Here is a 288,358-nt window from a genome sequence, read left to right on the forward strand (position 1 = left end):
CCAGCTACTCTCTGTAACTGTGAATTTTGTTTTGTTTGTTTTGTTTTTAGTATATGTGCTGAAGTGAGCACTGTTTGTTTTGTTTTTAAAAATGTCACATATAAGTTAAATCATACAGTATTTGTCTTTCTCCATCTGACTTATTTCACTTAGCATAATACTGAGGTAGGCACTTTTAATTCCCATTCTATAGATGGAGAAAATAAGGCTTAGGGTCACTGGCTTGTCAAATTCTCTCAGATGGTAAGCGACAGACCCTCATCCAGGTTTGACTGCTTGCAGAGCTATGACCCTTAAAAACCTACCCCTGAATTCTAGAATGTTAAGCAAGAGAATATAAGGTACATCTTCTAAGGTTTACATATGAGGAAAGCAAAGTTCAGGTAATTCCTGGTCCAGTGTGGTTTTTGATGATGCACCACACTGCCTTTTACTGAAACTGACCAAATCTATAAAGTTAGTGAAATGGATCTGATTCTAATGCATATAAGTGGTTCCCTATTGGTATGACTTTGAGAGCCCTCGGAAGACTGTTTTCTCCAAGATATGCTTTCCCTCATTAGATGGTCTCTGAGGTTCTAACATTAAATATTAATTCCTCTAAGTTAGGCCATTATTTTTTTTAATGTTTATTTATTTACTTTCATGTGAGAGAGAGGCAGGGAGAGAGGGAGACAGAATCCCAAGCAAACCCCATGCTATCAGCACAGAGTACAAGGTGGGGCTCAAACTCACAAACTGTGAGATCATGACCTGAGCAGAAACCGAGAGTCGGATGCTCAACTGATTGAGCCACCCAGGCATTCTGTTAGGCCTTTCTTATACCCTTGTTAAAATGCAACTGCTCAAGCATGTCAGTGTGGATGTGTGCATACCCCTTCCTTGAGAGAGGTTTTAACTGGGGAGAGGGAACCAAGAGGGGCAACAGAGGCAGACTGAGATGAGTCTTGGGTCAAGAGAAAAGGAATAAGGAAAAAGATGAAAAACAGGGGGTCTGGGGACCTGAATGACAAATCTCTCAAATTAATTTGTTGAAGAACTGATGTAAAGAGGGGGAACTCTTAGGGTTAATGATACATGTTTGTTTTGAATAAAGATAGCATTAAGCAGATCTGATTTCTCTCACTAAGATCACCTATAAAGACAATATAGATATGGAGCAGAGCTATAAAAAGCTTGGAGAAAAAGCCCTGAATTTGACACTTCCTTATTTTCTGACCCTGAACAAGGCTTTCCACTCCACCTGGCTTTAGATATTTTTTAAAAAATTATTTAAAAATATTTATTTATTTTTGAGAGAGAGAGAATGAGGGGGAGAGGGGCAGAGAGAGAGGGAGACACAGATTCCAAAGCAGGCTCCAGGCTCTGAGTTGTGAGCACAGAGCCCGATGCGGGGCTTGAACTCACGAACCATGAGATCATGATCTGAGCTGAAGTCGGACGCCTAACCAACTGAGCCATCCAGGAGCCCCAGATTTTTTTTTTTTTATGATTTGTTTGTTTTATTAGATAGATAGAGATAGAGTGTGTGTGTGAGCATGCTGGGGGGAGGAGCAGAGAGAGAGGGAAAGAGAGAAAGAGAGAGGGAGAATCTCAAGCAGGCTCCATATTCCCAATGTGGGGCTCGATCCCACAACCCTGGGATCATGACCTGAGTGAGATCAGGAGTCAGATGCTCAACCAACTGAGCCACCCAGGTGCCCCTCCCAGCTTCAACTTTTAACATGAGTTGCTGGCAGGTGGGGGCAAGAGAGGAAGGGCCATAACTGATAATTGATTTGGCTGCTGGGTAGATGATATTTTTGAAACACCCTGAATCTATTCTAGGATTAAATCCTCCTAGAGCCTATCTATGCAGGACATGCTTCAAATAAGGCTGACACTGAGCATCCTTAGAGAGACTTCTCACTTCCCATCAGCTTCTGTGGTTCACATTCCTCTCCTGTTAGGGATAATTAGTGGAATAGCCTCAGTTGTCCTTCTTAGCATTCTTGTTTGGCCAGAGAACTCTCTGGCACATTCCTTTTCCTAGAGGAGTCCTTTGTCACCTCTGACTGAAGCAGGAGAAACAGTTTACATAATGGTGTTCACACTGATGCTTCAAACTAATTTTTTCTCCAATTACCACATTTTCTGACAGCTAGTTTAGAAGTTGTTACCAATTTTTTTTTAAGCTGGAGAGCTTTCAATTATAGACCTAAGTTTATCAGAACATAACTCTAAAGAACAGAGCTTCAGATTTTAAAACAGAGATAATGAGAGATATTTCACCAATGACACAGATTTAGGGAAGAAGGTGATTCCTCCTCCGAGGAATCTTAGTGAAAGATATTAATGTTTGGGAATTTCCTCAATTAATCTCATAGGTGAAATCCTTCATAACGCAGCTTATCTTGGATTGTGGCTCAGCTTGGCACAAACCTATCTGTGTGATAAACTTACGTGACAGACCTATGGACACAGCTGATCAAAAAGGAAAGCCTGATAAAGCAGGCAAGGCCCTGACCACTAGCAGGCATTTATGTAGATGTTTTTGTGAAACCTAGGGTTTGACATAATCCCTCAAACCATGGATATAGTTGTCCTCTGTTGTTACATGGCCATGATGGGAAAGAACTATGAGTTGATTAAAATAAAAACTGGAAATAAACAGTCTTCTGCTATGAAAAAATATGAGTACTTTTAACTTCAAGAGTCAGAAGTACCTGGGCTAGAATCCTTGCTTTGCTGCTAACTAGCTAAGCGACCTCAGGGCAAGACCCTACACTTCTCTGAGCTTCAGAATTGTCTTGTGTTTGGTGGGATGGTGTACAGAGGGACGGGACACAAGGATGCAATGAAAGTGCTAAACACAGAGCCTAGAGAATGATAAGATCTCCATGCTTCGGTGAAGGGTAGCTTTAAGACCATTTCCTGGCATCTACCCCCAATCTCATTCCTGATTTTAATTTAGCTTCTCCTATCCCATGTGGTCATGTCACTCTGGTCATACCTCAGCCCACTTCTTAGACTCTACACACCAGAGAAGTAAAGAAAGGGGTCATTGATGCAGTGTAGATTGAGGGCATCATGCAGACCTTAAATGGCTCTACTGGCTCCCCATTGCCTCAGAATCAAATTAATTCTCCTTGGCAAGGGAGGCAGGATTGTGATAAAGGGCTCTCCCTCTGGAATTAGCTGGATTTGAATCCCAGGTCTGCCCCATCCTTCCTGTTTGACTTTGGTGAAGTCACTCCACTTTCTGAACATAAATATTTTCAGTGGTAAAAATAAAAAAAAGGGATTATAATAGTGCCAATTTCATAAGATTGTTGAAAAGATAATATGAGATAATTAACGCATGTGAAGTTTTTAGCATGAACCTGGCACACATCAGTCACATAATTAGTGTTTTCTATTGTTGTTACTATTTATTATCATTATCATTATTTTATATTGTTAATTTTTAAATTTAATTTTATTATTATTTATTACCACTTGGTTTCAACTTGCTTGTCAGCCTTATTTCCCTCCAGCCATACTTCATACAACACCATGCTTCAGCCACTTTGAAATACCACTAAAAAATGAACTGAACAGTATAACGAATAGAGTTAATACTGTACTACATACTTGCAAATTCTAAAAGAGTAGATTATTAAATGTTCCACCACAAAAAACAAATGGTAATTATGTGATGTGATGCTGGTGTTAGCTAATGCTATGATGATAATAATTTTGCAATATATGAGTGTATCCAATCGACATGTTGCTTAAACTCACACAGTGTCATATGTCAATTACACCTTAATAAAGCAGAGGGAAAAAAAACTTAAAAAAAAAAACCCAATGCATTGAGCTCCTACTATATTCCAGGCCATTTCTAAGTGTGGATACTCACTCAAAAATTCAACTCTGTTTTTTAAGACATGGGAACTTATAGTGTAGTTACAGTCTGTTTGCTATTTCTAAAAGTTTCTCATACTTTTATGTCATCATCTCTGTGTAGATGCCCTTTCTGCTGCCTAGCAAGACCTTTCTTCCTTGTCTCATTGGTGGTCTTACTTATCCCTTAAAATCCAGCTTGACTGTAAAATAGTTCCTGATATCTTACGGCAGAATTGAATGTTCTCTGCTCTTTGATGCCATAGCACCTTGCATATAATTCTATTATACTAATTATTGTACTGGAATGTTTATATGACTATTCCTGCTGCTAGAGCAGGAGCTAATTGAAATCAGGGGCCTCTGTCTCATTCATCCAACGATTATTTATTAAGCCTTCTGTGCCTGGTACCACTACACATGCTCAGACATCAGAGATATAATGCACGTTCCTGCCCTTAAAGAATTCATAGTTTAGTAAAGAAGCAGTCATTTATCCATAAAATTCAATTCAAATTGATGATTGTTATAGGGCATACTCACATCAGTCTCATTTGTCTGGACATTCCTTGTCTGTAGGCCCTGTGAGTTGCCTTGATTTGAATCCTATCACCAGAAACATTTCCCCCTAAAGATTGGCTTCCATGCTGAAATTTCACCATTTAGGTTTGTCTACTCTAGGTCTGTATTAGTCAGGATTCTTTTCGTTGCAAGTGACAGAAACCCAACTGAAACTAGTGTAAGCCAAAAGAGGAACTTACTGGCTCACCACGGAAAAGGTGAACAGCCAAATTATGTGAAAAAGCAGGGAAATCTGGATTTCAGGAAGAAGTGCCATCAGAGGCTCAGTACCAGGATTATCTTTATATCCCTTTTCTCAGTTGTGTTGATGTCATTCTTAATGCCAACCAGCTTTCTCTCTGCATGGTGGTGCTGGAGGCTATGTAAATACACCACTCAGATCTCCTTGAGGTGATCAGGAGCATGAGCCTGAGACACTCGAGAGAGGTCACTGACCAAAGGTCCCAGCTGCTGAAATTCATTGCTTCTATTTGCCCTGAGGTTATGATCTCCTTGGGTTGCTCCATGGGAGTGACTGACTGAGTGTGTCAGGCTTCTCCTGGGAAGACCAGAACCCCTTGATGATTGATTTTGGCTTGAGGACTCCCCAACAGCCTTGTCAAACCTTCCTTGGACTGGTTGGTAGTCTTGGAAGCTAATTTCCTCTGTCACTTGGAGTCAGACTTGCATTATAGTCTAATGATTCTCTCCACCTTCCTGGCTTCCTTTCCATTTTCTCGTACTGTGATTGACCCAATAAAATCCGCGTGCATTTAATCCTGTTTTAGTGTCTGCTTCTCAGAGTACTGGAGTAATAGACTCCTTCAAGAGAGTTTACCATGAGAGCAGAATTGACTGAAGAGCCTGGCTCACTCTTGTGGATGCACAACAGCATTTTGCTGAGGCCACGCTTTTCCCAGACTATTTCCAGCCAATAAATGAGCATGGTGGCAGGGGAGGGGGGCGCAGGCTAATGCTAGTCCATGTCTCTAATGGGAAATTTTGGCTTGACAACTCCCCATAGGCCTGGCCAAGCTTTCTTAGAACTGTGCTTAGAACTGAGACTCTTCCTAACCAATCATCCTTCCTTCCCTCTCTCCTTTCATAGGCGTCAGTCCTGCATTGCAGTCTGAGCCTCCCCCTGCCCTACTCCTGCTCCCTCCCTTTTATACTTCACAGGTGTTTCTTTAAGAAATCTCTTCCATGGGGTGCCTAGGTGGCTGTTAGTTAAGCATCTGATTCTTGATTTTGGCTCAGGTCATGATCTCACTGTTGTGAGATTGTATCAGGACCCCACATAGGGGTTCGAACCCCATATCATTCTCTGCATTATGCAGAGCTTGCTTGGGATTCTTTCTCTCCCTCTCTCTCTACCCCTCCCCAACTCAAGCTCATGCTCTCTCTCAAAATAAATAAATAAACTTTAAAAAAATTTTAAAAGGGGCATCTGGGTGGCTCAGTCAGTTAGGCGTCCGATTTAAGCTCAGGTCATGATCTCACAGCTTGTGAGTTCCAGCCCTGCATTGGACTCTGTGCTGACAGCTCGGAGCCTGGAATCTGCTTTGGATTCTGTGTCTCCCTCTCTCTCTTTCCCTCCCCCACTCACTCTCTGTCTCTTTCTCTCTCAAAAATAAATAAACATTAAAAAACTTTTTTTAATTAAAAAAAAAGAAAGATTCAATGCAATCCCAATCAAAATTGCACCAGCATTCTTCTCAAAACTAGAACAAGCAATCCTAAAATTCATATGTAACCACAAAAGGCCCCGAATAGCGAAAGTAATTTTGAAGAAGAAGACCAAAGCAGGAGGCATCACAATCCCAGACTTTAGCCTTTACTACAAAGCTGTAATCATCAAGACAGCATGGTATTGGCACAAAAACAGACACATAGACCAATGGAATAGAATAGAAACCCCAGAACTAGACCCACAAGCGTATGGCCAACTCATCTTTGACAAAGCAGGAAAGAACATCCAATGGAAAAAAGACAGTCTCTTTAACAAATGGTGCCGGGGGAACTGGACAGCAACACGCAGAAGGTTGAAACTAGACCACTTTCTCACACCATTCACAAAAATAAACTCAAAATGGATAAAGAACCTGAATGTGAGACAGGAAACCATCAAAACCTTAGAGGAGAAAGCAGGAAAAGACCTCTCTGACCTCAGCTGTAGCAATCTCTTACTCGACACATCCCCAAAGGCAAGGGAATTAAAAGCAAAAGTGAATTACTGGGACCTTATGAAGATAAAAAGCTTCTGCACAGCAAAGGAAACAACCAACAAAACTAAAAGGCAACCAACGGAATGGGAAAAGACATTTGCAAATGACATATCGGACAAAGGGCTAGTATCCAAAATCTATAAAGAGCTCACCAAACTCCACACCCGAAAAACAAATAACCCAGTGAAGAAATGGGCAGAAAACATGAATAGGCACTTCTCTAAAGAAGACATCTGGATGGCCAACAGGCACATGAAAAGATGCTCAACGTCGCTCCTTATCAGGGAAATACAAATCAAAACCACACTCAGATATCACCTCACGCCAGTCAGAGTGGCCAAAATGAAGACTATAGTCAGGAGACTATAGATGCTGGAGAGGATGTGGAGAAACGGGAACCCTCTTGCACTGTTGGTGGGAATGCAAATTGGTGCAGCCGCTCTGGAAAGCAGTGTGGAGGTTCCTCAGAAAATTAAAATTAGACCTACCCTATGACCCAGCAATAGCACTGCTAGGAATTTATCCAAGGGATACAGGAGTACTGATGCATAGGGGCACTTGTACCCCAATGTTTATAGCAGCACTCTCAACAATAGCCAAATTATGGAAAGAGCCTAAATGTCCATCAACTGATGAATGGATAAAGAAATTGTGGTTTATATACACAACGGAATACTACGTGGCAATGAGAAAAAATGAAATATGGCCTTTTGTAGCAACGTGGATGGAACTGGAGAGTGTGATGCTAAGTGAAATAAGCCATACAGAGAAAGACAGATACCATATGGTTTCACTCTTATGTGGATCCTGAGAAACTTAACAGAAACCCATGGGGGAGGGGAAGGGAAAAAAAAAAAAGAGGTTAGAGTGGGAAAGAGCCAAAGCATAAGAGACTGTTAAAAACTGAGAACAAACTGAGGGTTGATGGGGGGTGGGAGGGAGGGGAGGGTGGGTGATGGGTATTGAGGAGGGCACCTTTTGGGATGAGCACTGGGTGTTGTATGGAAACCAATTTGACAATAAATTTCATATATAAAAAAAGAAAGAAAGAAAGAAAGAAAGAAAGAAAGAAAGAAAGAAAGAAAGAAATCTCTTCCATGTCTAATCCCATCCCAGTTAACTGCTTTTCAGAAGACCTGAACTAGCACAGGTGGTAAAAAGGGATTTGAATAGGTCTTGCATTTTTGCCCTACATTTACCACTACCATCAAGACCAGTAATTATTCTTTAATCTATTTGTTAAAAAAAAAAAAAAAAAAACTCCCAGAGAAAGACTCTGGGTGGGGTTGGCCTGCGTCAGGTGAACCAATCAACTGTAGTCAAGAAAATGAATCATGTGAAACATGGCAGCCATGTGAATGCAGTTTGGGAGAAAGGACCCAAGAAAAGGTTGGGGAAGAGGATGCAATACAGATGCAATTAAAATTTTCCACAGGGTCCTGGAGGTATTGCAGGTTTTCAGAACTTCTTGGAAAATCCATGATAAAAGGGGAGTTAGATTCATTCTTAAACCTTATCAGCTGGTGTCTGGAGGGTACCAATGATGGTGAACTGAGAATAAAGCACTATGAATAGTACCCAGGGGAGAAAAGCAGCATCAAGCCTGGGCAGGAACTCTGTGATGGGAGTCGGAATGCACTTGTATCTTCCTAGTAAGAACACTTGTATCTTCTTACCAATTCTGTTAGGGGCCAGCCTTATCTGAGTCCCCCTCAGTGGAGGAACAACGTATAGTCCTTAACTACTATAATGGTTATGCAAATCTAAAATTGTTCAGGAGCTCTAAGATCCAAAGTCCAGTGGAGAGACAAGATACAAAAACCCAGAAGGGGCCAGAGGCAAGGATCAAAGTCTGGGAACGGAGCCAGGAGTTTGGACCCAAGAGGGAGATTGTTTGGGTAGGCAGATCAGATAGCAATGGAAATAGACTGGCCTTGAAGGATTGCTTAAGGTATCAACTACCATTTATAGCTTGCTTTTAAGGTCTGGCAGGAATGTGATGTGTGGGTGGGATGGTTTCATTGAAAGGTCCAGCGGTGGAACAGTCATGGCACAGTGCAAAATGTGTACACTGAACCCTTAATGTGAGCCCAATTGAGCCATAATTATAGATTTGTATATTTGGAGCCTTAATGGAATTTTCCAGGAGAATTCAGGGCCAGAGAGCCCTGTGCAAATCAACAGAAATCTGGAATTCTTGGGTATCAGAGACTTTGGGAAAGAGAATAACAGCAGAAGAGGATTTGAGGTATTTGTTTCATATAGATCTTCTGAGATAAAAGGGGATGACTTTGTGACAGCGAAATGCAGAATAGATCCCCAGGTGTTAAGCTTGGGAAATCAGAGGTCTAGAACCCTGTGCTTATCCTGCACAGCCACTAAGCTGTCAAACGCACTCTCTTCCAGGCATATGCAAGGTGCCCTTCATGCATTTACTATATGCCAGACAATGTCCTAGCATTTTTCTTTTTTTCTTTTTCTTTTTTGGGAAAAAGAGAGAGAAAATGCGCGTGCTCATGCCTGCATGCACACAAGTGGGGAAGAGGCAGAGGGAGAAGGAGGGCAAGAATCTTTAAGGGAATGACCCCTTTCATTCCCCTCAGGAGGGTGACCTTGCCGGAAACCACGCGTTCTTTGCTAATACTTTCTTATTTCTGCACTCTTTCTGTTGAGCATGGAACCTGACACAGCGCTTGATCTCACAACCATGAGATCATGACCTGAGCTGAAATCACGAGTTGGACTCTTAACCGACTGAGCCACCAGGCGCCCCTGTCATAGCATTTTTCATGCATCGTTTCTTTGAATCTTAGAAAACCCCCAAGAGGTAATTACTATAATTGTTCCCATTTCAAGATGAGAAAATTGAGGGTCATAGAATGAAGTCAATTGCTGAAGTCACACAGCTAACAGAAAGTAGATCTGCAGCTTGAACACCAAAGACTGTGTAATTGGTCACCTCACTAAGCTCCCCCACCCTGCTTTTAACTCCCTTAGTTACCAACTTTAGTTGTTTTTCCATGTACTCCTTTGATGCTGATAGTTACCCCTTCAGCTAGTACTCTGGGTCATATTGATTATTATTAAAACATAACTTTTTGTGGCGCCTGGGTGGCGCAGTCGGTTAAGCGTCCGACTTCAGCCAGGTCACGATCTCGCGGTCCGTGAGTTCGAGCCCGGCGTCAGGCTCTGGGCTGCTGGCTCGGAGCCTGGAGCCTGTTTCCGATTCTGTGTCTCCCTCTCTCTCTGCCCCTCCCCCGTTCATGCTCTGTCTCTCTCTGTCCCAAAAATAAATAAAAAACGTTGAAAAAAAAAATTTAAACAAAATAAAAAAAATAAAAAAAACCATAACTTTTTGTTTGTTTTTTTTTTAACTTGAAAATTTTTTGAAAACGAGGTAATATACAGGCAAATGGTATAAAATTTAGAGATACAAAAGACCATACGGTTATTTCCCCATCACCCAGTTATCTTATTAAGCATGTTAAAAAGAAGACAGCAGGTCCAAAATGGAGTCACTTGTACTAGACCCCACATCAGCATTGTTTTGTTCCTTAAACAATATGGGAGTTCCTCAAAAGGTTAAAAAAAGGACCTTCCCTAGGATCCAGCAATCTTACTACTAGGTATTTACCCAAAGAATAAAAAAATACTAATTCAGAGGGATACATGCACCCTAATCTTTATAGCAGCATTGTCTATGATAGCCAGATTATGGTAACAGCCCAAGTGCCCATTGATTGATGAAAGGATAAAGAATATGTGATATATGTATATATATATATATATATATATATATATATATACACACACACACGTGTGTGTGTGATATATGCCATACACACACACACACACACACACACACACACACACACACTGGAATATTACTCAGCCTTAAAAAGAATGAAATCTTGCCTTTTGCAACAACATGGATGGAGCTAGAGAATATTATGTTAAGTGAAAAAATCGGTCAGAGAAAGATAAATACCATATGATTTCACTCATATGTGGAATTTCAGAGACAAAACAAATGGGCAAAGGGACAAAAAAAGGAGGGGGTGCAAACCAAGAAACAGATTCTTAACTATGGAGAACAAACTGATGGTTACCAGAGGGGAGGTGGGGTGGGGTGGGTTAAATAGGCGATGGGGATGAAGGAGAGCATTGTTGTGATGAGCACCAGGTGTTGTATGGAAGTGTTGAATCCCTCTATTGTACACCTAAAACTAATATTACACTGTATATTAACTAAACTGAATTTAAATAAAAACTTTAAAAACTTTTCCTTTTCTACAGTTCAGCAGATCTCCTTTCTATTGCTCAATAGGATGCTGCCTGATTCATGAATCATTGAATAAAGCCGATTTGATCTTGAAATTTACTCAGCTGAATTTTTGTTGTTTAAAATGCATGAGGTTTAGAGGTCATTTGTATTTTCTTTCTTTCATGTCTATTACCTATTTTGCTATAGAATTGTTTTTTTTTTTTTCCTTACTGATATGTGGAAGCTTTTATTATAAGGGAATCAGTTCTATGCCTGTGGTATGAATTGCCAGTATTTTTCCCAGTTTGTCTTTTTGCCTTCTGAATATATGAAGGTTTTTTCTATGGAGAAATGTTTGGCAGTCTAATTTATCAATTTTTAAAAATTTTATGACTGGGATATGTCATTCTTAGGTTATTCCTTAGTCCAAGATTATAAAACAAATTACCCTATGTTTTCCTCTATTATTGTTTTGGCTTTGATCCATCTGAAAAATTTTTGATGTAATGTGTGAGATATGGATCCAATTTAACTTGATAAGTTTCAAGTTATTCCAACAATGTTTATTGAGTAATCTTGTTCCCCACTGCTTTGAAATGCCACATTTATCCTATGCTAGATTTCTGGATATATTTAGCTTTATTTCTGAGTTGTCTATTTATTGATTGTTTAAATCACTGCAGCTCAATATCATGTTTTAATATGTAGTAGAGCCGGCCACTCTCTTTCTTCTCTTCCTTTTCAGAATTCACCTAGCTTCTGCTTGTTTCTTTTCTTTTCAAAGATTTTATTTTTAAGTAATCTCTATACCCAATGTGGGGCCCAAACTAACAACTCTGAAATCAAGAGTCGCCTGCTCTCCTAAGTGAGCCAGCCAGGCACCCCTCTGCTTGATTATTTTCTATATGAATTTCAGAGTTGGTTTGTCTAGTTCCCCCAAGAAACCTGTCAGTCAGTATCTTTTCTACTGGAATTGCATTAAATTTAGGGAGAAATGACATCTTTATGACGTTGAGTCTTCCTACCCAAGAAAAAGACATAGCTTTTTTTAAGTGTTCTTTGGTATCCCTTAGTAACATTATTTTCTCTTTTCTTTTTAATTTTTTTATGTTTATTCATTTTTGAAACAGAGAAAGAGCACAAGCAGGGGTGGGGCGGAGAGAGAGGGGGACACAGAATCCGAAGCAGGCTCCAGGCTCTGAGCTGTCAGCACAGAGCCCGATGCGGGGCTCAAACTCACGAACGGTGAGCTCATGACCTGAGGCGAAGCCAGACGCTCAACCGACTGAGCCACCCAGGCACCCCAACATTAATTTTTTTCAAACAGAATTTGAATACATCTTTTTAACTTTACTGATGGATAACTTATCTTTTTATTGCTATATAAGTATTTGTTCTTTCCTCCATGTGCTCTAACTGGATGTTCTTTTGGCAACAATTTAAGATCTCCATGGTGGCAGTATTGCCTCATGGTATCTTGAAAAACATCATATCTGATTTGATTTGGGTTCCAGTTCCTGCTGCCAGCTTGCAGGCAAGACCTAGATCCTCTGAGGGTTCTGGCCCAGGGAATGCCCTGTCCATACACCTTAAGCTCTTCTAGAGTGGGTGCCATGGATACTAAAACAGGTTGATGGTGTTATATGTGTTATAAACAACTACAAATCTGTATGAATTGAATGCCTTTTCATGCACTGTAAGGTGTCTGTCCATCCCAGGGCAAAAGATGGCAAACTAAAGCTTATGTTGCTTCAAGATGAGACTCTTTAGATGGATTTTTCTTTGGTGTCCTGTAACTGCTCACCTTGAGGAAATTGATGTAGCATTCAGTATTACACTTTCTAAAGATGTAGTATGATTTTCTCCTCAAATCACAAAAGACAATAGGGAGTCAGGTATGCTACCAGAAAAATGGATTATTGGGCTGGCATTGGAATTTGTCAATGTTCATTAGCATTCTCAATCAGCATTAATATTTAATGAGCACCTGCTATTTATGTGCCATTCTGTGCTAGGAGCTCTGGACACAGAAGTGAATAAAGTCACAATTCCTTTCCCTAGAGGAGTCCACAGTCAAGTGGGGATAATAGGTAGAAACTCACTATAATGCACTAGATTAAATATTCTATAGAGTTAAGATCAACATGTTCTGGGAATGCAGAGAAGGGGTTGTGAAATTAATTTGGTATTAGCAGTATTGGCTTTTGAGTCGGGCCTTGAAAGATAAGAAGTAGTTAGCTAGTTTGACAAGGGTAGCAGGTGGTACTAGTAACCTGTAACTCTCTATTTAAATGCTAGCTTTGGTGAAGAGATATGCCTGGCTCTTGTAGAAGGCAGGCTGCTGGGGGAGCTAATGCTCCCAGGAGCAGTACTCAACCAGTTTTGAATGGGATCTGACCGATAATTGCCCTAGTTTTCTCACCCCTTGAGTGGGATAAATCCAAGATATGTTTTACAATATCTACCAGGGTTGCTGAGTAGGATTGGGCCCCAGCCACCCAAAGTGATAATGCTTTTCCCTGATTTCTTCCTTTCCTGGTCTCACTTGTCCGTGTTCCCACTGGGGCTTCCTGGGAATCATCTCTGAACAAACTATTTGCACTCAAATCCTAGTTTCAGGGTCTGCTTCTGGGAAACTGACCCAACAGAGCAAAGCACAGAGTGCATTACCAGAAGAGGGAAGAACATCAGCAAAGGCACATACATATGATAACTTGCCTTCTTTTGGGCCCAGAAAGCAGTTGCAGATGGTTGCAGACCAGTTCAAGGAAGGCTAGGAGATGAGCTGAAAAAGCAGCATGGAGAATCACAAATGCCTGGCTACCAAGTGGCATTTATCCTCTTGTGAAGGAAGGACGATATGATGAGAATGGGATTTTTTAGAAGTCCCTCGGATGATTTGGTGGCAGGTAAGGGCACTGTCTGGGGAGGAGGGAGACTGAAGACCTTCATCTCCTCCTTCCTAGTATTTTTGGCCAAGGCTTGGGACTCCAAGCTCCAGCTCTGTAGTGCTATCTATAGGGCTCAGGCCCTCACCTGGGAGTGCCTCCCGCCTTCCTACTGATTGGTTGCTGCCTTCATCACTGGCCAGACCAGGCCAAGGAGTTGCGGGGGGGATGCAGCCGCTGTCTCCGGAGGTGGGCGGAGCTCTTTCAACAGCCGGTGCTGTTGCCAGGCCCTGGCGGCTGTCTATCCCCAGCGCCTGCACAGACTGAATTTTCCTTTCTGCAGCTGCGCTTTCGCGCTCACCACTTGCCTGTCTCCACTCTCCATGTGGGGCTCATCTGAAGCTTCCTATTCAGTCATTGATATTCTCATCCTGTTGTTGGCTTCTGTCAATGGGGGAATTGGGAGGCTTTTGCATAACAGGCTGGGGAAGGACCAGGTGCTTTTCCTGTCTGCCTGGATACTGAGGGGTGTTTTGTTTTGTTTTGTTTTGTTTTGTTTTGTTTTTTGAGCAGGTGTCATAAGCAGTCTTTGGCCTTGTTTTCTTTTCCTTCTGCCTTTTATTCTTTCATCTTTCTTCTGCCTTTCCTTCCTCCTGCCAGGCCTTGGATGAAGCATTCTGGATTCAGAGATGATTTAGTTGAAATCTCTGCCACCAGAAAGATCTGTTTAATGAAGGAAACAGAACATGATCCAATAATTACAATACCATTTGCTGAGTTCTACAATTGAGTTATTTATGTACTTTACTATATTTAAATATTTGTTTGTTTGTTTATTTATTTATTTATTTTCAGAGAGAGAGAGAAAGAGAGGGGAGGGAAGGGCAGAGAGAGAAGAGAGAGAGAATAGCACGCAGGCTCCATGCTGTTGGTGCGGAGCTCAACACAGGGCTTGATCCCACCAACTGTGAGATCATGGGTTAGGGCATGGAGGAGGGAGGCATAGTCAAGGAAGGCTTCACAGAGGCAGTGGTGCCTGAACTGCATTTGGAAGGATTGGTTATAGTCATGAGCACCTGCTAACTACCAGGCACCATGCTAGGCCCTTTTAGCTCGAGTCCTCATGACAACATTATGAGGTAGATAGTCCTACTATACAGAAGAAGAAAACCTCAGGGATATTAGATAAATTAGCTGGGATCATAAATCTGTAAAATAGCTCTGTCTACTTTCTGCAAAGCTTGTGGTTGTCCCATTGCACCATGCTGCAAAGCATGGGGAAGGGTGTCTCAAGTGGAGGGAACAGCTTGGGCAAAGGCTTGGAAGCACAATAGAGATGACATATGGGGTAATTTTTTGGAACCCTTGGCTGCCATGCTCACTAGTCCCCAGCACTTTCCAAAGTGCTCACTGTGGCTTGTAGGAAAAGCAAGTGGCAAGTAAATGTTTAAGTCTTTCTCTTAAAATTGTGAAATAGAGTTTCAATATCAGCTCTTTTGTGACAGGCTGTGTGACCTTGGAGACGTCTTTTCCCCTCTCGGAGCCTCTGTTTCCTTATTTAAGTGAGAGTATGTATCCTACCTTGTAGAGCTGTAAGAATTCAAGGCAATGTGTGAACCAATCATTACTATCGATCTGTTCAAGGTGACTTTAGGATACCCAGGACTGGCTCCTGATGGAGGGGTTGGCTGAATCATCAGGCAGAGGGACTTTTAGATAATTGGATGGGGGAATGCCTTCCATCCTCCAAGAAATGAGAATGCTGGCAGAAAGCCTACTGCTAGCCTGCTTCAAATGGACCAGATGCTATTTTGGAGATGAGAAAAGACATTCTCTTGACACTGGCAGTGTAGGAAGATAAAAACCAAGAAATAGGAAAACTGACCCACTCCTGATCAGGAACAAGGGACAGGCAAGCCAGCCAGGTGTCTTCAGCTATCCAGAGGGCCTCCAGCCCTGGCAGAGTCCTGCAGACCCTAGGACTTAGGGGAGGGGACGAAGAGAAAGTGCTGATGGGCTTTCAGGCTGAATCACACTCATTAAAACAACAGTCAAGCATTCGACCTTGGACTATGACTCTGTTTTTCTCAGATCCCTGGAGCTGACTGTTTTCGAGAGAAGAAATGGGGCCATCTGCTCAGAGCTGGTCCTGGCACTAAGGAATCTTTCCCCAGGGACAGCTGTGCAGGAACTCATACAATGCGGTGTCAAGGGTGGGGGTGGGAGAAATGTATTCTCAATGTGTAGACACTTACATTAAGAAGTCATGCTGGGGCACCTAGGTAGCTCATTCGGTTCAGCATCTGACTCTTGATTTCAGCTCAGGACATGATCCCAGGGTGGTGGGATCAAATACTACATAGGGCTCTGTGCTGAGTGTGGAGCCTGCTTAAGATTTTTTTTTTTCTCTCTCTCTCCCTCCCTCTGCCCCTTTGTCCCACGCTCTCTCTCTCTCTCTCAAAAAAAAAAAAAAAGAAAGAAAGAAAGAAAGAAAGAATGCCATTGATTATTTATGCCACTTCACCAATAAAGAAGTGGATGTCTTTTTCTTTTCTTTTTCACACAAATCCTCAGATTCCAAGCAGAGATATTATAACCATACCTTCAAAATAAATCTTCACTTAAGAATATCATAGACTTTGAGCCTATGAATCTCTCCTGACCTCTTCCTTTTACACCTGAGGGAACTGAGACTCAAAATGAAATTGACTTCAGAATATTACATAGCTATTAAGCTATTAAGTGGTGAACGAGGGATTCAAATATTTGTCTCCAATTCAGAACATATGTTTCATTATATTTCCCTCTTTAAAATAATTGCTGTCATGAATATGTGCCAGACATTGTTTTGAGCACTGTTCATACATGATCTCACTTAATTTTCTTCAGAAACTCTGCAAAGAGTGATTAACCCCACTTTACAGATAAATAAATTGAGTCTCATTAAATAAATTGCATGAGATTGCTTTGCTAATAAGCAGCTGAGGCAGAGGATAAACCCACAGGGGGTTGACACTAAAAATCTAATTGGTTCACAATCTAAGAGTAGTCAAAAGATTATAAACACAACAGCTCATTCACTGGCATCTTGTAAATATCTCTTCCTACTACCTGGCAGGAGCCTCCTTGAAGAGGAACTGTACCAAGTAGAGACAGGGTGTTGTCTTCTACACCCACTCAGTACAAAAAGCTCAGTGTAATCCCTGGGGTGGGTTGAATGCTAAGTGGAAAGGATGCTCTTTCACTTATCCATGAAGTGGTGTGAGGAAGCTACTAGAAAACAACCTCTGATGAATCCTCTGAGTTTCTCAGGCGGGGGAGACCCACTCTGTGCTGCTCCTCTGTGCGTGACAGTAATGTTCCTCTATCACCATAGCAACAAACAATACACCCGCATCCCACAAGAGGCCGGAGCTGCTCTGTGGGGAGTTGTGGTCCAAGCTGGGTGGGAGTAGGAGTAGGGTGTATGGGGGAAGGGGTGTTTCACCAGCTTGATTCTTTCTGCTTGAAGCCAGCTTGTTCCTGAGGGCAGGAATGTTTATACAGGATGCCAAGCCTCCTATATCTGCAGGATTTGGGGCAAAGGGAGATGGCAGGGAAGCTGAGAGCCCAGGAGGGCACATTATTTCTTCCATGGCTTCCAATGAAATGTACTTATTCGGCAAGCTGCTGATGAATGGCACCTTTCTAAGGGGACTGCCAGAGTATTCTAATGGGGAATCTTATGGGCCTTGCAAACAACCAGACCTGCCTTCCATCTCCACAATTTTTTAATTCTAAGATTTCATGTTAGTTGGTAATAACCTCTTTGAAGTCTAATTGCTTCAATGGCAAAAACGGGATATTTAACTCCTCCCCGAGGGAGATTAAATGAGATAACACATGAGCAGTTTCTGGCACGTGGTCAGCATCTAATCAGTTGTAGTCATTATTGTGTCCCCAATACTGTCAGAGAAATGGAGACTTGGCAAGGGGACCATCTCCGACTCCTTGAAGTCAGGGAAAGACTTGGACTTAGAAGTTTCCTGGGTGCCTCTGCTTCTCTCTCTTTCTCTCTCTGTCTTTCTTCCTAAAGCCATGCTCAGTGTTTGCTCCCCAGACTCAGCCCCTGTATTGCCTGGCTCAGCCTGGTGACATCAGATGCTTACTTCCCCCTGTGGGGCTCCGCTCACAGAATCTCACAACACTAGACCTTGGGGATCACCCAGCTCAGGTCCCTCTCCCTCATTTTCCAGGTCAGGAAATGGAAGCCTGGAGAGAGAAGTGCATTGTTCAAGGTCACCCAGGGAGGTAGAAGCCATTAGTTGAAGGGATTGTTGCATTCATTTTAGCAGGTGTGATTAAGCCTGGGAGTAGCTGCAGAGGACCCACCTCATGCTTTTCACGAAATCTCTTGGGTGCGTGGCTTTAGGATAAGTGTGTGTGGGGAGAGTCCTTTTTTTGTAGTTTAGTTGTGGTGCTGGTGAGTTCTGTGATTCCCCTGGCGTCAGGAATATTAATAGCTAACATTTGCACAGTGCTTTACAGCTTATAAGGTACACTCATATACTTGATCTTATTTAGCCTTGGTAGTAGTCCTTCCAGGTCATTATGATAATCACACCATTCTTTTACAGATGAGAAAACTGAGGCTGAAAGTGATTTGTTCAAAGTTACACAGTTACCGTGGGGTAGATTTAAGAATTAAACTTCTATTTGTGTGATTCCTAATTACAGCACACTGGCCCAGCTGACATGGCCACCTATGGAGAATGCAGTGTCAGGCACACAGCTTTTCTCTATCCACAGGTGGAGGAGGAAGGCATCCACAGGGCTGATGTCACAAAAGGCCCCCGAGTGAAGGTGACAAAGTCAATTCAGTTGGGTTCTCCAAATGACAGGTAACATACGTGTGGAAAGCAATATTGATGCCTTTTCTGGTAAAGCTTTTCACTTTCAAAGTGTTCTTATATTATCTCATGAGAGACCCAAGGCACACCTGTCCCTCCCTGTTTACATAAGAGGCCCAGAGACTGAGCAACTTGTTGAAAATTGCAAAGCCAAGTAGTGATGGGACCTATAGTTTCTGAATTTCCAATTCTTCCTACATCTCTTTAGGGCAGGGGGTCTGAATGGGGTCCCTGATCCTGAGACGTGAGCAAGGGCCAAATGTGGCATGTTCTAGCAAACTCCCTCGTTCGAGAGGACACTGGACAACAAGTGTTTGGTCAGGTGGCTTGGTGTGTCAGCTTTTCCTTTAAGCTCTTTTTTTGAGCTCTGTCTGCCTTTCTCCCTGTGAGCATTCTTTGCTGCATTGTTGTTCAGGGGAAGAGAGAAATCAGAGAGGCGATAAAGCATTTAAATTCGTTCCTGATTTTAGCAGGATTCTTTCATCTGCAGTCACCAGATGTGTGCCTGTGTTTACAACTCAGTGGGAAGATAAAGATTATGCAAGGAAGAGCATTACACAGTCCTGGGCTTCTAAAACTAGTAGAGACCTCTGAAATTCTGACATTTGACTTAGTCGGTCATTGAGTGATTCAAAAAGGTGGGGGAGGCCTTTCCACTGATTGCTTTGAGAGAAATGCCTTCTGCCTAGAGCTGGGAATGGCTGCATGGTCTCAGAAGGAGATAGGGAGAAAAGGCCTAAATAGTGTCAGAATTGTATATTTTGTAGAATTTCCAAGGCCTGCTTCCCCTTCAATTCCAGAGAAAAAACAGGACATATGATAGACTGAAAGTGCTGTATTCTTCCTGCCCCTGGAATCTGGATCCACAGGTAAGGATAAGGGAAAGATTTTCATTATAGCTCATTAAAAACCCAAGCCCACTTACAAGCACGTGTCTTTGCATGCTGCACAGACACTTCTTGGCAAGGACTCAGAGGAGTATGGAGAATACTGGTTGAAGCAGATGTGATTTATAGTTGTGCCAACTAATCAAAATCTTCTGCTCATATACAACTGATTAATGACCACACATTCCCAATTATAAGAAAATAGTCTGTTTTTCCATAAGAATAATATCCTTATTTAAACCTACCAGAAAATAACAATAAATTCATGGAATATTTAATAAATATGTTTCAATGGTCTTGGGGGCCTACATTGTCTCAATGAAGCAATCTCAACCTAAGTAGTTCTTTGGGAACATTCTGGTCTCACACCCAAGATTGGGACACTAATTGTGTGTTAGGTGTTATATCAGGCTTCATAGAACATTTTGAGTGGGGCAGAAGACAGAATCCCTCACCTTGAGGTGATTGCCAGCTAAAAAGAAAGCTGGATAGACACTAACAACATGAACATACATACAAGTACAGCCTCTCAGAGCTTCCTTACAAGTATTTAAGGGTATACTTTATGCCAGGTGCTATTCCAAGGCTTAAAGGATATAGTGATAACACAGGTGGGGTCTTTGCCTTCGAGGAGTAGATCAATACATTTTTATCACATGCCTAGTCCAGCTTCTCTGTCTTTGCTTTTCCTGTCCTCTCTGTATTGGTTGCCTTCTCCACCCTGTCCTGGGTATCTAAATTCCACCCATTTCACAATGCCTGAGCCGTACTTCCTCTGTGAAATCCTCTTACACCTCAAAGATCTCTTCTTCCTCTGGCTCTTTTAACACTCACTGCCTGCTCCACTTTCTGGTCATTCACAGACTGCCCTGCTATTGCTGGTTATGTGTTCACATGTTTATGAGTTGTCTTTTTAAGGGTATAACTTGGGTTTTATTCGTTCTTGAATCTTGTTTACCTTTGAGTGCTTAACATAATACCCTGTATGTATTAGGTACTCACAACATGTTTTTTAACTGGTTGATTTAAAAATATTATACATATACTATACCCTTAATGGTTAAGGGGAACTGCTTAGTGAAATATAAAAAAGATAACCCAATTTAAAAAGGGGGGGGGGGCGCCTGGGTGGCTCAGTTGGTTGAGCATCGACTTTGGCTCAGGTCTTGATCTCGCGGTTCATGGGTTCAAGCCCCATTGTTGGGCTCTGTGCTGACAGCTGGGAGCCTGGAGCCTGCTTCAGATTCTGTGTCTCCCCTTCTGTTTCTGCCCCTTCCTCACTCGCACTCTGTCTCTCTCTCTGTCAAAAATAAATAAACATTAAAAAAAAGATAACCACACATCTGAAAAATCGAAGTGATACAGTATATGAAATCCCATCATTAGAGATTCATACCTTTGTAAAAGATTCATCTGACACTCTAAAAAATACTTCCAGGAAGGGCGATACCCTAAATTGAATTTATTTAGTTATCAGTGACATATCAGTTTTATTCTCCAACAGACACAAGAGCTGAATTGGGTAAGATTACAGTTCAACTTTCAAACAGCTGAGTCCTTACTGCATGCCAAGCACTGTGCTTCATATTGGGGTCCAAGATGGCTAAAACATAATCCTATCCTTGAAAATCTTACATACAAGTCACCAGAATATTTCATTATAATTTTTAAGGGGTTATGACAAAACCAAGCATAGGTAATGAACACTTAGTCTGCCTTGGAGGATTGAGGGAAGGCTTCTTGGAGGAGTCATCAACTAGCATTCCTCCATACCTTCTCTGAGTCCTTTCCCCATTTCTCTGCTGGTAAACTCTTACAGCTGCTTCAAGACCCACTTCAAATGTCACCTCCTCTGGGAAAGCCATTTTTTTAAGTTTATTTATTTATTTTGAGAGAGAAAGAGAGAGAGAATCCCAAGCAAGTTCAGCACTGTCAGGGCAGAGCCTAATGTGGGGCTTAATCTCACAAACCTCGAGATCAGAGCCAGCATCAGAGTTCCACACTTAACCAAATGAGCCACCCAGGTGCCCCCTGAGAAGCCATGCTTCCCTCATGCCTTGGTGCCCCTAACCCACTTTGCCCAACAGTGTTATAGCATTTCTCACATCTTATTGTGGTTAATTGTTCCTGTGTTTATCCTCCCCATACTCTCCTCTGTCCCATATAGATCATGAACTTCCCACAGACAGGGGTCACTTCCCATTCATATCAGTTTATCCAGCTCTTACCACTGCCTGGCACATGGCAGATGGGAAGACCACTGCATTATTATGCATTATTATACTGAGAACTGGCTCAAATAAGAATCTAGCCACTACTACTAGAAGACCCACTGTGTGCCGGGTGCTTTATATATACACAATCTCATATATTCTGTGTATGTAACAACTTTGAAAAGTGTTATCTCCCCATGGCATAACATATAAACTTGTTGAATCATTATTTTGTACACCTGAAGCTAATGTAATGATGTGTGTCAACTATACTCAAATTAAAAAAATTTTAAAGTGTTATCTTTTTTATCAGATAGAGAAAAGAGGTTCAGAGGCTAATCTGCCTGAGGTCGCACATCACCCAGAGTGGCCTGAATATAAAGTACTATATCTGCGGTGTCCTGTTCCAATACAACACCAATCCAATACCAATACAACACAGGGATTAAGTATATCTCATGAGAGGTGAAAACAAAGGTCCAGAGGTCATACAAGATTTAGGGAGAGCACATGGGAAGGTGATAATCAGAGGTCTTCACGGAGGTGGAGGCAGATCTAGCCAATGAATGAACTGGAAAAAACAAATAGAAGGATTTTGAAGAGATAAACTTCTTGGTACTCCATAGGCTGCAGCCCTGCCTGACAGAGAGGTGAACACAGAAGTTGTGGGGGACCCTTAGATATCCCACTTGGAGGCAAGGGATCCCCAGCCTTACACATAGCTTCTTTTCTCTGGTTCATGGGGAGGGGGCGAGAAGTAGGAGCTCTTAAGTGAGCCATCCCTAAAGTGCAGGCACCAAAAATGCACCCCGCAGACCCGGTGGAGGGATCTATCACCTTATTTCCCCAAAGTAGAGGAGATGACCCTTTGCTTTCCCACTAGGTCATGTCTGCGTCACCTTGGGATGGAAGGGATGTCTTTCTCACCCAGCATTGAGGAAGGGGTAGTTATTTTTTTTTCTCACCATAGGAGTGTGTGTGTGTGTGTGTGTGCGCGCGCGCGTGCGCTAGTGGGTGCAGATTATTCCTCCCTCACCCGGAGGATGAGTAGATGGCACCTTTCTCCTAGCTTTGGCAAAGGAGGTGGTTCTTTTCTTTCTCACTACAGGGAGTGTGTGTGTGTGTGTGTGTGTGTGTGTGTGTGTGTGCACGCGCGCCAGCGTCACGGGACTGGCTTTTTTCCTCACCTCATGGTGGGGAGGCTGACACCTCTCTTCCCTCCAAAGAGCGTGGGGACAGTCTCCTTCGTCTCCATATCGGATGGGACCTGGCTCTTTCATCCCCAGCCAAATAGGTGGTAGGGGTCTCGGTCCTCTTTTCCCTGTTTTCGGGGAGTATGACTGGTTCCCACGCTCTCCCCACAGAGCTCCGCTCAGGTTGCGGGAGACCTGGCCGTCCCTACGGGTTAAGACCCCAGACCTAGCGGCTTAGGCGCCCGGCGCTCAGGCGGCGAGTCGGGGGCGGCGCCCGCTCTGCGGCGCGGGGCGGGGCGAGCAGTGGCCCCGCCCCAGGCCCCGCCCGCTCCCTGGCGCGGAGCCTCCAGCCCCCCGGCCCGCCCGGCCCAGTGCACCGCGGCTGTCTGCTGGGCTAGCGCGCCGCGGACCCGGCCGCAGCCTCCTCAACCGCCTCAGCCGCCTCAGCGCTCCAGCCGCCGTCGCCGCCTCAGTCTCGCCCTCCGCGCCGCCCGGCCTCGCCGCCTCGCGCGCCCCCAGCCCCTCAAGCCAGATGATGAACTTCCTGAGGCGCCGGCTGTCGGACAGCAGCTTCATCGCCAACCTGCCCAATGGCTACATGACCGACCTGCAGCGGCCCGAGCCCCAGCAGCCGCCGCCGCCGCCCCCCGGTCCGGGCGCGGCCTCGGCCTCGTCCTCGTCCTCGTCGGCGCCCCCGGCCGCCTCGCCGGGCCCCGAGCGGAGGCCGCCGCCGGCCTCGGCTCCCGCGCCGCAACCCGCGCCACAGGCGGCCCCGGCGCCGTCGGTGGGCAGCAGCTTCTTTAGCTCGCTGTCCCAAGCCGTGAAGCAGACAGCCGCCTCGGCCGGCCTGGTGGACGCGCCCGCGCCCGCGCCCGCCGCTGCCAGGAAGGCCAAGGTGCTGCTGGTCGTCGACGAGCCTCACACCGACTGGTAGGTGCCCGGCCGCCGCCGCCGCCGCCGCTCGGGGCTCCCGGGGCCTGCCGGGCAGCTGTGGAGGCCGCGGGGAAGGCGGTCCCAGGGCGCCAAGGAAACGTTTCGGACCCGGGAGAAGGGGGGTCTGCATGGTCCCGCAGTGGGGAGATGGCGGGTGAGCGTGCGTATGGCGGGGGGGGGGGGGGCGCGGGGGAAAGGTGAATCCTGAGGTGAAATATTTCCTCGATTCTCTCAAATCCCTCACGACACATAAAAAGAGCTACTTTCTGCAACAGGGAAAAATCTTAAAAAATAGAGTTTTGTTTGTTTTCGAAGGGGAGGTGGTGCAGAGGAAGCCGACTTTCAGCCTAGACACATCAAAGCTCAGGTGAAACATTCAAAGCCAACAACAATTCTATATCGTGAGTCACGGAGTGAATTTGCAGTGGAGATCGGTGTTGTGCGGGGAGAGGGTGGTGGGGATAGATTTCACCTGGCTGGATGAGGGCTTGTATCCGTAGTGACATCAACGTTGGTCAAGGAAAACATGTGAAAGCCCAGGTGTACAGAGACTTGTTCCCATGGAGCATGGCTTAAGTCTATTTAAGAATATTAAAATTCTTGTATTTTGTGCAGCAGGGAGGGGATTTGTGGATTTTTTTCATTTGTTTTTGTTTTAGGAAAAAATATGTGTGTGGGAGGGGGTTGTGGAAGTGATGGCCTTTTCCAGCTGGAAAGATGACTGAGGTAAAATATTCTGGATCATTAAAGGGGCACAAACAGAGATCTACCTTCATGCAGTAGATGGCAACTTCAAAAATTCTTTCTTTCTTTCTTTCTTTCTTTCTTTCTTTCTTTCTTTCTTTCTTTCTTTCTTTCTTTCTTTCTTTTTTTTTTAAGGGATATTCAACTTAGAATGGTGAAGGCTGGGGGGAAATGTTACCTCTAGTTGGTAAAAGCTGAATGAGGTTCATTTAAGACACATCAGTTTAAAGAGGTTCTATTTTATGTAGCAGGAAGTTGGCCCAGGGGATGAATGGGGTGGGTGGTGATGGTGGAATTGATGGGTGAAGGGCTTGAAGACATGAAGAGGCAAGAGCCTGGTTGCCCCCGCCCCAGGAATACGGGAAGGGTTTTATTTTTTTTGTTCTCACAGGGGTTGAGGTTACAGACTGGACCCAAGTGCTTCCTCTCGAGAGTGAGGCACAGAGGGACCACAGAGCTGTTTATCTCCATTTCCTCTTTTGGCTTGCTTCACTGCTTTTCTCTATCATTTTCTCACTGGGAGACTTGGAGGGAGGGAGTACTGGCGTGGGTGTGGTGGAAGTGAGATGTAGATGTGGAGATGCACTCCGGCTGGCCCCTAATATGACTACTTTGAATAGTCATTTGGGTGACTTGCGTAGTTGCCTTTTCTCAGAACAGTGGAATAAAAAATCTTAAGGGATCTTTGTTAGGAAATGACAAAGGTACTTGCAGGAGTGTTTGCGGAAAGTTAAGAGTATATGATGGTACCATAGGGAGCCCCCTGTAATTACTCTTAGTTCAAATCAGCAAGTGCTTATTAAGTGAGAAAGGTTGGTAACTAAGCTTTACTGAACATATGTTGTATGTCAAACCCTGTACTAGGTGCTCTAATATATAGCTCATTAAATTCTTACCACAAAACTGAGGCTTACAAAAAATGGATAACGTGTTCCAAGTCATAGAGCCAGCAGATAGTAGACCCACGATTTGAACTTAGGCCCGTTTGACTCCAGTAGTGCCACTCCACTATGCTATGTTCCCTTACTATTTTGTTATTATATTATTGGCAATATTAATAATTAGCTCCCTCTATAGGGTAGGCACTGTAGGGGCCTTACAGAGAGCTCACATTTGGGGAGACAAAATGGAAACATGAAATGGTTAACAAAAAAGAATCTAGAATTATTTCAGACTAGTGTTTCAGGCATTCAATAAATGAAGTGAATGGGAGAGCCAGAGTTATAGGAGAAAGCTTCACAAAAGATGAGTCTTGAAGAAAGGCCAGGAAAAGGAGGGGAAAAATGGGAATGATATTGGTGCTTCATTTTTTTATGCAAGAATCTGACACTCCTGTACCTTGTCCTGATCTCCTATCCTGTTGAAGGCATTTGTTTTGGGTTTAATTACCAGTTAGGTACCTGCAGGTAGGAAGACACTCATTTGTACGTGTATGATGTGGCTGCTGTAGATTTGTGTTTATCACTAACTGCTTCAGTGGCTTGAGATTTGAAACTCTTCTTGGGTATTTTATTCTCTAGGAAGACTGCCTGCCCGGCATGAACCAGAGAATTTGCTTTGCCCTGGAGACTAGACTTCTGATGGAAGTAATAGAAGCCATTTTCCTTTGGGCTGACTCCCAGCTGTTTTCGGATTTTCTCTGAAGTAATAACATTGATTTATTAAAACTCAAAAACCCAGTTTGAGTTTAGTGCTTGACAGCATTTGATGCTTCTCTGTTTCTGTACTTAATAGCAATTCTCAGGATTGCAGATTTTGTCTGATATCATGCCTAAATGTGTTAAAAACATCTCAGTTAAATATTGTTGAATGGTTTTATTGGAAGTTCTCTGTAAGTTAAGGAGCAGGTGCCTGCTTATGACAAGCAGAGTGCCTTAACAAGGTGCTTTTTGCTCTAAAGGCAAATTTTAGTAAATTTGTTTTATTGTTTAAACTGTCTAGATACCATTCAGTGAGCAGGTGTCATATGTGCCTACTATTATTTTCCTGATGCTTGACTAGGAAGTCAGAGTGTAGCTTCCCAGTAGAATTTAAGAATATCAGTCTCATCTGAATTATAGAATGCTAAAATAAAGAGGGTTTTAACAAGCATTTAAATAATTGGAGATTTAAAAGAAGGGCTTTAAATAGGCAGCCTTCAGAGCAACTTTAATATAGATTAAGATTACTTCTAATGTTTACCAGTGTAATTGTGAACAATGGAATTTGGGGACTTTGCCACTGACTAGGTTGTTGGGAAAATTGGGAGGATATTTCTGTCTCTTTTGATTGAACTGTGTTTTCATTGGTTGCTAAAGATCTTTAAGTTAATTGCACAGTGAAGAATCATTGAAAAAATGTATCTGCTTCACTAAAAAATGAAATCAAGATCATTATATCCCTTATTAGTAATTATTGTTAATATTTTAAAAATATATACATATTGCCTGACAATGCATGTTTTCTTTTAAGGTTCATGCCTAAGGTTGAAGTGCAGTTAAGATTGAACTCTAGGAGCACGTGGGTGACTCAGTCAGTTGGGTATCTAACTCTTGATTTCAGCACAGGTTATGATCCCAGGGTTGTGGGGTTGAGCCCTGAGTCAGGTTCCATGCTGAGCATGGAGCCTGCTTAAGATATTTTTTCTCTTTCTCTCTCCCTCCCCTCCCCCCTCCCTGGCCCCTCCCCTGCTCTTGCTCTCTCTCTCTAAAAAAATGATAAAATAAAATAAAATCACTGAACTTATGATCTCTGTGTTTAAACAAGGAACAAACGTCCATTTGGATATGTTGTTTTTTCTGCATATTACACTCTCACTGGTGAAAAGGTAAGTTTTCTCTCAGATTTTCCTGACTCCATTTTCAGCGATTTCAATAACAGTGATGAAGTGAAATTTTTCATCTTAACATCTCTCAATGTTTGGTTTGAAAATCAGTGTAGCACAGGCATTCTAGAGACTATCTAGATGTTCTAGAAACTGCAGATATGGTAAATCCACAGGTGTCTATGGAGCATCTTCTCTGTATAAGGTATATATTCTAAGAAAAAGACATAGTATCTCTTAAGATCTTTCTGTCGAGATGGATAGATAAGCATACATTTTTTTTTTAATTTACTAAAAACTACCCCTTGTGTTCAGAGAATAATAGTCCTTGGATTAACAGCATTGACATCAACCAGGAGCTTATTAAACTACAGATTATCAGGTCCTCATGCCTACTGAATCATAATTTGCATTTGAATAAAATCTCTAAGTGATTCACCTGCACATTAAATTTAAGATACACTGAACTAAACGGTATGTAATTAGTGCTAAAGGTGTGGCAACAACACCAACTACTGTCATTTATTGGGTAACTGCTGTATGTGAAATGTTGTATTAATAAGCTTTTTACAAATATTATTGAATCTCTACCATAGCAGTGTAGTACTATAGAAGTTTAAAAGAATGAAAAATGGGTGCGGGCTAGAAGTGGGAAGGGAATGCTTCATGGAAATATTGAGATTTGAATTGAACCTTGAAGAATTCGAATAAAAAAAGATAGGTTTGGCTCAGTCCAGAGAATGGATAGTATAAGGAAAGTACAGTGGTAGAAAAGACAAAGGCCGTGAAAAGACTGGATTGATGAATTACTAGGCAGCACCTACTTTCATTCTTTTATGGTCCAACTTTGGCCATATTATTAAGAATAGGGGAATTCAAAGTATAGTAGTCTGAACCAGTGCTTGTGAGAGGCTCTAGAAAAATATTTGAATTGGAACTTGGGAGGAAGCTCAAATGAGGTTTGAGGTTTCTGTCTGCTAAATATTTTGTCTGTGTGTCCTGTTTCTGACTGGTGAACATAAACACACTGATTCCATAAAATTTCATTGTTCGTAAGAGCAGTAGGCAATAGCTTAGAATTCTAGATGGTTAGAGCTGGAAGATCACCTGGGTACTTTATAAATGGGAGAAATCTTGATCTGAAGAGGGGACAGTGAGTTGTTCAAGGTTATGAACTAGTTAATGGCAAAACCAGAACTGGAATCTAGAACTTCAGTCTCTCTTCTAAGCTATCTCTCCCCACTATACCACAGTACCACTCTGTCCCTCTGTTTTGCTATCTTTCTACCTTTCTAACTTTTATCTTTTTCCATCCCTGATTCTTTCAAGGACTGATAGAGACTTTTCCTTTTATAATTATCGCATTTGAACTCGAAAGAACCTGAATGATCATCTAGCTGTGGAGAAATGGAATGATTTGCCCACCAGTAAGAAGTTAGAGAATGGAGACTAGAACTTACATCATCTGACTCCAACTCAAATTTCTTTCTACTCTTTTTGTTTTTTTAATAACTGATAAAATTTACTGAAAAGATTGATTTAAGCATCTGCAATGGTGACTTCATCCTTCACTCCTGGCTCAATCCTGATGGAGGTAATTTGTTTAACAATCCCAGAAGGACTGAAAATCAGTAAGTCACTTGTGGATCCTCATCTGAAAATGATTCCAAGTCTTAGAACCTTCACCACAAGGAGATTTTCCTTTAGTGATTCTCAGAGTCTTGGCAACTGAACTGGTCCTTTCACTTTGAGATTCTTTTCCTTTGTACCTCTGGTCAAGTCAGCACATACGTTCTCCAAAGATACCGGGTTGTGGCTGGTTAAAGTTATTCTGAATTGTTGAATTCCTGCCTCTGGTTCCTGAGTGTTTTCCCAGTGCTTTTAAAAGCCATGGCTGTGGAGTGGCTTCCTGATCATCTTGTTCCTGGGCAAGAGTGAACACTGGTGAGTCAGGAGCAGGAGCAAGGCATCCAGGGCTCCACTATAGCTGCGACCGCATCTTCCTTAAAGAGGTCTTTCTACTCTTAAGTCACTCTTTAAGCAGATCCCTCAAATTAATCCTTTTTCTCCTTAAAAATACTATTTATGTCTGTTTTAAAGATTCTTTGTAGAGTTCTTTAATGAATACTTTAAAAAGAGCCACACGAGTATCATGTTATATTCACGCCAATTTCACTGTCTTATTTGTGTTATTGTTGTTTCAGGAAAGGTTATTGTAAAATGGTTGAAGGAGATTCTTAGAGGCCTAGTAATCAAAATCCAAAAATATAATAAGGTTAGTCGGACTGTGGTACAATGATGACCTTCCTTTCAGGGACCCATTTTTACCAGTGTCCCTCTCTACTTGAGATTGCTTCCTGTCTTTCTGTACCAAGTTCAGATCTTTAATAACATTAGCCTTTTCAGTATCTTGCTAAGCAAGAAGTAGTGGAGACCCAAACAGTAAGTTTTCCAGAGTTGTATACCTTCCTCTAAAATTGGTAAAACAGTTAACTGGGATATGTTCAGTGCAGCTGAACATCTAACATAAGCCAGATACTGGAGATATAAGGATAAGTTGGGCATAGGCCTTGTTTATGAGGATCCTCCAGTCCAAGAGGGAAGAAGACAGACATTTAAAAAAATTTTTTTAACGTTTATTTATTTTTGAGAGATACAGAGACAGAGTATGAGTGGGGGGAAGGGCAGAGAGAGAGAGAGAGACACAGAATCTGAAGCAGGCTCCAGGCTCTGAGCTGTCAACACAGAGCCTGACGCGGGGCTCGAACTCCCTAACCATAAAATGATGACCTGAGCCAAAGTCAGATGCTTAACTGACTGAGCCACCCAGGTGCCCCAAAGAGGACAGATATTTAAATAGGATTTATTATAGTATGGTAATTAGCCTGTGTACAATGCTATGAGAACACAGAGGTGGGTTGTCCTGGGAAATGAAGATGTGGGTAGAAATGATTAGGCCGTTAAAAATGTGCCATTGTGTATCCTTAGGTAAACTATTTTGCCTCCTTGGTTGATTTTGTAAAATCTGTCAAATGAGAGGATTGAAACAGACATTCTCTAAGATCCTTTACAGCACTATATTATTTCCATGTTACAGTTTTGTGCTATTTTCTTTAAAAAAAACTTTATAATTTATTCTATGGCATAATGCTTGTAAATCTTTGGAAGAAGAGGCATAGGTCAATAAATGACTAAACATGTCTTTGGATGAAAGGCTCATCTTTGAGTACTCTCCATTCAGTAGCTCTTTCTTACCTCCTCAAAGATGGGAATTGGGGACATGTGGTTGAATTTCTTTCTTCCTGATAGACCTAAGAACTTTTGTATACGTATGTTGAAGTATTGGCTGAAAGCCTTTATTTCTTGATCCCTGCCATATACACTGTGCTGAGCAGTTTATATAACATACACATACACATTGTCTTACTTTATTCTCACAGTGATCCTGAACAGTAGAAAGAATATTTCATAGATGAGTAAACAATCTCATAAAAGTACTCACTTGTTCAATATTAAATAGTTAAGCTGTTAAGCTGAAATTTCAGGATCTGAACCTAGATTGCCAGATTCCTACACACACACAAAAGACAAACTTGCCAGCAGAAAAAATTAGATTATTTTTTATTATAAAAAAGGTTGTTTCTTTTGCAAAAGGATTTACCATATGATTCATTAATTTAAAAAAAAAATATATATATATATTTTTAAATTTATACCTGAGTGAGTTAGCATATAGTGCGATAATGATTTCAGGAGTAGAATCCAGTGATTTACTTAAATAGTAAGCACCCCACTGCTTTTGGAGTTACTCAATTTACAAAAATTTTATATACACACAGCTTTTTCATATCATATCCTTTTTTTTTAATTTTTTTTTAACGTTTATTTATTTTTGAGACAGAGACAGAGCATGAACAGGGGAGGGTCAGAGAGAGGGAGACACAGAATCTGAAACAGGCTCCAGGCTCTGAGCTGTCAGCACAGAGCCCGACGCGGGGCTCAAACTCACGGACCGTGAGATCGTGACCTGAGCCGAAGTCGGACGCTTAACCGACTGAGCCACCCAGGTGCCCCAGGATCATATCCTTAAAGAGAGTGAGGGCATGGTTAAATGTAGTGGCCTCAGGATGTAGAGTTGCATACTGTTTTTAGTGTTTAATGGCACTCATGCTATATGTGCCCCTCTAAATCTTGTAAGACCTTCTGCATACTCATTGGATGGCATTGTCATTCTTTGTTTTAGCTTTCCACATAGATGCAATTGAATACCACAAGGCTACATATAGTTTTCCAGAGAGAGGAGAGGATGATAAAAAAGGTTTCTCTATTCTGCAGACATTACTTCAATGCAGCAGAAGGAAGTAACCTAGAATAGGGCAGGAGACCTATAGAAAGAATAAAGTGAGCAAATACCATAGATCTCTGAACTCTAAAGATGCTCATTCAGCGTGCCTATGAATGGGAGGAAGTATACTGGCCTTGTTTGTTGCTTGACAGCAGGCATTTCTGAAATTGTAATCAGTTCATGTAAAATTACAAAGCAGATTATGATTGTATTCAGTCACTCTACACTTCTCTTTTCAGCAGCATGAAACAATATGAACATATAGGACTAAGGGTCAGAAAGACCTAGGGTTGAGACCTGGCTCCACCATCAACCATATGACCCTATCAGAGTTACATAACCTCACTGAGCCCCCTTTCCCTCTATTTGACACATTTTTCATTAGACACTTACTATATGCCAGACAGTATTTTGGGTTCTGGAATAATACAGACAAAAATTCCCTTATGTGTAAAATGGAATAATAGCATATATATCTCATAGTGATGTCATGAGAATTGAATAAAACAAGGTTTTGGAGAAGCATTTTATAAAGGGTAAAGAGCCATACTAGTGATTGTTGCATCCTTCTTTGTTTCCACATGCAGGTACCCAACCTATCTTGGTCCTTTTGTTGAGTTCCCCAGATCTTATTGTGCAGTTTTATTATCTATTTTGCACATTTCAGGGGTGAGAAATATCTTAATTTTTTTAGATTGAAGTCTGTTCATACCCAGAATTTTTGAAGGTTTTCTTTGGTATTTTTTGAAAGGAAACATAATTTAGTCTGGTTTTTTTTTTTGTTTTTTTTTAAATAAGAAACATTACCCATTTGACTCAGCTATATTAACAATTAGGGACAGGGCCACATAAATCCTTATTTTATTTAATAAATGAATTCTAAAATAGCTCTGCTGCAGTTTCACTTGTGACTAAGGAAGGGTGGTCACAGAGGGAGAAATGAAGGAAGAGAGAAACATAGAATGGCTTTAAAAGGTGTTCCTGTATTATTTTCTCCTATTCAATCTATCTTTCATATTGCATTCAGAATATTCTTTAAAAAAAATTTTTTTTTTACATTTACTTATTTTTGAGAGAGCACGAGCAAGGGAGGGGCAGAGAGAGAGACAGACTCAGAAACTGAAGCAGGCTCCAGGCTCTGAGCTGTCAGCACAGAGCCAGATGCTGGGCTTGAACACATGAATCATGAGATCATGACTTGACCCAAAGCTTAACCAATTTCAGAGTATTCTTAAAACAAAAGCATTCACTGATTTTCTAGAGTTAATTTCCTTTTAAACATTCTTCTCTAACTCATTGTTGCTTGTGAGGATTATTTACAACCTCCAGTTTATCTTTTCAGACTCATTTGTCACTACTCTCTCAATCCTAAGCTTTGGCTATATTCTGGATTACACTCTTTCTGAACACATAACTTGGGTTTCAGTATTCTCTGCTATTATTACACAGTTCCTTTAAAATGCTCTTGTTCTGCTTCTCTCTCTTACCTCAATGCTCATTTTCTTTATCCCATTTTCAGAGCATGAGGATACTGTCTATTGTTTAAAAAAGCCCCATCTCCTCCAGCCTTCTCCATGTCTTTGCTCTAAATTTCACCCCTTCTCTTTCCTTCTTTTCATACTCTCGTTTTCTACTGGTTGGTCCATCCTTGTAAAGAAAGGAACAAGCAAAATCTGCTCTTTGCCTTCTTAATCACTCTTCCAGATATGAAAGAGAAATCTCACTCTTGTCCCCACTTCCTTATCCTATATTTGCCCCCTTGCACTGAGAGCTTTTACCTTTTCCATAATACTGAAATTGTTCTTGCTAGGTTACCTCATTGCTAAATCCAAAGGAAGGTGTCAGTCTATACTTTAACTGATTGGCTTGATACTGTTTATCTTCTATTTGGAAGTCCCTTGGTTTCTGAATATGGCAATCTTTTTTTCATACTGTCTTTTTAAAGTTCCTTCTCTTCTTGGTCTTTTCCTTTGCTTACCTCATTAAATGTAGGTGTTCCTCAGGGCCCCATCTTCTGCCCATTTCCTTTTTCACTCTACATATTTTCCCTGGTCCATCCACTCAAGATTTCAGTTATTTCCTAAATGCAATCAGTTCCCAAATCTCAACCTTTAGACCAGAACATTGTCCTGATCTTTACATGTATGTTTAGTTGCCTGCTGGACATCTCCATTTGGGTGGTTAAAGGTGACTCAAGGTCATTTGTTTCAGTATTGAATTCCTTATCTTGCCTTCCTATTCCAGCTCTTATATTCTCTGTCTCAACTGAGGACACCATTAGTTGTCTGTTTCAATTTCTCATTAATTTCACCTAGAACTTTTGCACGCCTCATCATGATTTCCACTTAATAGCTTGAATGAGCTATTTAAAATACAAATGTGACTCTTTGACTCCTTTGCTTAATGTCCTATCCCATGTCTGATATGTAAAGTTCATGGCCTCCTGTGATTTGACTCCTGCTTACTTCTTCAATCTCCTAACCATTTCCATCCCTAAACTTCAGTTTACAGGATTATTGAACTATTTGCAGTTCCATATACACATTATGGCATTCCTTCCCTTTTTTTATGCTGTCCACTCCTCCTGCAATTGCTTTTCTTCTACTTTCCTTCCTTTTCTTGACTAAATGCATGTTCACCTTTTGAGACTGAGATGAATATGTCCTTTATCAGAAATCCTTCTCTTAGCTCCTGGAATATATCGGGCATCTCTGTCCGCTCCATGCCCTCTTTCAGTCATGTGGATATCTTTATCACTGGACTCAACACAATGATTGGTTTATGTGATAGAGAGTTCTTTGCAGCAGGCTTAGGGTTTTATTCATTTTTATATCCTTAGCATCCAGCAGAGTGTCTGACACATAGTTTGAGTTCAGTAAATCTTTGCCAAATTGAACCTAGTAGAGTGAGATCTAGAGAATGAAAAAAGGATAGAAGGGAACAATGGTGAGGAAGAAGTATTCTAGGATTAGAGTATATGTTATTATGTTGGAAATCATCTTTACTTACTGCAAATATAACTCTTTTTTTTATTTTTTTTAACGTTTTATTTATTTTTGAGACAGGGAGAGACAGAGCATGAACAGGGGAGGGTCAGAGAGAGGGAGACACAGAATCCAAAACAGGCTCCAGGCTCTGAGCTGTCAGCACAGAGCCCAACGTGGGGCTCGAACTCACGGACCGTGAGATCATGACCTGAGCTGAAGTCGGACGCTTAACCGACTGAGCCACCCAGGCACCCCAAATATAACTCTTAAAATGCTTTTTCTCTTATGCTGTATGAAATACAAATTAACTTAATTACCAATTTTCAAACAGTCCAAATCATAAATCTTTAGAGATTTAGCTCTGAATGAGAGCCATACCAGCCCACAATACTGGAAAATATTATCTAGCCCATGGGAGCTTTGAACAGAGCAAAGGCAAATAGAATAAAATTAAGGGTTGAGGTTCTCCTCCATAGATTATATTGACACTTAGCTCTCAAGAAGCTCATTTTTCTGAAGTTCTTCTCTTCCCTCAGCATGAAATACTCATCTTGGGCCACCCAACATGCTTGTTTCTTTCTCCTTAGTGAAAAAATTCTTTTGGTTTACCCAAAGGATAATTCTGGAGAACTAAACAACATTGTGACTGAAAAATGTTGACATACACAGTAAACTTTTCATGATCTGACTTTGCTTACCTCTTCAGTTCTAACTGTCTTTGACCCCCACCCACTTTGATAGCCATGACAAACTACTCAGGTTTAATGGAATGTGCCATGCCCCTATGTTTTACTACTCCTACTACCTGAAAGGCTTCTTCTGTGTTTTTGCCTGGATAATTTTCAAGACTCAGTTCAGTTGTTGACTGTTAATAGAGTCAAGACTAGGTTTACTCCTTCCTTAGTTCTTTCAATTTGTGTTAGAAACCATAATATACTTGCTTGTCTCATAGCAATTAACTTGTTGTATTATAATCAGGTTTTACTTGTCTCTCTTCTCATCTTCTCACCTTCAACACTGAGATCTCCTTGAAGACAAAGACTATAACTTTAATTTTGGTATCCCCAGCATTTGGTATGACAAAGAAGGTTTTCAATAATTATTTGTTGTATCAGACAATGACTTATGAAAAAATTTCTGAGAGACAGAGAGAGAGAGTGAGTGTGAGTATATGAGCGGGGGCAGAGCAGAGAGAGGGAGACACAGAATCCAAAGCAGGCTTCAGGCTCTGAGCTGTCAGCACAGAACCCGATGCAGGGCTCGAACCTCACAAACTGCAAGATCATGACCTGAGCCGAAGTCGGGCACTTAACCGACTGAACCACCCAGGGGCCCCAAAAATATTTTTATAAGTTGTAAAATGGTATAAAAGCATTAATTATTGTTACTAGCCTCCCTTGATGATAAACCTACTCTTCCACTCTCTAACATACCCTTTTCTGATGGGCATAAACACTCCATGCTTGTTCTTGGGAGAATAGCCGTGTACTCTTGATTTCTTCCCCTCTTTCAGCCTAGCCACTAACATGTCTTTGCTTACTTGAGCCTTTCTCAAATTTTGGAGTCAGTTCTTTCTTTTTTCCTTCTGTCTAGGACCATTCATCCATTCCAGTCCTCCTAATTACAGCTATAATAACTTTCCAGGATATATACCTCTTATTTATTTCTCTGTTCAAGAGACCTAGCAACTTTATGCAATAACTTTAGCTTGAGGTAATCCGCCCTAATATTCATAATAAAAACTCAATTGAATACTGTTTCTTTTATACTTCCAGGTTCCAGTAATAATCCAGAGAGGGAGCTGTATGTGGGGGGGGGGGGGGAGACATGCTGGAGTGTCCTATGCCCCAAGTCTCATGGTGCAGGGCTCCAAATTTGAGGGTATGTAGTGGGATGTGGTAGACCCTGTGACACAACTCTAGGGTTACATATGGATATATTTCCCTCTTCAGCCCCTATTATTCCCTGATGGTGAGAATTTAAATTCTATTGAGTGCTAATTAATGCTTTACCTATTAGACAAAAGGGCACCAATGAAAGATTGATCTGCTAATCAATCAGCAAACATCTAACTTCAGTGTGTTAGTTGCCATTAAGACCACAAAACCAGTTAAATACTTAGATAATTATAGAATATATGCTTTCAGCCTTGAGAAGTTGTGCAGAATCTCAAGGAAGACAAAAATTAGGAGAGTATCTGCCAGTTAACTTTTTGTGTCACCAAAGGCAATTTAAGTCTTTAAGCTTCAATTTCTATTTCAAAAATTAGGGATTTGGGTTAAATCATTTATCTTCAGAAATCAAGTGATTTTTAGAAATCAAGTGAGTTCTACAGTTTAGATTGTTTGACAGTATAAAGGGTTTTTCAGATGAAGGAAGAGATTGCTGTGGGCTGAGGAAGTCAGAAAATGTTTCGCATAAGGGGTAGGTCTGAGCTAGCCTTTGAAGGCTGAGGGAGATTTAGATTAATGAGGAAGGAGAGATGCATTTCACTTAACAGGAAAAGAAAGCAAAAGCATAACAGTAATGGGTAATGTGTGTGTAGAGAAGATTTAAGCTAGTTAGTGTACAGGTTTCAGGGCAGGGAAAAGAGAAAGTTTGGGTAAGCAGAGTGGGAGAAATGATGATCATAATACATAATCTATTGGGTATATGACAGGCAGGCATTGTTCTATACAGATTTATTAACTTATTTACTAGGTTATGAAATAGGTTATTATTATTAACTTAATTTTACAAGTGAGGAAACTAAAGCTAATAGTGAATCCAGGGTTTGAACCCAGGTAATCTAGTTCTGAGTCCATGCTTTTAATCAACTTGTTGTGTAATCACTAGAGAACAGTGTTCCAAATTGCTTGCCCCTGAACACCTTGATGTTTCTTATCTTCAATGGCAGAGACACACATTTGACCTTGGGCAATTTCTTATTCTGTCTGAACTTCAGTTTCTTCATCTGTAAAGAGGAAATAAAATATATCTCAAAGGGTTCTTATGAGAACCTATTGAAATAAACTGAAAACATCTAATCATAGTCTGGGACATAGAGATGTTCAATAAGTGTTCCACCCTGATGAGCAGATTTTGACAACAGCATACCATATGAGTATTTGTAGGAGACTTCAAGTCAAGTAAAATTATTTGTAGACAGATTTCCATGACACTAAAAATAATTTAGAAAAAATAGGACAAACCTAGATGAATATTCCTTCATTTTGGTTGTAGTAGTTGGTTACATATAGTTTAGAAAACATTGATTACTAGTGTTTTGAAAGTCTTGGGGGAAGATATTTTTGAGACAGCTTTGTTCTTTGAGTGCTATCACATTCATTGTCTCATTTAATCCTGCACATGATAGTATTTGTGGGGCATAATTAATGTTATCCTCATTTTATGCATGAAGGAATTAAGATGGGGAGATGAGCCAAGCTCACATATCCAGGAAGTGATAGAGTCAGGACTAGAACCCAGGACTAGACTTCTTTGACTTTGGATTTTGTATATTTTTCTACTAGCTTCCTAGACAGAGTTGCTGGTGTCATAGGACTAGGTGGATAGCTAATGTAGTTGGAAGCTTATATTAAGTGGACAAGAATATCAGTTCTTTCAGCCATTTAACAGACATCTTTGTTTTCCAAGGATATTAAGCTTAATGATTTCTCTTTAATGCTGCCTTGAAATTCTCTTGTAGAAACTTCTGGGTTCTGACACAAAAAGCCAATGAACAGTGCCATGGAAGGTGGTGACAGGAAGGTTGAGACTGATACTTTTTGGAAAGAAGGGAACCAAAAAACCTCAAGAAGCATCATAATGTTCTGTAAAGCATAGGAGATTTGGAGTCAGATGGTCTGGGTGAATTCAGGTATAGCAAGTTGCTATCCTTTTCTGAATCTCAGTTTCTTCATCCTTAAAATTGTAGTAATAATGCCTGCCCTTCTTTCTTCATGGATTGTTGTGAGGTCAAATAGCAAACTGTAACACACAGATTTAAATATATATGGATTGAAGCTATTGCAACAGGTAGGATTGAGAGTTGATATGAAGAAGAATTCTCAATTTCCTCTGAAGTATTGTCATGGGCAGTTTTTCTAGTTATTAGGAATAGGAATTTAGGGGAGCAAATATATTTTTCCTAGTATCAGGGCTGTTGATTATAGTAAGAACTGTGGAGGTGGTGAATTTTGTTGTGGTGGTTGTTGCTGTTTTACTTTTCTGTGCCTTCTCTCCCTGTTGACACCTTCCATTCTGAGTCCATGGACATATGTCCTGTGACTTGGGTGGCACTCATTCCAGAGGTAAACATATTTTTCTGAAACAATTTGGGACAGGAGGTCTTATTTTTCAGTACAAGAATTAGTCTGGTGATTTTTAGGAGCTGAAATGAGGAATTTGGAGGAAATTTTAGTGGCTGGACACAGTGGTGGTTGGAACTGCCTCGAAGTCAGGAGGTTCGTGGAAATTGTAGGCCAGATTATTGTCGGTATCCCTATCTCCTAGCCTTTAATTTTCAGTAGGCTAAGTTAATCTTTGCTCAGCTAGAAGTTGTGAATGGTTATTGGCAATTCCTTTTCACAGGTTTTTGCTTTTTCATAGAAGGAGTTGGAAAATAGAACAATTTCTCTAATCCTAAATAACGAATAGTGGAATTCCAGCCCTAAGATTGGGAGCAGAGGAGAGTCCTTCCTTATTGCTACTTGCCCACATGAAAAGTCTTCTCTTTGAAAGAATAATTTGTCAGTTGACTTGGCAAAGTAGGATTAGGCTGATTTTCCTTTAGCTCCTAGATGACTTATGCAGTCATTTTGGTTGAAAAAAATATACTCAACTTAACTTTGACCCTGGAAGGAAATTTAGGATTCTGTAATAAAGTCATACATATAAGTAAAACTTGATAATTTCTTATGTACTTTGACTTGCAGGTGTCATCTCATTCAATTGGCACCTTAACCTTGTGATGTAATTTGGTATAACTTCCTGTTTTGATTATGAAACCAAAGCTCAGGTAGATTGTGATTTGTGTATATAGTTACAACATGAAATAGGTAGAGTGACATCTAAAATCTAGATTCTTCTTTCTCTGTGCTTTTTTCTCCTTACTTCAGTGCCTCTTTTCTCTATGTAGCTAAAGTACTTTCTGAGCCATTAGTCAATTAGGACACTTTTGCCTAAAAGCACTAAGGATGGATAAAAAAATTGCTTTAAGCTGGAAAGAGCCTGTATGGCCTGTGACAGGTGCTGCGTAGGTTGGTTGAAAAACAACTTAAAGATAATCTCCTTTCCCTATGTGTTTTTGTTAATGCTTATAATATTTTTATGATTTAGAATCCTTCTGGTGTTTCTGGTATATTTCAGACTGATTTTAAGTTGTCAGGAAAGGGGATTTTTGACTCCAGAGCTCAATTCCTTTAAAGCTTCTTATTTTCCTTTGTACCTGGAAATTTATTTCTTAGCCAGATTTTAGGATGGTGTCAAATTTAAGTTCCTACTAAAGAGACTGTTCTCTGTGATCTATTTTTTTCTGCCTTCTTTTTTTCAGGTAGCCAGTCCCTCTTGCTACATCCTACCCCTTAATTCCAGCAATAATTATATGCAAAGTTCTGAGAGTCAAAGGGCAGTGGGTTTGGGGGTAGGGCAAGGATATGAAGCTCCTGTCCCTTCTGATTCCATGTGTTCCTCCCAAATTCTGGGAATACCTAGCACCCTCTGTCTTTTTCCACACCTTTTAGGAGCATCTCAGCAGTGGTCTTGAGGAAATAAAGACTTCCCAGAGATTTTTCAATGGTTGGTTTGGTTTTTCCCATCAATAGGGCTTAAAAAAAAAACAAAGGTACTTACAGATCAGCCTTTTGCTTACTTTTAGTGGTCTCCTTTCCCTCTCCGTCTTGAGGGTATTTATTATGAAGTTTCCCATGTTATTTCATTCATTTTTTCATGAATTATTCTGTAGGAACTGGCACTATAATGCTGAGCACAAGAGACATTGTCCTATCTTCACAAAACTTATAATTTATTTGGAAAGATAGTCAAACAAGCAATGTAATAAAGTAGGATTTATAGTTATGTCAGCATGATTAAAGAAAGTTTTAAACAGAACATATTTCTCTCATAATTTTGCCATAGCAATAGAGAAGCTGCTTCTACATTTTTCCACATTCTCTTCCAATATTTGACTATATGCAAACTTATTTTTTACATAATTGTGATTTTTATGTAGCCATAATTTCATATTGTTTTTTCAGTTATAATTTTTACATGTTGTTACTTACATTTTTTTTCATAGCACTTGTACCATGATTTATCCAATTATATTTCTATTAGAGAACTGTATTGACTTCAAATTTTTCATGATTATTGCATAGTAAGACTATAGGCATTCTCAATTTTCAGGTAAGACTATAGGCATTCTCAATTTTCAGGAAAGGAACTACTTGATCAAAAATTATGAAATATGTAGCTTTTGATAGATATTACTATACTGTTTCCTATAAAAAGTTTTTCCTGTTTGTAGTCCATCAACCATTTCTACCTCACTTTTCAGCACATTATTATTTTTTTAAATATTAATAGGAGTAAAGGCAATATTTGAATGTTTTATAAAAATATGTGTATTTATTTGTTTTGAGAGTGGGGGAGGAGCAGAAGAGAGAGGGAGAGTGAGAATCCATGAGGGACTTGAACTCAGAAACTGTGAGATCATGACCTGAAATCAAGAGTCAGATGCTTAACTGACTGAGCCAGCCAGCCACCCCAAAGCAATATTTGAGTGTTTTAACATGCATTTCTATGAATACAGGTAAAGTTGAATGTTTTCCCTAATGTTTGTTTATAAATATGTGAAACAATTTCTCTGGACTTGGGAAGTTTACTTGTTGATTTGCTTGGGACATTTTGATTTTGAATGGGACATTTATTGTTGATGAGGAGGAATGGATGACAGTGGGTAGAATGTCTTCCTGGGGATTACGTCTAACTTGGCAAAAACTTTTGTAATGGTGGAGTCAAGAGTTGGATTCTTTGAGCTAAAATCAGTACTACACGTGGGGTCTATACTAGGCTGTGAGTTCTTTTAGGGCAAAGGCTATGTTTTATTATTTGCCTCAGCTTTTTAGCATGCTGGCTGATAGTAGGCCTCAAAAAATTATTGAAGGAATATGAATTTCTTGGGAGCACTGGATAAGCTCCTTCTCTAAATATTATTCTCATCTCTTCTTAAATTGCCTAAAATGTCACCATTTAAGATTTGTTCTTTGGATCTTAAAGATTTTCTAATCTTGGAGTCCTCTAGGAATTTATTAATACCTATAGGAGGATGACTATGGTGGTCTCAGGCATCATATTGGAGATTACAACCACACTGAGAGCAACACTCCGTATGGATGGAATATAGAATAGACACCTGGTGGTGGAGGAGTGGAGATGGGGTGAGAGATGCTCAGAAGAGTAGTAGGAAGTTGTCGAAATAAACCTTATCTATCTCAGAGAATCCCAGGAATATGAGAATTGGAAAGTAATCTTAGTGGTCACCTGAGCCTTGGTGTCATTATGTATAAATATCAATGAGAATGTCTACTTTCTAGGGTTATCATGAGATTTTATTGAAATTAAGTAGTTTATGACAGTGCTTTGTAAACTCTGAAGTGCTATGTGGAAAAAAAAATCATTGTTATCATCACCATCTCATGTAGGAAACTAAAAATAGGGAGATAAAGTTACTTTTATTTTTTCCCAGGAGCTAGATTTATTTTTTATATTTTGCTGCCAATCTTTATCATATGAAGATGAAATAGAACTTTCTAAAGTATTATTTTCCCCCAAGGGAATAGTGAGGGAGGATGGAGGATGATGGGGGGTAATTTTGAGGGGTGAATAGACTTTCTTAAGCTTTTTACTATTTTTGCAAATGATTAGTTTTTTTCTCAGTCCTTTTCCTAGGGTTGAATGAAAATAACAAGAAGAAGATAAAACAACACAAGTATGGCAGAGTGGGCCATGTTCAGATGCAGTCAGTGATTTGATAAGAAGGAATCATGAGCTGATCCTGGAATAGTAGATTGGGATCTGATAAGAAGAACCTTGAATGCAAAGCTCAGAGATGTAGTCAGTGGGGAATAGTGAAGGTTTTGGAGCAAGAGAGTGATTCAATCAGTGCCTTCCTTGGGAAGGTTTATCTGGAGACAGTGTAGAAATGGAGGAGGAAGAACTTGTGTTGGCCTGGAGACTTTAGGAGCATATTTTGGTTGTCCATCTATGAGATACTGGAGGCTTATAGTAGTGGGACCATGACAGTGAAGAAGGGGTTGATACAAGGATGTCAGAGAGTGTAGTCCTTGGCTAAAGGAGCTCTGGGGCCTTATGGCCTTCAGTCTATTATCTCTTCCAGAGGCCTGTTTTCCTGGTAAACTTTTTAAACATTGAAGTATTAAAGTGCCAAATAATAAATATATAGTTCATTGGGTTTTGCAAAGTATAAAGTACAACACAAGTCAAGATACACAACATAACCAATACCTGCTAAACTTCTATAATACCCCCTTCTTGATGACCCTGAAAGCCCATAATATACATGGGCCCCCTTCTGAGACTTAGTACTTATTTGTCCCTGCAAACAGCAGCCTGCTAACTAGGTAACCCTCCCTATGCCCTCCCCCGCCCCAGTCCCTCAGTCTCTTCTGCCTCCCCACTGAATCTCTTAGCAGCCAGTCATTAAGACTGTCTCAAGGTAGGTATTATACTGGCATATCTTTTGCTCCAGCTGGCAGGCTGACGGAAGAAGCTCCCATAGCATTTTTAAGGCTAGTTAAACCTCTTATTTCTCTCTCTCATCAGTTTTCTTCATGTAGCTTTTTACCCCCAAGAGTAGGAAGACAAGAATGACAAGTAATAGGGCTAGCTGACAGGAGACATGGCCCTAGTACTAAATTATTGTATGCCCTTAAATATCACATACGCCCTTCTCCTGATTGAAGTTTTATAATTTATAAAAAGAAGGTGTTGGATTGGGGTAACTGGTTCCACAGACCATTCTCAGGGCTTACTGTGGGAAGACTGAAGTGGAGATACTTTGGATCCTCTCTGTATTATTACAACCAGAGCAACTCTGGTTTTATTTGTTGTGTGTGTATTGACCTTTCTCCTGAGATTTTAGTTAAAGCAAAGGATTATATAACAAATATATTCTTGAAATCCACTAGACTTAGAAGATCTCTTACAAGTGAAAGTACTACTTATGAAAACTTTGTGAAAGATTATGAATGGCACAACAAGGATGAGCAAAATTTTTACCTTTAACATTTTCCTTGTATGCACAAGGCCTTCATGCTATCCTCTGAACCTGAGGAAATGGAGGGGGTATACTTAATTTTGTCTAGATTGGGAAGGATTAACCAAAGAGGAGGCATCGGAGCTGAATTTAAAGGAAGAATAGAAATTCACAGGGTGAATTAGGAGATTGAGGGGAATAAGGCATTTCAGGAAGAGGAACGAGGCAGGAAGGCATGAAAAGACTTATTTTTGGAAGTATTGTATTCTTGGTGTAGATATGTGTATGATGAAAAGGGGAACAAAGGAATGCTAGATGATATGGGTTGAGAGGTCAATGGGCTCTTTTTTAAAGGGTCTTGGACATTATAGTTATAGTGATGAGGACTAATGAAAAATTGTAAATATCATTTGAATTAGCACTGCTAGATGAATTTTGGGCTCCTTTAGATTCAGGACCCTTGATCCGCACAGCAGTGTTTATAGCTATGGCAATTGCGAAGCTCACACACTAAGAAGTGATTTTGATTAGAGAGAGCCTTGGATCTGTCCTAATTTCTTCTTCTTAATTGGCTTAGAATATCAGATATATGTGTAATGCTTGTGTAAAACAAAAGACTAGGGGAGTAAAAGGGGCTCTCTTGATGGGCAGCCACTCTCCACACTGTAATGAACTCAGTGGTGTCCTTCCCATTTAAACTCATCATCAGAGGTGGAAGTGGCAAGATTGTAGTTTTACCTCCTGTGTGAAAAATTAGTCAGTCTTGTGGCTCAGGCTTTTCAGATCTCCTCATTCTGCCCCTGGAAACATGTGTTTATTTGTAATGCATTGCATTTGTGGTAATTGGAGCAGCGTGCCTTTTCTTTCTTCTGTCAAACACCTGTCTCCCTGCCTAGAGAGCCTCAGAACCTGATGTAATGAGCCTGTGAATTGTATTAGGTTGGGAATCAGGTTCCAAATTAAACACATATGAAGGTGTCCCACCCATTTGCTCCATTTTTTTCATTTGTGCCCTTGAGATGTCCCTAGACCTCATGTCCCTAGATATCATGAGTCCCTAGATCCACCAGTTGGGGACACATTTCATGTTGGGGCACAGTATCTGCCCATTTGGGGCCAATGTCAGCTTCATCCATTTTACAAAACTGAGAAGGACTGAACTGACATTGAAAAGTTACTATGACTAGGCACTTAACATATATTATCTCTTTGAATGCTTACACTTTCAGAGAGGTGCTGTTGCCATTTTACATATAAGCAGATGGTTAAGTAACTTCCCCAAAGTTGCATACAGCTAGAAAGTGGTGAGGATTTGAATTTTTGTCTGAGTTGAAAATCCGTGTTTTTTTCTACTTCTTGACTCTGCAGGCAGAATAATTATGCTATTAGAGTCATAGAAATTTCACAGCCGAGTGGGGAAAAGCTTAGGGGAAGGACTTAAGGCATCAAGGTCAGAAAAGAGGTTTTGGAAAATTGACATTTAATCAGAAGTAGAAGGTATACAAAGTAATAAGTTATAAGCAATTCTAGTATTTACCCCACTTTGGGAATGAAGCAGATTATGCTGTGGCTAGTGATGAGTTTAGATAATTTCCAGGTATGAGAGCAGGAGATTGATATGCTATGTAGCTAGGGCTTTCTTTTAAAAAAATGAGATATAATTTTAATACCATGAAATTCACCTTTGGGACACCTGGGTGGCTCAGTCAGTTGAGTGTTTGACTCTTGATTTCAGCTCAGGTCATGATCCCAGGGTCATAGGATTGATCCCCACTTTAGGCTCCTTGCTGAGCATGGAACCTGCTTGAGATTCTCTCTCTCCCTTGGTCCTCCCTCCCCCACTCATACTCTCTCGCTCCCTCTCTCTCTCAAAAAAAACCACCTTTTTAAAGTATACAATTCACTGATTTTAGTATATTCACAAGGTTTTGTAACCATCAGCACTACTTCCAGAACATCTTCATCATTCCAGAAAGAAGCCCTATACCCTTTGGCAGTCGTTCCGCATATCCCCTTTCCCTAGCCCCAGGCTAATCTACTTTTTGTTTATGTGGATTTGCCTATTCTAGACATTTTATGTGTGTGGAATTATATAATATGTGACCCTTTCTTCTGTGTTCAGCTTCTTTCACTTAACATAGTGTTTTCAAGGTTTATCCGTTTTGCAGCATCTATTAGTGCTTAGTTCCTTTTTTAAAAAAAGTTGATTTATTTATTTTGAGAGAGAGAGAGTAAGCAGGTGAGGTGTGGGGCAGGGGTGCGGGGGGAGAGAAAAAGAATCCCAAGCAGGCTCCAAACTGGCAGTGTGACATGGCTTGAGCTGAAATCAAGAGTTGGATGCTTAACTGACTAAGCCTCCCAGGCTGGCACCATAGTACTTGGTTCCTTATTATAGATTTTATTCCTTTTTTCCTTTCTATACAATATTCTATTGTACGGATAACCATATTTTATCCATTTATCAGTTGATGGACATTTGAGTTTTTAACACTTCTGTGCTATTATGAATAAGACTGTTATGAGTGTTTATGTACAAATTGTTACATTAACATATGTTTTCAATTCTTTTAGGTATTTCTCCAGAGTGGAATTGCTGGGTCATGTAGTAACTCTTTTCAACTTTTTGAGAACCTCCAAACAGTTTTCCAAAGTGGCTGGTACCATTTTACATTCCTACCAGGAATGTCTGATGGTTTCACTTTCTTTACATCCTTGATGATACCTACTGTCTTTTTTTTTTTTTATGGCTATCTTAGTGTGTGTGATTTTGACTTACATTTCCCTACTGATTAATGATGCTGATCATCTTTTCATGGGCTTATTGACTATTTGTATGCTTTTTGGAGAAATGTCTATTCAAATCCTTTCCCATTTTTTAATTGGGTTAATTGGGTTGATTTAATTGGGTTTTTGGTTATTAGAGTTCTTTACATGTTATAGATATAAAAGTACCTTACCAGAGATATGATTTGCTAATATTTTCTCCCATTCACTGGGTTGTCTTTTCACTTTTTTTGTCTTCCTTATTTGACGTTGTTGTTTGATATTGTTTTTTAAAGCTGAAGTTTTTAATTTTGATGAAGTCCAATTTATTTTTTATTTCTTGTGTTTTTGACATATATCTAGGAAACCATTTCTTAGTTCAAGGTCACAAATATTTACATGATCTATGTTTTCTTCTAGTTTTTAGTTGTATCTCTCACATTTGGGGTTTTGAATCATTTTGCATTAATTTTTACGTGTTGGGTTCTTATACATGTGGATATTTGTTTTTCCCAGCATCATTTGTTGGAAATGCTTGTTTCTCCCATTGAATTGTCTTGACACACTTGTTGAAAATCAATTAATGGTAGAGTTATGGGTCCATTTTTGGATTCTCAGCTCTATTCTATTGATCCAGCAGATTCCAACGGTTCATTATCTACGTCAATACCAACACCATGCTGTCTTCATTATGTAATTTTGTAAGTTTTGAAACTGGAAAGTGTAAGTCCTCCAACTTTCTTTTCCAAGATTTTTGTCTGTTCTGGGTTCCTTGAATTTCCTGATGGATCTTGGCATCAGTTTGTCAATTTCTGCAAAAAGAGCTGGAATTTTGATACAGATTGCATTGATCTATAGATTACTTTGAAGATTATTGACATCTAGTAAATCTTACAATTCATGGACATAGTTGTCTTTCCATTTATTTTGATTTTTTAAAATTTCTTTCAAAACTGTTTTGTAGTTTTCATTGTATAAGTCTTCTACTTCCTTTTCAACATTTATTCCCAATAATTTTAGTATTTTTGGTGCTATTATAAATGGAGTTCTTTTCTAAATCTTATTTTATTTCATTTTTGAATTATTACTATATATAGAAATACAACTGACTTTTGCATATTGATTATCTCTTGCACCCTTGCTGAACTCACTTATTAATTTAATTATCTAATTGTGTGTATATATTTCTTAGAATTTTGTATATGTAAGATCCTATCATCTGTAAGTAGAGATAGTTTTTCTTCTTTCTTTCCAATTTGGATGCCTTTTATATCTTTTTCTTGCCTAATTGTCTTGGCTGGAATCTCTAGTACAATGCTAAGTAAAAGTAGAGAGAGGAAACATCTTTGTCTTATTGCTGATCTTTGGGGGAAAGCCTTTAGTCTTTCACCATTAGCGTAATGTTAACTGTGTTTTGGGTTTTTTGTTTTTGTTTTCTTAATAGATCCCCTTTATGAGGTTGAGGAAGTTCCCTTTGATTCCTAGATTGCTGACTGTTTTTACGATGAAAGAGTGTTAGATTTTGTCAAATGCTTTTTCTATGCCTATTGAAGTGACCATGTGGTTTTTGTCCTTTATTCATATGGTGTATTGCATTAACTGATACTCATATGTTGAACCAACCTTGCATTCCTGGGATAAATTTCATTTAGTCATGGTATATAATCCCTTTTATATATTGTTAGGTTTGGTTTGCTAACATTTTGTTTGTAGCTGGGAGATATTTAGTAGATCTTCTGATATTATGCAAGGAGAAATGGAAGGTGCCTCATATTATTCCACTAACTGCTATGTGCCACCACCTTGCTAAAGGCCTTACATATGTTACCTTAGTTAAACTTCTATCTTGCAGATGAGAAAACAAAGGGGCAAAGGTTTTTTTTTTGTTGTTGTTGTTTGTTTGTTTGTTTTGGTTGTTCAGCACTTATCCTGTCTTAAATGATGTTTGATGCTGCAAGGAAAAAATTGAGATGGAACCAAATAAAACAATGGATTTTTTGAAGGTGTGTCCTGAGTTGTAAAATTAGCTTTGTGTATGTAGTAACAGAACTGAACCTGTCATGAGTGTCATCATAGACTAGATATGTTATATCAAGTGAGGCATTGAAGATAGAGAGAAACTAACGTTTTTCTTCATTGTATGGCCACTCTTTTTTTGATATCAGGTAGCGCCTAAATCAAAGCCATCTTTAAGCCTCAGGCTTAAAGAAGACATGTTTCCTGCCCTTGAGTAATTAATAGTCTAGTTGTGGATGACATGCAAGCTGTACAGTGAGATTCTAGGCCTCTAGCAAAGGTGGGCACTGGTGTTGGGAGAGTCTGGAATATTCATTGTATACTTAGATGATGGTGATGATGATGACAATGATAATAATAATAATAATAATGTATGGAGTGATTAGGTATGAAGTATACTGGTTAGTGATTTGGGAGATTTGTGGTCATGTTTGAGGAGGAGAGGCTCTCTGAGTGCTCAACAGTTTGATCATCATGAATTAGGATTGTATGGGCATTCAGCTTCCCAAAGGTGATTGGAATTTGATGAGAGATGGCAAGTGTGTAGCTGCAGATAGAAATGGCAGTGAAAGTAGACTTTAGAATGGAAAAATAGGAGGTAGGAAGTCTTTGGATTGGCAAATGAATCTAGTTTTGATGAATAGGAGATAAGAATGGTGATTGGTTACTTCTGATGGAAGCCAGGGTAAGGCAGAGGGTGTGGTAGAGAGCTTTAGTGGTGTTGGCAAATTCTATTCCTTAAAGTGAATGGTAGGTCCATGAGAGTTCTTTTTATTAGTAGGCTTTATAACTTATTTATGTTACATTTTAAAATATATCTAATGTTTCAAAAAAGGAGGAGAAGAAAGAAAGAAAAGAAAAGAAAGAGGAATAGAATTAAGTCCCAGCAAGGAACTAATGTGTTAATAATGGAAATGTCAGGTAGCCTTTGCTTAGTGTATGTTTTATTATAGCCATCTTGACTATTTGGAGTCATTAGAGGAATATGTGCTTCTCTATTCTCTTCCATATTCTATAACTGAAAAGGTAATTTCTTAGGGCTGGGCTTTGGGAAGAGGAAAAAAGATGAAGATTTGAAACAGATTTTGTTTCTCCTTTTCAGAGGAGAAAGTGGTAGGTGTGGGAGTGGGAGCTCATGTGTTCAGGCATCAAACTTGGCAGACAACTCCTTCAGAGCAGATGGAGTGAGGATTTCATCGCCTGACAGACTGACTCAGACCTGCCTCCCTGCAGCCAGCCACTACTGGGCATGGTTTGAATCTCTGTCAAAAGCTGCAGGATCATGTTATTCCTCCTTCTACTCTAGCAGTGGCTAACTCTAACCTTCCCACGTGAAGAACTGTCCAGGACTCAAGGGAGCCAAGTGTTTCTTCAAGGATCTGATGATATATTTGACCTTGGTCATTTGCAGAGATAGTGGCTTTGATGAAATGGGCATTTCTTAGGTGGTGTTTAAGCAGAGGCTGTAACTTCCAATGGATGACTCCTCCCATCAGTGTTGCTTTAGGGAGGGTTTTTGCATTGGATTGGATTGGATTGCCTATGTGTCCTCCTTGCTTCTTTTCTGCCCTGAGGAGATGAGATGTGAAGTGGAAGCTTCTCTACAATCCAGTGATTGGCTTAGTGAGGTCAGCAGAGGAAAAATCCCTGGGAAAGGCTTGGAGTTACTGCCTGAGAAGTAAGCGGCTTTCCAGAAATTACAGATCTTGCTGCCAGTCACGATTTTAGCAACCAGTGAAGATGAACATGTTCTGGATTAGGGCCACAGCCTTTTAGTTGATATCCTTGCCTTTAGTCTCTCTCCTGCCAATCTAGACTGTAAATGCTGCCAGGCTTTTTTCCCTAAAACCCTGCTTTCATCATGGCACTCTTCATTCAGGTATCTGTCATAGCTGCTGCTCTGCTTCAAGTCTAAGCATAGTGTCTAGCCTTGAAATTTTTTACATCTGGCCTTCATGTTTTATTTTCTTGCCCAGCATTCATTCTGTTCTTCTTTAGCTAAAACCTACCTGCCCTCTAAGACTTAGCTCAATTTCTTCCTCCTTCGTGGTAGCATTTGTCACTGTCATCTGAATTCTGTGAAACATATATGATAACTTCCAGATAATTCAGGGGTAAATTATTTCATAATCTCTATTTATATATGGACCATCGTGTGTAAGATGATGCTTGGTACTTACCAGTATATTTTGTTAAATAATTAAACATTGAAAGTTTTGTAAATAATAACTAGTATTTGTATATTATATTTGTATCTTAATTCTTCCCCTCCTTTTTTTTTTACATTCCTATTTAAAGATAAAGAAATTGAATCTTTTTTTTTTAATTTTTTTAACCTTTATTGATTTTTGAGACAGAGAGAGAGCATGAACGGGGGAGGTTCAGAGAGAGAGGGAGACACAGAATCTGAAACAGGCTCCAGGCTCTGAGCTGTCAGCACAGAGCCTGATGTGGGGCTCGAACTCACAGACTGTGAGATCATGACCTGAGCCGAAGTCAGATGCTCAACCGACTGAGCCACCCAGGCGCCCCAAGAAATTGAATCTTGAAGAGTTGATGTAATTTGCCCAAGGTCTCACAGTTGCTATGGTAGAGAGAGAACTGGAGCCCAGATTTTTGGGTCTTTTGAAAATGTTGACTTGCCTCAGGCCTTCTTAAAATCCCAGTTTTTCTTAAGGTATTTGTTGATAGTGTTATTTAATTCCATGGAAATATTGTGGGAGTGCACTGAAAAGGTAAGGTCTTCCTGTGAACTGGACAGTTACAAAACATGTTGGGAATCTTTCAAACTCAAATGAATCTGAAGAAGGGAAGTTGGGTAGGTTGATTAGGCCACTCAGATTCATGTCCACCCAGCACCTTAGAATGTGACCTTTTTTTGGAAATAGTTTTTGCAGATGTAATTAGTTAAGGATCTTGAGATGAAATCACCCTAGATTTAGGGTGGGCTCTAAATCCAAAGACTGGTGGTACTTATAAGGATAAGAGGGGATACAGAGAGAAACAGAAAGGAGAAGGCCATGTGAAGATGGAGACAGAGATTGCTGATAGCCCCTAGAAGCTGGAAGAAGCAAGGAACCCAGGCTTCCTTATAGCCTTCAGAAGGAACATAACCCTGCCAACACCTTGATTTCAGACTTCTAGCCTCCAAAACTGTGAGAGATGTTTAGATGTTTTAAGCCACTACATTTATGGTGATATGTAATGGCAGCCTTAGGAAATTAAAACAGAAGGTAAGAAGAATTAGTATTTACTAAAAGGTCTGTTATATACCAGACATGTTCTAGGCACTCTAGTGTGTTATTTTATGTTGTCTTCCAACAACTTTATGTAGGTAAGGGTTATTTATCCATAATTTACAGGTCAGAAAAACAAGGCTCAGAAAAATAAAATTAAAAATTGTGTTTTAAGACCCTTCAATCATGTTGTTGTCAGCTATGTACTTTTTTTTTCTTCTGTAGATTGCCTGAGGAACTTAATTTTGCAGCCCCCAGAGTGACTGGGCACTGAATTGTGATGGTCCGTCCCCACTAGATTAGTTAAAGATGTGAAACATGGATTAGTCAAAAGAGGGCCAGAAGTCTCATATGACCTTTCTTTTGGGATTAACGTCCAACATCTGTCTCCTCCAGTATCCTTACCTATTCCTTACCTCCTACATATTCACACCTTCTTCATGACACTTTCACAGATTCTCCTCTCCCTGATATTCTTCTTTCTCTTTATCTCTTTCTCATATGAAATTCTATAGCAGTTTATCTGTTTGAACTTTATTGCACTTAAAACAGTCTTTTTTATTATGCAATTTCTGTCTGTTTCTTATTTGCCCACATATATTGTAGGTTTCTTGAAGATGGGAATCTTGTCATTTTTTAATTTTCCATGTTACCTGCTAGGAATCCTTACATGTAACATCTGCTAATTAATTATTAGGTGAATTTCTGTTTTCCTCTTCTCACACTTTACCATTTTCCTTTGGAAGGTAAAGTTTGTCTTTGGTCTCTTCTGTCTGTCTTCTCAGTGACATCGTTATGTCTTGTGATGCACCCCACACCATCTCTGAGCCATCTTGTCCACTGATTCTCACTCAATTCTCTTCTCAAGTGATTGCTGTGCTGTGGACAAAATCATTTTATATGAGATTTATCGTAATTCTTTCACAATGTGTTATAATTATGTTAGATGTCTTCTTCCCAAACTGCAAACTCCTCAAAAGGAAAGGTTTTTCTTGCTTATTCTTATACCCAAAATACCTCCTAGCTTTTTGCTTTACATTCATTAAATGTTGGCTGAGTGGGTAATTTAAAGGTGTTTTTCTTCCTAGAATGTCTGTATTTTTCTAAGAAAACTGGTAGCTCATCAGAACTTCCAAAGCCTATTGAATTTGGTGGTGGAATTCAAAAAAATATTAATAAGTGAGGTAGAGGTTTGAATTGTGAGCTTTTTGATCCCCCTAATATTCAACATTATAGGTTACCCACTATTTTATATGGCTGATCCTGCCAAGTGTAGATGGGAAGTAGATCATAAGGCCAAGATCATCTTGAAAAGTGATTCTGAAACTCTCCATATGGAACAGAATTATTTCCTGGAGAGTTTTGTGAAGCTGTCTTTTTATGAAAATAGCTTTTAAGAAGCAAAGCAAAACATTTTAAGCTTTAGATAATTCAAGACAGAGCTGATTGAGATCCTGTTTTACAGTTTCTTCCTCCTGGAAGAATAGTATAGTATGATAGCATAGTATAATAGAAAGAACACTGAATTAGGAGTCACAGTGCAAGTTCTGGTCCCAGATATGACACTATTTAGTTATATGATTATATTAGACTATTGTTTTTGTTTTTGCCTCCCAGTGTCTATTTCCCCTTCTTTTAGCATCAGTACTCAGATTTTACTCTGAGGAGCCATCTCCTCCCCAGAATTCAGGCTTTGAGATTTGGACAGAGCCCACTTTACCCCTGGCTCCAGGGATGGACATGTGGTTCATGTTTTGCTAATTAGAGTATTACATTCTTTTGATCATGGATACTGACTTAGGGATGGACACCAATCTCAGTTTAGATCTATGGCTATGATTTTAGATTAGTTTTTTTGAGAAGATATGTATTCTTTTTATACTGGATGTGAACCTGGGAGTGTCTAAGTTTGGGGTCCTCAGGAGAAGTTCTGCCTGGGAGTGAAGCCACAGCAGATGGAGAGCAACCAGGTGTTTTGACGTCCTAAAATCTGTTGAACTCAAAACCTGGACTTTTCAAATATGTGAATTAGTAAATTATATATTTGCCTAGTTTACAGTTGCAAATGTAAGGGTTCTAATTAAAAAAGTGACATTAAGCTTTTCTGAGCATTTTATTCCCTTTAAAATAAGTACACTGGGCTCATTAAGAGGTAGATTTACTACTGTCTTGATACATTTTTGAGATAAACTGGATTTTTTCACCAGAATAATCCAGATATGTGGTATAGATATTCTTGGTACTACTAGATTGTCACTGCATTTCCATATAGTTAAGTCTGATGTTTCAATGGATGTATAAAATCATAGTATAGTATTTGTAACCTTGGCCGAATCTCAACCTCTGAATTTTAGTTTCTTTTCTTAGGATGCTGATATTGATAACTCTTTTGTTCAACTCACAAAATCAAATGGTGGAATGAAAATAGAGGGTCAGATAAAAAGTATAATTTCGACCTTAAAGGATGGGTAGGATTCAGATGAGGGGAGGAGAGGTAGGGCATGAACATGAACAGTATGAGCAAAGGCAAAAAAGAATGGGAATTCTTCTGTAAGTCAAACTTTTTTATACTTCTGGTGGAATATTAGGTTTCATTTTGTCTTTTTCACTATCTAAGTAATTAGGATATTGAAAGATTTGAAATAGGATCCTTGTGGAAAAGTAAAGGGTTCCAGAAGCGATTTAGTAACTCTCTAAAATTATTTTGCCCTGTGGTCAAAATAATTCTAAGCAACTATTTTCCATACTTTCATAGGAAAGAACGAGGGGAATACATAGGAGATATTTAGAATCTTATAAAGACATTTATTTAAACATTAGAATCCCTTAAAATAGGAGTCTTTTTATCTTGGGTGATGGTTACCTAGTGTGGAGGCCCTGAGGTCTCAAGACCAGCCATTGGCATCCCTTTTCACTTAACTCTACCTGGTCATGATTTCTTATTGTGAACTACAGCACATTCCTTCTAGTGGGGAATAAGAACAATACCTATAATGTAGGTTTTCTATATTTTATTGTGCTCTTTGGTATAGGGTTTATAGAATTCATAGAACTTCAGCGCTGAAAGAGTAAATAATAATAATAATAATAATAATAATAATATAGTAACTATTGAGTACTAGATGTGTGCTATCTACTGTGCTAATCTCTTTACATATTTTATTTAATTCTTACAATTATTCTATCAGATATTGTAGTTATTTCTATTTTATGCATGAAGAGATTGAAGATTACAAAAGTTAAATGTACTCCAGGTCATTCAGCTAAGAAGTTGCAGAGCTGGAATTATTATAAATCTGTATGCCTTAAGGATTGTATGATCCAGAGGTTCCCAGCCTGGGCTTTCCAGGTGGTTATTTTGAGTCTTAGTCCCTGAACTTTCAATCCAGCCATTCCACTATGCCACCACCAGGGGGCTGTACCTGTGGTGTAACAAAATCTGTGCTAAAAATGAACTTAAAAGGAGTTTACTGCATTTAGTATTTTAGTGTGTGTTTTTTTAACCTCAGTGACTGCTTAAGATTGAGATATTATTATAAGTTAGAACTATCAGAATTTAATATTTTTCTGATACAATAAGAGTGAATAAAAAATACATAAATTAATTTGTCATTTGCTGCAAATAAGGGTTTTGTTAAAATGTAAAATAAGTTAAAATGAGATACTAACAATGAATGAAGAGAAATGTATTTCAGTTTTCTTTTCTGGGTTAAATAAATAAATGGCCATACTGTTTTTCTATTTGAATAGATATTTTTTATTGTGTTTTTTGTTTTGTCCTTGAAAGATTCTATTGCTTAGACCACTACCGGTATTGCCACCACTAATAACAATCATTTGACTAACCTTTTGTATTTTACATAGTACTTTCTCATATGTTATTGCCCCAGACAAAATTAATTTTTCCATCTTTTCTGTTTCCATAGGCCTCTGCACATAGCCATGCATTGTGTTTTAACTATTTTTTATGTCATTTACCCCCCACAGTTCCCCACACCCCATTCCCAGAACAGTATTCATAGTCAGCTGATTTGTGGTCCTTGTGGGGTTGGAGTACTGCCATGTTGAGTGGTGGGGAGCTTAGGACTGCCTCCCAGAAGCACAAGAGAGAATTATGCAGAATTTGAATCTGCTGGAGTCATGAAGAAAAAAGTTAAAGTCAGTTATGGTTAGAAATAAAGTGAAGGTTGAATTTATAGCATAGTGTAGTGGGGAAAATAAGATTAGACTTTGGAGTCCAAGGAATTCTTTCCTTTCCCCATTTACCAGACATTTATTCATTGTCAAAGCACCCTGTACTTCTTGACAGTGGCATTTATTATATAACTGAAATTTAATAATTATTTGTGTAATGATTATATTTTCCTCTAGCAAACGTATTTAATCAGGAAAGAGACTGTTAGTATTGTTCAGTTGCATTCTCTGCACCTAGCACAGCAACTGATACAGTTTAGGTGCTCAGTAAATATTTGTTGAATGAATACATGGATGAATGTCTGGTAAATTGGGGGGAGGGTTAAAATTGGCTTGACCAAATCTGAAGGTTTGGAAAAGGTTTCACTGAGGATGTTACATTCCAACTGAGACCTGAAGGATGAATAGGAGTTTGCTAGGCAAATGAGGAGAACCACATTCCGGGAGAAAGAACATTTGTGAAGCTTCTAAAAAGGAAAGAGCATAGTTTGAAGAAATGCATTTCCATGTTACTGGAATGTAGAGAAGGGAGAGAGGTATAAAATGAGAATAAACAAAGTTTAGGTCATGCAGAGGCTTAAAGCTTTGCTAAGTATTTTGTACTTTATTCTAATAGAAATGAGAAACTATAACAGTTTTGATAGATGAGAGCCATGATTAAATATTTTTTGAAATGACTGCTCTGGCTGCAATCTAGTGGAGACTGAATTGGAGGAGGGGAAATGTGGATGCTGGGAAATGATTAAAAGGCCATTTCAGGAGCCCAGGTGAGAGATGACATTGGCTTGCAGCAAAATAGTGGCAGTGGAGATGGAGAGAGGTGGAATAACATAAGAAATATTTAATAGATACAATTATCAGGACGTGATGATTGATTAGATAGGAGATGAAGGAGAGGGATGTAGCAAAATATGTCTGCTAGATTTCTGGGTGGGCACTTGGGTGGATGCGGGTGATGTTTATCAGATGAGTACTAGAAAGCCTAAAGGAAGAGATTTTAGGGGGAGATGAGGAGAGTTATTTTAGACATGTTACACTGAAGTGCCTATGACACATCCATCTAAAGGATCATTATGAGCAGTTGGGTATATCGGTTTGAACTTCAGGAAGGTGTATTTTGTTCCATATGAGGACAGAAAGAACTACTTTATTCATTTTTTTCATGACTGCATGGCGTTTCATTGTATATACTAAAGTACTGATTATATGCCATAAGTAACTGAAGGAAAAGGTAAATAATGAGAGAGAAGAATAATTGGTAATATTATTTTAAAAATATTTTTAGTGTTTATTTATTTTTGAGAGAGACAGAGTGTGAGTGGGGGAGACACAGAGAGGGAAGGAGACACACAACCTGAAGCAGGCTCCATGCTCTGAGCTGTAAGCACAGAGCCAGACATGGGGCTCGAACTCCCGAAGTGTGAGATCATGACCTGAGCCAAAGTTGGATGCTTAACTGACTGAGCCACCCAGGTGCCCCAATAATGTTATTTTTAACAGCAAGAGGGAATTAGGTCCAGCTCACAGGTGGTTTTGGTCTTAGATAAGAGGAGAGCCACTTGATTTATTATTTTAACAGAAGGGATGGAGGAGAATATGGACGAAGACACAGAAAGTTGTGTAGATTGGATGGTGGGAAGTTGAGGATATATCCATCTGGTGGATTCTATTTTCTCTGTTAAGTAGGAGGCTAGGTCATCTACTGAGAACAAGGAAGGAAGGGGTGCTATTTGAAGGGAATAAATAGGATTTAAAATTACCACTGTCTTTTGACCAAACACATGATTTATTGACAGTTAAAAGCCTTGTTGAGGTGCCAGTCTGCCCTGCTTTTCTTTTTTTCATTCCTCAGCAACTTGGGGTATACTTGAAGAAGGTGGATAATTGAGCTTATCAAGGGGTTTTGAGGTTTTATCAAGTGGAGAGGGTGAAAGGTAAAGGAAATTTAGGTTCTTGAAATACTAGGTCATGGAATCCAAGTTGAATAGAGAGGCAAAAGAAGATAGGAGGGGAGTAGGGACAGGGACAGTGGTTCTCAAACTTTAGTGTGTGCATTCAGAATTATCTGGAGGATTTATTAAGGTGAAGATTGCTTTCGTTTGTAAAATAGGAGGTAAAGTTCTGGTGTCTTTCTCACTTGGTTGTTGTAGATGTTAGGGAGGCATCATGTGAATTTTCTCTTTAATTTGAAGAGAGCTATTAACATACTTTTTGCTCAGCTGTTCAGATTTAAGGTGGTTCAATAAATTATAAATTAGCAAATAACTCTGGAGTGAAAATACTTTAGCTCCCCCCACCCCTTTGGTACCTGATTGGGAGACCCTCTACAAGTTACATACTTTGTGTACTCCAACCTTTTGCTCTGACTTATAGGCAAAGTAGCCATTACTTGTCTTTAGTGGATTGAACATTTTGTGTGACCCCAGTTGAAAGAGTTTTTAAAATGAGGGAATTAAGGGGTGCCTGGGTGGCTCAGTCTGTTAAGCGTCTGACATCGGCTTAGGTCATGATCTCATGGTTCCCGAGTTTGAGTCCCACATTGGGCTCTATTGACAGCTCAGAGTCTGGAGCCTGCTTCAGATGCCGTGTCTTCCTCTCTCTCTGTCCCTCCCCCGCTCATGCACGTGCAATCTCTCTCTAAAAAATAAAAAACATTTAAAAATTTAAAATAAGGGGCGCCTGGGTGGCTTGGTCAGTTAAGCGTCCGACTTCGGCTCAGGTCATGATCTCGCGGTTCATGAGTTCGAGCCCCGCGTCGGGCTCTGTGCTGATGGCTCAGAGCCTGGAGCCTGTTTTGGATTCTGTGTCTCCCTCTCTCTCTGACCCTCCCCCGTTCATGCTCTGTCTCTCTCTGTCTCAAAAATAAATAAACGTTAAAAAAAATTAAAATTTAAAATAAAATGAGGCAATCACCATTTCATGTGTTTTACTTTCCCAAGGGGATGGTATGAGATTTCATTCTTTTTTTAACAAAAATTTTTTTAATTCTTTTGAGGTGGTTTTTAACATACAAAGTCTCCGTTTCACTTCTAGAGTTCAGTGATTATTATAAAGATGGTGGCAATAGCTAACTTTTATTGAGCACTAATTGTGTGCCAGGCATTGTTCCAGTTACACAGTACAATGCTTTAATGCAGTATTTAATTTAATCCTCTCAGTAGGCTTATGAGGGCATATACTATTTTTCCCTTTTTTTATAAATAAGTCAAGCGTGACTTAAGAAAGGTAAGTAATATGCCCAAGTAATGGGCATAGTAAGTGCCCATAGGTAAGTAATATTCCCAAGCGTGACTTAAGGAAGGTAAGTAATATGCCCAAGTAATGGGCATAATAAGTGATAGTTAGGGTTCAAATCCAAGATTGTCCAATTTCAAGCCTCGGTTTACAATTGCTATACAGGAATTATAGCAGTCAACACAGTAGTGCCTACTTTTAGTCATTGTATCAGCTGCTTTATTAATTTTGCAATCATGCAGACTTACACTCTGGAAGCTTTATGTGTCAGTCTTTTGAGTTCTGTGTAAGATGGGATTATCAGAATTTCATGAATATGCAGGTGAGACATGGTGAAACTTGATGTTTGGAGATGCTTATGGTCCCATCTTTGTTTGTTTGTTTATTAGAGACTGAGTGAGTGAGTGTTCGTGTGTGTGTGTGTGTGTGTGTGTGTGTGTGTGTGTGTGTGAGAGAGAGAGAGAGAGAGAGAGAGAGAGAGAGAGAGAGAGAGAGAGGGAAAGGAGGGGCAGAGAGAAAGACACAGAATCTTCAGGTCAGCACAGAGCCTGAAAAGCGGCTCGAACTCACAAACCTGACCTGAGCTGAAGTTGGACGCTTAACCGACTGAGCCACCCAGGGGCCCTGCTTATGGTCTCATCTTTCTCATTCATTCAACAAGTATCAGTGAACACTTAGGGGGAGGGTATATCAGTCCATTGTGCTAGGTGTATTATAAAACAGTCTAAATTCTTATCAGCTTAGTATAACTTTGGGAAGTTTAACATTGGGGATCAAAGGAGAAGTAGAGAAGAATTGTGGAAAGAACATTACATTGAAGGTTGAGAGACTTAGGTTCTAGTCTGGTACTGGAATGCTATAGATGACCTGAAGTTTGTAAAGGAAATGGTACAGTACTTCCTGTAAAATGACTAGTACGTGTTGAATGAAAACTGGTTTGGAATTCATTTTGTTTTGCAGTCCTATGTTCTCTGTTATGGCATTCTTCTCTTTTGTTTGTTCATATATTCATTGGGCAGTGCATATATTTGTGTCACACCTCTGCATGTGTGGTTGATAGATTTGGAAACTTAAGTCCAGAGTAGAAGGCAAATACCAGGCAGAGATTAAATCAGCACCCTGGAGAGCTCCAAGTGAGCGCTGGAGCTGCACATCACAAACCACTCTTAGTTCTTAGGCTATCAATGATTGTAATTCTCTGCAAGAAACTTAGAATGCTTGCGGATCCTTAAGTTACTCTCTTCATTTAGTGTAGATTCTTTGACAGTAACGGTTACAGTTTGGAATGATTTCATACATTTGTAAACTTGAAAAGATCTTCATTTTAAAAAGAGGGAGAGAGAGAGAACAGAGACCCAGAGGGAGAATAGCAAAAGGATAAGTGCCTTGCCAAGGGATTTTAGCAAGTCGTTAGAAAAGTCTGGACAAGAATCCAAGTCTTCTGACATGCAGGCCAGTGCTTAGTATGTGATGATAGACCTACCTGTCTTTGACTCTTTAAGTGTCCTCTCAGTAAAAGCAGTTCAGATTATGAGGATAAAAGAAGTAATAAATCCTACAGAATATGTTTAAAAAATTATAGCTTTTCTGGATGAACAGGAATTTAAGATGATTGCATAGGACTGTGGCAAGGGGAAATATTCAGGTTCCATTAGTGGCTTTCAGTGGACAATATTTTTTTTATTAGACTATAAGCAGAGGGCACTACGTTGAGAGATGAATTGCTACATTGTTCTACGTCTCTGACAGAGGGACACAGACTGATAATTTCTCCTCCAAAGCTACTGTTGATCTTCTAGTTTGGGGTAGTGGCGGTCTGTTTCTCAAATTCTGCTGCCCCAATAAGTTTTCTCAATACAGATGAATCTCCAAATTTCAGAACTGAAATGTCTTAGAGCTCCTATGGTCTACCTCCTTTATTTTATGGAATACTTTAAAATGTTTGTTTATTTATTTTGAGAGAGAGCAGAGGAGGGGCAGAGAGAAAGAGAAACCCAAGCAGGCTCTGCACTTTCAGTACAGAGCCCGATATGGGGCTTGAACTCACGAAACATGAGATCATGACCTGAGCTGAAATCAAGAGTCAGATGCTTAACCGACTGAGCCACCCAGGCATCCCTGGACTACCTTAGTTTTGAGCTACTCTTTAACATTAAGTGAGTCCTAGAGCTCTGAAATGGAATACTTAGACTAGTTCTTGCATCACCCCACTTGGAGATGGCTTACCAAAGATCTTCTCTGGACCAGAGGGTATATTTCTTAAATGGGTTAATTGCAAAGACTGTCTCTTGAATCACACTGTACGAAAGCATCTGCTTCAAGACTTGCATGTACCTGAGGTATTAGGATCTCACCTCTTCAGGCAAAAACTCTCAGATATTCATTCAGCTTCTCCAAGAGAGAAGCTTTTCAGAGGCCAGAAATCTTATTAAATCCACCATATATTTCCCATGGGGCCTCTGCTTCTGAGTTGGCTCCCTGCTAGTTTCCTCTACCATTCTGTTTCTTTATGTTGTGCTTTTTAATGATGATAATTCTTTGGCTTTGACTAGTGTTTTGGTTTTAAAGCATGTTAACACATCCTTATTTAATCCTCAAACCAATCATATGAGATGAATATTATCCACATTTTAGTATCTAGATTCAGCAAACATTTATTGAATGCTACCTACACACTAGACATTTTGCTAGACTGTCTCATATATATGATTTAAAATTTTTGTTTAATGTTTATTTAATTAGCTGTGTGACTTTTTTAATGTTTTTTTTTACATTTATTTAATTTTGAGAGACAGAACACAAGTGGGGGAGGGGCAGAGATAGGAGGAGACACAGAATCAAGCAGGCTCCAGGCTCCAAGCTGTCAGCACAGAGCGTACCGTGAGGCTCGAACCCACAAACTGTGAGATCATGACCTGAGCCAAAGGTGGATGCTTAACCGACTGAGCCACCCAGGCACCCCGCTGTGTGGCTTTTTAAAAATATAATTTATTGTTAAATTGGCTTATATACAACACCCAATGCTCATCCCAACAAGTGCTCTCCTCAATGCCCTTCACCCACTTTCCCCTCTTTCCCACCGGCCCCCCGCCATCAATCCTCAGTTCTCTGTATTTAAGAATCTTTTATGGTTTGCCTTCCTCCCTCTCTGTAACTATTTTTTTCCTCTTCCCTTCCCCCTTGGTCTTCTATTAAGTTTCTCAAGATCCACATATGAATTAAAACATGATATCTGTCTTTGACTGACTTACTTCACTTAGCATAATACCCTCCAGTTCCATCCACATGGCTGCAAATGGCATGATTTTATTCTTTCTCATTGCCAAGTAGTATTCCATTGTATATATGAACCACATCTTTATCCATTTATCAGTTGATGGACATTTACGCTCTTTCCATAATTTGGCTATTGTTGAAAGCGCTGCTATAAACATAGGGGTACATGTGCCCCTATGCATCAGGACTCCTGTATCCCTTGGATAAATTTCTAGTAGTGCTATTGCTGGGTCATAGGGTAGTTCTATTTTTAATTTTTTGAGGAACCTCCACACTGTTTTCCAGAGTGGCTGCACCAGTTTGCATTCCCAACAACAGTGCAAGAGGGTTCCCGTTTCTCCACATCCTCACCAGCATCTATAGTCTCCTGATTTGTTCATTTTAGCCACTCTGGCCTGTGTGAGGCAGTATCTCAGTGTGGCTTTGGTTTGTATTTCCCTGATGATGAGTGGCGTTGAGCATCATTTCATGTGTCAGTTGGCCATCTGGATGTCTTCTTTGGAAAAGTGTCTATTCATGTCTTCTGCCCATTCCTTCACTGGATTATTTGTTTTTTGGGTGTGGAGTTTGGTGAGTTCTTTATAGACTTTGGATACTAACCCTTTATCTGATAGGTCATTTGCAAATATCTTGTCCCATTCCATATGTTGTCTTTTAGTGTTGTTGATTGTTTCCTTTGCTGTGCAGAAGCTTTTTATCGTGATGAGGTCCCAATAGTTCATTTTTGCTGTTAATTCCCTTGCCTTTGGAATTGTGTTGAGTAAGAAATTGCTGTGGCTGAGGTCAAAGAGGTTGTCACCTGCTTTCTCCTGTAGGGTTTTGATGGTTTCCCATCTCACATTCAAATCTTTCATCCATTTTGAGCTTATGTTTGTGTATGCTGTAAGCAAGTGGTCTAGTTTCATTCTTCTACATGTTGCTGTCCAGTTCTCCCAGCACCACTTGCTAAAGAGACTGTCTTTTTTCCATTGGATACTATTTCCTGCTTTGTCAAAGATTAGTTGGCCGTACATTTGTAGGTCCAATTCTGGGTTCTCTATTCTATTCCCTTGGTCTATATGTCTGTTTTTGTGCCAATACCATACTGTCTTGTTGATTACAGCTTTATAGTAGAGGCTAAAGTCTGGGATTGTGTTGTCTTCTGCTTTGGTTTTCTACTTCAGTTATACTTTGGCTATTTGGGGTCTTTTGTGGTTCCATTCAAATTTTAGAATTGTTCTAGCTTTGAGAAGAATGCCAGTGCAATTTTGATTGGGATTGCATTGAACGTGTAGATTGCTTTGGGTAGTATTGATATTTTAACAATATTTATTTTTCCAATCCATGAGCATGGAATGTTTTTCCATTCTTTGTGTTGTCTTCAATTTCCTTAATAAGCTTTCTATAGTTTTCAGCATACAGGTCTTTTACATCTTTGGTTAGGTTTATTCCTAGGTATTTTATGGTTCTTGGTGCAGTTGTAAGTGGGATCAGTTTCTTTATTTCTCTTTCTGTTGCTTCATTATTGGTGTATAAAAATGCAACCAATTTCTGTACATTAATTTTGTACTCTGCGACTTTTGCTGAATTCATGTGTCAGTTCTAGCAGTCTTTTGGGGGAGTATTTCAGATTTTCCATGTAGAGTTTCATGTCACCTGGGAAAAGTGAAAGTTTGACTTCTTTGCCAATTTTGATGCCTTTTATTTCATTTTGTTGTCTGATTGCTGATTCCAGGACTTCCAAAACTAATGTTAAATAACAGTGGGGTGAGAGTGGACATCTGTCGTGTTCCTGATCTCAGGGGAAAAGCTCTCAGTTTTCCCCCACCCGTTGAAAATGATATTAGCTGTGGGATTTTCATGTATGGCTTTTATGATGCTTAAGTATGTTCCTTCTATCCCAGCTTTCTTGGAGGTTTTTATTAGGAAAGGATGCTGTATTTTGTAAAATGCTTTTTCTGCATCTATTTACAGGATCATGTGGTTCTTATCCTTTCTTTTACTAATGTGATGTATCACATTGATTGATTTGCGAATATTCAACCAGCCCTGCACTGGGCCAGATGGACTTGACAGATATATTTAGGACTTTTCATCCTAAAGCAGAATATACATTCTTCTTTAGTGCACATGGAACATTCTCTAAGATCACAAACTGGGTCATAAAACAGCCCTTAATAAATATAAAAGAATTGAGATCATACCATGCACTTTCAGATCACAATGCTATGAAACTTGAAATCAACCACAGGAAAAAGTTTGGAAAACCTCCAAATGCATTGAGGTTAAAGAACATCTTACTAAAGAACGAATGGGTCAACTAGGCAATTAAAGAAGAAATTAAAAAGTGTATGGAAACAAATGAAAATGAAAACAAAACAATCCAAACCCTTTGGGATGCGGGGAAGGCAGTTGTAAGAGGAAAATACTTTGCATTTCAGGCCTATCTCAAGAAATAAGAAAAGTTCTCATGTGTATGATTTTTAAAAGTCTCATAGTATCTCAGTAAGGTATTGTTCACATGTACAGAAGAAAAACTAGAAGCTTAAAGAGGTTAAGTAAGGAACTTCTGTTCTACTCATTTCTGGCTTTTTTGTTTGTTTGGTTTGTTTGTTTTTAAATACCTGACACCTGATTAGAACTGTGGTTAGCACTTAGGGAGAAGCAATAGACATGTTTGATATTCTCAAAGTTATGCAGTGTCTGAGGGAGTCAAGATTTGTAAAGACAAGGTAGAATTTAATCTAATATTAAAAGTTGACTATTGGTTATACTTCCAAGAAAAAAAAAATTAAGTTGACTCTTAGAAGAGGGGAAAAAACCAAATCTGAGTGGACCAGAGAAATTAATACAGGCTTATGGAGAGAAGATAGAACCTTAATTGAGGGATCTGGAGCCTTTTTGGGTCCCTGATCTGTGGATAACAAGATAAAGAGTTAGGTTAGGAATGGTAAACTAGATAGAGATATTGGTGGGAAGAGAGATTAGAGCCAGGAAAACAAGTTAGGTTATTTTAATCAAAATTATCTGTAGAAGCCAGGTATGATCATATCTTCCTTCTTACTAGGGAAAAGAGTTTTTGGTTGTTTTTTTTTTTTATTAAAAAAACGTTTTTTTTAACGTTTATTTATTTTTGAGACAGAGAGAGAGCATGAACGGGGGAGGGTCAGAGAGAGAGGGAGACACAGAATCTGAAACAGGCTCCAGGCTCTGAGCAGTCAGCACAGAGCCCGACGCGGGGCTCGAACTCACGGACCGTGAGATCATGACCTGAGCCGGAGTCAACCACCTAACCGACTGAGCCACCCAGGCACCCCAGTTGTTTTTTTTTTTTTTTTTTTTTTTAATACCAAAGGGTCATAATATTCTTAAAATTCTTAGCTTTGCCCCATTCAGTTTAGCTTTCAAAGAAATGGTAGGTAGGGGATTTGGTTTCATAGCCCACTTTTCTTCCTTTGATCTCAAAATGCTGCTCTGAACATGCTGCTGTTTTTCATGCCTCTTTCTGTTTTTTCAGTATACTTCCACACATGTTTCATTTTGCCTTTACAACAACCCTGCTGCAAAAGGCATGACAGGTATTATTTCCATTTGGCAAGTGAAGAGACTGAGACAAAGGTAAACTAGGCAACTTGTGCAAGATCACACATTGAATTACTTGAGGGCTAAGAATAGGATTCTGATTGTGTAGTCCTTCTTTCTCATTACCTGGTAGAGAGAATTTTAGCTCTCACACTCATCCTCTACTCTCCATCTACCAAATTTAATTACTCCACAGTTTGTACTTATATCAGTGATTAGTGTTTACATTATTATAATTATGTAAATACTGTTTTCTGCAGAGTTAGATGATATATACCATGATTACAATGCTTACCATACACAACTCCCCCAACATGCTGCACCCTGGAGTTAACAATATTCTGATGTTTTTCCTTGAATAATTTTTACAAACAAATTAAAAACTTACATGGTTTCTCAGAATCCATTATATATTTGTGACTTGCTCCATGTTCCTTAGACAACAGCTTGAAGCAAGCATTAAATGCTAATTCTGGGAGGTGCAATGTCAGGGCAGCAAGAATGATGAAGGTAGAGGGAAGTGAGGCAGGACAAATAGGAAGCAAATGCAAGGTGATGCATTACTTCACTGGCTACTGCTTTGCAACAAGCTATGAAGAGATAACAGCTGGTCGTTTGGCAGATTTCATTACTCACCCACTCAGGACATTTCCTTATGGGCTGTACTGAAAATTGCTAGAATAATCTACCAGAAAGAGGGAAAGGGATTTTATCTTTTAATTTTCCTATGTTTTCTGCTTCCCACTAGTGAAAATTTTCCCCATGAAGAATAAACTCTCTCCCCACCCTTCTTGTATGTACCATCAGATGTGTCTTTGGCAATTTGGGGGGAAGCGACATTCTACTATCCATAGTGTGATACTTTATCTGAATCTGGAAGTTGTGGGAGGAGCCAGAGACACCCCGAGTGGAACTCTGAGCCCCCACAGAATCACTATGGTGGCAGCTCAAGACAGAGTAAAACCAAGAGAATCTGATGAGGAGCAAGAGATGTGTCTAATACAATCAAGTACTAACAATATCTGAAAAATCTACCAATTGTCCCTTCTTCCATCCCCTCTCTGGAGATCTCCCTCCCAGAAATCTCCATTCTGTTTCAAGCTGTATATTCGCTTTCTAGGCCTGTTGTATTCAAGGGCTTCTTTTTACTGCTGTCTTAGGGAGTAGCTACTATTTGACAGATCCCACTTTTTCCTTTTTGCTTTACTTTAATTCTTCAGGAGCACAACTTCTAGGAGTTTTTTTTAAAGAAAGGGTACCTAAGAGATGAATCTTCTGAGAAATTGCATGTTCAAAAATTTTGTTATTCTACTCATACATTTGATTTACAGTGTAGTATAGAATTGTAGGTTGAAAATAATTCTTCGCCAAAATTTAGAAAATTATTACTTCTTTCTTCTAGCATCTTGTATTACTGTTGAGAAGTTTAACATTGATAGGTCAAGAAGGCAGAATTAAAAATTAAAAAACTTTTTTTGAACGTTTATTTATTTTTGAGACAGAGATAGAGCATGTACGGGGGAGGGTCAGAGAAAGAGGGAGACACAGAATCTGAAACAGGCTCCAGGCTGTGAGCTGTCAGCACAGAGCCCGACGCGGGGCTCGAACTCACAGACCACGAGATCATGAGCTAAAGTCGGATGCTTAACCAACTGAGCCACCCAGGGGCCCCAGAATTAAAAATTTTAAAGCATTATGCCTGACCTTTTGGATATACAGATTTTATATCTAGCAATTTAAGAATATACCTTTTCCTCAAGTGTACATGGAACATTTATACAAAAATAATATGAACAAGTCATAGTATAGCAATGAATTTCAAAAATAGATATTACAGGGGCGCCTGGGTGGCGCAGTCGGTTAAGCGTCCGACTTCAGCCAGGTCACGATCTCGCGGTCCGTGAGTTCGAGCCCCGCGTCAGGCTCTGGGCTGATGGCTCAGAGCCTGGAGCCTGTTTCAGATTCTGTGTCTCCCTCTCTCTCTGCCCCTCCCCCATTCATGCTCTGTCTCTCTCTGTCCCCCCAAAAAATAAATAAATAAAAACGTTGAAAAAAAATTAAAAAAAAAAACAAAAATAGATATTACAAAGAATAATCTTTGACTACAACATAATGAAATTAGAAGTAAATACAAAAAGATAAAATTTTTAAATTTTCATGTATTTTGAAAAATTAAAAACACAAACTAAGTAGTTAATGCAATTTAAAAATATCTAGTATTGAATAATAAAACATTACACAGTATTTGAGGGATAAAACAAAAATGAGTATAGAAGAAAATTTATCTTCTAAAATACATATATTAGATAAGAAAGCCTTAATGATTACAGCTTTGTAATAAAGCTTGAAGTTTGGAATTGTGATTCCTCTTACCATGCTTTTCTTTTTCAACATTACTTTGGCTATTTGAGGTGTTTTCTTGTTCCATACAAATTTTAAATAGTTTGTTCTAGCTCTGTGAAAAATGCTGGCATTATTTTGACAGGGATTGCATTGAATGTGTAGATTGCTTTGCGTAGTATAGACATTTTAGCAATATTTGTCTTTCCAATCCATGAGCATGGAATATTTTTCTATTTCTTTCTTTCATCTTCAATTTCTTTCATAAGTGTTCTATAGTTTTCACTATACAGATCTTTTAACCTCTTTGGTTAGGTTTATTCCTAAGTATCTTATGGTTGTTGGTACAAGTGTAAATGGGATCGACTTCTTGATTTCTCTTTCTGCTGTTTCATTATTGGTGTACAGAAATGCAACAGATTTCTATACACTGGTTTTATATTCTGCAACTTTACAGAATTTATGGATCAGTTTTAGTAATTTTTTGGTGGAGTTTTTCAGGTTTTCCACATGGAGTATCATGTTGTCTGCAAAGAATGAAAGTTTGACCTCTTCCTTGCTGGTTTGGATGTCTTTTATTTCTTTTTGTTGTCTGATTGCTGAGGCTAGGACTTCCAGTACTGTGTTGAACAATGGTGACAGGACATCCCTGTCATGTTCCTTACTGTAGAGGAAAAGCTGTCAGTTTTTCCCCAATGAGGATGATACTAGCTGTGGGTCTTTCATATATGGCCTTTATGATGTTGTGGTATGTTCCTTCTATCCCTACTTTCTTGAGTTTTTTTTTTTTAATCAAAAACGGATGCTGTATTTTGTCAAATGCTTTTTTCACATCTATTGAGAGGATCATATGGTTCTTATCCTTTTGTTGATTAATGTGTATCACATTGATTGATTTGTGGATATTGAACCACCCCACAGCCCAGGAATAAATCCCACTTGATCATGGTGAATAATTCTTTTAATGTACTGTTGGATTTGATTTGCCAGTATCTTGTTGAGAATTTCTGCATTCATGTTCATTAGGGATGTTGGTCTGTAATTCTCTTTTTCAGTGGGGTCTTTGTCTGCTTTTCCAGACTTCAAGCTATCCTACAAATCTGTAATCATCAAGACAGTATTGTCCTGGCACAAAAACAGACACATAGATCAATAGAACAGAATAGAGAACCCAGAAATGGATAGAAAACTATTTGGTCAACTCATTTTTGACAAATCAAGAAAGAATGTCCAATGGAAAAAAGACTTTAAACAAATGGTGCTGGAAAAACTGGACAGTAACATGTAGAAGAATGAAACTGGACCAATTTATAACACCATACAGAAAGACAAATGTAAAACGGATGAAACACCTAAATGTGGGACAGGAAGCCATCAAAATCCTAGAGGATGACACAGGCAGCATCCTTTTTGACTTTAGCCATAGCAACTTCTTACTAGACAGGTCTCTGGAGGCAAGAGAAACAAAAGCAAAAGTGAACTATTGAGACTTCATCAAGATAAAAAGTCTTCTGCACAGTGAAGGAAACAAAACTAAAAAGCTTACAGAATGGGAGAAGATATTTGTAAATGACATATCAGATAAAGGACTAGCATCCAAACTGTATAAAGAACTTACCAAACTCGACACCTAAAAAATAAATAATCCAGTTAAGAAATGGGCAAAAGACATGAACAGATACTTCTCCAAAGAAGACATACCAGTGGCTAACACACACATGAAAAAATGGTCGACATCAGTCATCATCAGGGAAATACAAATCAAAACCACAATGAGATACTACCTCACATCTGTCAGAAAGGCTAAAATTAACAACTCAGGAAACAACAGATGTTGGCGAGGATGCAGAGTAAGGGGAAGCCTCTTATACTGTTGGTGGGAACACAAACTGGTGCAGCCACTCTGGGAAACAGAATGCAGATTCCTCATAAAATTAAAAATAGAACTACCCTATGACACAGCAATTGCATTACTAGGTATTTATCCAGAGGATACAAGAGTGCTGATTCGAAGGGGCATGTGCACTCCAAAGTTTATAGAAGCACTATGATCAATAGCCAAATATTGAAGGAGCCCAAATGACCATCGACTGATGAATGGATAAAGAAGATGTGGTGTGTGTGTGTGTGTGTGTGTGTGTGTACACACATCTTTGTAATTGTGAATCTTCTAGTTCATAAACATCATGTATCCCATCATTTATTTGATGCTTCTGTAACCTCCCTCAGTTTCATTTTGTTGTTTTTCAGTGTGGAAGTCTTTCACATATTTTGTTGTCTTTATCCATGGGTGCTTGGTGGCTTTTTTTTTTATGTTATTATAAATGGTATTACTCTTTGGATTTTATTTTTATTTATTGGTTGCTGGGATATAGAAATAAAATTTTGCATAAAAATGACAAAAATAGAGTATTTCCATTTTTCAGCTCCTAGTGCAAAATGTATCTAAACATTGAACATCAGCAGCAGTTAATATCACACACAAAAAAGAGACAAGCAGACATTATGCACTCCTGATAAAAGAACATAAAGGCATCTAACATGAGTCTGATCAAGCCTCTGGATCCAGCTGCCAATTTGTAGGAAGTACATAGGGCTGAGGAACATGTTGATCTTCCCTGTGGAAAATTGTATGTATGGGTCAGTGGCTCCATGTTCTTCAACAGATCCACCACAAGAGGAAGAAACAGATGAAGGAGGGAATCCTGTGGATTAAAAGGGATTTAGAAGACATATACCGTTTTTTTAAATGGGCATCTCTATAATGTCTAAGACTGTACACTGGAGTGCAAACATCAGAAGGTGATTACTAAAAACTCAGGATAGAGGTTACTTTATGGGGAGGGGGCGGGAGGGGAATAGGTTAAGGTTGTGATAGGGTACCAAGGAAGCTGCTGGTAGGCAAAATTCTATTTCTTAACCTGAACGGTGGATATATGGGTGTTTACCTCCTAACAACTCATCAAACTCATTAAGCAATACATTTTTTGGTGTGGCTTTCTGTATCTTTGTTTTATTTTATGACATAAAGATTAAAAAACAATATATTTTGTGGTCTGAACTAATGAACAAGAGGATTAGTGGGCAGAGAGGACGAAAGAAGGGAGTTTTATATATTAATTTTGTTGACCACTCTATGCTGATCTTTGTGCTAGGGCATTTCACAGATATTATCTTCATGTTCAAAACCATCCCTGTTTCATTGGAAATCAGCCTTTGATACAAGGGTTTTTTTTTTTTTTTAAGTGTTTATTTATTTTTGAGACAGACACAGAGCGTGAGCAGGGGAGGGGCAGAGAGAGGGAGAGACACAGAATCTGAAGCAGGCTCCAGGCTCCGAGCTGTCAGTACAGAGCCCGACGCGGGGCTCGAACTCATGGAGTGTGAGATTATGATGTGAGCTGAAGTCGGGCGCTTAACCGACTGAGTCACCCAGGCACCCCCTTTGACACAGGGTTTAAAAAAAAAAGCCAAAAACTATCCTTGTTTACCAAGTCTCATAGAGATTAAATAAATTGCTCATGGTAACAAATAGTAGAGGAAAAATTCAAGCCCAAACATGATCTGGTTCTAAAGTACAGAGTCCTTCTATTTCCTCATTAGAGTGATGTTGGCAAGTAGAAGTGTGGGTGGTTTATTAATTTCTCTCTAAGTGGCAATAGTATTTACCCTCTGGTAGTCACCCTTACTTAAAGTTTTGTACTTTGTGTATATTAAAAATTGTATGGAAGCGTGTGTATTAAATTCTAACAGAAAAAAAATGATAGTTTTAAGCAGATAATATCAGATGTGAAAATACAGTGATACTTTTAAATCTTCTGTTTTCTAGTGAAACATGAACAAAGATATTTGAAATAAATGTCAAATACAGTCCAGAAGCTGAGCAGTACCAGAACAATCTTAAAAATATAGAAATATAGGGTTCAGGGAGGGACTTTATTTTCAGTATTTTATGTTGCATTGATTTTAGCCCTGTACAATATAAACTTGGATTAGACATGCCTGTAGGGTGAGTAAGAGTAATCTATTACTTCTTTGGTTACAGCTTGATTTCAGAAAGTTGGTTTTATATTTATAACTTTAATTTTGACTTAGATTCAGTTCTCTCAACATCTTATCTGTTAATAACTTAATTTTTACTCTTACTTTACAGGGACTGACCTTTTCTACTCTCTCTGGTGTTTTGCTTTATCCACTCCTTTGGCTTGCATTTCTTGTTACTATAGGACAAACAGGGAAGATTTTATGAAAAAATATAATGCAAATACTTAAAATAAGTATATAAATTGAGTTGGTTCTATAAAAGTGCTAAAACTAAAAAATAACTATATAAATATACTTCAAACATATTTTGTATTTTGATCATTTTAGAATGTAGCTTCTCAAGTGTGTCCTACTACCTACATCAAAATCACCTAGGAAAGTATTTTAAGAACATACTCCATAGGTCCCATCCTGTTTAACAAGTGACTGTGCCTAGAATTTGATCTTTATCTTTTTGTCAGTTTCCCTTTTTATTTCTTCACCTGTTTAAATTTCTTTAGACATTTTTTTTCTTTTTTTTTTACCTTTAATTCCAGTATAGTTAACATACAGTGTTATAATAGTTTTAGGTATGCAACATAGCAAGTTGATAATTTTAGACTTTTTACTTAGTGTTCCTCATAAGTGCACTCTTTAACCCCCTTCAACTATTTCACCCATCCCCTCACCCTCCTCTCTTCTGTTCTCTATGTTAAGAGCCTGGTTTTTGGTTTGTCTCTTTTTTCTGTTTGTTTTGTTTCTTAAATTCCACATATGAGTGAAATCATGTGGTCTTTATCTTTCTCTGACTGACATATTTCACTTAGCATTGTGCCCTCTAGATCTATCCATGTTGTTGCAAATGGGAAGATTTCATTATTTATATATCTGCTTTATCCATTCATCTATTGATGAATATTTGGGTTGTTTCCATAATTTGGCTGTTATAAATAATGCTGCACTAAACATAGGGATGCATATATCTTTTCAAATTAGTGTTTTCATTTTCTTTGGGTAAATACCCTGTAGTGGAATTACTGGATCATATCGTAATTCTATTTTTAACTTTTTGAGTAACCTCCATACTGTTTTTCACAGCAGCTGCACCAGTTTGCATTTGACTTATTTAAATTTCTTATCTATAATATCCATAAGAACATGTAGATATCAATAGGCCATCTGGAGGTTATTTGATAGACCATTTGCTATTTTTGAAATAATAGGTTTGATGTAAGTTGGAGATCTTGACAGCATAAATACATTTTCTTTCCAACAAATTAATGATCCCTTTAATAATAGTAAATGATTTCTGAATGATTCTCAGCTGCATTATCAAACACATTAAATTAAGATATGCTGTTATGCTGTGTGTGTGTGTGTGTGTGTGTGTGTGTGTGTGTGTATATATATATATATATATATATATATATATGAGTAAAAAAGGAATCAAGACTTAGAATTTTTTTCCCCAGAATGAGTGTCAGTTATTCCAGTCATTAACTTTTGTATGTTTGTGTGGTGTAAGATAACAGTAATTTACTTCTTTTCCTGACAAGCAATTGTTTCTTCTCTGTTTAAATATGCTAGTGGTAGGAAATTTTCTCCTGATGCAAACTGTTCCTTGAAATGATGGACAGGTTGCCTCTATTATTATCTCTTATTCTAGTATTAGCCCTTCTGGTAACAATTAAGCTCTAGCATTTCGAAGTGGGCCCAGAGAATAAATCAAGATAAAAGCATTGAGGAAGGGAATACAAAGGCAGTGTTGAAACAAGGAGAGAGGCATGGGCAGAGAGAAACCCAGAAAGAAGCATGGGGACTGGAAATCTCTTTGATAATTTTGTTTTCCCTGACCTAGTCCAAAGATTCTGTTGGGAGTGTCATAACAGTGCTGAGAATAGTTTCTAAAAAGAACACTTGTGTTTATCATCCCTCTCCCCCACCACATGCCATTCCCAAGATTTCCTTCTCATTCCAGTTCCATACTAGTTTAAACTACTTTCTCACCTTATAAAACCATCCCCTAATGATATCACTGTGACCCCACATCACCACCAGTTGGAACGAGGGAATCTTAGTATTTGTCCAAGAGCCGAATCCAACACTGAGGCATATCTAAATCTGCCTGCCAGGTTACCTGCATCTCATATAATATGTTGCTCAAGTGGTTGTTCAAGAGAGCAACTGATTAAACCATAAGGATGAAAATGTGAGCAGCAGGTATCAGTTTTGACATATAAAGAACTTAGAAATTACCACTTCCACCCTTACACAAGAAACAACAAAATGAAAATCAGTAACTCTTCTTGGACAATAAGAAATCAGTAATAAGTAAGTTTTCTTATCAGAGAACTTGAGATTGCTACCCTAAAATATGGAGAGTTAGGTGAATTTAGAAAATCATAGTTGAGATCTGCTTATTGGAGCAGAAACTGCTGGAGTCATGAACTGTTAGGAGCACTTAATTGATAATTTTGGTGAATTGCTGGAAGCTGAGTGTGGACTAGTTTGAGAATGAAAAACTCCTGGGTTTGTAATCTTAGAGAAGACTAAGATTCTTCTTAGAAAAGAAACCCACACTATCATGGGTTTTACATCCAGGATCTCACTGTGAAGAGCCAAGAATGATCTTGTTTTGATTCTGGCAGGAAGAGAACAAGAGGAACCATTATAAAATATACCTACAGCTTTCATAATAAAGGTCTCCTCTTTAGGGGAAAAGACTTTACCAGAGCTTATCCTACCTGGGAAAAGGACATTTCTTCAACTCTACCCGTCTCCACTTTTACTGTCTCAACTCAAGTGAGGAGAGAGGATAGAAGCTGAGAAATGCTTGTGAAGGACACATGCCCACAATAAGACTGAGATTTAATCATAAGATTATAGAATGCTTCCCCCCCCCCCATCTTACTGTTACACCAATAGGGCTCTGATAGAATAACTGGATTACAGCCAAAGTAGCTTCAACACACAGATTCTATGGGGGAGGGGGCAGGGGGGGCGTAGTTCTCAGGGAAACCATGACAACAGGGGAAATACAAATGGATGCTAGAGGAATTTGAAGACTCTGGCACCTACTGATATGCCAAATATTATACAGCCAAACTCTTAGCCAGATAACCTAAAACATCACACTAAAGGAGTATTTACCCTAGCTCTGATTCCTGATAAATCACGTCTGGCTTTCAACAAAAAATTACAAGGCATGCTAAAAGGAATAGGAAAACACAGTTTGAAGAGAGAAAGCAAGCATGAAAACAGACTCAAATGGCACAAATTTTGGAATCATCAGACAGGAAATTTAAAGTAACAGTGATTAACAGGTTAAGGAATATATGAAAAATTAGACAATGTGAAAGATAACATAGGCAGAGAGATGAAAACTGTAAGAAAGAACGAAAAAGAAATGGAAGTGACATCAGCATCGTGTTATGAGTCATTCCCTTTTTCTTTTTTATTTACAACTAATTGGATGTTTATAACCAAAAAAACAAAACAAAAAACAAAACCAAAAACCTGTACAGCATTCCAGGACATCCAAGATATCCACCCATCTGTGTACCTGAAAGTGGGTTGATTGGACCTTGGAGGAGGCTGTGGAGCAAGGGAATTGGCAGTGGAACCTGTGGCAGCAGAGGAATCAGTGGCAGGTTCAGCAGCGGGACAGCAGAATCTTTATGACACAGGAGGAGTAAAGTGAAGGCACTTGAAAAACATGGTGTGCTTTCAATTTTAGTGGCCAATCAGCTCTGGTAAGAGAAACCAAAAACTTGTGCTATAGCACCACCTTCTGGAAAGCAAAAGAAAGACTCCTAATCACCAACCTTTTGAACTGTTGGAATTAAAATAAACAATGTCCTCCCTAAATAAGGAAGGTGTTTGCTACTTCAGATGTGGCGGCAGAGGCCCTTATCAACCCCTTGAAAAGTCATGGTAGTACAGTATCACCAAAAGAAACTGACAGTTTTCCAGCACTGAATCCAAAGGTGTGGAATATAGTGGTCTAACTGATAAAGAATTCAAAAGAACTATTATAAAGAAATTCAACAAGTTACAAGAAAAATTACAAAGACAATGCAGTGATTTCAGGAATAAAATTAATGAAAAGTAGTACTTTACTAAAGAGAATAAATTCTGAAAAAGAACTAAACAAATTCTGGAGTTGAAGAACTCAAAAAATACCATGAAGAATGCATTCGAATGCATTGGAAATAGAACAGATGAAAGAGAGAATTAGCAAGCTAAAAGATAGGAATCTAGAAATGATTCAAGGGAGAGAAGACAGAGAAGTAAGATTTTGAAAAAGTGAAGAAAGCCCATGAGAGTTATTACACTCCATTAGAAAAGCCAGCATAAGTATAAAGATTATTCCAGAAGGAGAAGGGAGGGTGAAGGGACAGAGAGTTTATTTAAAGAAATAATAACTGAGAACTTCCCAAACCTGGAGAAGAAACTGGTTATTCAAGTCCACAAAGCTGATAGAACACCTTATTATCTCAGTGCAAAACGACTATCTCAAATACATATTATATTAAAACTGTTAAAAGTCTATGATAAAGAATTTTTTTCAATATATGAAATTTATTGTCAAATTGGTTTCCATACAACACCCAGTGCTCATCCCAAAAGGTGCCCTCCTCAATACCCATCACCCACCCTCCCCTCCCTCTCACCCCCCATCAACCCTCAGTTTGTTCTCAGTTTTCAAGAGTCTCTTATGCTTTGGCTCTCTCCCACTCTAACCTCTTTTTTTTTTTTCCTTCCCCTCACCCATGGGTTCCTGTTAAGTTTCTCAGGATCCACATAAGAGTGAAACCATATGGTATCTGTCTTTCTCTGTATGGCTTATTTCACTTAGCATCACACTCTCCAGTTCCATCCACATTGCTACAAAGGGCCATATTTGGTTCTTTCTCATTGCCACGTAGTACTCCATTGTGTATATAAACCACAATTTCTTTATCCATTCATCAGTTGATGGACATTTAGGCTCTTTCCTTAATTTGGCTATTGTTGAGAGTGCATCTATAAACATTGGGGTACAAGTGCCCCTATGCATCAGTACTCCTGTATCCCTTGGGTAAATTCCTAGCAGTGCTATTGCTGGGTCATAGGGTAGGTCTATTTTTAATTTTTTGAGGAACCTCCACACTGTTTTCCAGAGTGGCTGCACCAATTTGCATTCCCACCAACAGTGCAAGAGGGTTCCTGTTTTTCCACAACCTCTCCAGCATCTATAGTCTCCTGACTATAGTCTTCATTTTGGCCACTCTGACTGGCGTGAGGTGATATCTGAGTGTGGTTTTGATTTGTATTTCCCTGATAAGGAGCGACGTTGAGCATCTTTTCATGTGCCTGTTGGCCATCCGGATGTCTTCTTTAGAGAAGTGCCTATTCATGTTTTCTGCCCATTTCTTCACTGGGTTATTTGTTTTTCGGGTGTGGAGTTTGGTGAGCTCTTTATAGATTTTGGATACTAGCCCTTTGTCCGATATGTCATTTGCAAATATCTTTTCCCATTCCGTTGGTTGCCTTTTAGTTTTGTTGGTTGTTTCCTTTGCTGTGCAGAAGCTTTTTATCTTCATAAGGTCCCAGTAATTCACTTTTGCTTTTAATTCCCTTGCCTTTGGGGATGTGTCGAGTAAGAGATTGCTACGGCTGAGGTCAGAGAGGTCTTTTCCTGCTTTCTCCTCTAAGGTTTTGATGGTTTCCTGTCTCACATTCAGGTCCTTTATCCATTTTGAGTTTACTTTTGTGAATGGTGTGAGAAAGTGGTCTAGTTTCAACCTTCTGCATGTTGCTGTCCAGTTCTCCCAGCACCATTTGTTAAAGAGACTGTCTTTTTTCCATTGGATGTTCTTTCCTGCTTTGTCAAAGATGAGTTGGCCATACGCTTGTGGGTCTAGTTCTGGGGTTTCTATTCTATTCCATTGGTCTATGTGTCTGTTTTTGTGCCATATGATAAAGAATTTTAAAGGCAGCCAAGCAAGGAAAAGACAGTAACCTGCAAAGGAGCACCTATTAGGCTATCAGCAGATTTCTCAGCAGAAACTCAACAAGCCAGTAGAGAGTGGAATGACATGTTTAAAATACTGAAAGTTAAAACGTCCAACCACAAAAGGCTACCTAGTATATAGAAGATATTTGCTGATCAAATCTGATAAGGGGTTACTATCCAAAATATATAAATTATATAATTCACTAAAATAAAAAAAAACAATCCAATTAAAAAGTGGGCAGAGACCTGAATAGACGTTTCCAAAGAAGATATACAGATTGCCAATAGACACATGAAAAGATGCTCAACATCTCTACTCATCAAGGAAATGTAAATCAAAATCACAATGAGATAATATATCACAACAGTCAGAATGATTAGTATCAGAAAGACAAGAAAGAAGTGTTGGAGAGGATGTGGAGAAAAGGGAACCCTTGTGCATTGCTAGTGGGAATGTAAATTGGTCTGAACACTAAGGAAAACAATATAGAGGTTCCTCAAAAATTTAGAAATAGATCTCCTTTATGATCCTGCAACTTCACTTCTGGGTATATCTTCAAAGGAAATGAGAACAGGATTTCAGTGAGATATATGCACTCCCTTGCTTATCACAGCATTATTTATAAAAGCCAGGATATGGAAACAACCTAAATGTCAACCAGTGGATGAACAGATTAAAAAAAAGATGTATATATACACGATGGAATATTCAACCATGAGAAAGGGGAGGATATTTCTCTATTTGCAACAACATGGATGGCCCTTGAGCACATTATGCTAAGCAACATAAGAGAAAGGTAAGTGCTATGTGATACCACTTATATTAGAATCTAAAAAAGTTAAATCTGTATAAAACAGAGTAAAATAGTGGTTACCTAGGGATGGGGGGCGGAATAAGAGTGATGGTGCTTAAGGGTATAAACCTGTAACAAGTAGGAAATAAACCATAGAGATTTAATGCACAATATAATGAATATAGACAATAATCTTGTGCTGTTAATTATGTAATGTGATAAATATCACTACATCACAACTAAGTTACAATGTATAAATCATGCTGTATACCTTAAACTTACACAATGTTACATGTCAAAGTTATTCAATTTAAAAAAATGTGAGAAATAACACAAAAGCAATGAAGGATGCTTTTAACACAAAAGCAATGAAAAATGCTTTTGTGGGCTAATCAATAGACTGGACATAGCCAAGGAAGTTATCAGCATACTTGAAGATATGGCAATAGAAACTTCTCTGGCAGAAATGCGAAGAGAAGAGTTAAAAAAACAAACAGAACATCCAAGAATCGTGGGGCAATTTCAACAGATTTAACATATGTGTAGTTAGAATATCAAAAGAAAGAATAAATATTTGAATAATAATGACCAAAATTTGATGCTGAAACAGTCTTTGACAAAATAGAAGTGAATTTCCTCAACCTGATAAAGAACATCTTACCAAAAACCTACAGCTAACATCATACTTAATGATGAAAAACTGTGTGCTTTCTCCCTAAGATTGGGAATAAGACAGACATGACCTTTCTCACCATTCTTTTTCAACACGGTACTGAATGACCTTAGCTGGTGCAATAAGAGAAGAAAAGGAAATCAAGTGTATGTAGATTGAAAAAGAAGAGATAAAACTCTTCGTTCACAGATGATATGACTGTCTATGTAGAATGTTACTAAGAATTGACCAAAAAACTACTGGAACTGATAAGTGTATAGAGCAAGGTTGCAGGATACAAAGTTAATATATAAAGTCAGTTGTTTTCCTATGTACCAGCAATGAACAATTGGAATTTGAAATTGGCTAAATCTACCATTTATAATACCATTACAAAAAACTAAAAAACTGACATATAAATCTAACAAAATATGTGCAGGACATTTATATAGAAAAAAACCCCACCAAAACTAATGAAGGAAATAAAAGATCTAAATAAATGGCGAGTTGTATTATGGTCATAGGTTGGAAAACAATATTATTAGGATGTCAGTCCTTCCCAACTTGATCTATGGATTCAGTGAAATCCCAATAAAAATTCCAGCAAACTATTTTGTTAAATACCAACAAACTGATTCTAAAGTTTATGTAGAGAGACAAAAGATTTGGAATAGTTAACATCAACAGGAGGAAGAACAAGGTTGGAAGATTCACATTTCCTGGTTGCAAGACTTACTATTAAGCTGCAGTGATCAGGGCAGTATACTACTGGTGCAAGAATAGACAAATGGAGCAATGGAACAGAACAGAGCGTTCGGAAATGGACCCACACAAATATAGTCAAGTGACATTTGACAATTACATAGAAAAAAGGATAATCTTTTCAACAAATAATGCTGGCAAAATTGGACATCCCTGTGCAAAAAAATCCTAGACACAGATTTTACATCATTGACAAAAATTAATTCAAAACGAATCTTTTTGGACCACAATCTAAATGCAAGGCTATAAACCTTCTAGAAGAAAACGTAGGAGTAAATCCAGGCGACCTTGGTTTTGGCAGAGTTTTCAGCTATAGCACCAGAAGCACAATCCATAGAAGAAAAAATCGGTAAGTTGGATCTTATTAAACTAAAACCTTGCTCTGTGAAAGACACTGTTAAGAGAATTAAAAAAAAAAAAAAAACAGACTGGGGGAAAATATTTGGAAAACACGTATCTGATAAAGGATTTATATCCAAATATACAAAGAACTCCGAGACTCAACAATAAGAAGTGTACACTTTGGAACACAGTTTGGCAGTTTCTTATGGAGCTAAACATAATCTTATTATAAGATCTAGCATTCATACTTCTAGGTATTTACCCAACCAATTTGAAAACATATGCCTGCACAAAAACTGATGTGCACATGTTTATAGCAATTTTATTTATAGTGGCCAGAAACTAGCAGGAATCACCATGTCCTCCAACAGATGAAGGAATCCACACAATGAATATTACTTAATGATAAAAAGAAATGAGCTATCAAGCCACATGGATGAATCTTAAAAGCATATTGCTAAGTGAAAGAAGCCAAATTGAAAGGGCTACATGCTGTATGATTCCAAATATATGACATTTTGGAAAAGGCAAAACTAGGTAAAAAGATCAGTGGTTACCCAGGAAAGGGGGAGGAGGGAACCTGAATTGGTGAAACATAGGGGATTTTTTGTTGGGTAGTGATACTGTAATTGTGGATATATGACACTATTCATTTGTCAAAATCTTTGGAACTCAGAAGCACAAAGAGTGAACTGTAATGTTTGGAAATTAAAAAAAAATCATTTGGGAGGTTGAGTGATCCCAATATGAATACAGAATGTAACAGACGTAGAAATGTATGAAACATCCTCACTGAAGTGAATGAATTTCTGCTGCTGCTATATTCCTTGACTTAACACCATCAATAATTTATTTTTTTTTCTCTATTGTATGTATGTTGGGAAGCACTCTTAAATCCTTTGTGAAAGGATTTAAATATTAAAATTACTCATGGGTGAGTGGTTAAAGCTGTTATTGGTAAGAACAATAAGTAGGAAGTCAGACGACTAGGGTTCTCATATGAGCTGGATCACTGATTAGTCATTTACTTTTCCTAGTCTCAACATCCCCACTTGCAAAATGAAAGAATTACATAACTTCTAAGGCCATTTCCTGATATAAAGTCAGTATATATATATATGTCATTCTCATCTCACTAACTATGTGAATGTTCTGTAACAGCAGAAATTGTCTCCTTGCTTTCAGAGCATTGTACACAGGGCTGAATTGAACATTTTTCTAGGCTCTTTTTCCTGTACATGGAGTCATTGTTGCTGGTATTTTCAAGTTGAAATCAGACTGTCATTTTTACTAAAATATGGGAAAATACATTCATTTCACATTACTCTCAGAAATGCTGACTTTGCTGCAGACATTGTTAGCTATTTGCACATATCCTAGGGCTTTTTGTAGGGCTTTCACAAATAAGTGGCTATACTTATGCCAAAAGCATTGGTGTTTTGTTTGGTCCCATTTGTCAATTGAGTTACTACAATCTCTGTAGTGTCCATTGATATAGTAATATAGGATTGTCAGGCATTCAGGGATAAGACAGCAAATGTATATCATTGATGTGTTATTGATGAAAGCCAGGTAGGAGGAAATTTAAGAGAACTGAACTTGGAATGCCAAATTCTGGTTTTGGCTGTGCCTCTGATTTTTATTTTTTACTTTCTTTTAAATTTAATTCCAGTATAGTTAACATACAGTGTTACATTAGTTTCAGGTATACAGTATAGTGATTCAGCAATTATATACATTACTCAGTGCTCATCATGATGAATGTTTTCTTGTATTTTCACTTTTGAAACAATAAAGTTTTTTTTTTTTAATTTTTTTTTTCAACGTTTATTTATTTTTGGGACAGAGAGAGACAGAGCATGAACGGGGGAGGGGCAGAGAGAGAGGGAGACACAGAATCAGAAACAGGCTCCAGGCTCCGAGCCATCAGCCCAGAGCCCGACGCGGGGCTCGAACTCACGGACCGCGAGATCGTGACCTGGCTGAAGTCGGACGCTTAATCGACTGCGCCACCCAGGCGCCCCTGAAACAATAAAGTTTTTTTAAAAAAAAAAAAACCTTACCCCAACATTATTGATCTGAAATCACTCTACACATAATTTCTGATCTTTTAACCTTAGGAAAATACCATACCTTTTAGGTTTTTAGATTCTTCATCTTCACACTGAGGAGTTGGGCAAGATCATTGCTTCAGTCTTTTCCAGAGGTAACATTCGAGAATTTGTGTGGCTTAAGTATTAGGTTGAAGATGATAGGCTTTGCTTGGAATTCCTCATGTGTGATAAAAGTATCAAGAATCACACCCAGATTCATAGCTTGAACCTAGAACACTAAGAAAATCAATATTTTCTCCTAGATAATACCTCTGTAATGATTGTCTCTTAGGTCTTTAAGCACTATCAGCAGTATTACCTCCAAGATGGTTTCACTTTATAGTCTTTGCAGTTCTATTATAACAGTAAGGTTTAAGTGAAGTCAGACAAATCCAACCTAAGAATTTGACTGCATTGGTGCATTTGACAGAAAATTGTCAAACCTTTAGTGGGTATCTACCCAGCTCTTTGGAAGATTTATGCTGCTATAAATGAAGCTTCATCAAGCATTCCAAGTAGCATCAGTTTCTCCCTCTGTCCTAAATCATTCCCATCAACATATCACAAGCTCTGGCTCACTTAGCTTAAAAAAAAAAAAAAAATCTCCTTGACTCCCATACTCCCATTGTCCTTGGTTCCTTTCCTGGAAAAACTTCACAAACACAATCTGTATCCATGTCTTCACTTCTCAAGTTTTCTTTAAATTTTTAAAATTAAAATGTAGATGAACTCAATTATAACGTATTTGGCATGAGCTTGATATCTCTTTTTATGGAAACATTTAAAGTTCCACCTTTCATGTCTGAAAATATACTACTTTTGCACTTAATAGTTTGCTAGCTTTAGAATTTTACGTTGGAAATTATTTTCCCTTAGAATGTTGAAGGCATTGCTCAGTTATCTTCTGGATTGTAGTATTGTTCCCAGGAAGTTCAAAGCCACTTTGGTTTCCTAATCTTTTGTATGTTATCTGATACCAACCCTTTTTTCTGAAAGTTTTTAGAATTTTCTCTTTGACTTGCTCTTCTGAAATTTACAATGATGAACCTTGGTGAGTGAGAATCAATTTATGCTAAGCTCTATGGAGCCATTTCTTTAAGTCTAGAAAACAAGCCCAATTCTGGGACACTTTCTTATATTTTTTCATTGTTGATTTTCAACTCATATTTTTCTGGCCAGTCTTTCTAGAACTACTGTTATTTGGATGTTAAAACTTCTGAACTAGTCAGGTAATTTTCTTAATTTTTTTGTCTTCTGTTTTCCATCTCTGAGTGTTTCTGTATTTTTAGGAAAATTTCCTCAACTTTTCTTCCAAAGTTCCTATTGAGTTTTCTTTCAGTGATATTATTTGTTTCTCTTAAAAAATTTTCCCATGTAAAGTGTACACTTTAATGGTTTCTATTATATCTAAGAGTTGTGCAAGTATCACCACAGTTGATTTTAGAACATTTTCTTCACTCCAGAAATAAACTGTACCATTAGCAGTCACACTCCAAGGAAATGCCACATTGTTTTTATAAGTTGATGGACATCTCATCAATTGATGGACATTTGGGTTTTTGGCTATTCTAAACAATGCTGCTATGAACATTCATGTATAAATTTTTGTGTGATATGTTTTTCATTTATCTAGGGAACATACCTAGTAGTGGAATTGCTGGGTCAAATGGTGACTGTATGTTTAACCATTTGAGGAACTGCCAAACTGTTATCCACAGCAACTGCAGCATTTTACACTCCCATTAGCTGTGTATGAGGGCTCCAATTTCTCCACATCCTCACCAACTCTTGTTCTTTTCTTTTTTATCGTAGTCATCCTATTGGGTTATGAATTGGTACCTCATTGTGGTTTTGATTTATGTTTTCCTGATGGTTAATGATATTGGACATTTTTTCATATGATATTTGCTATTTGTATATGTTCTTAGGAGAAATGTCTATTTGGATCTTTTGATAATTTTTTACTTGGGTTATTTTTTTATTATTGTGTTATAAAAGTTCTTTATTTATTGTGGATACTAGACCCTTATCAGATATATAATTTTAAAATGCTTCTCCTTTTCTGTAGGTTGTCTTTTCACTTTATTTAATGGTATCTTTCGAAGCACAAAGTTTTTAATTTTCATGAAGTTCAATTTTTTTCTGTTGGTTTTGCTTTTGAGATCATATCTAAGAAACTATTGTCTAATCCAAGGTCACAAAAATTTACTGTCGTCTTCTTAAGATTTTGCTCTTACATTTAGGCCTTTTATCTATTTTGAGCTAATTTCTGCATATGGTATTAAATAGAAGTCCAAATTCATCCTTTTACACATGTATGTACAGTTGTCCCACCACCATTTGTGGAAAATACTCTTCTTTATTGCCTCATCTTTCTACCCTTATCAAAAATCATTGGATCATAAATGTGAGGGTTTATTTCTGTGCTTCTATATATATTTTTAACTTACAAGAACTCATTGTTTTTCTCTGATTATTCTGTTTTCATCCTATGTTTCTACCATAGGGCCATTATCTTTCTGAGGATATTAATGATAGCCTTTAAAGCTTTCACTTCTCTGCAAAGTCTCTGTTTCTGTAGGTTGCTTTTTGATCTGTTCAGGGGTTTGACTCTGTTTCATTTTGTAATATCTACGAAAATGTGTGTTATTCTCACTTACCTGCTCAAGTCTAAAGATGGGTACTAAAGGCTGATTGAAAGCTCTGTGGGTTTGGTCGAGCTTATCTACTATGGGCCTCTGTAGGGTGACCCAGCTAGACCTGATCAATGTTTCAGTATGTTAAAATATTTTCCTTTTACATCTTTGGTTAGGTTTATTCCTAGGTATCTTATGGTTTTTCGTACAATTGTAAATGGAATTGATTCTTTGATTTCTCTTTATGCTGCTTCATTATTGGTGTATAGAAATGCAATAGATTCCTGTATGTTGATTTTTTGTATCCTGAAACTTTACTAAATTCGTGTATGAGTTCTAACAATTTTTTGGTGGAGTCTTTTGGGTTTTCCAGATAGAGTATCATGTCATATGCAAAAAATGAAAGTTTGACTTCTTCTGTGCTGATTTGGATGCCTTTTGTTTCTTTTTATTATCTGACTGCCAGAGCTAGGACTTCCAGGACTATGTTAAATAACAGTGTTGAGAGTGGACATCTCTGTCTTGTTCCTGGCCTTAGAGGAAAAGCTCTCAGTTTTCCCCCATTGAAGATGATATTAGCTGTGGGACTTTAATAAATGGCCTTTATTATGTTGAGGTATGTTTCCTCTAACCCTACTTTGTGGAGGATTTTTATTATAAATGGATGTTGTATGTTGTCAAGTGTTTTTTCTGCGTCTATTGAAAAGATCATATAGTTATTATCCTGAAAACTATTAAAACACTGATGAAAGAAATTCATGACACAAAGAAATGGAAAAACATTCCATGCTCATGGATTGGAAGAACAAATATTGTTAAAATGTCTATACTACCCAAAGCAATCTACAGATTTAATGCAATCCCTATCAAAATGCCAGCAGCATTTTTCTTTTCTTTCTTTTCTTTCTTTTTTATAATTTTTATTTAAATGCTAGCTAGTTAACATGTAGTGTAATGTTGGTTTCAGGAGTAGAATTTAGTGATTCATCATTTACATATAACACCCAATGCTCATCATAACAGGTGCCCTCCACAATATCCATCACCCATTTAGCTCATCCTTCACCCACCTCCCTCCATCAACCCTTGGTTTGTTCTCCATCATTAAGAGTCTCTTATGGTTTGTTAATCTCTTTTTTTCCCTTCCCATATGTTCATCTGTTTTGTTTCCTAAATTCCACCTAGGAGTGAAATCATATAGTATTTGTTTTTCTCTGACTTAGTTCACTTAGTATAATACACTCTAGCTCCATCCACATCACTGCAAATGGCAAGATTTCATTCTTTTTGATGGCTGAGTAATATTTCTGTTGTGTGTGTGTATGTGTGTGTGTATGTATATGTACATATATATACACACACACAGTATCTTCTTTATCCATTCATTAGTCAATGGAAACTTTGGCTCTTTCCATAATTTGGCTATTGTTGATAATGCTGCTATAAACATCGGGGTGCATATACCCTGTTCAATCTCTATTTTTGTATTCTTTGGGTAGATACCTAGTATTGGAATTCCTGGATCATAGGGTAGTTCTATATTTTAAGTTTTTCAAGAACTTCCATACTGTTTTCCAGAATGGCTACACCAGTTTACATTCCCACCAACAGTGTAAGAGGGTTCCCCATCTAATATCATTTTCCACAGAGTTATAACAAACAATCCTAAAATTTGTATGGAACCACAAAAGACCCTGAATAGCCAAAGCAACCTTGAAAAAGAAGAGCAAAGCTGGAGGCATCACAATTCCAGACTTCAAGTTATATTACAAAGCTCTTGTGATCAAGACAGTATGGTACTGGCACAAAAATAGACATCTAGATCAATGGAAGAGAATAGAAAACCCAGAAATGAACTCACAGCTATGTAGTCAATTAATCTTTGACAAAGGAGGCAAGAATATACAATGGGAAAATGTCTCTTCAACAAATGGCATTGGGACAACTGGACAGCAACATGCAAAAGAATGAAACTGGACCACTTCCTTACACCATACACAAAAATCAAAATGGATGAAAGACCTCAATGTGGACCAGGAACCCATTAAAAGCCTGGAGGAGAACATAGGCAGTAACCTCTTTGACATGGGCCATGGCAACTTCTTACTAGATATTTTTCCTGGGGTAAGAAAAACAAAAGCAAAAATAAACTATTGGGACTTCATCAAAATAAAAATCTTCTGCAGAGCAAAGGAAACAATCAACAAAACTAAAAGGCAGCCTACAGAATGGGAGAAGATATTTACAAATGACATATCTTATAAAGAAGATCTAAGATATATAAAGAAGTTAAAAACTTCAACACCCAAAAAACAAATAATCCAATTAATAAATGGACAGAACACATGAATAGGCATTTTTCCCAGAAGACATACAGATGCCTGACAGACACATGAAACAATGCTCAACATCACTCATCATCAGGGAAATACAAACCAAAACTACAATGAGATATGACCTCAAACCACTCAAAATGGCTAAGCTTAACAATATAAGAAACAATAGGTGCTGGCGAGGGTGTGGATAAAGGGGAATCCTCTTATACTGTTGGTGGGAATGCAAACTAATGCAGCCACTCTGGAAAACAGTATGGAGGTTCTTTAAAAAATTAAAAATAGAACACCCTATGATCCAGCAATTGCACTATAAGTATTTACCCAAAGGATACAAAAATACTAATTTGAAGGGATATGTGCACCCCGATGTTTATAGAAACATTATTGACAGTAGCCAAATTATGGAAACAGCCCAAATGTCCATCAACTGGTGAATGGATAAAGAAGATGTGTTATGTGTACACACACACACACACACACACACACACACACAGAGGAATATTTGCTTTTAAAAAAGGAATGAAATCTTGCCATTTGCAATGATGTAGATGGAGCTAGAGAGTATTATGCTAAGAGAAATAAGTCAGAGAAAGACAAATACCATATGATTTCACTCATATGTGGAATTTAAGAAATAAAACACATGATCATGGGGGGAAAGGAGGAAAACCAAGAAACAAACTCTTAACTAGAGAGAACAAACTGATGGTTACCAGAGAGGAACTTGGTGGGGGATGGTTTAGATAGGTGATGGGTATTAAGGGGTGCACTTGTGTTGAGCACTGGTGTTGTATTTGTGTTGAATCACTAAATTGTACACTTGAATATAATATTACACTGTATGTTAACTAACTGGAATTTAAAAACAAAAAAATCTATTTCTTAAATAGTTCAGAAGGGTCTCTCACTCCTCTTCCTAGGAGAGTATAATCATAAATTCCAGAATTCTGGAATTTCATTATGGCATGGGCTGGGGTCTCTCAACAGTGAGAAAGTAAACTTTTACTTAATCTACTCTGTTTTCAATTAAATATCCCTAAACTTTAAACATGCCCAGTGACCCCTATGCCAAAAAATCCTTTTTTTTAACCTCTCCTGAGAATTAACTCTAGTTTTCTGTCTGAATTAAGAGGGGTCAGGAGAAATTTGTTACTGAGCTAAGTGTAGCAGTAGAGGATACAGAGGCCTAACTGCTTCTTACTACTTAATTGATCTGATTGCTTTTACCTGTAATGCCACTTCCAGGCATCTGGGCCTTTGGGGAATTTCATAATATCAACCATGATGCTTCTCTGCTTTCTTAACTCTGCTATCGGTTACTGCGTCTTCCATTTTCCACTGTCCACAATCTTGTGGCTGTCATTCCTTCTTTTCTCTTTATACTTGTATGTTTATACCTTAAAAAGAAAAACAAAAATTAGGCAACCCTTTATATTAATTATAGTTGGATTTCTGGAGATAACAGAGTTAAATATTTATGTTCATTTTGTCATCTTTAACCAGCAACAGAATATTAAAAAGTATTTTTGTTATTGATTTCTGATTTAGTGCATTGGAGCCAGGGATTGAAACTTTGATATTTGTTGAGGTTTAGAACCTTGAATAAATCAATTTTTATAAATTTTCCATGTGTGTTTAAGAAGAGTATGTGTTAACTATAGAACTTTGGCTGAGTATCTGTGTCGTGATTTTCTTCATGCTGGTCATGACCTCAAGGAGTTTATTGGCACGTGCTGTATGTCAGGCATTTTTAACTTGATTGTGCTTGGCCATGAGGTACAGCTTTCCTTCACATGCTGTACGTATCTGTGACCACTCTTGGGCATACTGCAGTCTTTAATCATGCAGTTTAAAACTGTTGTGGCACAAGTATTCTTGTCTAAATAAAATTTATTAGTATGATCTATATAGAGAGATATTTACACTTTTTTAAAAAATCTTCATTTATTTTTGAAAGAGAGGGAAAATGTGTGTGCATGAGGGAGAGAGGGAGGGGCAGAGAGAGGGGGACAGAGTATCCGAAGTCAGTGCGGGTGTTGAACTCATTAACTGTGAGATCATGACTTGAGCCAAAGTCGAATGCTTAACTGACTGAGTCACCCAGGTGCCCTGAGCTATATACACTTTTGATTGTTTTCTACATGTCTGCAAATAAATGCAATTTGTGACCTGTATTAATGATTTAGTATAAAGTGGGAAAACTAGATTAAAATATTTGTCTTAAAAAATGAGATGAAGGGGCACCTGGGTGGCTCAGTCAGTTAAGCCTCCAACTTCAGCTCAGGTCATGATCTCATAGTTCATGGGCTCAAGCCCCAATTCAGGCTCTGTGCTGACAGCTCAGAGCCTGGAGCCTGCTTCTAATTCTGTGTCTCCCTCTGTCCCACCCCCACTTGTGCTCTGTCTCTCAAAAATAAGTAAATGTTAAAAAAGAAATTAAATAAGGATGAGTATATGTTCTTTGGCATATAATTCTTGGTATCTAAGCCATTTCTTGGATTAAGTTTGTTAATTTTTATTCACGTATTCATGGACTTAATAATTTACTTCCTGATTTATCAGTTAAAGAGGTTTGATGAAGTCTACCACTTCAGTTGTGAATTTTCAGTTTTTCTTTACTGTCAAAAGTTCTGTCAACTTTTGCTTCATGTATTTGGAAACTGTCACTTAGGGCCATACATGTTTCCAAGTAGTTATATCTTCTTGGTAGATTGCTGCTATTAATTGTATATAATAAGCTTTTATCCCTCTATCAGTGCTTTTTGACTTTAGTTCTGCTTTATATGATATATAAAATTGTGAGATATGTACTCTGATATATTTTTTCCATCTTTCAACTTTCCACATTTATATATTTTTAATGTTTTCTTTTTGAGAGAGAGAGAAAGCATGAGCGGGGGAGGGGCAGAGAGAGGGGGAGGTGGGGACAGAGGATCCAAAGCAGGCTCTGCACTGACAGCAGCAAGCCTGGTGCAGCGCTGAAACTCACAAACCATGACCTGAGCTGAAGCTGGACGCTCAACCCACTGAGCCACCCAGGCACCCCTCCACATTTATATATTTTAGATGCATCTCTTGTAAACAGAATATAAATGGATCAAAAATTAATCTGACAATTTTTTCTTAACTTGGAATTTTTCATTTTTTATATTACTGATACATTGAATTAATTTCTGCTGTTTGCATTTTGTTCATTACCCTGCTTTTACTATTCGTTGTTTTCTCCTTCCTACCTATTACCACATTGCTAATATTTTTTCCTCCCTGCTTTCCCCTCTCCACTAGTGTGGAAGTTATACATTCTATTTGTATTCCTTTAGTGAATACTCTTAAAATTATAAAGTTTTAGTTGACTTAAAATCTAAATTAATCAATTTCTTTATTCTCTGGACCAATTCAACAATCTTAATCTGATTATTCTTTTCATCTTATTTGTTATTGTCTACCTTTTAGACTTCACTTGCTTTTATTCAAATTAGTCATTATTATTTTGTTTTGTAGCTTGGCTTTATATAGAAGTCTCAGTTCCAGCATCTGCCTTGTGCAGGACTGGCCCTCAGTTGGACATCAACATCCAAGTCCATATTATTTGTAATAATGATAGGTTGGGGGGGAAAACCCAGATGTTTATTTATTAAGATACATCCACCCAATGGTATGCAATAGAACCATAAAAAGGAATGAGAACTTATCTTTCAGATATAAGTGAAAAAAGCAAGGTACAGAACAGTGTAGTATAATTTTATTTAAGAAGTAAGTGCATGAGTATATTTTTTCAAAAAGAAACACTGAAGGAAACTAATAAAAATTATTAACTGTGGGAGATATGGTCATTGGAGAACTAGATGGACAGGACAGGATTGAAAATAAGACTTCTCAAAATATACATTCTTATTCAGTACCAGGTTCTGAGGAACTCTAAATTTAGGGGCTGGATAAAAGGAAGGGGAAGAGCAAAAGGGACTGAGAATAGGAAGTGAGATAGGAAGAAAGGCACTCTCCTGACTTGGTTAAACAGCCCTGTCTTATACTCTCTATAAGCAATCTCACATCATCAATGCTTGGCAAAGCTTATTTCCTTCATAGTGCTTATCAGTATCAGTAATTATTTGTATATTTGTATATTTATTTTTTCTCTTTCTCTACTAGAATGTAAAACCCATGAGAGATTGTGTAGTGCCTAGAATAATGTTTGGGACGTAGGTATTCAACTAATATTTGTTGAATGAAAAAGTAGAAGCAGCATGTGCAAATCTGTAGGGGCATGAAAACACACACATATTGGAGAACATAAGCCATTCAACAGAAGGGAATATATTTCGTGTGTGTTGGAAGGAGGACAGGTAGCTAGGTAAGGCAAGGCTGGGAATTGCTCAATACTCAGAGCTCTGAGTTTTAAAACTCAATTCATCTCCTCTGGTTCTCAAGATGCACGAGAGTTACATTAGGCTTAAGTTAATTATGTAAGTACTTTCCTTTTAAACATGTTTACATTTCTTCTGCTCCCTGTTACTTTGGTCATAGCATGTGACCTTGAACTTGAAAGAAAAACGTATATAGGTTCTTGCCCTCAGGGCTTAATATTAAAAATATTTATGGGGTGCCTGGGTGGCTCAGTCGTTTAAGCATCCGACTTCAGCTCAGGTGATGATCTTACAGTCTGTGAGTTCCAGCCCCGCGTCGGGCTCTGTGCTGACAGCTCAGAGCCTGGAGCCTGCTTCAGATTCTGTGTCTCCCTCTCTCTCTGCCCCTCCCCTGCTCATGCTCTGTCTCTCTCATCTCAAAAATAAATAAAAACATTAAACAGTATTTATAATTTTCCCACAGGGGAAAAAAATGAGGTATTTGTCCAGCTCACGACGTTCTCCTTTTCTGAGAACTCTTCCTGTCCCCTCTGCTCAGTTGATTGGACCAACGGTGGACAATGGAACCAAGTCAGGTTAATCCCTGGAAACTGGAAATTAGGCTTGAGAGACATTAGTTTGGAAAAGAAGAAAAGCCAGGCATAAGAAAGAGAAACTTTGGTTTCTGATGACTACAGTTTCTTATTCTAGTTTCTCACGAGGCTCAGTTCGCTGAGATCTCTGAGATATCACTTACAATAAATTCTTCTTTTTTGTTAAGGTAATTTACCGTGAGTTTTTTTCTTGTTATCAAAAGAAATGTTAGATGCCACTTTCCTGGGGTACTTGGGTGGCTCATTCAATTAAGTGTCTGACTTCAGCTCAGGTCATGATCTCATGGTTAATGAATTCAAGCCTCTCATCGAGCTCTGTGCTCACAATGTGGAGACTGCTTGGGATTCTCTCTTTCTGACCCTCCTCAACTTGCGCTTTCTCTCCTCTCAAAATAAATAAATAAACTTAGAAAAAAAAAGATGCCTCTTTCCTTCCCAGCTTTACTAATTTTAAATTACATTGCACATCTGTTTAATACTTTATAGCTTCCTAATACACACTATCATTATTTCATTTTCCTCACAACAATATGAAGGTTAGACAATATTTTCTCAATTTGATAAATAAGGAAACTGAGGCAAAGACTGATGAAGTGACTTGACTAGGTCCTTATAGATGTGGTGATTCTCTATGTATCATTCCATCTCTAAATTAGCTTGAGGTCATCACACAGGTTGTTTTCACAACATAGAGCTTCATTTTCTCCATTGAAGAAGAATTGAGATAGCAGGGAAAACTGTCACATTAAATAATATAATGAGACATTTATTCTATTTGGAGAAAAGTTAGTTGGGGTACTATGGGTTTTTCTCTGCCTAACATAAGTGTAGGCTTTTAAGGAAGGATGTCCTGTATTATAGTAGAAGAGTGAAATGTCATGCAGTTCCCTTTTTTTGTGGCTGATGCTGAGTTTCTTTCTTAGCCTTGCAGGTTTTTTTTTAATTAAAAATTAAATCTTCTGGGTCATTGTTGGAAAAGATACTCTATTCTTTCTCTTTCCCTGATAACAAATTCCTATGTAGTAAGAATTACTGAGACAATATTTTCTTCTATATATGGCCAGTGATTTTTTTTAATGTTTATTTTTGAGAGAGAGACAGAGAGAGAGAATGCAAGCAGGGAATCCCGGGGCAGAGAGAGAGAGGAAAACAAAGAATCTGAAGCAGTCTCCAGGCTTTGAACTGTCAGCACAGAGCCCAGCGCAGGGCTCGAACTCGTGAGCCATGAGATCATGATCTGAGCCAAAGTCTGACACTTAATCAACTGAGCCACCTAGGTGCCTCTTGGCCAGTGATTTAAAGATATGCTTTCCATTTCTGAAATCTCATTAGGAGTACATAAATGCTTTTCTTTTAATTTAAGTTTTTATTTAAATTTCAGGTAGTTAAAATACAGTGTAACATTAGTTTTGGGTGTAGAATTTAGTGATTCAACCCTTATATACAACACTGGGTGATCATCACAACTCCCTCCTTAATCCCCAATACCTATTTAATCCATCCTCGTATCAACCTCCCCTCTGGTAACCATCTGTTTTTTTTTTCTATAGGTAAGTGTCTTTCTTGGTTTTCCTACCCCCTCCTCATGTTGGTTTGTTTTGTTTCTTAAATTCCACATATGAGTGAGATCGTATGGTGTTTGTCTTTGTCTGCCTGACTTATTTTGCTTAACACAGTATGGAGAAAGGGGAACCCTTTTACCCCAGGAATGCAAACTGGTACAGCCACTCTGGAAAAGTCAGAGACTTAAAAATAGAACTACCCTACAATCCAGCAGTTGCACTACTTACTAGGTATTTGCTCTGATGTTTATAGCCACATTATTAATAATAGCCAAATTATGGAAAGAGCCCAAATGTCCATCAACTGATGAATACAGATGTGTATATATTTTACATATATATGTACATATGTATATATACATATATATACACACACACATATATATATATACACACACATATATAATATATATACAATGGAATAATAGCCATAAAAAATGTAATCTTGCCCTAAATGCCTTTTGAAATTATTTACTTATTAAGAAAAGCATGTGTAATGCCTGTTATTTGCAACACTGGGTCATGTGTGAAAATTTGAAACAGTGAGTTAGTTACTGTCTGTGAAGAGCACACAGGTGGTAATAATAGTCAACACTTCTTGAGTAGTTGCTATTTGTCAGGCACTATTCTAAATACTTCAGAATATATATTAATTTAATCCTCACAACAATCTTGTGAGGTAGGTATTATTATTATTACCATTTTATAAATGAGGATTTTTAGGAACAAGCTCAAGTCACACAGCTAGTTAGTTGTAGAGCCAGGACTAGAATACGTACCTGCTTCACTCCAAAGTTTGTGCTTTTCTTATTGCACTATGCTGCCTTTAGAGGCAGGAAAAAGGAGGCTAACGGAGTAATGCCATTGTGTGGTGATAGGACTCAGTTGGGATGAATTCACTCTAAGGAAAACTCATGTAAAAATAAGCCTGGCCACAGATTTCAATTAAACTTTGTAGAATTTTTCAGGGTATTTTCTGCCTTAATTGTGGTGGAAGGAAATGTTCAACTATAAGAATTTGAAGGCTGATAGTTTACAGGAAAGATAATTTACTTTTTTTCTTTTTTTTATTTTAGAGAGAGACGAAGTGCAAGTGGGGCAGAGAGGGTGAGAGGGAGAGGGGGTGAGAAAGAGACAGACAGAGAGAATCCCAAGCACGTTCCATGCCCAGTGCAGAGCCCAAAGTGGGCTGATCCCATGACCCTAGAATCATGACCTGAGCTGAAATCAAGAGTCAGATGCTCAACCGACTGAGCCACCCAGGCACCCCTAGAGGAAAGATACTTTAATTGTTAAGTAGTATGAAGAAAGTAAATAGCATCATCTGTTAATGTATTTTTACTGATGAGAGAATTTATCACATCTGGATTTAGAATTGGAGCATTTTTAGAGAGCAAACAAAATTTGGTCAAAGGTTAATCTACACTGTTATCCTGGTGGTGCTTAGCATATAAATGCTTTATAAGTGTTCATTGAATAAACAAGTAGAAAGCTGCCTTTACTTATGCACACATCATTGTCTTTTCTAATACAGTGGTGTATACCCATAATATCAAATCACAAAAAGAGCTACTTGAAAGGAAAATGGAATATGTGATACTACTTTCTGCTAGTTTCTGAGGGAATAAGCTATTGTTCCAGATATTTTGCATTTCTACAGTACAAAGGTAGCTGAGAGATGATTTGCTTTTTTTTTTTTTTTTTGACATTCCTCAGCTTAGTTCATATTATTAGATTTTCATTTTAGATATTTGGGCCTTTAGTTTCTTCCCTTCATTTACTTTTTTGTTATTTTTACCAAAGCAAATTGCAAAAGAAAGAACATTTGAGAAGGCAGTTCAGATCATGATCAGCATGTTATAATAGACCTGAAGAATGTGTTCTGTACACTTCTGGGATTAGAAAACATTCTGAAATTGGATTGATGATTTCTAACAGTACTTGAAAACTAGAGAATCAGAATCTCAGAGGTATTTTTCTCAATAACTATCCAATCCATCTTTCTGCCACCACACATGCCCCCTCCCAGACCAATCTCTAGCTCTGAGTAAATGGATTGATTTGTAATATCTTTTCCCACCTATCTATATGCCACCCTTTCTTCAAGGCCAAGTCAAGTAGTATTTCCTCCAGGGAGCTTTTCTAAAACATCGTTCTTTCTTTGTATGATTATTGGTTTGTCATTAACTTTAGCCTTTTTTCTAAGGTGTAGAACGGAAGGTCCAATGGGTAGAAACTAAGGAAGACAGAATAAGGCTCAGTATGTGTGTCAAAACAGTATGTCAGTGGTTTCTCTAAGATCATCCCTAGATTTGATGATTCGTTAATTAGCAGAATTCTCAGGACTGTGTACAGTCATACTCAGAGCTATGATTTATTATAGTGAAGGGATACTAAACAAAATCAGCTTAGGGAAAAGATGCATGTGGTGAAGTCTGAAGGAAACCAGGTGCAAGTTTCCAAGAGTCTTCTTTGGTAGAGTCACACAGGAAGTATTTAATTCCTGCAGCAGTATTTTGACAAGTGTAAAATGCTGTCTACCAAGGAAGCTTATCAAACACTCAGAGCCTAAAGTTTTTACTGGGGGCTGGTCATGTAGGCACCCTCTACTTACCACATGCCATAATTCCACACCCCTAGAAAGAAAGTAGGTATTCATCATAAACCACATTGTCTATATAAATAGTTTAGGCATAGTGAGCTATTCTTATGAGTTCTGGGAATGGTGGTACCCTCCTGAAATCTAAGTTCCTAGCTACCAGCCAGGGATCAACCTTGCTGGAAGGACTTTCTAATAATAGCATTCTTAAGCCTGGTATGTTAACTTTTTATGGTATTGGGAATCTTTTTAATGTGCTTACAGAAGGTGAAATAGACTAACTTAGGAAGTAAATATTACCGTGTTAGAAGACATTTAAAAATAAGTTGGTTAAAAACTTGTATGAAAACTTTTAGAGAAAAAAAAGTTTTAGAGGAGATACATCCATTGCTATTATCCAAATTCTAGGACTTTTTAAATCCCATAAGATATATTATCTTGTAGTTTCTTTTTTCCTTGTGTTAGTCCTTTAATACACAGGAGAATGGCACTGTATTAGAAGAAACCTGAGTTCTTACTTAGTGCTGTCACTCTTTACTTGTCTCCTTCATTTTTCTTATTTGTTTATAAAGTACTTAAACTTAAAAAAAAGTATTTATTTGTTATTTCAGAGCATGCTGTGCACCGTCAGCATGTGAAGCCCGGCATGGGTTTTGATCCCACAAACTGTGAGATCATGACCTGAGCTGAAACCAAGTTGGACCTTAACTGACTGAACCACCCAGGTGCCCCAAGAACTTAAACTTTTTGATCTCAAAGTTTTGTGTAGCTCTCATATTTCTGGTCCTTGAGGGACTCCACTGGATTACTTTGATTAATAAAAAGCTCTTGATGATACTGAGGTAAAAATCTAATTATCTTTAATGTCTAACCATTCCTTTTGTTCTTAATTATGTCTTTTGGATAGGTCTGCTCCATTTCTCACCTGAATGACTGTGATTAAGAGTTCTACCATTCTTGGTGTTGATGCTAATGAATCTTGCAGACTAAAGTTTGAGTTTAGCTTCTTACCCTAGGTTGATGGAAACAGAGCAGTAAGGAATGGGGAAACTTGAGGGAGAGCTCAAGACAAGGGAAATGTTTGTGCCTTCCTACCACAGTTCCCCCTTAGACTTGGTAACCCTTCAGGTTTAGGAAAACACTCAGAAAATATTCAGAGTGCTTGAATGTTCCTAAACTCCTGTGTCCCTATAACTTACATCTCTGTGGACTGTAGTGATTCTTCCTAAGCATAAAGAGACTGCTGTTGGCCCTTCATCACCAGTGATCTATGGTGAGGATGGGGCAGAGCTCAGCCATTTGCTAGTTTTAATCTGTCTGGAAACAGGAGTCCACTGGAATTGAAGAAGCCTCACCTCTCCATCTACCTGGCAGAATTATCATGACATCTAAATTTTACTCTCATAAGGTGTCAGTACTCTACCAAGTAGAAAGTGATCACTTCTAGGGAGCAAGAACTCCTTAGAGGCCACATAATGTTTTTCACAGGTTGGAGTGGGAAGAGGAGAATGCGAAGACAGTCTGTTGTCCAGACATGTTTCTCCCACTCATGTAATTCAGAAATCCTATTTTGGCATCCCTGTTAGGTCATCCAGGTTTAAATTAAAACCATTCATTGAGCAGGAGCTTATTTCTGCACCTTAAGATACTCCATGTGATCACTCTGAATATTTTTTATAATGTTAACGTGAAAGCTGCTTCCCTGTAACATCTAAACATTTTTAATTTTTCTAATTATACTTGTTAGTGTTTTTCAGACTGCTCTGTTTTTTTCTGAGGAGTCCTTCAAAATATTATTGTATTTTGCAATAATACAAATTATTGCACTGCATCTGGAAAATACAATTCATTAAATTGATATGCAAATTAGTTATTCAGATTTAGTCAGGACAGTGGATCAGATGAGAATCTAGAAGGAATAATTAACTTTTGAGCAATCCTTGGTAAATAGTGTTATATTAGCCTCTAGGGAACCTAAGGGCATTAGATGTCTAGGGGGAGTCAGGGGAAGATAGTTGGAGATTGGCAGATGGCTCAGAAAGGTAGACAAAGTATCCCAGCAGTTCCCTGTTACCTAAGAGTGAATGGAGTACAGGGGGATATCCTGGACTGGATTTAAGAGTCCTGGGTTTTAGGGGTGCCTGGGTGGCTCAGTCGGTTGAGCGTCCGGCTTCGGCTCAGGTCATGATCTCGCAGTCTGTGAGTTTGAGCCCCGCGTCGGACTCTATGCTGATAGCTCAGAGCCTGAAGCCTGCTTCAGATTCTGTGTCCCCCTCTCTCTCTGCCCCTCCCCCACTCATGCTCTGTTTCTCTCTGTCTCAGAAATAAACATTAAAAAAAAAAAAAAAAGAGTCCTGGGTTTTAGTCTTGCCTTTACTCCCAGTGGGCTCTATAATTTTGGGTAGTCACTTCTAGTGCCTAGTTTTCTTATCTGTAATGTAAGAAAATGTAATAGGCACTAGGTAGCCCTTAAAGCACTCTAGGCTGTGATTACCAGGAAATAGACTAACTACATTTTAAGACAGTTTCTACCTAGATGTCTAACTTGCCCTCTAGGGACACACATATCTTCAAGACTAGCAAATTTACTTCTAAGCATTTTTTTTTCTTTTGATGGGTTCCTTGGTCCTTGTGAGTTACAAAATCAGTAGCTTCTTAAGAGATTTACATCCAGAGGTGATGAAGAGAGTAAGTCTTTGGCTGTGGCCTTCAGAAAGATTTAAGCTATTTTCCTACAAATGTGTTGTCATTTAAAACATTTTTTTTTTGCTTATAATATACATTTATTATTTTCTTCTCACCAACAGTTTTTTTTTGTTTGTTTTTGTTTAAATTCCAGTTAACATGCAGTGTAATATTAGTTTCAGGTGTACAGTGTAGTGATTCAACACTTCTATGAAATGTGTTATTGTTTTATAAAAAAAATTTAATGCTTATTTATTTTTGAGAGAGAGAGTGATAGAATGTGAGCGGGGATCCCAGGGCAGAGAGAGAGAGAGGGAGACAAAGAATCTGAAGCAGGCTCCAGGCTCTGAGCTGTCAGCACAGAGCCTGATGCAGGACTTAAACTCATGAACGGTGAGATCATAACCAGAGCCAAAGTCAGATGCTTAACTGACTGATCCACCCAGATGCCCCTGTGTTTTTATTTTTAAATGACTATGAGGAAAGGCAGGAATGAGTCCAAGATGGTGGGGTAGGAAGATCCTGAACTCATGGATCATTTCCCTCTGAAAAACATCTGAAAACTAGATGAACTGCTTTTTACAACAAAGGATAAAAAGATCATTTTGAGACAGAGGAGTAGGAGATGCAGAGACAAAGTCTCACACAAAACCCCATCCCCAGTCTGGGGACAAATAATAGGGAGGGTCTCACTGGAAAGGCACTTCTCCTGGAGTAGGAGGGGTTGCCCCCACTTTGGGGACCTCAGCCCCTGAGGTCTATACTGAAAAGATGAGCCTCCAGAACCTCTGACTTGGAAAACCAACAGGGCTTATGTTGGGGTTCCTGAAGTGCTATAGAAAAATGACATTCCCTTCTTGGAGGGCTCACATGTGGGCTCACTTGCCTGGAGACCCAGTGAAAAATGGCAGTTTGAGAAGTCCCTAGACTATGTGCAAGAGAGTTTCACTTGATGATCCGGAGCCATCAACTGGAGAGACACAGGACAGCTGAAACTCCCCAGAGATGGAGGGATTGGCAGATGCCATTCTTGCACTCTCCAAAGAGTCTGCTACCACAAGCAGGCAAGCTTGGATGTGGCACCCTCTTACCACCTTGTTGGAATGTGTGGGGGTGACCAGTCACAGCACTTGCTGAAGCTGGAGAGTATGGGCAGTTGCAGCATGCCTCCACTCCCTAGCTGGGTTGGGTGAGTACAAGTGGTTATAGAGTTCTCCCACTGCCTACCAAAAGTGTGTGAGGATAGGCAGTTGTGACACTCTCCTTCCCCCTGGCTGGGGCTGGCAACAGATGCATGCAGTTAAGACATTCTCTTCCTACAAATGCCCCTTCCACCCTGCTCTGTTGTTTTTCTGAAGCTGGCAATTGTGCCCCACTCACTGTAATCTACAGCTGTCTTACTAAAGCCATCCCATGCAACCTACACAGGAGACATCCCTTGATTACCTGGTCCTGGTGGCCCAGAGTGCTGGTGTTCCAGAAATCTATGGGACTATAACAATCAGGAAGACAATTATTGGCACTACACCACTCCCAGGACATTCCGCAGACAGCAGACTGAAACACAACCCCAATTTTCCTGTCAAAGAGGCCTCTTTACTTAGCCTGGAGCTTCAGACTAAGGAATAGGCTTCAGGTTTCCCATACATCTAGAGGCTAAGTAGGCACTCCCAGGGAGACACCATCCTTTTGCATACCCTTGGCTTCACTACAGTTCTATGAGACTTCCCAGGGAGGAGCTTATATATTTGTCTAGAGCCCCAGTTTTTGTAGCTGTGGCCCAGGGGACACCTTCAGATCTCCTAGCTTACAGTTAGCTTGAAACTAGGTGCTAAATGATATTCCTCTGCTTGGATCACTGACTGGTCCTGGCACACCTTCAACAATGAGGACCTGTCAGGCAGTTTAGATAATCAAAAAGGTTTGGGGAACAACCAAGAGAGAGGATAAGGTTGAACAAGAAGGATCATCACCTATACAAGACCACTCCTTCAAGACATAGAGGTAGCTTTTTCACCTGATATACAGATACAAGCACAGAGTCAAGCAAAATGAGGAAACAGAAATTTGTTTCAAATAAATAAGGCAAAACCTCAAAAAAAGGCCTTAGTGATATGGAGATAATCAATCTACCTGATAAAGAATTTGAAGTAATCATAAAGATGCTAACCAAAGTCAGGAGAAGAATGGATGAACACAATGAGAACTTCAACAAAGAGAAACCAAAGAGAAGAAAGTACCAAACGGAAGTCATGGAGCTGAAGAATACAATAACTAAACCAAAAAATATAGTACAGTGATTCCACAATATAATGAAGTATAAGAATGGATCCATGAGCTGGAAGATAAAGAATGAAATGCAACCAGACAGAGCAGCACAAAGAAAAAAGAATTTTAAAACAATGAAGATAACCTAAGGAACTTCTGGGACAATATCAAGTGGAATATCATTTGCATTATAGGGGTCCTAGAAGGAGAAAAGAGAGAAAAGGGGCACAAAACTTATTTGCAGAAATAATGGCTGAAAACTTTCCTAACCTAAGGAAGAAAACAGATATCCAGGTCCAGGAAACCCAGAGATTTCCAGATAAGATGAATCCAAAGAGAGCTACAGCAAGACATATTGTAAATAAAATGTCAAAAGTTAAAGAGAGAATCATAAAAGTAGCAAGAGAAAAATCATAAAAGTAGCAAGTTTCATACAAGGGAAACCCCATAAGGCTATCAGCAGATTTCTTAGCAGAAACTTTGCAAACCAGAAGGGAGTGGTATGACCTATTCAAAGTCCTGAAAGAAAAAAAAAAACTTCCAACTAAGAATACTCTATCTGATAAGATTATCATTCAGATTTTAAAAAGAGATAAAGAGTTTTCCAGACCAGCAAAAGATGAAGAGGTCATCACTACTAAAGTGGCCTTACAAGAAATATTAAAGGGACTTCTTTAAGCTGAAAGAAATGGTACTCATTTTACAAAAGTAAAAATCTCACTGAAAAAGGTAAATATACAGTAAAGATAGTGCTAATAAGAAAGCTACTAAGATTAAAAACACAAGTAGTAAAATGAACTAAAACTTCTAATTAGCAAAGGGATTCATTAAAAGATGCAGAAGTGACATCAAAAACATAAAATGTTGGAGAGGAGTAAAATTTAGAGTTTTGAAATGTGTCCAAATTTAAGTTGGTATCAACTTAAAATAGACTGTTATATACACATGATGATGATATATGTGAACCTCACAATAACTACAAAGCAAAAATTTTTGGTACATATACAAAAGAAAATGAGAAAGGAATCTAAACATAACATTAAGGAGTCATCAAATCACAAAGACAAAGGAACAGAGAAGACTGAAAATAGCGAGAAAACAACAAAATAGCAATATGTAACACCTACCACTAATAAGTTTAAATGTGAATGGACTGAATTCCCCAATCAGAGACATGGAGTGGCTGAATGGTTAAAAACAAAAACCAAAAAACAAGACTGCCTCCAAGAGACTGTCTTCAGAAGTAAAGACACACAGAGACTGAAAGTGAAGGAATAAAAAAACATATTCCACGTAAAGGGAAACAAAAAGCTGGTGTAGCTATACTCCTATCAGGCAAGATAGACTCTAAAACAAAGATTATAGTAAAAGACAAAAAGGGGCACTGCATAGTGATAAAGGTGTCAACCCAGCAAGAAGATATAACATTTATAAATATCTGCGCACACAACATAGGAACACCAAAATATGAAGCAAATGTTAACCTAAAGGGAGAAATTGACAGCAATACAATAATAATAGGGGATTTTTAAACCCCACTTACATTACTGGATAGATAAGCCAGACAGAATATCAATACGGAGATATTGGCTTTAAACAACACATTAGACCAGATGGACATAATAGATATATACAGAACATTCCAGCCAAAAGCAGCAGAATACACATTCTTCTCAAGTGCACATGTAACATTCTCTGGGTAGATCACATGTTAGGCCACAAAACAAGTCTCAGTAAATTCAAGAAGACTGAAATCATATCAAGCATTTTTTATTGATCTCAATGGTATGAAACTAGAAATAAATTACAAGAAAATGAAAAATTGTAAGTACATGGAGATTAAACATGTTTCTGAACAACTACTGAGTCATGGAAGAAATCAAAGGAGAAATTAAAAAATACCTAGAGACAAATGAAATAAAACCAAAATTTATGAGCTGCAGTAAAAGAAGTTCTAAGAGGGGAGTTTATAGCAAAATTGTTCTACCTCAAGAAATAAAAGAAATCTCAAACTATCAAACTTTACATCTAAAAGAACAAGCCCAACATTAGCAGAAGGAAAGAAATAGAGCAGAAATAGGTGAAATAGAGACTAAAACGACAATAGAAAAAAAAATCAATGGAACTAAGAGCTGGTTCTTTGGGGAAAAAAAAAAAAAAAGTTGACCTGTAGCTAGACTTGCCACAAAAAAGAGAGATAGGTCTCAAATAAATGAAATCAGAAATGATGCCATGAAAATACAAAAGATAAGAAACTGCTATGAACAGATTATGCACCAACAAATTGGACAATCTAGAAAAAAAATTTCTAAAAACATAGTCTTTCGAGACTGAATGAAAATCTAGATAGATGGATTACTAGCAAGGAAATTGAATCAGTAATCAAAAACCTCCCAACAAACAAAGTTCTACTACCAGACTGCTTCACTGGTGAATTCTAGCAAACATTCAAAGAAGATTTAATACTATTCTTCTCAAACTTTTCCAAAAAATTGAAGAGGAGAGAATGCTTGCAAACTCGACAATACCCTCATACCAAAATCAGACAAAGATACCACCAAAAAAAAAAAAAAAAAAAGAGGCTAATATCCCTGGTGAACATAGATGCAAAAATCCTCAAGAAAATATTAGCAAACTTGGGGTGCCTGGGTGGCTCAGTTGGTTAAGCTTCCAACTCTTGGTTTTGACTCAGGTCATGATCTCCTGGATCATCAGATCAAGCCCTGCAGTCAGCTCTGCACTGACAATGCAAAGCCTGCTTGGGATTTTCTCTCTGCTCCTCCCCCACTATTGCTCTCCCTCTCTGTTAAAATAAATAAACATTAAAAAGAAGTATTAGCAAACGCAGTTCAACAATACATTAAAAGGATCATACACCATGATCAAGTGGTATTTATTCCACAGATGCAAGGATGTTTCAACATTTGTAAATCACTCAATGTGATACACAACATTAACAAAATGAAAGATAAAAAACATGATTATCTCAATAGATTCAGAAAAAATTGACAAAATTCAACATCCATTTGTGATAAAAACTCTCAACAAAGTGGGTATAGAGGGAACATACCTCAACATAATAAAGGTCATAATAACAAACCCATAGCTATTATCATACTCAGTATTGAAACACTGAAAGCTTTTTCTCTAAGATCAGAAATAATAGAAGGATACCCAGTATCCCCACTTTTATTCAACATAGTATTGGGAGTCCTAGCCTAGCAATTAGGCAAGATAAAGAGATAAAAGACATACAAATTGAAAAAAGTAAAACTGTCACTAATTGAAAGAAACATGATACTATATAGAGAAAACCATAAAGACTCCACCAAAAACCTGTTAGAACTAATAAATGAATTCAGTAAAATTTCAGGATATAAAATTAACATACAAAAATCTGAAATCTGTTGCATTTCTGTACATTAATAATGAACTATTAGAGAAATCAAGAAAACCTACTTAAAATTGCAACATAAAGAATAAAATATGTAGGAATAAATTTAACCAAGGAGGTGAAAGATCTGTACACTGAAAACTATAAAACATTAAGGAAAGAAAGAAGACACCAATAAATGGAAAGATATTCTGTGCTCATGGATTAGAAGAATTGTTATTATTAAAATTCCATACTACCCAAAGCAATCTACAGATTCAGTGCAATCCCTGTCAAAGTTCTAATGACATTTCTCACAGAGCTATAACAAATAATTCTAAAATTTGTGTGGAACCCCAAAGACCTCAAATAGCCAAAACAGTTTTGAGAAAGAACAAAGTATCATATTCCCTGATTTCAGAATGTATTACGCAGCTACAGTAATCAAAGCAGTATAATATTGGTATAGAAACAGACATATAGATCAATGGAACAAAATACAGAGCCCAGAAATAAACCTATGTATATGTGGTCAATTAACTTCTGACAAAGGAGGCAAGAATATAAAATAGGGTAAGGACTCTGTCTTCAACGAATGGTGTTGAAAAACTGGACAACTAAATGCAAAAGAATGAAAATGAACTACAATCTTACACTATATACAAAAGTCGATTCAAAAATGGATTAAAAACTTGATTGTAAGACCTGAAACCATAAGACTCCCAGAAGAAAATAGGTTGTAAGCTCCTTGACATTGGTCTCATGGTGGTGGTGGTGGTGCTGGTGCTGGTGCTGGTGCTGGTAGTGGTTTAGATCTGACTCCAAAGGCAAGGGAAACAAAGGCAAAAAAAATTATTAGGACTATATCAAACTAGAAAACTTCTGCACAGTGAAGGAAATCATCTAAAAAATGAAAAGGCAACCTAAAAAATGGGAGAAAATATTTGCAAGTCATATATCAATAAGGGGTTAAATATCCAAAAATATAACTTTTGAGAGAGAGAGAGAGAGAGGGTGAGCAGGCAAGGGATAGAGAAAGGGAGACACAGAATCTGGAACAGACTTCAGGCTCTCAGCTGTCAGTACAGAGCCCAATGCGGGGCTTGAACTCATGAACCACGAAATCATGACCTGAGCCGAAGTCGGACACTTACTTGACTGAGCCACTCGGGCGCCTCTGGAAAATTTTTTTTTATTCTTTTTTTATTTTTATTTTTATTTTTTAATGTTTATTCATTTTTGATAGAGACAGAGAGGGAGGGGCAGAGAGAGAGAGGGAGACACAGAATCCAAAGCAGCTCCAGGCTCTGAGCTGTCAGCACAGAGCCCGATGCGGGGCTCAGACCCATGAAGTGCGAGATCATGACCTGAGCTGAAGTTGGATGTTCAGCCAACTGAGCCACCCAGGTGCCCCTGGAAAATTCTTTTTTTTTTTTTTTAAAGGTGGGTTTTTTTTTTCCCTATGGTCAGGAAAAAGCAAGGAAGTCCGCTCTCACCATTACTGTTTAACATAATGGTGAAAGTCCTAGCCTCAGCAGTGAGACAACAGAAAGAAAGAAAAGGATCCAAATTAGCAAGGAAGAAATCAAACTTTCACTAGTTGCAGATGACATGATACTCTATATAGAAAACGTGAAAGAACCCACCAAAAACTTACTAGAACTAATACATGAAGTCAGCAAAGTCATAGGATTTAAAATCAGAAATCTTTTGCATTTCTATACACCAATAATGAAGTAGCAAAAAAGAAATCAAGAAATTCATCCCATTTACAATTGCATCAGAAACAGTATGATACCTAGGACTAAATCTGACTAAAGTTATAAAAGATCTATACTCTGAAAACTATAGGACACTTATGAAATAAATCACAAAGGACACAAAGAAATGGAAAAGTATTCTATGCTCATGGATTGGAAGAATTGTTAAAATGTCTATACTACCCAAAGCAATCTACAGATTTAATGCAATCAGTATCAAAATACTACCAACATTTTTCACAGAGCTGCAACAATCTTAAAATTTGTGTAGAACCACAAACACTGAATAGCCAAAGCAATCCTGAAAAAAAAAGCAAAACTGGAGGCATCAGGATTTGGGATTTCAAACTATATTACAAAGGTGTAGTTATCAAGATAGTATGGTACTGGGACAAACACAGACACATAGATCAATGGAACAGAATTGAAAACCCAGAAAAATGGATCCCCAACCATATGGTCAATTAATCTTTGACAAAGCAGGAAAGAATACCCAATGGAAAAAAGTCTCTCCAACAAATGGTATTGGGAAAACTGGACAGCAACATGCAAAATTATAAAATTGGACCACTTTCTTACACCATGCACAAAATAAATTCAAAATGGATAAAAGACCTAAATGTGAACCTGGAAACCATCAAAAGCCTAGAGGAGAATACAAGCAACAACCTCTTCGACTTTGGCCGGAGCGACTTATCAGGCTGGATCAAGGTTGTGAAGATCCTTAAAAACCAGGCAGAGTTTGACTTGAAAACATTTTTTATTTTATTATTTTTAAAGTTTATTTATTTTGAATGAGAGAAAGCACAAGCGGGGAAGGGACAGAGAGAGGGAGACGCAGAATCTGAAGCAGTCTCCAGGCTGTGAGCTGTCAGCACAGAGCCCTATGTGGGGCTCAAACCCACGAACTCTGAGATCATGACCTGAGCCAAAGCTGGATGTTGAACCTACTGAGCCACCCAGGCTCCCCTTGAAGACATTTTTTAAAAATCCAAAGAGTGACATGATCAAATAGACTTTTTAGAAGATCATGTAGTATGGCTACAGTAGTCATATAGTCCTCAATTTTCTGAATCTTTGAATGCCTGGAAAGATAGTACTTCAGGCCTTTAGAATTCGCTGCTGGCTTGGAATTGGAGATTCTTAGAATTGGAGGGGATCTTAAGTATTATTTAGTCTAGCAGTTATCGGTCTTCTTATGCATCAGAAATTCATGTAGAACTTTAAAAAAAATTAAGATTCCCAATTTCCTCAATTTCTTTAATCAGATCTGCTGTGTTGAGATCCTTGATTTTTCTTTTAGTAAGCTTTCCAGATGATTTTCATAAACAGTCAGAACTGTGGGTCAGTGTTTAAGAACCACAGGTCTAGACCAATCCTTCTGTTTCTTATCCAATTCCCACCACTTCATGAGTGGAAATTTGCTTTCAGCTCTAACATTTTCTTGACTTGGCATTTCCCTTTACATACCTACTTTCAAACAAAAACCAAAGCAGAATTAACGACAACAAAAATACCCAGCCACTTATTGTTTACCTATTATATCTCTCGTGCTGTTCTGGGTGTTTATCCATGTTATCTTATAATTCTTAAAATAACTCTGTGCGGAAGGTATTTTTATTCTCATTTCTAAAGAGGTTACAAAACACTCAGCCACATAGCTTTGTAGTTGATTGAACTGAATCTTCAAACTGAGGTTAATTCTGTGCTTTATTTAATGTTTGCTGTTGCTTCCAATGTCACCTTTTGTTGTGATTCTGCTAAGTAGATCTCTTCTTCATCAGTGATGAGGATTATGCATTTAGGTCCTCAGATCCAGTCTGGCCTGAAGGCGCTCTACCTTGTTCTCTTCTATCCAAATCCTTGTCCTCATCATAACCTGGTTCATTCATGAAGCCTTATTACTATATTTCTACCTGTTGAGCTCTTTCTAAGCCCATCTGAATTCAGAACACTTAGTAGATATACCATTTACTTGGAATCCCTTCACCATAAGGTTATTTCATTTCTCATAGATTATTATGTCCTTAGCCAGACAGTAAGTTTCTTGGGATAAGGGACTGCATTTCATATATCATTGTGTTCTAAATCCTTTAGTGTTTCAAAATGTTTTACATAGTTGGAACACAATATTTATTGATTGGCCACGTGGAACATTTGGGAGATGAGAGAAGAGACTATTGGGCCAGGGTTTGAGGTGATTTTTGAAATCATCTTTTAGATTTCTTGACCAGTATTTTAGATTTCTTGACCAGTATTAAAGAGCTATTGGTGCTCTGAGAATAGCTCTATAATATTTTTCCATTTCCCACATTTTTATCACTTTTCTCAGCAGGGGACCTAATGACTCTCCTTCTCTAGGTTCTGTTGGCCATCCTAATAACCCTTCCTCTCCTGCAGCGTCCCTTTGACTTTGAACTTACCACTTCCCTGCTTTGGGCCTCTGTGCCATCATTAGTAAAATAAGATCAAGGTAACTGTTAAGTTTCTTTCCAGCTCTCATATTCTATGGTGCCATTGTCTAGAAGCTCTGTTGAATGAGGAAGCAAATTATATATCACATTTCCTTGTCATTGCAGAAACCAAATTGGTCTGCTGAACAGGTTCTGGAGAATAAAAATTTCTTCATCCAAGCACCAGACTTAATGGGCATATTAGTATTGGTGGTCTCTGTAGGCTTTTTATCAAAGGAAACTTCAGACACAGGAATGGTGATATTTGTCAGTGTTAGCTGCAACTGAGAGATATAAGCTAAGAAAATGTGATTGATGTCATTAGACCCATTTTGACAGTGTGATATTATTCTCAAAGCACACCCCAGCATCGAATTATTTTTATCTCATATGGGTCAGAGTCTGGGTCCTGTTCCCCTTCCCTGGGAAGGTGGGTAGACAGTTTAATGATGGTTTTGCCTACCAGGACATTTGGTCTTAATAATGAGCTCAGATGTTTCTTTGTTCCATTGGGAACTTAAACTGTAACAAGGAAGCTTAGTAGTAAAAATACTTCAATGTGGGAAAAAAATAAGCATCTTTCGCTGAAATCAGGTTGCTCACATCACTGACCCTGGGCATGTTATTCTTTCCATCTTAGTATTCTTTTTTTCTGAGTGTCCTGCCCCTCTTCGCTGATATTATCACTAAATATCCTAACTGTACTAATAGGTCTTTTTCAAAAGCCCACTCCTATCCCCATCTCCCTAGTTGCCCTTTCTCTTTTTCTGTAATTCTATTTTAAGAAGTCTCTGGGGCGCCTGGGTGACTCAGTCGGGTAAATGTCTGACTTCTGCTCAAGTCATGATCTCGCAGTCCATGAGTTCCAGCCTTCCGTCGGGCTCTGTGCTGACAGCTTAGTGCCTGGAGCTGCTTTGGATTTTGTGTCTCCCTATCTCTCTATGCCCCTCCTCTGCTTGTGCTCTGTATCTCTCTCAAAAATAAATATTAAAAATTAAAAAAAAAGTCTCTCTGTATGCAATTTAATGCTTAGTTCTCTATTGTCTCATATTGGTATCTCATCATTTTATGTGTGGTCATTTGTCCCCTTAAATTATTTGCTTCTTGAAGTCAAGGAACAATCTTTGTTCATCTCCGTAATCCTATCACTGGGATGGCTCCAGAAACAATATAGAGGAGGGAGCGAAGGAGTGTAGGGGACTTAACATTTATTGAATTTATGTCTTATACTAGGGATATATACCTTATTATTTTTAAAACTTTATAATAGCCTAAAGTTAGGAAATATTAGGTCCATTTTACTCCCAAGGAAACTTCATCTCAGAGAGGTGAAGTCGTGGGGAGGGAGGTCAGAAGCAGTATTGAATCAGGCATGTTTAGTATTATATTTCTCCTTCTCTGCCATTTTCTTTTTGTCTTAGTACAGTAAGTTATTTAATCTCTCTGAGCTTCAGTTTCAAAATAGAGATAATATCTAACCTATTGGGTACTTGTGAACCTTAATAAGAAAGATAATATAAATAAGGAACCTTTGGATGCTTTGCCCATGGACGGTTAATAATGAGACATGAAGATAGAAGGACAGGACTTGCTATTGGATTGGTTGTAGTACACAAGAGGAGAAAAAAGTGAAGCAGGACTCCCCGTGTCTATATTGAACAACTGAGAAAATCATGATATAATTTACAGAGTCTGGAACACTAGAAGCAAAACAATTGTGAAAGGGAAATGTTGAATAATTTTGAGATGTTGAGTAGGTAACTGAATATACAAGTCTACAGCTCAAAGGAGTGATCTGAGACAAAGATACAGGAGTTGTTGGCCTACATGTGGTAATCAAAGCCCTCAGAAGAGTAAGAGCAGAGTGAGATTATCTAAATTCTGAAGAACTTCAGAATTTAAAAGTGAGTAGAGAATAACCCAACAAAGGCAACTTTATTTTTTTGTTGTTTAAAAAAAATTTTTTTTGGGGCGCCTGGGTGGCGCAGTTGGTTAAGCGTCCGACTTCAGCCAGGTCACGATCTCACGGTCTGTGAGTTCGAGCCCCACGTCAGGCTCTGGGCTGACGGCTCAGAGCCTGGAGCCTGTTTCCGATTCTGTGTCTCCCTCTCTCTCTGCCCCTCCCCCGTTCATGCTCTGTCTCTCTCTGTCCCAAAAATAAATAAACGTTGAAAAAAAAAAATTAAAAAAAAAATTTTTTTTTTATTTAGCCCTCTGGATTATTTTTTTTTAATTTTTTTCAATATATGAAGTTTATTGTCATATTGGTTTCCATACAACACCCAGTGCTCATCCCAAAAGGTGCCCTCCTCAATACCCATCACTCACCCTCCCCTCCCTCCCACCCCCCATCAACCCTCAGTTTGTTCTCAGTTTTTCAGAACAAAGGCAACTTTAGATAGGTAGCCAGATAGGTTGGAAACCAGGAAAGTATAGTGTCACAGAGCCCAAGGGAAGAAAACATTTCAAGCAACAATTGTCACACATAATATCTTTTTCATCTTCCATTTACTCTTCAACCCAGCATAGTCTGGCTTCTGAACCATCCCCTCAACTGCACTGAAATGGCTCTTTTCAAAGAACCATTATCCACAGTTGGACAAATTCAGTGGGCATTTCTCCATCCTCATTGAACTTACTATGCTAGCAGCATTTAGCACTGTCTACCATTCCCTCCTTCTTTCCCCTAATTCCATGGCTCCTTTTTTTTTAGTACCCTGTCATAGCTATTCTCCCTCTACATGATCCTAAATGTAGGGATTCCTCAGAGCTCAGAACCAAGTTGTTTTCTCTTTCTGAAAATTCTTTTCTTAGGTGTTCTCAACCATTGCCATTGATTTCTGACCATCTTGGTCTTATAACTTCCAAATGTTTATTTCCAATAAGACCTCTCCTGTGAGTTTTAATTTTCTGCATGATATCTCCACTTACATGTTATGTTATATATATCCCCCAAAGCACTGTCTTTAGACTAGCCTATCTACTTTTTCTGCTTTCAGTCTTATCTTCCTATAATTCTTTCTCCATACTGCAGGGAAAGAGATTTATTAAAAATATAACTTTGATAGGGCATGTATGAGTTAAAGGTGAAATTAATCACTTTCACATTAAACCAGATTCTTTTTGGTTCCTTCAGAACCTTACAGTAGGCTAGGGGGTGGCTTGGAAAAGAACCCAGGTGTCTGAAGAACCAGTCCAGAGCTCCAGAAGGACAGTTTTACTAATATTCCAAGTGACATTTTCTCCAAGTTGAATAAAAAGAAAGCACATGGATTTTCTATTTATTCTGTTAATTATAAGACTCTTGCTATTAGATATGTATTAAAAAATTCATTTGTGATCATCAGCTTCTGCTTATGCCTGAGGGCTCATTGCCTTTGATAAGGTTGGTTCTTACTATCAGCAGGATGATAACTTCTTTATTGAGAATCAGTTCAAAAAAACATCCTCAGTTTCTTCTCTGTGTTAAATTTTAGGTATACAAAGATGAGTAACATCTATACCTTCTATCTTATGTCCTCCAAATCCACAGTGTAATAAAGCAGACAGAGTAGATTAAATATTAGCTATAACAGATGCATGTAAAGAGGGTTTTAGGGGAAGATGCAGGAGTGATTGATTTGGCTGTTGAGTAGATGGAGTAAAGAAGACCTAACAGAGGAGTTAATATTTGAACCAGATCAATCAGAATTTGCCATAACAGGGAGAGCATATTTTGGAATAAAACATCACAGGTGTAAAAATACGTCAGAGAATGATGTGGAAATATTTCATAAAATTGTACAGTGACTTTAAATTCTGAGGAAAGAAACTGTGCACCAGAAGATAGAGATTCTGAGGAAACAGAAATAAGGAAAAGTGAAAAGTGTATCAAGTTAAGAATTGCCTAAGTCAAGAAGGAAACAGAGTTAGGTCAGTGAGAATGATGGAATGAGGACTCCTGACAATTCTCTCCATAAAAGCTATGTAATCACCTCTATGAATCAGTAGCAAAAAAAACTCTCAAAAAAGCAATGAGCTTTTGGGCAAAACGTGTCCCAATGTAGGTTGTCGGAACTGTGGAAATTAAGTAAAGGTCTGAAGCAAACCAAAGAGCATTTTCAAGAAAAATGGCTGAGTCTCAATGAGAATGAAGATAGAGCTCTTTCAAAGCCCCATCCCCAAAGAATTCTTGATTTGTTTGATAGTTCCCTGAAATACTCCATTGGCAAGGCTTATTTTTATTAACCTGACTGGAAGCTTGCCTGGTGAGAAAAGTCTTTTCTATGGGGGCATTTTCTAAAAACAATTGGTGGCAATTGTTTAACATCATGACTTCCTTAGGTGGCAGAGACCTAAAAGGAAAAGTTGAGGAATGAGATGTCTAGAGAGGATTTCATATTATTTGAAATTAGAAGGGCATGCACATGTGCAGGGTTCTGTGCATGTGCAGGATTTGTAGGCTACAGCAGAGTTGTAAGCAGCCTGGCTGAGTGTTGAAGTCCTATCCCAACACACACAGATCCTTTAGGAAAGACTATACTTATTGGTTCCAGACACTTAAGGAAATCTCTGTTCAATCACTAGCATACCACTAAGCTAACCAAGCAGAGACCTCACTAGCTACACACAAAGAATACAGACTTTTTCTAGCAAAGTCACTAAACAAACAAACAGCAGCAGTAGCTCTTTGACTTATTCCCATGTGATCTTATTTATATGTGGAATTTAAACAATACAAAAACAAAACAAACCAAAATCTTAGATACCAGAGAACAGATTGGTAGTTGCCAGAGTTGAGGGATGGGTGGGAGAAGTGGTTGATGGGAATCAAAAAGTACACACTTCTTCTTATAAATAACTTATGGGGATATAACGTACAGCATATTGAGTATAATTAACAATATTGTATTGTATATTTGAAAGTTGCTTAGAGAGTAGATCTTAAAAGTTCCCATCACAAGAAAAAATTGTAATTAAATAAGGTGGTGAATGTTAACTAGACTTACTGCGATTATTCTTTCACAATATATGCAAATGTTGCATCGTTGTATACCTGAAACCAATATAATGTTATATGTCAATTATACCTCAGTTTTAAAAAAGAATTAAAGGAAAATATGAGAATTATGTATCCCCAAATAGAGAATAGCAATAAACAGATAGAAAGTATGTAAGGATATATAAAATAGAACCATAAAAATGTCACACACACATATGTATGTGTGTGTGTGTATATATATATATATAGAGAGAGAGAGAGAGAGAGAAAAGACATTCTGCAGTTAAAAGTACAATAAATGAAATGAAAATTTCACTAGAGATGTTCAACAGCAGATTTTAACAGGCAGAAAACAATCTGTGAACTAGAAGATTGGTCTATTGAGATTATATAATCTGTAGAACAGAAGAAAAAAGAAGAAAAATGAACAGAGCCTGAGAGACCTGTAGATCATTGTCAAGCATACTAACATAAACATAATGGGAGTTCCAAAAGGAGAGAGAAAAAGCAGAAAGACTATTTGACAAAATAATGGTAGAAAACTTCTCAAATTTGATGAAATACCCAAGAAGCTCAATAAACTCCAAGTCGTACTAATTCAAAAGAGATCTACACTTAAGTCATCATAACCAAATTGTCAAAGCCAGACCTGAAGACAATCTTGACAGCATAAAAGAGAATGACTCATCATGTATAGGGGGATCCTTGAAGAGATTAACAACTTATTTTTCACCAGAAATGATGGAGGCCAGAAGGCAGTGGGATGACCTATTCAAAATGCAAAAAAAAAAAAAAAAAAAAAAACCCAAAAAAACTTTCAATGAAGAATTCTATATCTAACATTATCATTCAAAAATGTAGGAGAAATTAAGACATTCCCAGATTGAGAGAGAGTGGGAGAGGTAGAGAGAAGGAATTCATTGCTGGCAATGAATAGATTTAAAATAGACTTAAAGTCACAGGTTAAAAGCAAAAGTATGAAAAATATATATCATGCAGATAATCAAAAGAGAGTGGGAGTGGCTACACTAATATTGGGCAAAACAGACTAGACAAAAATTATTACTAGGACAAATGACAGTATATATTGATAACAGGTCAATCTATCCATTGGCAAGGCTTATCAGGAAGATATAACAGTTACAAACATACATCTAAATATACAAAGTCACAAAAAAAAAGCAAAAACTGACATAATTGAAGGAAGAAATTGACAGTTCAATAATAATAGCTGAAAACTTGAGTACTTCACTTTGAATAATGGAAATATTATGTAAACAGATGATCAGTAAGGAAATAGAAGAATGACATTAGAAGCCTGCTAGACCCAAGAGGCATTTATAGAGCATTTCACCCAACAATGGAGGAATGCTCATTCTTCTCAAATGCACATGGAGCATTCTTCAAAATAGGCCATACATTAATCCATAAAGCAAGTCTCAATAAATTTTAAGGAATTTATCATACAAAGTATATACTCCAAATGCAATGAAATGCAATTATAAATCAATAACAAAAGGAAATTTAAGAAATTCACAAATATGTGGAAATTAAACAACACATTCTTAACCAATGAGTTAAAGCAGAAATCACAGGGAAAATTAGAACATACTTTGAGATTAATGAAAACAACACCACAGCCTACCAAAATTTATGGGATGTGATTAAAGCAATGCTTAGATGGAAATTTATACCTATACTATATTAAGAAAAAAGAATGATTTTAAATAGATAACGCTTGACCTTAAAAAAAAAAAAAAAACTAGAAAAAAGCAAAGTAATCCAAAGAAAGCAGGGGGCACCTGTGTGGCTCAGTTGGTTAAGCATCCAACTTCAGCTCAGGTCATTATCTCATGGCTCACGAGTTTGAGTCCCACAGTTGGCTGTGTACTGACAGCTCAGAGCCTGGAGCCTGCTTCAGATTCTGTGTCTCTGTCCCTCTCTCTCTGTCCCTCTCCTGCTTGTGATCTTTCTCTCTGTCTCTCAAAAATAAATAAACATTAAAAAAATAATAACTCCAAAGCAAGAAAGAAGAAAGTAAAGATTAGAGTGGAAAGAAATAAAATAGAGAATAGAAAAACAATAGAGAAAAATCAATGAAACCAAAAGTTGGTTCTTTGAAAAGCTCAACAAAATTGACAAATCTTTTGCTAGACTGATTAAGAAAAAGATATAAGATTCATATTACTAAAACCAAGAATGAAAGAAAGGAAGTTACTATTGGTCTTAGAGAATTAAAAAGGATTTTAGGGGAACACTATGATTTCTTACTCCAGTAAATTAGATAATCTGGTTAAAATGTCAAATTTCTAGAAAGACACAAAATGCTGAAACTAACTCAAGAAAAAATAGAAAACCTGAAGAGACCCATAAAAGAAATTGAATTAATAATTTTTAAAATAATCCCATACAGAAAAGCTCATGACCAGATGGCTTCACTGGTATTTCGAGCAGATATTTCAAGAAGAATTAACATTGATCCTTCACAGACTCTTCCAAAAGATGAAAGAGAAGGGAACATTTTCTTTTTTTTTTCAATATATGAAGTTTATTGTCAAATTGGTTTCCATACAACACCCAATGCTCATCCCAAAAGATGCCCTCCTCAATACCCATCACCCACCCTCCCCTCCCTCCCACCCCCCATCAACCCTCAGTTCTCAGTTTTTAAGAGTCTCTTATGCTTTGGCTCTCTCCCACTCTAACCTCCTTTTTTTTTTTTTCCCCTTCCCCTCCCCCATGCGTTTCTGTTAAGTTTCTCAGAATCCACATAAGAGTGAAAACATATGGTATCTGTCTTTCTCTGTATGGCTTATTTCACTTAGCATCACACTCTCCAGTTCCATCCATGTTGCTACAAAGGGCCATATTTCATTCTTGCTCATTGCCACGTAGTACTCCATTGTGTACATAAACCACAATTTCTTTATCCATTCATCAGTTGATGGACATTTAGGCTCTTTCCATAATTTGGCTGTTGTTGAGAGTGCTGCTATAAACATTGGGGTACAAGTGCCCCTATGCATCAGTACTCCTGTATCCCTTGGGTAAATTCCTAGCAGTGCTATTGCTGGGTCATAGGGTAGGTCTATTTTTAATTTTTTGAGGAACCTCCACACTGTTTTCCAGAGTGGCTGCACCAATTTGCATTCCCACCAACAGTGCACGAGGGTTGAGAAGGGAACATTTTCTAACTCATCCTATGAGGCCAGTATTACCCTGATACCAAAACCAGGTAACACATTACAAGAAAAGAAAATTATGGAACAATACTTCTTGAGGCACCTGAGTGGCTCAGTCAGTTAAGCATCTGACTCCCGCTCAGGTCATGATCTCACAGTTTATGAGTTCCAGTCCCACATTGTGTTCTCTGCTGTCAGCACAGAGCCTGCTTTGAATCCTCAGTCTCTCTCTGCCTTTCCCTTTCCCTCCTCTCAAAAAAAACATTAAAAAAAAGAAAATATTCCTTGTGAACATATATGCAAACATTCTCAATAAAATAACAGAGAATTGAATTTGCCCCCATATTAAAAGGATTATATATCATGGCCAAGTGGGATATACCCCAGGAATGTACAGTTGATTGAACACATGAAAATCAGTATAATACACTATATTAATATAATAAAAACCCACATGATCATCTCAATAAACACAGAGAAAGCATTTGACAAAATCTGGCACCTTTTCATGATAAAAACATTTAATTACCTAGGAATCAAAGGGGACTTCCTCTATCAAAAAAATCCACGACTAATATCATACTAATGGTGAATGAAAACTAAGATTGGAAATGTGACAAGGATGTCCACTGTTACCATTTCTATTCGACTTTCTACTGTAGATTCTAACCAAGGCAATTAGGCAAGATAAAGAAATCAAAGTCTTCTAGGTTGTAAAGGAAAAATTCATTTACATTTCTAGATGCTAACAACTAATCATCTGAAAATGAAATTTAGAGAACAATTCCATTTATAATAGTATCAAAAGGAATAAAATACTCAGGAATAAATTTAACAAAAGTGCAAGACTTGTACACTGGGAAGTACAAAACGTTGAAAGAAATTTAAGATCTAAAATAGAAATGTGTTCATGGATCAGAAGATGGTATTACTCTCCAAATTGACCTGCAGATTTGAAGCAGTTTATTCCCAAATTCCACCTATTTTTTTTCTTTGCATGAATTAAGCTGATTTTATTTTATTTTATTTTTTAATTTTTTAACATTTATTTATTTTTGAGACAGAGAGAGACACAGCACGAACGGGGGAGGGTCAGAGAGAAAGGGAGACACAGAATCTGAAACAGGCTCCAGGCTCCAAACTGTCAGCACAGAGCCCGACGCGGGGCTCCAACTCACGGACCACGAGATCATGACCTGAGCCGAAGTCGGACACGTAACGGACTGAGCCACTCAGGCTCCCCAACAAGCTGATTTTAATATGATGTGGAAATTCGAGGGACCCAGATAGCCAAAACAATCTTTAACTTTTTTTTTTAATATTTATTTTTGAGACAGAGCTTGAGCAGGGGAGGGGCAGAAAGAGAGACACAGACTCCAAAGCAGGCTCCAGGCTCCAGCCTGTCAGCACAGAGCCTGATGTGGGGCTCAAACTCACAGACAATGAAATCATGACCTGAGCTGAAGTCAGATCCTTAATTGACTGAGCTGCCCAGGCGCCCCACCAAAACAATCTTTAAAAGGACAATTGGAGGACTCAAAATTTCTAATTTCAAAAGTTACTACACAGTATGATTTCAAAGCTATATGCTTCTTGGTCTTTTGGCTAAGATCAAGTGTGATTACAAAACTATTGTAATCAAAACGGTGTGGTACTGGCATATGGGTCAAACATATATAGGTGAATTAAATAGAATTGATTGTCCAGAAATAAACCCATATTTATCTATGGTCAATGATTTTCTTCTTCTTTTTTTAAAATGTATTTATTTTTGAGAGAGAGAGAGAGAGAATCCCAAGCAGGCTTTGTACTGTCAGAGCAGAGTCTGATGTGGTGCTCAAACTCAATAACTGTGATATCATTACCTGAGCTGAAATCAGGAGTCTGGTGTTTAACCAACTGAGCCACCCAGGTGCACCTTTGGTCAATCATTTCCAACAAGGGTGCCAAGACAATTCAATGGGGGAAAAAAGTCTTTTCAATAAATGGTGCTGGAGCAACTGAATATCTACATGCAAAAGAATTAAATTGGATTCCTACCTCACACTATATAAAAAAACTAAGTATAGATCATAGGCTTACGTATAAGAGCTGAAACTATAAGATGCTTAGAAGGAACTATGGATGTTAGTCTTTCTGACCTTGGATTAGACAGTGGTTTCTTAGATATGACGCCAAAAGCATAAGCAATAAAAATAAAAATGATAAATGTCTTCAAGATTAAAAATGTTTATGCTTCAGATACTGTTTATTAGAAAATAGAAGAAAAGAGAAAATAATGGCAATAAAGTTCATTCTTGCCCCAAATTCAAACCAATATTTGTTTCTGTGATTTATTACTAATTTTTAGCTCCCAACCTCTATTCCTTTTCCAGATTAGGCCCTGAACCATTGCTTTACCATATCTTAATGCAAAGTCTTGGAAATAATGGGGTATAATTAACTATCATTCCTTAGATGTATTGCCTCTTCTTCCTTGAGTAGATGGCCGAGAATCGTTGTCTTTGAGATTTTTTTTTTTTTAATGAGAAAGTCATGGAACTCAGATGGATTTATACTTAACGTGATATTTTGAGAAGTTGAAGTAGAGGCTAGAACATAATGTTTGTCAAGTTTAAACTCAGGATATGGAGTGAGAGCATTGTTAGAAGCTAGGCAGAAACAGAGGCTATACTGAACTACAACAGCTAGAATAGGGGGAAGAAGTGTAATAAAGACATAGTCCTATAGGAATAAAGAGCATTGAGGGATCAGGTAAGATTTCAAATGGCTTATAAAATGGAATAAAATGAAGCCATAAGGAATATGATGAAGCTATTTATATACTGATGCAGAACAGTTTCTAAGATATCTTTTTAAAAAGATAAAGCACAAAGAGTATATACAATATGTTACCCTTTGCATTAAAAGAGGAAAAATTATACATTTTATTACTAACATAAGCATAGAGTATCTCTGGAAAGAGGCAAAGAAGTTGAAGACATTTGCTGCCTTTGGGGATGGAAACTGGATGGATTTTACTGTAATAAACTGTTGGCATGGTGGGATAGATATTTTGAAGATTCTTCCCATGATAACTAGATTGTTGATGACCTACAGTAAAAATTTTATCTTTGACCATTTTAGGCCCTCAAAAAGAAAGAAAATCTCCAAATTGCCCTACCCCCCATCCCTCTATGAATATAAAAAAAAGGATAAGGACGGGGCGCCTGGGTGGCGCAGTCGGTTGAGCGTCCGACTTCAGCCAGGTCACGATCTCGCGGTCCGGGAGTTCGAGCCCCGCGTCAGGCTCTGGGCTGATGGCTCAGAGCCTGGAGCCTGTTTCCGATTCTGTGTCTCCCTCTCTCTCTGCCCCTCCCCCGTTCATGCTCTGTCTCTCTCTGTCCCCCCCCCCCCAAAAAAAAAAAAAAAAAGGATAAGGAAAAAAAGTGAGTGCAAACTGAAATGAGAACTGTAAGCAATAAACAAATCCAAAAGCTGAATTATCTTTGGGAAAAAAGCTGACTGATATCAACACTGGGATCCACAGGCCAAGCGTTGTGTCTTCTCAAATGTGGTTCTGACCCTGAAACTTTGCTGCTGACCGCATTAAGATTGTTTCTCAAAGTGGTCTAAAACGGCAAATTTGATAATGTGATACTCCACCCAACCCTCAACTGAAAGCATTTATATGCAAAGATTTTCTGGAGGATAACATCCTTAACTTAGGTATTGAGGATGCCCAAAGATTAAGTTCAACCAAATAGGAGTTGACAAGCAAAGATGACCAAAATTATGAGGAAACAAGGCACCCATGAGTGAGCTACATCAGAAATAACAAACAGCAGATTCAGACTCCCAAGGACTTCAGATATTAGAGGTTTCAAGTAAAGAAAGTAAAATCTTTATAAAAGACATGTTTAAGGAATTATGAAATTATTAGCAAGACTTGAAAAGAACAAATTAGAACTTTTAGAAATAAAAATTATTGAAAAACTCAGTAGATTGGATTGAATAGCAGATTCAATTATAGCTGCAGAGAAAATGAACAAATTTGAATATTGACCTAAAGAAATTGCCTAGAATACAGCACAGAGAGATAAGTAGATGGAAAATATGAAAGTGAAGTTGTGATATGGAAAATAGAATTAAAAGGTCTGAAATACATCTACACTCTTGTCCTAGAGATGAAGAAATAAGAGAGTCATTATCCAAAAAGATAATGGTAAGAATGTGAGCTGATAAACCTGAATCTCCAGAGGAAGCATACAAGATTTTTTTAAATACAGGGGGCAAAAAAATCCCACCTTATACTAAATACATTGTAGTGAAACTAGAATACTAAAAAGAGAACATCTTAAAAATAATCAGAATAAAAAGATCACCTTACAGTAGTCAGCAATGCTATTACAAATATTTCATTTTCTTTTTGCCTGTAGTAGGATTGTATTCCTTATTCAGTGAAGTGTGGAATGTGACTTTCTTTGGCCAATGAAATGTGAACAAAATGAATGTCCTTTCCTGGAAGACCTGTATGTGGTTTTATCATTTCCCTTTTTCTTGTCTAAACTGTTATGGAAGCATGTGTCAAGATAGAACCTTTGAAAACCTGAGTCCCTGAGTGCCTGAAGGACAGAAACTTGTGCAACTTGTGTAGAAAATGTAGTGTGAGCAAGAAGTAAACTTCTTGGGTTAAACCACAGAGATTTAGGGACTTATTTATTACTGAAGCATAACATAGCTTATTTGATTGATACAGATAACAGATCCTCAGTAATGATAATAGGAGCCAGAGGAACTAAAATTATATTTCCAAAGTGATGAGAGAAAATAAGTGAGAACTTACAATTATGTGACTGTAGTTACTAACACTTATTTAGAATTTGCAATGTGCCAGATACAGTTATAAGAGCTTTATATTAATCCAATGAATCCTCACAACAGCTCTCTGAGGTAGGTATTGTTATTATCAGATGAGGAAACTGAGGACCGGAGAAATGATGTGAATTTCATATAGTCTACAGTTAGTAATGGATGGAACAGGGATTCAAAATCAGGCATCTGCTCTACTCCACTAATCTAATACTGTCTTTCAAGAATGAAGGTGAACCATTTAGCAGAGCTTTGTTTAAGGAATATTAGTAATAAGGAAAATAATCCCAGAGGGAAAGTCTCAGATGTAAGAAGGAAAGGTGAGGAAAGAAATTAAGAAACTTTTCTCTGTAGGTCTAAATGAACACTGTGTATATAAAATAATAATATATAATTATGGAATTTAAAATGACAGAATTAAATTCCCAGACAACAATAGTGTGTCAGTCTAAAGGGAGATGGTTGAAGTATTCTAAGGCCTTGCTTCTCAGGAGCATTGCATCAGTTGGGAGTTTAGAAATGCAAAATACCACACTCAACTCTCAATTACTGAATTGGAACTGCTTTTTTAAGCACTCGGCAGGTGATTCATATGAACATTAAAACTGAGAAGCACTCTTCTAAGGTCCTTGAATTGTTTGGGAAGGGGATTATGATACCAATTAACTTCAAATATAATTAAGAGAAACAATATAATTTCAAGAATAACCAATGAAAGAAAAGAAATAACATGTATATAATTTCTAAATTAGCACAGGACTGGGAAAATTAACAAGTTAAAAGAGAAGGGGGCAGGAAAAGAGAAAAAATACAGGGCAAATGGAAAGCACAGTTGAGTTGAAGCGTAACAGACATTCCAGTAAATGTGAGTGGCCAAAATTTACCAGTTAAAAGAGGGGGGGGGGAAGTAAAAGTGATTTTTAAATAGCATTTTAAAATGCTAAAATTTAAAATTTAGAAACACACCCAAAACATAAGGTCATAAGAGTAAAAATATCAAAAAGGTATACCAGGCAAACACTAAACCTGAGAATGCTGAGGTAGCAGTAATAACTCTACAAAACTAGAAAGAAAAACAAAAAAGGTTGGGTGACCAGGTTAATGTGAGACAAAATGCATTTTAAGAGGAAAGGTTTAACTCAATTAGAAGATTAAAAAAAAAGTTGAAATATATAGGGCAAAATTGATAGAACCACAGGGAGAAATTTACAAATGCAGTATGTCACTAGGAGATTTCAATACGTCTTTCTTATTTTAAAGCCAAGCATCAAAAAAAAAGCAGTAAAGATGTGCAACATTTGAACAATATAATTAATATGCATGATCTAATAGGCATATGTACAAATCATCCTTCCAAAATTAGAGAATACACATACAATTCCAAGGTAATGTTTTGTTGTATCAGTTCACTATTGCTACTTAACAACACCCATTTGTTAGCTCACAGTTCTGTAGGTCAGTAGTCTGACATAGTGTGGCTGTGTTCTCTGCTTCGGGTATCATAAGTGTCAGCTGTGCTGCTGGGGATGCAGGAGAAAAATCTGCTTGAAATCTCATTCTTGGTGCTGGCAGAATTCAGTTCCTTGTGATTATAGGACTGAGATCCTATTTTTTTGTTAGCTGTCAGCCAGGGGAGAGGTTGCCTGAATTCCTTAATATGTGGCCTTTTCCATCTTTAACCCACCAATGGCACCTCTTTCTTGTGCTTCAAATCTCTAACTTGCCCTTCAACCACCAGCTGGAGAAAAGTCTCAGCTTTAAAAAGGCATCTGTGATTGGGTTAGGGCCCCCTAAATAGTTTCCCTGTATGAAAGTCAGCTGTGCCTTATAATGACCTATTCATGTGAGTAAAATCCACCATACTTAACAATCCTGGGGTTAGACTGGGAAATCTGGGTTCACTTTAGATTTATGCCTACTACATTTGTGTAAATGTTTTATCTAATTTACTGGATCGGACAAGTCTTTAGGGCAGGTTAATGTCTGGCACGTACTAACACTTAGTAAATACTGATGTTATCATTGACTAATAATGTATTAGAAGTATGAGATTATAATCTTATTCATGTTTATTCCCTAGTATCTAGTATAGTGTATGATTTATACTATAGTTTTAGCAATATTTAGATGAATACATAAAAGAATGAGTAATTATGTAATTCAGGGCAATGACCACTATTCTATTATATAGCCTGATATATTTTTCTAAAATGTGTAATTCATTTTGAAATTTCTTTGTAGTTTTAATAAAATGACAGTACAGAATGAATCTTCTAGTTTTTTAATTAATGACTTAAAAGCAAAATTATGAAAATTATTCACATAAATATCTTTTCTATTTTTTACTGGTATAAAGTAATGAGCACTGGAATAGGAAATGAAAGATTCAGATTTTGATTCTGCCATTAACTAAATAGAGGGGTGTGTGTGTGTGTGTGTGTGTGTGTTTTCAGGGTGAAGACAATTTGGATTAGATAATCTTTTAATTCCAATGTCCAATGCTACTGTTTCATATACTACTCAAGAGTTCAAACATGATATTTAACATAACAATGTGCCTTATACATTCAGGTACCCAGCAGAAGTATTCCAACTAAAGGAAAAAATACTTGAAGTTAGGCTTCAGAGAGATTAATGGATTCCACCAATAGCTTCCAAGACAAATTTATCTTTGGAATTGCAAGTTTATTACCCTAGGACTATCTAATGCTAATGTTTTCCTTCCTGCTTGAGTAGCTTTTTAACCTGCAGTTTTGAGTGATGGTTATTGTTGGTTTAATGACATTTGCTCAGCCCTTATTGACTATCTGCTCAAATAATAGATTAGCAGATACTAATCCCATCAGAGGGCTTGTCTGTGTAATGATGTCACTGTAATCATTCTGGGTAATTTAATTCTCTGCTTAGCTCAGTTGCTAATGGTCATCCAGAGAGGTCATTCCCTTTTAAGATGACTCAAGTGGAGGCTTCTGGCATATGGTACTGTATTTTAAAGAATCCTACATAAGGACGAGCAATATGACTTACCATATCTCATCTTTCAGTGCAGGATGCATTTTCTTTTTGTTAAAATACATTTAAAATTATTTATTTATTTTAATTTAAATCCAAGTTAGTTAACATGTAGTGTAATAATAATTTCAGGAATAGAATTTAGTGATTCATCACTTACATATAACATCCAGTGCTCATCCCAACAAGTGCCGTCCTCAGTGCCCATCACCCGTTTAGCCCATCCTCCTATCCAACACCCCACAAGCAACCCTCAATTTGTTCTCTTTTTTTGAGTGTCTTATGATTTGTCTCCATCTCTGTTTTTATATTATTTTTGATTCCCTTCCTTTATATTCATCTGTTTTGTATCTTAAATTCCACATATGAGTGAAATCAGGTTATTTGTCTTTCTCTGACTGACTTATTTTGCTTAGCATAATACACTCTAGTTCCATCCACATTGTTGCAAATGGCAAGATTTCATTCTTTTTGATTGCCGAGTAATACTCATTGTATATGTATGCCACATCTTCTTTATCCATTCATCCATCGATGGACATTTGGGCTCTTTCCATACTTTGGCTATTGTCGATAGTGCTGCTATAAACATGGGGGTGCATGTGTCCCTTCGAACAGCACACCTGTATCCCGTGGATAAATGCCTAGTAGTGCAATTGCTGGGTCATAGGGTAGTTCTATTTTTAGTTTTTTGAGTAACCTCAGAGTGTCTGCACCAGCTTGCATTCCCATAGGCCACATACTCTTTATCCATTCATCCGTTGATGGACATTTGGGCTGTTTGCATATTTTGGCTCTTGTCAATAGCGCTGCTGTAAACATTGGGGTGCATGTTCCTCTTCGAATCAGCACTGCTGTATCCTTTGGATAAATGCCTAGTGCAATTGCTGGGTCATAGGGCAGTTCTACTTTTAATTTTTTCAGGAATCTCCATACCATTTTCCAGAGCAGCTGCACCAGTTTGCATGCCCATAAGCAGTGTGAAAGGGTTCAGTGTGGGATGAGTTTTAACCCAACATTTCCTAAAATTATTTGCCTACAGAAGACCTGCCACAGAACCCAATAAATGTCACAGAACACAGTTTTGGAAAGGCTGATTTTTTTTCTAATCTAAGAAACTAAGACTAACTCTTTAGGAACATTATAGAGAACTTTTATTGGAAGTAGCTTTAGACATTATCTGGTTGAACTCTTGAAGAGAGTTGCCCAAATAATGAGTTGGTGACACTGCTTCAGTGAAAGTAATCCAGATGTCTTGTGTCTCACTTCTGTGTTTTTCTTACTATATCGCAGTTCTTAATAAAATGATAAAATCACCTCAGTTCTATGAACCATTAGCCCTTTTTTTCTGAAAATGACCAGACATTTAAGATCAACTGGGCTTCAGTTTGAAGATAGGAGTGAAAAGAGGGCTTTGATTTAAAGCATATACTGGTTTTTGTTTAAGGAATGTCACAAGACAGCCATTTTCAACTCCAGTTCAATTTTTTTTGTATACGGAGTCCCTCTTTCTTATCTGCCTTTCCCCCTTCAGAAGTAAAATCTATTATTAAGTTATCAGACTCCACTGTAAACTAAATGAGTCACTTCTTTTCTAACATCTATATTATTAGAATGTGTGTTCCAAGTAGGGGCCTGCATCCTTCATAAATTATTTAATATGTTTTTCTTGGTTTGTTTTTTATTTCTTTTTGTTTGGTTAGTGTTTAAGATATAATTGTTCTGTCAGCCAGTTTTTCCAGAGCTTTTCTTGACCCTTCACTTAAGGGTGAGAGGAAAAAAATAGATGGAAAGTTTCAGGAAGGGAAGTTGTATAGAAAAAACTCAAATACCTGTTCCTAATATTGAGCTATCTGATTTTTTAAAAATGTGGTCATAAAGATACAATGAAGGTTGCAGTTTATTCTTGCTTACAGCTTGTAATTCCATCCCTAAATATCTATTTCTTCACGTGTTGAAGATTTTTTCCAGTTTTTTTTTTTTTTTTTTTTTTTTTTTTTTTTTTTTTTTTTAGTAATCCTACACCCATTGTGGAGCTTGAACTTACAATCCCGAAATCAAGAGGATGCTCTTGCAACTGAGCCAACCAAGTGCCCCCATGTTGAAGATGTTTCATTCTTGCTTTCTCTTGCCAGAAAGTGCCATTGTCAGAAATCATTTTTGGGAGAATATTTTCTAGGAAATTGAAATAAGTTGGATTCAGGATAGGAACACAATTGGAGGTCAGGGGGACATGGAGAAGTGTAAAGCAAGAAACAGAAGGCACGGGAGACACAGCTACCAAAGGCACAGTAGTGGAAAGTACTTGGACTCTGAAGTCACATCTTTCTGATTTTGAGCTCTGTCATCTTGGATTAGGTATTTAATCTTTCTGAGTTCATTATCTGATCTCTAAAATGAGGATACTAATCTTCAGAATTATGAAGAATTACATAAATTAAAAATATGAGTATTATCATATTCATCAACCAATTAGGGCTTGCCTGTGGGAAGATTGAGAAACATTTTTAATTTCTCCTTTTTTTGAAATATTTATGTAGTATTGAAAAACCAGTAAAGGTATTTTTGCTTTAATATAAAAAAGAAATTTGTGAAGTGCCTGACATTTATTAAGTGCTCTTTCCTTTCCTTCTTTCCCCAACACACTCTCCATCACCAAAGTTCCTTGATTTTTTTCTTACGTACCACCTGTTTCCTCCATAAGGAAGAAAATAAGACCCAACTAGACAGACATCTCCTCTCCTGGGTTTGGGGTACAGGGGTGAAAGGAGGAAACTCTGCATATCTAGGCTGTCTTACAGAGGCAATAAAGTATATAGATTCAGGACTTAAGCTTGGGAGAAATTCAGATATGAATATATCCTGTCTCCTATCATTTACCAGCTGAATAACCAAGACAAGTTATTTCAATAAAACTTGTGTTTTGGGGCGCCTGGGTGGCGCAGTCTGTTGAGCGTCCGACTTCAGCCAGGTCACTATCTCGCGGTCTGTGAGTTCGAGCCCCGCGTCGGGCTCTGGGCTGATGGCTCAGAGCCTGGAGCCTGTTTCCGATTCTGTGTCTCCCTCTCTCTCTGCCCCTCGCCCGTTCATGCTCTGTCTCTCTCTGTCCCAAAAATAAATAAATGTTGAAAAAAAAAAAACAACTTGTGTTTTTTTTTCTCCCTTTTAAAATGTCGGTAATTATAGTACTTATCTAGAAGAGTTGTGGTTTATATATATACTTAGCATAGTATCTGGCACACTGTACTGCTCAATGAATGTTAGTTGCCATTGTTGTTGTTATTATCATCATAATCAGTATTATCATCATCTCATCACACCGAGATCCCCTTCAGATCCTTAGACAACCCTAAATAAACTTTTACAGAATTGGCAGTTCCTAAACAGTTTGATAGGATGGCTCAGAGAAAGTAGTCTTCATTTTTTAGCAGGTCGTCCTTTATAGATCTTTCTCTTCTTTTGAGACTTCTGACTCAAAAGCTTTGAATTGCCTTTTGGTGTCAGTATATTGCCCACTCTTCCTGCCTACCAGATAGTCCTAGTTAATTGAATTTTATTTAAAGAAGAGAAATCTGGAACTCCTTAGCCATCAGTTCACTGCATTAGGCCATTTATCTCTGGGGATATTGACTACTGTTCCATGTTGAAGAATAAGAGGATCTTTGGTCAGTGTACTATGGTGAATCATTTTGGGATCCCTAGGCAATTAAGTGATTTGGAAAAGGACTCTCGGTGCCTGATAAAGTGATATGGAATCTGTGGCATGGCATCATTGTTGCCACAGCTAGTCTTCTGGAAATGAAAATTTTTAGAAAATACCTAGGACATTGGGAGAAACTCCTAGGTAAGACCCCTGCGTGATTGTTGGTATGGTTTATCTCCATAGAATCTCTAAAAGGAGGACTGTGTTCAATGCTGAAAAACATGAGAGTGGTGTTAACTTAAGGGGAGGTTTGACAGAGGTGCTTTGAGTCTAGATGAGAAGAGACATCAGCATTCTCCTTGGAATCTGAAAGCACAGTACCTGTGTGCAAGCTGCAGGTTGACTATCTGCTATCTCCCTACCCATTGTTCTATTTCTTGGATCAAAGCCACTGTCTTTGAGGGCATTCCTGGCAGCTTCACAGTCAGATTCAATTAATTCATTTTATTCCTGTATTCAGATTTGTTTAACTACCTCTGTCAACTGAATTGTGACATGGTTTTAATTCATTTCTCTATTTGGGGGTCTCTCTCCTGTGCTCAGACACAGCTTGCACCTATGGAGGATATAGACATGTAGGCCATACTTTCAATTTTTTCACAATGAAGTTAGAAGGCTGTTAACCCATTGAATCTCTCACATTTGCATAATATTTAGAAGTTTGCAAAATGTTGAACATAATTCTCTTCAGTTATCACAGTGAGCTGTATAATCCTTGTTAACTATTAGGTAGATTTTGTAGATGAAGACTCTAAAGCTGGAGAAGAAGAAATGTGTCCACCAGGGTCATAGCACACCTCTAGTGAATGGTGGACTAAAACATGAACCCATTTCACCTGCCTCCAAGTGAAAGCTCATTGACTATGCCTCCAGTGCCTCCATGGATATCTCGCAATGCACTTAAAAAAATTTATATATAATACTTTAAGAAGTAAGTCACATCAAGTTAGCATTTGGTATGTGCCTGTGGTGGTATAAACAGTAAGTTCTATGGTAGTCTGGAGAGGAATGATCATGGATTGTAATGATTCGGGAAGGCTTTGTAGAGTAGGTAAGATTTGAGTTGGGCCTTAAATGAATGGAGGAACTATCAAGGGGTTATTTGGTGTCTGTTCTTCTGAGTGACCAAGCTTTCTTGTGCAGAGGACTTTGTGCGAGTTCTAAACTCAGTGCTGGTGATCTTTGTCTGTCTATCATGCTAAAAATGCATTTCACCCTCCTGTCTATTCCACTCTCTAGGAATGATTGTGGCCCAGATCAGCATCCTAGTTTTGTGTGTTGATATTTTCATGCAGTGTTTTTGTTGTTTTTTTTTTTTTCACCAAGGCATTCCTGTGGAGAAGAGAGTACGTATTATAACCCAAACAGCTGCTGGCATTAACTTGAAATATATTAAGTCTTGTTTTGATCTTTAAATATATGTAAAATTTGCTTTATACTGCATAATATTTATAATCGTTTAAGGTAAAAACTTTTAAAAGAAAGAGAAAAAATAAGTAAAAATGATGCTTCAAGAAGACAGGCCATATTTACCTTCCCTCTTTTTTAAAAATTGTGGTATAGTGAACATAATATAAATTTCACCATTTTAACTGTTCTGAAGTATGCAATTCTATTCTTAGTATACTAAGTGGCATTTAGTACATTCACAATGTTTTGCAACCATCACCACTGTCTAATTCCAAAACATTTTCATCACCCAGAAGGAAACCCTGTGCTCATTAAGCATTCATGCCCCATTTCCCCATCCCACAGCCCTGACAACTACTATTCTGCTTTCTGTTTCTATGGATTTGCTTTTTCTGGGTATTTACTATAAATGAAATCAATGAATGTGGTCTTTTGTGTCTGACTTCTTTCACTTAGCATGTTTTTAAGGTTCATTCTTGTTGTATGTGTCAGCACTTTGTTCCTTTTATGGTTAAATTTTGTTTATTCATCAGTTGATAGACATTTAGCACATGAATGTTTCCATCTTTTCCCTATTAGAAATCGTGCTGCTGTGAACATTCGTGTAAAAGATTTGTTTGAACATTTGTTTTCAATTTGGGAGTACATACCAAGGAGTGGAGTTGTTGAGTCATGTTAATTCTATGTTTAACTTTCTGAGGAACCACCAAATTGTTTTCTGCAGTGCTGCACCAATTTACATGACCACAAGCAATGTATGAGAGTTTCCATTTCTCCACAAGCTCACCAACACTTGTTATTATCCATTTTTTTTATTACAGCCATCCTAGTGGGTGTGAAGTGGTATCTTTTTGTGGTTTTGATATGGTCATTCCCCTAATGACTAATGATGTTGAGCATCTTTTCATGTGCTTGTTGGCTGTTTTTATGTATTCTTAGAGAAAATGTCTATTCAGGTCCCTTGCCCATTTTAAAATTGTGTTGTTTGTCTTTTTTGTTAAACTGTAAGAGTTCTTTATATATTCTGGATACTATACCTTTATCAGATATATGATTTGCAAATATTTTCTCCCATTCTTTGAGTTGTATTTTCATTTCCTAATGGTGTCCTATGATGCACAAAAGTTCTTTATGAAGTCTAATTTATATTTTCTTTGGATACTTGTGTTTTTGGTGTATATCTTAAAAACATTGCCTAATCCAAAGTCATTAAGATTTATTCCTATGTTTTCTTTTAACAGTTTTATAGTTTTATATCTTATACTTAAGGCTATGATCCATTTTGAGTTAATATTTATATCTAATGTGAGGTAAGTGTCCATCCAAATTCCCACTTTTGCATGTGGATATCCAGTTGTCCCAGCACCATTTATTGAAAAGACTATTCTTTCCTTATTGACTAGTCTTGGCACCATTATTGAAAATCAGTTAGCCATAGATATATGGGTTTATTTCTGGACTCTCCATTCTATCCCATTGATCTGTATGTCTATCCTTAAGCCAGACCACACTATCTTGATTTCTGTGACTTTGTAGTAGTTGGAGTGTGAGTGAGTCCTCCAATCATGTTCATTTTCAAAATTGTTTTACCTGTTTTCAGTCCCTTGAAGTTGCATATAAATACTTGGATCAGGGGCACCTGGGTGGCGCAGTCGGTTGAGCGTCCGACTTCAGCCAGGTCACGATCTCGCGGTCCGTGAGTTCGAGCCCCGCGTCAGGCTCTGGGCTGATGGCTCAGAGCCTGGAGCCTGCTTCCGAGTCTGTGTCTCCCTCTCTCTCTGCCCCTCCCCCATTCATGCTCTGTCTCTCTCTGTCCCAAAAATAAATAAACGTTGAAAAAAAAAATTAAATACTTGGATCAGTGTTTTCATTTCTGCAAAAAGTCTATTAAGCTTTTGGTATGGATTGCATTGAATCTATAAAGCACTTAGGGGAATATGGCCACCTTAACAATATTATTTCTTTCCATTTGTTTAGATCATCTTTAATTACTTTTAGCAATGTTTTGTAGTTTTTATTATACATATCTTTCATTCCCCTGGTTAAATTTATTCCTAAGTATTTTGTTATCTATGTTGCTATTATAAATGGAATTGTTTTCTTAATTTTCTTTTCAGATTGTTAATTGCTAGAATACAATTGATTGTTGCTCGTTGATCTCCTATCATTCAAGTTTGCTGAATTCATTTATTCTAGTTTGTGTGTGTGTGTGTGTGTGTGTGTGTGTGGATTCTTTAGTTTTACGCATAAGGTGTAAATTCTTCCTTCCCCACTTTTAAAGAAATATTACCCGTTGCATAATACTACTTCACTTTACTGGGAGTACACATATCCCAATGTGAGAAACCATTCTGACTTATTTCTTTTCACTTTACAATTTGCAAAGTACTTTTACATCTAATTTTATTCTTTTAATAACAAAATGGCCAATAATATCTCATTTTACAGATAAGGACACTGAGGCTGTCAGAGTTTAATGATTCATTGTAGGTGTAGGTTCACACAGCTTCAGTTAGAGCTGAAGTCTTCTCACTAGAGGTCTAGCATTCTTTTGCTTGAACTCTAATTCCTTCATGTATTTGCTGTAGTGAGTAGAACTTGGGCCACAGTAGTTTTTGTGTAAACTTGAGAGGCCAATCCTGTGGCTAGGGTCAGCATGCAGTACAATAAAAAAATGAAACCAACATATGTTCTCAAAAAGACGCACATGAGAATGTTCATAGCTCTTTATTTTTAATAGCTCCAAACCAGAAATACCCCAGGAATCCATCATGGAGACTAAATAAACAAATTCTTACATTCTATACTGGAATACTACTCAGTAATAAAAGGAACAAATTACTGAGCATAGAGCACATGAATAATCTTTAAAAGATTATGCTGGTGAAAAAGCCTTACTGTATGATTTCATTTATATGAACAACTAGAAGAGACAAAACTATTACAGAAAAAGTCATATCAGTGATGGCTTCTGGAGGTGTGGTGGGGATTGATAGGAAAGGGGTATGAGGAAGTAGTCTGGGGTGATAGTAATGTTCTATATACTTATAGAGGTTTGATTACATAGGGGTGTGCTCTTGTCAAAACTCAGCAATTGAACTTAATATTTTTGAGCATTTCATTGTATGTAAATGTTATCTCAAAAGAAGAAAAAAATCAAGTATTAAACTTAATGATATGCATTCTGAAGTATTTAGGGAGAAGTGTATTGATGCTTGCAATTTACTTTGACATTGATCAAAAATAAGATGGATCAATGGATGGATAGAGGTATAGAAAGTTGGACAGATATGTCATAAATCAAGTATGGTACAGTAGTTTTCCCATATTCACAGCTTCAGTTACCTGTGGTCAGCCATGGTCTGGAAGTAGATGATCCTCCTGATGTATGGTCCTTAGGTCAATAGTAACCTCACACTTTATCACGGTGCCTACATCATTCACCTCACTTCATCTCATCACATAGGCATTTTGTCATCCCTTATCATCACAAGAAGAAGAAGGGTGAGTACAGCACAATAAGACATTTTGAGAGAGAGATCACATTCACATAACTTCTATTATAGTATATTATTATAATTGTTCTGTTTTATTATTATTTGTTGATCTCTTATTGTACCTAACTTATAAATTAAACTTTATCATAATTACGTATGTATAGGAAAAAACAGTACATATAGGATTCAGTACTATCTATGGTTTCAGGTGTCCACTGAGGGTTTTGGAATGTGTATCTGCCTCAAATAAGGGGGGACCTACTGTAAAATGTTTTTTTTTTGAGAGATAAGTGAGTAGGGAGCAAAGAGAGAGAGAGAATCCCATGAGGGGCAGATAGGGAGAGAAAAAGAGAGAAGCAAGATTGGTGTTTTTACCCAAAGTGGGGCTCGTGTTGACTCGAAGTGGGGGTTGAGCTCACCTGAAGCTGGACTCCTGCTCACCCACTATGGGACTTGAACTCACAAACCGTGAGATAATGACCTGAGCTGAAGTCAGATGCTTAACAACTGAGCCACCCAGGTGCCCACTACTGTATAATTATAGTGCTAATGATAGAATTTGGTGGTGAGTTCTCTGTAAAATTCTTTCAAATCTCACCTTTGCTCTATGTTTGAAATTCCCCATAATAAAATGTTGAGGGAGGAAAGGAAACCAAGTTTGGAAACGTAGTTCCTCTTCAAGCACGCTCTCCTACCCACCTTCTCCTCAGCTTAATAAGATGGGTATAATGTTACATAAAGGCAAATGCCAAGCAAGATGAGGGTAGCAAGAGTTCACTCACCAGGCTCCAAGCTGGCATGACAACTTTCTATTATCCTTGACTCCTTTATTAGTCTGGAACTCTTTCTTTGTTGTTACCCAGAGTCTGTCCACTTATGTTCCTGAGAAACTTGCCTATCAGTCTTCAATTTTCTTAATTATGAAATTTATTTTATTAATTTACTAATTACAAAACCTGTTTCTGTTGGAGAAATGTCTTATTGCCTTGAAAAGATTTCACTGTTGTCATTCCAAAGAATCATCTAATTTTCATCTGAACAAAGGCATTTTTGGGGAGAAAGAATAGTCCATTGGGAAACAGGAGATTTGTATTCTGGAGTAGACTCAGGTAAATGACTTGTGCAAGGTCAAACAATTGATAAATGGTAGAGCCAGAATTTGGACCCAGGAGTGCCTAATTCCAATATAGGAATATAGTTGTTCCAATAAAGAGCAACCTTGTTGCTCTTTAGGACCTAAAGGAATGTGTGATGGCATTTGAGAGAGCAAGGACAGTTTTCACCCTTTAAATTCTGCTGTATGGACAGTTACTACTTTAGAACCTAGCCTGGAAGTATATCAACTTTTGGAGGACTAAAGCTTACAGCCAGCTCTTTGTAGCAGCATAAAAAGTTTCAATCTTCATATCCTTAGGTTATTTTCCTACTTTACTTACAAAAAGCTCTCCTAGAAAACTGGCTGTGAAAAACATGAGTGAATTTTTGTGCTGTATATCAGATGAAACCATCCAGGGTTCAGGAATTCCTAGTGTTTAAGACCTCTTTAATCCTTTATTCATTCTACATTTGTAATAGCCTGTTCATGGTCCCTCTTAAAAAACTTAAATCCCAAGGACTTCTGACTAAGGATCTTTGATGTTTGTGTCCCTAATTTTACATTATGGCAAGAGATTATGTTGTGGAAGTACTATTTTGCTCCCCCAGAATACCACTCACAGACATTCTGTGAACTTGTGATGAATTGGGGTTACTACTGGCTTCCTCAGAGCAAGATCTGGACTTGTACATCTCCTAGTACAGTTCTTCCTAGCATAGAATAGATATTCAAGAATTTTAAAAGATTAATTGAATTAAAGATTTTACTTCACTTTGGGAGGAGTGCCTATTATTTTAACTAGACATTTCTCAGCCAAGATTGTCAGGCCCCTGAATAAGTCACTATGTTAGGATCAGAGGGTTAACAACAGCCTAGAAAAGATGGACTGATTTGTGGATCTGTATGCCAGCTCATTTTGGAGAGCTGGCTTTTTGGAGTGGCCTAGATAAATCACAGGCCAGCAATACTGAACCCATAGGCTCAGACAGAAAAAAAATTGTAGATTTTCCTTAGTTCCTGGGAAAAGGAAATGACAAACTCCTCCCTAATCAGATGTCTAGGCTTGAAACTAGGGATTTTTTTGAGGATGGAAAGGGAGAGAAGTATGGAAAGGGAGAGCAGAGAAAGGGTGGGAGAAGTGGGGAAGAGATTGGGGACGCAGTTGGGAGAAGGAACAGGCAGCTAGGAATGCAGAGGGGAAAAATAGAGGACCTGAGAGAATAGTGGCTATTAGCTCACCCTTGTTTTGTGACAGGTGGGTGATTGGCTGCAAATGAGTTTTTGCTGGAGAACTGTTTCCTCAGAGTGGCCAGAATAGCCACTGAACTGGGTTTGACCTTAGTAGTCACCATCCTCACAACCCTATTCTAGTCTTGTGGGACCTTGGGATGCCAAGCGAGCTTTACAAGTTTTGTGGAAAAAGAGGGAAGGAGGCTTTAAATAACAGCTCTCTCCTTCACAATCAAGTCTCAGACATTCTAGAGAGGTTCCCTCTTGTGACTACAGATGTTGCTGTAAGCTTTAGAGTCTAGGGCACTCTTGATTATAGTTTAACCTCAGAGGGAAGCAAAAAACATTACAATTTCAGTGTCACCCAAGAGTTTTCTATAGATTACATTGGTTAGAAGTTGCATAAAATCAGTGTAGTTAGTTACAACCACATGTCCCTTTCCCACCTTCATGGATATGTAGACAGACTCGCTTAAGATGTACTATCACCCTGGTTTTGCCTTGCTCACAAAAGCTTCCAAATACAGAATCAATGGATCCAGTCTTTATTCCTAGAGAAAACTACAAAGCAATTCATTCCATTCATTCAGCATATATTTGAGTGACAGCTTTGCTAGGGGCTTTAGACTCAATGTTGAGATAGATGAATTTAGTCTCTAAATTGTGCCTTACCAAGGTACAATCTTTAGAAAAAAGGAATATTCTGTTTTGTTGAAATCTGATCTCAAATTCTACAAAGAAATGCTAGAAATTACTTAGACATACTGCTCTGGATTTTGTACTGATCAGTGCTGGCTCATATATCTCATCATTCATTGTTTATAAAGGCCCTGGGAGAGAGAGAACTAACTATATCCCAGCCCACCCTACCAAATAATGTTGGAACTAATAACACTCTGGATGATATGAGTGGGTAGTGCCAGAAACTGTTATATAACCTTCTAAAAATTCTGCCTTAAGGTTGCGGTTAGAGTTGTCAAGTTTTAAATTCTCTCTCTTGTGTCTGTATATTTTCTATCTTTTGCCCTTTTGGGAAGGGATAGAGCATCCTACCCAGAAGTTAGTGACATCTTCCCTAGAGGCAAGAGTCAGTCTTCCTGGAGCCAGTTGGAAAGTGGGGATTCCCAGGTCTTCCTATCTTGGCCCTCCGTGCCACATTCTACTCAGCCTTAATTCTGAGCTCCTACTACATGGAAGATATTAGAAGATATGGTGGCTGTGGAGATGAATATGGCATGGATATTGCTTTAAAAAATGTAGTCTGATACGGGAGATAGGATGTATATAGGAAGAGCTAAATGAAAAGCAAGAATAGGAAATTTCAGATGAGTGATGTTTGTTCAGGAAGAGGTAGCATGGAGAAATGGAAAGAGCAGTGACCTTATAGTTAGAAGTCCCAGGTTCAAAGCCTTGGTCTTATGTTCATGAGCAAATAAACCTTTTTTTTTCCCTTGGCTGACTCATCTATAAAATGGGGATAATGATCCTCACCCTGCCTAATTCTAAAGGTTATAGTAAGGGTCAAGTGAGATATTATAGTATGAGAAACTTTGGAAAACACAATTTAAAATACAAACACAGGCAGACAAGTGAAGAGTGGTCTTATCCAATTTTACAGATGAGGAAACATGCATAGAAAGATGAAAAAACTTACTGAAAGTCCTGTGTGCTTGTGATGAAAAGAGCCACCTGTAGTTTAGACACAGAACAGAATGCCTATTTCCATTTTTCGTCTCCTTTATAGACCTCATCTGCTCCAAGACTGTAAAGTAGCCATTATCTTCTTTTCTCCCACCTTTCAGTGGCACCTTCATTCCTATTCTTACCTTCATTCTAACCTTCATTCCTATCTTCACTATTTTCTTTTAATAGATCTGTTTATTTTCCCTTTCTTTGATCCTTAGAGAACCTAGGCTTCTTTTCTGTTTAAGTGCCAGATATCCTTCTTTGGTCAGATAAGAAAATTCTCTTCTAGCTACTATTTTAAATCAGCTTTGTTCCTTATACTATGCCTTTCCTTCTCTGCAAATATTCAGCTCTTTTGAACGAGTTTTCCATCTCATTTTGCTTCTGTGTCTATCTCTGTTACTAAATTTTGTACTCCTTAAGGACAAAGATAGTGCTTTGTTCATTTCTCTGATCTCAGCCCCGTAGTACAGTTTCTGGCCCTTAGCAGAAATTTGGTAAGTTTTTAATAATTGAACAAATAAACAAGCTTTTCCTGGATACCTCTCCAGCTCCTTTTTCCTCTTCTACAGCGATTTTTCTCTGTAGCGATACTTTTTATTACAGAGCTATGCTGTGGCACATAAAGGCCACCCTTGTTATTTGTGGTTTTAATTATTTGCAGGAAAACACATAGCCAGAATTTTAGACTGTATTCCACAGTTCTTTCCAGAAACCTTTTCTTTAGTTTCTTTTTAGGTTATATGATTTTACCTGTGTTGGGAAAGCCTATGGAGTCTATTAGGCTTGGCTCTTTAATTGCCTGCTTGATTCTTGACGTTTCTCCCAGGTTCATTTGCCTGTCCTTCTTGCCTTCATACTTTCTAATCTTCATACCTGCCTTTGTGCTCTGTCCAGACTTTCCTGTCACTGTGAGTATCTTACACAGTCTCAGCCCCAGTTGTCCTGAAGGTGGGTACTCCCTAACAGCAACTTAATGTGAAACCACACAGTCATAGAACCCTGAAGTTAGAAACAATGTTAGAGGTTCACGTCCAGAGGTCTTCCTACCTTAAAGTAGTTGAATTTTTTTTAAGCAAAGCTTTAGGCACAACCCTATATATAAAACTGGTGAAAATAGAGCTGCTTCAATGAAATAGGGTTAGAGGTTCCTAGAGCTAGTCGGGGACTAAACAGGACATGGTTTGAGAACCACTAATCTAGTTCTATTCCACAGTACAAATGGGTAAACAGAGACCTAGAGAAGCGAAACAACTTGCTTAATCTGCACAGAAAGCTAGTGACAGGATCTGGACTAGAACCCAGGTTTCTTTTCCAGGTCAGTGTGCTTTTAACCACAATTGAATGTTTGGAGTCTCATTTCCCAAGGGGAGAAAACAGTAACAATGAGTCTTTTATTTTACTCTGCTTGATGAGATCTGACAGGGTCCACCTCTTCTTCCCTTCTACTAAGTCAGGTTGGCCCCTCTTGTTATTGTTTTTCTCTAGAACCCAGGCTGGGGCTTGCCTTAGCCTTTGTTCTGTTCCCAGTTTTTGTAGTGCCAAGAAGGATAGGGAGAGAGCGGATTCAGGCAGGTCATGGTGGAACAGATGTTTCCTGTCCCTTGGCTAGTCTGGCTGTGTCTTTCAGAGGCAGCCGAATGCCATGGCCAGGTGTGTCTTTCAGGGCCTTCCAAGCCCTTGGAGGTGGTAGGTGTTTGTAACCGCAATTTCCTCACTAGCTTCTGTTTTTCAAAGGCCTCTAGCCACTACCCGAGGGAATACATCTAAACCTCTACTTTGGGAGTCATCAATCATTCAAAGCTCTCTGGGTCTGGCCATAATCTACCTCTGTATTCTTATTTTCCAGTGTCCCCTTCATGCATCCTATGTTTTCTCCCAGACCACTGTGTTTTCATCCCTTCCACCTCATCTTCATCTGTTAAAATATTATTCATCCCTCCAGATCAAGCTTAAATGCCACCTTCTTTAAGAAGCCTTTCTCAGTGTCCAACCTTATACAACCTCCCTCTGTTGTAGTTTTCTTTTTATAGCCTCATCTCCCATTATTCCCTGCCTCATACTTTATGCACAACAACTTTGTACATACATGTTATTTCTCACTTCCATGTCTTTGCTTATGCTGTGCATTTGCCTATAATTCCGTGTCCTAATTTTTACTTCACTTTTGCCTGGCTAACTCCTATTTAAATTTCAGATGGGCACAGGCATCACTTTTTTCAGGATGGCTTCCCTGACCCTTTCACTCTGAGTTAGGCTATTCCCATAATAGAATATACCTACCTCTGTCTCTATACACTGTATTTTATCTATTTGTATCTAACTCCCACACTGGACAATGTTCCAAGAGAGATATCTGTGCCTTATATTTTCTATTGCTAACATCTAGCAACATCTCACTAATAGTAGATGCCTAACAAATATTCATGGGATAGGTGAATAAATAATTTTATACTATTTTAATACTTTTATACTAGTATAATATCTACATTGAAAAAAGCCTGTCTACCACAAGACTACAAGTTCTGTAACAGCAGGGACAGGGTTTGAGTCTTACCTTTTTGTCCCTCATAGGGCCTTATTCATAATAGGTGTAACAGCTGGGGTTTTCCAGAGAAACAGAAGCAATAGGAGATATGTAGATACATAGATTTATTCTAAGGAATTGGCTCAAATGTAATTTAAGGAATTTTAAGGAACTCAGGCAAGAATCGATACTGCAGACTTAAGTCTGAAATCTGTTAAGAGAGGCCATTAGGCCATCAGGCAGGATTTCTACGTTAGTCTTGGGACAGAATTCCTTCTCTGAGAAACCTCAGTTTTTGCTTTTAAGACCTTTAACTGATTGGATGAGGCCCACACACAATTATCAAGGATAATCTCCTTTACCTAAAGTCAACCGATTGTGAATATTAATCGTATCTACAAAATACCTTCACAACAACATCTAGACTAGCATTCAACCAAATAATGGGGCACCTAGCCAAGGTGGAACATAAAACTTAATAATCACAATAAGTGACCAATAAATGTTTGCTGAATTGAAGCATGCCTTTGAGCTTCCTATCTGACGCTCAGAAAAAGAGAACAATCTTACTTCTATGTCCAGCAATAATTTGAGCTCAATAACCTGAAAATCCTCTACCCACTAAACTCCTAACAGTTCTGAATGAAAAATAATAAATTCTTTAAAATACATAACTAAGTTTGCAAGAAAGTAAGGGACTCTTTGGAGGCCAAAAAGGAGACAGAATGTGTAGTAAGTCTATACGATGATGCATCAGGCCTCTTGGAATATCTGTCTTGGTAATCTTGGGACTTGGATTTTAATATGTATACAAGAACAGGAGATGAATCTTTATGAGACAGGCATTAAAGCTGAGACCTACAAGTGAGTCTTACACCTTCAGTAAAATGGTGGATAGAAAACAAAATCTCATTGGGGTGCCTGGGTGGCTCAGTTGGTTAAGCGTCTGACTTTTGGTTTTGGCTCAAGTCATGATCTCATGGTTCACGAGTTTGAGCCCCATGTCAGGGTCAGTGCTGATAGCACCGAGCCTGCTTGTGTTTCTCTCTATGCCCCTCTCCAGCTGCCTCTCTCTCTCTCTCTCAAAATAAATAAACTTAAAAGAAAAAAGAAAAAAAACCTCAGCAATATGTGGACACAACAAAGTTGTCATTCTCAGCCTATACTCTGGATAAAAAAAAAGTTTCTTTCTGAGAATTCAAAACCATAGGTCTATCTTAAATTGGGTGTGGAGTTTGGATTTATACTACCTGTGTAGTCTGAGGTCCTACAAGTTGATTAATTAACAAAAAATATGCCCAACCAACAATACCCCAAGGTGCCTAGCAAAAGAAAACATGAACTTTTCTTAAGATGAAAAAGATCTAAAACTATAAGATGATAAAAAGATCTATAAAATTAATATACTTAAAATTATTAAGGATAAAAAAGAATTTAAAATATAAGGCATATATGACAAATAGAATTTTTAGAAATCAAAAAATATAGTAATCTAAATTAAAAATATGTACTATTTAAATAAGAGATTAGATGCTGCTGAAGAAAAAATTGGTGAATTGGAAATTAAGGCAGAAATTACCCATGATACCCCTTAAAGAGTCAAAGAGAAGAAAAAATATGAAAACAAAGAGACAAGGAGGATAGAATGAGAAGATCCAATATATGTTTAATAGTTCTAGAAGGCAAGAATGGAGAAAATGGAAAGGGGCGATATGCAGAAGTAATGGTTGATATTTTTCCAAAATTGATGAAAAACCTCAATTAGGTCTCTGAATTCCAAAGGATAAATTAAAATAAAGTCACTTCTAGACATATTTTAGTGAAACTGTGCAACTACAAAGACAAAAATTAAATCTTAAGAGTAGGTAAAGACAAGAGATAACCTACTAGAAATCACAAATTGAAAACAGTGACAAAATAAACAAAGGAATGATCTCAAAAGCTGAGAGACACAAAACCCACTCAGTCTAGAATTTTCCACCTAGTTAAAACTTCATTCAAGAATAAGGGTAGGGGCAGCTGGGTGGCTCAGTTGGTTAAGTGTGTGACTTTGGCTCACATCATGATCTCTCAGTCTGTGAGTTAGAGCCCCATGTTAGGCTCTGTGCTGACAGCTCAGAGCCTGGAGCCTGCTTCAGATTCTGTGTCTCTCTCTCTCTCTACTCCTTCTTGTTCATTCTCTCTCTCCCTCTCCCTCTCTCTCTCTCTCAAAAATAAATAAACATTAAAAAAAAGAATAAGGGTCAAGTGGAAATAATTTTAGACAGATAAAGACATCAAGTTTACATCTCAGAGATCATTTCTGAAAAGACTGCTGAAAATGGATATTCTTCAGGAAGCAGAAAATTGAATCCAAAAGGAAGTAGTAACATGAAAATAGCAATAGGGAGCAGAGAAGTTGGTAAACATGTGAGTAAATCTAAAACAAAACAAAACAAAACAAAACATCAGAAAAAGCTTGACTGTATGGAATAACAACAAAAGCGATGACTAATTTAGGGAGTATAAAAAAAAGGGATATTAAAATATTGGGCAATATTAGTGTATAAGAATGCAACTGATTTCTGGACATTGATTTTGTATCCTGCAACTTTGCTGAATTCCTGTATCAGTTCTAGCAGACTTTTGGTGGAGTCTATCGGATTTTCCATGTATAATATCATGTCATCTGCAAAAAGCGAAAGCTTGACTTCATCTTTGCCAATTTTGATGCCTTTGATTTCCTTTTGTTGTCTGATTGCTGATGCTAGAACTTCCAGCACTATGTTAAACAACAGCGGTGAGAGTGGGCATCCCTGTCGTGTTCCTGATCTCAGGGAAAAAGCTCTCAGTTTTTCCCCGTTGAGGATGATGTTAGCTGTGGGCTTTTCATAAATGGCTTTTATGATCTTTAAGTATGTTCCTTCTATCCCGACTTTCTCAAGGGTTTTTATTAAGAAAGGGTGCTGGATTTTGTCAAAGGCCTTTTCTGCATCGATTGACAGGATCATATGGTTCTTCTCTTTTTTTTTGTTAATGTGATGTATCACGTTGATTGATTTGCGAATGTTGAACCAGCCCTGCATCCCAGGAATGAATCCCACTTGATCATGGTGAATAATTCTTTTTATATGCTGTTGAATTCGATTTGCTAGTATCTTATTGAGAATTTTGGCATCCATATTCATCAGGGATATTGGCCTGTAGTTCTCTTTTTTTTACTGGGTCTCTGTCTGGTTTAGGAATCAAAGTAATACTGGCTTCATAGAATGAGTCTGGAAGTTTTCCTTCCCTTTCTATTTCTTGGAATAGCTTGAGAAGGATAGGTATTATCTCTGCTTTAAATGTCTGGTAGAACTCCCCTGGGAAGCCATCTGGTCCTGGACTCTTATTTGTTGGGAGATTTTTGATAACCGATTCAATTTCTTCGCTGGTTATGGGTCTGTTCAAGCTTTCTATTTCCTCCTGATTGAGTTTTGGAAGAGTGTGGGTGTTCAGGAATGTGTCCATTTCTTCCAGGTTGTCCAATTTGTTGGCATATAATTTTTCATAGTATTCCCTGATAATTGTTTGTATCTCTGAGGGATTGGTTGTAATAATTCCATTTTCATTCATGATTTTATCTATTTGGGTCATCTCCCTTTTCTTTTTGAGAAGCCTGGCTAGAGGTTTGTCAATTTTGTTTATTTTTTCAAAAAACCAACTCTTGGTTTCGTTGATCTGCTCTACAGTTTTTTTTAGATTCTATATTGTTTATTTCTGCTCTGATCTTTATTATTTCTCTTCTTCTGCTGGGTTTAGGCTGCCTTTGCTGTTCTGCTTCTATTTCCTTTAGGTGTGCTGTTAGATTTTGTATTTGGGATTTTTCTTGTTTCTTGAGATAGGCCTGGATTGCAATGTATTTTCCTCTCAGGACTGCCTTCGCTGCGTCCCAAAGCGTTTGGATTGTTGTATTTTCATTTTCGTTTGTTTCCATATATTTTTTGATTTCTTCTCTAATTGCCTGGTTGACCCACTCATTCGTTAGTAGGGTGTTCTTTAACCTCCACGCTTTTGGAGGTTTTCCAGACTTTTTCCTGTGGTTGATTTCAAGCTTCATAGCATTGTGGTCTGAAAGTATGCATGGTATAATTTCAATTCTTGTAAACTTATGAAGGGCTGTTTTGTGACCCAGTATATGATCTATCTTGGAGAATGTTCCATGTGCACTCGAGAAGAAAGTATATTCTGTTGCTTTGGGATGCAGAGTTCTAAATATATCTGTCAAGTCCATCTGATGCAATGTCTCATTCAGGGCCCTTGTTTCTTTATTGACTGTGTGTCTAGATGATCTATCCATTTCTGTAAGTGGGGTGTTAAAGTCCCCTGCAATTACCACATTCTTATCAATAAGGTTGCTTCTGTTTATGAGTAATTGTTTTATATACTTGGGGGCTTATACACTAACAATGAAGCAACAGAAAGACAAATAAAGAAAATGATCCCATTCACAATTGCACCAAGAAGCATAAAATACCTAGGAATAAATCTAACCAAAGATGTAAAGGATCTGTATGCTGAAAACTATAGAAAGCTTATGAAGGTAATTGAAGAAGACTTAAAGAAATGGAAAGACATTCCCTGCTCATGGATTGGAAAAATAAATATTGTCAAAATGTCAATACTACCCAAAGCTATCTACACATTCAATGCAATCCCAATCAAAATTGCACCAGCATTCTTCTCGAAATTAGAACAAGCAATCCTAAAATTCATATGGAACCACAAAAGGCCCCGAATAGCCAAAGGAATTTTGAAGAAGAAGACCAAAGCAGGAGGCATCACAATCCCAGACTTCAGCCTCTACTACAAAGCTGTAATCATCAAGACAGCATGGTATTGGCACAAAAACAGACACACAGACCAATGGAATAGAATAGAAACCCCAGAACTAGACCCACAAACGTATGGCCAACTCATCTTTGACAAAGCAGGAAAGAACATCCAATGGAAAAAAGACAGCCTCTTTAACAAATGGTGCTGGGAGAACTGGACAGCAACATGCAGAAGGTTGAAACTAGACCACTTTCTCACACCATTTACAAAAATAAACTCAAAATGGATAAAGGACCTAAATGTGAGACAGGAAACCATCAAAACCTTAGAGGAGAAAGCAGGAAAAGACCTCTCTGACCTCAGCCGTAGCAATCTCTTACTCGACACATCCCCAAAGGCAAGGGAATTAAAAGCAAAAGTGAATTACTGGGATCTTATGAAGATAAAAAGCTTCTGCACAGCAAAGGAAACAACCAACAAAACTAAAAGGCAACCAACGGAATGGGAAAAGATATTTGCAAATGACATATCAGACAAAGGGCTAGTATCTAAAATCTATAAAGAGCTCACCAAACTCCACACCCGAAAAACAAATAACCCAGTGAAGAAATGGGCAGAAAACATGAATAGACACTTCTCTAAAGAAGACATCCAGATGGCCAACAGGCACATGAAAAGATGTTCAGCGTCGCTCCTTATCAGGGAAATACAAATCAAAACCACACTCAGGTATCACCTCACGCCAGTCAGAGTGGCCAAAATGAACAAATCAGGAGACTATAGATGCTGGAGAGGATGTGGAGAAACGGGAACCCTCTTGCACTGTTGGTGGGAATGCAAATTGGTGCAGCCGCTCTGGAAAGCAGTGTGGAGGTTCCTCAGAAAATTAAAAATAGACCTACCCTATGACCCAGCAATAGCACTGCTAGGAATTTATCCAAGGGATACAGGAGTACTGATGCATAGGGGCACTTGTACCCCAATGTTCATAGCAGCACTCTCAACAATAGCCAAATTATGGAAAGAGCCTAAATGTCCATCAACTGATGAATGGATAAAGAAATTGTGGTATATATACACAATGGAGTACTATGTGGCAATGAGAAAAAATGAAATATGGCCCTTTGTAGCAACGTGGATGGAACTGGAGAGTGTAATGCTAAGTGAAATAAGCCATACAGAGAAAGACAGATACCATATGGTTTCACTCTTATGTGGATCCTGAGAAACTTAACAGGAACCCATGGGGGAGGGGAAGGAAAAAAAAAAAAAAGAGGTTAGAGTGGGAGAGAGCCAAAGCATAAGAGACTGTTAAAAACTGAGAACAAACTGAGGGTTGATGGGGGGTGGGAGGGAGGGGAGGGTGGGTGATGGGTATTGAGGAGGGCACCTTTTGGGATGAGCACTGGGTGTTGTATGGAAACCAATTTGTCAATAAATTTCATAAAAAAAAAAAAATAAAATAAAATAAAATAAAATATTGGGCAATAGTAGTAAGTGACATGGCAGGGGAATAAAGAGAAAAGTGGAGTGATCAGTCTTAAAGCACACTACAATTTGGGAGGACAATAGAGCTACTGATTAATTTTATACCTGAAAAGTAAAGTATGCATGTTAAAAGAAGAATTAAGGGTAACCACACAAATGAATACAAATAAAATGTATAATTGCCAGACTATTAAAGGGGAAAGATTTGCACCAGGGACCCCATACAAGAAAGATTAACTCTGCATACTTTGTAATAGCAAACATTCAGAATAACTTAAGTGTGCATCAGTGGGAGGAAAGTTAAATTTGATATATTCAAACAATGAAAATAAATGAATCAGTGTTTTATGCATTGCCACAAATACACATAAAAATTACAACATTGAGAGGAAAAAGGCAGCTTACAGGCAGATAAATACAGAATAACACCACTTATATAAGCCCCAAAACAAGCAAAAGAGTACTACATATAGTTTATCAATACACACAGTAGTAAAATTGTATAAATATGTATATGGAAATAATAAACATTAATTCAGAATGGTTATCCCTGGGAAGAAGAGGTAGGGGAATGAAATTGAAGAGGAATGTGCAAGAAGTTTCAACAGTGAAACTTCTATTTCTTTTTTTTTTTTTTTCATCTGAAGAAAATGTAGAAAAATATTAAGATTTGACAAAGCTTAGTATTGGGGGATAAACAGGTATTTGTTATGTCATTCTTTAAATATTTCTATATACTAGGGCACCTGGGTGGCTCAGTTGGTTAAGCATCGCACTCTTGATTTTGGCTCAGGTCATAACCTCACAGTCATTAAATCATGAGATCGAGCCATATGTCGGTCTCTGCACTGGGCATGGAGCATGCTTAAGATTTTCTCTGTCAAACGGGAACCCTCTTGCACTGTTGGTAGGAATGCAAACTGGTGCAGCCACTCTGGAAAACAGTGTGGAGGTTCCTCAAAAAATTAAAAATAGATCTACCCTATGACCCAGCAATAGCACTGCTAGGAATTGACCCAAGGGATAGAGGAGTGCTGATGCATAGGGGCACTTGTACCCCAATGTTTATAGCAGCACTTTCAACAATAGCCAAATTATGGAAAGAGCCTAAATGTCCATCAACTGATGAATGGATAAAGAAATTGTGGTTTATATACACAATGGAATACTATGTGGCAATGAGAAAGAATGAAATATGGCCTTTTGTAGCAACGTGGATGGAACTGGAGAGTGTTATGCTAAGTGAAATAAGTCATACAAAGACAGATACCATATGTTTTCACTCTTATGGAGATCCTGAGAAACTTAACAAGCCCATGGGGGAGGGGAAGGAAAAAAAAAAAAAGAGAGGGAGGGAGCCAAAGCATAAGAGACTCTTAAAAACGGAGAACAAACTGAGGGTTGATGGGGAGGTGGGAGAGAGGGGAGGGTGGGTGAGGGGTATTGAGGAGGGCACCTGTTGGGATGAGCACTGGGTGTTGTATGGAAACCAATTTGACACTAAATTTCATATTAAAAAAAAAAGATTCTCTCTCTCCCTCTGCCCCTCCCCCACTTGTATGTGCACATGCATGTGATCTCTCAAATAAATAAACAAATAAATAAACACATATTTCTGTATTCTTGAAATCTTTATTTAGACAATTAATGAACTTATATTTGGAGAAATGTGTATAGGTGTTTGAGGATTATAATTAGTTAAGTTTATTTTTTTCACAGTAAGGTCTGATATAAAGTGGTGGCAGAAATTTAAACAGACATCACTTCCAAAATCATGTTTTCTCTAAGTGGCAGTTTGCCAAGAGAGAACAACACTGAATAAAATCTCAGATTTGTCCAACTTCCAATATTTGCTTCTTAACTCAGGTTTGATCTGACCAATCCAGAAGAATTTCGTTAAGTTCTATTCATCATGCCCTAATAACATAAATTGGAGGAGGCTTTAGGCTCAGGCTATTTGAGAGAATAGTGGTGGTGTAGCTTGAAGAAGTGAAGTCTTAAGGAGGCCTGTTCACTGTCCTGAAAGGCAGACACGTACAAGAAAGGAACAGACTGGTTTTATGTGGGCAAAGCCAAAACCAAATAGCAAACTTAAAGATGGCAGATTTTGGCTCAGTGTAAAAATCAACTGTCTGAAAATGAAAACAAAAAGTAATAGTAATTTTTATTACTGAAAATATAACATTAATTTTACTGAAAAATAGTAATTTTTTGATGATCCCTTGTTATGAACATTGTAGACCAGATTTTACATTGGTGTAAAAGTTGGATTTGATGACCTAGTTTTAAGCTTCCTACATATGAATGATAATTAAGTCTTTAATCTTTTTTTTTTTTTTTTTTTGAGAGAGAGAGAGAGCGAGAGAGAGCATGGATAAGCAGGGGAGGAGCAGAGGGAGAGAGAATCTTAAGCAGGCTCCACGCCCAGTGTAGGGCTTGATCTCACAACTGTGAGATTATGGCCTGAGCTGAAATCAAAAGTTGGGTGCTTAACCGAGACTGAGCCATCCAGGTGCCCCAGATTATTAAGTCTTTAAGCCGTTCGAGTGAACATAGTCACATAGCAGAAATTTTGACACAGAGGAAGACTACTCTTGGCCTCAGGATTTCAGCTCTATCTTAGGAAAATCCCCGACGTACAGAATCTGGAACCTGGGAAATAAACAACACTTACGTAGAAATCTCCCTTCAAGAGAGTACTGTGAAGGTGACTGTTTCTTTATTCCCCAAATTCCAAATTATTGGATTCACAGGTCTTCAGAAGCCCCTCTCTTGGTCATTGGCAAACCAGGAAGTGAGGAACTGGCTCCATCCTACCTTTCAGCCTATTCCTACTGCCCTATCACTTCCTCTCTGAAATATGTGTATTCTATATTATACTGTAACTGTACCACCACTTAGCAGGGTTTTGTGAATTACACTTTCATGCTGCAATACTTTTGTTTAAGCCACGTCTCTGCTTGAAATGGCCTTTCTGCATCACACATTGAAAATCCTACTACTTAACTCCTATACTGTAAGAACCTGAAAATTCCTTTAGAAACCATGTGATTAAATCTCCACATTTACATATAAAGAAAATGTAATTCAGGTGAATTTCTAAACTATGCAAAATTTCTTCCTTTCACCCTGTGATCAGAATTTATCACTCCTTTTTCTGTACTGTAGCACAAACAGAAAACCATGTAGAATGTTTGAGACCTTATCTGTTCTAAATTGACAGTATCTGTGAAGGTTAAGTATCTTGACTTTAAAAGAGCACAAGGAATTTTTATTTTTAATTGTGATAAAATACACATAACATAAAATTTACTATCTTAACCATTTTTAAGTGTACATTTAGTTCAGTAGCGTTAAGTATATTCACAGTGTTGTACAACCAATCTCCTTTCATCTTATAAAATTGAATCTCTATGTCCATCAAACAACAAATCCCCACAGAGCACAGATGTTTTATCATGTAAAGTGTGATAAAAGAAATAAAGGAATTTTTAAAGTTTATCTGTCTTAACTAAAAAGAAACTGAAATCTTTAAGAGCTGGAAAATTATGTAGAAGCCTGATGAAAAAAAGATACTTCTCTTAAAATCTGCTCTGGGAAAAATGAAGAGAATTAATGGTTATAATGGTTGATTATTACAGAAAAGTTACGAAATTGTATCTAAAAGTGTTGGTTGTCTTTACTGTCTTGTATAAGTATCTATTTTTAAAGCTATACTTTTATTACAGAAATCATACTTGAGGGGCACTGGGTGGCTCAGTCAGTTAAGTGTCTAACCCTTGATTTTAGGTCATGATCTCACCATTTATGAGATTGAGCTCCACATCAGGCTCTGCACTGACAGTGCATAGCCTACTTGGGATTCTCTTTCCCCCTCTCTCTCTGCCTCTATCACACTCCCTCTCCCTCTTTATCAAAATAAGTAAATAAACATTTTTAAAAAACACAAAAATCATACTTGCTAGGAAATCATTTTTAAAAAAGATTTTTTATTATGTTTATTTATTTTGAGAGAGAGAGAGAGAGGGAGAGAGAGAAAGAGACAGAACATTAGCAGAGGAGGAACAGAGAGAGGGAGACACAGAATCTGAAGCAGGCTCCAGGCTCTGAACTGTCAGCCCAGAGCCTGATGTGGGGCTCAAACCCACGAATCATGAGATCATGACCTGAGCCAAAGTCAAATGCTCAACCAACTGAGCCAGCCAGGCACCCCTCTAGGAAACCATTTTTAAATAAGAATATAAATTATTACACTCAATTGTTATTATTACAAAATTTTATTTAATCAAAAGTAAAAAATTTTAAAGCATGCATAAAAGTGAATATCTTAGAAAAATGTTAGTAAATTGTGAGATTTTCAAAAATGAATACTCTTTAAAAATTATTTTTGAATAATTTCACATTTCAGAAATAGTGTGAAGTGGTTAATAAGATCTGCTCTGGAATCATGACCACAAACCCTGAATCCATCACTCAATAGTTACATGACTTGAACAAATTAATTAATCTCTCTGTGTCTTAGTTATCTGTTGGATTAGGAGATGATCTTGTCTACCTTATATGACATAAGGATTAATTGAATAAGATGTGTAAATTCAGCATAGTAACTAGTGCTTACTGTAGTTAATAAATATTAGCTATTATTAATTTTACTGTAGTTAATATAATTCTGGTACTTGGACTCTCTGATAAATAATCTGCTCTACTGCTGTTAACACTAATTTATTCTTTGTGCTGGAACTGTGTGAGGTCTATAGTCTTTCCTTAACCTACCCCCTACCCAGTGCTTTGCATATTGTTGGACAAATAGTAGGTACCTAATCTAAAACATCTTTGTTGAATGAATGATGAAAATGTTTTTAAAGGTTTATGGAACATATTTCATTATAATAGCACTGAATAACAAACTCCTTTTCAAAGGAATATATCTAACACTAAAAAATGAACTGGGTTTTCAATCAGTTTGGGTTGATTTTTAAAACTAGTCTTTTGGGCTTGTTATATGTGAAGAGCATTTCAATGAATCATGAGAGATGGCTGAAATGATGGACAAATTCACTGAGGAGAAGAGAGCCAGAACACCACCATATATCTTTGCACTTCTATACTAAGGCATGAACTTCTTTCCAGATTCATTGCACACTAAACTTGGTGTAATGAGAAGAGTATTGGATTGAGAAAAGATGAGCTTTCCCACAGGGTTCTTGTGAGCACTGGTGGTATAGTAGTGAGCAAAGCTGCTTTCCACAGGATTCCCACTGCATGACCTTGGATGACCATTTTTCCTCTTTAAGTGTCCGTTTCTTTGCCTGTGAAAATGAGAGAAAACCAGGGCTCCTGGTGGCCTAGTCGGTTAAGCATCCAACTGGATTTTGCCTCAGGTCATGATCTCATGGTTCATGAGTTCAAGCCTCACGTGGGGCTCCATGCTGACAGTGTGGAGCCTGCTTGAGATTCTCTCTCTCTCCCCTTCTTTCTCTGCCCCTACCCCCACTCACACACGCACACGTGCGCTCTCTCTCTCTCTGTCTCTCAAATAAATAAAAAACCTAAAAAAATGAGAGTATACCATCTAAGGTCCATTTTTTTCCATTCAGAATATGTGTGGTTCCATTTTGCTAAACTTGGGTGCATCTGGGAACATGTGGCATGTCTCTTCCAGGACAGTGCCAGTTATTCTCCCACCCTGCCAAAATTCAGTTGTTAGTGCCTATTCTGTGAGTAATATCTCCCCCTGAATTGGTGCCAGTTGGAAAATTGTAGAATGGAATGTGCCACCTGGGTTTGGATTTGGAAATCCAAAGTATTGTTGCCTTGAGGTACAAGGATGTTTCTACTGAGCCATGGTGGTGAGTAGGCTGGTAACGACCATTTTCTCTTGGACCAGGAAATGAGGGTCAAATCTCCTTTACTAATGATAGCGGAATGAAGAGAGCACTCTTATTTCCTTCCAACAATTTGCTATGTGAACTGTGATGCAATTATCACAAACAGAATCAAAGTATCAGTAAAGTGATAAAAATAAATAAAACTTATCTAATGCTTTTGTAATGCAGAGCTGTTTATATTCTTTATCATACTTGATCTCACAAGCACCTTGAATGGAATTCAAGCCCTCTGTTTCCACATCCTATAATGTCACTTACAGATCTCTGTTCAATTACAGTGTTCCTTGATTTGGGGAGAGTTGCCTTTCTTGCTCTAGAGGGGCAACATGGTGGAATGGAAAGGGAATATGGTCTACCTCTAACTAAGTGTTAGACCTTGAATTAGTCAAGTATTACCCCTTTCTGGGACTCTGTTTCTTCATAAATAAAAAGCCTCTAAGCGAAAATTTCCCTCTCAGAAGGCTGAGGAAGTATGTTATTAAAGTCTCACATGTCAGTAAAGTCTTATAACAGTTTAATAACTAGTATGCTGACATGTACCTAGAACAATAAGACAGAGGATGGTCTCATCAAATATTAGAGTAAATGACCATATTTCTGTCTTTAATTGTAAATACCTGATCAACATTCAAACAAATAATCCATTTGGTTGAAATGCTCTGCATTTCAAAGGACTCACACAAGCACATTGTTTAATCCAGGGATTTTTACGTAGAAAGGGGAAGAGAGGTACCTAAAATGTATGGCTGAGTGCTGTGCTAGATACTGTACATACTTATATTTGTTCAGCAAGTATTATTGGGCACCTAATATGTACCAGACATTATAATAGAGCTGACATGGGATTGATATAGCAGTTACTATGACAGCTAGGGCCCTGTTATCGTGGAACTTACATTTTGATTGGGGAGATAGATAATAGTCAAAGAAAATTTTTAAATGAATATAATGTCTTGGAAGATAATAGAATGACTGGGAGGGGAGGGGACTACCTTAGCTCAGGTAGTCTGGAAAAACATAACAAGGTAATGTATAAACTGAGACTCAAGTAGTAAGAAGCAGCAGAACGTGCAAAGATCTAGGGGAAGGATATATCCTGCAGCAAGTGCAAAGCCCAAGAGAGGTGAGGTGGTAAGTGTAGCTCATTTGAGGAATACATTAAAATAATTTAAATCTAACAAATTTTAGAAATAGGTATTATCTTTATCCTATAGATAAAGATACAGAGAAATAAAGGTAGTAAATTTCAGGTAGTAAATTGAGGATCTGAGACTTAAACCCAAGTTAATCTGGTTCCACTCAGCAATCGATTGAAATGCAAAATTTCTGAGTTGGCTTGAATAAGTTGTTTCTTTGTGACCCAGTGGGAAAGGTACTCTTTCTTCATTTTGATTCAGGGTGTATATACCTCAACTAAAAGATGTAAATAGCTATTTGCTTTTGGCATTGGATGAACATATAGCACTGTGTATTCTTGTATGATACTATTTTATGTATTGTGGTTCCTCATTCCTCGAGTCTCAGATGGGTGGGTGTCCTCTGTCAGGAATCAAGCAACAGGTCTTTATTAAGGATTTTGTTATGGGGCTGAATGTTCGTGTGTCCTGTTTCCCCCCACCTCCACCCACCAATCCACCCGCTGCCAAATTCATGTGTTGAAGTTCTAACTCCCAATGTGATGGTATTTGGAGGTGGGGCCTTTGGGAGGTAGTTAGGTCTGGATGAGGTCATGACGGTGGAGCCCCCATGATAGAATTAGTGTTTTTATAAAAAGAAAACAGAGAGCTCTTTCTCTCTCTCTCTACCATGTGAGAACACAGCAAGAAGGTGGGTCTTTGCAAGCCAGGAAGAGGATCTTACTGAGTAGACTGGCACCTTGATCTAGACTTCCCAGCCTCTAGAACTGTGAGAAATAAATGTGTATTGTTTAAGCACCCAGTCTATGGTATTTTACTATAGCAGTCTGAGGAGATAGATATCTGTATCTATACATCTTTGTCTATGTTATACATAGATAACATAAGTAAATAATACATAGATAATAGATAATATATATTATTTCTCTATATATTTATCTGTAGGTCAATAGAGAGAGGTAGATAGGTAGGTAGGTAGGTAGATAGACATAGACATAGATAGATTAGATGGATGGATAGATAGATAGGTAGATAGATAGGGAAAGAGAAGGAGATTTATTGTAAAGAATTGGCTCACACAGTTATGGAGACTGAGAAGTTCCAAGATCTGTGGGCAAACTGGAGACCCAGGAGAGCTGATGGAATAGTTCCAAGTCTGAAGACCTAAGCACCGGGAAAGTTGTTGTAAATTTCAGTCTGAGTCCAAAGGCAGGCGAAGACTGAGACCTAGCTCAAAGACAGTCAGAGAGAGAGTGAATTCTTCCTTACTCCATCTTTTTGTTCTCTTCAGGCCTTCAATAGATTGGATTAGGTGCACTTACATTGGGGAGGGCAATCTGCTTTACTCAGTTCTAACTCAAATGTTAATGTCATCCAGAAACACCCTCACCAGAATAATGATTAGGCAAATATCTGGACCCCTGTGGCCTTGTCAAGTTGCAACATAAAATTAACTCTCCCCGTTTTGCTTTATTTAAGGCAGTGGTGAGTGTGAGGGTGTGTGTGTGAGGCAGTAGGAAGGAAATATAAGACAGTCTGCACCTTCAGAAGGCTCTGATACAGTAGGAAGAGGCACACATAAATGAAAAATCAGTGGGTTATACTAAACTGTGTCTCTCTAAAGTGACAAGGGAATGGGTTTCAGACTAAGCTTTCAAAGGAAAGGAAAACCACTATCAGAGGGAAGGACAGGAAAGGTTTCATAAAGGAGGAGGAACTTGTTTTGGACCTTGAAGAATGAGAAGAGGTGATTTCCTTCCTTTTTTTTAACATTAATTTTCAAATGGTCTTTAATAAGTTTTAGGATACATGCAAAGATAATTCATAAAATTTGTACCAGAAAAGAAAATAGAAGACTCTCCATCCAATTTTGTTGAGGCTACAATAGCCTTAACAATAATTTGGATAAGAGCAAAGAGAAAAGGACTTATATCCCATTCCACCTACAAATTTGGATGCAGTCATTCTTTGTAACATGTTATTAATAGAATCTGATTAGGTATCAAAAAGAACATTGTATAATAAAGTAAGACTTGTTCCTGGATCCAAAAGCTGGAAGAAAAGTACAAAGTCTATGACTGCTTCACAGGTGAATTCTCTTAAACATTTATGGTAGAGAATACAAGTTCCACAAACATTCTTACTCCCAGCTCATTCTGTGAAGCCAGCATTATTACTCTGACATCAAACAAGACAAAAACACCATAAAAAAAGAAAACTCACAAACCAAAATCCCCAATAAACATAGATTCAACAATTCCTAAATAACATTTTAGTGATAGCACTTTAGCATTTTAGATGATCCCATGATATATAAAAAGGATCATGCTTTGGGGCACCTGGATGGCTCAATTAACCTGGATGGTTAACGTCCAGCTTCAGCTCAGGTCATGATCTTAAGGTTTGAGAGTTCGAGCCCCACATCGGGCTCTCTGCTGTCAGCGCAGAGCCGGCTTCAGATCTTTGGCTCCCTCTCTCTCTGCCCCTCCCCTACTTGTACTTGTGCTCTCTCTCTCAAAAATAAATGAACATTTTTAAAAAAGAAAACAAAGGATTATGCATGATGACCCAATGGGGTTCATCCCAGGGACTCAAAATTCATATAACATTTCAATATCAATCAATGTAATTCACCACAGCAGCAAATATAATAAGAAAAACAATAAGATCTCAATAGATGCATAAAAATCCTTTGAGATTACCTTTTGTGGTGTGTGTATGTGTTAAGAACACAGTAAATTTTGTGGTGAGAACTCTCAGAAAATTTCAAGAATACAATACAGAATTGTTACCTGATGTACTTTAGATCCTCAAAACTCATTCATCTTGCCTAACTGAAACTTTGGAATCTTTGACCAACATCTAATTGCTGCCTCCCCAGCCCCTGACAACCACCATTCTACTCTCTGCTTCTAAGTTTGACTATTTTATATTCTACATGTAAGTGGCATTATGCAGTATTTATCTGTACCTGGCTTATTTTACTTGGCATAATGTCCTCCAGGTTCATCCATGTCATTGCAAATGACAGAGCTACCTTTTTAAAGGCTGAATAATATTCCATTATACATATACATCACACTTTCTTTATCCATTTGCCCATCACTAGACATTTAGGTTGTTTCCACATCTTGGCTATTGTGAGAAAGAGGTGGTTTCTAAGCAGACCAAAGCACAGAGGCAGTAGTTTGATGAGAGGTAGCTGGGAAACAGCGTCTGCGTGGTAGATTGATGTAGTAGTACCATTCAGTGTCTGAATGGTGGTAAGACAGGGCTCCTACATATGCTGGTGCAGGTTTTTCACCATACAAGTGCATTTGAGTGCGGAGACTAGTGAGGGATGAAACTCAGCCCCACCTTCTTTTTGCCAGTCCAGGGTACCTGGGTACAGGAATGTGTCCACCTGGAGTAAAGGGTGCTTTTTTTCTAATTCACACAACAACTCTGCAGCTGTCTTGCAGGAGGGAAATGGTAGGAGATAAATTTGAAATAGAAGGATGGGGCCAGATTATACAGAATGTTCCTTTATATCTTGACTGCTATAAATGGATGGAAACGTGCAGCTTTGATGGTAATGGTGGGTATGATTTGTGACCCTCCACTGGAGTTAAACCTAGGGCTTTGCCAGGGCTAGGAACCATGTTTATCTAGCATAAAATAAATCTGTATCTTTTGAAAATTATATTTGCTTGATGTTTCTCTAAAGCAAACTTCATAACTGACCCATTTTGCTCCAAAATCAAATCAGCCTGATTTAATTTTATAAGCCAGTCATGGAAAGAGAATTTGTCCCATGACTCCAAAGCATTCTGTTCTGTAGCTCCACTATAATTATAGACAAATGCATCTAATCTTCCCATCATGTGTTCTGAATTACAGGATTCTTTTTTTTCTTCTGTATTCGATAATCTTATCTTGTTATACTGCATCATTTAATTATTCCCCAAAATAGAGATCTTCAGAAAATCTGCTCAGAAAAAGTGATTTAGTGTTCCTAACTGAAGTCAAACTGGGGTATTTACTTAGAAATTAGTCATTTTCAGAGCTTTGAGTTTTTGCTGTTTTTCTTAAGGGGTCTCATCTGCCATCTAAGGCTATTGAAGTTGTCCCACAGACAACTTAAGCGAATATATAAATTCCAGAGACATGGGCTCTGTAGGTATCTTCAGAGACCTACAAGCCCAGGACTCTTTCACAATGAGCAAATGTGCCAAATAGTAGGACAGGTATTGGGAATACAAAAATGAATAGAGCACAGTCCCCATCTGAGAAAGTAAACAGTCTCTAAATTTGATCATCAGAGGTCCTGAAATTTAGTTTTACCAGCTCTGCCACCTACTAACTACTACCTTTAACCAAGTCACTTAATTTATCTGAGCCTCACTTTCCTATAAAACCTGTAACATTGCGATGACATTCCTGTAAGGCATGAAGTATGATGAGATTAATTGGTTATCTGGGATGAATGACGTATGTAGTCATTCAGTGTTCTCTTTCCCTCCTTCATATTACTTCTGTCCTCTTTGGATCTTTACCTTTACAGACTGAAGATTTTATTGAAGTCTTTCCTAACATCAGAGCCTTTACATTTTGTTCTTTTTTCCCTGAGCCATTTCTACTTTCATTATGTTATTTGTTTTTAGACAAGTGGACCTAATATGCTGAGTCAAAAATATGGACATCCTATAGTTTGTACAAGATGAGGTCAGAGTGTAAGAAACTCTTTATTACTTTAAAAAAATTTTTTTAAATGTTTATTCATTTTTGAAAGAGAGAGAGACAGAAACAGACAGAGCATGAGCAGGGGAGGGGCAGAGAGAGAGACGCGGAATCTGAAGCAGGCTCCAGGGTCCGAGCTATCAGCACAGAGCCTGACATGGGGCTCAAACTCATGGACTGTGAGATCATAGCCTGAGCCGAAGTCCGATGCTCAACTGACTGAGCCACCCAGGAGCCCCTGTAAGAAACTCTTTGTATTGGGTTTCCAGTAAACTTTCTGATGATACCCAACATTTTAAAATCTTTCACTCTTAGAGTGGGAGAGAGCCAAAGCATAAGAGACTGTTAAAAACTGAGAACAAACTGAGGGTTGATGGGGGGTGGGAGGGAGGCGAGGGTGGGTGATGGGTATTGAGGAGGGCACCTTTTGGGATGAGCACTGGGTGTTGTATGGAAACCAATTTGTCAATAAATTTCATATATAAAAAAAAAATCTTTCACTCTTGATCTTTTTGTGTTTTGTCTGTGACATTGTACAGGACTGATGTCTTTTTTTTTCCTTCCCTGTCATTTCAGGTTCCTTTACTGGATTGTAGTTGAACACTCATGATCCTGTGATAAGATCATTTCCCCTGAATGTGTTTTCTTACACTTAGTCACATTAAAACTCCTCTGCCACTTTTCTGCCCACGTCCACATCTTCTTTCAGTTTATCCCTAATCAGCTTGGCATTTTAATCCCTGGAAGAGCTGAATGCCATCTGCAACTTGGCAATTTCCCCTTGTACTCTCTTCCAGATCATTTATATGAATGTTAACTAAGACACCATGCAACTTGCTTTCTATGTAAGAAGTGCCTTGTTGCAGAGCATTTGATAGAACAATTTAATCACTGAATTAATAACATCAAGGACTAGCCACAGAACTTTTTATCCGGAAAAGTGTTCACTCATTCCTGTTGTTTGCTTCTCATTCCTAAACCAATTATCTGTAACAGACATTTCTCCACATATGGGGTTTTATGGTTTGTGAATTAGAAAACAAGTCCAAATTTGAGTTAAGAACCCTTTACCAATATTAAGACCCTGACTATTTTAGGTCTGATTTATGTCTCTGTTCCAGAACATCTTTAGTAGGAATCATATACCACTTTCTATCATTTCATTAAATCCTCTTAGCTAATATCTTCTTAAATATCTTCTTAAATAACTGTCATTTTCCAGGCAGGTGCTAGGTTTCTAGGCCTAATCAATTAAGTTATCAATTGAGTTGCCAGATGAATGCTGTGCAGTAGCTATTGGTTTGGTTGTGTACTGGTAAGATAGCAAGTCCTGAAATCTACTTACTGCACCAGCTTCCCAGATGATCTCAAGCCCTGGTTTGTTCCCTCCAGTCTCTCCCACATTCCAGATAAGTGGTTTCTCAGATCTTAGGCACAACTGATCATGTCACCTCCCTGCTTAACATCTTTGACAGTATTTTTAAATTTTTCTAATGTTTATTTATTTTTGAGGGAGAGAAAGAAACAGAGCACAAGCAGGAGAGGGGCAGAGAGAGGGAGACACAGAATCTGAAGTAGGCTCCTGGCTCTGAGCTGTCAGCACAGAGCAAAATGCGGGGCTTGAACTCACGAACTACAAGATCATGACCTGAGTTGAAGTTGGATGCTTAACCGACTGGGCCACCCAGGCACCCCTCTTTGACAGTATTTTTGGAGACAATTGGGAAAATTTTAAAGATGTTAAAATTTATTTTAACAGTAAAGATGTTAAAAATTATTAATTATTAATACTAAATTAAGTGTTAAAAAGTCATTACCCAGGATAGCCAAACTCATAGACAGAAAGTAGATTATCAGGGATGAGATGGGGATGGGATATGGGCAGTTACTGTTTCATGGCTCCATTCTATTTGGAATGGCGAAAAATTTTGGAAATGGTGATGATGACTGCACGTTGTGAATGTATTTAACACCACTGAATTTTAGACTTAAAAATGTTTAAATGGCAAATTTTGTTATGTATATTTTGCTACAATAAAAAATGCATCATCGCCAGAGATAGTATTTAAAGTGTTATAGAAGAAATGGTATGAAATTTTGGATTTGTTTTAAAACACTCAAACAATAGTCTCAACAGTGAGGGTGATCGTTGAAAATGATGGGCAAAATATTGATAACTGATGAGGGTAGTTTTTTCACAATAAAAAGTTTTAAAAACTTTTGTAAACTAGCCATTAAGTCCCAACTATTCAGCCTGACATCTGAACCCTTTGCCGGTTAGATGCTTCCCTTTCTCTGTACCTGCAGCTCTCACTGCTCAGCTTACAGTGTCCTTCCCTGCAGTCAGTGGGTCCACCTCAGTGTTCTGTGCTTACGTAGCTTCTGTGCCTTTATACTCAGCCATTCAATTCTGCTTCCTTCTTCTTATGTGGCAAATTCCTACTCATTCTTTAAGACTTTAAGATTCCCTTTCTAGAGCCCTCCTAGACTTCTCCAGGCAAAGAGAATTCCCTCCTCTGAGTTCCTAACATGCCTTGTTTGTACTCTTGCTATAGCTTATACCCTAAATTTATATTTATACCTTTTATTTATGCTTCTGTTCTCCACTAATCTGTAAGCTTCGTAAAGGTAGAGGGAACTTGCTTTTCACTACATGTTTCTGAGTTATACGAAACTTCTGTTGTTTTAGTTGTGCACTTCAAGTATTTTTTAAAGAAAGATTGAAAGGTGGGAATGTGAATACTGGTTATAAATCTTAAGAGTTGAAAAGGAACTTAGCAGTTGCCTGTATTGGTAATGGACATCATTCTCCTTTTCTAGACTGTGCTTTCTCTACTTGGCAACTGCTGATGCATTTTTACAGTTCCAGCACCTACTATTGGGTACTCAGTAAATTGTTGCTGAATTTATTGACAAATTGTAGCCTTTCTTTCTAGAGATTGCAAAAAGCCAGATATGTAGCTTGGGGTATATGGACACACACTTTCCAGAAGAAAGTGAATTTTCAGGCATGGTTTGTCAAGGCAGCAAATGAGCACCTGGAGGGATATTCCTGGGCTAGTGGGGTTGGTGGCAGTACACATCTTGCCAGTGGGTGGCGGCAGGACCTTATAAACCCTCTGCAAGACTAGCAGGCCTAATTTTACCCTTTGAGTGTAGGGTGGGAAATAGGAATCCTCTAATATTTCCAGTTTACTTTCTAACTTCTTCATGCCTAGAGATGCTTGGCTGAAAGAGCAAGGCCAGTGAGACAGTGAGTGCCAGAAACTAAGCACCTTGTTAAAGATAAGTGTCCACACCAGTGCCAGGTATTTACTAAGTGCTAGACTGGTTCCAGAGCTCTAAGAATGCTTGTTAGTGCTTTCATATTCTAGATTGGGGTTTTGATCCCTATATAAACCTCAGGCACCTAGGGAAGATTTACACTTAAGGCTGTTTTTAGGCCCTTTAGTTCCAGTGTGGTTGGAGATTGAGAACAGATTTTCATGTGAGGAAGAAAGAATAGACGCGCACGTGCCCTCAGATGCGCAATGCAGGAAGAAAGGAGGAACTTGGGCCTGCAGTGATAGGCTCTGTTCAGTCAATCCTGAAGGTGGCCCCTTCTGGTTTTCTCCATTTGTCTGGCCAAAACCATCACTCCTAACATTAACATAACATTAACTCCAGTTAATAAGCAAGCCCTGATTATGAACCTAGGTAAGTACATAGCTCAGTGAAGGAGTTGGAAATTTATGGACACAATGATTATGTTTGTACAGGCCTTAGCTCAGAGCATATAAGCAGACAACAGCACATAATCATTATTAAAATTCCAAAATGTTCTGGAAAATCCAGGGCTCACTTGTGGGTGGTCCTTGCACCAAGCATTATTACATAATCCAGTTGTCTGAAGCTCAGGGTGGGAGAGGGGTATCCCAGATTATTAGACAACTGAGTTTGAAAGATGGTATCAGATGATGATGCTGTGAGCCAAATATCATAAGCAGACAATAAATGGGATGAAAGTTCAGAGGAGGAAGAGGCCATGTTGGCTGTGGTAATAATGAAACAGCAGTAATACCTGGTACATAAATATTTGTTGCATTTTGCTAATAGTAGTTTGTATTTACATAGCATTTCAGAGTTTCCAAAACACTTTCATGTCCGTTATTCTCATCTGGCTTTATTAAGTCTTCACAATGACCTGTGAGTAAAGTATTAATAAATGAGGTAAAATATATAAAATAAAATACTTAGAATTGTGGCTAGCACACAGTGTATGCTTGCTATGGGTATTACAATTATTATCAGCCCTGTTTTATATATGAGGAAACTAAGGCTCAGAGAGGCAACTATTGTCAAGTCAGACTCCTGAAAAGTGGTAGAACTAGGCCTGAACCCAACAAAACTGGCTTCTATTTCTAGACCTTTCTCCATTCTATTTCGAGACCTTTCTCCATTATCCCTTGCATAAAACAGGGAGAATTTAAGTTGGGCTTGCCTAGGTTGGGCCAACAAGTTTTGAGGCAGCCTTAGCAGAGAAGTGTTTTGAAATTGTGTTCCTCAGCCTCATAAGCCCTAGTTGAATAGGAATTGGTGAGATTGGTGAATGTGTTCATTGCCTTGAGTAAGAAGAGTTAAATCTAGAAGGCTCTACTCATTTTAGCAATAAGGGAAGATGGTTCATTGCCTGGCCCATCAAGGAAGCTGCAAGCCATTAAACTCACATAGATCCTCAGCTGCTAGGCTTGTTAAGAAAATGTACAATAGGGGGAAATTGACAACACAGGCACCATAGATATTTTTAGTCTGTGCTTCAAGGATGTACATCTTGGGTTCTGTTTAGGGTTGAGAACAAGGAGGTGAATTTGGGTTGATTTGACAAGATTGCCAGTCAGAAAGTCCTTCTCTGAGCCCTGTTTATGCAAGAGACTATGAGGTTAGGGAGGGAGGAAGGGAACTAAGGGAGGTGAAGTAACTTTCCCAAACTTTCAAACACTGAGGAGAGTGGTGTATTTTTCTTGGGGCATCAGGGGAGGGTGGGGAGGACAGTGTGACAATGTCAGTAAAAACTGTAACTCTGTATGTTCCTTGCACCAGCAGTTCTGCAATAAATTGTTTATCCTTCTAATGTACAACATGGTGACTATAGTTAATAAAATTGTATAGTGTACTTGAAGTTTTCTAAGAGATTAAATCTTAAGTGTCCTCACCACACACACAAAATGGTAACTGTGTGAGGTGATAGACATGTAATGTGGTAATCCCAATTCACAAAGTATGGGTATATTAAATCATGATATACACTAAATGTATGCAATTTTATTTGTCAATTCTACCTCAGTACAGCTAGGAAAAATAAGTTCTTTATCCTATGGATAGATTCTCTCTCTTTTTTTAATGTTTATTTATTTATTTTGAGACAGAGCAAGGGAAGGGGAGAGAAAGAATTCCAAGCAGGCTCTGCACTGTCAGCACAGAGCCTGAGGCAGAGCTCAATCTCAGGAACCCATGAGATCATGACCTGAGCCAAAATCAAGAGGCAAATGCTTAACCAGCTGAGCCACCCAGGTGCCCCTCTATGGATATATTCTTAAATGTTAGCCATTATAGCACTGTTTATAATGTAAAAAATAACCCCAAACTGGAAATCTAAACACTCACCAATATATATTGGTGAAATTACTGTATGACTTTCAAATAGAATTTCTTGCGACTATTAGAAAGAGGTCCATCAGTATGTGCTGAAAGCATATCACTAAGATGTTTTATCAAGTGCAATAAAAATCAAGATTCAAAAAAGAAGAGTTTATGTAGCATGATACTATATGTATGTATGAAGCATATATGTATGCAGATAACATATACACATTTTCCCCACACTGGAAGGATATGCTTGCAACTGGTAATGAGGATTATGTGTGATGAGAAAGGAATGGGAAAGGAGAAACTTATTTTTTATCTTATTCTTTTATGTGCTTTTGAAGGTAGATTTTGGTTGATTTCACCACATGACATACCTTTTTTGTTGTTGTTTAATTTAAGCCACTTGCCTAAGGTCACAGAGCCAGGAAAGGTTAAGGCTAGGATTTCAGAGCATTGTGATTCACAGCTTCTCTGGATTCTAACACACTGCCTCCTAACAGTGCTTTCTTAATATCAGCAGGTACTTCTGTCACTTCTGTCACTTGCTTGTAAGTTACAAGCAAGATTCTTCATAAAAATATCTGGAACCAAAATTTCCAAGGGCCAGAGCTGGGAGAATGTGCTCATTCTCCAGAAAACGTCTCTGCCCCATCCACTTGCTATCTCAGCTTCTTTTTTATAAGATTGGCTCAGCCAAGAGAGGTCAGTGACCCAGAGCCAGGAAACACAGACCAAGATTTTCAACAGGACAAATTACCTTAAGGAAAAAGCATTAAGATCATTGGAGAGGTGGGGCTGGGGAGAAGGCATGAAAACAGTATCGTTAGCTGACTTGGTCACTGGGCAGGTGCAGGAAGTGGCAGATAAACCCAGCCAGAATCTATAAATATACTTCAGTATCAGTGTTTAAAACTCACAAAATAAGCAAGTGCAAGTGAATTAAAATACTTGGTGACACGTAAGCACCTAGATGTAAACTCTTAGTTCTAGGCTTAACCCCTATGAACTTTTCTGTGGTTTGGGCATATTATTTAACTGCTCTGGGTTTCAATTTCCCCATCAGTCAGATGGACAGCACTATCTGCCCTGGCTGCCTCACCAAGTTGTAAGGGACAAATAAGGCAAGGAATGTGCTTTGAAAGTGCAAGGTATCATACTGAATGAGAGGTTATTGTTAATGGCTCTGAGACTTACCTCACAGAACAAGAGCTATTTTGAGACAGGAAGATAGAAGGAAGCATCAGAAAAGCATTGCTGATAACAAGGTAGACACACCTCATCAACACAAGAAAGGAACCTCTAGGGTCATTTACTCCATTTCTCCTTTTTATAGTCATGGAAAAGATCTCCAGAGTCAAAAATCTACAGAGCAGTGATAGTGCCACTATAGACTATCATTTAAATTCATAAATAAGATGGAACTGTAGCCAAGGAGACAGGATAGGGTACAGGCCCCTTGCTGGAGGGGCTTACAGACCTATGGATGTTGAACAGGGTTCTGTAAGCAAGCTGATGAAGCTCACTAAGGTATTGGAACAAAGGTTGGGGGGATAGGCTTCAGTGATCCAGCTCCAGGATGGCTGAGTACCTCTGGGGAGCAATTTAAGGGTGGCCAGGGACTTAGGACAAATGATAACTTCCTAGAACGGACTGTTCCAGAATCCAGAGAGGAAAGGAAATATCTTGGCCTCGTCCTGGGTAGTTCACAGGAACCAGGGTAGGAAGTATTTGTAGTGGAAATAGTGCTCACAACATCAAGTCCTTTTGAACGGAAGAAGGAAAATAGGGAAAATACATGCAATGTAGCACAGTTTTTGTAATGGTGGGAGTGAAGATGGAGAGAATGAATCAGCAGAGGGAGACAGTACTATACAGTCCCAAGGGCACTGAACCCACACGTGGGTGTGAATACTGACTGGCTCTGTCACTAACTTGCCATGTGACCTTGAATATACCATTTTCCTCCTCTGAGTCTTGGTTTCCTCATCTCAGAAATGAATACCTTTCTGTCTCATAAGTTGTTATGAGGATTAAGAGAGATCTTGAAAGCAACGTACATACAATTCCTGGGACATGATGTCCAATAAATGTTAATTTATCCCTTTATTTTGGAGAGGGACTTCTAGAAACCCACCAGTGAAATATGCTAATTTGAAATTTCAAGCACTGGGAAAGTGGGACCAACCCAGCTAACAGGTATAGTGTGGAAAGGCCCTTTTCCCATATGGAGAAGTAGCCTAAATGGACAGATAAGAAAATTTTATGGGGGTGAGGATGGGGAGTTAAGAGCAAAGTAGGAATGGATAGAAATATAAACATAAACACAGTCCACTTATGAGGGGCTCTGAAGACACTGATGCATTAATATGATGTTCCTCTAGATCCATGACAAGATAGGAAGATAATAATTACTATATAACTCAACCTGACTAATTTTCTTGACTGAAATTCAGAAATACAAGATAGGTTTTGTGTTCAATTATAGCAGCATTCCTCAGCCTCTTCCCTTTTAAAATTTATTTTCTGTGAGCACTGGGTGTTGTATGGAAACCAATTTGTCAATAAATTTCATATATATAAAAAAAATTTATTTTCTGGTATAATTAACTCTGTCATTCATTGATTGTCCTTTAATCCTTATTTTGTGGGTTATATTTGCCTTTTAAATTATTAATTGCCTCAAATCCTTTTTGAAAGTATGGGTATGAAGGGGTAAAATGATAACAGTTTCTTTAAAAACTCCAAGGGCAGAGCCCAAGTAGAAAATCAGAGTGACTTGTGGGATAGAGGAAGATAAGCAAAGTATATGTGTAAGACTGACCTGCTCTTTATGAGGAATAACATTAGGGGAATCCCTACTTCTAGACTTCTTTTGTAGCCCAAAACCCAAGGATGTTATCATAAAAATTGCAAAATCTAGGAATGAAAAAGTGCTTTGGATTATTTTATGTGTAGGCAAGCTGAGCATAAAGGAGAGGAAGTGGTTTGTTTGCTTGAGGCTGTCTCATGATGATCCAGTAGCTGAGTTATAGGGTCCAACCCTCTCATTCTGGGGTTCTCTCTACTATGGTCCTCTTCTTTATGATCGTGAATTCCTGATCTCAAACACTTCTATGATACTAATTTGTGTGGGTTTTTTTTTCCCCCTTTTTCCAGGGCCAAGTGCTTCCGGGGCAAAAAAGTCCTTGGAGATTATGATATCAAAGTGGAACAGGTAATCACCCTGAAGCCCAGAGTTACATCTGCATCATCATTATTCTTTCTTGACATCCCACAGTGAACCATCTAGTTCTTCAGAGTAGAGTTCAGTGTCTGTCACTGGATTCTAGGCTCTCCATCTCCTTCCCTCACCCCTCTCCCTGGGGATTTTCTGCCTATGAGATATGGTTATGAAGGCTGCATTTCAACTTCCTGACTTTCTTTCATGGTGCTGGTGTCTGTAAAGAAGCGAGGAGTGTGGCTCTTAGGGACTTCTTGCAGTACACAGTTCTCAGGCTGAGGAAAACCTTAGGGGAATGTCTTCCTGGGACACCGGCCATACCTCCGTATTGTTGGTTGCATGATTTTCCTGGGTTGGCACATATCTGGCATTCAGTTGTGCAGCCTCCAGTGGTGCCTATTCTGGGTGTGAGGCTACACTGCAGAGAGAATTTCAAAAGAACACCTTGTTTGTAATGTAGTAAAGTCCTGAAATCACCCCCCCCCCTTTTTTTTAATCTTCCTCTACCCTTTGCATTGTAATAGATAGAGATAATTAAGTCCATTTGGGTGGAGAAGGGGTGTCCAGTTGAAACAATGCATGTATTTTCTATGTAATAATAGAAGTTACTTGTCATTCCTTACACAGAGTGCTGTGATTTACAGAGTACTCTCCTATGCATTGTTGCATTCAGTTCTTAAAACAACTTGTTAGATAGGCAGGGTTGATTACAAATTATTCCCATTTTATAGATGAAAGAAACCCTCCCCACCTCCCACCCCGAGAGGTGAAGTGACTTGCTTAAAGTCTTATGGAGCTAAATGGGGGCAGAGCAGAAGTAAAACCCGGTTGCCTAAACTAAAACCTGGTGTTTTTATGTTGAAACTGACAGAGGGCATGTTGCCTCAGTTTGTGTTCCTGCTCTGTAGAAAGTCAGCACAGGGGAGTCAGAACACCTGAGCTTTGCTCCAGTCTCTGCCAACACTAAGTTTTATTTTCCAGAAAAGTCACTTAACTGCTTCTTTGGTAAATAGGGAGAATTCTCTCTGTCCTTCTTGCCTCACAGAGTTGCTATGAGAGCTGGATGAGATCAGTTTGTGAAAATATTTGAAAACTGAATAAATGTTTACGGGAAAAGCTGCTGCTGCTCTGGGGAGAACTTGGCAAAGGATTGTGATCTTATTTCCCTACCGTTATTTTTATTTATTTATTTTTATTTTTATTTTTTTTACAATTTTAACTATAGTTAAAAAAAAAACAAAACATGTAACATGTAATGTACCCTCTTAATCCCCTACTGTTATTTTCCAGGCGGAATTTTCAGAGCTCAACCTGGTGGCCCATGCAGATGGGACGTATGCTGTGGATATGCAGGTGCTCCGGAATGGCACAAAAGTTGTCCGGTAAGCTCCTTTCTGTCTTCAGGGTCACTGTCACAGTCTTCAGAGTTATTGTCTCTGGTTTGCAGAGGTGTTTTCAAAGTCAAGTGTTGGATTGAGAAGGCAGTGCTGTGTATATTGTACAGAAGTTAATGATGTGTGCTATGTACAAGTAGTAGAGGAAGGCGGAGAAAACTAAGGTAGAGCTCTTAGTCCATTGGTAGAGAAAGGACTCAGGACTTGTTTAGACGTAACTAGAGTCCTATTAGGGGAGTTCTAGACCCCAGCACCCCTTCCACCAGTGTGATTTTGTGCTTTTATATTTTCCCTGGAAAATAGGATTCCTTTGCTTAAAAAAAAAGTTTGAAAACCTCTGATCTAGTTCAGCCTTGTATTTTGCATTGATTTTCTTTAATTTACTCCATGAGTTGCTGGCAGAACCTTGTGTTTCTCTCTTCTCTTAACCCCTAGCCCTGTATTCTTTCAACCACCATCCCTGTATTCTTTCTATATTCCTTAGTCCTGGGAATTCATAAGTCTGATAGGAAAGTCTAGGTTGGAAGGGACATTGTGGATGGAAGAAAATTTGCAGTTAACAGGACACTCACATGCCAGGTGGTGTGTTGGATCATATCACTTATAGATGTGATCAAATCTAATACAACAATTCTGTTAGGGGAGGTAATGAGAATTCCAGATTGGGAAAAATGGTTCCCACAGTGTCATTCTTCCGAGGGGTCCAGCATGGCATCAGGTTTTTAGACTTCAGAATCTTGCTCCAGGAAGAATCTTCACTTTATCCTCTTCCCTACCTCCATCTGCAGCATCCTGACACTGAGGTCTCCAGTGTCCAACAGGAAGTGGCTCAGTGACAGGGAAGGCAAAACTCAGGTGTCGGGAACTTAACAACAGGGAAATGTAAACTCCTCCATCCTGGAGACTGAGGAGGACAGTAAAAGAGATGTCCGTTCAGGTAGGGAGTGAGCTCAAGAAAACGATGGGCTCCTCCAGCTGCAGGTAGAATGAGTCATAGGGATGCATGCACAGAAGCAGGTGGTGACAGAAAAGTCCATAGTGGGTGTCAGGAGGGATCTGGCAAGAATAAAGCAGGCCCTTCCAGGAACGAGTGTAGGAACTTGAGAGCTGGCCTGTGTAGGAAGTCTGCAGCTCAGTTCCTATAACTGATATGTAAGTTTTGATCTCAGGCATATAGGCTGGAGCCAGTTTCCCAGAACTTGGGCACAAGGAAGTCAGAACAGCTCTAGCACATGCCATACTGACTTGATGCTAAGTCCCTTGCGTGACTGAGGAGGGCTTCTTCCAACCCCACATTAAAAAGACTGGTCTTTGAGGCCAGGTGGTACTGGAGCTGCAGATCGGGGTTGGATGGGTGGCCTGGGCAGAGAACCAAGTAGGTCACTGCATACGGTATGAAACTGGCAAGCTCTAGAGCCTTGAGGGTGGATGCTGCCACAGAACTGACTCTCTGGAAAGATGGGGTTCCTCTGGAGTCAGGGCATGAAGATGGAGCAGCTGAGGCAAGGAGCTTTGCTGGCTAGAGGGGAAACACAGGAAGCCTTCCCATGCATGGGAACATTCTGTACTCCCAGTGCTTCCTGTAGCCATTGCTCAACCTCAGTTCTTCGAGAAATATTTGCATACGCTTTGGAAGGATAACATCGGGAAGCTTGGCATCTGTTCTCAGTCAGCCTGAACCCTTACTCTCCTGGGGGCCTGATCAGCTTTAAGCAGTTGGAAGAGGGCACTGAGATCAGGGATCTCCGTGGCAGGGTTGTGAAGTCAGCCACATATGTTGTCCTTAGAATCTTCTGGGATCCTCTTGGAGCACGAACTCTGAAGCCACAAGGAACTTCTGCTCTCACATTTCCCCATATTCTTGTTCATTTAAGGTGTATGGGTCTGAAAGTACTTCTTCCCTCCTGAGGAATTTGTACCTTAGAAAAAGACAATGCTTAATCCAGAGGAATAAGGGAACTTCATACATCTGTTCCTTAAATTTCCTCTGAGAAGTACCATAATACCTCACTTCCTAGTCCATGAAAGAATAATAATAATAAAATGAGGGGCTTACACCAGGTGGCCCTGAATATCCCTTTTCTATCTAGGGCTTTGGAAATAGGAGACGAGATGATGTATGACCTGAGATGCTGGTTGATGGGAAACTTGCCTCTACATTTTTACCAGGTCCTTCCGGCCGGACTTTGTGCTTATCCGGCAGCATGCATTTGGCATGGCAGAGAATGAGGACTTCCGCCACCTGATTATTGGCATGCAGTACGCAGGCCTCCCCAGCATCAACTCACTGGAATCCATTTACAACTTCTGTGACAAGCCATGGGTGGTGAGTGAGATCCCCTTCTCCCCAGATCCTGTAGCTCCCAGTCCCCCAGGGGGGACCACTGATAATCAAGGCACATTAGGCAAAGCTGTGAGGATATGGGAGGAGCTTCAAATGGGACAAGGGGTAGGGTAGGCTCTCACAATAAAACATTATCATCATGGGCTGGGCTGCCTTTGCTGCAGAGTGGACCTTTGGTCTCACAACAAAGCCACACAAAGCTTCTATAAAGAAATCTTTACGAGTCGGTAGGCTGTGCCCTCAGCCATAAGATGCAAGAATAAAAATACCTGTTTCTTGGCTCTGAAGGGCTATTAGAAAGGCCTGAGGCTGTGGGGACCCAGCTCCTATAACTGCTGCTCCAGCCTGCCCTCTTAGAAGGAAACACCTGCCCCTAATCACATCCTCTTCCTCTTGTTTTTCAAAAATCATTTCAGCTATCACACACTGACTTTCCAAGGGTGCAAGCTGCACACACTGTGAAGTTCTCCGACCCCAAGCCTCTCCACCACCCAGGGAGTTGGAGGGGGTGTTTTTTAACCAGGTGGAGCCATCACCTCTGCTCTTGACCTCTTCCTCACACCTGAATTCACAATATTTCCTGTTCTCTTACAAACCCAGGAGACCTGACAATGTAAGAGAAAGACCAATGAATGAGGAGTCAGAAGATCTGGGAGTTGCTGTGGTTGAGGAGGGCAGGTTGGGTTCCTGGTTACCAGTCATTCAGCCTTTCTCTTTGGACTGAGATACCTAAGAATCCCAGAGTTTTGCAGAAGCAGGCTAAAAGAATTATATGATTTGAATATGTTGCTAATCACAGAAGATCATATTTGAGGCCTTCAAGTTTCTTCTCTGGGGACCCCCCTTTTCTCCTCAGTCACACAACCTTCCCTACTGCAAATAAGCCCTAATCCTTTCCTTCCCTACCTTTCCAATACCTGTTAGAATTTGGCTCCCTCCTAGCCACACAGGGTGATTCTGCTATTATTAGTTTTTTTCTTCTAACTAAACCTCTCTGTGCCTGGTTTCTTTGTCTGTAAAGTAGGAATAATAGCAGTGACTGTCACCAGTTTGTCAGCCTGGTTGTTACTGTCCCCTAGTATTTGGGATCCCTTAAAGAAACTAGTCCTCTGCTTTATGTTCCAAAACTATGCCAGAGGCCAGGGTGGGAGGATCAGGGAGCCTGTGCCTAGGGCTTTGCCCCTCCTGGGATCTGGGATCTGGTGAGGGTTCACATTCTCACCCATTCATAATCCCAGCACATTGCCTTTGGCATCACATGAGAACTGCAAGGCTCCCTGGCCAGACACCAAGTTCTCCCTTCATTTTCATTAGGCAGCTGCCACACTAATGGCATTTTATATATTGTTCTTTGCCTGTTAATGGGAGTGAACAAATTTGGTGACTGTGAAGGGAAGGTCCCTCTGAAATGATGACTTTGGTTCATATTTTCTATATTTCTTTATTGCGTTGCAAACTCAGGCCGCTTTCAGTGTGAGGCTTCAGTTGGATTGTCAAGGCTCTACCTTGCATCACCGTGTCTCTGACCATATCTGCTATGGTCAAGAGACCTGCTTGGTCAAGGCAGGCACACTGGGATTTTGGAAACAGAAGTAGCCCTATCAATGAAGGTAGCATTCCAGAAGAAGCCAGAATGCCACCATCCCATATTGCTGCACTTTTATCTAAAAATCCTATCACTCTATCTAAGTTTTTTAGAGACAGAAGCACAAGAGTTGAATTAAAGCATTTATTTCCAGAAGTGCTAAGGATAACTTACTAAATTCAGACTTATCTTGAAATCTCATTTCTTCCAAAAAATCTTTCCCAATTCTCTGAAGAAGTGGTAAAATGAACATTATCTTCCTATTCATTGCCAACATCACCCCCAGCACCTAAATCCATTGTCTATGCATAGAGGAAATAACCCTTATCAGATATTACATTTGTTTAATTGGTAACTGTGTGCTTGTGACTTCATCTAAGTTTCCAAGGAGGCAGGGGTTAGATGCCAAACCCAGTACCTTGAGCAGACAGGGACTGCCAGAGATAAAGTGGAGGAGGGTGGGGTGAGCTCCCAGGGATCTAACTAGTGCCTGGGAACTGGCTGCCATTTTAGTCTTGCTGTCCCAGGACTCTGGGATTCCGCCGTGGGCCTTCCTGGCATCGCTGTGGTGTCTGTGTAACTCTCCCACATGCTGGAAAGATAAAACCCCACATGCCTTGGTGCCATGCCAATGCGTGGGCTGCAGCAGGACAGAGGTTGTTAGGCAGAGCTGGCATCAGTTTGCTGGCGATGCTGGAGAGCGTTGGGAGCTCAGGAAGGTATCCAGAGGCAGAACAGGAGTCCAGCCTGGCCAAGGTGGGTAGACAGGACTTAAAGGTCAGATGGGGTGATGGAGAGAATCAGAGAAGGCAGGGAAAGTCTGAGGGGTTGGTCTTGACAGTCAAAGCAAGTTGACAAACCAAAGAATGGCAAGGACAGCAGGGTATACAGTGGAGAATGCAGTGGGCAGGAAGAGACCTACCTGGGTGCTGTCCCAACTCCAGGTATCATCTGGGGGCCTATGCTTTCCTTTGCTTCTCTAGCCTCAGTCTCTTCATGTGTAAAATGAGATGTCTGGTCCAGAGACTCTGTGAAGTGTCTTTCAATAATAAAATCTTGGGGGCCTGAGAGTCCCTGACTCATAGTTTCAGTCCTGGAGGACTTCAAGACCCAGAGTCACTAGCCGTGTCACAAAGGGGAATGACCCAGAAATTCCAACATTTTCCAGCATTTCAAAAATAATAGGAAAATTCTGTCTTTGCCAACAAAAGGACCACAACATATGATCACTTAAACTGCAGTTTGATGATGGAGTTTGGGAGGAAATATAATAAAATGATATTCCTTTATGGTAAAAAGTTTGAAGAACTGATCAAATTCATTCCTTTCATTTTATATATGAAGAAAATGAGGCCTGGAAAGGAGAAATCATTTGTTCAAGGGCACCCAGCAAGTTCAAGGCAGAACAAGAACCAGAAGACTCCAGTTTTCTAAAAACCCTGTTCTGAGCTTTTACTCCTCCCCTCATTCCCCTTTCCCCCCTCCCCACCATCCTCACTAGCTCATACACCAACATCCCTTATACAGAATAGGACCTGAGCTTTTGAAAGATGTTCTAGCTTTTCTTTTTCTGGTAAATTGAAGGCACGTTTGATCTGGCAACTTTTCCTTCTAGCAGTTCCAGGTATCAGTGGCTTAGAGTATAAACTAACCTAGTAGCACTAGAGGGAAGATGCTGGATTACCCCTACTGCCAGTGCACTGGGGATAGGTGTGTGGGTAGGGTGTATGAATGGATGGAGCAGAAAAGTCCTGTGTGTTTCCTGTGGGAAGAGCATGGTCTTTGCAGAGTCTAAAAGGTAGCTACGTGAAAGAGTAGGAAGAATTATATATTAGGAATAAAGGAGCCTTGGTTATGAATCCAGCTTAAGTATTACGTGACTTTGGGCAAGTGACCTCACTGGGCTTCAGTTTCTTCCTTATAAACTGTGGGAGCAAGGTGCTCCAGGAGGTGCTAGATGTTTGCCAAAGGCTTTTCAACCCTCACATTGTAAGTATGTGTATCTCACCTCTTCTTCATAGAGTTATTCTGGTTTCTCATAGGTAAAGGGTCCAGTGAGTTGAGTTCTTAGATGAATAGGAAGTCCTGGAGAGACTGGGTCTGTCTATCCTGCATACCATGAGCATCAAAATCTTCCTAAAGAGCAGCTTTATTCATAACCTGCTGCTTAAATTCTTATGACTCCATACTGCCTGCAGAAAAAAGCTACCATTCCTTTCCTAGCATTTGAACTTTCAAGACTTGGCCCCATGGTACCTACCCAGCTTTATCACTTGCCATCTCTGGAGTGTTTTAGAGTTAGAGACCCAAATTTCAATCCCAGCTTCATCTCTTTGCAGCTCTGTGACTTTAGGCAACTTTTCTACTTTCTCTGAGCCTCATACGTAAAATGAAGAGGATAAAATACCTAGTTCGTCAATTTGGTATGAGGACTGAATATCATTAAAATTGTATAATTATAAAATTCATTCAGTAATGAATGTTACTTCATTCTCTCTCCCTTCCCCAACTAATGCATATGTTCCCTAAAAGTAAGAATTGTGCACCTCTTTTATATCCTCAGAGTGTTTTGCACAAAGCCCCCAACAGAGCAAATACTCAATGAATGTTTGTTATATAGACTGATGTTTGTCTGTTCCAGTTGTCCAGATAAGCTGAAACATTTGCTTCTCTTTTGCAGTTTGCCCAGCTGGTCGCCATCTACAAGACATTGGGAGGAGAAAAGTTCCCACTCATTGAGCAGACATACTACCCCAACCATAAAGAGATGGTAGGTGATTGAGTGGGGACTCTAGTCCCTCTGCTGTTTACATTCTGAGCTTAGCCTCATGGTGATTATGGGGCTCAAAAGAGGGCCTCGGCATTTTCAAAAGACACTCTGTTGGGGTTGAACTGTGGACCTGCTTTGTGGGGCTAGAGCAGCTGAATTTTAGCTGATAACCCCTTGTCTCCAAGGGGTTATTGGAGACCGAATAGTGAAGAGCAGAAACAAGGGCATTTTATCAAGCTGAGAAAGTAACAAACCTATGGATCAGCGATCAGAAGATCCCACTGTTTTGGGTTCTAGCTCTGGCCCTGCCACAGGTCACTGGACTAGTTAGATTCCCTGTATGTCAGTTTCCCACTCGGAATGTTAAATGCACATAATTATTCCTGACCAGGATATCTAATATAGTACTTACAAAATGTGAATGAAATTCTTTAAGTAATAGCCTTCTGGAAAAGTGTGAAGCACTCCTCAGATGTAAGGTATTATTCCTATTATTTTTCACCAGGCTCTTCCCTTGGCTTCCTCAAGATTACAGTCAGACTGGATTAACACTATGCTTTCTCTGAGGCCATACTAGGATATCAGAAGGAGCAGAGAGATGGCTTGGTTGACTGGGACAGAGGCTATTGCTAATGTTTGTCCTTCATGACAACTTCTAGCTCCAGTTTAACTCCCTTCTTTCTCTCTGTCCCCACATCCTCTGCCCCAGGGTTGCATGGTCTGTTGGTGATCCTGCTTAACCCACCAATGAAGACTTACTGCCATAGCATTCCAGTATTGTACTCTGGGACAGAGATCATGTTTATTTCCCCTCCCACTCCCTACTCCAAAAGGGATCTCCATTTGAACCATTTCTGTGAATTATCTGGCATATTGTGCATGGGCCAAACCACACATAAAAGATGAATAGCATCCTTGAGCCTTGAAAAGAACTACCTCCTTCATTTTTGCCAGGGCAAGTCTCTGGAACTTTAAGCCCTCATCCTTAATAAATTCTTGAGATGAGCATAAGGGCTTTCCCTTTCAGGGCAAGCCAGGAAGCCTTGCACAGTCTAAGGAACCCTAAGGCGTCTGTGCCTTGGAGTTCTCAGGGACTCTAATACACAGTGGTGAGGGGACTGAGCTGAGGAGCAGACAGGGAACAAAGCTGGCTTTTTCCTGCCATAACGCCTAGCAGGGCTGATCACTGAAAACAGTTGTAAGAGTTGCAAAGTATGTTCCCCATCTACCATCTTTTTCCCCCAAGGGCCCTTGTGTTATTTCTCTCCTGTCCTCTATCCTGAAATTTTCCCTCAAGAGAGGACCTCCTAAGATCTCTCTGAGGTGTTAAGAGCTAAAGAGGAATTTCATCTCTACAAGAGAAAGACTTTTTTTTTTTTGGCTTAAAAAAATTCTGAATTAGGAATGAAAACATTAGTAATTGAGCAGAGAAGGACTTTCTAAAAGAAACAGGAGAAGCTTTATGCACATCAGTTGAAGGCATTAAGGATAATTAACCTGGAGAGGTAATACCTAAGTCTATTCTTGTCCACAGAGGTATGCTAACTGGGCCAGATCCTCTGCCAGGAATGACGTAGAGGGGAATTACAGCATGTGGAGGAAGGTTAGGCCACTGCAGGTCTCCCCCTGAATGACTCTGCACCCCTCAAGTCTCTCCCCCAAACAGATGAAAGTATATGAGAGGATTAGGATGAGTGGGACATGAGTAGAGGACATACAGCCATAGTGTATTGTTCTTTTCACTCCTCCAAATCAGCTTGTTTCTGATTCTGTCAGCCCACCTTCTGGTATTATACATCACAAGGCCACATCATCTCATATGTATAATAATCACCATTTCTCCCTTATCAGATCAGTTACAGTAAGAGAAAACACATTCTCCCAGGGAGAAAAGTGAATAGTTCTGGCTATAGAAAACCAACTAAGCCAGAATCAAAACTTCAGTAGCAGGGCTTAGCTAGACTGAAAGGGTTTGGGAAGCAGGGGAGATGGGCTAAAGGCAGGCTAGAAAAGTCAAGTGACTTTTCCTGGCCTTTGACAGGTTCTGGGATGGTGTTTGGATACAAGTTGCTACAAGCCCCATCCCTGCCCTAACACTAGCCACATCATCTACTTGGTACTTCCCATTGGCTGGCAGTGATGAGACAGGTGGTGACGGCCAGAGCTCCACAGGGAAGGAGAACTGGCTTAGGCTTCAGGACTCTTGAAGGAAAGTGGTGGTCATTGGCCCATACTAGGGCTGGATGATGTCAACAAACTCCTTCCTGAGGGGCAGGCGGCCCTGGTACCAGCTGCAGGTGCCATCGACATGCTTCATGCAGATATAATGCTGGGCCTGGTACCCATAGAGCTTCCGTTCCAACAGCCAGTCTGTCCAGAGGCACTCATTGGGGGCGGAGATGGTACAGGGCACTGTATAGCAGGTGGTAATCTAGGGTCATACCACATAACATCAATGTGAGTAGAGCGTCCTTTTTCCATTATTGCCTTTCAGACTCCTACATTATCTGTACAACCCAGCTCAAATGCCCCTGACTTATAAAGCTTTTCCTAGTCCCCTAGTCCCCTTCCTCCTGAGCTCCCCATCCCTTATGCTCCTAATATATAGCAATGCCTGTCTGGCTTTTTTTTTTTTTAATCTTTATTTTTGAGAGGAAGAGAGAGCACAAGTGGGGGAGAAACAGAGAGAGAGGGAAACACAGAATCCAAAGCAGGCTCCAGGCTCCGAGCTGTCAGCACAGAACCCAATGCGGGGCTCGAACTCATGAGCTATGAGGTCATGACCTGAGCTGAAGTTGGATGCTTAACCGACTGAGCCACCCAGGCAGGCGCCCTAGCATTTCCTGTCTAATGATGTTTCTGGAATCAGACAGGCCTAACAGTCTTTACCACTGACCTTGAGCAAATCACTTCACTTCTTAAAGCATTAGTTTCTTCACCTTAAAATGGAAATCTTAATTCTTCATAAATTTGTTATAAAGACTAAATTGAACATTTTAAATAAATAGACTATTATAAAGCCTGGCAAAAGTAGACTTTCATTAAATGATAGCTATATTATCTCAAACTTTATATGATGGCTACCTTCCTAGCCAAAATGTAAGTACTTTGAGATCATGGACTATGGACCATCTTGCTTTCCCATCCCCAACTTCATACAGTGACTGATCCATGGCAGATTTCAAATATAGTATGGTAAGTGAATAAATGCATACACAAAGGAAGGAATACATGAAGAGTGAGACTGCAAGGCTCAGACCACCTCCCGTCCCCAAAAGACCTTGGAAATGGACATTCCCTTACTTGGCAGCCACAGTTCAGATGGTAGTGGTGATTCAGACTTTCTCTCTGCAAAAAGGACAGGTTCTCCCAAGGTTCGATGTAGTTACACAGATGGATGAAGACTTTTCCATCACTGAGGATCTGACCTTCAAGGGGAATGGAGGAAAACCTAGCATGAGGAATCTATTCATGGAGACCAGGAGCCCAGGTCCTCAAAGATACTGTCATTGCAGACTCTTCAATGGCTTTTTGATGGCAGTGTTGACTTGGGACTCAATGAAAGAACCAAAAAAAACTCTATAATTTTTACATCGAAGATATTAGCAGACTATGTTTGTATGAGAGAGAGTTGTGGGATGAAGACTTTTTCCTTAGCATGGTACAGAGAGAAAAACATGGGCTTTAAGGTCAGACGCTTGATGTAAACCCCTTCTTTTCTCTCATTTAGAGCTATGACCTTAAGAAAGTCATATAACTTCTCAGCTGGAACATGAAAGTAATAATTTGTTGTCAAGATTAAATGAGAGAATATCTGTAAAGTTCCCAGCACAGCTTGGGTCCACAGAAGGTTCCATAAATAATAGGTCCCTTCCTCTTTCCAACCCTTCCCAATAACTACACAACCTAATCTCCTGCCCTGTTGAAGCTTTTCTTGGTGAGTCTTTCTCCTTCCCCATAGGAAAATTCCCCCTCTTTACTTATCAAACTTTTTCCTATCTTCCAAAGACTGTTTTCAGTACCACCTCATCCTCCTAGCCATCTCTGGCCACGCTCACTCACACCTCTCTTAGAACTTCAGTCATTCATTTACTCACTGAGCAGCTACTATGACGTGGTACTAGAAATACAGAAATAAATATGACAGAATCTCTGCCCCCAAGGAGCTTAATAAGCAGTAGGGCAGACAGATAAGTAGGTAAAAATTACACTGCTGTGTGATTATATACAAGATACAGTACAAGAATGAAACAAAGCATAATTATCTCTGTCTGTGGAAGGAGATGGGGACAAGGAAGGTGTCTCAGAGGAGATGATGCTTCTGTGGGGCCTTGAAGGGATGGATAGAAGTTCACTTGCAAGACACGTAAGGGAAAGGACTTCTGGACATTGGGACTACACTGTGCAGGGTGGCGGGGTGCAGCCCAGAAGAACACCTTCTGCAACTGCAAGTAGTTTAGTTCAGCTCTGGGGGGAAATGAGGGTCTGGGAACTGTCACTCACACACGGCAGGAGACAAAGCTGGAGAGGTCGGCGTGTTCTGATCATAAGGGCTTTCAACATTAGGCAAAAGAGCTTGTGCTTTCTCCTGAAGAGCTTAGGTACCACTGATGATTCTTCAGCAGACTTGTGGGTTTTTTTATCCCCACTCTCAGACCTAACATTTTTGAGAGAAGAGGGCATGTCTCCTCCCCTTGATGCACCACAGTGCCTGGCAGAGGCAGGGCACATGGAAGAAATGAGGTGGCCTCATCTGCTAGTCCTGGGACCTAAAGGGCTCAGTGGCATGCCCTGCCTCTGTCTCTCCCATCCAGAGGCCCCCAGATTAACACAATTCCACATCCTTAGATCTGGGGAGCCCCTACCAGTGTGGCCTCCAGAGGCTATGACTTCTCAAGAGCCAAGTCTGGACTGTGAACTCTTTGGGGACTATGACCTATCACTGAGTCTTGGCCCTCCTGCCCAAGGCCTGGCAGCGAGTAGGTGGTCATTATTGCTGAATGGATGGACAGATAATGTAAAGTCCTCCTGTTCTCCCCAACTGCTGTGTTTTTCTTTTCCTTGCCTTCCTTTCAAATATTTTTCATCCTTTAGGGGAAAGTTAGGTCCCGCCAACAATTAGCTTCCCTAATTGTTTGCAACCACACAAATACCTATTTTCCTTGAACTCACAGCATAATTTAATATTGCATTCATTCACTTATGGAGTCATATTCTTGAGTGGTTCCTTGACTGTTATGTCCCAACCAATTGGATATGGAGACCTGCCTGGGCCCGAGTTCCTAGAGTTCATAACCATGTTAGATTCAAGGCTCCTGTTAAGACCTGTGATTTACTGTACCCCTAGAATATGGCCTGTGATGTGAGTTAGCCACAGAGGCACATTATGAGCCAAGAGCATGACCCAATATGGCTATCTAAAGTTACTGTAATAACTGTCATATGTGTGTTGGGGGGTGAGGTTGCACAGGCACAATCCTCGTTTACTCTGTGAAACCAAGACATCACCTGTAGTGCAGTGTCCAGTTTACGGTCCTGTGCTAGAGGAGGGACAGGCTATATCCCATTTGAGAAGGTGTCCAGGATAGGAAGGGGTCTTGGAACCACAGCCAGCAAGCCTGGAGCTAGAGTATTTGTATCCATGGTCTTCCGGCCTCTAAAGGATCATCATAGAGCAGAGGGCATAGCTGAACCCACAAAGGGCAGTTTCAAAGAGGCAGATTTTTGGCTCAAGGTGTCAAAAACCTTATACCAATTAAAACTGCTTAAAAATAGAACCAGCTGCCCTAGGCTGGGAGAGCAGTCTGTCCTTAAAATAGTGAAGCAGTAGCCAAGATCAGTGTAGTGAAGACTCTTGCATTGAAAGGAAGGTTAACATGGCTCCTCCCAACTCGAGGCTGCCTCTTAGTAACACAACTCTGTTTTATGCCCAAGAAAATGCCACCTGGCTCAGCTTGCTGCTCAAGGACAGCCCTGACTCTTCCTTGGCTGCCTTCCTTAGGACAGAGACTGTTAGGGTTGCTTGTTGGTCTTTAACTTACCAGTCAAGAGATATTGCTTCTGGCTGTTAGCTTCTAGTTTTACACCACAGAGAGAGGAATCAAAAGGTGTATAGATATACTGAACATCCTTGACTTTCTCAAACCCTTTAAACATCTGAAAGGCAATTACCAAAAAAAAAAAAAAAAAAGCAGTATTGGGTCAGGGAGTATACTTTATATCTTAACAGGAAAAACCTCTCATTTCTCAATCTAAAAACATTAGGCAAAAGTCTAGTTCAGAATTTGGTAGCCCAGCTTCTCTCTTAAGAAAAATCTAGGGGCGCCTGGGTGGCGCAGTTGGTTAAGCGTCCGACTTCAGCCGGGTCACGATCTCGCGGTCCGTGAGTTCGAGCCCCGCGTCAGGCTCTGGGCTGATGGCTCGGAGCCTGGAGCCTGTTTCTGATTCTGTGTCTCCCTCTCTCTCTGCCCCTCCCCCGTTCATGCTCTGTCTCTCTCTGTCCCAAAAATAAATAAACGTTGAAAAAAAAATTAAAAAAAAAAAAAAAAGAAAAATCTAAACCTTGGTTTATTCCAGTGAGAATACCTCCAGGATAGACAGCTGTAGGACTAGATGGACACTGAGGGTCTGTGGGCCCTGCTCCCAACACATCAACCACTTCCACTCCAGCATCAATACCCCAGGATCAATGAGCCAGTTGCCTGACCTACCAGCCCAACTCCCAGTAGACAGACCCCACTCCTCCCAGCAGCCCAAGGAGGTTAATGCCCTGTCCTGTCCCCATGTACCTTTATCTGTTTGATTTCATACCGGATCATTTTTTGAGTGTCAGTGGGGTCTGCACTGGCAGGAACTACCTTCTCACTGGAGATTTTGGCCCGTATGGCTGCATAAAAAGAGAAGAGAGGGGACCTTCAGCAACCTGTGGGAGCAGTCCACCTGGTATCTGAATGACCTGAGGCCCCTGGAGAATTTTATAAGGGAATTCTGGGTTTAGGTCTCATTGGGTTGTGAGGGGGACCATTTTGTGTAAGAGTGGGGGCCCAAAAACAATTCCTCTGCAGTTACTGAAAGTTCCAAACCCCTCAGGCCTGCTGGGTCCTACAATCTTTAGAGTTTACCTGCTAGTTTTGAGAGTCTAGTTTTCCATAGCCCAGATTGCAGTGGGTTGAAGGTAGGCGCCAGGGTAGAGGAGGGAGGAGATGCCCCTTGAGTTTGCAGTCTTCTACCTATGTAGCCTGAGGCCTCAACAGAGCCCACGCAGAGCTGACATTAGTAAATGTTTATTGAATTAATAAATATGTTCTGACCCTGCACAGTTTGTCTCTTGCCATGTGGGCATTAATCAAAAACTGACTGTAAAGTTCTTCCTCTGTGCCTGGCCCAACGCTAGGTACTAGGTCTGTAAACATGATTAAGCATCACCTATCCTGCAGGACTCTTGGTCTAGTATAGAACACTTACAAAGAACAACAGCACAGCATGGTGGGAACACAAAAATGTAAGAGATACTGTGGTAGCACCAAGGAGTCCAAAAGTCTTCAGAGGAGAGATACCTGAGTAAGAACTTGAAGGATAAATGGGAGTTTGCCCGGAATTTAAGGGTGTGGGGGAAGGGCATTCCAGGCAGAGGAAAGAGAAAAAGGGCAAAAGGTGTGTCTTGGGGTTTGGGGGGCGGCATGGAGACAACATCAGTTATAGGCTTGGAAACAGTGGATGTTTATAATGAAAGCCCAATCCCCTGGCTGCTGGCTCCCCTTCCCTGCATCCAGTAGTTCAGAATAATCACTGCATAGCTCTTGTCATTGTTCTTCAACGACACTCCATAATTTCAGTAGGCAGGGGTGAGGGGGTCGCTATAGGGGTCCCTTAGACTGTCTTTCATTTCCTTGCAACTTGCAAGGTTGCTATGGCACCGGCCCTGCCCCACCCATCAGCCCCAATAGGAGGCAACTGGTGCAGTATTTGATCTCCTCCCTCTCCCTGCAGACTACAGGTTTGCAGCTTGGCCCCATACCAACCCCACACAACCACCCCCCACTGTGGACCTCACAGGCCTCCGGGGACTCACCGAGCGCTGAGTGACAGACGTGCTGCTGGGGGTGCGCAGGGGCGCAGCTGCACGCCTCGCTCATCCCTGGCGGCCGCAGCAGTGCCAGCAGCCGCAGCAACAGCGCCCAGCTCGGCGCGGTCCGGGGGCTCCGGGGCATGACACCGCAAATCCCTGCTGAGCCTGTGGGGTCTGTCGGACCAAACAGGCCCTCCAGGGTTCATCCAGAACGCGTCGCGCCCCTTGCCCCAGGCTTTTTGAGGTGGACCTAGGGCCAATCCCGCCCGGATGGGCTCCTCCCTCCTTTGGCTGTAGGCCACCCACGGCTGCAGGACCCGCAGCCCTCCTGACTGGCAGGCTCAGTAAGATGAAGAGGGAAGCCAGGAGAGAGGCCCTTAGCCTCTATTTCCCTGCCTAAGCAATTAAGCCTTATAGAAGTAGAGGGAAGGCACTGGGAAAGGGGATGGTGTCAAGGCAGAAAGACAGAAAGCGCAACAAAGACAAATGCATGAGGGCAGAAAGACAGAGGGGCTGTGATTCAAGCTGAAGGAACAAGGGTGAGGAGAGCACAAACAGAAAGTGAGACAGGCAGAGTCAGAGAGAGGCAGACGGAATTACAACAGGCAAAAGAGACAGTGACAGAGAGGACGGACCCCTTGCTGAGCTGCACACTGGGAATGAGACAAGCTACTCAGGGCTTCTTTCAGCTGCAGGAAGTGTTTTCAATGCCCTATTTATGAGGCTCCAAAGCAACAGCAAACAGTAATGGAATAGGACAGAGAAAGTTGGGGTGTGTGTGTGTGTCTTGGCTCTGTCGGCTGGGGGGTGGGGCGAGATGTCAGAGAAAGCAGCCAGTGCTTTTAGAAACCTTTTCCCATGTCCAGAGCCTCAGACTCTGCAGATGGCTGAGGACAGTGCTCTTGGTGGGGGCTCAAAGCGCAGGGTATCCCAACACTCAGGGCAAACCTGGGACCTCAAAGTCCTCTCCAGACCGTAGGCCACACTGATTGCTATATTCTGTCATTACTCGCTGGAGAGACTGTGTCTTGTCATAGAAGGTGGAGCAGCTTAGAAAACAAAGAAGCAAGGTACATGGGGTCACTTCAACCAGAACCATGCCCTCTATGTTTGACAGAGCACAATGGTCCAAGTCTCCAAATAGAAAGAGATACATGAGATTATTGCAAGATGTTTCCACACAGTGCTGGACTAGAAGGTAGGAGGCTGGGTTCCGATTGTGTCACAAGGTAGCTTTGCAGCCTTTGCCTCTCTGGGCCTCGCTTTCTTCTCCATAAAATTGGCTTGAACTACATCTTTCCAAGGCCCTTTTGCCCCAGCTTCAACCGGCCTCATCCAGGAACCCTGAAATCCTCAGATCAGGTACTCCCAGTATCTCGTCACACTTAGGATTCCCATGGGAATCTGACTTTTCATCAGAGTCAACTTTAATTTTTTCTGAAGACTTCTCATTTTGATGTGGAAATGATGTTTGAAAAGAAGTAAATTGAAGGAGAGCTGAGTCTGACTGAGAAAGATGAGATCTGGTGACCAGGTTGGCTCTTCATATAACACCCAGACCAAGATAGAGCCTGACGTATTTATTATTGGACGGACCCCAAAAAGCATCCACTCCAGTCTCTTCATTTGGCAGATGTGAAGACAGAGTCTCAGTGAGGTAAAGTGACTTTCAGAAAGCTAGTAGCAAAGAGGACTAGAATGCAAGTCTCCTGATATATTCAGGGAGCCCTCCAACATGGTACTTCCTCCGTCCTCACTTTGTAACCACTTGAAATCCTGCCTTTGGAGGGTAGTTCTCCTTTTAAGTTTCTGTTGTCCCTCTGTTAAAATATGGCTACTTCAAGATAGAGTTTAAGGATGTCTTTCAAAAGATACACATGTTGAATTCTTATGTCAGCTCTCTTCCGAACTCCAAACTGGGCAGAAAGAGACCTTAGCATACTAAGCTGTGTTTGGTGGTGAGTTTGGGGTGTTGGTGAGCAGTGCAGACAGTGTGAAAGAGAGGGAGAAAAGCCAGGTTCAGTACAGGAAAGCTGGAGGTTTGAAGGGGGAGGGAAGGGTACTAAAAGGTACATGACAAAAGGGGCATTAAGATTCCAAAGATACTGTTCTTGGGGCACCTGGGTGGCTCAGAGGGTTAAGCATCAGCTCAGGTCATGATCTCCCAGTTAGTGAATCAGAGCCCCACGTTGGGCTCTGTGCTGATAGCTTGGAGCCTGGAGCCTGCTTCAGATTCTGTGTCTCCCTTTCTTTGTGCCTCTCTCCTGCTAGTGCTCTCTCTCTCTCTCTCAAGAATAAATAGACATTAAAAAATTTTTTTAAAAAACCACAAAGATACATTTCTTTCTTTTTTTTTTTTTTAATGTTTACTTTTTTAGTTTTGAGAGAGAGAGTGAGCAATTGGGGAAAGGGCAGAGAGAGAGGGGGACAGATGATCCTAAATGGGCTCTGTCCTGACAGCAGAGAGACTGATGAGGGGCTTGAACTCATGAACCATGAGATCATGGCCTGAGCTGGAGTTGGACGCTTAACTAACTGAGCCACCCAGTAGCCCCGGTACATTTCTTTTCAAATTCAGGTTTATTAAAATACAACTTACAGGGGCGCCTGGGTGGCTCAGTCGGTTAAGCGGTTATGGTCATGATCTCGGCTCAGGTCATGATCTCGCGGTCCGTGAGTTCGAGCCCCACGTCGGGCTCTGTGCTGACAGCTCAGAGCCTGGAGCCTGTTTCAGATTCTGTGTCTCCCTCTCTCTGACCCTCCCCCATTCATGCTCTGTCTTTCTCTGTCTCAAAGATAAATAAACGTTAAAAAAAATTTAAAAAATAAAATAAAATACAACTTACAATCAGCAAAATTCACCCTTTCAAAGATTATTTATTTATTTATTTATTTATTTATTTATTTATTTATGTTTACTTCTCTTTGGCTAAGGACAGGTCCTGCCCAGAGTTTGTCTAATGCAGAGAAGGTTGAAGCAATGAATTTTAAAGATGTAAAGAGTACTCAGTGGCAGAGAGGGGCAAGTCACTGTCACTCTATGGGCCTCAGTTTTTTAATTTGTCAACCAAGTAGGTTGGGCTGGTACTTTAAAGGGCCTTCCAAGGGTATTGCCAAGAAAAATACTTGTAAGATTCCACAGAGAGTGAGGCACACTCTGACCAGTTCATTCCTTTCTCCTCTGCTTTCAGCTGACACTGCCTACATTCCCTGTGGTGGTGAAGATTGGCCATGCTCACTCAGGCATGGGCAAGGTAAGGCCAGGGTTTGCTGCACTTTGGGGTTGAGGCCAAGAAGGGTAATTTTCAGAGAGCCTGGTTATGGACTGTTCTGCCTCCTTTCTCTATGAATTCTTTCCAAGGAGGTGATTTGGCCCCTCTGAAGGCATGAGTGTTACCCAAACAGACCTTTTCTAACAAACAGAGTACAGGCTTGGGCCTTGGGCCCTTTGTAGCAAGTGTGGGTCCTGAGTTCTAGGAGGGGAAGCTAGTGAGGAAGGGCTTCCTCTGGAGATGTGGCATCCAGGTTTGCATCTGGATGAGCAACATCTTGATGGGTTTAGCTCAGGGTTCTTGTGATTCTCAGTATCTGCATTTGTGTGTCTCCTTTTCTCCCTCTCTGCCTTGCTTCAACATTAGGTCAAAGTGGAAAACCACTACGACTTCCAGGACATTGCTAGTGTGGTGGCTCTCACCCAGACCTATGCCACAGCAGAACCTTTTATTGATGCCAAGTATGACATCCGGGTCCAGAAGATAGGCAACAACTACAAGGCTTATATGTGAGTGGGGTTGGGGTCTCAGCACATACTCTTCAATTTGTCCTCAGCCCAGTGGAAAATCTGAGGCTCCAGGTAGCAGTCAACTCTCAGTTTAACCTCATCTGGCCCAAAAGGCAGAGAACAGAAAGAGAGTGCCATACAAGTCAGGGACTCCTAGCCTGAGTTCCTTTCATGTCAGAGGAGGGCCCATGAACTAAGATGAGAAATAAAATTAATATTTATTTTCACTAGCCTCTAAGTGAAATTTGGCATCTCCTCAGTTATAAACCAAGACAACAGGCTACAGTATTAGTAACAGCACATGTGACCTTGTCACTAAAGGTAATCACAGAGATTTTGGGTTTTTTTTCCCCAGATTTTTGTTTACATTCTAGTTCATTAACATATAGTATAATGTTGGTTTCAGGAGCAGAATTTAGTGATTCATCACTTACATATAACACCCAGTACTCATCATAACAAGTGCCCTCCTTAATACCCATCACCCACATAGCCCATCTCCCACTCAACTCCCTCCATCAACCCTCAATTTGTTCTTTTTTGTTGAGTGTTTTATGGTTTGCCTCCCTCTCTCTTTTTTTTTCCCCCTTCCCATATATTCATCTATGTTGTTTCCTAAATTTCACACAGGAGTGAAATTATATGGTATTTGTCTTTCTCTAATTGACTTATTTCTTAGTATAATACACTCTAGCTCCATCCATGTCATTGCAAATGGCAAGATTTCATTCTTTCTTTTTTTTATTTTAATTTTGAGAGAGAGACACAGTGTGAATGGGGTAGGAGCAGAGAGAGAGACACACACAGAATCTGAAGCAGGCTCCAGACTCTGAGCTATTGGCACAGAGCCTGATGTGGGGCTCGAACTCATGGACCGTGAGATCATGACCTGAGCCGAAGTCAGACACTTACCCTTAACCAACTGAGCTACCCAGGCACCCTGAGATTTCATTCTTTTTGATGGCTGAGTAATATTCCTGTGTGTGTGTGTGTGTGTGTGTGTGTGTGTGTGTGTACATACCACATCTTCTTTATTCATCAGTCGATGGACATTTGAGCTCTTATGTTGCTATAAACATTGGGGTACATGTATCCCTTCAAATCTGCATTTTTGTATCCTTTGGGCAAACACCTAGAAGTTCAGTTGCTGGATCATAGGTTAGTTCTATCTTTAACTTTTTGAAGAACTTCCATACTCTTTTCCAGAATGGCTTCATCAGTTTTCATTCCCACCAACAATGTAAGAGACTTCCCCTTTCTCTGCATCTTTAGCAACATTTGTTGTTCCTTGTGTTGTTCATTTTAGCCATTCTGACAGGTGTGAGGTGGTATCTCATCGTGGTTTTGATTTGTATTTCCCTGATGGTGAGTGATGTTGAGCATCTTTTCATGTGTCTATTAGCTATCTGGATGTCTTCTTTAGAAAAGTATCTATTAATGCCTTCTGCCCATTTCTTCACTGGATTATTTGTTTTTTGAATGTTGAATTTGTTAAGTTCTTTATATATTTTGGATACTAACCCTTTATTAGATATGTCGTTTGCAAATTTCTTCTCTCATTCCACAGCCTGCCTTTTAATGTTGTTGATTCTTTCCTTTGCCATGCAGAAGCTTTTTATTTTGATGCGGTCCCAAAAGTTCATTTTTGCTTTTGTTTCCCTTGCCTCTGGTGACATGTCTAGTAAGAAGTTGCCCTGGCCAAGGTCAAAGAGGTTGCTCCCTGTGTTCTCCTCTGGGATTTTGATGGTTTCCTGTCTCAGATTTAGATCTTTTATCCATTTTGAATTTATTTTTGTGTGTGATGTAAGAAAGTGGTCCAGTTTCATTCTTTTACATGTTGCCATCCATTTTCCCCAACACCCTTTGTTGAAGACACTGTCTTTTTTCTATTGGATATTTTTTCCTGCTTTGTTGAAGATTAGTTAACCATATAACTGTGGGTCCATTTCTGGGTTTTCTATTCTGTTCCATTGATCTATGTGTCTGTTTTTGTGCCAGTAACTTACTGTCTTGATGACTACAGCTTTGTAATATAGCTTAAAGTCCACAATCATGATGCCTTCAACTTTGCTTTTCTTTTTCAGGATTGCTTTGGCTATTTGAGGTCTTTTGTTGTTCCATACAAATTTTAGGACTGTTCATTCTAATTCTGTGAAAAATGCTGGTGGTATTTTGATAGGGATTACATTAAATGTGTAGACTGCTTTGGGCAGTATAGACATTTTAACAATGTTTGTTCTTCCAATCCGTAAGCATGGAATTTTTTCCCATTTCTTTTTGTCACCTTCGATTTCTTTCGTAAGTGTTCTATAGTTTTCAGAGTACAGATCTTTTACCTCTTTGGTTAGGTTTATTCCTAGGTATATAATTGTTTTTGATGCAATGATCAATTCCTTGATTTCTTTTTCTGCTATTTCATTATTGGTGTTTAGAAATGCAACAGGTTTCTGTACATTGACTTTATATTCTGCAACTTTGCTGAATTCATGTATTAGTTCTAGCAAGTTTTTCATGGACTGTGTCAGGTTTTCTACCTAGAGTATCATGTCATCTACAAATAGTGAAAGTTTGACTTCTTTCTTGCCAATTTGGAGGCCTTTTATTTCTTTTTGTTATCTGATTGCTGAGGCTAAGACTTCCAGTATTATGTTAAATAATAATGGTGAGACTGGACATCCCTGTCTTGTTCCTGACCATAGAGGAAAAGCTCTCAGTTTTTCCCTATTGAGATGATATTAGCTGCAGGTCTTTCTTATATGGCTTTTATGATGTTTTTAATCAAGAATGGATGCTGTATTTTCTCAAGTGCTTTTTCTGCATTTATTGAGAGATCACATGGTTCTTATCCTTTCTTTTATTAATGTAGCATATCATATTGATTGATTTGTGAATATTGAACCAGCCCTACAGCCCAGGAATAAATCCTACTTGGTTGTGGTGGATAATTCTTTTAATGTACTGTTGGATTTGATTTGCTAGTATCTTCTTGAGAATTGTTGCATCCATATTCATCAGGGATATTGGCTTGTAGTTCTCCTTTTCAGTGGGATCTTTGTCTGGTTTTGAAATCAAGGTAATGCTGGCCTCATAGAATGAATTTGGAAGTTTTCCTTCCATTTCTATTTTTTGGAATAGTTTGAGAAGATTAGGTATTAACTCTTCTTTAAATGTCTGGTAGAATTCCTCTGGGAAGCCATCTGGCCCTGGACTTTTGTTTCTTAGGAGATTTTTGATTATTGATTAACTTTATTATGAATCTGTTAAAGTTTTCTATTTCTTCCTGTTTCAGTTTTGATAGTTTGTATGTTTCTAGGAATTTTTCCATTTCTTCCAGATTGCCCAGTTTGTTGGGATATAATTTTTCATAATATTCTACTTTTTTTTTCTGAAGTTTATTTATTTTGAGCGAGAGAGAGCATAAGCAGGAGAGGGGCAGAAAGAGAGGGAGAGAGAGGATCCAAAGTAGGCTCCGTGCTCTCAGCGCAGAGTCTGATGTGGGGCCTGAACCCTGAGCCAAAATCAAGAGTTGGACACTTAACCGATTGAGCCACCCAGGCGCCTCTCATAATATTCTCTTATAATTGTATTTTTGTGGTGTTGGTTGTGATCTCTCCCTCCTTCATTCATGATTTTATTTATTTGGGTGCTTTCTCTTTTCTTTTTAAGTCTGGGTAGGGGTTTATCAATTATATTAATTCTTTCAAAGAACCAACTCTTAATTTCATTGATTTGATCTGTTTTTTGTTTGTTTCTGTATCATTTATTTCTGCCCTAATCTCTATTATTTCCCTTCTTCTGCGCTCTCTCTCTCTCTCTCTCTCTCTCTCTCTTTTTAGGCTTTATTTGCTATTCCTTTTCTAGCTCCTTTAGACATAAAGAATTCCTTTTTATACATTGAAAGGAATCCATAGATTTCACCAGGCTGCCAGAACTCAGAAAAGGTTAAGACACTCCTAATAAAAATATATAGCCCTGAAAACACTACAGAGCATTAAAAGCTTACTGGTTATGAGAAGAGATGACTTCTCCACATGACTGTGTCCATTTGCCAGAATGGAAAGTTAAAAGTTTCCTCCATTTGAATTTAGAGAAAGAAAAGATTTCAGGATGATCTGATCTTCTATAATATACATAAGAATGCAAATAGCTTATTATAATTCCAATTTTGGAAATATTAGCCTCTCACTTTTTAATAAATATAGCATAGTATTTCCTTTACAAACAAGAACATTATAACCTGGATTTGACTTTGCCGCTCAGCACTTGAGCAGACTTTAAGGTTGAGCAGCTTCCCTTTCCCTCGCCCAGCCATTTCCACTGTTCTTCTATCATTATCTCCCTTCAGTGTTTGTACTCCCCACCCCTGGAATTAGTTAGGAGCCCTTCCCTACACCCCCTTCTTCTCATAATGCTGCACACACCTCTAGCTTAGCCCTCTTCACACACAGGAATTCCTGTCACCCTCCTCTGAACTCCCTGGGGAGGGACAGTGGAACCATCTCTGCAACCCCATCAGCTTGTGTAGCAGCAGGCACAGAGTAGGCAGCCAGTAAGTACTCAGGGAAGAGCCCTTGTACAGGACTGAAGCACAGAATCTTTTTTACTTGTTTGGACTAGATTACTGCTTTTTAAAAGTTTATAATTTTTTATTTAAAATCTTACTGCTTCAGAAAGGAATTTAGGGTTGTTTTAAAATTGTACACAATGTAAGACAAGACCATTTAAAAGATCATTATAAAAAGTAGCTAAAAGAAGCAGAAAAATCAATATGTGTAGGCACCTAGGAAAGCAGATTTCCTATCCTTTACTTTTAAAAGTAAATACATAAATACAAAATGTTTATGACAGTGGAGCAAGAGTACCTTGATCTTTAAAAGGAGTTGCCACTTTTTTAAGGTTCAGGTTTCCAAAAGCATTTTCATTGAAGCATAAGAAAAGAGAATCCTCTAATATTTATGAAGGATGGGCAACCAAAGAAACTTTAGAAAACATTTACTTACTTTTTGATTTGCAAGGGGCAGTGATTTAGGTGAATATTCAGGTCCTTGCAGCTCCTCTTCCCCAAGCTTTTAGCTATCCCCTTGCTTTCAGAAGGAATTGACCTGGTAATAGCCACAATAAGGTTTAAGAGTCTTCCCTTCTCCCTTAGCTCTCACCCTAGAGATCCAGAGACAGCCATATTTGGTGAAAAGAGGGTGCTGTTCCCTCTCTATTCTCAGTAGGCAATAATGTGCATCTGTCTGTGGAGGTCAGATGACCTTCAAGTCCTGAGAGGTAGTTGAGCTGTCACTGAGTGACTTCTGGGTGCTCCTTACACTCCTCCAGGTCCCAGGTAGCCTGTATGGATCTATGCCCTGTATTCTCATTGTTAGAGAAAGGTGTGAAGTGTAAGGGACATTATTACTTACTCACAGTTTCCAGGACAGTATTTGTACCGTGGCCCTGTGCTGGGGACCTGGAAGTGAGTGATTCTTTGCCCCTGCCCTTGAGGAACTCAGCCTGGTCACAGGGACACACCCGTAAACCACCAGTGTTAGGAAGACAGTGCTATTTTTATTATGATCTTATTTTATTATGATTTTATTATGTGTGTCTCTACTCAGATTTTGCAAGTCAGTCAGCTGTTAGTTGTTTGTTTTTTTCTGAACTAGGCCGTGGGGTATGGGGGGAGCACAGCACAATGAGGGAATCAAGAGTCTTGGATTTTTTTTTTTTTTTTAATTTTTTTTTTCAACGTTTATTTATTTTTGGGACAGAGAGAGACAGAGCATGAACGGGGGAGGGGCAGAGAGAGAAGGAGACACAGAATCGGAAACAGGCTCCAGGCTCTGAGCCATCAGCCCAGAGCCCGACGCGGGGCTCAAACTCACAGACTGCGAGATCGTGACCTGGCTGAAGTCGGACGCTTAACCGACTGCGCCACCCAGGCGCCCCAAGAGTCTTGGATTTTTTATCTGATGTCTAATTTCACTAGATACATAACCTTCAGCAAGTCATTTAACCTTTCTGAGTCTTAATCCCCTTGTCTGTAAAGTTGGTGTGAGGATGTCAGCCTACTCACAACAGGGGTTTGCACTGAGGCTCTGGTGAGGGGGTTGTGGAGGAAGAGCCTTGGAAAGTAGTCAGTACTGTACAAATGTGAGGGGTTCGTATTACCATATCAGTCAACTAACTAGGCTGCCTCAGGGCTCTGAAAAGTAGCCATATGTCTAGATTTCTCAGTGTCTGAGACCAGACCTCTGGAGAAGGTAGTCCTGGGAACTGCTGAGTGGAGACTGCCACGTGCATCCAGTATCCAAACGGTAGCACGTGACAAGGGCAGCACATGAATGGCTCTGTCAGTAGTGTGAGCAGGGCTTTTCTGTCCCCTAGGCAATCCCCTTCCTCTTGACTCTGTATGAGTGAGGACTAATAATTAAGAAGGCCTATTTTTGGTGTTTTACAATTCATTTAAAACTGTATCAATTGATCCTCATGACAAACCTGTGTTTACACAGGGATAAGAGGCTCAGAGAAGTGAAGTGACTTGCCCATGGTCACCCAGCCAGTTAAGAGCAAATCCAGAACAGAAACCAGGTCATCTACCTCCAATTTAGTCCAAGACTAGTTGACTCTAATACCTGCTCATGGATGGAGAGGGTACAGAGGGCACAGCAGAGAAGTCACAGGTCGGTGACTTGATTCTATCAGTTGCATTTGATGGATGAGGCAACTTAAGCCTGAAGAAGTTAACTGACTTGCCCAGAGTCGCATTGTTAATACTGTAGACTGTCAGAAATTAACTGTTGAATGAATAAATAAGTGAGCTAGTAAGGAAGCCACGGAACCCTGAGAGTGTTCCCAAGATCAATAGAATTCAGTCTGTATATACCAACTCAGCCCAGATACTAAGTGGGTAGGCTGCAAGTGGTTTATAGACTTGTACACATAAGACTTAGCTCAAATAGCTAATGTAAAAAGTAGATCTAGGATTGTAAGTGAGGTATAGGCAACGTCCTTTAAGGGTTCAGGAAAGTAAGTGTTCATCTGATGGAAAAGACCTGGGAAACCTCCCTGGAGTCACAGCAGTCTGGGCTGGACTATAAAGAGGAGGAGGACACTGAGGGCAGGGTTTGGCAGAGGTAGCCAGCTTCTAGGCTCAGCAGAAAGGTGCCTTGGCTACTGAGGCAAGAAGCAAGTGGGGGAAGCAGCAGTGAACTAAAATTCTGGAAAGTTTCATGTCCCCATCTTGCTGGTACGGCTCACTGCCTGTCCTATCCTGGTGGGACCTTGTTACAGGAGGACGTCGATCTCAGGGAACTGGAAGACAAACACTGGCTCTGCAATGCTGGAGCAGATCGCCATGTCAGAAAGGTGAGTGAGAGAAGTTGTCCACCCCCCAGCCCAACTTCCCTAGATGAAGAGGTGAAAGAAGTGACTCCTGCCCAAAGGGAGCCTCTAATCAGGATAGAACACAAAGGCCCAAGTAGCCAGGTAATGAGATCAGGCAGGACTGGGTTATATGTAGAAGCTCCAAGAAAGGAGCAGTTACTGTGTACTGGAATAGCCAAGGAAGGCCACTAGAGTATATGAGACCTGCTTTGAGCCTGGAAACATGGGTGGGATCTGGAGAGCAAAGTGAGAGGGCATTCTACAGAAGGCAATGTGCTTGATGGGGGTAGAGGGAGGGAAGGAGGAGAGGGGTGGAATGGGAGAGCTGGAGACAGGAGGGAGAGCATGCAGTAGCAAGCAGGTTTGATATGAGCTAACATCCCAGACTCAGAACACCTTCCCATCACCTCCAGGTACAAGCTGTGGGTGGATACCTGCTCTGAGATGTTTGGTGGCCTGGATATCTGTGCTGTCAAAGCTGTACATGGTAAAGATGGGAAAGACTACATCTTTGAGGTAAGTCTGGCCCAAGGAATATCTCAGTAAGAGACACCCCCCAAAGCTGGAGGCCACGCTCTTGGCTTGAGAACTATGTGGGCTGCCCAAACCGCATTTAGTCTCTGAGGCCAGGGGATGGTTCCCACACAATACGTCCAATGGCTGTGCATAGCAAAACATCTTCACCAGTAGGAAGCTGTTGTTTGCAACTAGCTAGGCTGACCCACATCAAGGGTAAGAGATGCCAGGTCTGGGTTCCTGGAGTTCTAGTCTAATGCTGTTCCTCTGGGAACACTGTAGTGATTTACCATTCTTGGTCTTAGAAAGCTGGACTTGGGGCGCCTGGGTGGCGCAGTCGGTTAAGCATCCGACTTCAGCCAGGTCACGATCTCGCGGTCCGTGAGTTCGAGCCCCGCGTCAGGCTCTGGGCTGATGGCTCGGAGCCTGGAGCCTGTTTCCGATTCTGTGTCTCCCTCTCTCTCTGCCCCTCCCCCATTCATGCTCTGTCTCTCTCTGTCCCAAAAATAAATAAAAAAACGTTGAAAAAAAAAAAAAAAAAGAAAGCTGGACTTGGGAATCATTCGGTTCAGTCTCATTTTGTAGATGAGAAAACTAAAGCCCAATGCCATGATCGTGTGCTCAAGGCCATGGAGTGAATTGGTGTCTCAATCTGGGCTAGAGCTTAGGTCTCCTGGATGCAGGAGATTCTTCTTAGCATCTCTCTGAGGCTTAGAGATACTTTATTCAGTCTGGTCCTCTAACACAACTTTGCTGACTCCCTTTTCCCATATTAAAGGGAAAGTGAGTAGCAGTACGAATCATTCATACACTTTCTTGCCCAATCTTTCTGGGAACAGGAAAGGCTCCTTGCCAGGAGTTGGTGGTGTTTGCAGAGGATTTGTGTCAGGACCCCAAAGTGAGCTTCAGAATCTACTCCATGATCTGCTTGGCATGTAGTGTCCTGGATAATCATACGTCCCCTCTCTCGGTGGGCCTGTTTTCTCATCATAAATGAGAGCTGGACTACAGGGTCTATGGTCCTGGTTAGGCAGTCTCTTCCTAAAGGAGGAAAACATTTACCCAGACATTGAGGTACAGGAAGAATCAGGATGGTGGTGAAAGGAAAGGAATCCCAGGTCATGAGCAAAAGCAGAAATCTAGTTGTTTAATGGGCAGAATATGTGTGGAGACAGAAACTGCATGGGTGAAAAATCTCAGAGACGAAAACTGCCTACTCTTAACTAGAAGTTAGCGAGTGACCTTCATGTGTCTCTGAGCCCTAGAGCCATACCCTCTTCTTCAGCTACCAATCTTTCAACCTCACTGAGCCCTTGCCTGGGTAAAGTTTGGTGGGGAGGACCTTAGGCAAAGGTTTGCCAGAGAAGGGGACACAGGTCTATTTCTGCAAAAGAACTTGCTTCCAGCTCAAGATAAGAATGCCAGTTTCATCCCCAGTTTCATCTCTGATGCCTTACATCCTACTCATTCTAAAAGTCTATTCCAGGCCTTTGATGTTTCCAGACTCTTTCCTAACCTGAGATACATCTTCCACCAGGTCATGGACTGTAGTATGCCACTGATTGGTGAACACCAGGTGGAAGACAGACAACTCATCACCGAACTGGTCATCAGCAAGATGAACCAGCTGCTGTCCAGGACCCCTGTCCTATCCCCTCAGAGACCCTTAACCACCCAGCAGCCACAGGTAAGCAGCAGGAAGAGACATGGGAGAACCAAGAACCATTCCCAAGCCCACTGCTCTAGACTTTGGTGGCTCCAAGATGGAGGAGGCTTCTCATTAGGAGTCTGCAATAGCAGCTATAGAACTGTCCAGAAATGGAGTATTGGCTCTCTTCTCTCTGAACTTGAAGTCTCTGGGGGAACCATAGCCCATTTTCCCTTGGGATACTCCCACTTTTAAATGGGAGGAGTCTCTGAGGGGGTGCTGGGTCTGACCTCTCAACAGGTGTTTACTGTCTATGAGGGCTCTGCTGCATTTGTAGAGAAAGAAGGGTGTTTATCAGAAATCTGCTGGTCTAGCAGTGCCTGGGTGACTCAGTCCATTAAGCATCCAACTGATGATCTCTTGATTCATGAGATTGAGCCACATGTTGGGCTGTGCGCTTGACAGCATGGAGACTGCTTGGGATTCTCTCTCTCCCTTTCTTGCTCTCTACTCCTCCCCTGTACTCTCTTTCTCTCTCAAAATAAATAAATAAATTTTAAAAAGAAAGAAATATGTTGGTCTAGAGAGAAGAGGGGGTCATTCTCTTCCCTCATTCTGGAAGAGAGTAACAAGGTAAAGCTCAAACTAGAAATCTGCTTTCCTTTCTAAGGGAGAGAGACAGCTTTCTTCAGTTGACTATCGTGTGTGACTCATGACCAATCACATTCACAGTGACAGAATCCAAACCTCAGGTGGGAAATCCACACTGAAGCTTTTGTGGCTCAGGTCCTGTGGCTCTAGAATGGGCCAAGAAAGGCAAGACTGAGGGTGTTAAGTCCCATCTAGGAGATACCTCACTTTGCAAAAATATCCCCTAACTTTCTTCCCACTGAATTTTTGCATAATGAAGTGGTAAGAACTTGAGATAATGAATCTAAGAACTGAATCCTAGTCTAGCTGTTCCCCTAAACAGCTGTGTGATTTGGGGCAGTGGGGGGTGGGGGGTGGGTGGGAATTACTACCCTTTCTAGGGTTCAAGTTTTATTACTTGTACATGAAAATCATTCAGAAATCTTTCTTTCAAAATCATACTTAAGACAATTAGAGAGGTAAAATAGAATAGTGATTTCAGAGTATGGGCTTTAAAGAGAGAACTACCCAAGTTTGAATCCTGGACCCTCTATTTACTGGCTTTGTGACCTTAGACACTTATATGTGGCTCAGCAGAGATGACAATGGCACCCCTCTCCTAGGGTTATTATGAGAATTAAATGAAGTAAAGAACCTAAAATATAGCATACATAGTGTATCATAAGTGTTCAATAAAAGTTACTTGCTATTATTAAGTAAGTAAGCAGCCTCTGGGCTTGGGTTCCCTGCGACCTTAGGCTTCGATATCATCACCCCCTTTCCTAAAGATCAGTGCCTCACTGGGATTATACTGCAAACAGAAGCCAAGTAATTGGATTCTCAAAATACTTCAGTAAGAAAGAAGAGGAGTGGGGGAGGGAAAAACAGGATAAACCAGCCTGGATTATTTGGTATAGAAGCAAATTACCCCACATTTTCTTCTTATCATTTGAATATCACAGAATCATAGCATAGGAGCATGATTGATATTCAAAATAATGGACCTGAACCATCAAGAATCAGTTACTTGTAAGTTAGTATTCCACATGCTGTTTAAGAAAGCTAGAAACGTAATGTATGAGAAATATTTCTGTAGAAATGTCTAAAGTAAAACAGTGTGACCATTCGTAAGTCAATTCTTTCTCTGGATGTCAGTTTCTCCACCTATAATATTAGATAGATCTAAATACCTTTTGAGCTCTGAAAATTTGAGTAAAATACTTCTATTCTAGCTGATGTTGGATAAATGGGAGTTTCTGGGCTAATAGATTTACTTCTGGTGTCCAAGTTGAGAGTAGCCACCTGCAGTGGGATGCTATCATATATCAGCTCTTACGGGTGTCTCATACCTTCTGTAGCAGGCTCATGCTGTGTCAAACCTCCGGGCAGGTGCAAGCATCTGTTTCTGTACATCAAGAATGTTAGTCACTAGAGAATTACAATAGGGTAATTAACAGAACAAAGATTAATTGCTTGTTAGAGATATAATCCCATTATTTAAAATTTATACTTAATTTGGTGTGATAAAAAAAACTTTCGGGGCACCTAAGTGGCTTAGTCGGTTAAGCATATGACTTCAGCCCAGGTCATGATCTCACAGTTTGTGAGTTTGAGCCCTGCGTCAGGCTCTGTGCTGACAGCTTGGAGCCTGGAGCCTGCTTCGGATTCTGTGTCTCTCTCCCTCTCTCTGCCCCTCCCCAGCTCATGCTCCTACTCTGTCTCTGTCAAAAATAAATAAACTTAAAAAAATTTTAATAAACAAACAAACAAACAAACAAACAAACTTTCCTGGTTTAAAAATATCAGATCTGTGGTTAGATTTTATGATTTTGTACAGCTAATGGATCAGCAGATTGTTGCTTGTCCCTGCCTGGGAGGAACAGTAACAGGTAGCCTCCTTCCTGAGAAATACAGAGAACATCTGGTTGCAGCTTAAAGAATTTATACAGAGTAGGACAGGCTCATGCTGCCCAGGCAAGATAAACAAAAATGGGCTGTTCTGGGATTCTTTGAGGATCCCTGAAGTCCTTTTATAAATAGGAGTGTGCACAACTCTCTTGGCCTTCTATAGGAAAGTCATTTTGGACTAGAATGAAGAGGAGACCTAAGTTCAGCCTTGTCCTTGCCACTGACTCACCAAGTGACCTGGGATAGATATCGTCCTGTTTCTGATTCTGTGTCTCAGCATCTTCATGTGTAAAATGAAGGACTGAACAAAAAAACTGCTAACATGTCTTCTAGCAATGAAATTTAGATTATACAGAAATGATATCTGAAGCATAAAAGTTCAGTAACAAAGAAATCACCAAAAAATATTGTCCACCCCACAAAAAGCATTAGTTCTATTTTGGTACAAGCCCCTTACTCTGCAAACATTACATATTGCAACTTAAATATTCTAAAGAAAAATGGGAGGTAAGAAACATAGTAAGGAACGAGCTTTCCTAGATATAGGAGCTCCTACAAAAATCCCCTTGTAGCAAAGCCAGACTGGCTCAAGGATAAGCTTTTCTCTGCTCAGGCTCACATTCAAAGCTACCCTAAGATATTGTGGGAAGCACATTGTGCTGGGAGTTAGGACACTCAGGGATTCATCCTACTCTATCCTGATATTATGTGACCTTGGGTAAGTCTTTCCCCATCTCTAGGTCTCTAATTCCTCACTTACGGAATGAAGTTGGATCAGATAATATCTAGATCCCTTTGAATTCTAAAGTCACATGAAACCTGGAGTCAGCCCAACTGCAAAGTCTGAGAGTACAGTCTTCCACAAGACTGTCTTCACTCCTGATACCAACAGAAAGTTCAGTGTTCCCAAGAGTTCTCTGGAAGGACTCACATAACTTACTGAAAGCTGTTATACTCACAGGTGTATTATAGGAAAGGATACAGGTCAAAAATGAACCAAAGGAAGAATGCACAGGGCAGAGTCTGGGAGATTCCAAACATGAAGCTTTTATTGTCCCAAGGACCCATTAACCTCTCAGCATCCTTATGTGACAGTACACATGGTGCTAATCAGGGAAGCTCATCTGAGATTTGGTGTTCATAGTTTTTATTGGTTTTCATGTAACAGTTATGCTCGACTGATTGATCACCTGTTTGAACTTGGTCTCCAGTATCACCATACCTCAAAGTCAAATTAATACCATGTGGCCCCACGGGCTACTGTGAGTCACCTCATCAGCATATATTATCAAATGTGATCTGAGGGGCTCTCACCACAAATAACAGGGACACTCCTATTGCTCAGGAAATCCCAAGAATTTTCCTTCCAAAAGTAGGGGGACAAAGGCCAGATTTCTTACCTCCCAGGAGTTGGGGGACAAAGGCCAGATTTCTCTTTGGGCAAGGCCAAATTCTTTACTCCACATATGATTAAATTAGCTTAGCCAATGTTTCTTGAATATTTTAGACCCTGTGGGCAAGGGACATGCCTTTTTCATCTGTGTTTCCACTGACTAGCACAGGCCTAGCCCAACATATGTGCTTAAAATTAGTCATTAGACTTAGGGATACAGTGATGAATGAGATATAGTTCCTGTCCAAAAGATGTTCATATTCTAAATTCATATCATGACTGAATTCACAGAGGTCATCACTATTGGTCAGATGGTACCTTCTTATATTCTCTGTTAGTTTCCTCCTGAACCTTGTGCCTTGACCCCAGCCCCCCTAAAGACAGAAATACCAGTCTGTCACACTTGGCAAAATGCTGCTACTTGGGCTGGAAGTCATGACTGAACTGGTCATATTTCCACCTCCTATTTCTCCCTGATGATAGCATATTTCCACTGGTTATGATTGAGGAGACATTTCAGTCATCCTGGCTCCAGGCCCATGGAGTGTCAGACCAGATTGCTTCCATATTCCCACTATTACATCTGCCAGTTAATCTGCATGTTTAGCCACATGATCTGCTTCTAAGGCCCACCCTTCACTGGTGATCTGGATGCCACCTCCTTTTGGCTTTCAAGTTATCCCTATTTTCTCCATCATCAATTTCTTCTTTCTAGAAGATTTTCACATCTACCCACAAACATCTGCCATTTAGAAAAATGAAATAATAACCAATCCCACCATCCCACTGAAATTGCTCTTGTCACAGTGACTCCAAGTCACTGAGTTCTGATCTTCCCATCTTCTTATCTTGCATGACTTCTCAGTAGCCTTGATGCAGTTGCCCACACTCCCTCCTTCTTGAAACACTTTCCTTTCCAGGCCTCAGTGACCCTGTTCTTGCCTGGTCTTCATTCTACCTCATTGATTTCTCCTTCTCACCTCCTTTGCTGGCTTCTCCACTTGTGTTAAACCACCAAATGTCGGTGCCCTAGAATGTGGTCTGTGTACATTCCTTGGCGATCTCAGCCAGCCCATATCTATCTCCTGCTCTGACCGCTCCTTGAACTCCAGATTCACATTTTTAACTCTTGCTTGACATCTTTATTTGCATGTCTGAAGGCATCATAAATATAACAAGGCCAAAACAGAACTCTTTTTTTTCCCCTTAAATTTGTCTTCCTTCCAATTTTTCCCAAGCAACTCACGTAGACCCCTGCCTGCCTCTTTGCCCTCATACCATCCTAGCTCTTCTTCACTGTGCCCCAGCCACACTGGTAGGGGCCGTCGCATCAGCTGTGTCCTCTCTCTGAAATGCTCTTCCCCTTTTTTTGCATGGCTGGCTCCTTCATGACAGTACAACTGAAATTGCCTCAACCATCCAATCCAAAGGTACCACCGGCTACCACCCCCGCTTCTTGAATTTGCTGCATAGCCCTTGCTATCAGCTAAAATCATTCTCATCTGTTTATGCCTTTGACTGTTCCAGTAGCATGTAAGGATCTGGAGAGTAGGGGTCTGTTCACTGCTGTGTCTCTAGGGCCTGCAGAGTAGCTGGTAATTTGTAGCCACTGAATACATCATGAGTATACTGAGGAGTGGGCGAGAGTGATGTGGCCAGATACAGACAGTCCTCAGTAGAAAAGTTAACAATAACAAAACTAAGTCTGTCTGCTTTTTATTATCATTATGTGATAGCAATTCTATGCAAATGACAGTGACTAAAATACTCCTCCTACCCAGGCAAACCACTCCTCCTTCTCCTCCCCTTGATATGGTATTGCAGTACGTATTTGTTGAATGAGTTCCCAGATGGAATAAGTGTCTTTAACAGCCCTTAAAGCATATTAGAGTTGGTGTCAGGATCCTGTGAGTGATTTTGGTAGTGTGAAAATGGAAGGGCTATAAGCCAAGGGACATTACCTGGGTCCCAGCCAGAACTCTGTACAGTACACTGAGACCTTAGGTGCTGTCACTAAGTCACATTCCATTCCTCACAATCAGACCCCTCTTGCTGGCCTCTTTCTTCCATGGCTCTGGCAGCTCAGGCTGAAAGAACTTCTGGCCTGAGTCACAAGCCCTAAGAGCTGCTTCTTGCCCAGTATTCTAGGTCAAGACCAGGACAATTTATCTACCTTTCTCTTTCTCCCTCTCTATCCTTGTCTGCAGCTCTACTGTTACAGCTCTCATTTCTTTGACTCTAGAAGAGCACCTAAAGGAGGCTGAGGGGGAGGTGAGTAGAGGGCACACCTTACCTTGTTGTCAGCCAGCCTCCTAGCCTGAGACAGACTAACTATAGAAAACAAAGAGCAAAGTCATTTGAGCGGACTCAAGCTAGCTGCTGTGCCCAGTTCAAAGGGATAGGGGCAGGGTTGTAAAAGGCACTGGCTATGTTGCTGAGGGCAGGGAGGCGAGTGGCAAAGCCTTATCTGGCTAATGACAACCTAGCCTCAGACTGGCTGGACTGCCAGCTTTGGAGCTGCCCTAAGAGTTGGCCAGGGCAAGTGACTCTGAAGTGCTTTTGGGAGACTGTTCTCAAGGTGGCAGTGACACCTGGTGGCCAGTGATGGCCAAAGCCTCCAGGCTATATACTTTTGAAACCTTCCTATAGGCCATGCCCTCGCATCCCCTCCACACATTCACCAACCCTTGGGGTCTGTCTTCTGGGATCTGAGCTGAGCCTGGGGCTCTGGAGAGGTGTATGCTGCTCCTGAGACTCCTGGGAACCAAGGAGAGAACTTCGGGTAGACAAAGCTTCAGGTCACGCCAGCAGAGGTGGGATCCTGGTGCTCTCCTTCAGGTGGCGAATCTTTGTTCATACCCCACCACACTGCTTCCACTTTTTAAAGTTTCCTGTAAAGTCTTCCGGAGTCAAAGGGCTGAATTGCTAATGCAGGGATTTCAGACACCAATGGGCTTTCTCTTTGGCTTGCAGGTTATACCCAGGAGAAGTGATTCTAAGACTCAGCCTTTGGAAGTATTTAGTACACATATGGTGTCCGGGAGGAAAATGAGCCTCTTCCCCTACCTTGAGCTGATCAGACCACAACTGCAATGTGGTTTCCAGTCTGAGAATCACAGTATAAACAAGGACAACCTCTAACTCTAAGAATGTGCTCAGAGGAAAAAATCTGGCGGTTGGGGCATTTGGCAAATCAACAACTTAATGTTAAAGGAGATCCAGTTGAATAGCAATACTCTCAAGGAGCCCATGACTGAGTACCTTCAGGTCTCTGGTGCCTGGTGCCCAAAGGCAAACCTGCTGGAAGACAGGAGTAAACTAACACTAGGAGAGGAAATGGCTGCCCTGGGAACTGGTGTGTGTGGCTGCCACGTCACTGCTGATGTTCCTGCAGGGGCAAGATGAGTACATGTCAGGGCTATGGTGAAAGTGTGGGCTGGGGGCTAGGGCTGTTGGAGCAGGTAGCTTAAAATCCCTTTCCAGATCTGAGATGCTGTGTACTAGCCACAGACCTGGAAAGGGCAGTGATGAGACTTCAGAACTGAAAGACTGAGGCCCACAGACCTGCAGCCTGTGGCCTCTGGTGGGACATTCTACCAGTCCTTTTTACTGGTTCTCTGGACTAAAGAGATACTGAAAACATTTCCAGCCAGGTCTTTCTAGCCACAGAGGCTCAAAAAGATGAAGTCTCTTGAGTACAAGGACACAAAGACTGAGAAGGGGTTTCAGTGGGGTCTAAAGTGCCATGCAGTTAGTGAAGGGACGCAACTCAGATCCCAAACATGAGACTAAGAGGGACTCACATAGCTTAGAAGAAGTAAATTTAGGACAAATGAAAGGTCTTCCTGCTTCCCACAGCAGGACTGGCTTTAGGGAATTAGTTCCCCAGTGAGTATAAGCTGAAAATGTGAGATTTGAAGCAGGTTCAGATAAAGTCACTAGTGACCAGATCCTTTAGCAGACTATTAAGGGAAACTGACTATTTTCAGGCTGTCTTAACTTTTAAGGGACATCTTTAATCACTTGAAGCTGACATTCTGACCTCGGGTGACCTGGCCCTCAGTGCCTCCATAGGTCTCATGGATTGCCCCCATGGGACACTTCTTGTGTCCTTAGGAAATCACTGATCATGGGAGGGCCCCAATCCAGGAGATGAGCTCTGCCCTCAGAGTTGCAATTTCCCTCGTGAAAGGAGGAGGAAGAAGAGCTCATCCTTGGGAACCTTTTATAACCTTTCCGAGGAAGGAAGGTGGGCACTGGTGACTGCTGGGGTGATCTCAGAAAGATCCCAAGGTGCCTGAAAACATGCTGTCCCCTTTGCTCTAACTGAACCTACAACCTCCCAACCACATTCCTTCCTGCTGCCTCATTCCCCCTGGGGTCTTAGACCGGGGGAGCAGAGCCTGGGGGAGCTGATCAGAATAGCTCTGTGGCGTGTCCGGCAAGGAGCTTGGCCTGGCCTCTTTCCTGGGGCCAGACCCTGAGACCCTTTCCCAATTTCCTGTCTCAGATATGCTGAGCAAGCACAGGCCTTCCTCCTTGGTGGGGGCAGCTGGACTCGGGCCAACAACTCTGAAAAGTTGAGTCACTCAGTGTCTTTCCTTCCTCAGCTTTCCATCCTGCTGGGACCTCAGATAGGAGCTCCTGTCTCCCAGCTTGTCTGCTGAAAGCCACAGGGTAGCAAGTTAAAGGTGCCTTTGACAAAACCCCACAAACCCTCATCCATGGGCTTGCTTTCTCTCCTAGACTGTGATTGCCTGTCCATTTACCTCAACAGCTAATATTTACTGTTTCTGAAATGACTTTTCTGCATCTTCAGGGGCCTCACTGGAACAAGTTAGTGATAATACAGAGGGCATGGTATAGCCTAACCCAGAATCCCCTACATACTGAGCCACTGTGCACCAGGTGAAAGGAAGCCACCCAACAATACTTTCTCCATTGACACATGAAATTCTAGAGCTTCATTAAAGCTGCATTCCTTTGGATTGATATTTATTATTATTTAAATAATAGTAATGATGGTCACATATATCAATGCCTTGCCTAGCACTGTACAGTTTACAAAGCACAGTCACTATTTTGAGCCTCACCACCCTATGTGAAATGGTTTGGGCTAGTATTTCTATCTCTGTTTCATACATCAGCAAAGAGAATGCAAATGACTTCTCCAGAGTCACGAAGTCACACAGGAGTGCTGGATCTTCTGATCCACAGTTCAGGTAGTGGTCTACAATAATAGGCACTATGCCTTTTTCATGTCCCCACCAGAGCACAGGGGAAGGTAAGAATGGAGAGAGCTGGGCCTTTGTGACCTTGTGTAAGGGAAACCCTTGCTTTCCTGACAACCAAGTGCTAAACTTAGCCAACCTAGAGGAGCCTCTGAGCTATACCTGCCTCTCTCCTGTCTCCCTGATTTCTCAGATTACTAAAGCCCAATGGGTTCATCAGAGTGGGATACCAGCCCAACCAGCTTTGATGGAGAGCAGCAGCCCTCTACTTGCCAAGGCCCTCAAAGCCTGTGCCTCTGCTCAGGCCCAGTAGCCCTGGCATCTTGCTGGACTCAAGACTCTGCAGCTAAGAAGGGCTTGTCTCCTATCTCAGACACCTAGAGAAATGAAAAATGCATGAAAGAATTAATGGAATCCCAGAGACAGAAAAGCCTGTAGAAGACCTCTGGCTTCAACTTGATGACGTCCTCCACAGTTTCTCTGATCAGAGTTTGTCCTGGCCCTGTTTAAACACCTCTAAGGCCTGGAAGATCATTGCAACCCAAGCTAGCCCTTGACCTTGATCAGATTTACATTTGACTAACTTTGATTTTCTACTCAGTCCTAGGTGTTTCCACGGTTACCTCACTTAGTCCTTCTAATCTGCCTATTTAAAAAACTGAGACTCAGAGATTAAGTAACTTTCTCAAAGTCGCATGAGGAAAGATGTCATTTCCACACTTTTCACCATCCTGTGTGCTCCATGTACCCATTTTAATTCCACTGGTGTCACCCTTAAAGAAGCACCAGAATTGGTTGCAGTGCTCTCTTGTGGGGCTTATCAGCCCAAAGAGCAGTGAACCTGTGACTTCCCTTTCTGAAGCCTCTCTAGCGTAAAATTTTTTGGCAACGGCATTGTAAATGGACAATCTCTGAGCTTTTTGTCATTCTATAAGCCCAGGGTTGTTTGTTTGTTTGTTTGTTTTTTCCCCTTAAGGGGCTGTAAGGCCATTTATTCCCCCTTCTTTTTTGAGTGCAGCTGGGCACAAGCACTGGACTACACGTTCTTACCTGTTTGAGTCAACTCAACTTCCTGAGGGAAACTGTAGCTCAGTCTGGCCATGAGCTCCTGCTGTGGGCTGGCTATAGGCCAGACTTTGGCAGTGACGCCAGAGTGGCCAGACTTCTGTGGAATTAAGCATCTCAGGCAGTTCTTGGTGACTGGAGACAGATCCCATGGTAGCCAAACCCCACGGGAATACCCCTCAGCCCCAACAGATGGAAGGCTTGTGGGCGGAGCCAGAGGGTCTCAGCCTGGTAAGGGACAGTCCTAGGGGACTCTTGTCCTGCCCCACATAGTCCCTGGGAAGTCTTCAGTCCACAACCTCAGTGGAGCCAAGGAAGGGAGAAGCTCCCTAGGCGCCAGACAAGGGTGGCCAAAGCATATTCCCAGGCTCCAGCTCAAAGGACCGCCTCTGGGAGCTCTTTCTCTGAAGCTTTTAGAAGTGAAACTTTTGGGCTCAGTTTACCCTTGGGTGTCTTATTTTTATATTTCGTAGGCTGAGGAGAGCCAGGGCCAGCCTTCATTGGTATGATTACCCGTGTCAAGTCATCCAGTCAGTGTCTGGTGTTCTACCATTAGAGTTTAATCTATGGGATTTTAAAGTCCCTCCCCCCCCAACACACCCTGCCACCAGAATCATAAACTGTCAGGATACAAGGAACCATGGTGTTCACCTAATCTATCTCATGTTTAATGAAAGAATATCTCTACAGTATCTTTGTCAGGTAATTCTCTAGCCTCTGCTGAACATACCCACCTCCCAAGATAGCCTCTTCTACTGTTTTCGCTATATAAAGTTCTTCCTGTAACTGAAAGTCTACTTTTCCAGAGCTTTTGCCCATTGGCCCCGGCTCTGCTCTCTTGTTATATGGTCTTCCATAGCCCTATCTGAAAATAACAATTCTCTGAGAGGAGAACATCTTAAGCTATTCTTGACCAATGTCTGAGGTGATTGGCAGCAGTCAGTGGTATGAGGTGAGGCCTTGGGGAAAGGGAACTGGCAAGAGACAGTCTAGTGGCTCCACAAACTGTATGAATTTGGTGTCTTTCATCTGAGTATCGTTTTCAGTCAATTAGAGGGCATAACACTGATGGCTTGTCAGGGAGCCCAGAGGAGGCTTTGTTATCACAATTAAATAAAGTTCTCCAAAGCCTAGGAATAGAGCACTGCAGGGGGTATTCCATCATGGGAGTAAGACAGAGTTTCAGAAGAAATTCCTTATCAGCATCACCATGACCATCATCTGTTGCATTTACTTAGCACCTACCAGGGTCAAATGCTGATAGATAGATAGATAGATAGATAGATAGATAGACTCACTTCTTTTGAAGAAAGATGGGTGCAGAGGAGTGAAATAACTTGCCCAAGGTCACAAAGCTAGTTAGTGGCAGATTTGGATTGAACCCAAGGTCTTCCCAACCCAAAAACCTAAATTCCTCAATCACTCTGCTGCCCAATCTTAAAGACTTGCTGCTGGAGACCTAGGCAGCAGTGTGTGTGTGTGTGTGTGTGTGTGTGTGTGTGTGTGTGTTGGGATGTGGGGCTGATGCCCAACCTAGTCAGAGCATGTGAGAAGCCCAGGTAGAAAGGCTATCCTGCTATCCTGGTGCACCCATTACCAGACACTGTATCCTGGCCCCAGACTTCTCCAGTTGGCAGCCAGGTTGTGAGAGAAGAGATCACAGTGAGAAAGAACCCTTGGGCCTAAGGTTTCCCTGACTTCAGCTGGGTTAGGTGGTCTTGATGGAAGCAATTTCTGATTCTTTGAGGCTTGTTTTAATTTTATCTTCTGTACCTGATATACAGGCAGATACCTCTGCTGGCCTCAATTTTAATTCCCAAACTTGAGCATTTCCAGAGCTGCTCACTGGATTTGATACCAAATTCAGTACAATTTAACTTCTATGATTTAACAACATTTGTCTTCTAAAGACTTATACTCTAGTCCTTTTTGGATTTTCACTGTTACTGTGTTTGCATGTTCATTTATTTAACAAGCATTTATTAAGGATATCTTATTATACTCAGCCCTGTGCTTGACGCTGTTGGTAAAATTTTGATAGTCTTGAATTTTCCAAAATATTCCTGATTCCAACTGTTTGAATTTTTTAAATAAATAGTTCCTGTACCAGGCCTTATATCCCACTTTTTCTTTGAAAACAATGGGCATTGTATTTGTTGGAAATTCAAGAGAAGATGAAGACACATAGTTCTCTGAAGCATCTGTCTTCTTGGGGGCATCATCCCCAGTCTTCAGGATAAAAACAAAGGCTCTCTTCAGTAGTATGAGTCTCCAAAGTGCTCTTTCAGGATTTCAGAGAAGACATCACAGTCGAAAGGTTTCATGGGTGAGGTAGAAAGTGACTTAAACCTCTAGGATGTGTTGGATGGGATTGGTAGAACAGGAGAAAAGGCATTCCTGGAAGATAATCAGCACAAACAATGGAGTGGCCTACCCTAGAGAATAAACAGTGAGGGGTCAGGCCTAGAGGGAACAGGTGTGTTTAGGGCATGATGCAAAGAGAAGACTAGGAAGGTCAATTCTAACCATGCTGAAGCAAGTTTTGGATGTCAGCCTGAAGGATGTGGTTGTCATCTTGCTGGTAATGGGAAGAAAATATGAGCATCAGACTGCCCGGCCTCACAGCCCAGCTGCATCAGCCTCTACTGTGTGACTCTGTGAAAATTACATGACTTAGCTAGGCCTCAATTTCCTTATCTAAAAATTAGAGACATTGATAATAATAGCATCTACCTCATAGAGGTCTTATGAGGTTTTTGGCAATACTGCATGAAAGTTCCCAATATGTTACCTGGCACATATGCAGCGTTAGCTATAAATTATTTAGAGCACTAAAGTGACACAGTTAGGAAAGGAGTATAGGAGAACAGCAGGTAGGCATGGAGAGAATAGATTGGAGAGAGAGGAGACTATTTTGGTAGTGGTAAAGTAGTAGGAGTACTAGTACTAGGAGTCTAGTAGTCTAAGCAAGAAATGGTACAGGCCTGACCAGCATTGGTTAGAAGAAGGTGGTGAATCTTAGAAGCTGATGGGTCTTGCTGCTGACTGGATGGTGTGGTCTCTAGCTGGTGTGTTGGGTGTGGGTATTTTGGTGCCAGAGCTCAGAACAAGCATGGACCCCATGACAAGGCTTGGAAGAAGGGGAGGGAAAGTATTGGTGCGATTGCTGTGATCTGTGAGGGGGTGGGGAATGTAGATAGAACACACACCCTCTGATGTGGTGGCGCTAAGGACATTTCAAAGGCCCCCTGCCTCCCACTGCCCCAAATCCTCTTAGTAGAACAGTTTTAAGCAAGGTTGTTAAAGACCATGACACTGGAGAGGGTAACACTTTGGCTCTCCTTGAGTGGAGCTGAAAACAGGCCTTAATAGGCAGGAGAAGAAACTGATGGTGAGAATCAGAGGCCCATAGGAAATAAGGAACAGGAGGAGAGATGGTTTTCATGTGGGAGTAGGGCCGAGGGGCACTGAAAGAGGAAGTGGGAGAATGCTAATGACATTCTCAGCCCATTTCACAGCCTTGCCCTTGCAGCTCCCTCTGTGACATCACCATCAGCACACTGGGCAGCCCTTAAGTTTTACAGACCATTTCCCTTTTACTGAATTTAAGCTCCAAGTCCTCACTGCCTCTAATTCAAATGTAAGACAAACTGAAGCCACGTGCATATTTGATCCTGTCTGGGCATAATCAGAATCCTAGCTGGGAGGAGAGGGAGCTTGGGAGTGGAGCCATGTTGTTGGGTAAAATGTGATTATGCTATCTGAGAAGGAAAAACAGCCTGGCCTTGAGCACTTTTACTAGCATTAACATCTTACTGCTTCCCTCTGGGTAAGAAGGGTTCCTGGGGTGGGGGGAAATAGACTACTGCCCCCTCCTTTAAGTCCTTCCCTGTGGGGGTTCCAGTGCAGCCCAAAGAGTGGATCTGACCCCAGAGCCAGCCCAGAGCTGATCCCACCCCAGAATTAACTCCACAGAAGTGAAGCAAGTCTAGGTTAGTCACCTAGTCCAGCCCCTGCTCTCAGACCCTTGGAATTGCCTAAGGCAACCCGCCCTCTGGAGTTTGGTGTTGATCCTTTCCTTCAGGAAGCCGGGCCATGAGTATGAGGGGAAACTGGACAGCAGGCAGCCACCAGAGAAGAAACCAGATGCTGTTAGAAGATTCAAAGCTTCTGAACAGAATACGTCTAAAAGGGAGGGAAATGAGAAGGGGGGGAGGGGGGCACTGCCTACCAGTATGGGACTAAGGCCCAGACCCCCTAGACCTGTGCCCCAGCAACACTCCAGATGTTGAGATCTCCCTTGAGGCATTTCTGGAACAGCAGAAGCCTCTAGGCCAGATCCCATGGATCCCATCAGATCCCACTACACTCATGCCATGGAGCCACAGGGTTTCTCTTTGGAATCTGCTCAGAGTTTTGTTTTTATCTCTTTTGCATTTTGTCTTCCAGAGTGGAACACTTAAGGATCCGGACTCAAGCAAGACCCCACCTCAGCGGCCAGCCCCTCAAGGTTGTTTACAGTATATTCTCGACTGTAATGGCATTGCAGTAGGGCCCAAACAAGTCCAAGCTTCTTAAAGTGATTGGTAGTTCATTTTTCAAAGCAGAAATTTTAAGCCAAAAACAAACAAGGAAAGAAAGGAAAGTGGGGAGGGGAGCAACACTCCCCCCACCCCCCAGTGGTGCCGTTTCTGCGTTCTTTCAATGCTGACTGGACTGTGTTTTCCTATGCAGTGTCAGCTCCTCTGTCTGGTTGTTTACCTGTTCCTGTTCGTGCTTGTAATGCTCACTTATGTTTCTCTGTATAACTTGTGATTCCAGGGCTGTTTGTCAACAGTGTACAAAAGAATTGTGCCTCTCCCAAGTCCAGTGTGACTCTATCTTCTGGGTGGTTTGATAGTATTTTTTAAAGTATTACATAATGTGGGGTGAAATAGAACTGAGGGGGGTGGACAGGGGAGAAACAAAGACCACAAAAATAAAACCCAACTCCTCTCCTTCTCCCCCCCAGACTCAGATTAAAGCACCCCCCACCCCCTGCTTACCTCCATGAGTGTGCTTGGGATCTTCAATGAATTGTGCTTTTTGCTTCCTTTCTGCATGACTAGGGTAAATAGATAGAAGTTTAAGAGATTTTCAAGGTCTAATTTCCATAGCTTCATCCGTTGAATCTGAAGGCATCCACCTTTTTCTCCATTTGCTAAAAATTTGGTGCAGTTTGAGTTTATGTGAATAGGCTGGCTGTGCCTGTAGAGCTCTTGTGTTTTTAGTGATGACATGAAATATAAAGAACAAGCTATTTCCAGGAATGTGTTCTGTATTTTACATCGAAGTGTACCTTCTTTTTTATTATTAACTAATTAGCTATGAGATTAGACAAAAAAAAAAAAATGGGGCCGCTGATGTGCAATATCAAAGTGAACTTGTGAGTATTTTCTGTGTGTTGATCTCAGTCCCCCTAAGTTGTTTCTTCTTTGTTGCTGTTTCTGAATTGGCCATATTATGCGCTTCTGTGAAACTGAGGCTGCTTTTTATTCCCCAAAGCTTGACTTATGTACAGAGATGATTCTGTAGTGATTTTGGACATAGGATGCAGGAAGCTACTGAAAGTCTGAGAAGGATTCAGCCACTGTGCTCTTGGCCTCTCCCTAGGCATCATGAGACCGAATAAAAAATGTCCCATTTCACAGAGCGGGTACACTGCTACAGAAGTCTGAGGTGGACTCCTGCTTTCATTTCCAGCTCTGACAAGAGCCCTCCAGAAGTCAGAGAATGAGGGTTTTTCTTTTTCCTGGGAAGAACTGTCTCCAATTTTAGCTTGTGTGTGTTTGGGGCAGAGGGTCCACAGCCATGGCTCTTGAAGAAACCTTACCAGTTTGCCCTCTTTCCTCTGACACACAGTTCCTGGGCAGTGATGAGGCAGGTATTTAAAGCAGGCCTCGGCTTCAGTGCCTCCTCCTGCCATCTCCTAGCCAGGTTGGGACAGGCACTGAGTGGTCTCCTCTGGCATGATGGTCCGTGGGAGATCATGCTAGCAGTTTGCATTTTAGAGAAATGCTTCTAGCTCTACTTTCACATTCCTCTCACTTCTATACTGACATGTTACTGTTCTGGATTCCAGGTCGGAGGAATAAATAGTGCCGATAGTATGATTTATGTGTCCAGGGGCACGTGCCCCAGTTTCTCCTTGGGTTGCTGGCAAATTCTGAGGCTACAGGGAAATGCACTGAGTGTGAGTGTTCTCATCTGTGACCCCTCCCTTAGATGATGGTGGTGATGGTCGATCTGTTGTAAATATATACACATATGCATTTACGCACTTCCAGGTGGGTTGCATAAGAATCAGGTCCTTAAATACCTCCCAATCTGATGAAATGGTAGAAAGGAATAAAGCAACATTTCCCAGAATGGAGGAATACCTTTTATTTATTTTTTACTTATTATTTATTATTATTTTTTGTCCAAGCAGTGAGCTGATAGTGGTGTTGCTTCTCTGCATGTTATCAGTGTGAACATCTAGGTGCTTTTCATGTGACATTTGTGAGCCACAAATACAAAGTTGCCATTTGAATTCAGTCAGGCTCCAGGGTGGCTTTAGCCAAGGTCTCTCAGGTGGGGGAGAAACTGATTAGGGCTCCTACTGCCAAATGCAAGCAGGCAGCGTATCCTGACTATTATGTGCCCTCAGGCAGCATGCTAAGGAACAACTCTGTGGCCTGGGGGACATCCGTGTCACAGTATAGGATTGCTGTTCAGGTGTTTTGTACCCATTTCTTTTCTGATGTTGTCCCCTTTTTTTGTACCGATCCAGCTGGGAGAACCTCAGCCAATGCTGGAAGAGTGATTTAAGTACCTCTCTTTTGTGACTCTCTTGTACAGCTTAATGTGCAATAAAGGAAAAGTTATATCTGTCTTCAGTGTTAAGTTGTAAAGTTTCTGGCTATTCAAGCATCTCTGTACAAGTGGGAAAGAATTCAGGTTCCTGGTACAAGAGGCTGAGCTATCAACCTGCTGTACTTTACAAGAAAAGGCTATAATACAAACGATGCCAAACTTTGGAAGAGGCAGAACTGGTTAACGTGGAATATGCTGATCTTTCGTCTTCATCTTCACTGGTTATCTGATTTGAACTTGGAACTTCAAGTTTTCAATGCAAAACTCCATTTCTTTATTCCTTTATGTATTTATTTATGTATAACTAACCCTGGTATTTACTGGTAATTGATAAAGTGGAGCCCATGCCATGTGGTAGGGAGATGGGCTGATGATCATGGGTGCACAGTGTTGTAGATGTATAAATCTGCCTCTCTAGAGGGTATGGGTATTCTGGTGTTTCTAGGAAACTAAGTTACAACACAACTCGTAGCTTCTCTTGAGTTTCTAGAAGCCCACTCCTTACAGCGGGCCCATGAATGTGGACTCTGGGAATGAGACTGAGAAATTGGATCTCTCCGACCAATTATGCATCATTTCCACTAGTCAGTATGCACTGATGGGGACATCTTTTGACTTTTGAGTACAGGAACCCCCTTAGCAAAATCTGAGCAATCAGGTATCACACTTACTGCCTGACAAGCCCCAGAGGAAGGATGGCCTTTTTTTTCTCTCCAGGCCACCAGATGGTTTTCTGTCTCATACTGGGAGAACAGTATCCCTACCCTTTGGGGGGCAGGTGGGGCTCTTTGCCAGATGGTGCCCACAACATCCCCAGGGGAGCATAGGAGTTGGGTTTCTGGAAAATTTCCACCACATACACCTGGGAGGGAGTGGAGCCCCCTGAGGATGGTGCTAAGGGGCAAAAAGCACATGGAAACAAAGGATTGACCCTAGTCATGTGCATGGGCTAATGTTAAAATGAAGCTCTGGTGGGGTGGGGCGTGACAATCAGACATGTGCAGGTCAGGAGCCGGACAAAGGCCAGCTGGGTAAAACCATCACAAGTCTGTGATCATCAATGGTCATAAAGCACACAATGCTTTTTGAAGAACTTTCTGGTCCATTAACATCTTTGAAACACTACCTGAACACTGTCTGAAAGACAACTAAGACTAGGGATTACTTTTTAATAGTTTTATGGTTGTAAACACCAAGGTGCAGAGAAGTTTGCTGACTTGCTCAGGGAGTCACTAGTAGACTATGTCTTGGTTTTTCTGACGCCCAGCCCTGTGCTCTTTCCACTGCCCTGTACTATGTCTGCTGCGTGGAACTCGAGGCCTCCTAGGCCTGCATGGGGTGGGTTGCCCTATACCTAAGGAACCTCTGGAGAGGAGGGTTGGGCTCCCTGTGGTCTGGGAGGATTTCTGTAAAAGAGCTTGCCTCTGACCAGGGCTGCTCCTGTCATGGTTTCTTCCCTGTCCTGACTTCTGTGCCTGAGGGGCTGTGTCTCTGAGGTGGAGCTAGTGGTGGTTGGATGAATGGGGAAGCCAGGGACTGGCTCTGGAGCCCTTCAGAGCCTCTGGGTGGCTTCTCATAATAGAGCTTATCCTTTTGGTAATTAACTAACCCCACCCCATAAGATGTAGATTCTAATAAGGAAACCCTTTGATATGGTTAAATTATGAAGTTTTTCTTGTACTGAACCTAGGGGGCCCTGGGCAACCCCAAGGAATGCAACCCCCAGGCAAGGTGCTGCCTCCACGCCGGCCTCCCCCTGGACCATCACTGCCACCTTCCTCCTCTTCCTCCTCCTCCTCTTCTTCCTCCACCACCCACGGAGATGCACCCTCCAGCAGCAGCTCCCTGGCAGAGGTCCAGCCACCCCCGGCTGCTCCACCACAGAAGCCCCAGCCTCACCCACAGCTCAAGTAAGAGACGACTCAGCAGCTCCTTCCCCTCTCCCCTTCCTGCCCCTCCTCACAGGACTTAGGCTTCAGAGCTGCTAGAAAGCACCTTCAATCAGGCTTCCTTCTACAGATATTTTTGTGGGGCTTTTTTGGGGTTTTGGTTCTGGGTTATTTTTTTGGTTGGGGGCATGGTTGGGGTTGATCGGGGAGGGTAGGAAAGAGGGAAGTGAAAGTCTAAGGTCTAGCCAGAAGTGCAAACCCTCCCCTTTCTTCCTGGGGAATACCAACAAGGCAGAGTTACTGCCCCCTTTCCTATTCTTATATTAGCTTAGGGTTGTTGTTTCTTTCTCCTTTTTTTAAATCCTGTCTCCCACTCTTTTTTTCCATTCCTTTTCTGTGTGTGTGTCTCTCTCTCTTTCAAAATTAAAAAGAGAAAAAAAAATCCTCTTTCCTGCCTCTGACTCACAGTTTAGGGTGTGCAATCAGCAAGCCTGCCCAGAAGGAAAAGGGGGAAGTAGTTAAATCCATTTCAACTTTTTACCTTCAGCTTTGTCAGAAGGAGGTTGGTTTCTGGTTATGGTCAGAGGAGGGCCCAGATAGATACCCCGAGGAACTCCATCTTCTTGGGCTTCCTCACTCCCTAGAAGCCCTCACCACACTGCCCTGCTTCAGAGGAAGAACTGAGGGCCCCTGGAAAACAGTAATGCTGTACTTGGGATAGACAGCGTCTGGGTGAGGATGGTGGTCAGTTCTACCCTCTTCCCCAGAACCAGAGACACCTCTCTGTACTGTCCCCAAATAGACCCCTGTCATCACTGCAGCAGAGACAGCTGTAGCCTTGTGGGGATGGGAATGACCCACCAGTGCTTCTCAGAGTGAGGTGATTGGAATCTTCAGGGAGGGAGGAAAGGGAGGCACTTAGAGACAGTCTAGGCATTGTAGAGATGAGTAAACTTCTCAGAGAGATTTGGTTAATTTTCTTTTTCAAAACCACTTTGTCAGTTAGTAGCAGAGCCAGGATTAGGGCTCAGGTCATCCAGATAACTACTCTCTCTAGGTCTTTCAGCCCTCATGACTGGAGGGGCATCACCCACTCCTGCTCCCCAGCTCTAGCTGGTGGCACATTTCACATCTCACCTGTCCCATAACCTCCCCTCAATACGATTGTTTTCTGCGTGCTGACTTTTAAGATCTCTCCTGCCTTCTCATTAGCCAACTCTGGCCCCAGTCTGAGGGCAGATCTTTGGGTTGCCACTGCCTTTGGGCTGAAATATCGAATAGAGCCAGCCTCTGACAACAGGCAGGAGGCTTATACGTGGTGCCCTTGGCTGTACATGCAGAAGAGGGCCCCCTCCCAGAGGCAAGCATGTTGGAGGCTCACCCCCAACCCTAATGAAAGACAGGCCATTTATTTACAGTCACTGCAGGAGAAAAACTGCTCACACTCTGTAGAAGGGAGTTTCTGGGTCTGCACCCCAAATTTCAGGAAAGACTGAGAGTTCTAAGACACCAGGAGAAGAGTTCTGCAGCCAAAAACCATCAGGATAGAGACACAGTGAAAGTCAAGGAGATATGATAGACCACTAGAGTCATCAGATTTCATATCTTCTCAAATGCTGGGCTTGGTCTCCCCTTGACCTTCTTGCCTTCACAGTTTTTCTCTCTGAATTTCTAGTCTCTCAAGGGAAAAATTCCTCCCTAAAATGTGTGATTTGGGTTTGTAATCAGAAAACCCAATATGTATCCACATATACACGTATGTGTCCACCTGATATGTTTCTCTTTTGCCCCTGGATTCCCTGAACCCCACAGACCTCATATCAGGGCTCCTCCAAGGAAGGCCATAAGGGCGGTCATGTCCATTTTAAGAACAGATAAATTGAAACATTTGTTTATTCCAAGTTTACTTGGAATGAGAGAAAAAAGCAGAGTATAAAGACCTCACAAATGAGAAACCGAGTCCCAGAGAAGCACAAGAGTGCAAGAAGGGCAGATCCAAGACTTTGACTCAGGTCTTCTGATGACTTCACCACTTGACAGTTGGTGGGAAAGAGAGTGCAGAGTCTAGGGTCCCCTAGTTGCTATATTTCATTAGAAGGGAAGGGTGTGAGATTCCTAGATTAGTCCTTACCAAGTAGGGACTCTGAAATGTAGCCTGTGGGCCCTTTAGTTCAGCATTAAATAAAAGGAACAGATGAGTCACACTCCTTCTCCTTCTTTCCCTTCTCTCTCTTTTCCCCTTCTCCCTCTCTCCCTTCTCTTTTTCCCCCTTCTTCCTCTCTCCCACGCTGCCCCCATCCTTTCCTGTCTTAGCAGCACTGAAGGTGAGGGTAATACAGGGGCCTCCCTGGGTCTTGGTAACACTCCACTGCTGGCTTTCTCCTCCATCACCCTGGTCTCCTTTCGGGGGGGAGTGGGGGTTCGGTTGTGTATCCTCATGTCACCCTCCTTCCCTGCCTCACTGGGAACACCCCCTCTCATGTTCTCTCTGGTTTTTATCTTCAAGCAAGTCGCAGTCCCTGACAAATGCCTTCAGCTTCTCTGAGTCCTCCTTCTTCCGGTCTTCAGCCAATGAGGATGAAGCCAAAGCGGAGACCATCCGGAGCTTGAGGAAGTCCTTTGCCAGCCTCTTTTCAGATTAGCTCTCCAGATACACTGGGGCACCTAGCCCACCGGGAAAGGCATCTGAGACATTTGACAATAGTCAGCCATGCTTGGTGGTGATGTCCCATGACCTTGATGTGTGTGCCCCTTCCTCTGCTCTGTTGTGCTAAGTGATATTGTGCAGCTTAGAAAAGACGATGTGAAAGTCTCAGGGCAGGTGCCTAACCAGGAAAGGGTACCTGACTTCAGGTAGAATAGAGCTGTTTTCCTGTAGTCCTGACAGCTTCCTCTCAGGTCATCATTCGCTGTGAGTTTAGTGGCCTTATTGTGACAGCGCCATCATGTCTTACTCTTCTTCATGAAACCAGAATTCCCTTCACTGAGAACTCTTGGTAGCTTAACCCAGCTCAGATGCAGTGCTAAGCATGCCCCCCGCTTTAGTCAGTGCTGCCTGTTTAGGGAGCATACACCTACCCAAAAATGCTCTTGGCTCTAAGTGTTAGGAACTTACCCACACTTGGATCCTTTGTCATACCTGTTCACTGTTTGAAACACACCTGCCCAACACAAGACATTCCTCCACCACTATCATGGTAAAGCACCTTTAGTCTGTTGATTCTGGAGAGAACAGATCTACAGCGCTCCCGCCCCTTTTCTCTCCTCTGGAGAGCAGTTCTTATGTGCGTGCTGCAGTGATCTTGAGCTCTGAAGCTGCACTGTAGAGAATGCATGCCACTGTAACAGCAGTATGCCAAGTTTTGTGTTCATCTCCAAATAAATGTTAAGACCTTTGGTGTAATAAAAGCAGCAGCATTAACCAGCATTTGATTCAGCCATGAGGTCTCCCCTAGGCCACCCTTTTGGTTGAGAGAGTGTATGTGAGGCATATGTGTGTGCTTGCAAGTGTAGGGAAGGGAAAAGTCCAGGAGAGTGAAGCTGTTTGTGCCAGTATGTTTGTGAATGTGCTTATGTGTGAGTGACTGTTTGCAAGTGGTTGAGAGTATGGCTATCCTTTAGATGCCACTTACGCTGGGCCTCCTGACACCTCCCGGTGAATGTTTCCTGCAGGACAACTGAACATTCTTCAGTAACTCAGCATTTCCACCAGTTTTACTGAATTTTTAGCCTTTCTAATATGCATAGCACCCTGCTCCTGGGGCAGTCAAGTTAGACCTACTTGTCTGGTCCATCAAGCTCCTCAGCTAAAACCCACATGGTGGTACCAACAAGGCTGGACCCATCTGCTCTGATGAGTGGAGTCCCACGGGCCTGGCCCCAGGCATCCGAAAGAGGCCTGTGATTGAGGGTGGGCTCTGAGGGACTTCACTCTGGCTTCTTCAACAAGAGTAGGTTCCCGAAGACCACAAGTACTGTGAAGATAAACTCAACATGTGCACTAATAAATGGAAATCAGTATATTAACATGATATCTATATAATTTCCTACACATACCCATCCTAACTCAGCAAAATAGCTTTCAGCCAAATGCCACTATCTTGCTAACCCTCCTCACAAGCAGTAGATGCTGAGAAGGCAGAAGGTGAAGTTGTCTGACACTAGTGTCGCCTTTCTAATTCAGCCCATGATTTCAGGGTTCAAGGATCCAGAACGCTACCTTCTTCTTACACTTAAAAAACAAGAAGTAGAACTTCCCATTGAGTGACCCCTGGGAGTGTGGGGGCATGGCAGCCCTCCTCCCTCAACAACACACATAACCAGGGAACAAACTATTAACAAACTAAATAAAAAGGTGGGGGCAGGGAACTCCCTATACTCCAGGGAATTGACCTTCAGGGTTACTTCTATATCCAGCAAAAAGTCTGCCACTTGTAGTCACTTATGTCCCTCCTGATTCTAAAAATATTTAATAGGATGTGTTAATTAATCCAAAAGCATTTATTGAGCACTTGCTATGAGCGTAAACATTGTGATGGAGGCAAAGAAATATGTACCAGCACTTTCATAGTGCTTACTAAGTTTCAGGCACAATTCTAAGTACTTAGCATATATCAATTCATTTATTCCCTGCAACAATCCTATATTATGGGTATTGTTACTATTTTACAAATGAAGAAATGGAGGCACATCCAGATTCAATAACCTGCTCAAGTTCACCCAGCTGGTATGCAGTGGAGCTGGGATTTGAACCCACATAGTGTAGCAGTATAACTCATGGCCTGGACAGCTTTGCTGTATTATTTTTATTTTACCTGGCAAAGGAAACAAGATGTAGTTTTACTGAATGGTACATAATGTGAAAGCAAAATAAGAAATATACACAAAAATTCTTTGCACCCATACCTTCCTCCTTCCTTTACCTTCTATCAGTTGGCCCCAGGGAGAAGAGGGGTGGGAGAAGGTTGGAGAACTTATCAGTGTTGACCCCTCGTCCTAGAACCATGAGTAACACACACAATACGTCTTATTCTGATTGAATATAGTTATGGTTCTTAAAAAATTACTCATTCTTTCACATGTGATGTCAGACCAAAAACCACAAGTGGCTTATTTAGAAAATGAGTCAGCCAGGAACTGCTAGGGTGACAAAAAGGGGAGGCATTTACTATAGGTCATGTAGCACCCTGGTCCAAAGGACACATGGATTCTATTCAACTCTTAGTAATGGGGTGGGGCCAGAGGTGGGGGAGTTCCATTTTGAAACACCCCTCTTGGTACGTAATAAAGCTGGCCCCAGAGACTAAGAAATTTGCCACTTGCAACAATCAATAAATATTTGATGAATACCATGGTTAAAAAAATGACCTAAGGGTTGGTGATAGTCCACTATAGATCTTGAAGCCTTCAGTCTGCAGGCCAATTGTGACCACTCTACAGCCATCTCTGCAGCTGACGGGGATTCCCTACCCACATCTTTACCCCAGAGTAATAGAGATAGAACACCTCATCCCTACCACATGGAACTCCCCATATCCTTGGGTCAAGATGAATTAATTCTGTTTATGTATTTGTTCAAAACTCTTTATTGTATACTTACCAAGCTCAATACATTTTGTAGGAAGAATATAAAAATGAGTTAAGCAAAGATTCTGCCCTCATAAAGTTTACCATCCAGTAGGGGAGGTAGCATATATACAAATATAAAGAAGAAAGTGGCCAATGTCATAAGACAAATGCAGGCAAAATGTTAGTTTGGAAAAAAATTAAGCTTGATAGGTATTGGTGAGGATATGGGAGACAAAACTCTTACACACTGCAAGTGGGAACATATGTTGGTACTGCAACTTTGAGGAACAATTTGGCAATATCTAATGCACAAACCCTATAATTCAATAATTTCTAGACATTCATTCTAGAGAATCTCTTGCACATGTACTCAAGGAGGCAAGTAAAAGCATATTAGCTGCAGCACCATTTGTGCAAAATAGAAACAACCAACTTTCTGTCATGGGGGAATTAGAACATAAATTGTGATTTACTCATAAATTGGAATACCGTATAGAAGTTAAATAAAAATATTTGAGGAATTCAGTTAAGTTCAGATAAGATACGGAAGGAGTATGAAAAATACGAGTGAAATAACAATAAAATGGACAAGTAGTAGGTGTTATGGGAGTGGAGCATACCTGTAGCTTGGGTGTTCAGAGAACGGGGCACCTTACTAGTGAGCTGTGAGCAGCCCACAGGATGAGGAGACATGGCCACTGGGAAAATGGGGTGAGCACACAGAATGCAGTCACTGAATTGTACAACTGGAAATTTCATCTAGTTCTGTCCTCTCATTTTACAGATGAGAAAACTGAAGCCCAGGCAACTTAAGGAACTGGCCAAGGTCATGAAGAAAGTTAGTAATAGCAGTAATGACTCTCAGTCCTAGGTGCCTGATGGGCCATTAGAGACACTGTCCGTCATGAGATAAATGAATGGGTTTCATTTCCAGGAGCCCTCCTGGGAGGAAGAGGCTTACAAAGCATTTCAGAGGCCAGGAAAGAAATGGGATGAGACAATGCTGGGCCACAGGAAGAGCCTGGAATCAAATATGGGTTTAAATCGTGTCTTTGCTAATTGTTAGCTAGTTGACTTTGATTATAGCTTTTCTATAATCTGAGGAGATTATTTTAATAATTCAATAAGCTAAGTCTCTTCAGGAAATGGTGCTGGGAAAACTGGACAGCTGCCTGCAAAAGAATGAGCCTGCACCACTTTCTTACACTGTACACAAAATAAACTCAAAATGGATTAAAGACCTAAATGTGAGAGCTGATACCATAAAATTCCTAGAAGAAAGCAGGCAGTAATTTCTCTAACATTGGCTACTGAAACATTTTTCTAGATATGCCTCCTCTGGCAAAGGAAATGAGACAAAAGCAAAATTAAACAAGTGAGACCCACCAAAATAAAAAGCTTCTGCACAGCAAAGGGAACCATCAACAAAACAGAAAGGTAATCTATTGAATGGGAGAAGATACTTGCAAGTGATATATCCTATAAAGGGTTAATATTCAAAGTATATAAAGAACTTACACAACTCAACACACACACACACACACACACACACACACAAAGAATCCAATTTTTAAAAAATGGGCAGAGGATCTGAATAGACATTTTTCATATACAAATGGCCAAAACTCATGAAAAGATGCTCAACACTGCTAATCATTAGGGGATTGCAAATTAAAACCACAGTGAAGTACCACTTCACACCTGTTACAATGGCTAAAATCAAAAACAAGAAATAAATGTCGGCAAGGATGAGGAGAAAAGGGAAACCTCGTGCACTGTTGATGGGAATGCAAACTGGTATAGCCACGGTGGAAAACAGTATAGAGTTTCCTCAAAAAATTAAAAATAGAATTACCATATGATCCAGCAATTCCACTACTGGGTATTTACCCAAATAAAATGAAAGCACTAATTCAAAAAGATATATGCACCCCTACGTTTATTACAGCATTATTTACAATAGCCAAGATAGGGAAGCAACCCAAGCACCCATCAGTAGATGAATGGATAAAGAAGATGTGGTCTATATATACTATGGAATATCACTCAGCCATAAAAAAAGATTGAAATCTTGCCATTTGCAACAACATGAATGGACCTAGAGGGTATAATGCTAAGTGAAATAAGAGTCATAAAGGGGTGCCTGGGTGTTTCAGTCAGTTAAGCATCCAACTCTTGATATTGGCTCAGGTCATGATCTCACAATTTGTGGGTTCAAGCTGCGCATGAGACTCTGTGCTGATAGTGTGGAGCCTGCTCAGGATTCTCTCCTCTCTCTCTCTGCCCTTCCCCCACTCATTCATTCTCTCTCTCTCTCTGTCTCTCTCTCTCAAAAGAAAACTTTAAAAAAAAGTCAGAGAAAGACAAATACCATATGATTTCACTCATATGTGGAATTTAAGAAATAAGACAAATGAACAAATGAAGGGAAAAAAAGGAACAAACAAAAACCAGGCTCTTTAAAAAATTTTTTTTTAATGTTTATTTATTTTTAAGAGAGAGACAGAGCACAAGTGGAGGGAGGAGCAGAGAGAGAGGAAGACCCAGAATCTGAAGCAGACTCCAGGCTCTGAGCTGTCAGCACAGAGCCCAGCATGGGGCTGGAACTCACAAACTGTGAGATCATGATCTGAGCCGAAGTCAAATGATCAAACTAGTGAGCCACCCAGGTGCCTCAAAACAGACTCTTAAGTACAGAGAACAAACTGGTGGTTGCCAGAGGGGATGTGGCTGAGAGGATGGGTGAAATAGATAAAGGAAATTAAGAGTACACTAATCTTGATGAGCACTGAAAAATATATACAATTGTTGGATTATTATATTGCATATCTGAAACTAATATAACACTGTATGTTAGTTATACTTGAATAAAAAAATAATTAAATGAATTAATTAATCTAAAGTCTGTTCTAACAGTGGTTGGCGTATGAGAGGATCACAAGAAATCCTCTGCCTCATGAAGAGAACACCAGTGGAATCCCCCCTTGGCCAGGACTCCTCCAGAAGCAGCTAAAAAAATGTCAGTCGTGCTTTTCTTCATCTCCTGTAACCAGGTGGGCCTCTAGGGCAATTTCAGCCCATTAGATGCCTTTTCCTAGGGCTATGTCTTTTTAAGATTAAGTTGGTTATATTGAGTTGAGGGAAGACACCTGAGGAGGCAAATACTGCTGCCCTAGGCATCCATCCCACTAGCAATGAGCGTGCACACGCACACACGCACATGCACACACACAGCCAAAACCACTGCAGCTATGGAAATGACCACACAAACCCCAGATGACTTCTAATGGGCTAAATTTTAGACACTCATACTATGTGATCATTCCTATAGTGGTGTGGTTTCCTTCAAACAATTCCTTTGGGAGACTAAACATTTATTCCAACAAGTCTGTTGCTTATGCTCAGAAAATGGTTCCCCTCAGATCTGTAACCCTCAAATTTGAATTTCTGTGATTATTGGAAGATCAGGAGTTCATTACCTGGGAAAATACAGATTCCCATGCAAACTGTCCTGCATATTGCACATTTTGGCAGGTCCTCAACACACACAAAAAAATAGTTAAGAATCATTGTTTTAGGGAGTGAATTTTGATTTAAATAAAACACTTAAGGGGTGCCTGGGTGACTCAGTCAGTTGAGCTCCTGACTTTGGCTCAGGTCATGATCTCGAGATTCATGAGTATGAGCCCCATGTTGGGCTCTCTGCTGACAGCTCAGAGCCTGGAGCCTCCTTTGAATTCTCTCCCTCTGCCCCTTCCCTGCATGTGCTCTGTCTCTCAAAAAAATGAAATAAAACGTTAAAATTTTTTTAAACGTTTAAAATTCTTTTGGGGTCAACTCTCATGATTAAGGTAGATCACATATAAGGTTCAAAATGAAATGTAACTATAAATTAATGAGATAAATTTGTGTAGTTTATAAACTGGTTCTGAAGGAAACTAATCCCATTAAAGGAGTCTCATATGTTTGGAATTATTTCTCTTTGAAATAAATGTCAAGCCTCATCAAGATTCCTGATTTTGTCAGAGAGACGATGCATTTCAACAGGCAAATTCTATTATTTGTTAAAAATAACCTTATTACTATCTAATTCTCAAGCCAAGCACAGACTACATTCAGAATAATGTTTTTCTCCTCAAATACTCATAATCACCATCCCTTACATTTGTATAGTATTTTACAATTTATATAGCACCTTGCAATTTAAAGGCACTTTACACTTTATAAAGCACTGAGTCTTCTATCTTTTTGTTAGATTCTCACAACAGCCCCATGAAGCTATCTCATTACATGTGATTTCTGAGTGAGCTTTGGACTCCCACTTGAAAGGTACTCTTCCTTCTACAAATCTCCTTGGACTTCAAAGCCTGTTGATTGTAAACATGTAGGGAAAATAATGCAATTATTGATTCTGTCTGATGTTACTTCCCTATTCAACACCCTATCACTTTTTGAGAACTTGCTTTCTTTCTTGGATACTGATGTAGTCACACACACACACACACACACACACACACACACACACACTTGTGCTCGTCCATTGGTTATATTTTCAGGTATCTTTTTTTCTCTTGTTTCACGGTCCATACTCCCCAGCCTGGCACCTTTATCAAGCAAATAACCTGAGAGAGAAAGGGGAGGAGGGAACACCAAAGAGCTGTTCCAGGGAACCCATGCCATGTGTAAATAAATGTTCCCCAGGGAATGCCACCCTTCTCATTTTCATCCACTTCCATATCCGTATAGATCTCTTTTGATAAGAGTATCCACCCTTCAGTTAAGTCCTTCACAACAGAAAGCCACAGCCATCCCAGTGGATCAGGTTAAGTTCAGTGACCACCTAACAAACCCTGGTTGTTCTAGATCCTATTCTTGAGTAAGGGGCATTATTAGCTCTGTTGGATTACTGATGAGATGTAACAGGTTTGGATTCTTGGATCCACTCTAGAGCTAATGGTAATGGTAATGATAGAGAGTTGAAAGACTGTGTCCAAAGGAGCCCTATAGATGGCTCAACCAAACCTGACTTATCCATACTCTGAAGACCTTCAAACCAACCGTGAGATCTGAGTGGCTTGATGAGTAGACTGGAATGACATTTGGGCTGCTCATTTGCCTTTGGAGTTTCACTGAGCTAACACACTATAACTCCTGGGATCTAAAGACACTTTGGGTTTGAATATTTAACATTAAAGCAGTGAGCGGTCAATAGATTATTTCTTCTTAAAGACTTTTCCTCTATTCTGTCTCCATAGCTATTATTCTGGGGTAAGACCTTTATTCATACTTCTTATTGTTTCAGTCTCCTAATTGGTCTTCCTGGTTTCAACCTCTTGCCTATTTCTGCAAGGTACACTTCTTTTAAGATCTGTGATTATCAAAATCTTTCAGTGGATTTCCAGTTAGAGAGTGGAACCCTAATTCTTTATCTTGGTAGTTAAGCCCACTACCTAGAGTCTGGCCTCAATTTAGCAGGGAGGCATTACGTCTATGGTTAAGTATTTGGGCTTTGGGGTTAGACAAACCTGGTTTCAGTGGGGGTTCTACCACTTGTTAACTGTGTGACCTTGGGCAAAATGACTAAACCTCTCTAAATCCTAGTTTCATTACTTGAAATGATTGTAGTTGTAATAGTACATATGTATGAGATAATGCATGTAAAGTGCTATGTGCAGGTATTGCACACATATAAAGAAAATTCTAACACATTTTATTTATCATTATTATTGTTTTTCCACCATATCTTCCCCATATTTAGTTGTAGCTAAGCTGATGTAGCTGTCCTTGTTTTTGCATTCTTCCTCTATATGCTCACTTTATTGTTTTTTGGCAATCTTCAGCTCCCTAAAAATTACTTTTTTTCTCTTCATTACTTGTCCAAATCATGCATATCCTTCAATACCCATCTGAAATATCACCTACTCCATGAAGCATTTTTTTCCACCTGAGTAGTCTGTGGTTGTTGTCTCTCCTCTAAACTCTTAGAATACACTTATTGTTTCTACTACTTACATAGATGTTTTGCAAGTTCACACAATTTTATTAAAATGTGTATATTTATTTCATCTCTTTGTTCTATTCATATCTTGAACTCTTGTTGATTTTTTTTATGTTGAATTATTTTCTTCCACTTTTCATCTATCAAAGTCTATGTTTTAGGCTATTCTGAACCATATATTTTTCCCAACATTGTATTTTGAAAATTTTAAGATACACAGATAGTTGAAGTAATTATACAGGAAATACCCTTATACTCACTACCTATATTCCACAATTCACATTGTATTATGCTTGCTTTATCCCATATCTATCCACCCCTCTATGCATCCAACAATCAATCTTACATTTTTTTTTAAATTTTTTTAATGTTTTTATTTATTTTTGAGACACAGAGAGACAGAGCATGAACGGGGGAGGGTCAGAGAGAGAAGGAGGGAGACACAGAATCTGAAACAGGCTCCAGGCTCTGAGCTGTCAGCACAGAGCCCGACGCGGGGCTTGAACTCATGGAGTGTGAGATCATGACCTGAGCTGAAGTCGGATGCTTAACCGACTGAGCCACCCAGGTGCCCCTCAATCTTACATTTTTAATGCATTTCATAGTAAGTTGCAAACATCAGAACACTCACAAATTACGACACAAATTAGCTCCATCTGGTGAAGATTTTGAGGATGATCTACTTTATCTCCTGGTTTTGTAGATGAAAAAACTAAAGACCTAAGATATTAAGCAATTAATTCAACATTGGTTGGTTAATCATCAAGTATATACTGATCACCTGCTATGTCCCTGGTATTCTGCCAGGTCCTACAAATATAGTAATGAACAAAACAGTTCTGCCATCATGAAGCTTACAGCCTAACGGAGAAGATGGGTAATTGAACAGATCATTACAAATAGTTAAATAATAAAGTACTTGGGGATCCAAACAAATCTGGTGGTTTAGAAAAATGATCCTAAAAGGAGTCACTATTTACTGCTCTGATCTCCAGACCCTTACTCCTGGTGATATCCAAAGACTTTCATGTATAATGATGATCTATTTTTTTCTGCATGAATAAATGACTGTAGTATAGAATTATTCTTGTTGTAAATATAAGAGAAACTTCACAAATTCTTCCAGAGGAGACCAAATACTGCAGGACAGAGTTGAAGGTGTAGTTTCTATGGAAGAAAAGATTCTCAGGAACATGGAGAAGTTAGCCTGAGCCCAGGAGTTAAAGCTGTGAACTTTTTATAAATAGCAGTCTCTCAGGAGCTAGGGCAAAGATGTTCAGGTCAGACTATAGGAAGCATATGAATTCAGGCAAAAGGAACCCTAGACTTGCAGGAAGCTCAATTTAGGGTGGGACCAAAGAATTACAAATACAAGAATTTCATTAAGAGTGGCCTCCTCAGCTGGACTTTGTACCTATTTTTAGACTTGTAATTTCCTAGTAGACTGAGTATGTGTGAGTGAAATATAACTTTATGTTAGGAAATTTCTATAGTTTCTCTCCTATTAAGTGATTTAAGGATTCTACAGTATCTCTTCCAAGTTTGTACTGTTTGGATCTATTTTTATGTTCTAAGGTAAAGAAATGGGTCCATCACTAGCCTCAAGACACGAGACTAGGTAAAAGATTTATCAAGGCTTTAGATCTGATCTTTGGAATTCTGAAGCCAGAATTTTGCCACTAAGTTAAGTTCATGGATTGAGCATATTTCCCTAAGACTGCCCTTTCAAAGAACATTGTTACAACTGGATTTTCTCCCATTCAGTAGGTTGCCTCTCATTTTGTTGAGGGTTTCCTTTGCTGTGCAGAAGCTTTTCAGTTTGATGTGATCCCAATTGCTTATTTTTGCTTTTGTTGCTTTTGCTTTTGGTGTCAAATCCAAAAAAATATCACCAAGATAAATGTTAAGGAGTTTACTGACTGTCTTCTAGGAGTTTTATGGTTTCAGGTCTTATATTCAAGTCTTTAATCCATTTTGAGTTAGGTTTTGTGTATGGTGTAAGAAAGTAGTCCAGTCTCTCTGTCTCTCTCTCTCTCTTTCTTCTTTCTTTTCTTTTTTATTTGTTTGTTTTTTTTTTTTTGCATGTGGCTATCCAGTTTTTTTTAACACTATTTATTGAAGAGACTGTCCTTTCCTCATTGTATATTCTTGGCTCCTTTGTTGTAAAGTAATTGAACATATATATGTCAGTTTATTTCTGGACTCTCCATTCTGTTCCATTTGTCTATGTGTTTTTATCCCAATAACCATATTCTTTTGCTTACTATAGCTTTGGAATATAGTTTGAAATCAGAGAGTATGATGCCTCCAGTGTTCTTCTTTCTCAAGATTGCCTTGGCTATTCGGGGTCTTTTGTGGTTCCATACAAATTTTAGAATTTTTCTTTTTTATTTATTTACATTTGGTAAGTAGACCATTTGTAGATAACCCTAAAAACTTATGGAATGAATGCATGTCATCAACATGGAGGACTCTGAGTATTTTGGATTATTGTTCCCAATTATTCACTCTCCTCCTTTCTTTAACTGAGGACATGTCCCCATCCATTGCCAAGTGATTTATCTCCCTTGTCCCACTGACATGGGGCTTGGTTATGGGATTTATTTTGGCCAATGGTATGGAAACCAACAGAATTTACTCCATGAATGCCAATTCATTTGGTTCTCCCACTTCCACAGAAATGGTCAGATTGAGTCCTAGAATGGAAAGAAAAGTGGAACAGAACTACCACCAGTTTGAGACTGCCAACACATAATGTAAGTGATAAAAGCATGTTTATGTTATAAGCAATTGGTGTTATAGAGTTGTTTGTTTCTACAGCGAAGCTGACTGATATATATCAACAAAAGTGTATTGGGACTAACCCTTCCCCAAAGTTTGCCTAGAGTAGGTGAGATACTTAAAAAAGTTATTTTTTTAAGCTATCTATTGCAATATTGAAGGAAGGTGGTTTGGAAATTAAAGGAGACTAATTCAAGTAAATAAGTATAGTATAGAAAGATATATCAAACCTGTATTGGGAAGAGGAAATGGTATTTCCTTGATTTAAAAATCTGTACATTAGTTTGTTATATTCTCTGTAGGCTCCCTAGACAATCCTTCTTAAACTTTCAAGTTTGATTTCTCTCAGAAAAGTCATGGCCTATAAAATGACTAATAGTATTATTGAAAAATGAGGTTGATTTGAATATTTAATAAAATACTTTCAAGCACTCTACTTGAAAATAAATCTTTTTTTTTTCAAGCAACTATCTATGACATAGAAATCAGCAGGCTCTGTAGATTTTTATCTGAAAGTATGGTTAGATTCTCTTCTTATGGATAGAAGTACAGCCCAGCAATGCCTTTTACAAGATCTACTAAACTTTGTGAGGACCATCTAAAATCTAATAGGAGTAGGGGTGCCTGGGTGGCTCAGTTGGTTAAACATATGACCGGCTTAGATCATGATCTTGCAGTTCATGAGTTCTAGCCCCATACTCTCTGCTGTCAGCATGAAGCCTGCTTCGGATCCTCTGTCTCTCTCTCTCTGCACCTCCCCTGCTCATGCACATGCACATTCTCTCTCAAAAATAAATAAACGTTAAAAAATAAATAAATGAGGGGCGCCTGGGTGGCGCAGTCGGTTGAGCGTCCGACTTCAGCCAGGTCACGATCTCGCGGCCCGTGAGTTCGAGCCCCGCGTCGGGCTCTGGGCTGATGGCTCAGAGCCTGGAGCCTGTTTCTGATTCTGTGTCTCCCTCTCTCTCTGCCCCTCCCCCGTTCATGCTCTGTCTCTCTCTGTCCCAAAAATAAATAAACGTTGAAAAAAATAAATAAATAAATAAATAAATAAATAAATGAATGAAATCTAATAGGAGGGGTGCCTGGATGGCTCAGTCGGTTAAGCATCCAACTCTTGATTTCAGCTCAGGTCATGATCTCACGGTTGGTGAGATTGAGCCCCACGTCGGGTGCTGCACTGACAGTGTGGAGCCAGTTTGGGATTTTTCTCTCTTCTTGTTCTCTGTCCCTACCCTGCTCATGCTTTCTCTCTCTCAAAATAAATAAACATTAAAAAAATCTAATATAGGAATGAAAAATCAGAGCATTCTAAAAAGTCCTGAATTTCTAACTTATTAACTGGGCCACGATTTTGGAATCTTTGATGCTGTTTTCAAAAGCAAACATTACTCTTATTTAAGTCCTCTAACTTTGTATCCTTGTACTGTTCTGGCTGCTCTCAGATCCCCTTCCCCATCCATTCTGAAAAAGTAAGACAGATAAAGCCCAAAGTCACTTTCATCAAAGCACATACCTGACTCATACTCCACTACCTAGAGCATGAAGGCCAAACTACAACTTGCCGTCAAAGCCCTCTGCAAATAAACTCACTATTAGGTGTTAGCTTCCTACAACACAAATCCTCTACTCAAGACTAATGATCTACTCGCTATTCCTCAAATATAACTTGTACTTTTCTGCCTATTCACCTCTGCTCATGAGGTTAGAGATATGTTCTCTCTCTCTCTCTCTCTCTCTCTCTCTCTCTTCTGCATATCCAAATACTCCTTACCCATCAAGCTCCCACTCACATTTCACTAATGAAGCCATCCATGACAACATAATTACAAGGGACTTGGGTCTTATTACTATCACAAGGAACATGGGATGATACAGGCTTTTGGGAACCCAATATTGCCTGACCTAGTGAAGTCAAAGGACAATAATTTATTACCATAATTTCTTAGGGGCTAAATAGCATGCCCATAAGGCAAAAAGGTAAACATCACATAGAAGCCTATTCTATAAGGCCAGATTCTGCTGTGGGCAATTTAGTTGGAATTTAGGACAAATGCATACACCAAAATCACCTTTTTAAAGTAATGGTTACTGCTTAAGCAATCTTTTAATAACCTGAAGACCCCTTAAAGATTGTGGGTTCTTAGGGTACAAGAAGAGTAAGTCTTGAAGGTGGGGGGATCTGTGCATTCTTTAGAAAACTTATACACTATAAATATTATTTGTAGTCTGTTAGTTTTCGTGCTTAATTTTTTTGTAATAATTATTATTTTCAAAAGGTTTTACGTTGGGGCACCTGGGTGGCTTAGTTGGTTAAGCATCTGACTTTAGCTCAGGTCATAATCTCACAGTCTGTGAGTTTCACGCCCTGCGTCAGGCTCTGTACTGACAGCTCAGAGTCTGGAGACTGCTTCCGATTCTGTCTCTCTCTCTCTAGCTCTGCCCCTCACCTGCTCATGCTCTGTCTGTCTCTCTCTCAACAGTAAATAAACATTAAAAATTTTTTTAAAAAGGTTTTTTACATTAAATCTTAATGTATAAAACAGATCAAACTTATTTTGATTAAATCAGGACAAGTAGGTCAGGCACACCACTAAGTTGACCTATTGTACCTTTATCTAAAGGTGATCTCTGCTTCCCTTCCACGAGTGCCAAGTGTCTAAAAAACAGTTTATCACTTGTCTAGTCCAACTCTGCTATCCAGTCTAAAGCATCTCTGATGATTTGTCATCCAGCCTGTCTTCAAATCTAAGATTTTAGACTTCCTGTTTGGCTGAATCTGAGCTATAAGCTAATATTATAACTATTCTCAAAAAGGAGAAGTAGCAGCTGCTCAAATCAAAATCCACTTGGAATGAACACATCAGGAACCTTCAACAGATAGGAATATGTGCCATTCATGCCAAAGTACTCAGACAGCAATGAGGAAAGGGACTTCATGTCAACCTCTGGGTAAGAGCCGACTGCCTCCAGCCCAGTGAAGACAGGCAGGAGGAGTTCTATGGAGTGTGCCTTGGGAAGTGGGACAAGGCTCTTCGGCACTGTCTCTATTCCTCACAATTACTTCAAGCCTCAGGGCTGCTGGCTGTTTGAAATGTCATTGCTATTAAAAACATTTACCCTAAGTGACAGGATCAATCTGATGAAAAGTTACAAAGACGAAGGGTAGAGAACGTTAAAAATGTGTATCACATTGCCATGTTTTCACTCACACTCCTCCCAGGTCTCTCTCTCTTTCATGATGAAGTCCAAGACCATGGATGGGATCTTTCAGGATCACAAAATACATGTATATTTCCTTTCATGGAAAAAGGAACTTCTTAAAAACCAATAATCTTTTAAATGGCATTGTGGGAAGAAGGATTCTTCATGCCAGGTTCTACATCCAAATGAACTGAGGAAAGGTACCATGTGACAGATAATCATGGATAAATACAATAGGAAGCTTAACTTCCTCCTGGAGATTGTCCAGAGCCTCTTGGCGCTAAGCCAGTGTTCCCACTCCTGCTCCTGAGGTAGGTGTTCTTGCTTTCCAACAAACCCTCACAGGCGCCAGGGTTATAAGATAGAAGGTAGAGAGGAAGGCACAACTCTGTATGAAAGGAAGTGATTCATTTTAAAATATACTGCATTTAAATATAATATTAAAGTGAGTATTAGATTCCACACTCTACTGTGAGTAAGGGTATGGCTGCTAGAAGCCGAAATGGGAAAAAACCCAAAACAACCATAGTTGGATTTTGGTAGATGTGCACCAGCCCATGGGTAAAATGCTAGCCAGGTGCCTACTGGAAGCATGTATATCGGGAGCACAAAAGAGAAGGGTGTTTCTGAGAAAATACCTGGCAAACCCTCAGAACATAGAACTCAGGCAAGCAGAGCCATGAAACAAATACAACATAAACCTACCAATTAACCACTTTGCTTCTTCTGAATTATGCTGTGAGTGGTAGCATTCTTCCAAATATAGATGGTGTGTTATTTAAAGGGTAGTAACAAGGTGCTGGCATAGGGGTTTCATGTTGTTAATATATGAATAGGAATCATTTAGGCTTCTTGCTGGAGGAGCCCTTGCTGGAGATAAATAGTATGTGCAATTTCTGCTGTCAACAGAACCCAGTGTGATATGTCTTTAGTGGGATGAAATGACACTGAGCAGTGGCCCTGAGAGCAAGGGGCTCTGGTTGGTAATAGCCAGAATTATATTTAGTCTCCTGAACTTTTACCACCTTTGCTTTATTCTAAACTCACCTCCTGTAAGTTTTCTACTTAGCTGCAGTCAGTCTAGGTGTGAGGCACATAATGAAGGCATTTGCTTTTTCTTTGAGAGCCATAAAATCTTTCTGAGGGGAGGAACAACTGCTTTTTTAAAAAACAGAAACTTAAAATCCAATTTGTAAATGTACATTTAAAATAATTGAATCCTGTGGGGCACTTGGGTGGCTCAGTTGGGTAAGTCTGATTTCGGCTTAGGTCATGATCTTGCAGTTCACAAATTCGAGCCCCGCTTCTGTCTCTGTGCTGACAGCTCAGAGCCTGGAGCCTGCTTCGGATTCTGTGTCTCCCATCTATCTCTGCCCCTCCCCCACTTGTGCACACACAAGCTCTCGTTCTTGCTCTCAAAAATAAACATTTAAAAAAAATTTTTAAAGCTGGTTCACTGAAAAAATTAACAAATATAAATGATCCAAAGCCAACCTGATTTTGAAAAAGGAGAGGAAGCCTAAAGACAGAGCATAAGAAATGGCAAGAGGAGAGTAACCATCAAAAGAGAAGCAATTTTAAAAACTACAGTTCTAAGCAAGTACATTAGAAATTGTATACTAAATAGATAACTTGCTAGGATAGCAGTTCTCAAATTTGGGGGGCTCCTGAAAATTACTGAAAATACAGAAGAACTTTCATTTATGTGGGTTGTATCTATTACTGTTTACCATGTTTGATATTAAATTTGACAACTTAAACAGTATTTGTGTAGTAATTAAAATTTTAAATAATTATAAACCCATTGCATGTTAACATAAATAACAATTTTAGGAAAAATAAAAATTCTGTTCTCCTTTCTAATCTGAAAAATTACTGAGAAGAGTGGCTTCTTTACATTTTTGCAGATCTCTTTAATATCTGGCTTAATAAAAGACAGCTGGGGGTTCCTGGGTGACTCAGGTGGTTTAGTGTCTGACTCTTGATTTCAGTTCAGCTCATGATCTCAGTGTCATGGGACCAAGCCCCATGTTGGAGCTTGCTTAAACTCCAACTCCGTGTGGAGCCTGCTTAAAATTCTCTGTGTCTGCCTCTGCCCCTCTGCCCTGCTCACACACAGTCTAAAATTAAAAAAAAAAAAAAAAGACAACTGGATTCTCACCTGTTTCTGTACTGAGTTTATTGTCACATGCTGTAGCTTCTGGATACCTCTACTATGTATTAGTGAGAGAATGAGAGGGAAAGACTTGGACACTTGATGTTCTAGGAAAATATACTTTAGAAAAAATAAATGTATATAATTTACTCATTCCAGAATGCAAGAATGCTTCAATATTAGGAAATCATTAGTCATCATAAGTCAAACAAATAAGTCATCATATTAGTAGATGGAAGCATTTGACAAAATTAAAAACCCAGTCCTGACAGAAGTACTCAATAAAATAGGAACCAACAGATACTTTCTTAAAATCATAAAATACAAAAATTATGTTATTTCATTAGCATGAATTTATGTATACCCTGATTTTATGCTTTGCTTTTAATTTTATATATGATATAGATGTAGATATGGAGATGGAGATAGAGACAGAGACAGAGAGAGATAGAGACAACATAGAGTTAGAGAAGAGGTATCTTAGCCCCCCAGACCAGCATCTTATTTAATGGGTACTCCAAAGGCATTCCACTAAAGTCAGGTTTAAGACAAGGATGACCACAGTCACCATTATTATTAACCTGATATTGGAGGTACAAGTCAATGCTGTTTTATAAGTGAAAGCAATTAGAGGCATAGGAATTGGAAAAGAGGGATAAAATTATCTTTTGGGGGAAAACCAAGAGAATTGATGGAAAACCACAAATTAGAGACTTTAGTTAAGAAGCAGGAAATTAGGTCTCCTCTCACACACTTATTTAACATGCCATATTCCTGTGTATTCTCTGTTTTGTTCCATTAGTCTGTTTTTTTTTTCTATTTGTAGACCAATACCACACAGTTTTAATTACTATAACTTTATGATATGTTTTTATTGTTAGGAAAATCCTAGCCTTTTCTCCTTTTTCAGAGTTGTCTTGATGATTTTCTCTTGTACTTTTTCTATTCTATATGAAACTTAGGTTAAGTTCCATTAAAAAGCCTTTTGATACACCTCTCTGTTTATTGCAGTACTATTTGTGATAGCTAAATTATGGAAGCAGTCCAAGTGGTCATGGATTGATGAATGGACAAAGGAGATGTGGTATGTATATACAATGGAATACTACCCAGAAATAAAAAGGATGAAATAAAAGGATAAAATAAAAGGCTGAAATCTTGCCATTTACAACAACATGGTTGAATCTAGAGGGTATAATGCTAAGTGAAAGAAATCAGTCAGAGAAAGACAAATACCATATGATTTCACTCATATGTAGAATTTAAGAAATAAAACACACGAGCAAGAGAAAAAAAAAAGAGAGAAACCAAGAAACAGACACCTAAAGTATATATAGAACAAACTGATGGTTACCAGAGGGGGTTGTGGGGATGGATGAAATAGGTAATGGGGATTAAGGCATATGCTTATCATGATGAGCACTGAATAATGCATAGAATTGTTGAATCACTATATTGTACACCTGAAACTAGTGTAACACTGTATTTTAACTATACTGGAATTTTTTTAAAGCCTTTTGAGGGGCTTTAGGGTGACTCAGTTGCTTAAGCATCCGACTTTTGATTTCAGCTTAGATCATGATCTCACGGTTCATGAGTGTCACTGTCAGTGACCCGTGTCACTGTCAGTGGGGAGCCTGCTTGGGATTCTCTCTCTTTCTCTCTCTGCCCCTCCCCCCATCAAGATAAATAAATAAACTTTAAAAATAAATAAATAAATCAATAAATGGCCTTTGACATTATGATTGGGAAGGCACTACATTTACATATTTATTTCCCAGGAGAATTGACATCTCTAAAATATATGACTTCCCATGTCATAGTGTATGCTGTTCTTCTAAGCATGGCCTTCCCTGACCACCCTCTTGTAAATCGCATCCCCCCAACACTCCCTACCTTCCTCCCCTGCTTTATTTTTCTCCATTGCACTTGTCTCCATCTAACATACTTTATATGTTACTTTTTATTTTGTTTATCATCTGTCTCCCCTTTACTAGAATAGAAGTTTCATGAGGACAAGTACCTTTGTTTTCTCTGTGGCTATAAATAGCCCAATGCCTAAGATGGCACCTGACACTTAACAACAAGTGCTCAACAAATATTTGCTGATAAATTAATTAATACAATTGGGTCTTCTTTTATTCCTTAAATAACACTTTACAGTTTTCTTCATATATAACTTGCTAATTTCTTGAAGATTTGTTCCAGTTATGTTGTTGCTATTGTGAATTTTATTCCACTTAACTTTCTAATTGATTAGAAATTAGAAAATTTTAATAGTTTCTTACTTGATTCTCTTGGACCTTCTAGATTAACGATCATATAATTTGCAAATATTGTCTCTTCCTTTCTGATATTTATACCTGAAATCTTCCCCTGTTTTATATTTTCATTGGTGGGGACCTCCAACAAAATGTTAAAAATTATGAGTAAGGAGCATCCTTGTTTTGTTTCTAACTTTTAGGAGATGTTCATCATAGTAATTAGTACATATGATTAAATATGGTAAATGGACTTTATCAGGTTAAGGAAGTTTCCTTTTGTTCCTAGGAAATAGGAAGCACAAAAGTTTTAAATTTTAATGTACTCAAATTATTAATATTTTTCTCTATGGTTTGTATTTTCTGTGTCTTATTTGAGAAAACTTTCTTTACCTCAAGGTCATACAGACACTTTCCTACATTTCTTTCTATAAATCTGCCACTACCATTTGGGCCTTTGGTGTACCTGAAATTAATATTTGTGGTATTGCGATGTAGGGATATTTTCATTTCTCTCCTATGTGGACAACCATGATCCCAGCGTCACTTCTTGAACAATCCTCATCCACTTGCAGTGATATTTCTATCATACATCAATGCTTGGGTCTATTTGTGACTTCTCAGATGTGTTCCATTAATTTATTCATCTATCCTTGAACAAATACTGCACTATCTTTCTATAATGAACAGATCTTACTACATGATAGGAAAAGTCCCTTATCACATTCTCCTCAAAATTGTCTTTGTGATTCTTGGCTCTCTGTTCTTCCATAGAATTTTAGGATCAGTTTGTCAGGTTGACAAATTAACCCTGTTGAAATTTTTATTGTAATTATATTAAATGTATAGATGAATTTCATGGAGAAGTGCCATTTTCACAAACTGGGTCTCTTAGTCCATAAATGGGATCTATATCTCTCCATTTATTTAGGACTTCTTTTATGTTCTTTAATAGTGTTTTAAATTATCTTTACAGGGGCGCCTGGGTGGCGCAGTCGGTTAAGCGTCCGACTTCAGCCAGGTCACGATCTCGCGGTCCGGGAGTTCGAGCCCCGCGTCAGGCTCTGGGCTGATGGCTCAGAGCCTGGAGCCTGTTTCCGATTCTGTGTCTCCCTCTCTCTCTGCCCCTCCCCCGTTCATGCTCTGTCTCTCTCTGTCCCAAAAATAAATAAACGTTGAAAAAAAAATTAAAAAAAAAATTATCTTTACATAATTATCTTGCGTAATCTTTCTTAAATGTATTCCTGGATAGCCTGTAGTTTTTTGTTATTATGATAAATATCCTTTATTTTGTTATATTTTCTAATTGACTTATTACTGGTGCATAGGAATGCTATCGGCTTTTCTAAATGCTGATTTCTCCAGGAATCTTGCAGCATTCACTCATTAGTTGTATGTTTACAAATTTTTGGATTTTCCATGTAGATATCCATATTGTCTACCAAGAAGGACTATTTTCAATCCTCCTTTACAATCCTTTAGCCTCTCCAATTTACTTACCCTACCTCTTGATGAACAGAGGTTCTTAACTTTAATTAAGTCCTAGTTATCAAGATTTTCCTTCTTGTTATTGCTTTCTGTTCCTGTTTAATAAATTGTTCTGTATTCTTCTATGTTCTGAAATCTTTATTGTTTTTCCTTTTATATTTAGATCTACAAATCATCTGGAATTGATTAGTGTATGTAGTAGGAGATAGGAGTCAAGATTTATTTATTTTTCCATATGGATATCAAATCAGTTCAGTAACATTAAATGAAAAGACAACTGACAGCCTACTAAATTATGGTGACAACTTGTCATATATCTCTGCAGATCTGTTTTAGAACCCCCTACTATGTTTTAATGGTCTATCATTTTGTAAGTAGCATATTGTCTGAATTACTGTATTTTATGGCAAATTGTGTTGTCAAGTAGCTCCAATATCAATGTTCATCAGAATTATCTTAGTATTCTTCAGCTTATCAGTTTCCACAAAAAGCCTTCTGAAATTTTTATTAGTATAATATCAACTGGAAGACTTGACACATTTACAATATTGAGACTACCAACTCATAAATGTGATATATCCTTCTATTTATTTAGGTCTTCTTCAGTTCCTCTAAGTAATGTTTTGTAGTTTTCTGTGTAGAGTCTTCCACATCTTCTGCTAGAATTTTTTCCTAGATAAATTATTTTTTTCTATTATAAATACATATATATGTATAACATATATGTTTAGGGGCACCTGGGTGGCTCAGTCGGTTGGGCGTCTGACTTCAGCTCAGGTCATGATCTCATGGTCCGTGAGTTTGAGCCCCACGTCGGGCTCTGTGCTGACAGCTCAGAGCCTGGAGCCTGTTCAGATTCTGTGTCTCCCTCTCTCTCTGACCTTCCCCCATTCATGCTCTGTCTCTCTCTGTCTCAAAAATGAATAAACGTTTAAAAAAAATTTTTTTTTAAAAAGAAAAAGAAAATGATCACTTTTTTTATTTGGCAAGTTTTTCTTTAGACTAATGTAATTTTTTTTACTTAAATATTTGAAAATTCACTGATGAAGCCATCTGAGCCTGGAATTTTCTTCATGAGAAAGTTTTAAACTAAAATTCAGTCTCCTTAGTAGATAGAGGACAATTCACATTTTCTGTCTTTTTTTGTCTGTATTGGTAGGATGTGTTTTTCCAGGAATTGTCCATTGACTTAAAATTTCAATTTAACTTTGGCATAAAGTTTTCCATGGTATCTCATCTTCTTAATTTTTTTTTAATTTAAATTTTAGTTAGCATGAAGTGCAATATTGATTTCAAGAGTAAAATTGAGTGATTCATCACTTAAACATACAACACCCAGTGCTCATCACAACAAGTGCCCTCCTTAGTACCCATCACCCATCTAGCCCATCTTCCACACACCTCCCTCCATCACCCCTCAGTCTGTTCTCTATTGTTAAGAGTCTCTTGTGGTTTGTTTCCCTCTCTTCTCTTCCCGCCTGCCACTTCCCATACGTTCATCTGTTTTGTTTCTTAAATTCCACATATAAGTGAAATCATGTGATACTTGTTTTTCTCTGATTGACATATCTCATCTTTTTAATATCTGTAGTATCTTATACTTATGTGTTTTTTAATACAAATATTGGTAATTCTGCTTTGTCTAGAATTATTACAACTACAACTGTTTTTGTGTCATTGTTTGTGTGTTAGTAAGTCTACCATAACAAAATACCACAGACCGAATGGCTTGAACAACAGAAATGTATTTTTTCACAGCCTGGAGGCTAAAAGTCCAAGATCAAGGTATCAGCAGGTTTGGTGTCTCCTAAGACCACTCTCCTTGGCTTGCAAATGCCAGCCTTCTTGCTATACCCTCGCATGGACTTTTCTCGGTGCATGAACATCCCTAGTGTCTCTCGTAATCCTAACATCCTCTTCTTATAAGGACACCAGTCAGATGGGATTAGGGCCAATCCCAATGCCCTCATTTTTAACTTAATTACCTCTTGTAAGTCTCTATTTTCAAATACAGCCATGTTCTGAGGTAGTAGGGTTAGAACTTCAACACATGAATTCAAGGGGACACAGTTCCGTTAGCCTGGCCTATCTTTTCCCTTACCTGCAATCTTTCTGTGTCCTATAATGAAGGTGGATATCTTCACTACAGATACATATATTTAGACAGACAACATATATTTGGGTTACTTTAATTTATGTAGACAATCTCTGCCCTTTAAATGGAGTTATTAGTCTATTTGCAGTTAATGTAATTGTAGGATATTTGGCTCAAATCTACCATCCAATTTTTTTTTTCAATTTGTCCAATATATCCTTTGCCTTTTTAAACTCATTTTATGTTTTATTTTGGATCAACTAAGAGACTTTTATTATTTCATTTTACCTCTTCTCTTAGCTTGAATTTATTCAATTATTGTCTTTTCTTTTATTGTTCCCCTAGAGATTACAATGTGTATTCACTGAAAGCTTTATTTTAAGAGATTTAATTCACACACCAAGCAATTCATCCATGTGAAAGGTCCATGTCAGTGTTATTTAGTATATTCACAGGTTTGTCCAACCATTCTATACCTGTTTGGAACATTCTTACCACCTCATAAAGAAACCAGGTACCATTAATTGTCACTCTCTGCCTCTCCTTCAGCCCTAGGCCACCGCTAATCTATTTTCTGTCTTTAGAGATTTGTCTATCCTGGACATTCAATATAAATGGATTCATACAAGATGTGGTCTTTTGTGACTGACTTCTTTCTCTAAGCATAATGTTCATACATCTTGTAGCATGTATCCATGCTTCATTTCTTAATTGATGAGTAATATTCCATTGTATGAATATATCACATTTTATTTATCCATTCATTAGTGATGGGCATTTGGGTTGTCTCCACATTTGGGCTACTATAAATACCAATATTTGTGTACCAGCTTTTGCATGGACATGTGTTTTAAATTTTTTTGGATATATACCCCAAAGAAGAATTGCTGGTTCTTATGGTAACTGTTTAGTATTTTTGAGAAACTGCCAGACTTTTTCCAAAGAAACTGTACAATTTCATATTCCTATCATCAGTGTATGAGGGTTCCAGTCTCTTCACATCTTTGCCAATGTTGGTAATAATAGGTCTTTTTTATGACAGCCATCCAGTGAGTGAGAAGTAGTATTTCACTGTGGTTATATTTTGCATTTTCCTAATGGCTAGTCATCTTCAACATCTTTTCATGTGCCTTTTGGCCATTTATGTATCTTTTTTGGATAAATGTCTATTCAGATTCTTTATTTATTTTTAAAATGGGCAATTTAACTTTTTATTGTTGAATTATAAGAGTTCTTTATATATTCTGGATACTAGGCCATTAAAATGTGGAAAAATTCTCTCCCATTCTGTTGATTGTCTTTTGAAGCACAAAAGTTTTAATTTTGTTGATTTCCAATCTATTTTTCTATGGTTGCATGTGCTTTAGTTGTCATGTAGGTTTATACCACTATTTTTTTCTAGGTCTTTTATATTTTTAGTTCTTACAATTAGACATTTGATCCATTTTGAATTAGTTTTGTGTATGGTATGAGGTAAGGGTCCAACTTTATTCTTTTGCATGTGTGTATCCAATTAGATCCAACACCATTTCTTGAAAAAACTACTCTTTGTTCCATTGAATTGTTTTGGCACCTTTTTTGAAAATCAATTGACCATAAATGTAAGAACCTTTTAAGGTTTTGCTTTTTTTTTAATGTTTATTTATTTTTGAGAAAGAGAGCATGAGCAGGGGAGGGACAGAGAGAGAGGGAGACACAGAATCCAAAGCAGGCTTCAGGCTCTGAGCTGTCAGCACAGAGCCGGACGCAGGGCTTGAACCCACAAACCATGAGATCATGACCTGAGCCTAAGTCAGACACTCAACTGACTGAGGCACCGCCCCCTTAAGGTTTTGCTTTTTATATTTTGCGGTCATTTATGCATATTTGAAGCAGATAAGGTATGTGGAAGTATGAACTTACTGCAGCATTATTAATGGAAAGTCACTATATTTATTTCACACTCATCTTTTTTTTAAGTTTATTTGTTTATTTTGAGAGAGAGAGCAAGGGAGGGGCAGAGAGAGAATACCAAGCAGGCTCCACACTGTCAGCACAGAGCCTGATGTGGGACTTGAAGTCACAAACCATGAGATCATGATCTGAGAAGAAATCAAGAGTCAGAAGCTCAACTGACTATGCCACCCAGCTATTTCACACTCTTCTGCTATTAGCTCAGGAATTAATGTCTTTATTGAGTTTAATGCTTCTATTATCATGCTATTGATTTCCTTCAAATATTTGGTGATTCTTTTTATATGCTTATACTGTGTGTGAGATCCTTCTGTGAATGCTTTTTCTGTTTGCCATTATCTAAATCAGATGCTAAATTAAGGAGGGCAGACATCTTCCAAATGTGATATTATAGTGGTCTGGGTTTTGGCTGTGGAGATTTCCTGTCTCTCCTGGTTGACTTTTACTGGCACACTGGACTACTTTTATTATTCTAGTGCCCAAATTCAATACATTCAAAGGATTAAAGGCCTAAATGTGAGACATGAAACCATAAAATCCTAGAGGAGAACACAGGCAGTAGCCTCTTTGACATAGGCTATAGCAACTTCCTACTAGATATGTCTCCTGAGGCAAGGGAAAAAAAGCAAAAATAAACTATTGGGGCTTCATCAAAATAAAAAGCTTCTGTACAGTGAAGGAAACAATCAACAAAACTAAAGGGTAACCTACAGAATGGGAGAAGATATTTGCAAATGACATATCTGATAAAGGGTTAGTATCCACAATATATATAGAACTTATAACACTCAACACCCAAAAAAGTGAATAATCGAATTAAAAAATGGGCAGAAGACATGAATAGACATTTTTTCAAAGAAGAGATGCAGATGGCAAACAGACACATGAAAATATGCTCAACATCACTGATCATCAGGGAAATGCAAATCAAAACTACAATAAGATATCACCTCACACCTGTCAGAATGGCTAAAATCAACAACACAAAAAGGAACAGGTGTTGGAGAATATGTGGAGAAAGGGGGACGCTCTTGCACTGTTGGTGGGAATGCACACTGGTATAGCCACTCTGTAAAATAGTATGGATATTCCTCAAAAAGTTAAAAAAAGAATTACTCTATGATCCAGCAACTGCACTACTAGGTATTTACCCAAGGAATACAAAAATACTAATCCAAAGGAATACAAACACCCTGATGTTTATATCAGCATTATCAACAATAACCAAATTATGGAAACATCCCCAGTGTCCACTGACTGATGAATGGATAAAGAAGATACACACACACACACACACACACACACACACACACACAATGGAATATTACTCAGCCATAAAAAGAGTGAAATCTTGCCATCTGCAATGACATGGATGGAGCTAGAGAGTATTATACTAAGCAAAATATGTTAGAGAAAGACGAATACCATATGATTTCATTCATATGTGGAATTTAACAAACAAAATAAATGGGCAAAGGAGAAAAAAATAGGGAGACAAACCAAGAAAAAGAATCTTAACCATGGAGAACAAACTGATGATTACCAGAAGGAAGACGAGGGTGGTGATGGGTTAAATAGGTGATGGGTATTAAGGAGGGCACTTGTGATGAGCATGGGGTGTTGTATGGAAGTGTTGAATATTATATTGCACACCTGAAACTAATATTACACTGTATGTTAATTAACTGGAATTTAAACTTAAAAATTTTTTTTAACTTAAAAAAAGAAAGAAGGTGGGGCGCCCGGATGGCTCAGTTGGGTGAGCGTCCGACTTCAGCTCAGGTCATGGTCTCGCAGTTCCTGGGTTTGAGCCCCGCGTCGGGTTCTGTGCTAACAAACAGCTCAGAGCCTGGAGCCTGCTTCAGATTCTATATATCTCTCTCTCTCCCCCTCCCCTGCTCACGATCTTCCTCTCTCTGTCTCTCAAAAATAAATAAATGTTAAAAAAAATTTTAAAAAAAGAAAGAAGGTAATAACAAAGAACAGAGTGGAAATAAATAAAATAGACAAAAGACAATAAGGCAATAGAAAAGATCAATGAAACTAAGAACTTATCTTTTGAAAAGAAAAACAGAAAATCCTGATTTAACCTGATTTAATGCTTGAAACCACTCTGAACTTCTTATGCTTTTTCAGCAACTGTCTCTCATACATGCTTTGATTATGGTTTCCTCTGCATTTTTTTCTCCATAGATTTGGTCAAACCTTCTATTATTCACACATTGCTCAAAGTTCTGATCTGCAATAGTTTTTTTCTTGCTTTCTTACTATTTATTCTTTATACACACATATATTTTTGTCATTATATAGAGTTATGCATAGGAAGAATGTATAGATTTGTTTCACATTTATTTCACTATCTTAATTCAATTTATGTATTTCAATAAAAAATGAATTTTCTCAAGAAATACTTTTCTGGATAAAGATATAAAGCAGATCTTAGAACATTTAAGACACTAAAAGAATGCTATCATATACTTCAGAGATATCCAATTATGAATAATTGGAATTACTAACTATAAATCATTAGTCATAGGGCTCACACAGTGCTCTGACATAGTTGAAATGCATTAAGTATTTACTGAATGAACGATAAACATGGCATAGTTTTTATAAAGGCAGCCATCCCCAAAACAGGTGCATTAGAATCATCTGGATTCCAGGGACATAGAGATCTTAAATTAAGTAGCTCTGTGTAGATAGAATGTGATAAAGGAATATGGTTTTTACAGCATTCCCCCAGTGACTCTGCTAGGTAGCCAGGTTTGGAAACTATTTTAGGGCAGTTTTAGGAGTTTGAATTTTACATGCTGAATTAAAAAAAGAAAAAAGCTGAGGCGCCTGGGTGGCTCACTAGGTTGATCGTCCAACTTCGGCTCAGATCATGATCTCACAGTTTGTGAGTTCCAGCCCCATGCTGGGCTCTGTGCTGACAGCTCAGAGCCTGGAGCCTGCTTCAGATTCTGTGTCTCCCTCTCCCTCTGCTCCTACCCTGCTTGCACTTTGTCTTTCTCTCTCTCTCAAAAAATAAACATTAAAAAAATGAAATATAAATAAAATAAAAAATAAAAAAGCCAAGTTTCTATTTATGTCTCTGTAGGTTTACAATAATAGAATAAAATAAAATATACAAAAATTAAAAAAAAATTTTAAGGTGTGCCTGGTAGCTCAGTTGGTTGAGTATCTAACTCTTGATTTCGGCCCAGGGTCATGGGATTGCACCTTGCATTGGGCTCCACACTCAACGTGGAGCCTGCTTAAGATCCTCTCTCTTTCCCTTTGGCCTTCTCCTCAGTTCATGCTTTCTCTCTCTCTCTAAAATAAAATAAAACATATAAAAATGTTTAAAAATTTTTTAAATATAATAATAGAATTTATATAGTATTTTACCATTTGCAAAAGACTTTTACATAATTCTCTCATTTGACACTCACATAGTCCTATATGATACATGTTATAAATTAAGTCTAAAGTAAGCAGGAAAGAAAAGCTAGTACTAATTGTATCCTTTCCAAGTACTGTGCTAAGTAATTTAACTTAAATCATCTCATTTAATTAAGAGCCTTTCATAAATCATTCTTGCCCAATAGATAAGAAAATTGAGGATCAAAGACCTATGTTACCTGCCAAAGGACACATAGCTAAGTACCAAATTGGAATTTGAGGCAGTAAAATTGTTGGGAAGTTGAGCTCCAGGATCAGTAGACTGGGCTCAGTTCCTAGTTTTGTCTATTATGAGCGTATACACTTTAGCAAAGTTATTTAACCTTTCCAATTTTCAGTTTCAGTTTTCATATTCCCCAGTAAATGGGTAATAATAATAATAATAATACCTACTTCACAGGTTGATTCACTGGGAAGATTCACTAAGGGAAGTCATGCAAAGAACTTAGCACACTGCCAGGCACCTGCTAAACCGTCATAGATGTTAGCTATTATTATTATTATTATTACTATTATTAGGTTTCTCTCCAAAGCCTACACTTATTTCATCATGCCAATTTATTTTCATAAAAGAATGTGATAAAGAAAAACGTATGCAATGCTTGTTGATTCTTCATTGTTTATTAATGATACCTTACCTCTAATATTTTTAACTTTATTAATGTTTATTTATTTTTGAGAGAGAGAGAGAGAGAGAGAGAGTGCAAATCGGGGAGGGTCAGAGAGAGAAGGAGACACAGAATCTGAAGCAGGGTCCAGGCTCCGAGCTGTCAGCACAGAGCCCAATGCAGGGCTCGAACCGTGAGATCATGACCTGAGGTAAAGTCAGACGCTTAACAGACTGAGCCACCCAAGGCGCCCCACAAAAATTTCTTAAATGTACTTCGCATATTGTTACAAATGTACAATTAATAGGGTTTGAATGAATGTATTTAATGCTTTGTTGTACTTGGTTGTATGTAAGTTTTATGGTGAAAGCCCATCCCCCCCTTCTTGCTGAAGCTACATTATTCTTAGGTGTTAGAAGGCTAGGCTAAGCCTTGCCCCTTTATGGTAGTATGAAACTGTAAAAAGATGTGATTATAATTTGTTATGTATAATAATTATCTACATACTTGTCTGAAGAAAGGCATACAGAGACAAGGCCATGTCTTAATTCAACTTTGTATCCCCTCCCTGGCATTTAGTGCAAAGTTGTGTTGCATTAAACCAACCTATTAACTGAATGTTACCATAATCTGTATTTTAAAAACTTTAAAAAATAAACTTCTTTGAGGCATAGTTTATACACAATAACATATCCTCATTTAAAAAAAATTTTTTTAATGTTTATTTCTTTTTGAGACAGAGAGAGACAGAGCATGAATGGGGGAGGGTCAGAGAGAGAGGGAGACACAGAATCCAAAGCAGACTCCAGGCTCTGAGCTGTCAGCACAGAGCTCAATGCGGGGCTCGAACTCACGGACCGTGAGATCATGACCTGAGCTGAAGTCGGATGCTTAACCTACTGAGCCACCCAGGAGCCCCAACATATACTCATTTTTAAAACATACATAGTTTGATGAGCTTTAAAAAATGATTATACCCATGTAATCACCCACCCATCAGGATATAGACCATTTCTATCACCCCCAAAAGTCCCCTTGTGCCCTTTGTAGTCAATCCCTGTCCTTCTCTACCAGCCAGCCAGCCCTGGGCTGAAGGCAACCATTGATCTGATTTCAAACACTAGTTTTACCTGGGCTAGAATTTCACTTAAATGAAATCACAAAGAGGGTACTCTTTTGTATCTGACTTCTTTTGCTCAGCATATTATTTTTGAGAATAATTCTTGTTGCCTATAGCAGTAGTTCATCCTTTCCTATTGCTGACTGGTAGTCCATGTATATCACAATTGGTTTATCTGTTCGTCTTTTGATGGACGTTTGAGTTGTTTACAGTTTGGGACTATTATAAATGAAAGTGCCATAAACATCCATTTATAAGTCTTTGTGTGGACATGATTTTATTTTTCTTGAGGAGTATTTAAGAGTGAAATTTCTAGGTCAGATGGTAAGACTGTATTAACTTTATAAGAGACTGCCAAATAGTTTTCCAAAGTGGTTGGACTGCCAGCAATGTGTAGCAGTCCTGAGTGTTCCTACCCTTGCCAAAACTTGATAGTATGTCTTTTTGATGTTAACCATTCCAAAGGGTGCATAGTGGTATCTCATTATGGTTTTAAGTTACATTTTCCTGATGACTAATGATGTTAAGCATCTTTTCATGTGCTTATTGGACATTTGTAAATCCTCTTTTGTGAAGTCACTATTCAAACCTTTTCCCACTTAAAAATTATTAGCCTGTTTGTCTTCTTAATACATGAGTTCTTTATATTTCCTGGATACAAGTCTCTTGTCAGTTACACATATTATGAATATTCTAGTCTGTGGCTTATCCTCATTTTCTTAATAGATTTACAATCTTGATGGTATCAAATTTATCTATTTTTCTCTTATGGTCAGATCTTTTTGCATCTTATACAAGAAATTTTTGCTTATCCTGAAGTTGTGAAGATTTTTCCCCTTTTTTTCTAGAGCTTGCAATTTTTAAATATTGTATATAGGCCTATGATCCATTTTGAGCTAGGTTAGTGAGCTGAAATTTGAGGCTCATTTTTTCCATATAGATATCTAGCATTGTTTCCATGTAGATATTCTAGCATTATTTGTTGAAAATATTTTTCCATCCCCATTGCATTACCTTGGATTTTTTGTGTTGAAAATCAATTCTATATTGTGTGTGCATGTATATATATGTATATGTATATGTGTATGTCTCATGGTTTCATTGATCAATCTATATGCCCATAACACACTGTCTTGGTTATTATAGATTTATACTAAGTCAGGTAATATAATTTTCAAATTTGTGTTGGCTAATATAGGTATCTCATGTTCCCATATAATTTTTATTGTTTTTAAGTTTATTTATTCATTTTGAGAGAGAAAGAGAATGTGTGCATGAGCAGGGGAGGGACAGAGAGAGAGGGAGAGAGAAAATCCCAAGTATGTTCTGGGCTGTCAGCCTGGAACCCAATGCAGGCTTGATCTCACAAATCATGAGATCATGACCTGAGCCAAAATCAAGAGTCGGATACTTAACCAACTGAGCTACCCAGGCACCCTTCCATATAATTTTTAGATTCAGCTTGTACATTTCTTTTCTTTAGAAAGCCTATTGGGACTTTGATTTGGATTATGTTGAATCTATAGATCAATTTGAGAAGAACCAAGTCTTTTTATCCATAAACATGATTTACCTCTGTATTTATTTTAGCCATGTTTATAGTTTTCAGAGTGTAAGTCTTATACATATTTTGTCAAATTCTCCCCTATGTAATTTAGGTTTAGGGATGTTCTTATAAATGCATTTTTAATTTTACTTTCCACTTACTTGCTAGTATGTAGAAATACAAATGAATTTGTATTTTGATCTGTAACTCTGCTAATTGCACTTAGCAGTGTACTGGGGTTTTACTTTTCCCGTATTCTTGTCAGCCTTTATTATTTGTCTTTTGGGTTATAGCCACCCTGGTGAGTATGAAGTGGTATCCCATTGTGGTTTTTATTTCCATTTCCATGATGGCTACTGATTCTAAGCACCTTTTTATGTCCTTATTGGTCATTTGTATATCTTCTTTGGAAGAATATCTGTTAAATTCTGCTTTGCCTATTTTTTAAATTTGCCTATTTGTCTTTTTATTGCTGAGTTGCAAGCATCCTTTATATATTTTAGATAATATCCTTTTACTTTTGACTAATGTGTGTCTTTATAGGTAAACTCACTTTTTGCAAAAAGCATACTACTAGGACTTTTTTTAAAACTTCAGGCTGAAATTATTTGCCCTTTAATTGGAGTGGTTTGATCATTTACATTTATATAATTATAGATACAGTTGAATTCAGGTCTGTTGTCTTGCTATTTGTTTCTTATTTGTCACTTCTTTTTTTCTCCTTTTTTAAAATATTTTCTTGCATCCTTTGGATTAATTCAATATTCTTTAGAGTACCATTTTATATCTTTGGCATATTAGGTATATATTTTGTGTTGCCTTTTGCATTTGCTCTAGATTTACAATATGCATCTTTGTATCATTTTTTAACTTTATATGCAGCTAAATAATATACTTTTTCACACACAGTGTAAAAATCTTAAAAGAATATACTCCTGGTCATGAAAAATAGAGGAGAAAGCTTCAAGGTCAATGCCTTCACCGAAATAAATACTAACCCGGAAAAAGTCAGAACCAACTATTTCAGAACTCTGGAACCTGGCCAGACATTTACACCATCCACTAGAACACTGGGTGAAAGGAGAGGCTACCAAACCTTGGTAAGAGAGCAGCATGCATGAACCAGCTACCGTGTCCCATTCTTCAGTCCCTCTGTTGCTGTGAGGGTAATGCCTGCACTCCTAAGGTGGCTGGTTGGAGCCAATCTTGTCCCTCCAGATTTGGCTTGTGCCTTTTGGTCAATCTGGTGGCTCCCTGGGGGACCAGCACAGACACTTACCTCTGTTTCAACCCTCTCAGGTTGTGATGGCGTCCCTGACAGCATCTATCAGAAGATTTAAAGAGATAGAACACATTCTTGAGGGGATCAGACTCTTCCAGTCATAGGCTGACTTCAAAAATAACAACAGAAACTTCAGCGACCACACACAGCAAGGAATACAGGCTCTGCAAAAAATAGTTGGGAAAAGTCACTATTAAAATAGACAACTGCAGGGGTGTGTGGGTGGCTCAGTCAGTTGAGCGTCCAACTGACTTAAGTTCAGCCCAGGTCATGTTCTCACGATTTGTGAGATCAAGCCCACCATGAGGCTTTGTGCTGACAGCATGGACCCTGCTTGGGATTCTCTCTCTATGCCACTTCCCCATTTGCACATGTCCCCTCTCTTTCTCAAGATAAATAAATTAAACATTAGAAAAAATAAAATAGACAACTGTAGCCCTCAATAGCCATCTCTGCGAAGGGTGAGTCTGAGTTCCAGACTTACCACATTATAAATATTCACAATGTTCAGGTCTCAGCAACAACAGCAACAACAACAAATACAATGCATACAAAGAAACAGGAAAATGTGGCTCATTCACAAGGAAATAAGGACTTGACAGTTTTGACATATGAAAATCTGTGTAATACACCATGTTAATAGAACAAAAGGAAGAAAAACCACATGATCATCTCAACTGACACAGAAAACGCATTTCACAAAACCCAACACCCTTTTGTGATAAAAACACTCAACAAACTAGTAAGATGAAGTATCTTCATAACCATATGTTAGAAGCCATATATGAAAAACCCTAGTGAAATTTAATAGCGAAATACTGAAAACTCTTCTCCTAAGATCAGAAACAAAACAAGGTTACCTGCTTCTGATACTTCCTTTCCTTTTTAATATTTATGTATTTTTGAGAGAGAGAGATACAGAGTGTGAGCAAGAGAGGGGCAGAGAGAGAGGGAGACACAGAATCCCAAACAAAGCAGGCTCCAGGTTCTGAGCTGTCAGCACAGAGCCCGATGTGGGGCTGGAACTCATAAACCGTGAGATCATGACCTGAGCCAACGTTGGATGCTCAACTGACTGAGCCACCCAGGCGCCCCTGCTTCTGATACATCTATTCAACCTAGTACTGGGAGTTCTAGAAAGAATAATTAAGCAATAAAAATAAATTAAAAGCATCCAAATTGGAAAGAAAGAATAAAAATGAACTCTTTTGCAGATAACACAATCTTATACGTAGAAAACTCTAATGAATCTGCTCCCACAAAACCCTGTTATAACTAATAAACAAATTCAGCCAAATTGTGAGATACAAAATAAACACATGAAAATCAGTTGCCTTTCTATATGCTATCAACGAACAATCCAAAAAGGAAATTAAGAAAGCAATTTCATTTTTAATAACATCAAAAATAATAAAATAGTTACACATAAATTCAACAAAGCAAGCGTAAAACTTAAACACTGCGAACTGCAAAGTATTGCTTAAAGAAATTGAAGACCTAAATGAACAGAAAAACATTCCCTATTGGGGCACCAAGGTGGCTCAGTCGGCTGAGTGTCCTACTTCAGGACATGATCTCACGGTTCATGGGTTCGAGCCCCACGTCCAGCTCTGTGCTGACAGCTCAGGGCCTGGAGCCTGCTTCTGATTCTGTGTCTCCCTCTCTCTCTCTGCCCCTCCCCCACTCACACTGACTCTCTCTCTCTCTCTCTCTCTCTCAAAAATAAACATTTAAAAAAAAGACTAATCATTCTCCTTGGATGCCACTGCTTCTATCATGGTATTTAATACAGTCTGTTATAATCATGCATGGCTTTATCTTCCCTGCAGACCAAGAGCTCCCTGAGAGTCATTCTCTTTGCTTATTAACTCTCAAACAGCCCAGGGGCACCTGGGTGGCTCAGTTGGCTAAGTGTCTGACTTCGGCACAGGTCATGATCTCATAGTTTGTAGGTTCAAGCCCCGTGTCTGGCTCTGTGCCAGCAGCTCAGAGTCTGGAGCCTGCTTCAGATTCTGTGTCTCCCTCTCTCTGCTCTTCCCCCACTCACACTCTGTCTCTCTCTCTCTCTCTCTCTCTCTCTCTCTCAAAAATAAATAAAAAACATTTTAAAAAATCTTAAAAAAAAAGAAAAACATCCATGTTCATAGATCAGAGACTTATATTGTTAAGGTGATAATACTATGCAAAGTTGTTTACAGATTCAGTGCAAATCCTATCAAAATCCCAACTGTGTTTTCATATAGAATTTCAAGGTACCCCACATGACCAAAATCATCTTGAAAAAGAACTAAGTTGGAGAATTCATATTTCACAATTTCAAAGCTATAGCATTGTGCTACTGGGCATAAGGAGAGATATGTAGACCAATGGAATAGAATTGAGAGCCCATAAATTGACATCTATGGTCACTTGCTTTTTGAAAAGGGTGCCAAGACTATTCAATGGGGAAAAGACAGTCTTCAATAAATGGTGCTGGGAATATTGGATATCCACATGTAGAGATGAAGTCAGACCCTTAACTTACCTAAATTTTAGAACTAAAACTCTTAAACATCTAAGAAAATATAGAGCAAATCTTCACAGCTTTGGATTTGGCAATGGCTTCATAACTGTGACACCAAAAGCACAGGTAACAAGAAGAGAAATAGATAAATTTGAGTCTATTAAAATTAAAAGCTTTTGTGCATCAAAGGAAACTATCAAGAGAATGAAAAACAACATGCAGTATGGGAGAAAATATTTGCAAATCATATAGATGATAAAGGTTTAATGTTAAGAATATATAAAGAACTCTACAACGTAACAACAAAAAGACAAACGACATTAAGACAAACAATTATAAAGTGGCCAAAGGACTTGAATAGACATTTTCCAAAGAAGATACACAAATGGCAAACAAATGCCTGAAAAGATGCTAAACGTCATTAGTCATTAGGAAAGTGCAAATCAAAACCACAGTGAAATGCTGTGTCCCACCTAATAGAATGGATATTATCTCCCCCCAAAATAATGAAATAAAAAATGTTGGTGAGGATGTAGACATAACTGAACTCTCATATAATGCTGGTGGGAATGTAGAATAGTGTGGCCATTGTGGAAACAGCTTGGTGGTTCCTCAAAAAGTTAAACAAATTCCACTCCTAGATATACCCAAAATAATTGAAAACAGGGACTCAGATCCCTGAATATTAATGTTCATTAGCAGTGTTATTCACAGTCATCAAAAGGTGGGACAGCCCAACTTTCCGTCCACAGGTGAATGGATAAACAAAATGCGGTATTATGTAAAATGAAATGTTATTCAGCCATTGGAAGGAATGGAGTTCTGACACATGGTACCACATGAATGAAACTTGAAAACATTGTGAAATAAGCCAGGTAGCAAAGGACAAATATGGCATGATTTCACTTATATGAAATAACTGGAAGAGGCAAATTCATAACTATATATTAAAAATGGTTATAAAGGAAAATTTTATGTAACATATATTTTACCACAATAAAAAATGCAAAAAAAAAGATATTCCATTCCTCTCTCCTGCTTTTGTATACTTTCTGAATTCTATATATGTTATAAATACTCCATACATTGAATTCAATACACTCACTACAATCAAAAAAGAAGAAAATCTTTCATATTTACCCACACATTTATAATGTCTGAGATTCATCATTCCTTTGTGTAAATCCAAGCTTCCCTCTGATATCATTGTCCTTCATCCTGAATAACTTTTGAAACATTTCTTGCATGCTTGTGAGCTGCTGATGAATTCTCCCAGGGGTTGTTTGTCTAATGATGGCATTATTTCACCTGATTTTTAGAGATATTTTCACTGTATATTTTTTCCTTTCAGCATTTAACAATCATCTGGTTTCTGAGAAAAAGTAAGAAGTTATTCTTATCTTTGTTTCCTCTGTATCATAATGTGTCTTTTTCTCTCTGGCTGCTTTAAAATGTTTCTCTTTATAACTTTTTTTCAACAATTTGGTTATGATGTGTCTTGTTAGTTTCCTTTGTATTAATTTTGCTTGGGATTCACTGAGCCTCTGATTTGTGAGCATAGATTGTTTGCTTTTTAATTTGGGGGGAAATTGGTCTTTATTTCTTCATTTTTTTTCTGCTTCTCTTCCTTCTCAGACTTTAATTATATTTGTGTTAGGCCATTGCATATTGCCACACAAGTCACAAGGCTCTATTTTTTTTTCTTGATAGTTTTCTTCCATATTTAGTCTACATAGTTTCTATAGCTATGACTTCAATTTCCCTGACCTTCTTTTATATTTCCTAAAATACTGTTAATCTCATCCAGTCACTTTTTCACTTCAGATATCCTATTTTTCAGCTCTAGAATATCCATCCAGTCCTTTCACATATCTTTAATTTCACTCTTCATTGTGTTCCTGTATTTATTCAAACCCTTGAGTACACTTACAGTAGCTTTTAAAGTTTTATGATAGTGCCATCTTCTCTGTCATTTTTATGACTGTCCTTATTGACTAATTTTTATTATAGCTATAGATCACATTTCCTGCTTCTTCACAAGTCTAACAATTTTTTCTTAGATACTGGACAGTGTGATATTTTTTGTGTTGATTGTTTGGATTTGTTATCTTCCTTCAAAGAGTATTGTGGGATTTTGGCAGACAGTTAAAATACTTGGAGATAAACTTGGTCCTTTCAAACCTTGGTTTTTAAGTTTTGTTTTATAGGTGTGGAATAGCCTTAATCTATGGTTACTTTAGCCCTACTTCTAAGGCATGGTCTTCCTGAGGGCTTTACTGAATGTGCCAGGTGTTTAAAGAGGTCTATACTTGAATGTCTTCCAGCATTGTGTGAGCTCTATGAATTATGCTCTATGAATTGAACTATAAGCTTATAGCTCCCTGATAGTTATGTTTTCCCCCATAATTGTTATAATTCTTACTATCCCTGCCTTGTGTAGTCCCATTCTATGTGTGCTCTGTTTAGTATTCAGGCACAGACTAAAGGGGAACTCATGCAAACTTCTGGAGCTTTTCTCTGGATACCTCCCTCCTTACCATTACTCTACTGCATAGACTCCAGCCTCCTCAGACTCCCAGAACTCTAATCTCTGTCTCCTCACTTAGGATCACCTACATGTTCTGCTTGGGTTCCCACCTCTATACCATAGTCCAGAAAGTGCCTTGGCAGAAAGCTGGGGTGATCATAGGACTTGCTTCTTTTGTTTCTCTTAAGGATCACAATCCTGAGACACCTGGATGGCTCAGTCAGTTAGGCTAAGTCAGTTAAGCCAAGTCCAACTCTTGGTTTTGGCTTAGGTCATGATCTCACTGTCATGAGATCGAGCCCTGCATCAGGCTCAGTTTGGAGCCTGCTTAAGATTCTCCTTCACCTACCCTCTGCCCCTCCCCCCACTCAGTCTCTCTCTCTCTCTTTTTCTCTCTCTCTCACTCTCAAAGAAAATAATCACAGTCCTATTCTCTCTATTGTCTGATGTCTGAAAACAGTTGTTTCATAAATTTTGTTCAGTTTTCTAGTCATTTACAGTGGGAGGACAATCTGGTTCCAGTTCTTCTGCCGTGGCTGGAAGTAGAACTATAATTTGCTTTTTCTGTTTAGTATTCAGGCACAGACTAAACAGACGTGGAACAATAATAGCTTACAGCTGTGTTGCCATTTAAGGTAAATGAAGAATGAGTGAATGAATAGAATGATATATTGTAAAATAAATTGCCGATGGTATAATCAGACCTCCTATAGCTTGGAGAAACTTTAAGCTCTCACTTTAAACAAGAATTCCTTAAGTAGTGTTACCAGTTTAATTTAAGGTTCTTTCTTCCTCTGGGTCAGGCATGTTTTAGAAATTACCCCTTCACAATGGGTCTTTAATTGATCATTAACACCAATGGAATGCTACCTCAAGTAACTTAAGCTCTTTTCTGTGATTTCCTCCAACATAAAGTTAGGAACACTGAGTATATTCCAAATTTGCCTTATTTCACTGAGGGACAAATAGCAAGCTCCAGCTTGTTCTTGTGATATTAGAATTAAGTCATCCAATCATGTCTTCAAAGTCAGGTATACTAATATTTTTGTGATTTCATAAGGAAAATAAAGTCTTTCTTTGTAAGATCTGAAAGTGTAAGCATCTGCTTTTGAGACTATAGCCAATTTCCTCACTCAATTTATGTTGAGTGTTTGGATTTTTTTAACTATGGGGACATGATTAACAGTTTGAACAGGTCTCACAGATTTTTATGTATACTTTCAGATAGATGCCTCCACTTTGAGGCTTATATCAGACTAGATATTTTATCTGAGTAGAAAATTAAGATAAATGTGAAGGTGAATCTCTTAAGTATAAAAATCTATGATTTGAGTTAGCTTGTGTTATGTCTGGTGGAGACTACAGGAGATGTTAAGTAATTTCAAGCAAAAAGGGAAGTAAAAGAGACATGATTATTTTTGCTTGTTAATATTTAGTCAAGTGCCCACAGCACTCCTGGTGTTGTGTTGAAGACACAGTGTAAGCAAAACTGTTACCTGTGTAACAGGTGGATTTAGTTAGCAGAGCATGAGACAAATGTGTCATGCTTTTCTGTGAAAACGCAGCAATCAAAATGAAAGTCACAAATGCTGTATAAGCTGGGAAGCTTGACTGAGAACAAAGAAAGATGAGGGGAAGAGAAAGGCAGAGAATGAATATGATTTGCATAACTTAAGATGAGAAGATTTCCAGAATCTCAAAGAGATATTAGCACTTCCATGCTCCTAGATGCACTATTCACAATAGCCAAGATATGGAACAGCCTATGTGTCCTTTGGCAGATGAATGGATAAAGAAAATGTGGCATATACATATAATGGAATGTTACTGAGCCTCAAAAATGAAGGAAATTCTGCAATTTGTGCCAATGCGGATGGACCTTGAGGACAATTATGCTTGGTTAAAAAAAAAAAAAAAAAAAAGCCAGACACAGAAAGACACATACTGCATGATTCCACTTATTTGACTATCTAAGGTAGTCAAATTTGTAGAATGAAAGAGTAGAATGGTGGTTGCCAGGGTCTGCAGGGAGGAGAAAACGGGGAGTTACTCATAAAGGGGCATAAAGTTTCAGTTAAACAAGATGAATGAGCTCTAGAGATCGGCTGCACAACATTGTACCTACAGTCAACAACACTGTATTGTACACTTAAAAATTTGTCAAGAGGGTAGATCTCATGTTAAGTGTTGTTATTACAATTTGAAAAAAAAAAGATGAGAGGATTCCTACTTTTATTTGTGGTATAGAGATCTTATAGGAATGTTAAAAAGGCTTCAAGGTTTAAAAAAAAAAAAAAAAGACACTTTTTTTTGAAGTCCAGGCCTGTAATGACTTTCAGGTTTTCGACACATGCCTCGTTCTTTGACTTTATGAATGGAAAAAGGTGGCATGTATCCACTGGCTTAATCTAAGGTGTCAACAATCCCTCTCCAAAGCTATATTGAAATAAGAGGAGTGCCTACAATTACTAAAGATCTTCCGGTGATAACAGAGAAATTGCATAAACTTCTGGCTAATGCATCAGAATGATTCAGCGTTTCACAAAAAAATTTACTTCCACTGACTTTCCAGTGAGATACATTTTCAGGAATACTTTCTCCTCATACTTAGCTGAGTCAGTGGAAAGGCAACAACTGCGCACTCCCAAAGCAGTCATGGCTTCAGAAGGCTGGTCAGAGCCCTACTTTTGCTGTCTTCTTTAGAACTTTCCCCTCTGAAAGCAGTAGGAAATAGACTAGGTGACCACGCCAGGGCAGAATCCTGCCTGCTGGCACAGTTTTACCTACGCTAGGTTAGCAAGGGTGAGATGGCTGGTGAGGCAGAGAGCATGCTCTGAACTCCTTGTAATTGAATTGTCTAATACACCTGAAAGAATCTGCACCTAGCTTCTTGCTTATCAAGTGTACTCCCTAGGGGACCTGATTAAGGAAGGAAAGAAATAGGATATTGGAGCCACTGCCACAGATCTGCAGTGTGAGCATCTACGTAATAAAGGCCTTGCTGAAGCCATGCCTATTAACCTTTAACTTCCAAGGCTACCCATATAGTAAACACTGGGCTATACAGATTCTTCAGAGAATGTGCGGGAGTCTGTAGCCAAGTTTTCTGGGTAAGTATGAATGAACATCAAGCTTATTAAAAGTTAACTATTCTAAAAGGAAATTTATTTTTCTTTTATAAATAAAATGTTTAGAATACAATTTTCATTTTTTTTAATGTTTATTTATTTTTGAGAGGGAGACACAGGGCAAGTGGGGGAGGAGCAGAGAGAGGGAGACACAGATCTGAAGCAGACTCCAGGCTCTGAGCTGTCAGCACAAAGCCTGACGTGGGGCTCAGATCATGACTTGACCCAGAGTCAGACGCTTAACTGCCTGAGCCACTCAGAGGCCCCTATAATACAATTTTCTTGAACACCTAATCATTATAAATAGCAGTCATAGTAATGAGCTATAATGTGGTGATGCCCTTAGGTATAATGAGATGCTAGGACACTTTTTCCCTATGATACTAAATGGTTCCAAACTTCTGTCCCTTTTAAGTTGTTGGGTTTTTTTTTTTCTTCTCGTGTCATTTTCTTTGGCACTTCCCTCACAGATACGGTATTAGTGGTCACTACTTCCTGTTATTAAGAAATTTTTTAATACTTCTCTTAATTTGTTATTATTGGATATGGGCATAGATGATATATTGCCAGATTTCCTGTGCAGAGACTCGCCAATGAATCAAGTTCGCTAGCTTTGGTGCATAGACTTGGTGGCATCTGTTTTGTCTGTTCAAAGGTATTTTTTATCACGATTTTTTTGGGGAAAGATAGGTGAGGTTGCTTAGGAGCTGAACTCTTGTTTGTTGATGTTTTGCTACTATTTTATATACTTTTTTTTTTTTACACAGTGAAGAGTAGTTTGCATACTATCAAGCAGAGTAGTGGATGCTGTGGTGCAGGACCCCAAATGTTCCTTCAGGACTGGGGTATTCTCTCCCCCAGAAGTTGACAGCATTAGCTAGTTAAATCTTAAATCTCTCTGGGCACTGCCCTCAGCCACAGGGAGCTGCTTTGCCCCAGTCTGCTGCCTCCGCAGGTGCAGCTGACATCCAGTGACCAGTTTGTGTGAGTACACATTGGTCCAGACTTCTTACCTTTACTGAAGACAACTTTGAAAGGCCATCTCAGTTCCAGAACTTTCTGTGGGATTGGCTAAAGCCATCATTGTCACCGCACCACTGCTTCTCCTGACCAATCCTGCTCCCCTTAGTCCCCTTCTAGGTATTGCTCCAGAGAGAATTCCCATTGAACCTCCTCAGGCAAATCTCTATCCCAGACACTAGCCCAGGATTTCCAACTCAAGTGACCCCCCATAAGAGAGTCAGTAATAAGTTCCTCAGCCAAGGTCAGCTGGGCTAATGACGTTCTTCACAGTTCTGTGACACGAACATTATGCATTTGGGTAGTACCTCTATCTTGCCTCCTCTTCTACTCCAAGTTTGGACTTCTTAACGTCCATACTTTCTACAGAATTTCTTCTTTGAGTGGAGATTTTGAAGTTTACTAGCTGAGGTCATAAAAATCAGGATTCAAAAGATAGACTATAAGCTAACATTTATTTGGATAACGACTTTTATTGAAGAGGTTTTATTTAGATCTTTGCTTACAGGCTCTGAAGTATCAAGGGCTTTTTCATGTTACATTATTTTATTTCTTCAATGTCATAATTATTCATTTTGATCAGCCTCTGTGTTTCCATTATTCTTTGAAACCAAAATTTATGTTCCAACATAAAAGAATATTTATGAACATGTATTTTCCTACCATGGCCTTCTTCAAATTCCCTAGCTCTCCTGTTCTGGCTTCTAAAACATAGACAAGTGTTATATATCTTCATTATTTTCTTTGATTTAAGGTCTCCATGCTACTATTATGATAGCTTACTCTGGTAATCTCCATGCCCCTTTCATTCTTTTGTTGTTGTTTTTATTTTATTGAGGTATAGTTAACAATCCTACCCTATTAATTTCACCTGGCAGTTTCTAGTCTCAAACTATTTTTTTACTTATTTTTTGAAGTTTATATTTATTTACATTGAGAGAGAGTGTGTGTGCACACGCAGGGGAGAGGCAGAGAGAGAGAATCCCAAGCAGGCCCTGCACTGCCAGTGCAGAGCCAGACTTGGGGCTCGATCTCACAGAACATGAGACCATGACCTGAGCTGAAATCAAGAGTCAGACACTTAACTGACTGAGCCACCCAGGCACCCCTAGTCTTAAACTATTTAAATAGCTGGGTTCACCAACTTGAATGCAGGGATTTAAAAAGAAATGGAAAAAATGCCAAGCATGCTAATGTAGTAAAAATTTTAATTTAATTAAATCATGTATAAACAACAAAAAAAGTATCACTGATCAAAACCAGCATACCCTAAACTAAGGTCACCTATTTCACAGAGAAAAAAACTTGGAAGGGACCTCAGCGAGGTCACCTAATCTAAGCACCTTATTCTATGGATGAAACCTGGAGAGGAGAAGTGAATTCCCCAGTATGTGGCAACCAAAGCTGGATCTCTTGACTATTGGTTCAGAAATCTCACTACTTTACCACATAACCACTGAATTCCTTTTACTTTTTCTCCAAATCACTTCATGAAGCCAGAGCATTTTCTTGGTTCAATACTTTGGAGACCACAGTTATTTTAACTTAGTTGTTCTTTGAACCTCAAGTGGGTTTCTGGCATTCCCACTTCCTAATTCCGTTATGCAACCCATCAGCCTAATTTAACCAACATGAGTTCACTTGGGTGAGGAAATATTTAGGCACTTTTATCAATATCAGGTTTTCCTTTTTAAAGAATAACCTGATTTGGGGCGCCTGGGTGGCTCAGTCAGTTAAGCATCTGACTTCAGCTCAGGTTATGATCTCGAGGTTCATGAGTTCCAGCCCCGCTTTGGGCTCTGTGCTGATGGCTCAGAGCCTGGAGCCTGCTTCAGATTCTGTGTCTCCCTCTCTCTCAGCCCCTCCCCCACTCACACTGTCTCTCTTACTCAAAGATAAATAAACATTAAAAAAAAAACAAGTTTTTAAAGAATAACCTGATAAGACCTTTCAATAAGCTCAGCTTGAACCCAGCATGCTAAAATAATTGTCAGAAAATGTTCATGTTCCTTTTATAAAGTGCCTCACATAATACACTTCTTTCTGTGACATCTAGCTTTACCTGTGGTAGGATGAAACTCTTATTCCAACCAAAAGTATATGCACATTGGTTCCCTTCCATGTACTTAGGATTCATATAAAATAAATTGGTTAACTAAATAAGTAACAAATGAACAACGAGTTATACAAATATTTATCATGGGAAGAGTTTCAATTTGAATAAGAGAATTACTCTAGAAAGATAAGAATGACGCCAACTGGTGGGAGCAGGGACTCTGATTCTATTTTACAAATATTTTCCTTTCATATCTCTGGTCTTTGTCAATCTCTTCAGAGTCACCAAGGCAGACGGGCAATTGGCAGTTTCTTGCAATAAATTATTTTGCTTAGAAAGCCTGCATAGCAGGTATTGCCTGACTTAGCTGGAAACGATAAACTAACAATGTTGTTATTCGAGTTAGAAGGACCAAAGGAGCCTAAAGTTACCTGCTGTGTTGTCATGATATCTGCTTAAGAGAGTGATAAAGAACTTCAGTCTGGGGGAGTCAGAGACTTCAGCATGACACAAAGAACTGGAATTCTCCAAAGCCTTCCATTTAGGTTAAATTTACCCAGAGAGGAAGCTAGATCCAGTCTTGACCTCACATACAACTCCATTCTCTAGCAACATCTCCAAAGATATCACAGACCTACAAAGGTTTCAGTTATAGAAATGTTTCTCAGTTCCCTGGTTTCTTATGAAGTTTTCTCACATGGCTGGTGTGGGTGAATCTGGCCTTGCTTCTTAGTTTTGTGAAGGGACCACACCAGAGTGAACCACGTCTCTACTCTGGGTTTGGTGGGGGCTGATACAGATGGCACTGTGGGCATTTCAACATCCTGCTGCCTCTCTGGAGCCAGGAACTCTCATTTACAAATTCTTGACCCCCCTCCTGCACCAATCCCACCATCTCCACCCCCAACAACAACCTCCTGGCATTCTTTACCAGGGCACTGAGATTCAGGCTGAGACCTGCTTCCTTACAAAGGACTTGTTTCCTTCCTATCTGGCATATCCCAGGTAGAAATCACGTTTCATAATGTTTTTCTCCTTTTGTTCTCAGATGTTCTAAGTCGGCTCCCTGCAGTGCATGTCAACATTAGAACACCTGGGGCAGAGCTGGCTCTCAGAACAACAGGAGAGACTTGCCAATGAGCTTGCTTAGACTTTCTCTGCAGTGGGGATTTGGGGACTGGGGCCTGTTTGGAATGTCAGAGAGAACTTGAGGAGGGGAGGAGTGTCACTGCTTCCTATTAGAACATGACAGAAAGCCACACAGATCATTTTAAAGAAGCCAAGGTTTTGACTGGATGTGAGAAGGCATGATTTAGAAGAGGTCACAGATCACTGCTGCCTTCTTGTTCAGCATACTCTGGTTTTGTTTCCTCTGTCACGATTGGAAGAGGATGTGTTGCTAACTAACCTATCAAGCTGCTCTTGTATAATGGGGGGTCCACAATCCACTCTTGAAAGGAGTAAAAAAGCTACTGAATGGATATACAACAAGAAGCCCTCCATCACTTTATCTTTTCCAGCACTAAGTATGTTGGTTCATTAAAGTCCAGACTTTCGCTGGCACCACCTTGGCCTCTCATGGTCACCTCCACAAAATCCCCAAGTGAGTCAGCTGAAATGGGAAAGAGTAAAGAGGTGTGTTTCTGGCTCCTCCACTCAAGACTTTGAGCAATGAATGACTGCAAACAAAGTCTTTCAACCTGCAAGTCTCAAGGGCAGGGTGTGAGCAGGTGTGCAGCAGAGTGCATGTTTAGCAGGTCGGACATGTGTACTTTCCTTCCATTTAATAACTAACTCTCCCCACTGAGCTGCAGTCCAGCTTCACCAACCTTCAAAACCCTTGTGTTTTAGGACCAGGGATCAAGTGTTCCCTCTTTCTCTGCAGTGATTTCCGCCCCCCCCCCCCAGTTGCTCATGTTCTAAACATGTTTATTAATTAAATTTGGCCTCTCTGGACGATTTTCTGGAAAGATTTTTTGTTCACACGTTGAAGTCAAGCATCTGCACACTGTTGGATGTGTGTTGTTTGACACTTTATCGATAGCCAAGTATGCAGATGGAAAAGCCCTTTGCCTGCAAGCTGTCTTGTATGACCACCGAACCCTACCTTCCATGCAATTCTTCAAGTTCTGTATAACTAGAAGGAGTTATTTGCTGGCTAACAGAGAAGACAAGATCACTCCTCTCATACCTCTGTGGAATGTTGCTAGGTAAGAAGAAATAAGGATTGTTCATCCACAGCCTGGGGAATCCAGTAGTCTGGACTCTTGTGAAGGACCAGCACATATTTTGTAAGAATCCTGGATTGTTTTCCTTGATGTGAGGCTTAAAAATCTAGAAAAACATTATGAAATGTGATTTCTATCTATTTAGCAGTGTGGTATTAGATTTAAACACACACACACACACACACACACACACCTCTGTGGGGACAAATTTTAACCTGTATCTTGGAACCCCTGGTTAAATCCCAGGAGACAAAGGAAGACAGACCTTGTAAAGAGGGGTTTTAGCACATGGACTTGCATCAGACTGCCTGTGTTCAGATACTGGCTCCTTTACTTACTAAGTTAGGCAAGCTACTTAATGTCTTTGTGCTTCAGTTACCCAATCTGTAAAATGGGGACAATAGTAGTTTCTACTTCATAGGGTCGTTATGACAATTGAATTAAAATTTGTAAAGTGTTGGGGCGCCTGGGTGGCGCAGTCGGTTAAGTGTCCGACTTCAGCCAGGTCACGATCTCACGGTCCGTGGGTTCGAGCCCCGCGTTGGGCTCTGGGCTGATGGCTCAGAGCCTGGAGCCTGTTTCCGATTCTGTGTCTCCCTCTCTCTCTGCCCCTCCCCCATTCATGCTCTGTCTCTCTCTGTCCCAAAAATAAATAAACGTTGAAAAAAAAAATTAAAAAAAAAATTTGTAAAGTGTTGGGGTGCCTGGCTGGCTCAGTCAGTAGATTCTTGATCACAGGGTTGTGAGTTCAAGTCTCACGTTGGGTGTAGAGATTACTTAAAAATAAAATCTTGGGGTGCTTGGATGGCTTAGTTGGTTGAGCATCCGACTTGATTTCAGCTCAGGTCATGATCTTATGGTCATGAGATGAAGCCCCGCATCAGGCTCCATGCTGAGCATAGAGTCTGCTTAAGATTATTCTCTCCCCCTCCATTTGCCCCTCTCCCACTCACCCTTTCAATCTCTCTCTCTCTCTCAAACAACAACAACAACAACAACAACAACTTAAAGGGCACCTGGGTGGCTGAGTTGGTTAAATGTCAGACTCTTGATCTTGGCTCAGGTCTTGATCTCAGGGTCATGAGTTTGAGCCCCATATTGAGCTCAGTGGTGGGCGTGAAGCCTACTTTTAAAAAATCTCTTGGGGCGCCTGGGTGGCGCAGTCGGTTAAGCGTCCGACTTCAGCCAGGTCACGATCTCACGGTCCGTGAGTTCGAGCCCCGCGTCAGGCTCTGGGCTGATGGCTCGGAGCCTGGAGCCTGTTTCCCATTCTGTGTCTCCCTCTCTCTGCCCCTCCCCTGTTCATGCTCTGTTTCTCTCTGTCCCAAAAATAAATAAACGTTGAAAAAAAATTTTTTTTTTAAAAAAATATTAAAAAAAAAATCTCTTAAAAAATAAAATAATACAAAATTTTTAAAGTGCTTAGAGGTATGTCTGGCACATAGTAAGCTCTATACAGGTGTTTGTTAGCCAAATTTTTTAAAAATGTGTTACAACTGTACTGGCTTGCTAGGGCTGCCATAATAATACCACAGACTGGGTGGCTTAAACAACAGAAATTTATTGTCTCACAGTTCTGGAGGCTGGAGGTCCAAAACGAAGGTTTCAGCAGGATTGATTCCTCCTGAGGGTAGTGAGGGAAGAATCTGCCCCAGGCCTCTCTCCTTGGCTTGTAGATGGCAGCCTTCTCCCTTTGTCTTCACCTTACCTTCCTTCCATACGTGCGTGTGTTCAAATTTTCTCCTCTTATAAGGACACCAGTGATATTGCATTAGGGCCACCCTAATGACCTCATTGCAACTTAATCACAACAATAAAGGCTCTATCTCCAAATACAGTCACAATCTGACGTACTGGAAGTTAGGACTTCAATATGAATGGGGGGGAGGAGGCACAGAAGATAACATATAATTCAGCCCCTAACAGCAATTTTACATGAGCTCCTCTGTCTCCAGAGGGGCTATGTACAGTTGAAATAGCCACGTGTAAAAACAGCTTCCAAACCATGTGGAAGGGGGCCCTTTTATCTGCATGTTTCTTCTTTAAACCTGTTATATTCATTTATCAAACTAAAACTATACTTATAGGATACACCTCTCCTGGTTAGAGTGGGAGAGAGCCAAAGCATAAGAGACTCTTAAAAACTGAGAACAAACTGAGGGTTGATGGGGGGTGGGAGGGCAAGGAGCGTAGGTGATGGGCATTGAAGAGGGCATCTTTTGGGATGAGCACTGGGTGTTGTATGGAAACCAATTTGACAATAAATTTCATATATTAAAAAAAATAAACATCACGTGAAAAAAAAAAAAAGGATACACCTCTCCTGGGAACTTGATGAGTTCAATAACCCCAGACTATTTCTTTAGAGCAGGGCATTTAAGTGTCAAGTCTGGCTTATTTAATGGGTCCAAAGTTCATTTTTTTAGTTCAGTTGGATTCTCCCTAGTTCTAGTACCCTTTCATTCAAATCTATCAATATTAGTTAGGCTGTGATGTCATCAGTCATAAACCTTCATCTTTAGAGTAGGAGTCCTAGTCCTTTAAGACAGTTCACATACACTCAACATGCTTTTTGAGTAATTAAAACTTTTTGCTTCTGATTCTTCTTCATGACATGCCTTCATGGGCGAGAGACAGAACTCTCTGTACCAGCCAATGTTTGTAAGGACTTTAGCTTGTGAAAGACTGGATACATGTTAGTGTCACCCAGACAAAAAAAATATAATGTTCTAACTGGGGAAAGAAAACCAGAGAAATATCATAGGATTCATCAATTTTAGAAATAGTAAAGAGAATGAAATCCAAGTATAACTTAGGATAAATTGAAAGGAAATTTTAAAAATCAATAATCCCCCAAACCCAGGACACAGTTAGGTTTTGAGCTTCTTTAGAGCAATGCCATTCTTTTATTCTCCTTTCTCTCTTTTTTAATCCTCCATATAATTCTAGAGATATAATTGTGCTCCATGAATATTTCTGTGTTAAAAACAATTTAATTGAGGCTAAGGTTTAAAAGAGATAATCTTAGAGTTTATCTGAAGGACGCTGATGAAACTCATTACATATCAAAGGCAGCACAAGTTGCAAATATGAACAGACTCATAAAAGGAGCTTGGAAGTAGAGAATTTTTCTCTTAAAGAATCATTACTAGGGGCGCCTGGGTGGCGCAGTCGGTTAAGCGTCCGACTTCAGCCAGGTCACGATCTCGCGGTCCGGGAGTTCGAGCCCCGCGTCAGGCTCTGGGCTGATGGCTCAGAGCCTGGAGCCTGTTTCCGATTCTGTGTCTCCCTCTCTCTCTGCCCCTCCCCCGTTCATGCTCTGTCTCTCTCTGTCCCAAAAATAAATAAACGTTGAAAAAAAAATTTAAAAAAAGAATCATTACTAAAAGGGGAAAAAAATCCAAAACAGTGTCACACAAGTGAGGAAAAATCTACTTGATCTGAGATCAGAGTTTAGCCCTCCTGCCTTAAGCATAAGAAGAAAGAACAAGAAATCACAGACCTTAGAAGGACATTCATCTAGACCAAACCACTCATTTTACAGATGTACAAACAGAGGCCCAGCCATACTAACAGTCCAAGATTATGCAGTTAACTGTTAACGGGATTACCAAGCTGTTTTCCTGATTTCCACACTCTGTGCTTCCTCCCTTCTTCCTGATGGATCTATTTAGTGAAGAAATTATTTAAAACATGCTTCAGGTTCCTGACGTGTACCACTAAGAAGAGGGAAAGGAACTGCTAGCCGTGGAAAGCACACACAGTAGCCAAGAAGTGGAAGCATTGCCAGTGTCCACCGATGGATGGAAGGGTAAACCACGTGTGGTCTGGAACACAATGGAACTTCATCAGCCTGGAAAAGCAATGAGATTCCAACATGTGCTACAACATGGACATTATGTTGAGTGAAACCATTCAGGAAAGGACAAATGCAGTAAGACTCCACTTATATGAGGTACTTAGAGTGGTCAGAGTGGTCAGATTCATAGAAACACAAAGTAGAATGGTGGCTGCAGGGGGCTGAGAAGGGGGAGGGGAGGAAGGAATTGTTATTGAATGGGTGCGGTTTCAGCTGTGCAAGATGAAAATATTCTGGAGGTTGGTTGTCCATCAGAGTGAATATATTTAACACTACTGAACTGTGCACTTAGAGGGGCACCTGGGTGGCTCAGTCAGTTAAGCTTCTGACTTCGGCTCAGGTCACGATCTCACGGCTCATGAGATGTGCGCTCTACATGGGTCTCTGCACTGATGGCTCAGAGCCTGGAACCCACCTTGGATTCTGTGCCTCCCTCTCTCTCTGCCCCTCCCCCACTCACACTCTGTCTCTCTTTCTCAAAAATAAATAAACACTAAAAACATTTTTTTAATGATAAAAGGGTACATTTTATGTTATGTGTGTGGGTTTTTTTTTTTTTACCACAATTAAAACAAACAAAAAGGAAAGGAGACGAGCACAAAATAATAAAAGAGAAAAAAGCCAAAGAAGGCACAAAGCCAAAGGAAAAGCAAGAGAAAAGAGCAAAGATCAGCAGTTTCTCCCAGCCATGGGGCTCCTCACCACCTGCACCCCCAAATCCAGCCTTCTGTCTTGATTCTTAGATCCATTTACTGTACTGGTCCATCTGCTTACCAAAACCACTCTGCTGTTCATGTCAGATCTCCCTGCTCTGCTGTCAAATTTCTTTTTTTTTAATGTTTATTTATTTTGAGACACAGAGCATGAGTGGGGGAGGGGCGGAGAAAGAGGGGGACACAGAATCCAAAGCAGGCTCCACGTTCTGAGCTGTCAGCACTGAGCCTGACACAGGGCTCGAACCCACAAACTGTGAGATCATGACCTGAGCTAAAGTCAACGCTTAACCGACTTAACCACCCAGGCGCCCCTTTGCTGTCATATTTCTGATCCCAATGTCTATGCCCAAACCCATAACAACACACACACACACACACACACACACACACACACAGCACCACACACTGTGGTAAGCCGAAAACCCTCCTGGACCATTCTGTAATCCTCTCCTCCCCACGGTTGACCTGTCCCCAAAGCCAAAATCCTTGTCATCCCTTCTAGTCTGTAGGTAGCCAAGGATCAGAACTAAACCAAACCATGAAGATAAGATCTATTTCAGGAATCTCTCTTTATTCCCTTGGCTCTGGCTGCCCAGCGCCCTCATGCAGCTCCTGGGCACACAACAGGCACTTACTGTGCTGAACCCGGAGATTGTTTGGGTCAATGCCCTTGCTTTGCACAACTTTCTCTATGTGGTTTCTGCACGTGGTTCTTGCACGTGGCTCTCCTTCCCTCCATCTCTATGCCATCCCACCCCTTGCTAGTGTCACTGTCACTCCTACACACGATCCAAGTTTGCTCTCTGGTAACTGTCATACTAAAAATAGAATCAGACTACAGAAATCCTATTGTGACTATATGGAGAGATAGCAGTTTATTTGTAAGTGTTGATCTCTCAAGGAATATTTGCATTATAGCAGGTAACAGTTCAAATGGCCATGTCTCTAGTGGTGAGATTTTAGCTGTCAGAGACAGGCCTCGGGGAACATGATTTTAGAGGTGCAAGGCTTTTGAGGAACATGTCCAAAGGACATCAAGCTCTGTGTCTTACTTGTTTCCTGCTTTCCCACTTCTGAGACAGCTGCCTTGTCTCTTTAGAGTGTCACCTTAGAGGAAACGCTTGCAGTGTTTTGGTGCTTGGCCTCATAGTCAGAGAGATAACATGATAAAGTCCTACCTTTGGGTAGTTTATAATCCATTTTTACTGACTTGCCCAGCAAAATTGCTGTTTATTCAGGTGGTCAAGTCTGACAAATTCTCATTGGGAGACTTGAAAAGAATGGCCAGAGGAAACATAATTCTTAAATTCCTGGTAAACAAAGTTTCAGTCTCTCACAAAACCTTTTCCCTGGGGAGGGTGGGTGATGAGCATTGAGGAAGGCACCTGTTAGGATGAGCACTGGGAGTTGTATGGAAACCAATTTGACAATAAATTTCATATTTAAAAAAACAATAGTCAAAGTATGGAGAGAACCCAAATGTTCATCGATGGATGAATGGATAAAGAAGATGTGGTATATATATACAATGGAGTATTACTCGGCAATCAAAAAGAAGGAAATCTTGTCATTTGCAACTATGTGGATGGAACTAGAGGGTATTATGCTAAGTGAAATTAGTCAGTCAGAGAAAGACAAATATCATATGACTTCACTCATATGAGGACTTTAAGACACAGAACAGATGAGCATAAGGGAAGGGAAGCAAAAAGAATATAAAAACAGGGAGGGGGACAAAATGTAAGAGACTCTTAAAAATGGAGAACAAACAGAGGGTTACTGGAGGGGTTGAGGGAGGGGGGATGAGCTAAATGGGTAAGATGCATTAAGGAATCTACTCCTGAAATCATTGTTGCACTATATGCTAACTAACTTGGATGTAAGTTAAAAAAAACAAAAAACAAAAACAACAACAACAAAAAAAACCCTTTTCCCAAACCTGCTGCTTTTGCATAGGATGCAAATTCTTGCTTAAGCTCCATCTTTTAAATTTTCCTCTATGTTTGTTCGAGAAGCTAGTGATATATGGTCAAAAATTGCTAAGGAAGGTGGAAAAGAAATAGAGAGTACAAGTAATACGGAATTATCAGCTCATTATTTTACTGGGGACCAACTTGGCCAACATGATCTTTTTAAAATTATGTTTTTCTAATATGACTGGGTACATGTGGATTGTAGAAGTGAACCCCTACACAATAAATTCTTCACTGAAAAGCACTTCAAGGAATGGCACATATAGCCCCAAATCACCAAAAGACGGTCAAGCACTGGGGTAAATTCATAGCTCACCTTATGGTTTATGGGGAAATTCGCTAGTCCTTCTGAATGCAGTTATGTAAAGATGTGCAGCTTCCTATATATCTTTTTAATGGTAGCTCATCTTTGGTTCTCTAGTGAGACACCCAAATATCTGAATGTCACTCTTTGTACTAATAAATGGATTTTCTGTTCTCACTCACCTTGAGTTGTGGGAATGAAAAATCAGATCATGTTCACTGTTTTTCATTGAACTTGGCTTAAGAGATCTCTCCCTCCCTCCAGTTTTCCTTGTAGTGCTTTTTCCTCAAAGTGTCACATGAAATAAGGGAAGAATCTTTCCTATAGCAACATTTAAAGCCACCACCAGGTCTCTAGCACAAGTTTAAACCCAGAGAAAGATCAAAATGAGCATTTGTTTTCCAAGGAAGAACAGTACCAATAAACCATCTCTCTAACACAGACTGCCTTCAAACAAGCAAAAAAAAAAAAAAAGATCTATTTGCCAATAAACCAATGAAGCTGCCCAGCCATGCTAGCTGTTACGGTGCTTGATAGCTAGAACATCTTCAAAAGGCAAATCCAATTCTGTTAGAAAAGGAGTTGAGCTAACACTCCTGGGTAATCCAATAAAGCTTCCAGTAATTCTGCTTCTGTTTTCCTACTCTCAGTTATTTTATTTTTGTCTTTTGCTTATCATTTGGAATGGTGACTCATATTTGCTACTGGGCAGTTATCTTTCACTACTCAACTTTCATTTTCAACTGTTGGGCACACTGAACCCTTTTCAATAGTATGGAATTCCTTTTCTAGGAAACATGTTATGGCAAATCCTGGAGAACATAAACTCCATAAGTCTTGTTTATAAACAGGTTACCTCCTTTCGTCTCATAAAAAGGTCTTTTTTCTTTTAAATGCACATTAACAGGGAAGAAATACCAGTCTTTTCAAGAGCTAAAATCTTATTGAACCTGTATTTCAACTATTGTTCTTATCTACTTGGATTCCAATATTTTTTGAATGGACTAAATGAAACCTGGTTATTAGGGACCAGGAAAGAAAGCTGTCTCTCCTAGGATCCCCTCAAACTTAATTAACTAACAGTTTGGCTAGGGATGGACCCTACAGAAATTTAATCAATGTTCTTCTGCCAAAACTAATGTTTTATTCTTGGTCTTTGTTGTTGTCGTCTAATTTTTTTTAGTGTTTATTTTTGAGAGATAGACAGAGTGTGAGTGGGGAGGGGCAGAGAGAAGGAGACAGAATCTGAGGCAGGCTCCAGGCTCCGAGCCATTAGCACAGAGCCCAACGCGGGGCCCAAACCCATAAACTGCGAGATCATGACATGGGCCAAAGTCAGACACTCAACCAACTGAGCCACCCAAGTACCCCTATTCTTGGTCTTTGAAAGGAAGAGTAAAACAAATAATAAAGATGTTTCTATAAAGATTTGTAAGCATCTGGGATTAGAACGTCTGCATTTGCACCACATTTTATAATTGTTGTCATCATCACATTGAAAAATACTTATTAAGCCCTTGAGACTGTATGGTGCTGTGGTAAGCAATGTGCAAAGAGAACTACATAGATATAATTCCCATTTTGCTGGGTGGAAAGGGGAAGCTAAGACTGAGGCACAGCATGAAGAATGTAGATTTATTCCAGTGGGTGATGATTTATGAAGATTTAAAAAATAGGTGTGGGTTTTTTGTTTTGTTTTGTCTTCACAGTTAAATTTGTTCAAAAGCAAAATAATCATGCAACTGTGGAAGTAGAAGAAATCTTCAGGATCATCCAGACCTTTTGTTTTTTATTTTATGTTTATAGAGCACTTTTACGTTATAGAATCATGAACTGCTTACAAGAGACCCAAAGTGATTTTTCCAAAGTTACAGAAATTAAAGACATACTCTGGATTACAACCTAGGAACCCTAAGTCCAAATTTAATATTCTTTTCAATGCACCATTTTCCCACAACATTTTCAAAAACACATGAATAAGTTATTACAGATGCTATCTCAGCAAAGATTTGAGAATTATAAGGTTAGAGTTAGAGGATTAATTTAAGAGAACAAGGAAAAGATGAGAGGCAAGACAAGAGCATGCCTGAGAGAAAGAAAAGTTTAAGAGGCAAGTGGAAATAAGGGGGGAATGCAAGTTAACATGCAGTGCCTCTCACAAATGAGAAGCAGTGTGACGTGAGGAATACAGTAGAGAACATGGCGCCCAGTGACAGGGTACCTGGGCTTGGCTTGTCATTAGCTCCAGAACTGCAGATCAGTTCCTTAATATCTCTGCACCTTTGTTCCTTCATGGATAAGACAGAAGAGTTGAACTGAATTCCCTCAAACGTGTCCTTTCTGGCTGTCACATGGTACAACTCTATTATTTGATGGGCACCAAAACATAGGTGGTTCTGGAAAGAGAGTCCTATATTGTTATGGAAGACTGTGTAAATTTCCCACAGGGCCACCAGTGAAAAGGTAGTAGTCCTGAGCCAAGAAGAATGATCTCTTTCACTAAAATCCTCAGAAACTCAGAAAATCAGGAAGTATTTTCTTTTTTTTCCTATCTCATTTACTTTTTTACCACACAGGAGGATTTGGTTTGGGTCGTTATTTGCTTCTATATTAGAGCCATGGGAGCCTGATTTTTTGTTGTTGGCTCTAGGTCCATATCTATGCATATAAACATATATATTAATAACTTTAGAAGTTATTGGTAAGGGAAGCATTTCTTTCTTTCTTTTTTTGTTTTTATTTTTTTGGGTTTGTTTGTTTGTTTACTCATTTGGTTAAACTCTTCCCTCTCTCTTAAGTTCCAAATCTGGGGTAGTGTGTTTAGGGTAATGTTCCTCTAGTAGAGTGAATGCTTCTACTCCTGACTCTCTCCAGGGGGGTGCTATGGTTAGAGAGGATATTCATTCTTGCACTGTCCTTGGTTCAGGAAAAAAAGACAACTAAGTCACACGTGCTTGGTACAGAAATGTTATGTTTAAAAATGCAGCTACCAGCTTGTATGCTGACAACCAAGCAAAGCACTAAAATACATTTAACAAACTCCTGATCCTGGGTTGTACCTCAGGGTACAAATCTTTTTTGAATTTTTTGCTTGATACACTAAATAAAATGATCAAACTTGTGTGTATGATTATTAAAGCAAAGAGTTGCAATCATAACTCATTTCAGCAAAAAATCCAGCTAGCTTAAAGCAGATTTAAACAAAGCTGTGTACTTTGCAGAGCCCATTTCCTGAGGCCTGAGATAAGAGCAATGAGCATCTAGTCATACCATCCCAAATATCTGGACACAACCTGCAAGTTTCTGTGGAATGTCTTTGTGTTTTGGGTTATGTCATTTGTATGTTTTGTCTACATGGCACCAAATATCTAGATGTTTGGGAACATCCAGATGATGGACTTAAAAAGTCTTGTTTTGATGGGATTTGGGCATTATAACCAAGAAGCATTTCCAATCAGTAACATTGACATCATCAACCTTTGAAAAAGCATATGCTTCTTTTCATTTTTGATCGACATGAGAGAGTAAAAACTCCATAACTATAACATTATAATTCAGTTTTGCATATTAACTTCCATTTCAAAAATATAGTATTAAATGCCATAAATTATAAAGCAAAGAAAATGCCTCTAAAGTTTTAGAAACTTCTCCCTTGTTGTCTACTTCTCTGTTTTTCCTTTTTTACATTAAAAATTTGATCTTTGCCTTATTGCAACTATGAAGAAATCTAAATCTGAATAGCCCTTTTTATAATAGTCAGTCATTGTTTGTACTTGCAAAACTGGATTAAGAAATCACTGGTATTCTTAACACATGGTTTTTTTTTTTGCCAAAGAAAATTCAGCATATTTCTGCTTAGCCTTGAAATTTCCACCAACCAGACTGAGTGATTGTGTACCACCCACACTGTTCTCCTTGGCTTCCCTACTTCCCCAGGGAAATCTCAGCTTGAAACCCATATAACGTGTATAAACTCCTCTTGTGCCTTGTTGTGTTACACCTGTCCTGCAGGTGAAATGATTCCCCAGCTGTGCCACTTTATGAGATCTAGCACTTAGTCCATAAAAATCAAATAAACATCTTTTCTATGTTTTCCCCTTTCCGTCCTGTTCTGTGTCTAAAATTATAGATTACATCCTTCTATTTGATAGGAACACCTCTCTCTGTTCTTCCTTTTCTCATTTTTAGGTATCAAACTCCTCCTGGATCATAATTACTTTCTTAAGCATGAGCATATTACAGCACATGTAATAAATACAGCTTCCTCCTTTCATTCCGCAAATACCTGAATTATTCAAAATCTACCCTTCCTTTTCCCCTTCCCTTCCAAACCAACACACATCACACACACACACACACACACACACACACAGCTTTTAATTTTTTTTTAATTTTGTTTAATGTTTATGTATTTTTGAAGGAGAGAGACAGACAGAGTGCGAGTGGGGGAGGGCAGAAGAGAGGGAGACACAGAATCCAAAGCAGGCTCCAGGCTCTGAGCTCTCAGCACAGAGCCCGATACAGGGATCAAACTCACAAGCTATGACATCATGACCTGAGGTGAAGTCAGTCGCTTAACCGATTGAACCACCCAGGCACCCCGCACAAACAGAACTTTTAAAAATTAACATAAACTAAATTTTGTCTTGAATATAACAATCAAACCTTTCTAATTGGCAGCTCCCCCTTGCTTTACTTCTATCCTAGTACTATCGAAAAAAGAAATATAAAATAAATGCATTATTAATTGTCATAATAAGCAGATATTAGGAATTTTAAAATGTTCTCCTTTATTCAAACAAGACATGAAATAAGTGAACAAATAGTATTATAAACCTTATTACAAACAAAGAATGTCCCTCAAAACTACAATCCATTTCTTCAGACGACTGTTTCTGAGTTCTGCTTCTCAGACACTTTTCAGTGTCTTTTACCACTTTCTTCTGCTCTTTCCGTTTCTTCTGAGAGTTCCCTCCATATTTCTGATTGTTTGCCTATGCTTCTTTTTCTTTATTAGTCACCTTGGGTGTTATCTAGCTTGCAACTATAGAAGCTGTGAATTTAGCACTCTTCCCGCATTAACCCCGTGTCCTTTCTTTCTTTCCTTCTTTCCTTTCTCAACATACTTCTATCACAAGTTTTAGACAAATGAACATTCTGTGTTTACATTATTATTGCCATGTACATATTATTCATGAGTGAGCCAATAGTATATAGTATTTCCTTTTCTGTATGTTTATTTTTCCTGGAGTTAGTCATTGCCCCTCACTTTTTTTTTTCCACTATCTATTTTTACCAAACTCTTCAAAGGAGTCATAAAACTCCTTTAAACAAGTCAGCCACCTCAGGTGATCTATTGGTTTCATCCGGGGGGAATTGGATGACATCTTTCTGGAATTTCTCCATCCCCCTACTCCAAGTTGGGATTAGTTGTTCTTTTTGGCCTCTTGCAAAGTTGCTGATGTTGCCATTACCATCATCCTGGGAATTGTCTTTCCTTTCTCCAGTGTTGTTTCCCCAGTCTCCTGGATTTTTGTCTTCTTTGTTATTGGTTTGCTCCACACCTTTGTTAGAGTACATCATCTAGTAGCTTCCCAAGGAAGTTGAGAGAAGCAATTTTCAACATCTTTTTATTTGAAATAGCTTCAAGATTACATGGGTATAATCATATATTATAGTTTTCCCCAGATTTTCCTATTCTTAACATTTTTGCCCCATTAGTGTGCACATACACACATACACAAAAGTGTGTTAATATGTATACAAAATATTTTTCCTGAACCATTTACAACTAAGTTCTATATATAATGGCCCTTTATCCCTGAATATGTCAATATATATTTTATAAGAATAAAGATATCTATATATCTTATATATTTATAGGTCTATCATCAACTTTGATAAATTTGACCTTGACATAATAATCTACCATTCATATTCCAATAGATCAATTTTGTCAGTTGATCCAGAAATGTTTTTTTAAATTTTTTTTAATGTTTATTTATTTCTGAGACAGAGAGAGACAGAGCATGAGTGGGGGAGGGGCAGAGAGAGGGAGACACAGAATCAGAAGCAGGCTCCAGGCTCTGAGCTGTCAGCACATAGCCCGACGCGGAGCTCGAACTCACAAACCGCGAGATCATGACCTGAGCCGAAGTCGGTCACTCAACCGACTGAGCCACCCAGGCACCCCAGAAGTGGTTTTTTAAAAAATATATTTTATGCCCCTCTACTACAGGATCCAGTCTAAGATCAGGTATTGCATTTAGATGTCATTAGTCCCCTTTAATCTGGGATAATTCTATAGTCTTTGTCTTTTATGATGCTTTTTTATATAAAAAAAAAGACCACCAACCCTCCCCCCCCTTTTTAAACAGGATGCTCCTCATTTTGGTTTCCTGATGTTTCTTCATGGTTAGATTCAAGTTATAGATTCCTCATCAGAGTTCCTAGTCCTGTATGCTTTTTAGGGCATCACATTTGGAGACATCCATGTATCTCTGCCCCTTACTGGTGATGTTAATTTTGGTCACCTGGTCAAGGTGATATTTAATTTTTTCCCCGTTAGATAGTTTGTTTTTCCCCTTGCAATAAGTAATTTGTGGGAATACACTTTAAGACCATGCTAATGTTCTCTTCATTGTAATTTCCCTCAAATTTTGCATCCATTGATGATTCTTGACTAAACCAATCTTTATTTTGATGGTTGCAAATGATGATTCAACTCTTGTACTCCCTTCACATTTACACATTTACAAGTAAATGCTCAGCATTCTACTAAAAGATCCTGCCTTTCCCTTCCCATATATCCATCTGTCCGTCCTCCTGTCTCCTATCTATCTACATCTATCTATCTATCTATCTATCTATCTATCATCTCTCTATTCTTGGGATGGATTTCTTTTTTTCCCAATGGTTTATAATTTGTTACTATTCCTACTCTCTCTAGAATTCCTATTTTTCAAATTCTGGCATGATCCTCTAATTTACTTCTCTTTTCTGTTTTTCACCTTTTGGTCTTTTAATTCTACTTTCTGAGACAGTTCCTCAATTATATCTCCTAATCCTTATATTGACTTTTTTTAAATTTTAGCTATCACAATTTTAATTTTCGAGAGATCTTTCTTGTTTCTGATTTTACTTATGTCTTGGATGCAGTATATACTTTTCTTTTAGAATATGACTGAACCTGTTTTCTGCTCTCTGCATTGCTTCTACTTCTTTGCTGTGAGATTTTGTGGGTTTTTTTCAGACTATTGAAACAAAATTATTATTATTTTATTATTACTTGTGTGCCTGTCATGTTGGAGGTGTTCCTCAAATGTCTAGTGATCTTTGACAGATTCTACTTAAGAGTGAGGCATGGCAGGGCTTGCTGACTTGTGGGCTTCAAGCCATGTGATTTGGTAGGGCCTATTTGTTTCACTGAGATGTCGCCAAATGTCAGTGTCTACATTTGTCTCCTCTTGAGGCAGTTTCTCCAGGGAGAATCAGTTGGGGGAAAGTGTGATGGCTGTGGGGATGGATGGGGAGTTAGAGGGCTGATTGGGGGCAAGAGGAAGCTATAAGCTTGGATGCTGGAGCACAAAGGTGGTGCTTTTGCAATGTGCTCACCCATACCCTCCATTATGCCTACAGTCCCTTCTCTCAGAGCCTCTCACTTTCAATTTCTTCAAGGAATTCATCTCTATTCTTGTATAGGCTAAGAGAGGAGTAGTCACCTAACTAGGTGGAGTAATGAAGTAGATGTGGGGAGCTAAATGCTTGTGGCACAGACTTTCAACCAGTCCTCAATCCTCTCCATCCCAAGGTTCACCTGATGCCTCAATTCCTGAACTTTTTAGAGTTTTGTAGAATGAATTAACTGCCTTCTCATTGCCTTCTGCCATCTGTAGATTTAGGTTTTAGCTTTCTCCATTCCATTAAGTCAGTTATGACAGGTCCTTCTACTTCCCGTGTCTTAGAAATTTGTGGAATCTTGCATCCATTGTCATCTCCTCTCTCACTCTCTCTGTACTAATGAGTGTATGCCATTTAAAATTCTTATTCTGTCTTTGATGATGCTTCATAGAGGAACAGAGGTAAAGATATGGATTTGATCCATCTTATCAATTAGAATATAAACAAAAATTTGAAATAGGAAGCAAAGTCTTAAGATTAGAATTAGCATTCTGGCCACTTGCACTTAATCCTTTCCAATTCAAGTGGAAATGGCTGCTTGATGTGAGTTCTGGACACATAAGTTTGTTTTGTGATTAAGGGAAAAGACAGGGTCCTAAGGGATTAGTTTGTGGGGAGGAGTCTATATTCCACCATTTAAAATGACAATTCAGATATAAGAGGGGAAGCAGTGATGGATTTAATGGGAAATTTAATCATAAAATAGAACTTAAAAAGGTGCAAGCTTCCAGTTATAAAATAAATCACAGAGATGAAAAGAACAGCATAGGGCATATTGTCAATAATACTGTAATAACATTGAATGATGATGGATAGTGACTACACTTATCATAGCAACCACCAAATAATGTATAGAATTGCCAAATCAGTATATTATACACCTGAAACTAATACAATATTATATTTTAATTATACCTCAATTTAAAAAGGATAACAGAACTTAATTTTCATGTGTTCAACAACTTCTAATGTCAGACAGCCATTATGTGCCAGCCACCATACTAGGTGCTTATTTCCTAGATGTTCTTGTTAGATCATCATTAATATCGTCAGCAGGAGAAAGTGTGTTCTTGACAGGAATGCAGACAAACTCAAGTTACAAAGATGAAATAAAGAAACTGTGGTTGACTCTATACAGTAATAAAACTGGAGAGTGACTATAAAATATAATCTGTAAAGGGTGCAGTTTGACTTATCTCAGAGGGATTTGCCCAATAAAATATTACTTAGGTATCTAAGGAGCCTGTATTTTATGATTTCATGACTAACTAGAAATTAAGCAATTTGGCTGAATCAATAGTTTATTTATATTCATATTTTGGGGCGCCTGGGTGGCTCGGTCGTTTGAGTGTCCAACTTCAGCTCGGGTCATGATCTCACGGTTCATTGAGTTCGAGCCCCAAATTGGGCTCTGTGCTGACAGCTTAGAGCCTGGAGCCTGCTTCAGATTCTGTGTCTTCCTCTCTCTCTCTCTGCCTCTCTCTCTCTCTCTCTCTCTCTCAAAAATAAACATTAAAAGAATTATAAATATTCATATTTTTGTGAAACCACAGCCAGTTTGGGGATAAAGTTTATCTTATCAAATAGTGACATAAGGTAGGAAAAGGAAGATCCATTGGATGGTCTACCACAAAAAGGGGAAGAAAATCCATAGTTGTTCAGGATTTTCAACTTGATATTCCATTAAAATCTTACTGAGTTTTAGTTAAATTATGTGACAAAGGAAGGAAGGAATAGTTTGCCTACACAATTCCTTCACAGACTTTGTTGTTGGTAAGGGGTAAAGGGAAGGGAGATTGTGGAACCCTCTACAATATATTGTTGAATGAAAGGAGAAGGTCATGATATGTCTATAATATGCAGTCTGTATGAGAGCATCTAGAAGTGTTTACAAATAGTTAAAAGAGGTTATGTCAGAAGCACCCGGTTGGCTCAGTTGGTTAAGTGTCTGACTCTTGGTTTCAGCTCAGGTCATGATCTCACCGTTCATGGGTTCCAGCCCTGCATCAGGCTCTGTGCTGTCAGCATGGAGTCTGCTTAGGATTCTCTCTCTCTCTCTCTCTCTCTCTCTCTCTCTCTCTCTCCCCCTCACCCACTGCCTTTCTCTCTAAAAATAAATAAACTTGAAAAGATTTTTTATATTAATTTAAAAAAGAGGTTATGTCAAATTTGCAGGCTACATTAGGCCAACTGATGATATCCTCATTCCCCACATGTAGTCAATGAAGTGGAGGGGTGCCTGCGTGGCTCAGTCGGTTAAGCATCTGACTCTTGATTTCAGCTCAGGTCATGATCTCACAGTTCATGGGTTTGAACCTCGCATCAGGGTCTGTGCTGTCAGCATGGACCCTGCTTGAGATCCTCTCTCCCTCCCTCTCTCTCTGTGCCTCCCTGCTCGTGAGCATGCGTGTTCTCTCTCTCTCACAAAACAAATAAATAAAGAAACTTTTAAAACATGATGTGGGGCAGAAAAAATCTAATCTACTGCTAATAGGATTGAAAATTAGTACAGCTACTTTGGAGAGTAATCCAGCTTCACATCAGAAAAATGCAAAATAAAACAGCAATGAGATACCATTTGGTGCACATCAGATTGGAAACAAATTTAAAATCTTACAATACAAAGCGTGGGCAAGCAGGTGGGAAAGTTGATACTGTGTATTCTTGCTGCAGTTTAAATCCAAAGGACCACTTTGAAGACCATTTTGGCATTTGCCAACAAAGTTGAAAATAAGTGTATGCTGTGACTCAGACATTGCAGGTTTTCATTTTATTTCAACTCTCTGTTGATTGGATTATATCATCAAGTAGACTTTTCAGAAATGGTCTATCTCCAGAACCCTTGCTTATCCAACACTATTATCTATATGTTGCCTGTATGTATCTGTTGCGTAAAGGACACTCGGTTTAGAACTTTTCAGTCAAATCCCTTATCTCTCAAAGCATTTAGATGTTGCTTCACTGTTTTCAGATGAATGTTTAAGAGAAGTCTCAAGCTAATTTAATTCCTTTTCCCTGTGTAGGAGGCTTGACCCCTTTTCCGGGAAGTCTATAGGAATTTCAGTAATATTTCCATCACGGAATATATCTTTGACTTGGTTCTCCACATATTCACTCTGTGCCTTTTTATTTCTAACATGTTTCTTTGTTCTGGGACTGTACCATTTTCTCCTCAGTTCCTTCTGTTGACATTTCCAGCTCCTTCTAGAACTTAGGCTGTCATTGTGTTACTTCATGTTCTTCTAAATTTCCTCAAGAGTGTGAAGAATATAGTATCTAAACATTTCTTTTCCTTCCAGGATAACTTTTCTTCCAGTTTGGATTCTCCACTGCATTTCTTTCCTTTGGGGGTGGGGGTGGGGGGCTATGGAGGGAGACTAACAAATTTTTGCACAAGTCCCATTTCACCTAGTTTTGCCTCCTACCTTGGGTTGACAATCCTATCCTGGCCTTTTTGCCCCCAAATAATGTAGGCAGATTCTCCTTAACTCCAGACCTTGTTCATCTGGTTAATATTTGAATCTCTCCCTCAGAACATGGTTTTAAGGGCCGTGTTAATGGGTTGTGGTTTTGTTCTATTCTTGACCTGCCTGTGGGAGCAGGAAGGGGCTGGAGAGTTTGCAGCTTGGAGAGATGAGACCATGGAACTTCCTCACCTCTTTAATGAGCCCTGCATAACAAGACCATTCTGTTGAGTTGGGGGAGGCAAGGGTCTGGCCTTGCAGGCAAATAGTTGGGGTCACTGAGGTTCTCTTGAGTTTCACTGTGTTCCCCTGCTTCAGGGTCATTAAGCTGGTGTATTGAGTGTGCAAGCATTGGGTGTTTCAATTTTCACTTTGGTGTGACCTAATGTTCTCCCTCCCAACTGCCATCCAGGGATTTTATTAGCTACTTGAACGAAAACAAAAACAAAAACAAATAAACAAAATCCTCTTTTACTTTACACCAAAGGAAAAAAGATGTGAATTCTATGAGTTTTTCTAAATTGGGCTCATACTATTTATCTGAGGCTGGAGGGTGGGGCTTCAAGTTAGAAGTTCCTACCTTCTAAAAAAAAAAAAAAAAAAGAGGTTAGAGTGGGAGAGAGCCAAAGCATAAGAGACTCTTAAAAACTGAGAACAAACTGAGGGTTGATGGGGGGTGGGAGGGCAAGGAGAGTAGGTGATGGGCATTGAAGAGGGCATCTTTTGGGATGAGCACTGGGTGTTGTATGGAAACCAATTTGACAATAAATTTCATATATTAAAAAAAATAATAATAAATAAAAAACACATTATAAAAAAAAGAAGTTCCTACCTTCTGTCATTTACATTCCCATTCTTGGTACCACTAAACCTCACTCAGCAAGGTTTTCCAGAATTTTATCTGCCCACAATGATTGCCTCACTGTGTTTCTCTCTTAAAGTCAAGAGTCTATTTCCTGCATCTCCTTCTAATTTGTTAAAATTTGTGTTATATTGGGTGATATTCTTGAAGTTTGTAGAATAAGATAGACACCCTGGCTGGTCTGCAGCATCAATTACATACCTTTGCTCTTTTCACTTCATTTTTTGTGTGTGGCTTAGTTTAGGGGAGGAAAGTTCTTTGGTGGCCCTGAACTTTGACTATAATCTAACAGTCTTTCCAAGTTCATATTGTATATATCCTCTCTGTGCATTGCGTTAAGTACAGAAGACTATTTACATTGAAGTATTTTTCTTTTCTTTTCTTTTCTTTTCTTTTCTTTTCTTTTCTTTTCTTTTCTTTGAGAGAGAGAGAGGGTTCGTGAGCAGGGGAGAGGGGCAAGGGGAGAGAATCCCAAGCAGACTCCACACTGAGTGTGGCTCAATCCCACAACCCTGGGATCACAACCTGCGCCGGAATCAAGACTTGGACACTTAACCACTGAGCCACTCAGGTGTCCCTGCCTTGAAGTTTGCTAATGGTAAATTGTGCCCTCAAATTCTTATGTGAATGTTTTCACCTGTTTTCTTTAAAAAATCTTTTGTGTTCATCGTGGCTCTTTCTATATTTTTTTTTTTTTTTTTTTTTTAAATTTTTTTTTTTTTCAACGTTTATTTATTTTTGGGACAGAGAGACAGAGCATGAATGGGCGAGGGGCAGAGAGAGAGGGAGACACAGAATCGGAAACAGGCTCCAGGCTCCGAGCCATCAGCCCAGAGCCCGACGCGGGGCTCGAACTCACGGACCGCGAGATCGTGACCTGGCTGAAGTCGGACGCTTAACCGACTGCGCCACCCAGGCGCCCCAAGGGTCTATATTCTTATTCCTACAAGCAGCCCACAATCCAGAAGAAGATGGAACATAAGATCTTTTAAACAAAATACATTTGATTACTTTCAACCCTTGGAGGAAAGGAGTAACTACAATAATAACACAATTAGAGCAGACAATTCTATTTAGGTTAGTGAGTCACATTATCCTAAAGGTTATCTGTCCGTGTTTAGCTTACCTTTAATATCAATAAGAAGAGTATGAAGAAATATAATCCCTTCCAAGATATTCTTAAATTAGGTTTACAGAGTTATTTTTGTCAGTTTTTACTTTCTTTTCTTTTTCTTTTTTACAATATCTTCTACTTAAATATACCCAACTTACATTCATACACAAAAAGGCCACTTGAGGAGGATTTATATTAATAGTCTAACACTAAAATGTCAATAGGAAAATCATAAAATGACATCGACAAGCCATTTAATGAAAAAAAAACCACAATTAAAAAATACATTAAAAATGACGCTCACCTCATTAGTTACCAAATCCATTTCAATTAAAAGAAAATACCACTATTTGCTTATCAGAATCACAAAGATAAAAAATAATAATTTTGTTCTAAGTGTTGAAAAGAATGTAATGAGATGCTCTGATTTATATATAAATAAAAGAGAATACAACCTTGATGGAATGTAACTTAAAAATTAATAGGAAGAAAAATTTGAGGTTTTTGCCTTGACCTAGACATTCTACTGCAAGGAAAATATCCTAAAGAAATGACCAGGGAAGAGTATCAGTATTTATGTACAAGAATATTTATTGCACTATTACTTATAAGAAGAAAAAAATCGAAAGCAACCTAATGTCAAGTACTAGGGTAATGCCTAAATAAATTGTATGACTGAAAATGAAATATTAACCAATCATTAAAATTGTGTTTTGGAACAATTTTAGCAGTATGGGAAAAGTACAAACTGTAACGTTAAGGGAAGAAAGCAGGCTATTCTATTTATGCTAAATACCAATGTATCATACACATAAAATAAATCTGGAAATATATACACCAAAATACCATCAGTGATTCCATCTGGGTAATGAGATAATAGGTAATCTTTATCTTAGTCTTTAAATTTCATTATATTTTCCAAATGTAATTCTTTAGTGAGCATGCATTATTTTATAATAAAGTCGATTTTAAAAATATATTTATATACGCTATACATATCTGTATATCCACATTATGTCCTCAGCAGGACAGGGACATATTATACCCTTAAAATGACATATGAGGTCTTTCATGATAAGTTCCCTACTTACCTCATTTTATTTTTTACTCTTCTCAGATCTTTCCACTTCATTTTAGTCATGCTGAACTACTTACAATCTCTCCAAACGTGTTTATCTACAGATGCTGGGTTGTTGTTGTTTTTTTTTCTTTCCTTCCTGGAATGCCGTGGGCTTGATTTCAGGAGCAGAGATATTCATTCCTTTGGAGGAGAGACTTGTAAGAACAAGACAGGACCTAAGGTCTAGGGGGTTCTGGGGTATCAGGCAAAACACCAAGACAGGAATTCAGGCAGAAAAATAGGGTAGAACCCCAGTTATCAGAATCAAGACACCAAGAATCACACTAACAAAGGAGACCATAAATGCACTGGAACTTTCTGTGAGTCCTGGCTAAGAGCCACTTGACCCCGAGTCCATAATGCCCAGCTAAAACACTGTAGACCTCACTCCCTGAGAAATGGCCATATTTTCACTGAAAAACAAAAATCTAAATCAATAAACAAATTCTAAAGCTAAATAAAAACCAACTTACAATTCTTACATCATTGTTTACCTTCATGAGGATGAAATCATGAAGAACTTGTTACATCCTTAATCCTTACTGAATAATCATATAGGTCAACCTCTGGCAAGCTTCGCCTAAATATGAGCCTCTGAACCTCTTTCACATCGTGGAGCCTATAGAAAATGGCATTTATATGGCACACAGGGGTATATCCAAGAGGACGCTTGTGGACAAAGATCATTCTTGGGTCTCTATGGGCCCCGGGCCCTGCCCAACCTCCCTTACGACTGAGGTGATCAGTATCTCCGAACACCTGAGACACATTCCCTGCACATCGGCTCTGATCTACATCATTCCAAGCAGAGACACATCTAGTCTGTTTGGAAATGTCCCCAGGAAAGGAGCTTCTACCCTTCTTCCTGAGGTAAACCTTTCCCTCAGATTTTGCTACGTGAATACCTGCCAGAGATCCCTTATTTTAAACACATGCTAACCTAGCTCATTTTTTAGGACTTTATTTTAGGTGCACAACCATGATTGCATACTTTAAAAAAGCAATTTCCTGTCCATTTCTTTTGTATAGCACCCTCCTCTTACACATACCTGACATACAGTGGCCAGACTATGACTTGCATTTTCATAGATTGCTTCATAAGTATCTTTTCAATCAGGAGTCAGCAAAATTCTACAGGTAGATACAGAAGTAAATCAGTTAGAATCAGCCAGCAGTTATTTTCCTCCAGTTGTGTGGGACCATATCATAGATTCTTGGCGAAGGAAAACGGAACAAAACAAAGAGAAGACATGACAAGTTTGTGTGGACCACTATCTTCTGGAGTTTTATTATTCATTGAAAACAGACATCTCCCCCTTTCTTATTCTCTGCTAAAGGACTAGCTCTAAGTGTCCTGCTTAATTTTGGTAATTATATTTCAAAGGAATAATGGACATGGCATTTATCTGGGAGCACTGATGGGCCACTTATTTTTAAATAAATAATATAATGATATCTCTTACAAACTACTTGGGTTTCATTTCTTGCCACCAAGAAGAGAAATATGATCAAGTATCTTTCGACTTTTTAAAATTGCCGTTTACATGACCGGTTCCTACCATGAGTGGTTAATGGGAAGGAGTGGCAGTCTAGACTTTAGATTCTCTGTTTTTTTCTGTTCCTCTTCTCTCTCCCCACCCCCCGCTTCTCCAGTGTCTGTGCTTAAAGCTGTATAATCATGTATTTTTTTCCTACGGCCAAATACTTCCTTAAAATGATACATATACCCCTTACACTAGAAAGTAGTGGCTACTTACTGCCCCTTGCTTAGTTCCTGTTTTCTTGATAAATAATACTTAGTCCT

General features: G+C 39.4%; 2 protein-coding genes across 2 annotated transcripts; one reads left to right on the top strand and one right to left on the bottom strand.

The window, feature by feature from the left end:
• The first annotated feature begins 23,391 nt into the window (after positions 1–23,391).
• On the top strand, positions 23,392–219,916 carry SYN2 (synapsin II). Its single transcript, XM_030307425.1, has 13 exons — positions 23,392–23,914; positions 167,947–168,004; positions 169,301–169,392; positions 171,574–171,730; positions 176,014–176,103; positions 187,363–187,425; positions 187,810–187,952; positions 195,231–195,305; positions 195,737–195,839; positions 197,377–197,526; positions 212,164–212,224; positions 216,299–216,518; positions 219,004–219,916. Exons 1-13 carry the CDS (start codon positions 23,517–23,519, stop codon positions 219,137–219,139), a joined length of 1,746 nt encoding a protein of 581 aa, XP_030163285.1. The 5' UTR covers positions 23,392–23,516; the 3' UTR covers positions 219,140–219,916.
• TIMP4 (TIMP metallopeptidase inhibitor 4) lies at positions 176,110–184,840 on the bottom strand. Its single transcript, XM_030307426.1, has 5 exons — positions 184,175–184,840; positions 182,892–182,989; positions 182,145–182,259; positions 179,407–179,531; positions 176,110–178,534 (listed from the first exon to the last, which is right to left on the bottom strand). Exons 1-5 carry the CDS (start codon positions 184,311–184,313, stop codon positions 178,337–178,339), a joined length of 675 nt encoding a protein of 224 aa, XP_030163286.1. The 5' UTR covers positions 184,314–184,840; the 3' UTR covers positions 176,110–178,336.
• Positions 219,917–288,358: the final 68,442 nt, after the last annotated feature.

The sequence above is a fragment of the Lynx canadensis genome, chromosome A2, assembly GCF_007474595.2.
Source record: "Lynx canadensis isolate LIC74 chromosome A2, mLynCan4.pri.v2, whole genome shotgun sequence".
NCBI classification, from domain to species: domain Eukaryota; kingdom Metazoa; phylum Chordata; class Mammalia; order Carnivora; family Felidae; genus Lynx; species Lynx canadensis.

Coding starts and splice junctions, on each gene's coding strand:
- SYN2 (XM_030307425.1), top strand. CDS start 23,517: ATGATGAACTTCCTGAGGCGCCGGCTGTCGGACAGCAGCTTCATCGCC. Junction 176,104..187,362: donor ACCCCAACCATAAAGAGATG/GTAGGTGATTGA, acceptor CTCTGCTTTCAG/CTGACACTGCCTACATTCCC. Junction 195,306..195,736: donor CAGATCGCCATGTCAGAAAG/GTGAGTGAGAGA, acceptor CATCACCTCCAG/GTACAAGCTGTGGGTGGATA.
- TIMP4 (XM_030307426.1), bottom strand. CDS start 184,313: ATGCCCCGGAGCCCCCGGACCGCGCCGAGCTGGGCGCTGTTGCTGCGG. Junction 182,260..182,891: donor ATGAAATCAAACAGATAAAG/GTACATGGGGAC, acceptor ATTGCCTTTCAG/ATGTTTAAAGGGTTTGAGAA. Junction 178,535..179,406: donor ATCTGAACTGTGGCTGCCAA/GTAAGGGAATGT, acceptor GTATGACCCTAG/ATTACCACCTGCTATACAGT.